At 33.2% G+C, this 238,743-nt stretch overlaps 12 protein-coding genes and 1 non-coding gene across 17 annotated transcripts in view; 7 read left to right on the top strand and 6 right to left on the bottom strand.

Moving 5' to 3' along the window:
* Window positions 1-2,133: 2,133 nt before the first annotated feature.
* On the bottom strand, window positions 2,134-23,897 carry LOC108911820 (fatty acyl-CoA reductase wat-like). The gene is made up of 8 exons (XM_018716855.1): window positions 23,751-23,897; window positions 7,019-7,229; window positions 6,576-6,824; window positions 6,367-6,512; window positions 6,149-6,258; window positions 2,839-3,040; window positions 2,544-2,786; window positions 2,134-2,395 (listed from the first exon to the last, which is right to left on the bottom strand). The coding sequence occupies exons 2-8, from the start codon at window positions 7,208-7,210 to the stop codon at window positions 2,134-2,136; spliced, it is 1,404 nt and encodes a 467-aa protein (XP_018572371.1). The 5' UTR covers window positions 7,211-7,229; window positions 23,751-23,897.
* Window positions 23,898-37,034: 13,137 nt separating this feature from the next.
* LOC108911834 (codanin-1) lies at window positions 37,035-46,061 on the top strand. Its single transcript, XM_018716875.1, has 10 exons — window positions 37,035-37,169; window positions 37,226-37,317; window positions 37,372-38,842; window positions 38,906-39,340; window positions 39,398-39,928; window positions 39,980-40,198; window positions 40,251-40,643; window positions 40,699-40,861; window positions 45,581-45,846; window positions 45,897-46,061. The coding sequence occupies exons 1-10, from the start codon at window positions 37,083-37,085 to the stop codon at window positions 46,023-46,025; spliced, it is 3,786 nt and encodes a 1,261-aa protein (XP_018572391.1). The 5' UTR covers window positions 37,035-37,082; the 3' UTR covers window positions 46,026-46,061.
* A 57-nt stretch (window positions 46,062-46,118) lies between these two features.
* On the bottom strand, window positions 46,119-53,430 carry LOC108911828 (low-density lipoprotein receptor-related protein 2-like). The gene is made up of 5 exons (XM_018716865.1): window positions 53,078-53,430; window positions 50,400-50,596; window positions 49,751-50,072; window positions 49,578-49,697; window positions 46,119-46,529 (listed from the first exon to the last, which is right to left on the bottom strand). The coding sequence occupies exons 1-5, from the start codon at window positions 53,361-53,363 to the stop codon at window positions 46,405-46,407; spliced, it is 1,050 nt and encodes a 349-aa protein (XP_018572381.1). The 5' UTR covers window positions 53,364-53,430; the 3' UTR covers window positions 46,119-46,404.
* A 15,466-nt stretch (window positions 53,431-68,896) lies between these two features.
* On the bottom strand, window positions 68,897-103,900 carry LOC108911827 (serine/threonine-protein kinase BRSK2). Its single transcript, XM_018716863.1, has 15 exons — window positions 103,810-103,900; window positions 83,583-83,677; window positions 80,945-81,030; window positions 80,719-80,859; window positions 78,141-78,291; window positions 75,555-75,770; window positions 75,299-75,498; window positions 75,013-75,234; window positions 71,845-71,978; window positions 71,469-71,675; window positions 71,266-71,403; window positions 71,028-71,194; window positions 69,465-69,651; window positions 69,234-69,397; window positions 68,897-69,134 (listed from the first exon to the last, which is right to left on the bottom strand). The coding sequence occupies exons 1-15, from the start codon at window positions 103,898-103,900 to the stop codon at window positions 68,907-68,909; spliced, it is 2,427 nt and encodes an 808-aa protein (XP_018572379.1). The 3' UTR covers window positions 68,897-68,906.
* A 2,366-nt stretch (window positions 103,901-106,266) lies between these two features.
* LOC111691750 lies at window positions 106,267-106,456 on the top strand. Its single transcript, XR_002763038.1, has one exon. It is a non-coding gene; the product is annotated as a U2 spliceosomal RNA (small nuclear RNA).
* Window positions 106,457-114,235: 7,779 nt separating this feature from the next.
* On the bottom strand, window positions 114,236-121,198 carry LOC108911831 (mevalonate kinase). Its single transcript, XM_018716868.1, has 4 exons — window positions 121,064-121,198; window positions 119,434-119,624; window positions 118,861-119,350; window positions 114,236-115,695 (listed from the first exon to the last, which is right to left on the bottom strand). Exons 1-4 carry the CDS (start codon window positions 121,107-121,109, stop codon window positions 115,124-115,126), a joined length of 1,299 nt encoding a protein of 432 aa, XP_018572384.1. The 5' UTR covers window positions 121,110-121,198; the 3' UTR covers window positions 114,236-115,123.
* A 617-nt stretch (window positions 121,199-121,815) lies between these two features.
* Window positions 121,816-123,924, bottom strand: LOC108911830 (probable dolichyl pyrophosphate Man9GlcNAc2 alpha-1,3-glucosyltransferase). Its single transcript, XM_018716867.1, has one exon. The coding sequence runs from the start codon at window positions 123,658-123,660 to the stop codon at window positions 121,972-121,974; it is 1,689 nt and encodes a 562-aa protein (XP_018572383.1). The 5' UTR covers window positions 123,661-123,924; the 3' UTR covers window positions 121,816-121,971.
* A 212-nt stretch (window positions 123,925-124,136) lies between these two features.
* Window positions 124,137-125,089, top strand: LOC108911832 (mitochondrial import inner membrane translocase subunit Tim22). The gene is made up of 4 exons (XM_018716869.2): window positions 124,137-124,468; window positions 124,526-124,707; window positions 124,760-124,832; window positions 124,886-125,089. The coding sequence occupies exons 1-4, from the start codon at window positions 124,261-124,263 to the stop codon at window positions 124,969-124,971; spliced, it is 549 nt and encodes a 182-aa protein (XP_018572385.1). The 5' UTR covers window positions 124,137-124,260; the 3' UTR covers window positions 124,972-125,089.
* Window positions 125,090-132,472: 7,383 nt separating this feature from the next.
* Window positions 132,473-182,409, top strand: LOC108911833 (protein I'm not dead yet). 4 transcript variants are annotated; one of them, XM_018716871.1, is made up of 7 exons: window positions 132,473-133,023; window positions 141,999-142,113; window positions 168,880-169,256; window positions 169,312-169,663; window positions 169,724-170,037; window positions 181,262-181,642; window positions 181,701-182,409. In XM_018716871.1, exons 3-7 carry the CDS (start codon window positions 168,897-168,899, stop codon window positions 181,947-181,949), a joined length of 1,656 nt encoding a protein of 551 aa, XP_018572387.1. In that variant the 5' UTR covers window positions 132,473-133,023; window positions 141,999-142,113; window positions 168,880-168,896; the 3' UTR covers window positions 181,950-182,409. The 4 variants fall into 4 exon arrangements, with proteins under 4 accessions (XP_018572387.1, XP_018572389.1, XP_018572390.1 ...); XM_018716873.1 differs by lacking the exon at window positions 132,473-133,023 and adding an exon at window positions 139,829-139,921; XM_018716874.1 differs by lacking the exons at window positions 132,473-133,023; window positions 141,999-142,113 and adding an exon at window positions 159,318-159,335.
* Window positions 182,410-182,794: 385 nt separating this feature from the next.
* On the top strand, window positions 182,795-184,333 carry LOC108911823 (zinc finger protein 664-like). The gene is made up of 4 exons (XM_018716859.1): window positions 182,795-183,065; window positions 183,125-183,635; window positions 183,689-183,929; window positions 183,988-184,333. The coding sequence occupies exons 1-4, from the start codon at window positions 182,925-182,927 to the stop codon at window positions 184,259-184,261; spliced, it is 1,167 nt and encodes a 388-aa protein (XP_018572375.1). The 5' UTR covers window positions 182,795-182,924; the 3' UTR covers window positions 184,262-184,333.
* Window positions 184,334-184,634: 301 nt separating this feature from the next.
* Window positions 184,635-185,659, top strand: LOC108911822 (mesencephalic astrocyte-derived neurotrophic factor homolog). 2 transcript variants are annotated; one of them, XM_018716858.1, is made up of 4 exons: window positions 184,635-184,726; window positions 184,880-184,975; window positions 185,032-185,156; window positions 185,213-185,659. In XM_018716858.1, the coding sequence occupies exons 2-4, from the start codon at window positions 184,897-184,899 to the stop codon at window positions 185,513-185,515; spliced, it is 507 nt and encodes a 168-aa protein (XP_018572374.1). In that variant the 5' UTR covers window positions 184,635-184,726; window positions 184,880-184,896; the 3' UTR covers window positions 185,516-185,659. The 2 variants fall into 2 exon arrangements, with proteins under 2 accessions (XP_018572374.1, XP_018572373.1); XM_018716857.1 differs by having other exon boundaries at window positions 184,637-184,752.
* A 4,978-nt stretch (window positions 185,660-190,637) lies between these two features.
* LOC108911821 (rhythmically expressed gene 5 protein) lies at window positions 190,638-193,595 on the bottom strand. The gene is made up of 3 exons (XM_018716856.1): window positions 193,391-193,595; window positions 192,591-192,762; window positions 190,638-191,511 (listed from the first exon to the last, which is right to left on the bottom strand). The coding sequence occupies exons 1-3, from the start codon at window positions 193,496-193,498 to the stop codon at window positions 191,015-191,017; spliced, it is 777 nt and encodes a 258-aa protein (XP_018572372.1). The 5' UTR covers window positions 193,499-193,595; the 3' UTR covers window positions 190,638-191,014.
* A 15,139-nt stretch (window positions 193,596-208,734) lies between these two features.
* The window catches only part of LOC108911818, a 32,317-nt gene continuing 2,308 nt past the window's right edge, over window positions 208,735-238,743 (top strand). Inside the window, exons 1-2 of the mRNA XM_018716851.2 lie at window positions 208,735-208,783; window positions 208,946-209,170. Coding sequence (XP_018572367.1) covers window positions 208,774-208,783; window positions 208,946-209,170 — 235 coding nt within the window. The 5' untranslated portion in view covers window positions 208,735-208,773. The remainder of the gene's footprint in view (window positions 208,784-208,945; window positions 209,171-238,743) is intronic.

Genomic DNA, 238,743 nt, shown 5'->3' with positions numbered 1-238,743 from the left:
CAAGGTCATCCCAAGGTCGAAAGTGGAGGGGGGAGTCTCAGCACCGGCTATAATAACCTACTAACAGGCTATCAAGTCCATATCATGATTTTTGTGTAAAAAATTTTTCCAAGCCCGTGGACCGAGAAAAAAAAGCAAAAAATTGAAAAAAAAATTTTTTTTAGTCTTATTCCTTAGAATTTCGCGATGACTATCGCTCCTAAAATTTTGAGCTAAGAAATCTGGAAACTATACATTCGGCACTTTAAAATGCTTTTTTTAAAACCTTGATACGATCATTTTTAACTGAGATACAGCATTCTGAAAAATCACTAATAATTCAAAAAATTTTTTTGCTCCCTTAATTTTTTGCAGAAGTGTATATGTAGCTGAAGACAGACACGGATTCAGATTCGGGAAACGAATTTTTACAGCGGACCAGGTTCATTATTGAAAATAAAAGTAGTAAGTAAAGTAAGTAAAAAAAATCGTTTGACCCTCGTAGCCTCTGAATTTTTCCGTTTCTACGATATGTACGATTCCTTAGGACATAAGTAAATCGCAGTATAAATTTCAATCTGTAGCAGTGATATTTGCGAGATCCACGGCTATTTCAACCCTGANCTATCAATGTCATTCAGGTCACGGATGACGTCATCCAAGGTCATCCCAAGGTCATCCCAAGGTCGAAAGTGGAGGGGGGAGTCTCAGCACCGGCTATAATAACCTACTAACAGGCTATCAAGTCCATATCATGATTTTTGTGTAAAAAATTTTTCCAAGCCCGTGGACCGAGAAAAAAAAGCAAAAAATTGAAAAAAAAATTTTTTTTAGTCTTATTCCTTAGAATTTCGCGATGACTATCGCTCCTAAAATTTTGAGCTAAGAAATCTGGAAACTATACATTCGGCACTTTAAAATGCTTTTTTTAAAACCTTGATACGATCATTTTTAACTGAGATACAGCATTCTGAAAAATCACTAATAATTCAAAAAATTTTTTTGCTCCCTTAATTTTTTGCAGAAGTGTATATGTAGCTGAAGACAGACACGGATTCAGATTCGGGAAACGAATTTTTACAGCGGACCAGGTTCATTATTGAAAATAAAAGTAGTAAGTAAAGTAAGTAAAAAAAATCGTTTGACCCTCGTAGCCTCTGAATTTTTCCGTTTCTACGATATGTACGATTCCTTAGGACATAAGTAAATCGCAGTATAAATTTCAATCTGTAGCAGTGATATTTGCGAGATCCACGGCTATTTCAACCCTGAAGAGAAAAAAAATCGTTTGACCCTCGTAGCCTCTGAATTTTTCCGTTTCCACGATATGCATGATTCCTTAGAACATAAGTAAATCTCAGTATAAATTTCAATCTGTAAAAGGCGTATTTGCGGGATCTACGTTTTTTCGATCCTGAAGAGTAATAGAATCGTTTGACCCTCGTAAATTCAAAATATTTCCGTTTCCACAATATGTACCTATAAATCCTTAGGGTATAAATAAATCTCAATTTGAATATGTAATTTTTGTAAAATCTTAAATTTTGTTGTGAAATGATGTGATGTGATGTGAAAAAGTAATAACCTTTAAAAATTTACTTTGTTTTATTTTATTTCATTTCATTTCATATTATGTCATTTCATTTTATTTTATTTTTTCATACAGACACATATTGTTGTCAGGTCATGTTCTGTGACTTGACTACAGTATGTTTCAGGATAACGCGTGACAATAATATCTACCTTAGCTTAAATCACATTTATCTCTATGATGATTTCATTCTTTCATAACACATTTATTANGTTAAAAAGTAATAACCTTTAAAAATTTACTTTGTTTTATTTTATATATATATATGTACTAAATTTAACTTGTGAAGACTTAAAGAAGCAAAATAATATTAAAAATTTTCAATAATGAACTGGTCCGCTGTAAAAATTCGTTTCCCGAATCTGAATCCGTGTCTGTCTTCAGCCATATTCCAAATGTCATGAAATTTTGACAGTACATCAGTGAAGAATCTACCTTTCAGATGCATTGCCAATAGATGGCTTTACTAGAAATACCTATTTTTGAAAAGTCCTGTTTACTTTGAAACGCACCTAATATAATTTACTTACACCAAAAAAATACATATTACTAAGGGTGTACTTTTACCTTTTGTCTCTTTTTTTGGCAACGTCCAACGTGGAATCCGGATCTTTCAACAGATATAGCCTCATTCCCTTTATGTATCTCCTGAAATAAAGGAGCCAGTGAACCGTCGTCATACTAAAAGGGAACAACTCTCTGTCCGCTCTGTTCATTTTTGACCACATATTCACCGTGTTCTTGTTCGAGAACTTCCAACTTCTGAAGCAGAAGTAGACAAGGATTTCGGTGAACTTATGGATTTTTTTGTACAGTTGAAGGATTCTGAAACAACACATTATTATGATTTTTTAAAATGTAACATTAGACTCCTTGGCCTGTATAAAGGCTGTCATACATGTTTCTCGCATGGCGGTCTGCATACCAGGTCAGAAAGTTGATTGCGTTCTATTAATTATACCATCTCACTCACCTAGGTTTGTTGCCTGAAAGGACAGCACCAGTGTCAAACAATAGTGCTGGTAACGTGTGAAGTAAAAACCTTAGAATGTTATACACTATTATATTAGACGTGACTGTTAGCGATAACGCCCATATTGAATTTATCACAGGATATTTCGATCCGTGGATTAAGTTCAAGTGTACAAATTCATCCCACGTTATGGGATTTTCAGAAGACGAAACATAATTGTATATAGGGATGTTGTCGACTGTCCTGTAACGAGAAAATGGATAAAAAGTGTTAAAATTGCTAGTTAAAATGTTACCTTTCACATTCCTTCTCCGAGACGTCGTACGCTGAAGCTATAAGGCCAGCTACACACGTGTCGGCTGGTACTATATCTGCTATACTGTCGACGTTGGCCTTTATCACTCTTAAGACTCCTGTAATAGTTCCTGCGCAGACTCCTGTTGGACCGTAAAGGTTGTCTATCCATCCTTCTACGGGTTCTTTGTATGTGGATATTACTGGAAAATACAGGAAAATTAGTATTGGGCCTGGATGAAGTTCTCTTCGCCAAAGCGTCTTCCACCATAGACGGGAACGTTGCCTGGCTGTGATAAATTTTATGTACTCCCAATAATAGATTGTCTATTGCACAGGCTGAAGATTTTAACCCAACAACACGAATATACTTTCCCAAAGGATTTTGGTCAGCTGAATTCGAATTCGAGGTCCAAATTTCTCAGTTGGCTGTGGTTTTCGAGATATCCTAACCCCGAAGTGTCAAAATCGCGATTTTTTGACATATTTGAGGTTATGTTACATACAAAGGTATTTTTTTTGCTAAAACCATTAGTGGGGTCTTAAAGTACTTTAGTTACTCTTTAAAATTTATTGACTTATTTCTCGATTTTTGAATATATTAATGCAGCACCACAAACCTCATGGGTTTATGGGCTTAGGGTGTTTGGTCTTAGGGTTTATGAGTTCGGAAGCTTCTTTTGCGTGTATGTATTTCCAGATTGATATAATGTGTAAAATATCGACTATATATTGAATTATTTTTAGACATTTTTATTTAAATTTATTGCAAAATTTGACGTGATAAAGTATTTGAGAATATGTGAGATCACTACTTTCGGGTGCCGATGAATTTAGGTTTCTGGTGCTGTCTTGTCAGTATATTAAAAAATCAGGAAATAAGTAAAAAAACAATATCGGGATATATCTAAGTGCATTTTAAAGAGTAGGTATAGTACTTTAAGACCCCATTAATGGTTTTACCAAGAAAAATACCTATTCATGTAACATAACCTCAAAATGTCAAAAAATCGCGATTTGACACTTTTAGGGTAGGTTATCTCAAAAACCAGAGCCAATTGAAAAATTTGACCCTTGGATTCGATTTCAGCGCACCAATAGTACATTCTGGTTTCTGGGTTGGAGTACTTATCAGGCAAATTTTGGCGGCCTGTGTTATTTTGAACCTGAAGTATAAATAGCTATTTACACCATATTTTGCGCCCGAGCGGAGCGAGGGCTGGCAATAGAGTCCGAGACTGGTAAATTATACTTAATTGCTGCGTTTTGTGTAATTTTATCTGCTACCACAGTTCTTTATGGTTCATGAAATAAAGATTAGGTTTTATTTTTTGACATTTCTTAATCGATTCATTTTGACATTATTCGAAATCTTGCAACGTCGCCTTGGTTGTTTGGATTTTACCGTTTCTAATAGCTGTTTTACATTGACAATTTATTGATGAATAAATTGACGAAGTTGTCGAAGTTCTTCATGAATTAATTCACGAATTTATTGGTAAACAGTGTGGTTTTACACTGCTACAGACTGTCAAGTTTTTTAACGTATGAATCAGTTCTACCAACGAATCAAAGAAGCAAATAAATTTCAAAAATGTTACCTTTTCACTCATAATTGTAGTGATACAACACCGGTACCGTTTTGACACATATTATATAAATATTAGTGTTTGTAAGTAACAAATCAGTAAAAACAATGCAAAACTAGTACGACGCCACACAATTATTTACATATTCCAATAATGTAACCTCATTACTGATCTGAGGATGGAAATCTGTTGGGTTGGTACTTCCGAACTTCACGAAGAAATTGATGAAAATTAGAACATGCTCTAATTCGTCAGGAACATGTTGAATAAATTCATGAAGTTATTTGACAGCAGATTTGGTGCATTACTCTTGTCCAATTTCTTGATGAAGCGACTTCATGAATTAATTGATCAATAAATTGTCAATGTAAAACAGCTATAAGATGTCTATAAACAAAGCTACATAAAAGTTGCAATTTTACTGGTTTTGAATTATTATTTCTAAATGAGTGATTTTCAAATAGAAAGTGTCTGCGAATATTTATTACCCGAGAAGTCGAAAGTGTGCTACGGACAAGCATAGAAATTTTAAAAAATGGTGCCAGAACAAAAATACTGGTGTTTCTGAAATGTCACTGCCAGCATATTTCATGGATAAGTCAAGAACTTTAATCACCGGCGAGTTTATGGAGTGAATACTCAATGATTTAAGTAAACTATTTTGATAGATGAGAACGGGGATATATCAAAATACCCAAAGCTGAGAGCATTTTTGAAACATAAGAATGACGTCTATACACCTAAAAAGTTAAATGTTTTTACAAGAGAACAAGTTAACGATTTTCTCGTTCAGGCACTCAATAACACATTTTCTAATGAAGGTAGTGACGGTCTTAGGCATTGCAGGAGCATGCCGTTCTGAGTTTTGCAAACTTACTTTGGACAACGTCAATTTCAAAAATTTCGGTGACATTGTAGTTACAATTCCAGATTCTAAAAATGGTATGTCACGTATGTTTACAATTACTTCTCGTCTGGGTTCTGTTTCTCACCTAGAAATTCTCAAGAAATATATCAAGATTATATTGGAAATTAAAACTGAAATTTCACGCTATTTTATGCGCTATCAAGCAGGTAGATGTTACAACCAACCAGTAAGCAAGAATACCCTTTCCTAATAAGATCGCGCAGTTTTTGAAACTAGAACATCCTGAAACATATACAGGCCATTCATTCCGAAGAACATTGGCAACGTTACTGGCTAACACATGAGTTGATATAATAGCAATCAAGAGACATGGTGGGTGGAAATCAGCCACAATTGCAGAAAGTTATGTTGCTGACAGTTTAAGTAACAAAAATGAAATAGCCAACAGAATTCTTTACAATGACACTTCAACTCCAGGTTTTAGTAGTACGTCGCATCATGCTGTTTTAATGGATCAGTTAGATAGTATTGACTGAAATGGTGCGGTCAAATCATTTTGAAAAAAATGTGATAATTAGTAAACGCGAGTGGAATAGTAGTTATCCTGATTATAAATGTTACTAAATATAATAACTGTACAATTACTATTTTTATTAATATTTGTATCTATTTGTTCATAAAATATGCATTTATAACTCGAAATCGCTTTTTTCCTAGGGAGGTAAGTTACCTCAGTTACCTCCCGTCGTCCATAGCAACTTCCACTTCTACGGTAAAATCCACTTACCTTCTTAAAAACAATGTATTAATGGTCTATTTACTATAGTGGGAGCAGATAAATGAATTTTATTTACCTATGGCTGGTCTAAAGATGCCTATAGGTAATCCAGATCCTGTTTCTTTGATCATTGACTCTGCCAAGGCTTTCGTGAACGTGTATGTGTTTGGCCACGGTCCAATAATCCTGAAACGTAAATCCCATTTACAGTTCGAGTATAGGTGACATTTTAAAGAAAAATAAAACAATTCTTAAAACTTTTTTAGTTTTCTGATTAAAAATTAAGGACATTACCTCGGTGTCAATTGTTCTATATCATTCTTGTTCAGTTTTTCTAAAACTTGACCGATATCTTCGTAGGCATACGGACAGTCATAGAATTTCTCTTCTATTTCTGGCAAATGACAATTGGAAAAGGCGGTTGACACGTGTATTACTGACTGAAAAGACAGACACAAATATTGCCTCCAAAGGTACATTCTTATTATAAAAAGTTATATTACCTTCAAACTTTTCATTTGTCTAGTCAAATCCAGGACGTCTTTGGTTCCTTTCACGTTGATTGAGTATGCTAATTTTAGGTTTTCGTCGAATTTAACGGTTGCAGCCACGTGAAACACGACGTGTATGTCGGACATTAGCTTTTGCCTGTCTGTGATGTTTAAACCTAAGCCGGAAACAGAACAATCTCCCGAGATGGCTTCTATTCTGTTCTTGTATTTCGGGCATTCCCTTTTCAGTCTGTCGAAGATCTGCAATGCAATGCTGAAGGTAATTGTTATAAGATCATAATGAGACTTGACTTGCGCGTTTTTGGTGTTTGCGTCAGAAGGTACCAATAAAAAAACATTAATTTTGATTGATTTTAGGACACGTAGGTACATGAATGAACCTTTTCCATTGGGTACTTAGTACGTGGAGGGAAATTTAAATTCAAAATGCTTACCACATCGTCAAACAGCTCGTCTATTCTCGAATGGGCGTTTTTGCCTTTCTTTTCCCTGATCAAGAGGTATATGCTGGAGACCTCTGTGGAACGTAACAGTTTTTCAATGAGCAGCTTGCCCATAAATCCAGTGCCGCCCGTGATGAAGACGTTGCACGACTTGTAGAATTTTTGTATGTTTGACTCTTCCATCGCGTAAATGTGTATAGTTCTGGAACAAAATAGATACTATAAACGATTAAAAAATGGAAATATAAAAAAAAAGTTTTTTTCAAACAACTTGAAAAGCATTGTACTGTTAAACGAAGTAACTTAAGAAAGAGGTAAGTTTAGTTAAAACTGTTTATTTTGATCTTAGGAAACTGTGGTACACGGACTATTGGGACGCCCTGTTCATTTGACAATGGAAAGTGATTTTGAGTAGACGGAAATTAGTTTTGATGACTGAAATTTGTGAATGACGTCACCTTTATCATATACAGGGTGGGCCATTAGTGTGAGAAAGTACACTAACTCCCTTGTTACTTATAATACAGAAAAAAAGTTTATATAAAAGTTGTACAAAATCAAGAAACCTGAACTATAAAATTAATTTCAAACATACAGGGCGATGAGTAAAAACGGGACACGCCAAACATTACATTTTTTAAATGGAACACCCCGTATATTTTTAAACAGATGGATTTCTGAGAAAATTCTATATATGGCAATATAAACAGTTTATCATTTTAGTGCGGGGTTGCCAAGTTATGTAGAAAATTCTTAGAATTTTGGAAAAAACATGACCTCGAAGAAGTTGTATTAACTTTCAACTACTAACACTTGGAGCAAAAATATTTGACAGAGTTATAGGCAAATGTTATACAAAGGCTCCTATATTAGCTAATATCGATATTTTATACAGGGCATTTTTTTATAAGACGATAATTTTTAGAAAGTTCAAACTTGATTTTCTAAAATTTTTCAAATGGAACACCCTATATTTTATTGTTTTATTTTATTCGCATATCACTCCACTTCAACTTTTATTAAGCATGTTCTATACCTAAAATTGTTAGTTTTTAAGATATGGCAACATTTCTGAAAATACTTAATTTTTATTATTTTCGGTCGCACGAGATGGCTTTGGAAAAAACTGTCACATTGTGTCAACTTGTCTATACTATAAAATAATTTAATTATACTACATATTTGTGTATTAAAAAATCTTAATAGAACATAACAACATAGTTTATTTATTAAATGGAAATAAAATAACAAAATAGATACGAAAATAAATCAAATATTTAATTTTACAACAATGTTCAAAATGACGGCCGTCTTGGTTTAGACATAGCTCTACACGTCGTTCAAATGTGGATGTTAACATTATTCAGAATATCAATGTTGATATTTTGAAAAACTCGTCGATTCGGTGTGTCCTTACAAGCAACGAATTCAGAAGCATTATAATGAAAATTGTGTCTGTTCACGCTTCCATTTTTGTGAAACGTTGCCTCATCAGAAAAAGCACACACAAAAAAGCCTATCTTCATTCATTTTTCTCTGGGCCCAATTACAAAATTCCAAGCGACTTTCATAGTCGTGGTTATTCAATTTTTGGTAAAACTGGATATGATATGGATGCATCCTGTGCTTCTTTAAAATCCGCCTTACCGATGTCCTACTTTCCTGCTTATATCTGTTTGCCTTGAAATTGCTGTAGTGCCTATATGCGGATCTTCAGTAGCACTTAACAGAACATTTAGTTCATTCTCATCATCCACAATAGTATTTTTTCTATCATGTTTTTCATAAGAAACATTGCCAGTAGTATTAAAACGTACCATTAATTTTTCAAAGGTATTTGCACGTGGTTGTCTTCTATTTGGATATCTCTGATTATAAATTCTTTTTGCGAGTAAACAATTTCTATCAGCAGCTCCCAATACATAAATCATATCCACCATTTCTTCTTTAGAAAAATTCATTGTAATATAAAATTATTTTATGAATACCAACTAATAAATAACTAATAGATACTAATAAACTAATAAAATTAACGCAAAATGGAATTGTAAATTATGAACTGACAAGTTGACACAATGCGACAGTTTTTTTCAAAGCCATCTCGTGCGACCGAAAATAATAAAAATATTTATAATAGTATTTTCAGAAATGTTACCATATCTTAAAAACTAACAATTTTAGGTATAGAACTTGCTTAATAAAAGTTGAAGCGGAGTGATATGCGAATAAAATAAAACAATAAAATATAGGGTGTTCCATTTGAAAAATTTTAGAAAATCAAGTTTAAAATTTCTAAAAATTATCGTCTTATAAAAAAATGCCCTGTATAAAATATCGATATTAGCTAATATAGGAGTCTTTGTATAACATTTGTCTATAACTCTGTCAAATATTTTTGCTCCAAGTGTTAGTAGTTGAAAGTTAATACAACTTCTTCGAGGTCATGTTTTTTCCAAAATTCTAAGAATTTTCTACATAACTTGGCAACCCCGCACTAAAATGATAAACTGTTTATATTGCCATATATAGAATTTTCTTAGAAATCCAACTGTTTAAAAATATACAGGGTGTTCCATTTAAAAAATGTAATGTTTGGCGTGTCCCGTTTTTACTCATCGCCCTGTATGTTTGAAATTAATTTTGTAGTTTAGGTTTCTTGATTCTGTACAACTTTTATATAAACATTTTTTCAGTATTATAAGTAACAAGGGAGTTAGTGTACTTTCTCACACTAATGGCCCACCCTGTATATGTATAATAATTCTGTTTTCTATTCCTTAAGAAATAAACCACATCCTTATGAGGTAGAAATCTGCATAAGGTTTTGGACAGGACGTTTCATCAATATCTATTAATATTCAAATTGTTTAATAAGTAAATTCAGATTACATTTGTGGTAAACACGCATTGCGTTAGCCTTTGAAACCCATTTTTGTCACCAGAAATGTTGTAGATCCTCTGTTCTATGTACAGGCTACCACAAAAAACGTCGTCGTTTTCATGTCGACTTGCTGTTTTTTATTAATTGTATTTTAGATGTTTGTTAGAACTTTTTCTGTGGCCTTTTGGAATTTTCTGTTCATCTGTGACCTTCAAATGACATTAAAAATTGGATACGAGCGTACGACGGTAATAAAATTCTCGCCCTCATTTCCGGAATATTTTCCGCATATAAATCAAGCAGGCCTGATTCATCTCCTTAAGAAAAAACAAACGCATATCCTGCCGGACTTAAAATGGCGTTATTAATTATTGATAATCGGCCCAAAAATGGGATCAGCCCTAATCTGTTTGCGGGCGTCTCGATTTTTTCGGCGGGTCGCACCGAGAATAACAATTGAAGATCAACAATTAACTGATATTTACAAACAGTTGCGTAAGCCGCAGTGCGTCGAATCAGCGAAAAAGGAGACGATATCGAAACAAAAACTGACCCAGTTTTACGCGCTTGGTGGTACACTTACGAAAATCTAGTCACAATATATACGGACAGGTGACTAACGGTTGTTTGCGTGTGTCAATTGTTTGTTTATAGAGTAATGCGATTTGTTATCGCCGATACCTGGGAAGCTCCTACGCTAACCTGTTAAAATTTTCTCGCAAAATATGCGACAGACGCTCTCTTGAAGCTTCTACAGGGTGTTTTCTAAATTTTTGTCATAATAACCATAATAATAAGTTATAATGAACTAATTTAAGTGTTTAAAGTCACTGGATTTCAGGTTTAAAAACATACCATATTTATTTGAACACCTCTGATGATGACTGACGTGGATTGGTGAAACGTGGGCTAATGATTCAGTTAGTTAAAGGTAAAAATTCACTGAATTGGCTGAATTAATATACAGGATGTCCCATTAATATTGCGAAAAAATTCAGGGGAAGTTTCCTTGACCAAAAATAAGAAAGAAAGTTCCTATAAACCTATGTCCGAAAATGCTTCGTTTTGGAGATACAGGGTGTTGAAATTTAGAGAAAATACAAGGTTTTTACTAATATCTGGAGAACCCTAATTCCGATTTTTTTTGAAATTTGTTATGTTTGTTTATAAAAACGGTAGACGTCTTCTAACCAATTTGATTTATTTTATCTATTCCAGCGGCGTCCGGGCACTCACTCCTGTGATATTAATAAGTAAACATGAGACGTCACTGCTTTTTCTTAGGTGTCATATGTTTTTCTAATTAAGCGCTAAAAAATACAACTTTTTTGTCTCTTTACTTTTTTTAATATCTTGCTTCGTTTTCGAGCAAAGAAATTAATAGCTTAAGTGTGTGATTTTAATAAGTAAGTACTTGAACAGTACAGTTGCCAATTCCTGCTTGCCAAAATGAATTACACAAATAGTGAAATCTGCGATATGCATTTTCTTTATGGCCTTGCCAACAGTAATGCATTAGCCGCCAGGCGCCTCTATGAGCAGAAATACCCTAATCGTATAATTCCTCATCATACTATCTTCACCCGTCTTCATCAGTCTCAGTGAAACTGGAAGTTTTCGAAAACTTACCGCAGGAAACGGACGACCCGCACAGCAATAACCCTACAATTGGAGGAAGATGCACTTCATGAAATTGAGGACACTCCAACAAGTACCAGACAGATTGCTAGAAACTTAAATGCAAGTCGTTCTACAATTTTCAGGATTTAAAAAAAATAATCTATACCCTTATCACATCCAACGGGTTCAGGCACTTTTACCGACTGATTTTCCGTTAAGATTAGATTTATGTCGATAGATACGACAATTGTATGGGCGGACGAGAATCCAAATGCAATATTAGAAGGCCGTCATCAACACCAGTTTTCACTTAATGTATGGGTCGGAATTGTGGGAGACCACTTAATACCCCCATTTTTTTTACCACCGAGGCTTACTGGAGATGTTTATCGCCGTTTTCTTGAGGATGAATTGCCCGTACTTTTGGAAGAAATCCCATTGCCATTAAGGTTGCAAATGTATTTTATGCACGATGGTGCTCCACTCCATTTCAGTTTAGCTGCACGTGAATATTTGAACAATATCTACCCAAATCGCTGGATAGGTCGAGAGGCACTCAACCCTGGCCCCAGAGGCCTCCCGACTTAAATTTGTTGAATTTTTTCCTTTGGGGTCATCTCAAACATTTGGTTTATACGACTCCAGTGCAAACCATAGACGAATTAAGAAACCGCATTGTCGCATCCTGTGAAACAATTAGAATTAGACACACAGCAGGAATATTTGAACGGGTTCGCAAATCAATGTGTCGTAGGATAGATGCCTGTATTAGAGTTGAAGGTGCACATTTTCAACAACTGTTGTAACGCCTGTGTATGTAAAATATTTTTTATATTATTGCTGTTTGTTAAATATTTTTTCTTATGTTTCTGTTAATATTAATTATTTGAAAAAATATTATTTAGTTATTGTTTCTCAGCTTGTTACATTGTTTTTCCTTCAAATGTATTGTTAAAGTTGATTAGTAAATAACTAAAACATTGAGTTTCTATTTTTGTTTTCTACTTCCCTTCAAGAAAGGATATTAATTTTTTGCTCGAAAACGAAGCAAGATATCAAAAAAAGTAAAGAATCAAAAACAGGAGTGAGTCCCCGAACGCCGCTGGAATAAATAAAATAAATCAAATTACGTCAGAAGACGTCTACCTTTTTTATATACAAACATATCAAATTTCAAAAAAATCTCCAGATATTAGTACAAACCTTGTATTTTCTCTAAATTTCAACGCCTTATATCTCCGAAATGAAGCATTTTCGGACATAGGTTTATAGGAACTTTGTTTATTACTTTTAATCAAGGAAATTCCCCCTGAATTTTTTCGCAATATTAATGGATACCCTGTATAAATCTTAAACAGTGTCGGGGATATTGAAAGGCACATTCACTGAGAACCACATAATCCGCCACTGAATATTTTGGACATTGGATAAGTGTATTTATTTCCTAATATAATTTCATATTTCATAATTATACAGTATTTAAAGCTGTTTTTTATTTTAAATTCAGAAAAATAATAACTGGAAGATGGTTTATTTTTTAACAAAGTCCAAAATCGACAACAGTGGCGTTGATATTCTGGCATTCTTCATGACAGTGCCCCCCCTTCCCAAGATCTCCGCCCCTGTTTGACATGGCTTGTAAACAGCCCAGTATTTTTTTTGCCTTTAATTAGATACATTATTAAGTTTCATTAGTTTCCATCAAACATCTTCGGAGATACCTGAATTATGTGATGAATATCATTTTTTAAAAGTATTTAGTAGTTTATTAAGGCTTTTTGGTCTATAATGATCCAGAGAATAACGCTCTCAAGTTATGAAACGGACTTAGAAAACATTCTGTATATAGGAGACAGGGTGTTATGTAGACGAAATATCACCACTGTATTCTATGATGACAAGTACGGGGGGCAGTTCAAATAAAGTTTGGTCGAAAAGTTCTTCGCTTGCAGGCATATATTCTTTCAATTTTTTTTTCCTAATTTGTTATGGACATCAGGTATAGTCTTTCCGAAGTCAGTTGAACACGTGTAAAAAAACTGAGCAATCAAATTTAATGAGTTTCATAGGCAACCCTAAAAAAAGTTTTCTGCTAAAGGTAAAAAATTATAATAATTTGCATATAATGTGGAGAAAATTTCTATAATATGTTCATTTGGCCAAAAACATATTTTAATTATTTATTTCCTCAAACAATTTTATTATATTGGTGGTAAATTTCGTTTTGTTCCGTTTCAAAATGTCTCCAAAATGCCATGTTGTAATAATATTAGTAAACAGAATATCGCTCTTATTTCTCCCTTTCGCAATTGTAATATAAATGATTGATAGAAGGTGCCTATAATAAATTAAAATTACCTGAATCACACCAAATTCCGCATTGCTGCACTGCACTGCTGGGCAATTTATCAACCACTTGCCAACTGCTGTGATTTATTGCCCAGTGGCCCAATGCAACTGAATTGTATTTTGTTTGTCCGCGCTCGCATTCTTCAACTAGGCGTATACATTTCTACCACCTCCACGTTTAGTTCGACAAGACCCGTATATGGGTATGGCTAAATAAATATGAGAACAAGCTTTTCAAATATATCAATGCCGAGTTGCTGCGTCAGCGATCGAACCTGGTACATACTGTCAATCTGTTGATTCTTCAGTTGATATCGGAAAGACTATACTATTACATGTAAATAAAAAAAAGCCAGTAGTGCGTAAATTTCATTCCCGCGCTGCTTTTATAAAAAATAACTATTACGCCACTGTATATAATAACGCAGAAATTATGACATTTACACACTTTTCAATGATTTTAAAGAAAGTGTTAAAGGTATACTTGTTGGTTATCGCTAAATTGAATCACAAATGAATTTCAAAATTTCTCCTGCAGTTGTCAAATTAAGAAAAAAATTGCTTAACGAATTGCCAAGATATGACTGAATTTGATTTAAATTGTCGTGAACTCGAATTTCCTGTATCTCGAAAACAAAGCATTTCGACTAAATTTTATTTGAACAACGTCCTTAATTTTCATCGCAGAATTTATCGACGACATTTGGTCGATTAGTAACTGAACACTCTGTATAAAAAATTAAGCGTCAGGCTCAGGATGTGACACTTAAGGCTAGTGGCATGGTCAACTTTTTTTTGCGGAAAGCCTGGTTGTTCAATTAAAAAATTATTAAAAATAAAATTATACGAGTTTCACTTTTCAACTTCTGTTATTGTTTGTACCTACCTTTTTAATATTTATTCGTCTTTGTTCATTCAAATCTGTCTTGTAGTTGTAACACAGTATGTAATAAAGTAGCCAATACAAATAAATAAAGCTGCAACTTAGAGAATAGTGTTTGGTTATGTTGTAAAAGAGAGGAGTTACTATTTAATATAACTAGTTTGTGTTTTATTTCTGGAATATAACTGGAAAAAAACTCGACTCGACACATGTAGCCATATCGTTTAGATATCACAGAAAAAAGTAGCTTCTAGAAGATGTAGTGTATATATCTTCAGAATATCAAATTTTGATCAAATCAAATTTGTTTTATCATCAAACTCACCAGACTCATTAATAGTTCCCTTTTTTCTCCAATCATTTTACTCTTTTTCGATTATATGAAACAAAATTCGAGAAAATAAATTGATGGCATTTGGTGTCATTTTAGTGCAACTTTTTTAAATTATTTTACTAATGTGACAATATCAATTTGATCCAAATAATTTGATGGTATGAAAGTTATTATCATCATTTCGATCAAAGAAATTTGACAGAAATTTAATAGTAACACGGGTTTAAAAGTGCTTGATACAGGCGACAAATTAGTAATGACTGGACGTTTATAAAAATACCCTGTATGTCTTTGTATTCCAAAAACTTTTGATCCTGAACCCAGACAAGGCTGGTCGATGAATTTGAAATGCAGTCACATTGTTATATTGACATATTGTTGCAGTTATGTATTAATACGTCTACTGTTGAAGGTCCTTAGAGCTATATTTGTATTTTATGGGCCTTAAAGTGGCCCTGATACTAATTTTTACGGTGTATTAGTGTCTACGATACTTTATTAGTAGATAATCAATAATAAACAATGCTGAATTTGTTATAAGGATCGGATTGCTCCAAAATATTATTTATCGAATTAAAGTGGTGTCCTTCATCAAAATCTTTCACTTCTTCCGTTGTTGTGTGATCAAACTAACGATGGCTAAATGACTGGTCATTTAAAAATCGGTAATTTATAGGAAAATATGACCGGTAATTTTTAAATGTCAACAAAATTTTATGTTTCTTTGAATTACTTTTTTGTTATGCTTACTATACATTTTTAAACATTTTTGCCAACTGCCATATCATTCTAGTTGTATGCCCCACATGTTGGATTTGACAAAAATTTAATTGCGCAATTGTCCATCATAAAAAAAATAAAGAAATGTCAAACTAAATGTTAACTTTGATCATATTTGAGAAAGAAACATAGTTATTGGCAGATAGCCCAGTCATTATAAACATGAAAGAGCCTGTTTCGGGAAAAAATACTATTAGAAGTTTCTCTGCGGAATATTGTTCGGAAACCTGTTATAAATAAAATATCAAAAAATCAACTCGAGGCTAGTTGGGAAACTTTGTTTTAACAGTGGTCAAAGTTATGGAAAAGTGGTTTTTTGACTCACGTAAAAAAGCTATTATTCATAGCGAAAAAAAGTTTATACAAAAAAGGTAGGTATTAAATAAGCCTATAAAATGAAAAAAGTCCGATTAAATTCCGATAATTTGTTTATGCACAAGAGCTCAAAAATGGTCGAAAATTGCCGTTTTTTTCAATTGCTAATAATTAATGCAATTTTCATCGCAGACACTTGTAATTCAGGATTTTTGAGGCTTTTTACACCCTTAATAAGTGGTAAAAATTTCAGCCCGAAAGCTTCATTGGTTTGGCGTTGGCGGAATTTGTTATCTAAGAAGATGCTATTTTCAATTCATTTTTCCCAAGCTCACAGGCGTTGTAGGGTTTCGATCATTAGTTGTTTTTGTACCTAAATAGTTGTATTGACATATGCATTTACTGAGAATTTAGTTTTTCAAATTTAATTTGTTTAAAAATGACTGAAAAAATGTTAATATTTATTAAATTGTTAAGATAGGTAATTATTATAAAATAAAATAGTAACCTCTATACTTTAGTTTTCTTCGAATTTAAAAAAAAAATCGTTGTTGTAAGTTGATTAGAAGCTGAAATAATTTTTTTTATTTAATCGCAGTGACCTTAATTATTAATATTAAGAGCCGAAATTTGGAGAGAGTATACATTAAGAGCTATATTTTCATGTCCTACATTAACATTAAGGTGAATTCAACTATTTAATTGTAAAAAAGAAGATAGCGGCGATGCGTCCTATTACTTGGTGTAGCGAACGAGCGGAGCATGCGCGCTTAACAATTTAATAAATATTAACATTTTTTCAGTCATTTTTGAACAAATTAAATTTTGAAAATTAAATTGTCAGTAAATGCATATGTCAATACAACTATTTATGTACAATAACAACTGATGACCGAAACCCTACAACGCCTGTGAGCTTGGGAAAAATGAATTGAAAATAGCATCTTCTTAGATAACAAATTCCGCCAACGCCAAGCTAATGAAGCTTTTGGGCTGAAATTTTTACCACTTATTAAGGGTGTAAAAAACCTCAAATATCCTGAATTACAAGTGTCTGCGATGAAGATTGCACTAATTATTAGCAATTGAAAAAAGCGGACAATTTCGACCATTTTTGAGCTGTTGCGCATAAACAAATTATCGGAATTTAATCGGAATTGTCTTATTTTACAAATTTATTTAATACCTAACTTTTTTGTATAAACCTTTTTTCTCTATGAATAACAGTTTTTTTACGCGAGTCAAAAAACCACTTTTCCATAACTTTGACCATTGTTTTAACAAAGTTTCCCAACTAGTTTCGAGTAGATTTTTTGATATTTTGTTTATAACACGTTTCTGAACAATATTCCGCAGAGAAACTTCTAATAGTATTTTTTTCCCGAAAAAAAGTTATGATGATTGGCCTAAGATATAAATAGCGATTTCAAAGGAATTATTGAAACGGAGGAAAAGACAGTAATTTTAAACATTTCGAATGATTACGAACTTTGATGATTTCGACAATTTTTGGTAGGTGACCATTAGAAATCTAGATTGTCTTTTAAGAACGACGACCAAAGGACTTATTGTCCATTCCGATCATATCTCATCTCCCATCAAAGATCAGACAGATCTATTTGAATATCAATTGACCTTCTGGGAAATTGCCCATTGTTACGTATTGATGAGACCGTGTTTAGTATGAGACGAGGTTGGTTTGCGGGCGCGCGAAATTATTCAACGAATCTAATTATTATAATTATTTTCGACAACGTTGTCCGCGAAGACGTCAAAACTGACTTATGGAAAATTGTAAATGATTCGCGATTTAAGTCACGTTGGCTTTATTACGTTTGTGGTATGTTCGCGTCAGAAAATTGCAAGATCTAGAAGGCGTGACGTCACGTGGGGCTACCCAGAATTGATCCCTACCGGCAGAAAAACAACAAAATATGTGAGCTGCGAAGAGAATACTAGTGAAATGAATCAGAAATAACGTCATTAATGGGATATGACTTGAATAAAAACACGCTGATTGTTTTCTAACCTCATTATTTTGGCAAGTAATAAAAAACTGAAACCATGCGACAAATGAACAAGTAACTTTGGACAATAATTTCATTTATATGTATACATTGTGATCCGTAAATACTTGTACAACGGAAAATACATATTCCTGGATTCACACTATATGCCGATTAATCGACACATTTTGGTGTTATACAGAGTGTTTTTTAAACGCTCAACTGCTAGAAAATTGATGTAAGGTGAATAACTTTTTTTCCCGTTCACGCAAGGATGACAATAAATTTTTTTAGTTGGTAGTTGATGATATCCGGAAGTTTTTTTGCTTCTTGTATAATTTTCGTTAAATGAGCAAATACTACATAAGAGTGTAGACGAGTGACAGAGAGAGAAAGAGATAGTTCGAGTACTATCTTTCTCTCTCGCGCAAAGATTAGAGAAAAAGAGCAAGTATCCAAACTAACAGCGCCTACCACCTTTTAATACGTATTGCTTCCTCCATGTAGTATATGCTCTAAGCCTTAAAAAGTAATTATGTAATTGTGCATCGTCATTTTATAACTGGTAAAAGGGGTTTTCTTTTCTTTTTATTTTTCTGTGATTTCACATTGAATCATCAGGATAGTACCTGCGTTTTCAGCAAGTTCAAATACATCTTTTTGGATACTATTACATATTTACACATTTAGCAAAAAGTTAGCTACTGCTAAAAATGGGTCCCGATTTCAAAGTTTATTTCCCCGCAAATAAATTTTAATTTTGACTGACGATCTTTTATTGAATTATGGATTTATATTATTTAAATAAAGACGCCAAAATAATTTTTTTATTTCAGTTTTTAGTATGTACCTGGTACATAAATGAATAAGTTTTTCCTCGAAATTTAAAACACCCTGTATTATCAGCGAGCTAAACTAACAAATCTACTTAGGTCTTCTTAAATCGAACTGTCGTCCAAATCTTTTCTGAACAATTTATTTGTAGTCATGTTATTATCTCTGTTGTTATTTGAGATACACAGTTAAATTATTAAAGCCTACTAAACTTTATGTATAAATAAAAAAAAATAAGACATAGCGGTAATAGATAATAATAACACAGCCCCCAAAAAAAAAAACGTATCGGATCTGGTATTCAGACTCGTGTATATCCATGTATTTTTTTCCGCTGAATCCGAATCTGCCTTCAGATTTGGCCCAACGGGTCTGTTTTCAGGAAAATTCAAAAAACAGGTCAAAATTCACAAAAAACGTCATTTACGATCGGCGAAAGTTATAAAAAGTAAAATTATTCTACCAGCTCACTAGACGTATGGTTTTTCACTCGTTTAATTCCAATTTATCATCATAGAGTCAAAGCTGGTCCAATTTCATGCAAAAATGGAAAATGGATCAAAATGCTTAAAAACGCCATTTTCATGGCATAATTCGTGTTGCAGAGTTCTGGAACCATTTTTTTATCCACCCACCCATTTATGAATTTATACATCTTTCTATCCAATCGTTCATGCATGAATACGCATATTTATCCATCCACCTGTACCACCTATAAAACCCACTCATCCACCCATCTATCCATCTACTTTTTGTGCTGAGAGATGAGGTAACAGCCTAGAAGATTGAGAATGCAATAAAACTTGTAGAATACCTACTCTACTTTCTAAACAAAAGAAAACGATATCTACAAATCATTCTTATTTTTGTTGCTATAACGTGTTCTCTTTTCTTCGAGTTTCTATGCAAAGCGTTACGCTTTCGTTTAGTTCCTCTATTTTTCGTTTCTCTTTTTAACAACCAGCAAAAATCAGCCATTAATGTGTGATCCTATCTTCCTTGATATCGCTGTTTTATAAACTTCACATCCTGATGAGATTGTTCGCCTTGTTCTTCGCTACAATCTCTAAGATTTTCAGGAAACCAATCCAGATGTATATGAAGGAAGTGCAACTTGTAGTCCATCAAACATCTTGGAAGTCTTTTATCAATTTTAATACAATTTCTTTGTATTTAGGACTCTTATTGTTTCCTAACAAAATTGTCGCTACAACTTTGAAACAATTCCAAGCACTCTTCTCAACACTACTCCTTGTAGTGATGAATGTTGCATCCTTGAACAATGTCCGAATCTGGGGTCCATCGAATACACCTTCTTTCAATTTCGCCTCAGCAATATTCGGAAATTTTCGCTCTTTATATACATAGGGCGAAAACTTGTTGGTTGTTAAAAAGAGAAACGAAAAATAGAGGGGCTAAACGAAAACGTAACCCTTTGCATAGATCCTTTGAAGAAAAGAGAACACGTTATAGCAACAAAAATAAGAATAATTTGTAGACATCGTTTTCTTTTGTTTAGAAAGTAGAGTATTCTACAAGTTTTACTGCATTCTGAATCTTCTAGGCTGTTATCACATCTCTCAGCAGAAAAAGTAGATGGATATATTGGTGGATGGCTGGGTTTTATAGATGGTACAGGTGGATGGATAAATATGCGTATTCATGCATGAACGACTGGATAGAAAGACGTATTCATAAATGGGTGGATAAAAAGATGGATTTAGAACTCTGCAACACGAATTATGCCATGAAAATGGCGTTTTTGATCTATTTTCTGTTTTTGAATAAAATTGGACCAGCTTGTCTGACTATGATGGTAAATTGGAATTAAACGAGTGAAAAATCATACGTGTAGTGAGCTGGTAGAATAATTTTATTTTTTATAACTTTCGTCGATCGTAAATGAAGTTTTTTGTGAATTTTGACCTGTTTTTTGAATTTTCCCGAAAACTCAGACCCGTTGGGCCAAATCTGAAGGCAGATTCGGATTTTGCGGAAAAAAATACATGGAAATACATGGGTCTGAATACCAGATCCGATACTTTTTTCTCTTTATTGGTTTTATTCTTTATTTTTGTTATGGATTTTTTTTGCGGTCACCGATTTTTTTATCGCTATTATTGTTTAAATTATTGCAATAAACTAGTAGGTTTTAATTTAACTGAATACCTCAATTAGCAGAAAACAAGGTGAATCGAATAACAAGGTGTTTGGAAAAGAAGGCACAATAGTCTGATTCAAGTGAATATTCACTTTTTTACCCGGTGTACCATACAAGGTGTTTGAATATTTCGGAGAAAAACCTATTCTGGCCTACATCCTGTATATTATATTGTTTTTTACCATTGAATGTTATTTTATTACCGTTCTGCAGTCTCCTGTTCTATGATTAGATGTAAAATCTGTAGAGGTGTGTATTATCTATTAATTAAATAAATAAATAGATATTCTAAAAACTGTTTCAATGAAAAAATATGTCCCTCTTTCTTTTATACAGGGTGATTCACAAATGGTGACCAAAACCTCGTGTTCTATGGTGAATTTTAAGGGGAATCTTTCCTATAAAGATTTTATTTAGGACGCTTCGTTAAAATGATACAGGGTGTTAAACTTCAAAAAAAAATTATAATTTTTTAAATAATTTAAAAACTAGTAAGTGAAATAATTTGAAATTGGGCACATGCATTTATATAAACATTGTCCAATATCTGAGGGCTTTTCGTAAAATTTACATGCTCCAGTGGCGGAGATACAGGGTATCGGTGGCATATTTTTCTAAATAAAATAGTACGCCACTGCTTTACGATAACAATCATAATATTTTCGGCTTCGTCTTTCAATTTTCTACAAATACTATTCTCTTATGTTTTTTGAAAAAGCCTGATTTTCGAGTAAAACTTAAAAAACGAACTGAGAAAAAATACACTTCGATATTCAAATACAATGCTTTTTAAAATTACATAGTGGGATGCGATAGCAACTTTGATATTCTGAGCAGTTAGAAGAAAGAGTAAATAAAGCTTTTCTTCAGGTTCAAGCAACAATAAATTTCGAGCAAATTACATTTTCATTACTAAAAAGATGTCGGAAATGAAAGTATTTTTGAGCATTTACTCAAATAAAATCATTAAAATGGTGACTATTGTTATTAATTTCTTTATTCGAATAAATAACCGAATGATTAGTGCTTGTCAATGTCATTTAAGTAAAAGTGTTTTCAGTTGCCTAATACTTACTAGTTTTTAAATTTTAAAAAAATTAAAAATATTTTTTGAAGTTTAACGCCCTGTATCTATCTTTTTAACGAAGCCCCCTAGATAACAACTTTATAGGAAAGACTCCCCTTAAAATTCACCAAAGAATACGAGGTTTCATTTTTGGTCACCATTTGTGAATCACCCATAAGTAGCTATTTTTTTTCATATTGAGCATTTTCGCAACAACAGAACGCGTGGATAAAATTCTATTATATTTTTCACGGAAAGTTTGTTTTCCTGAATCAATCTGCTCGACATCCGTAATGGTACGTAACTAAAAAACAATTAAGAGCATCGACTCAAATAGATATTCATCTGTTAACTTCACGATTAGCAATAATGTCAGCTGTCTGCATACATGCACTGTTTTCCAATACGTACTCCTCGAATTTCAAATTCGGACTAGGTGTGTTTAAAAGTGTTTGTTTTACTAATTGTTCAATCTCTTGCGAAATTGCTAATAATATTGTTGCGTACCTACTAGGTTTAAAATAATTTTAACTGATGAGGCAATTAAAAAAATTTTGTTTCCAGTTAAACCGGAAGTTGGAATCTTCAAAATATAATCACTTCCTGCTACACCATAACACATGAGTTAGTTTTTATGTTCTATCAGTCCTTAATTTTTTGGGTCTAATTCTGGACCACCCTGTATAAAGCAGAGTGCTTATGGACCTTGTAGAACAAATGATAAAAAGTATTGGAATAGTTGTCCTTTAGATTTTGTTATTATTAGTTTTATTTTCTTGTCATCCTAGACCCAGGCAAAAAAATTGTTTATAAAAGTGTACTGTTACTAAGTGTAGGTACGTTAAATTGCTGTTAAATCAACTAAGGTATCGCAAAACTTAATATTTACTTTATCTGTGTTTACAATACAAAGGTATGCTTAAATATGCTGAATAAGAATATGGTTTTCTTGTAACTTCTTTATCAGACTGTAACTTCAGCAGAGTGCCGTTCTTCTATCAGCTATTAATATTATACAGTGTGTCTACAATTACATGTGTATATTTGATTTTGTATCGGAAAAGTTGCTACAAAAACAAAAAAAAAATGATGACGGAATTGTTGAAATTTTGACGATAAGACGAGTTTGGTGATGCGATTTTTTAGGGTTTAAAACGAGGTTGAGAAATTGCAACAATTTTTTGCAATTATATTGAGGTTCCTTATGTACTTAAACTGTTTATTTTTTACAATTTTCTGGGACGTGTATTTTTTTATATAATAATTTTATTTTCTCAGTGCCAGTTCTAGTTTTAAAAAACAAAATTTTTTTGTCACTTATTCAATGTTATTCAATTTTTTATACATTTATTGCAACTGGAGGGGAATGTATCATAAATAACAATTATAATATTAAATTATATTTAGCCTCTTCAAGTAAATATTTTTCTTTTTCTGATTTTTCCCGCGGATTCTCAATTTTTTGTAAATAAAACTTCAAAATCTGTCACTTACCTTATACGAGGTGGCGCGTGGAATAAAAAATCAGTCGATCACTACAAAAATAAACGTTCATTCACTCACTGCCTTTCCAACCCCATGAATTTGGGTAGCCTGGAGACTGATCCCGGCGGTACACTGTTGATAGGCTCGATTAAAGTGGCGAAATCACGGCGTGCGCTCTGTTATACAGTGTCCTCTTTTAACACCTAGCTACTGGTCCTGAATGCAAATAAGGGTGGGGCGTGCTAGCCGTTGTAGGTTTCCGATAATTCATTATAGTCTACTTGACATCTTGAAAATCGTGAAAAATACTGATAATTCGAGTTAAGGGATAGTTGAGGGCTCATTCGATTCGGGATGACGTCTAGAAGTATGCGAATAAAAATCGTATTCGCACATAAACAATTGCAAAAGTTATAAACAAATAAAGTTTAAAAAAAATTGGTTCGGTTTTTTTGCGAAACTCGAAAAATATAAGCGTTGGCGCCAATTTGGAAAAAGATCTTAAAAGAAGAGGGAATTTCCTATAAAAATGTCCCAACTCCAGAATCTCTGTCTTATAATTTATAACTTTAATTTTATGTTGAAAATAGGCAGGGCCGGATTAACCTAAGGTGATGCCCGGGGCTACAAGTTCTACGCAGGCCTCGTTCTTAAAAAAACGATCACGCAATAAGCAACTTGTGGATATAAAATTTCAAAACCTAAACAGTTTTTGGTTTGATTCTAAAAAAAAGCTAAAACTCATTTTGCCAGATTTTGCCGAGGCCCCCTGATCTCGTGAGGCATAGGGCTACAGCCCCTTAAGTAGGCCCTAAAAATAGGGTTTTTAGCGTTGAAAGCAATGCACGTACTGCGCCGCGAAACATACCCTAAGGCATACATTTTTATTTATAATATTAAATTAAAATTTAAAAAAATTACCGTATTATGTATTTAGAAACTTGAATAAAAAAAATTCCGTCAAGAAATATTTTTTTTATCGATTTTTCAACAAACAGAACCATTGTTAATTAACTAAAAATTTTAGAGTTCACGTTAACATTCAAAGTCGGAAAATTGTTTAAAAAAAAGTGCTAAAATTATTTCGCTTCGTGGAGACCTTTTGACAACTATACTTGGAGAGATCACTTTAATGCGATCTCTAAATAGTTATTAATTTTCTTAATTAACAAAAAATAAAAAATTAATAAAGAGTGGTCAAAATAATTTTTTAAGGGAAAATGATGTTGGTACTATTTTTGTGTTAGAAAGTGACATTGAAAAACATTAGCTAAACATTTTTCAATACTTACATTTGTTTAAATAATTTTTATAAACAAATGCAATTACATATTTTTCAAATTTTTTTTTACATTTTATTCTTTAATTAGAGGACGTACACCGGTGGCTCACAGTGAGTATCCTATTAGATTATTTCAGAACCTACTTCGATTTCAATTTTGAAAATTGGCACACATGTCAACTTTGTTATTTTAAATGGGACACCCTATATATTATTACATTTTCAGATCCTACGTGAAATTTGAGGGTCCCTATATCTAGGAATTATAGATTTTGAGATATTATTTTTTAAAGAAAAAAATTTGACAGATGCAAAGGTCTGCGGAAATGCTGGTAACTCGTTTCAAGAGCGTGATATTAAGTGGATTTTTGGTACCTGTAAAGGGCATAGGTAACACTAAATCGTGGTATACCAACAAATTAAAATTAAAATATTTAATACTAGGTGTTTCATTTTTGCTGTTACATTTTGTTAACTTCAAACAGCTATAACTTTGTTAACTTAAATGGAACACCCCGTATTTTTTTACTCTGTCGAATGCAAATTGAAATTTCCTTTCAAGCCATATAAGCATTGTTAGGGTTGATGTTACTATTTTTAGAGATATTTGCAATTTTCTATTTTTTGGATAGTTTTTTACGTATCAGACCTATTATCAAATTGGCCATGATCAGAGATACTCCAAAAACAATTGAAATAACTTGACATTTGTCAAGATATCTGTCAAATTATTGTTGTGCCTGAATAGTTTTTGCCGAAAATTTAAATAAAAATGCCTGGAGATCGTTAATGAGGATTATTTTAATGTGTTTGTTATTTATCGAAAATGTGACAAAATTTCAAGAACGTAGAGAATTTGCTGCGTTGCAAATTTAAAATAACAAATTTGACGTGAACTTCCGGTATAACCGGGAGTGTTACAGGAACAAAATTGAAAAGGGCACACCCAAAAACCCTAGTGTGCCAAATTTCAAAATTGAAATCGAAATAGGTTCTGAAATAATCTAATAAGAGACTCACTGTGAGCAACCCGGTATTATGATTTAAAAAATTTGTTTTTTCCCTAAAAATAAATTCTAATTGTTTATAATTATTTTTCTTTATTTCATGGTTGTTTAAATAATATATTAAAAATTCTATCCTTTCTCTAAATTTATAATTTGCAAATCTCCAGAATATTGAAGAAAAAAGATTATTTGTTAAAAATGTATTAGTTTATTTACTTAATAATTTGTTATAAACAATCGTTAACAGTTCTGTTATTTTTTTTAACTAGAGAAAAAAATATAAAACCAACCATATATAATTTTTTGTCAAATAATTTTTTTTCGATTTTTTTATAGCGTTTATATTTTTCGAGGTATTTGCAAAAAATCGGACCCTTTTTTTAATCTTTATTTGTTTATAACTTTTGCAGTTGTTTATGTGTGAATACGATTTTTATGCACATTTTTCTAGACATGACGTCCAAATCAAATTCTAATTATCAGTATTTTTCACGGTTTTGAAGATGTTAAGTATATAAAGGGTGGCCAAATGAAAACGAAACAGAGCCATTTTCAGGAACTGCGTCAAGATTGTAGAAAAACGCTCAGACCCGTCGATTTTAGATTAAAGGGGGACATTCTTTGCTCGTATTTTTGACTCCGCCACTTTCACCGCCCATGCTGCTGAGTATTTTGATAGGCCAGTAACATAGTCGAAAAAAATCGTTGGCGCGACAGTATTATTTCTTTAAGGAGGTTGCTGTACTGAAGAAAATTAAAAACTTATAGACCAATCGTTTTTTCCACTCTAATTAAATGCTATAAAAAATATAGTAACACAATAATGGAACACCTAAGACATATTTTACCCATGCCATTAGATAATTCTTATCATGAATTCAGTCTCGTTCATATATTGCATTTTTTTTATTAATGCAACTCATTACATTATTGGCACGACGCGACGGTGCTCCGCCGTTTTCGGTTTCTTTTGGACAATGGACAAGGTCGTGCGAGTTGCAAAACATTCAACGAGGAAAAAATTAATTAGTTTCTTAAGCCACCCGTTTGCGGATTCAGTAATGTTTCCTAATTGAAAAAAATGAGACCCTGTCCTTATGTAACTGTTTTGACGGTGGAATAGATTATTAGCCCCTCTTCTGCGCAAAAACTATGATTTAACTTTAGTATTTCCGTAGATATATCCCCCTGTTGTGAGAGAAAAAACTATGGGACTCAGATCTGGATTTTTGCACGTGCAGTCAGGAGGGGATAATTAATTTAGTTCTGATTCAAAATTCAAACCGTGCTTCAAAATGATATAAAATATTTTGGGCTAATTATATAGACATTCAGTCCATTTTCCTCAGTTTCCTTGTTCTGGATTTAGTGCAAGGTTAACGTAAGCAAGGAAAAACTGAATGATTTTTAAAACAACTCTACTTTTTTTCAGAACAAAAAGGAAATATGTTGTTGTTTCGTAACGCGAAGAGATTTTTTCGAATATTTATTTATTAACAGCAAATTGTTTCCTGTTTATTCTACAGTTACGGTGAAACAGAAAAGGGTCGCACAAAAATTAAAGGCGTATACACACGATACGGAAAATCTCACACTCGTAGTCTTAAATCGTTTTGATTTTTCTAAAGCCGAAACTAAACAAACAGCGAATCTAAAACTTCGCTATGTTAATTAAAAAACTAAGAGATGGTTAAAAAACCTTCAACGAATTTCTTAATATGTTACTGTATATATCATTACATTGAATTATTTCTGTAAAAAGTATTTGCATTTTGCGTCAATATTTTTCCTTCAAAAACCCATTAAATAATCGAAATTGTCACTGATAGTGTAGTATATATTCATAAAATTAACGAGATTATTGTCGTTACATCTTATTAACAGACAAACAATTTTAAGTGCATTTGCTAATGATGCCACTTACCCTGTTTTTCATTAAGAGTGGAATATTTACTATTACTCTAAAGTTTGAAGTTACTACTCCGTTATTACTTTAATAAGTTATTAAAAACTGTTCTAACGGTTATTACCGTTAATGATCCTCTAACTACTTACCTGCGTATTTTTTTATTCGCTCGAGATAAATAAAATTGTACAAGTTACAAAAAATAACTAATATGCACTCAACTGATTAAAAATGCCCATTGCTACACTCACACCTGTATTCAGACTGCTACTAGACCTCGAACTATTCTTCTGTTCTCTGAGGGCATCCCTAAACACGAAGAATTTTAATGCGTGATCGATGTCAGTGGTGTCGACCGGGGGTTGAACAAGTAACGAAAAGCTAACATTAAATTCTACTCTATTAATTGGAATTTATTTTATTCAACAAGATTTAGTAAAAGTAAGTTCTTTCCTGTGAATATTTTACAGTAAAATTAAAACAGGAAGATATAAAGGCTGTCCCAAAAAAACGCAGGATTTATATGAGGAAAAAATATGTTATTAATTAGTAGGCAAAGTTTTTACATGTTTTTAAAGGGTAGACATTGTCATTAAATATGAAAGAGTACATCGGACAGGAAAACGTCGCATAGTGTAGGATCACATGATCTTGGTAGCCAAGTGACTTTAATGTGATGAGTTGTCCATTAAATTTCTGCAGCAACAAGTGGACAGTTTTACGTGCCGTATGTCATCCAAATCCAACCCATCCAAATGAAGCCACAAAAAGTGTAATATCATCTCTCGACATCGTTCTCCATTGACAGTCACTGTATTTCGAGCCTCATTTTCAAAAAAGGACAGACCAATCACCCCACCAGCGTAAAATCAACACCACACTGTCACTCTTTTGATAACGGTGGTCATTCTTCTATGACTCGGGGTGTGGTGAAATTCTGTCATTGTGTGAGCGTCCAGCTGTTCATCTAAGGCGAACCCTAGGAACTCCTCAGACAAACAACCCCCCAAACAATTAACAACAGTCTACATGCACAGTTTCAAACAGTAATAGTTGCAATTATTTAGTATTATTTCGGGTTAAAAGTTACAATTATTATGAAATAAAGTTCTTGCCAAAGTTCAGTACCTAATAATCTAATATTAATGTTCAAAATGGTTTACTTACAGTTCATTCACTAATTTGCAAAATTCGACGCAGTTTCTAATGGAGTTTTTAGCAACTTTTATTCACAATGAAAAAAGTGAATTCGCACTTACCAGGCTTTGTTTACGGCATTTTGGAAGTTCTTATCGCTCTCTGCTGGCGATAAACAACGCCTCGGCTTCCCTGGGTGCTGGATTGGACACTTTAGGTTAGAGAATTCTTTTGCATACAAACCTAGCTTGTTTTCTTTATAATAGCTCTTGCATAGTTCGTCATAGAGTTTGTGATGATCAGATTCCGCTCAAAGTGAATAACTTTTAACTACGTTTCCACAGTTCTACACTGAATTTCAGTTATTAATAATGTTTCCTTTGTTTTGGTTCTTGGGAAAGCAGTCGTAGCAAGAAAACAGTTCGCAGGTAAGTTTGACATTATATTGACAATAGTTAAATAGTCTGACGTACAAAAGTTCAGAAACAGTTTGATATTAATGCAATTGTGGTTCTTGGTTCTAACAGAGAACGGTTCTAGTTGACCATTCCATTCATAAGAACATCTTAGCCAAGACATACTGACAATACACTTGGGCAACTATTCTGAACTGTTCTAGGACTGTTCGCTGACAGAACCAAAACAAGCCTCGAGTTTCGCGGAAATTTAGAATTTCAACGCGTTTTAACAGCTTCACCGTAGTAATAGCGAATGTAGAAAATAATTTCTGTTTTGGTTGAATTGATCGTACCAGTAAGTAAGAGCTTTAATTTGTAGGAGAATTTTTATACTAGGAAAATGGCACAGGTTCGTGGTTTCCCAGTAAAAACTGGGAAGCCTAAGACACTGGGTTAGCTGAATCGTGAGTGGATGCTGATGCAGATCTTTTGTTAAAATTCGCTGCATTGTGCTTTTTCAAATGTTTAATTGTAGTGACCCATAGCGCGCTGAAGCTACGGGAATTTCCGCCATACTATCACCCTCCGTAGTAATATTTTCGGCTGAAGGGCCAGTACGCGGTCGGCCTATATTTTTATTTGTCTGCAACCAAACCTGTTTGTTCAAATTTGTCAACAAATTTTTTTACAGTTGTTTCATTCAAGGTGTTCCTTCTACCGAAAGTTCCACGTAATTTACGCACAGTCTCAGGTACACACTCTCTAAATCCCTAAACTTTCACGTCACCAATATTAATTTGAAGCAAAATATTGCGTTTTGATCTTACTGTTCTAATAATTTTTAATTTCACAGAAATTTTATTGCCACGTGGTTTGTAATCATTTATGAAAGCTCTATATTCTATATTTATAGACCCTCCTTTCGCGTGCAACAAAATTCTTACAACAAATGTTGATTAGCGGGTATACTTTTTTAATTGTTTTCAACAAATCTGTGATCGCGACATCAAATTTTATGATGATAGGAATTTGCCCTTAAAAATATACAGGCGCACGCCTATGAATCCCAGCAAGTGTATTCCTACTGGGCCTGTTTGGCTCCCTTAGGCATATTAATCTAAATTAATTTTAACCATTACGTAATATTCAGGTTAGGGTGGTGGTGTTTTCATAGGTTATAAGCTAATTCAAATAAGTTTAAAAACATTTCTTAAAAATCCTATCAAATGATGTCAGTCAAACAGTGTCCTTTGATACAAAAAATCTAGGTACGCAAGAGACATACATATCTAACCTTATACCCAAGATTCTTAACTGATTGAAACGATTAAACACTTATAGTCTAACATAGTCCTTGGCAGAAACCAATGAGAAAAACTAGCCATGATAGGAAAAATCTCCAGTATTTCTGCATTTTATTTTAGTATTGATTTTTCAAGTAACATCCCTGCAATTATTAAATATTAGTATACATACAAAATTATATTACATTACATTTAAAATAAAGAGAACTGTTAATAAATACATATACAGGGTGTAACGTAAAGGTTGGGAATAAATTAATTGGTGGATTCTTTAGTTTAAAAAATAAATTTTTGTCATATGAAGTTATGCTCTACGGGTTTTCTTTTCCAAGCTATAGGGCGCTAAAAAATATTAAAAAAATTAGTTTTTCTGCAATAACTTTCGAACATTAGAAGATAATGGAATGAAATTTTATCAATAGTTTAATTTGATGATCCCCTAGTAACAGGAAAAAGATTGGCTTTGTAAGATACTCAGTGGCGTTCGTACGGATTATACCGTAAAGTTTTTCGAAGAAAATTGTGGTAAGCCACTGGTGAAAACATTTTTTTAATATTTATTTAATGATCCACTTTTTATTTTAAACAAAATTACCCTCTTGAGTTTTATTCCTAACTCTTGTCACTTTTCCGTAAATAAACGTTTTGTAAATACCATTTTTTCCCACAGCTATTCTCATCATTTATTCATTTCCAGAATTACCAGATATGCATTTTATTTACGGCCTTGCCAACGGGAATACTGTGTCGTGTGTTAGCTGTGTGTCTCTATGTTGCTCGGCGCATTCCAAATAGGAAGACTTTTTCGAGAATTCATGCGCGCTTACGTGAAATCAGCTCGTTAAAGCCTTGCACCTCCGGCGGAAGATCTCGAAATGTAAGGACAGTACATCTTGAGGAACGGATCCTTCAGATGGTAGAGGCGAATCCTAAATCAAATACTAGAAGAATTGGAAGAATGGAGAGAGTAAGTCATATGACTGTCCAACGAATCCTGCATGATAATATGTTATACTCATACCGTCTGCAAAGAGAGATTATGCACCACGTCTTAGATTTTGTACCTGGTTTTTAAATAAGTGCAATCAGAACTTGTTATTCCACTCATCCATTTTATTTACCGACGAAGCTGGATTTGCAAGGGATGGTATAATTAATTTCCACAATAGTCATATGTGGGCTGATGAAAATCCGCATGGAATAATACAATCCCGGCGCCAGCAACGATTTTCAATTAATATTTGGGCCGGAATAATTGGCGATTTTTTTATTGGTCCCATAATACTACCAAACAGACTAGGCGGCTTATCGTATATGGATTTTCTTCAAAACAGATTACAACCTTTATTAAAAGAAGTTCCAATAGAAACACGCCAGAACATGTGGTTTATGCACGATGGCGTCCCAGCTCACTTTAGGCGAGAAGTTAGAGAATACATCAATGAAACGTTCCCCAATAAATGGATAGGTCGTGGAGGGCCAAGAGTGTGGCCTGCTCGTTCTCCCGAACTTAATCCATTAAACTATTATGTGTGGGGGCACTAAAAAAACATAGTTTATTCCGTTCCCATTTCTGATGTACAGATTTTTCGTCAGAGTTGAAATGGGCTGTCAGCAAATTCGAGATAGGTATGCCTGGTATTTTTGGACGAGTAAGAGAATCCATGTGAAAACGCATTGAAAAATGTATTGAAGTTGGGGGACAAAATTTCCAGCACCTTGTAATCTTGTTTGTTGTTTATTACTTCTTATTACCTACTCAATAAATTCTTTAAATTCCTGTCACTAGTGTTTTTTCTATTATTATTAAAATAATGTGATATTCTAATATCATTTTCATACAAATAAGTCTTTTTTTAATACCTATTTGACCATTTTCGGTGACTGAGTCAAAGCATACATCATAATGTTTTTGTTATTTTCATTTTCCTATGGAAAAAATGGTATTTACAAAAGTTTTATTTACGGAAAAAAGCCAATCTTTTTCTTGTTACTAGGGAATTATCAAATTAAGCTATGGATAAAATTTCATTCCATTATCTTCTAATGTTCGAAAGTTATTGGAAAAAAACTACATTTTTTGAAATTTTTAGCGCACTGTAGCTTGGAAAAGAAAACCCGTAGAGCATAACTTCCTATGACAAAAATTTATTTTTTAAACTAAAGAATCCACCGTTTAATTTATTCCCAACCTTTACGTTACACCCTGTATACATATTTTTAAAAAAATATCATTTACTTGTAACCATGGTAAAAATGCATCGATACCAGTTATTTTAATGACTAATTTCTGGCCAAATTCGATAGATACCCCGTATATTTCCGATCTTTTATACTTACCGTAATTGATTTAAAATGTCTATACAATCAGGTAGTTCTGCGTTAAACAATAGTTCCTTGGCTTTTATTGATATTACAATTAAAACATAATTTAAACGATTTTGTCTTATGAGAGCGTTGTTAAAAGTTAATCATGCGCCCAAGTTTATTTTATTTTCGGAAAAGTACTCATCAGAGAAATAAAAACACCTAATCGTTCACAAAATTAGTTATAAACATATTTTTGTTTTGTACATATAGCATACCTTTGGAATCAGCAAAAAATAATTGTAAATAAATTTTACATTTATTCTCTAATTAATAGGTAATAATATTAATTGCTAAAATAATATTAATTTGTTTATTGTTTACTTTTCTTTAACATGTCTACATATCTCACTATAAAAAAAAAACGTTTATCGACGTTATAAAATTCACATCTTTGTGTATTACCTTTCATGTGCTCTAAGTGAAATTTCAAATAATTGTTTACATTAACTCTGAAATAATCATTACATTTTAAAGAACTTAACGTGATATTATAATAAAATTTAATTTTAGCTTTACTAGACGTAAGCGAAAGACGAAGCTTATTTATTTTTTAGGAATCAGACAAATATACTCAAATATAATATGTAAATAATCGAGATCGAAAACATTATTAATAAACAGCAAACAAATATGTTGCGTCTTAGATGGAGCAAGATACTTTTTTAGTCCGTTTTTCATAATTTTCGAATGTGCAGTATTTCGTTGCTAGCGATCAAGTACATACATAGTAAATCAAACAAGCAATATTAGGCCAGGAAAAAGAGCTGGAAAATGACCATTTCGCGACTTTTTGTTTCGGCAAGCTGAATTTATCACTATAGATGCTAAATATTATGTTCAATAACATATTAGTTTCCACAGTCATAAGAATGGGGGGAAGATTGTTTAAAGGCTGGTTAATTGTATAATTTTTACGTAAACTCACGTTTTTCGCTTATAACTTTTTTCCGTTCATTTCCACGAGAAAACAGTATAGTACTTTTTTTTTCGTCTTCAAAAGACCTACAAAACTAGCCCACGAGCGTAAAAAAAAATTGATTAGATCAAAAGTTATAAACAGAAGAAATTTATTTATGACTTTTGAATTAAACATTTATAAACCGCGTTATTATTACCAGACCGTTTTGGCATCGCATCCTCTCATTCCTTATCACTATCTAATAACTCACACAAAATATGGAATCGGTAAGTTGAATAGTTTACAAGTTATGGCCTTAAATTAACTAATTATTAGTCTGGACGATCCCGAGCATCTTCCACAATCGCACTGATTTTTTTCATGGTAGATTTCATAATATATTGAAATCTGTAATTTTTTTTTAATTTCAAATTTGCAACCTGGAATTTTTTAGCCCTAGTTGTAAAATGAAATATACGACGCACGCGCGTGATATAGTTATACTCGTATATTCGGGAAGCTTACGAAAAGAGCTATAAGTTAAAAAAAATCGTCAAGATTCCTTGAAAAACAACAGAGTTACGGACTGTCAAAGTTGACGGCCTATTGTTAAACAAATTAAGTTGGTAGCGGTAAAAAAAATACTGTCATAACCGGCAACCTGAGTACTTTCTCAGATAAAAATATTTTATTTGTGGAAGTATATTAAGTGCATAAGAAATATTGTCAAAAGTCAGTGGGTCGCTTGATTTTCGGCGAGCCGTGGCACGGCGGAAGGGTAGAGAGAAGCAAATGACAGCGAGTCTGAAGAAAATGACGATAATATTCATAGTTGTGCCGTTAAAAAAGCGAAATTCGCTTGAAAATAATATATTTGACAGTCTGTAACTCCATTGACGATTTTTTTAACATAAAACTCTTTTCATAAGCTTTCCGAATATGTAATAATATAAACTATATCACGCGCGTGCGTTGTATATTTCACTTTTCAACTAAGGCTAAAAAATAAAAAACTTTCCAGGTTACAAATTTGAAATTTAAAACAAAAAAATGATAGATTTCAATGTATTATTATGAAATCTACCACGAAAAAAATCAGTGCGATTGTGGAAGATGCTTGGGATCGTCCAGACTAATAATTAGTTAATTTGTTTATAAGGCCATAACTTGTAAACTATTCAAATTACCGATTTCGTGTGAGTTATTAGACAGTGATATGGAATGAGAGGATGCGATGCCAATACCTTTATTTCAGAAGTCATAAATAAGCTTCTTCTGTTTATAACTTTTGATCTAATCAACATTTTTTGACACTCGAGGGCTAGTTTTCTAGGTCTTTTGAAGACGAAAAAAATGTATTTTACTGTTTTCTCGTAGAAATGAACGGAAAAAGTTATAAGCGAAAAACGTGAATTTATGTAAAAATTATACAATTATCCACCCTGTAAACAATCTTCCCCCTATTTTTATGTCTGTGGAAACTAATATGTTATTGTACATAATATTTAGCATCTATAGTGATAAATTCAGCTTGCCGAAACAAAAAGTCGCGTCCAACTTTATATATCCAGGCCTAATATTTACAAATGGAAATACTTATCCATATCGACTACTTGGTGAAATACGAATACTTACCTTGTTGAAGTAATTAATTTTTGCAAAACTTTTGCCAGTTTTGAAATATGTATTATCCTTCCTAACTATTATTTTAGCAATGTTTTAGCTGCGATCTAATGAAAATAGCAAATTCTACCAGTCCCTCGAAAGCTATCCAAGGGTCAATCAAATGGCCTTCTCTACGTGTTTTCCCAGTTCTCTTAAAAAATGTTTTTCCCTTACTTATTGACGCAAGTGTCAATTTATGAAACGACATGAAAACTCGACGACCACAAGAACAAACATGCTTTGTTTGCTAAATAATTCAAATATCCGCTTTGAATAGCGTATGAAATGTAACGGATTTTAAGAGAATAACTTTTTCCAAGAGGTCTAGTTACTCAACGACGGATTTATTAGATCCTGGTAAATCCATACGTAATAATATCTTTTGAACATGTTTTGGAAAACAAATAAAAATGGAAGTTTTATAATTAGTGGCTACATGAAACGAAAATGCTTAAATTATGCAATAATATATTCTGTTGCTAGTATCCATCAAAAGTAAAAGTGTTACATATGTCCATACTAAATCAAATACAAATAAAAATAGAAAAAGATGGTATCTACGAAAATATTATTCATATTGGATACTAATCAGTCAAATCTAGAATTGGCGCACTTATGTATAGGGTGGTTATATGAAACATTACTAAACTAATATTTATTTATAAACTTCTATTTACAATTTTTAGCAAATGCAGAAGAAAGCTTGTACAACATTATTTTTCTCATTTTTCTCCCAGAACCTTGTTGGAATCCACTCTGTATAATTACAAGTACATTTCTAATTAGCAAGTTATTTATCTTTCATCTCGTATAGCTTATAACACCAGTGATCTCATAACTACGTACGGTTGTTCTAATTATATAGGAAACTAAATGGTAATAGGCATTACTTAAAGAACGGCACATGCTTTTAATAAAACATATCTAATTTTACGTACCAGAAACTAGTTTCATTGCAAATATTTTAAATATTTACATATGTATATTTCCCCTACAAAGTGGCTTTCAAAATCGTAAAATAAATTACCATGCCAATTTACTATTGATGTAACATTAATAAAATCGATATTTTAAATACTAACAGTACATAAGTACCTAAATAGTTTTATTTTAACATTTCTAGTTTAGGAAACAGATATTATTTCTTTTGAATATAATCTAATATAAAAATAATATTTACAGGCAACCAGGTATACAATAATGGTGTTTAGTTGGTGTGCGAAACAAATTTTGAGGAGTTCTAGCACATACCTAAAGAATATAGGTATGTGAGTTCTGGTCAAATATTCCTAAAACTACCGCCAAATTTTAAAACTAAGATGACGTCGTTGGTGTTGTGTATTGTGTTGTAAATGTTGGATATTTTTTAATAAAATGGCGGAAATTCTGCTGAATAAAATAATAAATAAGGAAATCAAAGTAGAGTTTTTTATAAAGTGGCTATTGGACACGAACTCACAGGTATACTATACATTTCAAGGTAACTCGGTGCAACCTAACCTTATTTTTATTTTTAGGAACAATATTTTAGCGATTCCAAAAACTACAAATGTTCCCGAACGGATTTCTTGACTTATTTCCTCAACTTTGTTCACGAAGAAATCCCTTGGTGAGTGTACCTTGTTAATTAACGTACATTATCTTCAGTAATCGCTGTTTTCAGTTTGACCAAAAATGGGGAAAGCCCCCAAAAACCAAACACTACTAGACGCATTGAGCTACAGGACGACAAAACACCCACTAGAAGGAGATCTAGTCTGTTATTGAAAGAGGATAAATATGACATAAATAAATCTGCTAGTTACCCGCTTGCTTTACACAAATCTTCTGACGGAAGCAACAAATTTTTTGAAAACAACCAAACGACCAGTCCACAAGTGTGTCGTAGCAATAGCACGCCTAAATTAATGAAGGTACAGTCAGGCAGCACTCTGCATAGTGTACACATCAGCCCTATTTCACCGCTGTATAGAAATCAAACTAATTTTTGGACACCAAAATCCGAGAGGCAAAGTTTTACGAATAGATCCGTGGAAAAAGCTACTTCGTTATGCCTAGGTGATTTTATCGTTAACAGAAAAAGTTTGGTGAAGAAAAAAGGATACAAAAACCTTTCATCGTGTGAATTCAGTGACGAATGTAGTAAGAGAATCAAACCGACCAACTTGAACCAAGTCAAATTGAATGGTAATTTTAGGCAGAACGATAACAGTTTTAACAATTTTCAGAACACTCAGGAGGTGTCCGTGGATAGTTTGAACGATAGTAGGAATTTTTTAGCGGAAGAGCGATTGAAAATACTGACTAGAAGAGATTCAGTAAATAATTTAACAAGTACATCCAAAAAAATTTCTAGCCTGATAAATTTTAAAGAAGAAATTGAACCTGATGCTGATTTGGTAACGAATAAGGAAGAATTAAATTGTCTTGTAGAAATTTATGTTAACATTTTGAAGAACGGCCTTATTTTAAACATAACCAGTGAAATATATTTTTTAATTTCATTACTTCTCGCTAAACATTTTGACGAAAGTCGGGAAAGTACGAATTCCAGTGATGTTATGCCTGCAGGTATAGATTTCTTAAACGACGAAGATAGATGCGAATTACAGAGCGTTCTAAGTCGTGTAAGACACATTACTTCTGCGGATTTGTTCGAGACTGTACACAACACTGTGTACTTTGCAGCGAGATGTTTAGAGACGCAACTCGATGTGTTGAAGTACTACAATAAATCGACGTTGAATCTCCTCTGTCGCAATAAAAGATTGCAAGCTTTTTCAAAGTCATTCGCTGAGAAACTCGGGAAGATTTCGCAGAAGAAATCGGAATGTGTCCTCGAGTTCCCTGATAGCAACGTGCAGACCAACGTTTGCTTTAATTTGGATACAGACAATAGAGACAACTTCCCTAATGATTCCGCTTTCCACACGTTTCGGAAACAAAGGGATTTGTTCTACGAGATCTTGAGGATTTGGGAAAACCAACACTTGGTGGCCAATTGGGATTTTTCCGGGAGCTTAGGAGGGAGAATCAAAAGTTTATTTAGCCTGCAGAATGAACCAATGACGTTCGTTCACTTTACCAGGTTGTTTAAGGCACAATTATTGGGTACGTGTGGCAGGTTTGAAAAGGTAAGTTTGTCATACATAATTTTGCCTTCTTATTAATAAAGAAAATGTTGTCATCGTTTCAAGGAGGAGGGCTTGTCGGATATTCCATTTCTGTCCTCTATACCCAACGTCGATGCCGACAAGCTAAACAGATTAAATTGTCGTTTGGTGACTAAACAGTCCTCTAGCGGTATCAATTCTGTACCGCTCTTCACGGGGCATCAAGAGTTCTATAAAGATTTCATAGTCATAGCTGCCAATTATTTGTTTAATAAACATCTGTGCGATGCACTTATTGCAGAAATTGTCGATCTAAATGACACCAAGTTTTCTTGTACTGACTTGGAAGAAATAGACGGTTCCGTTGATTCAACAACTAGAAAGTCTTACATGGCTTGTCTGAAGTCGTTGAGGATTTTAGCAAAGTTTTTGGGCTTCGTAGAATCGTTACCATATAAAACGGACTGCAGTAGCTTTTCGGAAAAGGTCCTGAATTTTCAAATAAGCTTACGTAAAGAGGTGATTAGGTTACGATTAAAAAAAAATGACGAGATCTCCATTTTAAAAATGTTTCAGGTTACCCCAACGTTTGATGTTAAAATACTGCTAGAGAATTCCATAAAACAGAACTGCATCACACTTACCGTACCGTGGCTTACGAAATATTTATCGATGTTAGATTACGTCACTCTACGATTGCCCTACTATATTTCCGTCTACAAAATTCTGTTCGACCTGCACAAAAACTGCTATAAAGTATTAGGGACCAAAAATTATAACGCCCCACTCATAAAGTTCTGTTTAGGCTGGTTGTTTGAGTTGCCGCATTTCCCGGACTCCGAATACTTTAATTTCTGCACCGAGGAGCTCGAAGCTGGTATTTCCTCTCCAGGAACACCAAAAACGAATTCTAAAACAGTCAAGGAGCGAAAGTTAGACCATTTGGACATAATAGACCAGAACGTCCTGTACATTTGTTGCCCTTTTCTGGAAGAAATAAAAAAATTGCTTTCGAGCAATGCTCTAAAGGGTTCCGTTACCGTTAAACACATCACACCTGTCACTGCGGTGCAGTCGTCAACTAAAATAGCGAATAAAAGACTTGAGGTGAGTGTAAAAATCCAACCATGAACAAAATTAAATTTTCTCGCTTTCCAGCAACAATTAGAAGAGGCTTTCTTCAACGGGCAGCCGCTTTCGCTAAGGAAGACGGTAGAATTCGTTAGTGAACGTGTTGCTTCAGCTTGCGTTAAACATATCTGTAGCACGATTGTTCCATCCTTCAAAAAAACGGCTGTAGAAAACGTGAGAAACTTTCTCACTTCGTGGACCCAGCAGCACAACCTCAACTCCCCCACGAGGGAAAAATCGCTAAAGGTAGATCGTTTTTTATTGATTCTCAGAAATTTTTATAATTTTCCTGTTTCAGGCAGCGTTGAAATCAAAGGTTAACCAAATGACGCACTCTAGCCTACAAACGCTTAAAGAAAACTGCGATGCGGAAGTGTCAACCATAACAAGCGAACGAATACCGACGTGCATCGCTAACCTCCTGTCTGTTGATGTCCTGCCCCAGACGAGGAACGTTTGTGTTTCCATAGCCACTAGAATGTGTGCAGAAAGGGTGCAACAGTGGATAAATTCTCACGTTACCTCGGCGGTGTTCATGAAAGACTTTAACAGTGAGATGCAGAAGGTTTTGAGTCCGGAAAGTCGGAGATCCGCCAAGGAAAAGCCTGTGTTCCAGCTGCCCTCTGGTGGTACCATCGGAAATCACAATGAGAACGCAACCAGCGCCTTCCACTTGTTAGAGAAGGTCAAGGTAAAATATGTTTTATGTTAATTGAGTAAGATTTATTGTCAATGGAAATTTTTAGATTTTTTCGACGTACATTTTGGAGAATTTGGAAGAAGTAAGCAATGAAGCGGTGGCGGATATTTTGGACGAAGCATACGTTACGCTGACGGAACGTAGCGACGTGAACGAGTGCATTACTTTGAGCACCTGTGCGTTGCTGGTTGATGTTTCTTTGTTACTGAGTGAGTAGCTTTGCTTTTGTTCATAATTTTGTCACAATTTTGCAACCATGCTTTTACTATGTTGTAAAGGGGTAATAATCCGGGCGAATTAGACCAAACACATGCCTGTTTAAAAAATCAGGCCTACCTCGAATTTTATGGGCTTAAAATTAAGTAAAAAACAAATACCCGCAATCTGGACCCCAATTTCAAAATGGCAGCCTACTGCAAAATTATAGTCGAAAATGCGAGCGCGTATATCTTCTGCCCAAGTCAAGATGTCGTAATTCGGTAAAAAAAAATCGAAAGGTAATTACATTGTCTGGCATTTGCGTAAATTTCAGATTTTTAAGTTGCCAAATAAAAAATTTATTAACAAAAAACCAAAAAAAAAACAGTAACTAGGGTCGTTATCTCAACGGTGTTTTAATATACAGTACACGCCTAAAGTATGGAATAAATTCAGTAAACACAAAACAAATTTTTTTTAGGAAGAATCCTCGAACAGGTCGATTTTTAATTTAAAAAATACATATTTTAGCATAAAAGACAATTTTAAACCGTCATTTGTTTTCGAGTAATGACTTCATCGACATTTTTTTTAAATAGCAACCCTCTATTTTTTGTCTTGATTCTGAAAGATCATTTCATTGTCGATCCGACAGTATTAAAATGTTGCCATCTTACATAGGAAAGTTTTCCAGTAAATGACGATTGAATGTTAGAAAACGTAAATTTTATACATTAAAAAAATAACAATTCCTATGTCAAGCAAATACAATTCATTAAGTTTTCTACCTAAATTAAGTATTCGAATTGCCACCCACCGACTTCTTGACAATACGCAAGTGTGTGTAGAAATTCTTCTTGCACATTATGAATTATTTCTGGGGTAACTCTGTGTATTTCATCTATAATACAATTTTGGAGTTCTTCTAAATTATGTGGTCTGTTAACGTACACTTTGGACTTTAAGTAGCCCCATAAGAAATAGTCCAGGGATGTAAGATCTGGGGATCTCGCAGGCCATTCTATCGGTCCTCGTCTGCCGACCCACCTCCTAGGAAAACAATTGTCCAGAAAATCTCGAACAGGGCGCGCATATTGCGGAGGTGCACCGTCTTCCTGAAACCATCTGGTGTCATCAGGAATATCAGGATCATTATCGTTAAGAAAAATTACTGCAAGCGCTGGAACAAGGTCATTTTGTAAAAACTCTAAATATCTTTCTCCTGTAAGGGTTCCTTCAAAGAAGAAAAGCCCTACTATTCTGTTGTCAACTATTCCAGCCGACACATTTAATTTCTGTGGGTGTTGGGTATGTGTCTCTGCCATCCAATGAGGATTTTCCCGACTCCAATATCTGCAAGTTTGACGGTTCACTGTACCATTGAGACAAAACGGGGCCGGTAGTATTTGCCAGTGTAAATCTCTATTTACTTGACATAAATCCATCATAATTTCACAAAAGTGTAAGCGGTGGTCAGAATCGTCTTCATTGAGTTCCTGCACAAGTTGAATTTTGTAGGGATGATATTTTTGCTGCCTCAGGATACGTAGCACTGTGGTCTTACTAATTTAATTGTTTAATGCAACCAATCGTGAAGTATTATGATGATTATCTACCATACTTATCAAAATGTTCTGTTTATGATCTTCACTAACGCTTGGACGTACAGGTTTTGGAATATCTACAACATTGCCAGTTTCTCTAAATTTAGATTATATCTTATTGACTGTTGACTGGCTGATACGGCGATCTGGATGTTTTTCATTAAATAAATTGCAAACTTCCTGCTGCGTTCTAGTCTTATCCCCGCATCCGATAAGAATTAAAATTTCAATTCTTTGTGTGACAGTTAAATGTGCCATAAATTTAAATTCAACAATAATTTTTATATTGTTTACAATACTTAGAAAGTCGGTATGACAGTGACACTTTGTAAAGATTTACACCTACATGACCATAAAAATCTTCAGGCATTTCGGAAAACTAAATTTGATAACGTTTTTGCTTTATTTTAATTGATTTGGGTTTTCTAACATTCAATCGTCATTTACTCGAAAACTTTCCTATGTAAGATGGCAACATTTTAATACTGTTGGATCGACAATGAAACGATCTTTCAGAATCAAGAAAAAAAAATAGGGGGTTGCTATTTAAAAAAATTGTCGATGACGTCATTACTCGAAAACAAATGATGGTTGGAAATCACCTTTTATGTTAAAATATGTATTTTTTAAATTAAAAATCGACCTGATCGAGGATTTTTCCCAAAAAAAAATTGTTTCGTTTTTACTGAATTTATTCCACACTTTGGGCGCGTACTGTATAGATTTCAAACCAATTACATCAAATAGTGCTTAAAAAAACATGAATTTTTTAAAAAAAGCGTCTCGATCCGACCAATAGGAGCCGAGATAATTTTTTTTTCTTTAAACAGTATTTTGGCTGTTCTATTTAATATCTTATAATAAACTTGGTCTCGTTGTAAAGTAGAAGACTTCCTTTATACGCTGAATTTTTTTGAATGAATTCGACCAAGAAGTGACCAAACAAACGTTCGTTAAAGACAGCGTGATCCGCTGAGCGGTAGCCAGGAGAGGGGAGCGTTGTGACATCATAGTGCCCTGCTCGGCTTCTCAAAATTCTTACTTAACAAATGGATTGTGACACTAAGAATGCAGCTACCGAGATGCTTTTTTTAAATCAAAAGTCTGTGAAAGACGTCGCCAGATCCCAAAAAATACATTTTTATTGACTTTTTACGTTTTATTTTGCAATTTCATTGTGCTTTCGATATTTTGAAAAGTAAGGTCTATATATTTAAAAACAAAAGTCAATTATTTCTTTGAAAAAAATGATGAAAGAATGAAAATTTACCGTGCTCAGAAGAGGTCGATGTATAAAATATCGCCTTAAAATTACAGTTATTGCGTAAATTGTGTCTAGAATATTATTGAATCTTACATTATCAACATTAAATATCAAGTATTGCATTTTATAATATTTAAAAAAACTGTTACATTCAATTCTACCATATTTGATTTAACGGATTGTATTGCTAGGAAAAGTTGTCTTTTTTTAATTTTTATAAGAATATTAAAAGTAAAATAAATATTTAATAATAATATATTTTAGACTTCGATGAATTTTGCCATTTTGCCACATTCAAGTCACGTGCTCTACAATGTAAACCATTAACTTGAAAAATTCATCGATGTGTAAAATATATTATACATTAAATATTTATTTTACTTTTAATATTCTTATAAAAATTAAAAACTTTCTCTAGCAATACAAACAATTAAATAAAACATGGCAGAATTGAATGTAAAAGTTCTTTTAAATACTATAAAATGCAATACTTATATGTAATGTTGATATTGTAATATTCAATAATATTCTAGACACAATTTACGCAATAAGTATAACAGTTAATTTTCTCTTTTGAGCACGGTAAATTTTCATTCTTTCATCATTTTTTTCAAAGAAATAATTGCCTATTATTTTTAAATACGTAAAAAGACCTCCTTACTTTTCAAAATATCAAAAGCACAATGAAATTACATAAGAAAACGTTAATAAAAATGTATTTTTCGGGATCTGGTGATGACTTTTACAGACTTTTGCTTACACCATTCCAAAGAGTGGACAAAATAATTTGATTATAAAAAAAGCATCCCGGTAGCTGCTTTCTAATTGCCACAATCCATTTGTTAAGTAAGAATTTTGAGAAGTCGAGCGCTCCCCTCTCCTGGCTACCGCTCAGCCGCGCGGATCACGCTGTCTTCAACGAACATTCAAAAAAAAATAAAGCTTATAAAGGAAGTCTTCTACTTTACAACGAGACCAAGTTTATTATAAGATATTAAATAGAACAGCCAAATACCGTTTAAAGCAAAAAAATATTATCTCAGCTCCTATTGGTCGGATCGAGACGCTTTTTTCTTAATTCATGTTTAAGCACTATTTGATGCAATTGGTTTGAAATATGTATATTAAAAAATTGTCGAGATAAAAACCCTAGTTACCGTTTTTTTTTTGGTTTTTGTTAATAACTTTTTTATTTTGCAACTTAAAAATCTGAAATTTACACAGACGCGAGATAATGTAATTACCTTTCCATCCTTTTTTACCAAATTTCTATACCTTGACTTGGGCAGAAGATATATTCGTTCGCATTTTAGACTTTATAATTTTGCAATAGGCCGCCATTTTGAAATTGGGGGTCCGGATAGCGGGTAATTGTTGAGCACCCCAACAGTTATCTTTTCCTGTAGTTTCATCAAATTTCAATAAAATTCGTTATTTTTATTTAATGCTGAAAGTTTTGCACATTTTTTTTTCACCGCTAATTTTGCAATGTAAAGAAAAATTTGCGAGCTTTTGCAAAAGCCTATCCTTGTAGCAAATTTCCTCAGGAACAAAATCGATAAACATACCTCATGTCGATTAGAGGCTTATTTTCGGAGATATAAGCGAAAAACTGAAAAAAGAGCATTTTTTTTTCTTTTGTTATAAACAATATGACGCTCGACTTCCACAAATGCACAAATTTAGGCTTTTATTCTGTGTGTCTTTTACTTAATTTTAATCCCATAAAATTCGAGGTAGGCCCGATTTTTGAAAAAAAAACTAATTCGCCCGGATTATAACGCCACTGGTTGGAAAAAGTTGTGAATGAAGTATGACTAAGTAAGGACGTGTGCGTGGATTACACTAAAAACTTTTTTTAGTAACACATAAGCCAGATGTGATGGTAAGGGAGGAATTGTTAAAAAAGTTTGTAAGAGTATGGAAGTGCTATAATGCAAAAGCGGGGGAGTTGTTTAAAAATTTGTTATGTCCGAGGAATGTTATGCTGCTAGCGCAATCGTGTAATAACGTTAAAGTTTGGGAGACTTTTGCCAGTTTCGCTGCCTTTCTGTTAAAAGAGGATATTTTAAAGCCTGAGGAATTCGAGTTGCAGTGCACAGAGTTTTTTAGGAAGGAGTGGGATCAGGTATGGGGTAGGATTTTTTTACTTGCGGTTGTAATTTTTTTGTTTTGTAGAGAACTCTCGGTAATGTCACAGCTTTCCTTCAAAAGTTCTTGGACTGTTACAGGCAAAGTGGGGGAAACACGGACAAATTCACTTTGCTTTTAGAATTCCTATCAGATTTTTGTACAGATTTGTGTTAAGGTTTTATTTGCTGTTTTAGTTTTTGACTTTTTTTATTTATTCGTCAATAAAATATTTTTTATATACTTCTTATGTCTTTATTGTCCGTAAACCCTTACAAAAATAAATATCTAGAGAATACTGCTTCACTAATAAACATATGGATAATACCAGACATTTATTGTCCTTGTCAGTGCAATCCTAGGATTCCTAATAATTGTCAACACCTTTGGGTGTTTCTGGAAAGAGTAAGTACAAGACTGTAGTAATCGTATACAATTTCACTATTATTTGCTATTTTTTTTTAATTGTTGTATTTTTCTACTCTGCACACTGAAAAAAAAATCACACAAATCCAAAAAACAAAGAAAAATTACTCCATTGTCCTCCTCCTCTTATTTATATTTGGCATCCTTCTGGTTCATCAGTCCTATCTACGCAGTCGAATTTCCCATCACAAAACTTTTCCTTTAGGACACATTGTCCGCTAGCGCAAGGAATCTCTTCGTTTTTGCAGGAGACACCTAAAAATGATGTAATATTTGACTTGAGGTCTAAAGGTTTTTAAAGTGTGGTGCCGAAGCGAAATGAAAAATAGGAAATGTTAGAAGCAAAAAATTTCCAACAAACGTGGGTCCAAAAAGCTTAGCATAAAAGTTACAAAATGATTAATATGTTTTGTATTAACTCCAAAATGACTGATATATACCTGCAAAATATTAAGTATGTCTGGAAGAATGTCTTAAAAAACAATAAATGAAGGATTATATGAGAAAAAGTGTTTTTGAAGGCACTTTTTTGTCACTGCAATATTTTTACTTAGCGTTTTTAGGACGCATGTTCATAGGATGCCTTTTACTCAAAATTACATTTTCTACGCCTGTTTCAGTTTGGCATCATATTTAAGGAACACCTTGCATACGGGGGTCACTTTCAGTGGTGGTCAGTTCTTTTAGTGGTAATAGTATGTGTTCCTCAGAATACTAATCTCAGACTAATTTTTTACTGCTCTTAAAAACTTGTCTACACAGTCACTGAGCGGCTCCCAAACTTGGTTCGTATCTTATGCTTGTAAGTGATTACCTGTTACTATTTTAAACCAAATGTGTGGAACTAACAAAGTGGCATTAACCAATTACATTTCTTGATGAAAAATATTTGTTAGTGTCTTAAGCACTGTGTTTAGTTTGTGAATCTCAGTGTCAATGGCCTCTGATATTGACCTTGTTTAGGTGAACTGTATATCAATCCACCTGATGTGATATGACAATAGGGCGCTAGGCGTCCAAATGGTAAATGTCAATTCGCCGAAAGTAGACTGGTTGAATATATCACCGCTTCATTTTATTACATTCAAATTAGAATCATTCATTCAGTTTCAATTTTATTTTCAGTTTATCGGTTTATGAGAAGGTGTTTGTAGGTTATTTCGCGACTTAGAGTAAAATTTGAACTGGAAAGTATCTTACGTAGTGTAGGTGGTAAAATGTGGTGAAAAATATTTAAAAAAATATATGATATTCACTACACTATTTGAGAAAACAAAATTATGAGAATCACATTTTCAATGTAGGTCCCATCAAAATTCACGCACCGTTAAAAATAGGCCCTTTTTCAAAGAGCTAGAAGTGATTTTTTTAATTGTTATTAACAAGAGTTTGACCTTCATTTGAACCAGGAAGAAATTTAAAAATAATTTAACTGTTAAATACAGGGTGTTAGAAATTAATAAGTTAATTTTAACAGACGATAGAATACATTAAAATAATTTAAAAAAATGACGGGTCCTAAACTCAACCATTTCCGAGAAAAAATGTATCAAAGTCTTTAACTTGATGTACAAAAGTTCGATTAATTAAGGAATAACACATGCACATAACTGCTTGTATAGAATATATCATTCAATTCTAAAAAATAATTAGCGTTGTAATAAATTCGATAAAATTCATATCAAGCAATGCGACAACGGCGCGGCGGATAACACTAGGTACTAAGCTGTCCAGCAATACGCAATTCAGTTGGTATCTGGAATTGGACCGTGTATGAGTGTTTTTTGGGTACCACTATTTCCTTTTCTCGAGGTGTGTCCAGCGAGTGCGCGAAAATTGGATTCGAAGGTATCGTGCGTGCATCGAAAATGGCGGTGGACATTTTGAGCATATGTTGTGGTTTGTTTTGTACTTGTACGTTTACTGAATTGTGCTTTTTGGTAAGTACCTAAATTATTTTTAATAGGTACGTAGGATTATTTGGACGACGTGAATCTTTGGGTACTTCCTGTTTTAAGAGATTCATAATTACTGAAATTCGAGTTAAAATTTAAGTACAACACTATCTTTGTACTACAAAATCGATACATTTTAATTTATTTAAAAACTGGAAAACAATTGTCCTGAAATTTACTAAATGTTTCACAATAATAGTTGTTTACATTTTTTCCGTAGGATAAGTTGACAAGTTGTCATTTCGTTACGGATAAAAATAATGAGCCGAAATTGTAGGCTCATAAAGAACTCGATGAAACCTTTAAAAAGAGGTATGTCACGACCCCTATCCCCTATTCAAATTTGGTGGGTTGTTCTCTCCCCATCTAGGGGGTTATAGCTACGGGGATGAAAAAAACTGAAAAATAGTTCCCCCTCAAATCAAAAGTCGACGTGTCCGAGCGTTTTCCCACATTTTTATTTTAAACAAAAAAAATCAGGGTGGAAAGTTTTCAAATAATAAGGCGAAATTGTAGGCTCATAAAGAACTCGATGAGACCTTTAAAAAGAGGTATGTCACGACCCCTATCCCTTATTCAAATTTGGGGGGGTTTTCTATCCCCATCTAGGGGGTTAAAGCTACGGGGATGAAAAAAACTGAAAAATAGTTCCTCCTCAAATCAAAAGTCGACGTGTCCGAGCGTTTTCTCACATTTTTATTTTAAACCAAAAAAACCGGGGTGGAAAGTTTTCATTGGCCCACCCTGTATACGAAAATATGTATAGTTAACCAGAGCTATTTTGTTGCAAATGATATTATAATATGTATGTATCATTAAAATAGCTTCTTCGGTAGTCCCAAATACATACGTTTTTCAGTGAAAATCACATCAAATGGGCTTATTCTGTAATATTTAATTTACAAGTTGCTTTTACATTTTCCATCAGCTTTTAACCTCCTAAATATATGGGGAAAAAATCAGATCAATAGTTTTAATATTAATTGTGATAATTTCTAATTCGTAAAATATTTTAAACGGTCCGTGTCGTTCGCAGGTGACGTCACACCACTCAACTGGTACGATCCAACAGCTCAATGCCCTATTCCCTGTTGTCGCAAGTAATTTAGTTTGTTCATTGTTTATTGGTACTTTTCCAACTGTGAAAAAAATCATCTCGTTCTTGCATCATAAGTAGATAAATCATAAACTGATTTTGTGCATATTAACTGCCTATGATCTATTATACTCTGAATATGAATTTAAAAAATATGCTAAATGAGCCCATCAGATCCCATTTTTAGAGGTGCGTTAATATTGACTTGAATTGCATTTTTATAATAAATAGTAAAATGTTTCATTTTTATACCTTTAGTACAGCCTGTTTCATCAGATTTGTCCCAGCAGTCGACCTTATGGTCGCACTTTTTCTTTTTTTCTAAACACGAAGTCAAGTTCCCGCAGTGAAAATGCGTTTCAAGGTCGCAAACTGGAAAACAGTTAATATACTGATGATTAATCTTAAAAAAAACGTTTTAATACCACATTTTTCCTCGTCAGAGCCATTGGAGCAATGCACCAGGCCGTCGCAACGTTTTTCTTTAGAGATGCACAGGTTCCCGCAGTTGAAGGTGCTATTCCGACACATCAGAGATTTCTTGATGGGAGAGCACTGGTATACCTTTCCCCTGGCGTCCAGGATTTGGCAGAAGTGTGTGTTTATCGGACAGAGACCGCCGCAACCCGTGGGGTCATTTTTGTCGGCGATTTTGGTGCATTTCGGGGCGTCAGTTTCATGAATTTTCAAGCAGACTTCTTGACTCAGGGCGCACGGGCCGCAGAGCGAGGTAGGCGTGGAAGGTTCCTAAAGTACACATATATTTTTTAGTTAAATATATATTTTTTCAAATTATCTACAAAGTAATTCATTTACTGGGAATCCATCTTCTTGCACATTTAATTTATGCATACACAGCAACGAATTATGGATTTGCCAAGTCAAGTATCAAGAAAATTATTTTTAATATCTTCATACTTTTAGTTACATACTGCTGGTTATATGTAATTCTAACAAACTGTGGTAGGTACTGAATTAAAAAGATAGTAGATAATTAGGATAATTTTAGAAGGTTTGGATAATAAATCTTATTTGCGATATTTCAAAAAACATTCCAAGTAACAGTTTACTTACATTTATATAACTATATATAGCAGTTTGTTCAGTTTGTATGGTACTAGTCGTAGTATATATTGTTGTCGTTTCAGCAGCCCCTATGGTTACTTGATTTTCATGCATTTTATTGATGTAAGTGTCGTTTACTTGTGGTGTGTTGGTAATAGGCTCCAAATGGACTATCTTTTGGTCAGATGCTTTGCTTTTGTTCTTGTCTGAAACGATAATAACAAAAAACAAATTTCGTAACGGTTTTTAATCGATTTTTGATCGTACAATTTTTTTTATGTATTATGCAATCAACTAGCTTAGTTTTTGTTTTTACACTAGGTATGTTCCAAATATCCTTATTCGCAGTAAGTTGCATCAAATTTTAAATACGCATTCACACATTTTGTTGTGGATTTTTAGCGGATGTCAATATGTAAACAAAATAAGAAGAAAACATTATAAAAAAAGAATGTTTATTTTCAAATTTTATATTGATAAAAATATTAACGAAATTTAGTTTAGCGAAAGAACGTTGAAGGTAAGGAAGTATTTGTTGCAGCTACAAACCCTACCTCTCTTTTTTCGATGGTGCTGATCATGAATATGATGATCACGACACTTCCCAAACCTTCAAAACGGTTCAAAACTACTCGAATCTGTCATCCGAAACAGCCCTATTTAAATGTGTTTAGGGCTTTATTCCTAGAGCAATTCAAAACAGTTTCCAACATCAACAGTCAGTCGCATGCGCATTCCGATATAATGCTTACGTAAGGTTCAAAATTTATTATTTCGAATAAAATGCAACTGTGTCTGACTTTTGGAAACTGTTTTTATGCATCAGGAACAAAGCTTATAGATTTGTTTGTCTCAGACTGTTTTCACACTATCAAATGTATTCGGTCACATACTTTCAGTCAGTCTAACAACTGTTTTTCATTGAGAATTTATACATGAATAAATTGACGAATTTTTTCATGAATTAATTCATCAATTTTTTCATAAGATTTACATTGTTTCAAAATTCATTCTTTGAAACAAAAATAGCTACTACCAACATTGCAATGCAAGTCATATAGTAAATAAAGACACATTGAAAATGAATACATTTGAGGTTAGTTATTTTTTTAATTAGATAATATGGAAAAGATTGTGATCGTAATTTGCCAATGCACGTATCACTCTTTATAAAAACATGCTGAAGTAAATATGTAAACAAATAACTTAACCTCAATGTTTTTGTTGGTACTTCTGAACTTCACGAAAAAATTCGCGAAAATTAGAACACGTTTCAATTTGTGAGAAAATTCATAAACAAATTCATGAAGTTATTTGACAACAAATTTGGTGAATTACACTTGCCCAACGTCTTTATGAAGTGACTTCATGATTTAATTCATGAAGAAATTCGCAATAAGGTCAAGTATCTCTGGTAATTTCAAATCAGTCTTCAACTGCTTCAGAAACAGACCTAATGCTAAATACAGCACTTCTGAAAAATGAAGAGAACACAACAACAATAAAACAATATGTACAGGGTGATTTACAACTTATCGAAAAAAATTTGGGAATAGATGCGGCATGAGAAATGGAGACAATATCGTAAAAAATTTTTTGTAAAATCCTTATAGTTTCCGAGAAAAAAAATATTGAAGTTGTAGTATTTTCAACTATTATATAGGTAGGTGGACAAATGCAGTCTCTAGCGTCATTCACAATACGCGTGGAGAGCCACGTGGCCTCAGGGACTCCGAATACTGAAATCCGATTTTACAATCGTAGTTGAGCTAATGTTTACAATAGTTTTTTTAGTAGTTAGTGTCAAAAATGGCTTGCGTGTATACCAATTTGGTATTGTGTTATTGTGAAGCAACACAACATTTGTGTTAGCTTGTAGAAAGTGAGTACGACGGACCCAAATGTGTTTAAAAGCAGTTCAATTTGCTGATATAAAATAGGTGCTATAAAATTCTTTCCTTACGAAATTTGTTCAAGTTTTTGTCCGTTTTAATGACACTTTGCCGCCATGCCGGTCGCATTTTGGACCAGTTTGCATTGCCGTGCAGAAGTGTATTTTAAAATCATTTTCGAACTGCCTTTTTTGATTTTTTCTTTACAAAATTGTATTTGTAAGAGTCCCCTGTGCATGCAATTTTTTTTTATTGGTTCTGAATCAGCCTGTATACATTGTAACAAATTAACCAATTAAAGTATCTATAGCTAAGGTGATAAGAGGACACGCCATTACAAACAACTCGCAACCACCTACCCTCCACCTAACCAAAAAAAATGTGTTGTGATTTACAGAAGTAACGGGGTGTAACTAACGACATGTACAGATAGTGCCAAATTTAGCATCAAATTCGTAATTCTTATACTAAAAAACATGAAGCTACCAATTTTCGAGTTGATACTGCTAAAAATTCCAAAATTATTGAGAAATTTCAAATTAATAGTCCAACTTTGAATACAGGGTATTATCAAATCTCGTAAACCAGTTTAGAGATTGCCCATCCTTAATGCATCACCCTGTATAAGCAGTATCAATGTCAAGTTGGAATCAATCTTCTATTCTAAAGTTTGTATGTCGATTGTGGACCCAATAGTCGCGTGCCGGTATATTAATACTATTAAGTCGTTTGATTCTAAACATGTGAACATTTTGGAAGCCCTGCGGCGTTTGCTACTGTAAACTGCATACTTACATATGGAGAAGAACACACCGAAGCAAACCGCCACAACAATGGAGCAGAACACCAAAATATACACCACGACCCTCAGCTTCTTCCTTTTCTTGTGCACCCCCTCGCCGTCGTTGATCCTCAACACCCACCTATGCCCGAAGACGTTCTTCTTGATGATCACGTTCCTGTTGAAGTTGTTCTGGCACACCTCTCTCGATATGGTCGAGATGGCTAGGTTGCTCTCGCGTTTACTGCGGTCGTAATAGTGTATCTTCGTGAGTTCGACATTGCAGGGTTGGAGGATCATGTTTTAGTGAGGGGTTGCCCCGTGTTGCGACTGACGGGGCCGGCTTACGATACAAACATTGTTTGAACGCGAGTCTGCCGCCAAGTGGTCCTCCGAACATGTGCTCCGGTGCCTCGAAACGACGCACCGGTCTGGCGATGTCCGAAAGCGAGGTGCGACAGAAAGGCGGCATATGCTACTCCATTGTCGGTGCTTTGATCTCTTTAGCCGTTTTTGGTGACCTTGGATGGAGAAGCGCCAGTTTTCATCCAAATAGTGAATGTTCTCAGAAATATCGAGGTCATTGGTAAATTTTACTAATGACGTGTTCAGCGCCTCAAAATACTACGAAAATGATATACTTGGATAAAATTAAGGAAAAAATCACTTTTGACGTTTCCAGTTTCATCCAAAAATTTCACTTTTCGTCAAAATTTGTCGTGAAGTCATGAATTTTGACTATAGGATGGTGTCCAGCGCATCGAATTCGCATTCCTTTGGAAACTATATGTGGCTCTCTTTGGTTTGTACTTTTTTTTGTGTGGCTGTGTAATCGTGATAAACCTAATTTAAAAATATTAAAATTATTAATTTGTATCACAATAAAACAAACGTAAGTCGTTTATAAATATGAAGGTATTCACTACAATCAAACATATTAAAGATAGCAAAATTATCACAAAAATTAAAGCTTAAAAAAAGATCCTAAATTAGGTGATTTTCATAAGGCTGTAACTTGATCATAGAACAATTAAAAAAAGCAAATTGAAGCTTGAACTTTCTAGTTTCAGGATCTGGAACTCAAAAACTTTTATCGTTGACCACCTTTAACAAATCATAAGAAATCCATCGGGAAAAAATTCAAAATCTTTGCTTCTGAAAATGAAATTTTTGGCAATCCCACCTTTCAGTTCTTTTAGTTTAATACTTCCTCTTTAATTTGAGCTGTTCTAGAGCTTTGTACGATGATTTGTCGCTAAATTATTATGGTTCAAAGCAAAAATGTCCTTTTTGGTTTTGATAATTATCCGGGACTGATAAATAATCGTATAGAAAATCTAAGCAGAGTTTTGAAAACTTCAAAATATCCTCAAAAAGATGTTCTTACCGTTTTTTGATAAGACAAATATTGCCATGCAAGAAACTTGATAAAAGGTAAATAATTACGTATTCAAGAATTTTTATCAAACTTGGGATAACTTTAGAAATAATGAATAGGCTAAGGATATTATCGTTTTTTATAACCTTAAAGTATCCCAAGTATCCCAAGATAACTTTTGTATTTTCTAATTCATTCTTTTAAATTGAAAATGTTTTTTATCGCAAAAATCTATTTTTTTCATTAAAAAATGTAAATATCGAAAAAAAAAATGAAAAAATGTAAATATTTACAGAATCGGCAATATTTCTTAGACGTTTTGAAAAGGAAAGGTCACTACTATATCCCAGACCAAGGTCCTTCATAGTACTATAATTCAGTTAGTTAATAAATTACCACCCCTTTGTAGTGTAACACATTGGAATATTGTTTTTTCTTTTGCAACAAAGAAAAATTATACAGAATTTCTTTAAATTGAAATGCAGTTTATTGTTCATATTCCAGTTGACAATACTATCTATAACTCTCTCTGTAGCGCCACACAATCCCTGTTAGAATTTTTCTATTTTATCTATTTTTATAGTTTTAATCATCAGTATAAAGTAAACATTTTGAAGGTTTGCAGCATACATGCAAACATTAGGGAGGTCGCTGATTAATAAAAAAAACAACAATGGTCCTAAGTTGGAGCCTCGAGACGTCCCGGAATTGACAAGATACTTGCCTGTAATATTTCCGTTGTCTCTAACAACACAATGCATATTCTGTAGTTAAGTTTTAAATAGATTTAAAGAGTTTTGATAAATACAGTGCGCTTGTAACTTTTTGAAAAGTAAGTCATGATTAACTTTATCAAAAGCTTTTATAAAATCCGTAGGTATATTGTAACATCCGTATCACCTAATTGATTTCTTCCTCGAATACATACTCTATATACAGGGTGTTTGGTAACTCGATGCATTCCTTTCAGGAGGTTATAGTACAAACGATTTGTGAATATATTTCTTTAATATACCATATTCCGAAAACGCTTAGTTTCAGATCTACAGGGTGTTAAAGTTTTAATAAAAAAATGCAAATTTATAAATATTACGTAATCCGCTCAGAATATTTTAATGAAATTTTACAGGCGTTGACAGTTTACAACAATACATGTTTTACGATAAAAATATTGTTTTCAGTTTCACCAGTGGCATGTGCACCGGCATGTTTCTAGTTATTGTTAAAGAAAAAAATGATACAGCACAGATTTTTCTTAAAATGAAAATTATTTTTGAATTCCTTGTTCAATTTGGAAGAGAAAAGGTATCTCGACTGTGTTTCTTATGACGCACCGTTTTCGAGTAAATAAAAATAAAATCGATTTATTGTATGGCGTAGTTCGGTTCCAATAATTTGAAAAATAGCAGAAATTATGCACTTAACTGCTTCACACTCAAACACTCAAAGTGACAGCTATTATTAATTTTGTCAAACAATAACAAAAACGAATGCACAGCCAACTTGCCAATTTCTGTTTAGATAGTGGATAGTGCATCTAAAAGGTGATAAAACTTTTTTGACTGCGAGGAATAATAATTTTTTGTAATAAAATTGGTACAAAAAAAACCGGGTGCATAATTCCTGTTATTTTTCAAATTATTGAAACCGCCGGATTACGCCATGCAATAAATCTATTTTATTTTTTTTACTCGAAAACGGTGGGTCATAAGAAAAACAGTCGAGATACCTTTTCTCTTCCAAATTGAACAAGGAATTGAAAAACAATTTTTATTTTATGAAAAATCAGTGGCGTATAATTTTTTTCTTTAAAAATATCCAAAGGCGTGCCTGTGCGCACGCCACTGGTGAAACTAAAAACAATATTTTTATCGTAAAACATGTATTGTTGTTAATTGTCAAAGTTTGTAAAATTTCATTAAAATATTCTGAGCGGTTTCCACAATATTATAAATTTGCATTTTTTTATTAACTTTATCGCCCTGTAGATCAGAAACTAAGCGTTTTCGGAACATGGTATATTAAGGAAATAAATCACAAATCACTTGTACTATAACCTCCTGCAAGGAATGCATCGACTTACCAAACACCCTGTATATTGTTGGTAAATAAAATAAGTATTTATTGATTTCTTTGCAATAACACCATGTTGCTGTTCTGAAATATTTTTTTCACGTGTTGATAAAGTTTGGAATAGATAATATGGCTCAAACAATTTAGCTGGGACACACATAATAGTTTTTTTACTACTTGGAGATCTTATGTAGTTTATTCGCTATTGGTTAGTAGCAATGTGTTATGTTATGAATAGACATCTGAAACTTTGTGGCAACTTTCAAATAAATTAACATTAGTAATCTATATTATGCTAATAAGCGGCAATACACGTTGTAGTAGCAGAAATAGGCTAAATTTATGATCAAGCCGTGCGCCGCTCTATGCTCAAGATATACAATGCTACTGACTGCCAAAAAACATGTACCATACACTCGACCAAGCAAAGTGTCAAACTCGCTCACACGCGCACAAACGTCGATGAAATGCAGTAAAAAATCGGGATTGTTCATCGACACGCCAGGCCAACAGGGCAGGCATTAGAGTGCCACTAGATACGTATCGAATAAATTGATCGATGCGAAGCTTCAGATTAGAGGCAGACATGTACATGTTATTGTACTATTAAGGATAGTAGAATTACTAAAGCGTGAAATAGTTGATGCTTCCCCACCATTAGTATAAATGGCATCTATTATGCGCCTGTGACTTCGGTAAATGTTGAACGATCATTTTCGTTTTTGAAATGGATATCGACCGATCGCCGGCGACGATTAAATGAGGAACACTTGGGGCAATATTTTCTACAATCGCTTTCCTTATGAGTTAGAAATTATTATTTTGTTAACTTTAGCTAGTACTTATTATTACGTACTATATTTATATGTACTTTCAGTGTGAAGCGTTTAGTGTAGAATAATAGACACTGTTCTTTTTGTTTCATACTATTATGCAAATACTTACATATACAGGGTATTTGTAAATAAGTGCGAAATATTTTAGGAAGTGGTTGCCGAAATTATTTTGTGAAAAAGTTATGAATCATAAGGAGTTGCAAATTTGATCTAGGATACTAGGAAATATAAAAATTTCATAATATAAAGGACTTTCGTGATTGTATTGATATAACATTTATTCAAAACTCATCGCAAGATAGTCACCAGTGGTTATATTATGATATTTAAAAATTTCAAAAACCTCAATCGTATTGGACCTTTCTAACATTTTATTTGTTGAAGGTATACTCAAATACAAAAGGGAAATTTCTTATGCGTAAATGTCAAAACTCTGCTTACATTGTTTTTAATTTTTTTCAACTGTCGTTGAACTACCAAATAATCATTGTTCAAGTTAATTTTCTCGATCAACGCAAGGTCATCAAAAAATAGATGTTTACATTCCATTACAGAGGACGTCATGATAAAAATAATAGTGGCCTGAGATATGATCCATGGGGAAGCCCAGATGTCGCTAAAAAGTAATTAGACTGAAGACCATTGGAAGTAACATATGCTGTCTTGCAAGTATGACTTGAATGATTTTAGAAGGGCTTCACTAAAACCAAATTAAGTTTTCTAATTAAAATGTTATAGTCAATGCGGTCCAAAGCCTTTGATGGGCGGATATATGTATACTACATCAGCTTGCTCATGTTCATCGATCATTGTACGTAAACAGGGTAAATAAAACATGATTTGCGAACAAACTGCATTCACTGCTGCATTGCAGTCTGTCGCAAGTCTCTGTACATCCCAGCTTTTATGCCACTCCTCGCTTTCGAACAATCTGCAGGGAGCCCTCCAAAGGTTAATTATAATACGAGATCAGGTAGGAATGGCGCGACTACTGTCAGTTGTTTGTTCAATTCAGCTGTCTTTCATGACTAACGCTATCTTTTATAATGTAACGACAATGTATCCCAGTCCCATAATAATATCGAGTCGATAATTCGAATAAAAAAAATGGTAGGTATTGATTGGGGTTTATTTGAAACTATATAGGTTTAATTGTAAATGTCAAGCAACTGGATTTGTTACTGTGCGTTCCAAAGTTAGGTATCTCATTCCATTTAAGGATATGCTTTATTTTTAGAAGATACAAAGCGAACAAACAGATTTGTGCAATGTAAAATTTTAATAAACTTGTATTAAACGAACCTGCCTATCAACTTAGCATAACCTAGCCGGTATCACACTGCTCTATATACCTACCGAAACCAAAACATATGCCGCTTGATCAATGATCATTCTATTCAGTATTTACTTCCGTCTGTTGTATTATATTTCCTGTTTGGCTGCCACATTCATCTTGGTACAGTTTGTATTACATGAGCAATCAATAAATCAAGCACAACCTCGCGAAATGCAGAAATAGCTTAGCTAAGAACAAACAACACAGTTTTAAATAGCAAAAATTTTAAAATTTATTTGAAATAAATTAAGTTGTGTAACGATTTGGTGTCGATGGTGGTGGATTGACTTTTTATTTTTGATAATCAGAAGTGGGATTTGTAAATAGGGTGTCCCAAAAGTAACGAAGGTTTTCAATTGTGCGCTATTTTCATTCCGATGAGTTGACAGTATTGTGAAGGGTCACATGTAGTTAAAGTGCAAGTACTTACGGAGAGTGTGTAGCTGAGATTGTGCGCAAATTACGTGGAATTTTCTGTTGAAGGAACGCCGCAAATGAATCAACTGTGAAAAGATTAATTTGAATAAATAGGCTCGGTTGAAGACAGTAAAAGAACAAGGCGGCCTCGTATTGGCTGTTCAGTCGAAAATATTGCTACGGTGAGTGACAGTATGGTGGAAATTCCCGTAGTCTCAGTGCGACGTCGGTTACTGCAATTAAAAGTTTCAGAAAGCGCAATCCAGCGGATTTTAACAAAAGATCTGCATCTGCATCCATTCAAGATTCTGCTAATGCAGGAATTGAAACCAGACGACCATTTAATGCGCCGGACATTCGTTGATTAAATGTTGAAGAATCAACAAGTGGACGGTGATTTTGCTAAGGAAATAATCTTTAGTAGCGAGGCGCATTTCCATCTTATAATTAGTGGGTTGTGACCAAGCAAAACTGTTGAATTTGGGGCAGAAACAATCCTCAAGTCATTCAAGAACGGTCACTGTGTACCCAAAAAGTGATATGTGGGTTTTAAGCTGGTGGGATAGTGATTGGTCTGGTTTTTTTTTTGAAAATGAGACTGGAAACGCAGTGACTGTCAATGGAGAACGATATCGGAAGATGCTATTGAACATTTTGTGATATCATTTGGATGGCATGGATTTGGATAACATGTGGTTCTGGCAGGAATCCTGCATTTCTTTTGGGACACCCTGTATAAGAGAGAATATAAATAAAGGAGATTGGTTATTGTGCAAATTATTTTATTTATCACAATAGTATTTACAAGCACTTACACATAAACTATGTTCATTTTAATTCATTTATATATAAAATAATTCACCATTAACACTAACATACGCTTGTGCTAAACAAAACAATGGTAATAAATAGTAATAAATAACTCAAACAAGTAACATATTCGATAAATAGTTAATAAAAATCTTATTAGTCGGGAAAATGCTTATAATATATACAAAGGTACAAGTTCTTCACTCATGAGTAAAAATTTGAAAAAAATATATTCGCTACGTCACATACCGTACTTATAATATAAAATAGTAAGAGGTTCTGTCAATCAACACTTAACGATGCCGGTAGGGTACCTGTAATTTTACAAAGACAAAAATATGTTCAAAATTTAGTCTATAATCCTTTCGCGATGCTATCTTTGACAAAATATCTCTTCTGACTTTGGTGTGTTTTGTAGAAAATGTAATTTCTTCGCATGTTTGAATACTAAGAACAATACGCAGTCTCGGCAAAATATCTAAGCGAATAGAGATGAGAAAGTTCGAGAAAAAACGTATGTCTACGGTAAATCATTTGCGCTGAATAAATTTTGATATGTTGACCTTAAGTCAAGGGGAATTGTGCAACATAACGAAACGAAAATTCGAAAGAAAATACTGTTTTTAAAAAAATTTAAATTACTTCTTAAAAAAATTAACGTGAAATAAAAATATGTTGCTAGATGAGGACGAAATCGAAAAAGGACTGGGATAATAAAAACCGAATCATCCAATAAAATATAGTTTCTAAATTCGTTGCTGTTTTATTAGGGAAAGTAACTAGCAGACAAAAAAGGAGTAAACACGAGATTTTAAGTGTCATTTAACGTCATGTTCCAATAAAAACTATTAGCCGTCTCGTTGCCCAGACCTGAGTTCAATTAATCCATAATGCTTAACCTCTACGTCTTCTCATATACTACAGGTTATAAATGCCGTTATATTGCACAATTCCTTGCTGAAAATGATCTATATATGTCTATATTTGTAATGAATATATAAATATTCAGACATTACTATATATGGCCGGCAATTTTCTAATATAATGTTTATTATTATAATTAATTATAGTCCAAACGCTTATTATAGACTTATTCTGTATCAGTAAGCAGGGCAGCGCCGACCAATTTTTTATACAGGGTGTTAAGATATACTCTGCCGAATTTAAAGGTGGATTCTACGTCACAAACCAATAAACGAAGTGCATACAAATATGAAATTAAACAAAATATACTTATTTAGATATCTCTTAAGATGATTGACGTAGATGGATGAAACTTGGGCTAATGACTTAATTCATGGAGAAAATTACACAAATCTAGCAGTAGCGGAGGTATTTGGCACCAGGAACCTTAGAATTTCGACGCTACTGGATATTTTGGAAATAGAATAAGTACTTTTCTTTCCCATTAGTATTTCCAACAAAAAAAAGTCGCCCATTTTATTTAAAACACAAGCTATTTTTTTCTTTTAAAATTTAAAATAAGCCTGCAACATATGGTATAGCTGAATAAATTGAAATTAATTGCAAAGCTATTCGTCTCTCAAAAAATAGAAAAATTTATTGTTAGAAATGCAATTTGAAATATGATGTAAGTTTCAAAAGGAAAAAAACTATGCCGTAACACTTTCAAATTTTTTTAGGGGTTCCCTAGCCTTCAGAAAATAAAACAATCATACACCAACGATTTTTTTTAATATTTCACAATTGCATTGTGTTTGAAATCGTATTTCCAAGAAAAAATTGTATATGGTAGGTTTGTTTTAAATTTAAAAAAATAATAATTCAGAAATGGTTCGTTTTTCGAATAATATTTTTTTTTTGTTGACCTTTCTAAAATCAAACATTTTTTTTTGTTGGAAGTATAATTTTAAATAATATGGAAAGCGAAAAAAACGTTGGTGGAGGAATTTTTAAACTCTTTTAAAAATAGGCACCCCCAAAAAAATTGCGAATCACGCTTAGGAAAACGGTCTTATAATGCAATTATGTTCGGGCATAATTTTGAAGAAGGAAAATAATACATACTGTTAAAAGAAAATGTATATGTATGTGTACTTTTTTCAGTCAGGTTTATTTAAACAATTTTTTAAATTTGGTTCAGAAGGAGCAAGGAAGAACTAGAAAACTATGCTACAAATAAGTAACTTCAGACAATATCTTTTTTTTAAGAAATTCCAATCAATTTTAAATGCACTGATCTAATTTCCATGATATGCAGCGACGTCAAAATTTTAAGGTTTTTAATAATGGTGTTTCCCTCTGTCTCCGCCACTGTCTGTCAGATTTGTGTACCAACTTAGCAAATTGTCTATATTTAATTAAATCATTAGCATAAGTTTAATCAATCTACATTAAGCACTCAGAGAAATTTAAATAAGTTTACAATTTTTTTTAAATTTCCCACCCTGTATCTAGAAAATTAAGCCATTCTGGACATTATGTTTATATGAACTTTTTTTGTTGATTCGTGACATAGAATCCGTCATAGTACGTAATTAATATTTATATACAGGGTGTCCCACTAAGGTCGGCTAGGTATGGTATTAGAGAAAGTATAAGCCCGAGAGCTTCGGAAAAAAAATTTTGAATAATAAATCGACCAAGAGAAATCGCTGGAAATAGTTTTCAAGTTCGTAGCTCGGCCGCTAGGAGGCGCAATCTACATACCAAAACATAGAGTTGAATTTTTCTCACAATCAGAAATGTTTCCTATTCAGGTATATTAAATAGTATAAATATGGATAGCCGGATTCATTGCGTATAACTTTTGTTATTGACATTTTGTCCAAAACAAAATCCGTTTATAAAAGAGCCTACCTTAACCCATGCAAATGAGTGAGTCAATAACAATCTTGAAAATAATAAGAAAAACTATAACAAACAGATATTGATATTATGTAAAGAAAAAACAATTAAATTTTAACAAAAGTTAAGATGTTCATAAATGCTCGAAATGCATACCATTATTTTCAATGCAGGAATTTAACCTTCGCTACGTGTTAGCGTCGTGTTTCTCAATTCATTATCATTATTTATTTTTTGCTCACTAATTTGCGAATAACTTGATAACAGAAAAATATATCGAACCCTTTTTGGCATCAAAATGTAGCTATTTTTATGCTCTTCAAACTAACCTATAAAAAGTTTTATCCAGCTCTTTTAAGAAAACGTGAAGCAACCTAAACTTGAATAAATAGCGCCAAAAAATAAACAACACTCGTTACAAATTTCAAACTTATACTATATTCATCAATTTTTTGTGCTAAATTCATTTATGTAAAGAAAACTATAGCATTGCGTTAAAATTTTTTTAGAAAAATCCATAAAACGGCATTCTTTTGAAATAACGCGATCTGTGGGTTTCCATATTGAGGTAAATGACATTATCCACTCACCGCGAGATAAAGCATGAAAAGACCTTCCAATGAGGTATAACACTATGGGCTTTTGATGAGCCAATCCTTAAAAAAATACATTTTTCTGATCAGACATTAGGGGCTTCCCCCACCCTCTCTGTCGAGAGATAGAACCAAATGTCAATAACAAAAGTTATACGCAATGAATCCGCCTATCTATATTTGTACTATTTAATATACCTGAATAGGAAACATTTATGAGAAAAATTCAACTCTGTTTTGGCACGTAGATTGCGCCCACTAGCGGCCTAGCTACGAACTTGAAAACTATTTCCAGCGATTTTTCTTGGTCGATATATTAATCGATTTTTTTTTTCGAAGTTGTAGGGCCTACACTTTCCTTAATATCGTACTTCGCCGACCTTAGTGGTCCTGTATACAGGGTAACAAATTTTTAATTGTCCGAAACAGGTATCTTTCTTATTTTAAGAGATACAGAAATGGTTAAATGAGCAAAATTATGCAGAATTTTATGCCGATCACGGATTCGTTTTTAAATTTAGAAAATTCTAAATAGTTCCGAAGATATTCTAAGGAAACCGATTTTATGCTATTTTTTAGTCGTATCTATTTCACTTGTTTTTAAAATTTTCGGGCAAAAATGTGTAGTCTGATAATAAATGATGTGAGGAAAAGATTTTTGCTGTCAGTATGAACGTACTTATCTCTAAAAATATGTACTAAGCCGTAGTTAACTTTTGTTTTTGTTATGGACGCCATATTGAATTTTTGCCTCATTAGAAGAAAAGGGAAATTCTCTTTATGATGATGTATAATATATGGGGTTTTCATAAATAAATAATCAAGATATTGAATATAATTATAATTTTAATAAAAGAAATCAAGAAGCCTACACATTTTTGATCTAAAGTTTTGAAAAACAAGTGAAATACGACTAAAAAAAAGAAATAACATAAAATCGGTTTCCTTGGAATATCTTCGGTAGTATTCAGAATTTTCTAAATTTAAAAACGAATCCATATTCGGCATAAAATTCAGCACATTTTTGCTAATTTAGCCATTTCTGTATCTCTTACAATAAGACAGATACCAGTATTGGACAATGACAAAATTGTAACATTGTATTTTGTTTATTAGCATCTGTAATAATCAGCCTATGTATTACTTTTTAATAACAAATATTTTATCAAAATGAAAATTTGTGACATTGAGTCTGGGTCTTTCAACTAAAACAATCGGGCTTAGATCTGGTGGAAAAACTGGTCGGCTCCGGTCCCCCCTCTTGTAACTTGGAAAATGCATGATCGCCAGTGATTATGTACAAAAAATGACTCCTATCTACCGTATGGGGTTCTCCAAATGCGTCTTGGAGCATGATCACTTTTCAACAATTCATTTTAAATATATATATATATCGTACATGTACACTGATGAACAATATTCAAAAATCACATAAGCTTTGTCTTAGCCTATATACAAAAGCATAACAGTAGTTAAATATAAGGAACACAATGTAAAACTTCGAACTCGAGCACGACATTCCGTTTAGAATTACGGACCTAGTCGCCCGGTTTTTAGGACTAATCGTCAAATTGCACCCAGCCGTCATTTTCTATCAGGGGCGTCCCCTGTTCCAAAAAAAAGTGCCTACGCGGCACGTGCATGGGAAACCTTAACGCACAGAGGTTATACTTAATATTTTCGTGAACTTAGTAGAGACTTTAGAGCAAATATCGATATAAAAAACGTAGTGGCCCACGGTTTGAACCGTGCGGTCAATAATTTCAACTAATATGTACACGATCAGGAATATCTAGTCATTGCAACTTTCAAGAAGTATCGCATGTTTTGGAAAGCTAAGCTAAAAAGTGCCTCCTCTGCCTCACTTTGAATAATAATCGTAATTATATTTTATCTTCCTCTTTATTAGATACTTTGAAAATTGTTTTACTTGTTAGTGAATTCTCGATAAAAGTGTACCAATTTTTTTCAAAAAAATTCGAAAACGCCTGAGAAATGTGCAATATAGAAGTGGTAATCACTCTAACTGCCCAAAGCGGTAACTTTACCTGCTAATATACCGGGTGTTTTCTAAGTATATGTCTTATTTTAAGGAAGTTGTTCTTTGGGTTATTTAGAAAAAATTAGAAAAAATATATATGACCCAAGAGCCTAGCGTCCTGGTTTTCAACATACAGGGTGATGAAATTTAGAAAAAATATTACATTTACTTTATTACATAATAAAACTTACTGAATTGGTATAAAATCTGTCAACCACTTTCGACGCCACTGAGTATCTTGAAATTAAATAAATGTATTTGATTCCTAATGTTATTTATAATTAAAAAAGTGCATTATTAGAAGTACGAGCCGTTTTGAGATTATTTTTTTAAATTTACAGGGTGAGTCATTAATAATGGTACACAGCTTAATGGCAAGTTAATGTCAAAATATAGTGATTGAGCCAAACATGCCTTAATCAATTATTACTCCTTTTCGTTCTAAAGGGTGTTAAAGTTGAAAAAATATCTTATCTATATTTTAAGTGTTTAGTTTAAGTGTGTTTATGTATAGACCGATTGTTTTGAAAATTTGTAGTTTTACTTTTTTTGAGGAGGCAAATACGAATATGCAAACAGTGTTGGGGTCACATCTAGAGGGCGCTAGTTATACAGTCCTATCAATGTAAAAATCTGTCTAACTTTTTATATTTTACAATTTTGAATTTTTTTACTACAAATTATTGAACTACGTTCAATTCTAAATAAAAAAGGTGTACTAGTTACAAATCGATAAACTAAACCGTTTTCGAGATACAGACGTTTTAAGTTTTTGAGATTCGGCGGGAATTAAATTAGAAAATTGGCAGGTCTTAAAAAGGTTTTATGCACATCTTAACAAATTATTAACTACCAGTAACTTCAATGCACTTTCTTAGCCTTTTATTAAGATATTCTCTTCTCTAAAAAATAACGACAAGAAAAACCTACTTCTTAATCAAATTGAGTAGAAAACAATATGGTATTGTAGTGACAACTGTCAATTTATTTTGTCCATGCGTACTACTTTGGAAAAAAAAAAATAATAAAATTCAGTTGTTTCCGCAGCTGGCTATCATTTTTCAGAATAAAGCTAGGTACTGAAAGTAGGGTTCATCTTTTTTGCTGTTTGTCTAGCAATATTTCTAATGAAACTATAGACTTCCTTACACAGCTGAACGCAGAAAAAAATATATTCCAGAATTGATTAAAAAAATATATAGTGTGCCATTTGAACAAAAACAGTTGACTATAGCAATTTTGACATATGTTACCATGGAGACGATCTAATAATGTCATTTGATAGAGTTTGAGCGGCGATTTAAAAATATATACGGTTTGTTATAACTATTTGTTAAAATAAAAGAGATACTTAATTATAAACAAAAACATTCTATAATTTTCAGCGCTATAAAATTCACCATTCCCATAGTTTTAACGATGTTGAAGTTATTTAAGATAAAGACAATCGACTATTTTCAGTATTTTCAAGAATATTCAGTAATAGAATTTTTAATATACCATGAATTTGTACAACTTTATTGATTTAAATAATTTTGTATCTATCTCTAAAAATGAAAAAGTAAGCCAAGTACAGAGAAAGAAAATAACAATTCTGTATATTTCGATTTCGTAGCTAAATCTACATATGAAATCGAAGTCGATTTTATTCTGATTTTAAAGTAGAAATTCCGAATTTAAAGCCGGAATTCCGAATTTAAAATCAGAATTCCGTATTCAGGATCAAAACTCTGACTTTAATGTCGGAATTCTGAGTTCAAAATCAGAATTTCTGAGTTCAAATTATGAATTCCAAGTTTAAAGAAGAAGAATTCCGAGTTTAAAGTACAAATTCAGAATTAGAATTGGAAATCCGAGTTTAAAGACGTAGGTAATTCCAAATTTGAAGTAAAAAATCCGAGTTTCAAGTTTTCAGAAGAAATTCAAAGTTTAAAGTCGGAATTGCGACTTTATAGTACGAAGTCTAAGTTTAGAGAAAGAATTCCGAGTTTAAAGTACGAATTTCCAGTTTAGCGATGAAACTTCGAGTTTAAAGTCGAAAATCCGAGTTTAAAGAAGTAATTCCAAATTTAAAGACAATAATTAAGTTTCAAGTATTAATTCCAAGTTTTCAGAGGGAATTTCCAGTTCAAAGTCGGAATAAAGTATGAATTCCCAGTTTAGAGAAGAAATTCCCTGTTTAAAATTGAGGTCCGAATTAAAGTCAGAATTCTAAGTCGAAATTGCAAATTTAAATTAAAAATACCAGGTTTAAAGTCGGAATTGCGAGTTTAAAGTATAAATTCCAAGTTTAGAGAAGGAATTCCAAATTCCAAAGTGGAAATTTAGAGTTTAAAATCGGAATATTGAGTTCAAATTCCTAGTGTAAAGTATAAATTCGAGGTTCACGGAAAGATCTCCGAATTCAAAGTCGAAATTCCGTGTCTAAAGTATGAATTCCACGTTTACAGAAGGAATTCCGAGTTCAAAGTTGAAATTAGGAGTTTAAAGTATGAATTCCAAATTTAGAGAAGGAAGTTTAAAGTCGGAATTGCAAATTTAAAGTCGAAATTCCAAGTTAAAAGTCAAAATGTCGAGCTTAATATTCTGACTTTAAACTAGGAATTCTGATTTTGAACTTAGAATTCTAAGTTCAAAATTTAAATTTTGACTTTAAAATCATAATTATGATTTCAATGTCGGAATTCCAATTCTAAAGTGTCAATTCTCGGTTTACAGAAGCAATTCAAGTTCAAAGTCGAATGCTCGACTTTAAAGTATCACTTCCACGTTTAGAGGAGTTTCAAATTTAAGGTCGGAAATCCGAATTTAACGTTAAAATTCTAAATTTAAAGTCAGTTCCAAGTTTAAAGTCGAAATTCCTAGTCTAATGTTTTAATTTTAACATTAAAGTCGGAATTCCGTGTTTCAAGTCGAAATTCCGTGTTAAAAGCAAAAATTCTGACTGTGTAGTGAGAATTCCGAGTTAAAATAGGAATTTTCAATTTGACGTATGAATTCCAAGTAAAGCCAGAATTCCGAGTTTTTTTAATTATATAAATTAGGATGGCGTTTGAACGTCTTTGTACTGCAATGTGTTTAAAGTGGTATTTCCGACAAATTTCTGTACATTTTATTTGTGAAATGAATAGTTTTAAGTTATTTTGGATTTATTCAGCTGTGTAATTTTTTTTCTTCCAATTTTCAAAATTCTCAGTGGCGTTGAAATTTTGGAATCCTTAACGGTTTAAACGGTTTAATATATTTTTTAATTAGCTGAATTATTAGCCTTGTATCTCGAAAACCAGCGCCTTTAGATCGTTGTTTTATAAAGACGTTTCGGTCTAAGATAACCCAGAAAGCAGCCCATGTGATATGGATATAAGGAACGCGTTGTATATCCTGATGTGCTTTTTTAATATCCCACTTCTGATTTACCGAAAATTATTCCTAAGTTTTCAGTAGATATTCTAGCAAAGCAAGATGTACATTCAAAGCAAGACAGAGAAGGGACTTCCTGAACATCAACAAGGAACCTCGAGGATAACATGTCGGGCGCGTTTCGAGGAATATTACGCGATGGAACTCCCGGACATCGTAGTGATGCACTTCTTCTCGCAGGAATCGGTGTTCTCGGAGTTCGACCTGACGGCCTTGGGGGTGCCGGGGGTGTTCTGTTCGCACGTCTCCGTGTTGTTGTTCGTCGAGGCCCTCCTGGCTACCTCCCTCGTCGCCGTCCGCACGTCGAATACGCTGCACTCGCTCTCCAGGTCGCTGCTTTCTAGCTGAAGCACGTTCAACTGGAAACGAATGTATTAAATCCTCTAAAAAAACAATCGAGTTTCTTTCTGCCGTGTGCAACCGGTTGAAGTGGGAAGTACTTTAATTCTCATACATACTTGTCTGGTGTTTAGAAAAAGTTCGCTGGAGTCCGAGCCGCAGCTGGAGCTCTCGCTCAGCTCCGTGGTGAACTTCCTCTGGGCCCTGGGGCTAGGCGGCGGCCTTCTGGTGCATACTTGCGCTTGGATATGCTCGCAGACCCTTCTGAATCTCCTGATATTCCCTAGAATATGGAAAAAACGAAGTTCAGTATGCGAGTATTCCTCAGGGTTCCCGTTCGAGGCCCCTACCTGACAGTAACGTGAAGGTTATGGCGTAGAGATGTTCTTTGGTGTTGTCTACCGTCTGCTTGGTTATAGTCGAGATGTCTACTTGGAATCTGACGTGTCTCTGGAACATAGCTGGCCCTGTGGTGCCCCTTTTGTATTCTACCCTAAACGACATTGGACTGGAGACTGAATGGCTTAGTTCTGCTATCTGAAAATCGGGACTTTCAGCATCGAGGTTCAAAATTTCCTGACGAATTGGTCGTTGGAAAAAACTTTCGTTTTCTTAAAAAGAATTGGAAAAAATAGGAGGTATATCGGGGTCCGAGGGATATGCTTTTCTTATGGGACTAAAACCCGCTACCAACTTGAAAAAATTAAATTATATTAAAATTATTTGCGATAAACATTATTTATATAGCAAAGAAATCTACTCAATAGGCACATAATATACATATTGAAAATTACCAACATAAAAATATCATATTTAAGTAGTTTTAAATTATATTTAATGAACGCATAAGCACTATGTAGATGTGGCAACGGCGCTAATAATCGAGTGCAGTTGTACACACTGCGAACCTACAGACCTGGGACATCGGAGATATTGCGCGTCTAATTCGGGTAAAGATGCGTACGCATTCAAAAATGTATTGTGTGTAAACTATGTAAAATAAAATTATTATATATAGCAAATATATCGTATTATCCTTTATTTAAAATCCGTTAATCATGTGAACTGGTAAAACAACGATAACATAATTATGTTAATTTAGTTCTAAAGAAATGAAATGACACTCGCGCCCATCTCTCGTCCAAGTCAAAGAAAATGTGGGATGCAATTTTGAAGGTTCTGTGATAGAAATTACATTATTACTCACTGTTCGTGTTTTTCATCTCTATTTTAATAATGTTACAAAAGTTTTGCAACTAGAACTAATTTTTTAGATATAAAGTTTGCTGAGAAATATGTATGTTCCTTTGTTATTCTGTATAAATGCTTTTATCTCAAGTATTACTAATTATATTAATCAAGTAAAGAAAATTTTATGTAACCCTAAATACTGCTGGGTACGGATTGCGATGTTTTTATAAACCATTAAATATATTAAAAGGATTTATCGACTGTATTTTTTATTCCAATAAATATATCACAGCTTCCTAGCCTTTTTTAATTAATTTTTAATTTAGAAAAAATGTATGTTTCAAATCAATTTCGTTTTTATCAAGTCTTTCAAATGTAGGTATTCCCTCCTTGCTGTCAGATGATTGCGACGTTGCCACATTAATCCTCAAGTCAGACAGAAATGCAATTGTTTGTTTCTGTTTCTAATTAATACAGCTGTACTATGTTCAAAACTTACATTAGTTTTATATAAAAAATAAAGATAATACTGTGTACTATCTATGGAAAAGTTTTGTTTCACAATTTCTACATTTTTTTCTGTTATGGGCAAAAAAGAGCCGCACCCAATATACCTCCTTAAAATCTAGGTTACAAAGGGTTCTAGCCACTATATTTGCAAATATATATAATAATATATACATACGAGTATACATATACACATAAATTTTCGAAAAACTCACCGATAGAAAGGCGTGTATCAAGTCGGCTTTGACCGTGGCTAGGGGTTTGCCTTTCACCAAGATCGTGAAAGTTTCGTCCTTCTCCGTGGTCATCAGCGATCCGAACCAGGATTTTTTCGTCAGCTCGGGCGAGGACTCGGGCGTCAGGTGGACTTCTTCAGAGGACGCTAGAAGATATTCAGCAACAGGTGGTGTATGGACGAGGTATTGACAAAATCAGAAAAAAGCCCCGACCTACCTTGCAGTTTCCTCCTATGGAATCTGGGGGAACCTAAAAAACTATTCTTGATCGTGGTGAGTCTGGACCGCCAGTGGTGGCTCGTTGCGCTCGAGTGCGGCGATCCCGGCGGCGTCATTGGCGTCAGGATGGTAGGACCTAAAACGATATTGCCTAAGTTTAACTACGTGATTGAACACCTGGTTCTTGTTCGTCTAACTGACCTGTGACTAGGCTTGTGGTGTCGTTCTCTGGTGACGTGAGAGACATAACGGACGTCACTGTCGTTCCCCCGCTGCTGTTCGCCCGGTGGTGGGTGGGGGTAGATGGGGGCGGAGTCACGGTCACGTGAGTGTTGGAAGTCACGTGGGTAGAGCTGCGGTGGGCGTGATGGGACGGCGTTCTCTGTCCCACTGGCGAAGACATCCCGGCTAAATGCATTGGTGATGTAAAAATTTGTTTAGATGTAACAATCAGTTTTTTTCCTTGTCTGGATTAGGTCAGGAAATATTAAAAAAAGAGCGGGGCGTATGTCTCGACTTCATTTTAGTGTATTTTAAATTTGAGTCAAGTGTACGGCGGTATGAAATATTAACTTACAGTGGGTGTTGGTGGGGGTTACGGTACTGTTGAACAGAACTGGACTGGATGCTCCTGAAGATCTCGTTGGTGAATGAATACTAAGGCTGCTGTGGGTACTTCCTGTAGAAGGGCTTCTCCTAGCGTGGTGTCTTCTAAAAAAAAGTTTCAGTAATTCGTTTAGTTCTTACTACCATTTTTATTTGTTTTGCAGTGGTTGGTATAAAATTTAAAATATTAATAAAACAATTGAAAATTAATTGGAAGGATGAACTTACTATTTTTTAAATTGTACATTTGTAAAGTATTAAGTTAATTCAAATCATTTTCCCATATACACCAATGTCTGGGTAATCTAAAAATCAACTTAAAATCTATTAATTAACATCTAATAGGAAACAACTACTCTGTGGACTAAAGCGACGACCAGTATCGAATTATACCCGCGCTATCTAATAAACATGTTATACAGGGTGTCTCTAAAGGGCGTGTACAACGCTCCACCAGGTATAGCACGACTCAAAATAAGTCGATATAACTGAACTAGTCCAAAAATTGATAACAACGCAGCTACAGGATGTCAAAGCTAAAAAAATAAACAACATTTTTTTAAATATCTTTCGACTACTAATTTTGTGAAATTTCGTATCCGGGGTTTTTTGGGGTGAGAAATTCGAATTTATCGACAATTTTATTGTATCTTCTAGAGGGCGCCACAAGCGACCATTAGGACGCATTTAAACTGCTAAAACTTTTTTGTGCCACGGTGTATTTCACTTTGGGTTGGAAAAATCTTTTTTTTCTGCTTAAAAATATATGGTATAATGTATAGGTATCTTGCTAATATCTCTAAATCCAACCGTTTTCAACAAAAAGGCATTTAAATTTGTAAATGTATATAAAAAAGTTATTTTCGACTAAATAAATAAAAATCTTAACATATTTAAATAATTACCTACACAATGTAAACTTTCAAAGAAATCTGATGTCTGCATTTTCAAGGGAATTTTTTAAAACTGGTTTGATATCTGAGTATTTACAGACATTAAATTATATATAAAATTCAAGGCTACAAAAAAGTGAAATTTTGAAATGACAAAGCCTAAATTGCGATAATATGTTTAGATTAATATACATTTTTTAATTACACATTTTCAATATTCCATTTCTGATTTACTGCAAAATTATACTAATCGATTAAATTCTGTGCTAATCGGTGTAGTTGTTTCCTACAATATCATTAGTTAATCATTTGAAGAATTTATTATAGTTTTATTGCTACTGTTTATGGATAGAAAACATTTTATTTTTTAAATTCCGCACAAGATCAATGGAAAATGGGTCCCAGTCGATTTTGCTGAAACTGCAGTATGTTATAGTTTTTGACTTTCTGATCAAATGGGCCTAAAGTGATCCTATGAATAGTTTCAGAGATAAAGTGGGGGAAAGTATGTGATTTTGGCTGTAGGCCTGAGTAAACTTCACGAAGTTTCAAGTTGATGGATTCAAAAACTGAGGCATATAATGATTTTTGGCCAGTAGATTCAATGTTTTTGGGATCGCTGAACCTGAATTCGGAGATAGCTTAGTTATCTAAGGTCACCTAGAAGTCAGGTAAAGGTCGTTTTAAGTCAAACTGAAGAAAAGATTTGTATTGAATTTTGACCAGTGAGTGTAGGTTTTTGAGCTCGCAGAATCTGCATCTGGAGATAGAGTAACCCTAAAGGTCACCTTCAAGTCAATTCAAGGTCATTTCAAGATCGAACTAAAGAAAAGGCTTGTATTGAATTTCAACCAGTGCGTATATGGGGGGGGGACTGAATCCGGATATAGCTTAGCACTATAAGGTCACGCTTAGGACAAGTCAAGATCATTTCAAGGTCAAAGTAAAGAAAAGGCCTTTCACAATGTTACCTATAAGTATGTATGCTTTTGAGGTCGCTGAACCTGAATTCGGGGAAAGCTTAGCCCTATAAGGTCACCTGGAAATCAAGAAATCAAATCAAGGCTACCACGAGGAGGTTGAACGATTGGATTTAGCACATCATTTGGCCTTGAAAAGAGCCGATTGTTTATATTTCCAGGTTAATCTAATTTATTCAGGCCTACAGACAAAATCACTTACTTCCCTCCCTCTTTATCTATGAAACTATTCATGTGATTACTTTGGGCCCATGACAACTTTTGAACAGAAAGTCAAAAATTATAACATACTCCAATTTCAGCAAAATCGACTGGGACCCATTTTCCATCGATTTTGTGCGAGATTCTTTCAGTACTATATTTTTATTATCATGTAACATATAATATATTTTTTAAATGTAAACTACTATAAAAAATATTTGCTACTATAAAAGCTGTACCTCGTTTTCACTCATTTTGAATTTTATCACATACTATTTCCAAACTGCAAAATTTTAAAAAACATATCTGTTTGTTACACACTGCTGGTGATTTATGGAAAGTTTCTGCAGACCGAAAACGATGCGCGAATTATGATTACCGCTCATCTGAATTTGTTGGTTTACATATGCTGTGTTAATAGTTTGTCGCTGACGTTGATTTTCATCATACCGACATGTTGGTGTCAAAAAGCGTATATGCCTTCATCAGACGAGAATTTTAAACCTGATTTGAATTAGCTTAATATCTATAATAAAAATAGCTACTAGCAATGGAATTTTCATTGACCCCTATATTTTGGAGTGCAGTTTATTTTGCGAAATAAACCGCGTTACAAAATTTAGGATTTTAACAAAATAATTTCAAATTAACTAACTTGACGTAGTTACTAGTAATGAAGACTTTGGGTACTATATTTCTGATCTATCTTGTGGCATAAACTAGATTACAAGATTTAGGATATTGAAAAAAGAATTTAAAATGAACTAATGTATCTGCATATAGTTATCAATATGATTCCTAAATATCGAAGAGTAGTTTAACTTAAGGAATAAACTACGCCACAAAATTTAGGATAATATCAAAATCATTAAAAACAGACGAACTGTGTGCATTTCATTCATAATCTTATTTATATATTCATATTTAAAAAGGCAATTAAACTTTATTATTTATTTATATTATTATTTATACGGATTGTAAGGATTTTTTGGGAATGACACCATTCAGTAACTTACGCTGGGGCCTTAACAAAGTCTCGAAAATGAACCGTGTGAATATAATTACTTGTAATGTGATCTCCTAGGTGTGAGAGGTGAACCTTCGCTGATCTGGCCAAACTGCAGCGTATTTTGGCCGTTCACTCTGCAGGTGTCGATCCTCTTCTTGGGCGGGTCTTGGTTGTCCGAGTTTCTGATTCTCAGCATGGAGTCGCCCTCATCCTCGCAGGCTGGCCTCCTCCTCTTCCGCTCCAAAAGTAAAAAATAGATCACTTTTTCGGTGTTATGGCTGGAAAAGACCAAAATGGGATGACAGAAAAGTCAAAAAAAGTTCAATTATTTCTAAATCCTACCTTGGACTAAGCAGATGCTGGATCAACTTCTCCTTCTCCTTAAAGCAGCCTAGGCTGCAAATTGCCTGCAGGACATCCGGGTCAACGGCCTCGATGGACGGTAGCACGTGGGTCTGCACCACCTCCATCATGGGCAATTCCAGCTCGAGTTCCCCCTTACCCCCGGCCGTCACCCATTGGTGCTTGTTTATGTCGGTTAGCTGAAGACGAGCGATAAGTTGATTACCGAAACTTGGTCTCGCGGTTGGGTACTCACCGTTAGTCTTTTCTCCGGGTTAACTTCGATCATGCCTCGCAGTAGGCTTTGGCAATCTGGAGGGACGAAGTGGGGTATGTGGAACACCCCCCTCTTGACTTTCTCCAGCAGCTGTCTCAGGTTGTCGTCGTCGAAGGGCAGGGCACCGACCAGCAGGGCGTAGAGGATGACCCCGCAGGACCAGACGTCCGCCTTTCTGCCGTCGTACTTTTCTCCCTAAAGATTGAAGAATACGTGAAGAAAATATTACTTGGTGCTTTTACGAACTTCAATAGATATAAATTTATTTATAAATATCAAGAAAAAGGAAACAAAGTAATACTTTCATTTAAAGGAAAATAATGTATGGAAATAACCCATTGAATAAACTATAAACTATAACTATATAACTATAAACTATGTACTAAAAATAAAGTTAAAAAAAGAAAAAAGAACAATTAAACTTAAATACTTTGAGGTAGTTTTGTTTCTGCAAAAAAATACTGATAAAGTTAGTAGAAAAATTAAGGGGGAAGAAAAATTTCCCAATTTTTTTAGTGATTTTTGAAAGGCTGTAACTTCGTCAATAACACAGCTCCACAAAAAAATCGAAAAAATTACTTCTGGGGTCTGACTATGTCTACCATATGTTTTCGGGGTCGCTGAATCCGAATCTATTTAACCCCATCACGTCAGAACTTTTCATTACCTCAAAAAATACGTCCAAGAACCCAATAAATCATCTCCATTGACCACTCAACTCCTATAACCCTATGGTCCCCTTAATCCTATAACCCTATAATCCCTTAACCCCGTAATCTCGAAACCCCGTAATGCACGAACTCTCATGAATCGAACGTAAATCCAGGGTCTCTGCCGGATGACAGAATAATTCCGTTGCCCATCGTCACCCACGTGGAGGTGCTCTGGATCGCAAACACACGAATAAGTAGTACAACAATGATTTACGAAGTTTCATTCATGAGAGTTCGTGCATAAGTAAGCATTCTTGACTGGGTTTTGAGGTTATGAGGCTATGGGGTTATGGAATTATTGGAGAATATGGGTTTAAGGCTCAAGAAGCACGTATGACTCGAACATACTGTGTTTCAGGGTTTAAACGTGCATAAGTATATCTTTCTTACCAGGTTATGGGTGTCGGGGTTATGGGGTTTCGAGATATTGGAGTTAAGGGGTTATAGGATTAAGGGGTTATGGGGTTATAGGATTAAGGGGGTTATAGGGTCATAGGAGTTGAGTGGTCAATGAATAGAAGATTTATTGGATTTTTGGGCCTATTTTTTGAGGTTACGAAAAATCCTGATGTGATTCAGCGACCTGAATATTCTAGTTTTGAAATCTTGAGATGAAACATTCTTTTGGGCATCATTATCGGCGCAATCAAAAGAAATAAGGCAAATATTTTACAATATTTTTTTTCAAAACTATGTACTGAAAATTTTTGTCTGGCTTAATCAATACCAGGGTCACTTAGCCTGATTTCTCAGCTTCAGTTTGTTTTTTTATTTTCTGTACGATTATTTCTCATTGAAATATCGGCTATTGAGTGAAAAGTCACCTTTTTTATCGTACAGCGAACAGAAGGTGGTTTTTGAAAATAGAATCAATCCTCTTCAAAGGCCTTTTATTATGTTTCAGTAAAAAAAAATATATTGTGTTAAATTGAAAATGTGCAAAAAAATTACCATTTCTGCTGTTTTGGAAAATCAACGACTACTTTGCAAATACTGCGAAACGTACCAATGTTTGTAGTTTTTTTTTAGCTAAATACATGCCCATAAGGCCTGTAAATTTGGAAATCGATCGGTTGAACCGTTTTCCTTTCCTGAATCATCAGTTTTATAAAAACTTAAAGGAGCAGATTTATTGCTCTTTAAACTTCAATTATTGATGATTGAGATGAAAAAAATATTTGCGTTATTTTTATCACAATTTCGCGTTAATTACTCGGCAAATACCGAAAAAAAAAAATTTCGAAAAAAACCTTCAAATGACCTTGAAGTACATTGTACAAAAAATGTTTGATCCCAAATTCTGACAAAAAAATTGTCGGTATATCGGTTGTTAGCATAAAAAATAGCGTATTTCATTTGATATTATGTTGACCTTGCAACTCGTAGTGAAGTTCAAATCGAAGTTTATCATTTAATTTGTCATTTAAAATTCTACAAAGTTTGTCGCACATATTTCCCTTCACAATTCGATCTTGTCGAGTTATTTAGAGAAAAATAAGTTGGTCCTCCAAATGATCTTCAGACATATCGGAAATATTTCCTAAGCTCATCTTCGAACGTATTTAGTGTTCTGTTAGTTACTGACCAAAAACTAGGGCGTTATATTTAATATTTTTATTTTGACCTTGGTTTGACTTTGCGGCTCAAGGTTACGGTCAAATCCAAGGTCACCAGCAGGTTATTAATAGTATCGGTCTTAGTACTGTTCCCCGTGGAACCTCAAAGTTTCGTCACTTAGTGCATCCTCTACCTCAACGTATTAAATTCATACTATTTATGTAAGATTTTAATGTTTTTCCATATTTTTTCCGTTTAAAAATATCGGCTAAGTCTAGAAGTACACAAAACTTACCCTTATTACTTCAGGACAAGCGTAATGGGGAGACCCACAGCTGGTTTCCAACATGGAACCCATGGGCTGCAAAGAGGCCATACCGAAATCTGCTATTTTTATGTTATTCTTCTCGTCTAGTAGGAGGTTTTCAGGCTTCAGGTCTCTGTGGCTGAAAAATAAACGTTTTAGTGATACTCATAAATAAATATATCAGCATTGTTTTAAATTTCACTCTGTATATAACGTGCTTGTCGAGGACAGACACCATCTCACGTAACTGCCAGATTTTATTAATCTGCAGACAATTTCTCAAACGGGTAACTCGTACCCATGAGCGCCGTAAACACGGAATGCAAGAGGTGACAAATTTAAAATAACAGAATACGTAATCTCCTACTAGGTTTAATATCCGTGAGTTAATCGTACATGACGTAAAAAAACAGAGACGGATTAGGGACATTTACAAGAAATAATAGTAGAATATTATAAATGGCGATTTTGTGTAATATACAAAGTAACAGAGGTAATAAATACCTTAGTGTCCGCTTATTACTGACAAAATTGAAGAAAATTAACAAGAGTTCTGGAGTTAAATTTTCACCCTCCTCGCCAAAACCCAAATTTGAATGAACAAAATGATCTTTCTATATCTACAGTCTACAGAGGAAACGACGGCATATTTAAAACATTTGAAATGAAACTTTTGATACATGTTTAAACTGTAGCACACGCAAATAATTTTTCAGTTTAATTAAAATTACGCCTTAGGGAAACTTAGTAAGTAAGACACGTTTCAGCAAACTAAGGGTACGAATATGCGGGAGTCAGTGCTTCCAACTCTGACAAACAAAATTCCCACAGCAATGACCAAACTTTTTCCCTTTTTGTTTAATAAATTTTAAGAAAATATACGTTATATTTACTAAAATGAACTGTACTCGTGAGATTTGTAAGTAAAAGCAGACGTTACGATTATTGACCGTCTCTTTTTTTGATAAGTGACGTCAGTTTTAAATAATTGAGGTTATGTATATTCTGCAATATGAAATAATCTTGTCTTTGGAATTGTTCAGAACCTGTTCAAGTGGGTAAGTGTAGGTTGATTAAGGGCATTCAGGAAAAGCGTACCATATCAAAGTTATGTATTTTTAAAAGGAACACCCTGTATTTTACTCCATTTTTAAAGCACCGTAAAAAAATAGTCCATTACAGTGAGGTCTGGATACCTAGGTGGCCACTGACATGCACCATTCTTACTTATCCATTTATTACTAAATTTTCGATTTAAATAATTTCTCACTGAATATGAAATATTTTTAAATGCCCCATTTAATTGCATCCTCATTTTTCTCCTTATATTTAAAAAGAGGTCATCAAGAAGAGCCCAAACGAAGATAAAAAACGAAACGGCACAAATATCTCCAATATCGTTAGAGATAGGTATAGGTAACCTATAACAGTTTGAAAGAGTTTTAAATTTCCTAGCTTCCGAAGTAAAAATATACTGGGTGTCCTACTTAAAATAATCAAGTTTAACGTTGAGAAAAGTATTCAGTAATTTTGAACACCCTGTACAATACTAAGTGACGACAAATATAATAATTTATAACTTCAAAGATCTAAAATATACTCTCCAAAGCTGCTTCCTTAAAATTATTTTTTTTTGCTAATACATATTAAATTTCTACGCTAAACCTGCATTTTCATTAAAATTGAAATATCTCACAAACAATAAGTCCTAGGTATGCAGAACCTTTAATAAAGTTCACCTATTTTTTTATGGCGCTTTCTAAAATGCAGTAAAATACAGGGAGTTGTATTTAAAAAAACATAACTTAGATATGGTACGCTTTTGGACACCCTGTATATTTCAAAATATTTTTAAAATATAGCCGTAATCAACCTACCACCTAAACAGGTTTCTATAACATTTGCCGATTGAGGTGTTACTGATGGTCCACCCTGTATGTAAGGAACATCAAAACTAATATTAAATATTTTATGAATGCAAATACGATAGCTTATTTCAAAAGCTGTACACAAAAGTCTGCTGAAATGTACAATTTTTACACGATGTTAGACACTACGGCAATTAGAATTCGTATTATGGTATAAAATCCAGATACTTGAAATATCAGGACTTTTAACTCCTTTAATGTGCCGAGTAAGGTTAAATATAATCATAAGCGACAATTATTCTTTGTTTTGCCACCAATCGTACATAGTCTCTAGTTTAATTTTAATTTTATTTCTTTAAAACGAATTACGAACCTGAAATATACGATTTACTGTCGGACATTGAACGAAATAGAGTTTTTGCGGTTATATCATTTTATTTAAATTTAAAAACAAATAGGAATAAGTAAAATTAGCAGAACCAAAACCTTTTCTAATAAAAAAGCTGTTTTCCTAGATGTATTTTTATTTATTGTTATACTGTGCGCCTACTTTTTCGCCTTTAGTTAATTGTTAACAAACTTTAATAATACGTTAATATACCCTGCGACACTAATATCCCACTTCTGATTTACCGTGAGAGCGTCGTGCCTCGTTCGGGTCATCAATCAAACACTAAACGCTACTTTTCTGCACTTACCATATGGAATGGCTATGGCAAAAATCCAAGGCGGATATAATTTGTCTAAAAAATCGTCTAGCTTCCTTAGGTGTCAGTCTGCCCTTCTTCACTAGGTAGTCGAACAGCTCTCCACCCGACACGTGCTCTAACACTAAATATCTGAAAGGGATTGAAATTTCTCCGTTATTTTTGTCGCACAAAAACGCCTGTAAAGGTATTATTAAAGTAATGAGTTAGTACTTACAGATATTTTTTGTTTTCGTAAACGTCAGTCAACCCGAGCACGTGGGGGTGGTCTATCAGTTTCATTATGGCTATTTCCCGTTCGACCTGCAACAGAAAAACGTTGTCAGAGACATCGATCTACCCAGCGCCTCCCAGATTGATATTTTATATGCCATTAGGCAAGAAAATTGGTCCAGCGAGGATGGAAATGCCTCGTTTGTCCTTGGTATAAAAAGTGTCCTAAGATCGTCAACGTTTGAATTCTACGCTGACATACATTAAAGCTAAGTTTGTTTTTTTTTACGATAATATTATTTATTTAGGGACAATAAAAATAACATGTAAAAACAATACTACAACGTACAAGTCATTAACGTCCTGCACTGGATTTGAATTGTTTTGTTCCGTGAAATATCATCGTCAAAGGAAATAAATAAAAGAAAATAAATAAATAAATTTTCAAATTTGAAGTGTATTCGTATTACAATGAAAACTTGTTTTTCTAGAAATGTGTATCGATTTTACATATTTGAAAGTGGTCTAGACATTCAAAAGTACTATTGGGATGTTTCTCGTCAAACGGACCACCGACCTGGACAAAAATCGCGTGGAACGATCGAGACGTGTAAGGGCTCAAAATATTCAAACGCATAGTGGTACTTTTCAAAAATCCAGAATGGCGGACCCAATATGGCGGCCGGAAGCTGGAGAAAACCTGAGTGTACAGCAAAAAAGGGTTGTGAAAAAAAAATTTGCAACTAATCGGGTCATTTTTTAGTTCAAATTGTAGTGAGGGACACCTCTTAAAAGCTGGTGTGGTTGGATGAAAAAATCCAAAATGGCGGATCCAACATGGCGGTCAAAAAACCGATTTGGTGACTGAATTTTTAAAAATCAACGGAGTTACACCAAACCTGATATACGAGAGTTTTTGAGGTCGCTGATTACGAATCCGAGGTCAGATTTGCAAAATTTAAGATGGCGGTTCCATGATGGCGGACGAAATTTCGGAAAATCGAACGATTACCACTAAATTTGATATATGGGGATTTTTGGGGTCGTTGATCATGTATCTTAGGTTGGATTTGCAAAATTTAAGATTTTATCCGCCATACTGGATTTGTCATTTTTTAACGACCTTCGGAAACCCCCCATATACCAGATTTGGTGGAAAACGGTTGATTTTCCGAAATTTCGTCCGCCACATGGATCCGCCATCTTAAATTATTCAAATCTGACCTCGAATTTGTAATCAGCGACCTCAAAAACCCCCGTATACCAAGTTTGGTGTAAATTGGTTAATTTTTTAAAGGTCAGTTACCAAAGTTGGTTTTTATTAATTAAGTATTAAAATTCTGTTAAAGTTAAGACTTGTTAAAGTTAAAAATGATTTTTATTATTATCATAAAATAAACGGATAACTTCAAATTTTTCGTTCTCACTAAACATTATTTCTTTGTTAAAATAGTTTGTTATAGGAAATAAATTAATGATGATAAACAAACATCTGTGAAAGTCATTTGTTTGTTCTCTGTGCCTCGTCCATAGTCACTGCGATCCGTCAGACATAAATTTCCCTCCTGTTTTTTCAAAAATAGTTTTAAACCGAAATATGTCAAAAAGTCCTGAATCAAACAGTAACATATTATATGTTTTCGAAAAGAGAAAAATTCAACAATGCACTAATATAGGTATAGTGTTCCATTTTAAAAAATTCTTTAATTTAGTGATTTTCATTATTAATTGTTTTTTCTAATAGTGTCTTATAAAAATTCATAAAAGAAGCTAAAACTTTTGTATTAAAAACTTTTTGTAATTTCAATAATAAACGCACAATAAGTTGTTAGATTATATCGATTAACCCTGTAGATTCATATTACATTATACAGCCCCATCTTTTTCTCTATGAAAAAGTGATAAAGACCAACGTTTCAGAGAATTTAGCGATTAGAATAGAAAATGGTTTGTCTAAAACAAGATGGGGTTATTATAAAACATTTTATAGTATAGTATTTTTTCTTAATACCTACAATAATTAAAATTGATAGTGTTAAATTTCTGTTTAATTAATTTGAGAGCGGAAAACAGTAAACAAACTACGAAATATTGTGCAAACTATCAAAGCAAATAAATGTATAAATCAGAGAGCGACACATATACAAGGTACTCCATTTAAAAATACATTACGTTCGATTTATAGCTCCGAAATGCAAAATTCAACTATATTTTTATATAGGTATTTGAGGTCGCAATAATATTTCCTGAAACTTCAGAGATAAAAGGGGCAGAATGTTATATGAATATCTTTGTAGGTATATGTTTTTTTTCTGCAGTAAAAATAATTGAGTTTGCCATCTAAAAATTTAGAAATGATTAACAGTCCCATAAAAAAGGTTCTGTAGAGGGTATATTTTAGCGTTTTATTAAAAAATGCCTTGATAAATTGGGCTGCGAATTCGGATACAGCATCAAAAAATACACAAAATCTAAGTACTCATGTCTCTCGTACAGAACTTTTTTTGGGGCTGTTATCAATAACAAATGATGTAATAAAAAAATTGATATAATTTGCAGGATACTGCCTAAAATTACTGAACCGTTTTTAAAACGCCTTTTGATATAAAAGTCTTATTTTGGCAATAAGAAAGGGTACTTACCTTCATAAGTACACTCTCACTCAACTTTTCCCTGTTTATTATTTTGATAGCTACTTTCTTTCCAGTCACACAATGAACTCCTAACTTGACCAGACCTGTAAATAAAAAATTACTATACTGGGTAACTCACATAAAACAGATAGTTAGTTAACTGGGTATATATTCTTTCAATTGCAAAGAAAAAGTTCATTTCTTAAAAATATATATTTGGGATTTTATTTTACGCACTGGTGAGGAGGCATAACTATTTTGCATCGATTTTTTAGGTAGGATTTTAAAAATTTCTTTGATAATTGAAAAAAGTCATAATCAGATTGAGTGATGTCAGGATTTTTTGTTTGAAACAGTGTATTATTTTAAAATTTTGGAACTAGAAACTTAAATTAACATTTTATAAAAATAAATTTATAAACATAACTTTTTTAATTTATAAACCAGTAATTGCTATTATATGTATGTTAGGATTATACATTTTTAAAATATTTTATGATGTAAGGTTGGTAACAGCCCTGAAGTATAAGAAAGAAAAAATATGATATACGTTGGTATTGTTTTCAGTATTGTGCATTATGATACGGGTACCAAACCGAAACAAAAATGTTGTATGCGTTTAAGTTTATGTTAATAAACAGTTTAAACAATATAGTGAACGTTTGTTTATTAAATATATAAAACAAGAAAACTATTAACATATGGAATTTCAATAACTTTATGCGTTATTTTTAATTTGCAAATAGATATTATTTTATTATAACAGTTTCTAGCAATTCTAGCTATTAATCTTATTTATGTCTGACAGTTTTGTGGATGAATAATGAAGAAATTGCTCGTAAAAATGCGAAACCGGTGATTCTGACAAGCGTATGTTGTCACCAGGATTGCCAATGTGCAGGTAACTACCCAAAAAACGGTTATTTTGCATGTGCCCGTGGATAAAAAAAAGTAGCAGGGAATTCACATTTCAGATACTTAATTCACAATCCACCCAAAACCTTTTTGCATTTTGCACGAAGTGAACGAAAAGATTGGCACGCACACGCTAAAAATCCTCAAACACTCTATAAGACTGCAATCATAGCTACTGCCTGGCATTGAAATTTAGCCCAATTTAAAGGTCCTAGAATAACCATCTATGAACTTTAACAAAATAACACTATTTTAAATTTTAACCATTGCACTAAGCGTGTTGTATTTATTTAATTTAATGATTTTAATCATAAGTCCGGTTGCAGAATCAAAAATTAAAATTTGTTTTCATAATTATATGTTAATTAGTCATTTGTCGGAGGCAGCTGAGTTTAGTTGCACTAATAGCATAATATATAGCCAGTAAGGTCATATACTTTTTTATAAATATATATTTAAGGGGTACAGAATTTTAACCTCAAACAAGTCAGCCATATTAAAAAGGAGTAGATTTTTACCAGTTCTGTGGATCTATATTGTGCACGACGGGATTTTCAAATTTCGTGTGACCTTTTTACACAGACAAATAAATTTAGAAATTATTAAATTTGACCTTGAATTAATTACCTATGTGTAATACACAAAATTGCCCTCAATTTATTGACGACGATAAATTCATGATGAAATTGTAGGAATAGGACTGACCTCCAATTTTTCAACAATTTTTTGGTGAATTCTATCACATTTTGATATAAAGATATAATGCTAACTGTGTTTATGATAAAAATCATTAAATATGATTTAAATTGGTTATCACGGAATTATTTATTAATTAAATTGACTGAGGAATTCCAATAAAAAATTGGACTGTGTAATAAGCTTATTAATAATATTTTCAGTTAATTAATTCCTTTTTTGTATAAAATGGCGGTTAGAGAAATACTTTCTTTGCACCTTCACTTAATCTATTTTGCATGTAAAGGTGTAAAGAAACAATTTCTCTTTGAAATTTAAAAATTCTGCTACACTCATATCAACATATCTACTGGTTTTTAATATGGTTGACTTGCTCAAGGTCATAATTCTTTATCTCTATAAAACCTATTTATAAAAAAGTATTTAGTTGCCACTGCAATTGACTAAAATATTCAAAAATTACGTTTAGCGCTCGATCTGACGCTGAAATTTTCGTTTAATAACGTTACAACGCTTATTTCATTTTGTTATGACAAATGGGGGCAAAATGAAAATATAAAAAATATAGGTCTGTATTTTCATATTGTAATGCAATTAAAAAATTATAACACATGCTTTATTAAGTTATCGGTTACGCGCTAATGGAGACAATTAGTGATATGCGGTTGGCAGCATTGCGTTGCGCATAACTTCCTCTCTAACCACGTGTTCTTGGATTGTTGATATCTGATCTTATTTTTCCGCAATGCTATTACAGAGCCGAAAAAAAAATATTATAGTGAAAAACCAAACTTATACTTGCTTTAGACAATTTTTGTTACAATTCAGAACACCATAATTACTAATGACATTTATTAGAAGCATGGCAAAAATTTGATGTTTAATAAAACTTTAATAGCGATTTCCTGCTAAACGATTACATTTATCGGCTTGAAAAAAGAGTATATAATTTTTTCTGATATTGTTTCTCTTTTCAATAATGTTTAAGTCTCTGTGATGTCTAGCATGAGAAAAATGTTATGAACAAAACAAATTTTGAGTCCGAGATAAAGTTATTCAATAAGTAAATGAAAAAAAATGAACTTTGACAAGCTGTAACTTGCAAACAATTAACAATTCCAAAAAAATTCCAATACATACTGCTATTACTATTTCAATCCCTAGATTCACCTCGGAATTTCCTGACGGACTTTCAGAACACTCTGTATATAAAATTATAAAGCTTAAACAATCTTTGCTTATTTTCTGAACAGAGCTCGTATATTAAAAAAATTAATTATTTATTCCCAAAATCGGAGTGCCCAAACCAAACATGAGAGAAGACCATTTTATGTGGGTGAATCACTATATTTTGACTCCCCTTTAACTTTTTTGTTTTAAGAGTTATAAAAAAATGTGAAATACAAAAGTTGCACGATTTTTTATGAAGTTTTTGAAAATGATAGTAGAAAAACAAATGAAATTCAAATAAAATGGCCGCGGATGTTAACTTTGTTAATTTAAATGGAACACCCTGTATATTTTTACATATTTGGATAGAACGTTCCTTGTCGAGCATAGTTGTATAGGGTTTGTTGGGTCCATCTCTAATAATAGGCGAGATAATATTAAAAAACTAAATGATGTTTTTTTATTAAGAAAATAAGACATCTTGTAATTGTTAGACCTCTTTCAGGCATTTCTGCCTTTTTTCCAATTACGTAAGGATTTAGATTTAGTTGTAATATATTTTGACATATCGGACATTGATATAGTCCAAAATGCGTATAGGTATTTTAAGTAAATCTCACTAATTAGACCGTGTGAGGCCAATTACTCATGGACAATCTTATATGGTAGGTCGTAACAGTGACAGGTAGTAATGTCATGATAACATTGTTATTGTTTGACAGTTTGTATTAGTATTTAATTAAAATGGGTTACACAGAAGTACAAAATTGAAATGTTATTAGGAATTAAAATAAACTATGGATAATATCTTAACTACTCTATCTTAATTCCTATAATATTTAAATTTTCTACTTCTGTGTAACCCATTTTAAATAAATAATAATACAAATTGTCAAACAATAACAATGTTGTCATAATATTACCTGTCACTGTCACGGCCTACCATATAACATTGTCCATGAGTAAATAAGCCCCTCACAGACTAATTAGTGCGATTTAGTTAAAATATGTACTTATACCCATTTTGGACTATATCAATGTTCGATATGTCAAAATATATTGCAAATAAATCTAAATCCTTATGTAATTGGAAAAAAGGCAGAAATGCCGAAAAACGCCAACAATTACAAAATATTTTATTTTCTTAATAAAAAACGTTCTTTTCGTTTTTTAATATTATCTCACTTATTGTTAGAGATGGACCCAACATACCATATATGACTGTGCTCGACAGGGAACGTTCTATCCAAATGTGTAAAAATATACAGGGTGTTCCATTTAAATTAACACCGCGGCCATTTTGTTTGAACTTCATTTCTTTTTCTACTATCATATTCGAAAATTTCATAAAAAATCGTGCAACTTTTGTATTTCACATTTTTTTATAACTCTTAAAACAAAGAGTTTAAGGGGGGGTCAAAATATAGTGAATCACCCTGTACCTACAACAAATGCTTGTTCACAGACCACATTATTCTCGACACGTTTTTTTTAAATCCAGTGCAAGGCCGTCATCTCGCTCACCCACCATCCCCGTAGCCGAGCTCTATGTCATCCTCTAATGTCTCCGCAGTCTATATTCACTTCGCCCCTTGTTTATTTATAATAATGTTCCCCTAATTGTGCCGTAGGGTTCACGCGGGGGTGTAATATAGCGGCATGTCCATTCCAAAGCTGTCTCCCCTCGTCGCCATTAAATATTCTTTTCATCCACTACGTCACAATTAGAAAACGACGGGAATGCACCTTATTTATGCAGTAGGTCTCTTTCGCGGGTCATACGATTTGAATATGGCCCCGCGTGACGGGGTTGCGTGTGTTTTAATGCACGGGGGTATCGAGAAAATTGGAAAATGCCGAGCAAAAATAAGTTGTACAGGGTGGGCTTTAGATTAGATAATGTATATGGCATATGGGATGTTTCACGTCAAGCAGATCACCGACCTGGACAAAAATTGCGTGGAACGATCGAGACGTGTAAGGGCTCAAAATGTTCGTCTAGTAACAGCCTTTCAAACGCAGAGTGGTACTTTTCAAAAATCCACAATGGCGGACCCAATATGGCGGGCGGAAGCTGGAGAAAACCTGAGTGTACGGCAAAAAAGGTTGTGAAAAAAAAATTCGCAACCAATCGGGTCATTTTTTAGCTCAAATTGAGGGACACCTCTTAACAGCTGGTGCGGTTGGATGAAAAAATCCAAAATGGCGGATCCAACATGGCGGTCAAAAAACCGATTTGGTGACTGAATTTTTGAAAATCAACCGGTTTACACCAAACTTGGTATACGGGAGTTTTTGAGGTCACTGATTACGAATCCGAGGTCAGATTTGCAAAATTCATGTTTTATTTTAATAAAAAGAGCCATGATTTCTATTTTTTTTTCTCGACAACAAAGTGCGATACGAAAGCTATTCTAACAACAGGAAAGTTTAATGTTTAAACCGAAAAATACAAAATTAAAAACAAACTCAGTGGTGTCCCTTAGGTGCCCAGAAGACACCTTAACGAAATTATTGAAAAACTTCATAAGAGGATTCTACATGGGCTCCATGAAGTCTGATACACTCGCTGGCACGACGAATTGAGGACTGCTGTACCACAGAAGATAATTGTTTCATCTTCTGTGGCTGTACCCGCCACAATAACCTAGCATTGTTCCTTATCACATCACAATGAAACGTGAACAGGGTGAATCGCAAGCAATTTTACTTCTATCACACGTAAAGTTCATTAAGGGGAGTATCAAATAACCATTAAACAATGTCTACCCTCTTCTTTATATACGGGACAATTTGTAGATTTAAGCAAAAAATTTATTTCCGGTACAATATTTGAAAAATTTATTCAAAATCTCTAATATTTTCTGAAACTATACACTGTTGGCTGGCATTGTCAAACATTGAGAAATTCCAGAACCGGTTATAAAAAAATTAATTAGAAGTGTTCGTATCAAAAAATTCACCCAGATGCGATATTTTAAATGTAATTAAGAATTTTAAATGTAGATTTTTGATGATTTTTTATTATTTTGACTAAAGCTTTGCAAAGCAAAACAGTACAAAATAATATATTTAATAACTATTAAAATCAAACACAGTTTAATTTGACTGCAATTAGTTCTTGATTTAAATTGCATTAATACTGTAATTTTATCTAATTTCTAGGGCACTATTTAATAATTTTAGTTATTACAAGTGAAAAAAATCGAATAAAAATTTCATGTATATTTTTAAATATTTTTATAAGTTTTCGAATTTACGAAACAAAGTATGTACAATAAGAAAAAAAATGTGAAGCAAAATAAAAAAAATACACTAATGCAACCTACATGTCCCTACACATTTTTGTTGTCGAACTGTTAAATCCAAACATTGTATGAGTAGGAACACGACGTTCAGGAAATCTTTATTGATATTAACTAACAGCAGCTCTTTCATTACAAACACCCCCAAACAAAAATAATATCTGCATTTAAAAACTCATGAGGCATTTTAGATTAATGAAAATAGAAATACACTAATTTTTCATGTATTTGTTTATTTATTTATTTATTTATTTATTTATTTATTTATTTATTTATTTATTTATTTATTTATTTATTTATTTATTTATTTATTTATTTATTTATACGACTCAACAGCCTAAACCAATTAATGAGTGGGAACAACATTTAAGATTTAGTAAAAGAAAAATAAAAAATAACATTTAAATATAACATGAATACAAATAAAGACAAAAACGTATACGCAAGTATGAAACAAATGAATTGCAGATAATATTATAAACTAAGAAACCGAATAAGAGAAAACACATACATTCAGGGTGTTCCAATTAAATCTTTGCACCTGGCAATTATGGGAATTAAAAAAAAACAATAAAAATCTGAGATACGTCTATTTTCTTTTCAAGGGGAACACGTGAAGGCGTAAGTTTTGGTGTATTGGAAGCTACCCCTCAGGCAGGGGTGTAAAATACAATTGAAGTTTAAATGGCACAAGGTTTTGGAAATCTGCTCACGACTACATACAACTTTTTAAATTTTGGTTTGATTATGACAATCACTTAAAGAATAAGACAAAATATCAATGAATGAAAGAATGTTACTTTATTAAATACTCAAATTGGTTTCCCTCCGCTTCCATACAATAATAAAATCTTTGCTCCACTTCCGAATGAACATTTAGACGACATTCTTCAACAATTCGCTGACGAAGCGCCTCAAGTGAGGTCGGTCGTGTTGCATAAATTTTCGATTAAATGTCTTTAGAGAAAAAAGTCTAAGGGCATTAGATCTGGCGATCTGGGAGGCCACTCAATTAGACCTCTGAGTCCTTCCTAGTGATTTCCTTTTCATTGCGACACCTGCAACTGTTTTCCAGAAAAAGCCGATTTTAACTTGTTATACTTCTATTGAAAATTAAAAAATATAAAGAACCTAGAATCCTATTTTCCCTACATGAAACAAGTATATCTTTTTTAAGAAGATATGGTCAAGGATTTCGATTTTCGAAAAAAGAATTACGATTTTGACAAATAAAAAAAGTTACGGATTTTGAACCTTGGTTTGCCCCCCGTAGGGACGCCCCTGAAAACAACGTGTCAATTTGGTTTAGATAAAGTAATTCCTCGTAATAAATGGTAGCTTTGTATAAAATTTTATCAATTTATTTCGAAGTATTTTCGAGATATCGTAATAAAATTGTGTCTTAATGGCCTTCTTTAAGGGAGCGCAGCGCCACAGGGTGGCGTTTTCGGACACATGTCGATATGAAGTTTTTTGCTCAAAATTACTTTCTCTCTCATCTATATTCGTTTGGCACACCGGAAATGAAACACCCTGTATATTGCCAATTTTGGACCATAGGTATTTAACATATTTACGCTGAATGTCCCCTAACTTTTTAACATGGATTTCATAGGTGCCCCACCTATCATACCAGTAATCCATATTCCAGTTTCGATAAAACGAATGCGTTAAACAACAAGGAAGCAGTATGTACAAGTTTCAGAAAACTGTCTTGAGTTTCTTAGAACAAAGCCGAGATTTTTATATGCCTCACGTTGTATATTGTGTTCGACAAAACTAAGCTTACTGTCAAAGGTTATACCGATGGCAATATTCCTGGCCGAGAAATAGTGAAATTTCTGGCGTTTTTAGGTACTGAAATCTTTAAAAGTAACACGTGTAGAACAAAAGTAAGCACAAAAATAAAATCCTTGATGTTTTGTTTATTCATTGTTACCATTTAAATTTACTCAAATAAAATAATAACTAAAAAAAAGCGTTTGTAAAACATGCGTTTGCTGTTATTCTAACCCCACATTTTAAGAATTATTTTCACGTACTTATAAATAAAAGTAAACAATTTTATATGTAGGACTAAGCAAGTAAATGTTATAAGAATATTTACATGTGGAGTTATATATAAAAAAGTTAGTATTTTCGTAGATTTCAGTACCTAAAACCTTGATGGTTTGATCGTTTTTTGCACCTGTTTATTCGTTTTACTGCGGCGTCTTTGAAAATACTCAGGTGGCATGACATAACATTCCTGTTATTTGATAAGCTTTAGATTATTCAGTTATTAAATGTTTGAAATTATTTGTCTTTGCGGAATACACTATTTAAAGAATATGGGGCCTTTAAAAGTATTGCATTTCCTAATGGGCTTACTATACTGTCAGTGTCGTAATTAAAAGTAGTGGGATTTGCTTTCCTCGTGAAAACATAAAATTGCACTTCGAGAAGTTCAGAGGTAATTTATTTTTAGAGCACCAATCAGAAATTTTGTCCAGGTTAGACTGAAGTTTGACACAATCATTAATATCTGACACAGACAGATACAATTTGAGATTATCTGCAGAAAGAAGGGTCTCAAATTCAGATTCCGGACAATGTCATTAATAATGACTAGAAATAAACAAGGTGTAACTTTGAGTGGTGGTCATATTTATACAGAGGCTTTCTTTGACCTTTAGAAACACTTTTCAATAGTTTATTTCGTTAAATTCCGTTGTAGAAACTATTTTTTTTTACCTTGTTTCTTTACCTTCTCTGAATTTGTTCCCGTCCAATATTATTGTACTGGCATTCAAAGCTCGCGTTATTTCAAAAAGGTGTATGTATTATTGCATTTTCGCATTCTACGTGAAATTTGAGGGTCACTTTATTAAATATTCCCTATACCTTATAGAATTTGAAATATTAATATTTAAAAAAAAAATTTCACAGATGCAAGGATCCGCGGAGATGCTAGTAACAGTAACACTTTTCAGGAGTGTGATATCAGGTGGGTTTTTGGTAGGTACCTGTAATGGGCAAAGGTAGTGTAACCTAAATTATGGTGTACCAACAAATTAAAACGCCCAGTCATTATAGACTTGTAATTCAGGATTTTTGAGGATTTTTACACCCTTAATAAGTGGTAAAAATTTCAGCCCGTTTTGATCATTAGTTGTTTTTGTACCTAAATAGTTGTATTAACATAGGCATTTACTGAGAATTTAGTTTTTTAAATTTAATTTGTTTAAAATTGATTGAAAATATGTTAATATTTATTAAATTGTTAAGATAGGTAATTATTATAAAATAAAATAGTAACCTCTTTACTTTAGTTTTCTTCAAATTTAAAAAAAAACCGTTGTTGTAAGTTGATTGGAGCTGAGATAATTTTTTTTTATTTATTTAATCGCTGTGACCTTAATTATTAATATTAAGAGCCGAAATTTGGGGAGAGTATACATTAAGAGCTATATTTTCATGTCTTAACATTAACATTAATGTGAATTCAACTATTTAATTTCGAAAAAGAAGATAGCGGCGATGCGTTCTATTACTTGGTCTAGCGAACGAGTGGGGAAGGCGAGGCTTAGCATGCGCGTTTAACGATGTAATAAATATTAACATCTTTTCAAAGTAAGTTTTAAACAAATTAAATTTGAAAAATTAAATTATCAGTAAATGCATATGTCAATACAACTATTTAGGTACAAAAACAACTAATGATCGAAACCCTACATACAACGCCTGTAAGCTTGGGAAAAATGAATTGAAAATAGCATGTTCTTAGATAACAAATTCCGCCAACGCCAAGCTAATGAAGTTTTTGGGATGAAATTTTTACCACTTATTAAGGGTGCAAAAAGCTTAAAAATACTGAATTACAAGTGTCTGCGATGAAAATTGCATTAATTATTAGCAATTGAAAAAAAGCGGACAATTTCGACCATTTTTGAGCTTTTGCGCATAAACAAATTATCGGAATTTAATCGGACTTGTCTTATTTTACAGATTTATTTAATACCTACCTTTTTTGTATAAACCTTTTTTTCTCTATGAATAACAGTTTTTTTACGACAGTCGAAAAACTACTTTTCCATAATTTTGACCATTGTTTTAACAAAGTTTCTCAACTAGTCTCGAGCTGATTTTTTGATATTTTCTTTATAACACGTTCCTCAACAATATTCCGCAGAGAAACTTCTAATAGTATTTTTTCCCGAAAAAAAGCTATGCTATGCATCTAATGTGATGTTTCACTTTTGCTGTTACATTTTGATAACTTTCAACAGCGATAACTTTGTTAACTTAAATGGAATACCCTGTATTTTGCCGTTACTACTTTTAGAGATATTTGCAATTTTCTATTTTTTGGACACTTTTCTCATATCAGACCTGTTGTCAAATTGGACATGCCTGGGGATGGTTTAAATTATACTAATGATTATTTTAATTTGTCTGTTATTTATGGAAAAACAGCAAATTCTCCACATGTTCTTGGAATTACTTTGTCACATTTATTTTAATAAAAATGTTGAGACACTCTTCATGACAATGTGCACTACGTGGATGCCTATTATTTGGAGTATGTGACGTCACTACTAAAAGGGTCTATTATCGATTTGTGATATTTCTCATTGTGACAACAAAATTTTGATATATCTAATCTAAATTCAAAATATGTATAACAATAAATATTATCAGTAAATATTTAAAAAAATAAAAGCTTCCTACAAGATCGTTCCCTCGGTGTACTTGGGAATTGGGCCTCATATGTCATGCAGAATACAGACTATCTAATGCTTTTTGAATCAATATTTCAGAGTCACGCATAAACACACTAGACAAGGCGAAATCGGCGGCTTCGTATAAAAAAATTAGTGGATTCGATTTTTTTGCATAATCACCTCCGTGAGATGTCCCCGAATGAGGATGAAAATGTTACCGGCCGGTAACCTGGTCACAATTTTTTTAAACTAATTTTTTTAAAACAAATTGCAAAAATAACTTGTTTTGCTCCGGAAAAAGTTTTTTTTATATATTTTGGGGTATTCTAAACAAAATAGTTCCTATGCACTGTGCAAAACCGTACTTATCTTATCAACTTCGACGTCACCTGTTACATGGATGTTGCACAACAATGAAAAAGTAATATTAACGGTCGGTAGGAGGAATCACAAAAAAACAAGCACTTAGGTAGGAAATTCTGGAAGGAAGCCTAGTGAGTTGAAGATAGGCAGTGGAAGGGAGAACAGTGTGCAGATAGGTAGTAAGATTATCGGCGGGCAGTGTGACAAAGTAGTGTAAAATTAAGTGTTTAACCGATATTAGTTAGCAGGTAATATTCTCTAAGTACTTTGTTGTTAATTGTTCTATGTAAGCTTATGATTGTGATGGTTATGGATGCTTCATGACAATAATTTTTTGTATGTTTAGTTTCCATTGTTTTATGCCCAAGGACATATATTCTTCTAAGTTAAAAATTATTATAATTATTATTAACGATTGCTCATTATTTATTTCTTGTTAAAATATATATATTGTCATGGGCGTACAGACATTTCAATAATGACTCCTTTTTTTCACAGCTAACTTGTTTTTGTCCTGATTACGTTGTCTGAAAAACATAGATGTTTCATGATAATAATTCTGTGTATGTTTAGCCTTCATTGTTTTACGCTCAGGGGCATATATTTCTCTAAGATAAAATTGTTACAATTATTATTAAAAATTGCTCATTATTTATTACATGTTAAAATATGTATATTTTGTCGTGACTGCCCAGATATTGCAATAGCAACTTCTTTGTTTCACTTTTAACTTGTTTTATCATGACTACGTTGTTCTTTGATTTCTTGTGCTCACTTTATGTCACACGTCTATACGAGCCTTGTTGAAGTTACTGACATTTTCGCCCGTGCGGAACGAATCTGGATTAAGCTGGATTGCCTCCCGTATGGGATTCCAGCGTTAAGAAGGATCTTCCGAAATCTCAACTTTAGCTAGATAGCTTCCCGTCGTATGGGACTCCAGTACCTTCCGGCCCTGCCGGAACACCAAACGTCTTCAGTTTTACTTGGAAGCACAGAGTACCAACCAGAGATCCGAGTTTCTCTGAACCTTATTAAACGCAATACTTCTCTCTTTGTCGCTTTAAATGTAAAACAGAGGTAGGTGGAGCTAGAGCTCGTTCTCGGTATAGAAGAAATTTGAAATGGGTTTGGGAAATAATAATGTTTCTGATACAATTTGGTAGGTGGCGCTAGCTGGAAAATATTTATGAGATTAAATTTTTTTAATTTTATAAAATTCGACAGATGGCCAGATAAGAAAACGAGAAGTTGATAAATTCAAGATACGTTTAGTAAAACTTTTATGGTTTACAGAAATTAGTTAAATAGCAATGAAAATAATATTAACATTATGATGATCGCATTTTATATAACCTACGCATAGGTTGCAGGTAAGTACGTAAGTAAGTAGTTTATATATAGCGTTGATATTTGTGTTGTATAGTATTTTTTCAGTGCCCATTATTGTATTGACTGTTAATTTAATGTTTAAGTGTGTTTTTTGCGTGAGAAACTTTTGGTTTTCCAATTTTTTTGACACTTGTGACAATGACATTATATTGTATTATTTGTGGATATTCCGAAGAAGATGTGAAAAAATTATTCTGTTTTCCACGAAACTCAGAGAAGTGAGAATTATGCATAATTTTTATTTTGACAAATATACATATATGTATATTTTTCCTTGATGATATAAGTAAACTTGTTACTATAAATATGCGAAAAAAAATCTCATCAGTAATCGAAAAATATATGATAATTTTACTACTGAAAAAAAAATATCTATCTGTTATAAATTATAAAATATGATAATTATTTACTACAGCGTAAAACTCTCAAATCATAATAAAAATATATTCCACTAATATATAAAAGAGTAGTTAGTACTTATTATATTTATATCTTATTTAGGTATGTCTAATATGTCAGTATATATAATTTATTGTATTATATTTTAGATCCAAAATCTGGCAAAAATCCCTTGGTATGATATATCAGGAAAAATTATCTGCACATATACGACATTGTGATAAGCATTTTGAAAAAAATAATCTTTTAGCTACATATAAAAGTTAAATATATTGATAATAATATAACTCAGTGTATTATTTTTACCATGTCTAAATAAAAAATTTAAAAAGAAAAAAACATGCTTACATGTTACTGCACAAGATTTTACGCAAATTTTTGTATAAAGTAGGTTGAGATATTTCCAACCTGATACTTTATATAAAATTTTGCAGAAAATCTTGTATACTGGTAATAGGATTTAAAGAATATTTCAAAATTCCCGCTATGTGGCATACCGCGCCATCTACGTAGGTTTTACATTAAGAGCGAGAGAGTAAAGTGATATAGCTCTGTCTCTTGAACTACAATTACATGTTCACTTGGTCATCTGGTTGGTAATCTGTTGAAGTTTGTTTTGTAAATGTCATTATATTCGTCAGGGAGACTAGACATCTCCATGATATTCGTAGTAATTTATTATAACTTCAATTTGAATAGAAGTGTATTTGAAAACACAAAAAATTTAATATTATTATAATTATGATGAAGCGTTCGTTCACGTCGAAAGCGCAAATAAGAAATTAATATGCTTAGAAACAACGAACTTTTTAAAATGAAAGTTTTCTTCTACTTTCACTCACAAAAAGGCCCAAAAACAGTGGTCAGATATTGCTGAAACTTTAAATGGTTTAATTAATGTTGTTTCGGATGGTTTACAATTTCTGCAGCTTGCAAATTATTCATTATATTTAGAATTAATAATAAATTATTTGGATCCATTAGAAATTTCAAATTTCAAATGATTACGCACCTTCGAACAGCGGATGAATGAAGTGACTTTTCGCGCATGAGCATGAGATGACATTTGGATTCAAACTATTCGGAGAAAACGCCAATTCCCCCGACAAAACTCTGTGGAATTATTTCTCTTGATATCTAGAGAAAATATTCCACAAGAAAATTTCAAAAATCACATTATCTGCGTGTCAAGAGAAAATGACGTAATTTTCTCTAATGAACTAATTCTCCTGTTTTCAAAAATCAAGCCCCTGGCGTGAAACATTTCAGGCCATACCTCCCGCCGTTTGTTTCGGCAAATTCGGTCTCTCATTACCGGAACATTTTGAACACGTGCTATGGACGTCAAAATTGATTCGCGGCACTGCTAACGCAACTAAATTCATTAACTACAAGTTGCAGGTCCTAATCCCTTAAACCGTCTTGTCAAAGCGTCATAACTGACAGCGGTAACGATTCTAATTCCTATATCGACGCCCAAACGACTATCTGGCACCTGGTCAGGTTTCGCAGTATAATCTGAGTAGGGTTTTGGATGGGGCTGGTTTAATATTGGATTCAAATTAGTCCCTGGGCAGTGCTAAAATTCCCCAAATGGTAATTCGCCCCGATATGCCCGATAACGTGGGTAAATAAAACTTGGGAGCACGTTCTCCATTTTTTTTTTTTGTAGTATAGATCAGACGAAGGTATTTTCCATTAGGAAAATAGCACAAACACTGATTTGTGCTCTTAAATAAGCAAATTTGTGATTTTATCTGGTGTACCTCAAGGTTCGGTATTGGGTCCGCTATTAATTAATAGCTTTATTGATGACATAGAAAAAAAAGTACTAGTAAAAGTATGTATATTTAAAAATAAGCAATAATGATGATTGTTACATGCTCCAGGAAAATATGTATCTGTTAGATTTCTGCCAAGAAAACTAGTTTTCTTAAAAAATTCAAATTTGGTACACTTATTTTTTTATATAAGCGGAACGTAAATAAAAAATTTGGTGATAATACATATACAGGATGTTCTCTTTCTAGTGCCTGTGCACCACTGGCCATCCCGTAATTTTTTTGTGTGTACGCCAGTGATGCCAGAATTTATATTTTTAAGAATGAACACTATTTTAGAAGATTTTTTTGCGCTTACAAAATTTTGATATCGTTTATGGATTTCGAGTAAAATTGGCATTTTTTATACATTAAATATAGGCAAAAATTCCGATTTGTAAAAAATAATTTATAACTGCAGACTCAAAGCTGGGAATAATAATGAAAAAACGTCACATTAAAAAAATAACTAGGTACACATTTTTAGTCTTAGTATGATCAATCTATAAAATAAAAATCAACACTAATATTTTAAATAAACAGTATCAACTAATAATGTAAGAAAGTCAACATTAACATTTTAAATAAACCTAAATTGATATTTGTAATCACATTAAAATAATATTACAGTAACTGCTCAAAGTGACTTCCTTGTTCTTAAATGCAAATTTTTTCGAAAATTAAAATGAAATTTATCCAATAATTGTGCATTACCTCCCATAACAATAATTTAATTTTCTGTTCTTTCCCATTATTCGTTTTCTGTATTTACTGAATAGTTATTTACGTTACAAGGTCGGGAAATAGTATATTAAAGTACAAGTCTAGATGTTTACGGACGAGGCGACGAAGGAGCCGAGTCAGGAATTTCTAGACGAGTACTTTAATGACATTTCACGGCCGTGTATCGTACAACGTTTTATTTCATACTATGTTGTATTAAAAATGAAATTTCAGTGTTTTATTTTACATAACCTGCCTGTATGTAGGTGTTAGCGTGGTTTCGATTCTTGTTTTATCGCATAGCTTTTGATTTAGCTTAGTGATGTAAAAACAAAAATGACAAATTTGACACTTTGTCATCTCGTGCGTATTTTGTGATAATTTTCGTAAAAAATTAAAGAAATCGAGCTAAAATGTGCTGAAGCAACCAGTAAATTGGTGCCTACGAAGTCTTCTGCTCGTTATGGGAAGGAATACCAGCTCTTCAACGTGTGTTTTTTTAAAGCAGTCCGGGAAGTAAAAATTTTCCGGACTCAGTACTGTAATGAGTTATTTCCCGGACTTAAATGAGTCCGGTGAAGTAACTCATTACAGTACAGTATGAAATAAAAGTTATAAACTGTGGTCCTCAACGCTCCCCAAAGGAAATAATTACAGGGTTTAGATTCGGGGATCGAGGTGGACATTTTAAAGGGGCATTATTTCCTCTACCTATCCACCTGTTAGCATAGCAACCTATAATAGTTGGTCTTTTAATACTCTATTAACGGAACTTTTCGAAAGCCAATCTCTGCCGCTAAACGCCTTTTATTTGAGGAATTTCTTCGACTCTTTCCAAAATTTGTTCCTCCAACTGAATAGTTCCGGCCGTACGTTATCCACGATTTAATGTTACATGTAAAAAACGTCTTGTTTCCCGAATGCGTCTCTACGCATTAGCAAATGTTTTGTGATTTGGAATTCTTCGATTAGGAAATCTTTGAGCATATGTTCAAACAGTAGCACAACAATTTCCTTCACAATGACCCAAAACTAATAACATATCAGTTTGTTCAGCAAATAAAAACAAACTGAACCTTTTAATATCATTGTAATGAATTTGTTTCTTTGTTATATGGCACCTCGTACTAGACTGTTCTAATTATCTTAAACTGATTTTATATTATTAATGTGTAAATTTTACTCGAAATCCATAAACAATATCAAAATCTTCTAAAATAGTGCTTATTTTAAAAAATATAAATTCTGTCGTCATTGGCGTACACACAAAAAAGTTATGGGATAGCCACTGGCGCAGTCACTAAAAAGATAACATCCTGTATATGTATTCTCACCAAATTCTATATTTACATTGCCCTTATATAAAAAAATATGTATACCAAATTTGAAGTTTCTCAGAAAAACAGTTTTCAAATTATTTGAAAAAAACTAGGTTATCTTTCTATATTTAGAAGGCTATATCTCAGTAGGAGTGCATTGTTTATAGGTAAGTTAAGCTAAATAGTTTTATATTCATCCAAGGAACCTGTGGTCAAACGTTGTCCATCCTTTTCAGGGACACCCGTAATTTAATGGTTGTTTATTACGGTTTTTTATTAATTTTTATTACCGTCAACTTGGGGTGATGTTGGACAGCAGGGGTGAAGGTGGACAAACGGTAGTATTAAAAAAAATCCCTACCCGGTAGGTGGGGGGTGAACATTTAACTGATTTGGCGGCAGAAATCGTGAAACAACATGTTCTGTTTCACTTGGAAACCGGTGTGGGTATGAAGGACGGAGGTAAGTGAGTGTGATTTACGAAAGTATTGCATGAAAATTTGACATTTTCATAAACTTTTTCTTATAACTACTGTAGCTACAATGTGGCTGGCGGAATATCAACCTTTTTGTCTGAGGAGTAGCACTATTGTATGAGTATTAGTCGTGGAAATTTTCAATTACATTTTTGTAAAAACAGTGGAGTCGGGGAATTTTTTTTACATTGTTGTCTTATTCCAGGGTGAAGTTGGACACCCAAAAAATGCCCCGAATATTTCGAAAACCGCTTGGCATGAAGCCAAATTGTAATTACCCCGCCAGAAATTTGGAAATGGCAGTAAAAGAAGTGAAAAATAAGATTTTAAGTGTCAGGGGTCCAGCTGAAAAGTGGAATGTTCCAAAATCAACACTTCATAATCACGTTAAAGGAATTATAATAGTTTTAAATAAGTTTTTAAATAATGTTAAATATTTTTTCTTATATTTTTTAAAAGAATTTGAAATTTTGTTAATGATAGTTTTAATAAAGGTTTAATACACATTTTTCAAACTCTATAAATTTATTTTAGAGTAAAACTGAAAGATTTCCTTTTTAAAAACAATTTTTATGTGCAACTCGGGCAATAGACCGTTCCGTAACTGGATTTCCATTGATTTCAAGCTATGTTCAACTTCACCCCTTTTTGCCGGGTGAAATTGGACAACCGTTATCAAAAAATATATAAAAAACTAAAACAAAAATACACATTTTAATTATACCACACAATAGAATACACCTTGGCCTACCTACATGATTTTTTTCAGAATTTTTGACATACCAGACCCGGAAATAGAGTAAAATAATCGAAAAATTCGTCCAGCATCACCCCCGTTGACGGTACGGTTTTTTATTAATTTTTATTAATGTTTTTAATTACTATTTTTTATTACTGTTTAATGGTTTTTTATTACAGTTTAAATTTATTTAATTTGCTGTTATTGTTTAAATTTAAAGAATAGGTTAGTATTAGGCAAAAAATTCAAGACACCTTTTTAGTTATAAAATGTTAAGCGAGTCCGAAAATCATAAAAATTTTATAAAATCCATTGGCGTTCTACATTTTTTGACGAAAACATCGACTGACTCACGCCTAACTACGCCACTGGCGGCAGATAAAAAATCTTTATATGAATTAAAAATGCAGCTCTTTACCAACGTACAATAACTGCCAAATTTTAAGAACCTAATATTAACTGTTCCAAATTTATTTCAAATATTAATATATTTTTAAATTTTCAACACCCTGTATCTCGGAATCTAAGCGTTTGCGGCCACATGTTTATAGGAACTTTTTTTCTTAAAATACCATAAAAAATTGTGTCCTGCAGTTACGTATCGTGTTTAGGAAACACCCTTATATTGTCTTTCATCTTGTATTTGTTTCACAGTATTTTTATCATTTTTTTGTTTACTTATGCTATGTTTTATTATTACTTTACTGTTTTTACTATATGTATAGTATTTCTAATCTTTCTTCTATTTCTTTATTATTTCTTTTTAATTGTAATAATTATATGAAGGTTTCTATTCATCTTGTAATTGGACTTACTAACGTTGGACATAAATACTTAATAAACTGTAGTTATTTTGTAGGTTTATTTGTAAGATTTAGCGGGCTATAGGTACGTACACCAGTTGGGTGTACTGCAGACGGTAACTTTTCTACATTTCACGCTAATTGCTGGCGTAATGACTTTTGAGCCTGATTTTCAAGTGCCAATCTTGGACTTGGTCAAGTTGCTCTTAAGCCTTGTTCAACGAGTTTCATAATTATCATTCAACTGGGTTGAGAAATAAGGATTTAGAATCGGTTGGGTGTCGGTAATGTGTTCCCTTTGATAAAACAAGTTTCATATTTTAACTTACTGTTGATTTCATTTCAATGAAAGCTGTGAAGTAATACTGCTATCCGTTGCAGCAGCCAGATATTGGCATTAATGATTCAAATTTATTAGAGACCGTTCAACGACCCCTGTATAATTTTTCCATAAATGAGTTATTAAAGGGTTGTTATGAGGGAGCCGAGAAATGCTCCAGGATTTATGGACGTCATATTTCACCTTAAATTCGGCCGGTGACGAAGACTGGGAGCCAAGAAGCCTTACAAACTTTCAGGGAGTTGTTAAAAGTTGGCACCGTCTCACCTGGGCTTGAAAATGCCGAATTACGATGTCGACATTTGTCAAAATCTGCAAACGCAGGAATTTTAATGAAGTTTTTGCAACGGACCAATCAACAAAAACTACAGTTGAACTGAGCAGATGATGTACGGGACGATTCAGGAGTGTTTAAACCGTGATATACCACAATATGGAATCAGGCTTTAAAATCAGTGTCATTTTGAAAGAAAAATTGCTGGTCATGTAAAAAGGGGAACTGTAAATATTGAAAAATGTAGATAACTGAAGTATATGACCTTGGAAATTTAATTTTCGAAAATTTGTCTATTTAGAATACAGCGGAAAATCTCTTTGGTTGTTCTAAACTTGTTGGTATCCTCATAAACATGAGAGAGTAGAGAGTATTAATCTAAAATGTATCTTAGTTTTCTTTACATTTAAAACAAACAAAAAAGGTTGTTTATAAAAGCTGAAAGCAAACAGCACAGAATAAGCGCAATGCATAATTAAAATTTATACTGAAGCTTCCGGGTTCGACATCCTACAAGACGGAATAAAAAATGTCATCTCTTTCCTAAATTAGTTCTTTGTTTTCGTTCCATATTCTTGACAGCAACGAGGGTTTATTTGTAAAGCTCGAAAAAATTAAACTTTTAACTAATAAAAATGACTAATTTTCCAAAAATGGTAAAATAAACGTTTCGAAAAATTCTAAATAGAGATTGCCACTTTTTGTTTAAATTTAAATACCCCCTAGATTTCATTCGTTGTTATATTGTGAACATTTTTGTGGTTTTTAAGTAAAAATGGAATAATATGAAATATTTTACCTGTCTGGCCCTTGCCTAAGGTTTTCTCTAGCCTGTAGGGCCCAACATATTGGTGCACCTCAGGGGATGGGTTGGAGTTCTCCTTCTGCATTTTCACGACTTGTACAACCCCCCGGTCTCCTGTCACAACCTCAAGATTTTCCTCACGTTGTAGCCCAAGACTGCCAGCACCCGGTACACGGTTCTCTCAGCCATTTTGCTCCGCCACGATAATTATTAAACTTATTTCTTATATAATTTCGATTCCAGTCTACTAACTGCCGAGATACTCTACTTCTGAGGGGGTACAGGAATTTTTCTGGAAAGATTCCTTTATTATTATCACATTTCTCAACAGACCTCACTAATACATACTTTTTTTTCTAAAGACCCCACTTCTGACGCCACTACGTCGCCGTTTTAACGTTGCTTATTTTCGGGTGAGTTTTTTCCGCACCACCCAGGGCGATTTTCCGAGCATTTTCTCAGCTTTCCCGTACCGTAAACCGAGTATGTACAGAACGAGACTGGTGAGGGGTGGCCGAAATAATCAATAGATATGCTGGGAACTCTCACGGGGTGAAATTTCCCTAGTTGCGGGGAAATTTCGAAACGCCCGCCTTGGAAAATGTCTCCGCGGTGATTTCGTACGATTTAAACAGTTATGTTTGTTTGCGATTCGTTATAAGTGCTCGATGGGATTTGCTAAGTATGGTTGACTTGGATTATTTGTTTGAGAGATTAGGAATGGACGAAAGTTAGATGGGGTAATCCGTACGGTTTCCTAAAGAGGGTAGTTTGCCTATAATGATGCTAGGACTTCAGTAGTTGCCTTTTGACGCAATTAGAGAAATTCACGGAGTGAGCGACATCTGTTTGTGTATAGCTAAGTCACTGTAAAGGTGACAATTCTTGGGCTTTACCGTGCCATATATTCTATTTCTCTGATTTAAAACGGCGACATCACTTTTGACTTGCTTTGTATATTTCAACAGCGTTTAATAGCAATAAATATTATAAAAAAATGTATATTTGTGAATAAACACTTTCGAAATAAATTATAATGGAGTTTTATGTTTATTAAAATGAAATGCTTACAGCATTCATGTTTTTGGGATAATTTATGAATGACACAGCACATGTTTACTGAATTTATTAAAATATCATCATTGCAAACAGTTGTTTGATTACACGAATTTCCTTAGAAATACATCCTGAAACTCCTGAAAGAGATATTTATGAGATATATCACCATCATCTAATTAAACAAAATAGTGTGTTCAGCTTCAGATATTTTAAATAAAATAAAAAATAAACAGTGATGCACAATCAGGGAGATATTGGAAATATTTTGTGACAGCCACCGCCAAAGATATTCTTCCTTTCATCATAAAACATTGCTCAAATAAATACTCGATAGATGTCAGCAGTTATATTTCGTTATCTATAGTTAGTAGTGAAAGAAATACAGGCGTTATTTAGAAATTATTCCTCAGACTTTCCTACCATTATTGTGAAAGTTATCGAATTCTTTTTTGAATTTATCTCGAAAGGGGAAGTTGAGTCTGTCAACACCCCATATTTAAATAAGTGAAACATATTCCATAATAGTAGAATGTTAGAACGTCGGAAATGCAGTAAATTCATGCCTGGTGTGTGGGTTGATGACAATGCTGACGGGTCAACATTAAAACCGGATTAATACATTTTTTAACGCAACGTAGTTTGGCGTTGGCATTTGGCAATATAGCTTCATGCTGAGAAATGTAAGAATCTAAAAGGTGGTCCATCCACTTCACTTCTACAATCGCGTTTTATATCTTTCTTATCTTATATTCTGATTTCTGATTAGCAAGAACATCATATTACATGCATTGGCGTATGCGTATATTTTTAATATTTAATATACTACCTTAATATAAAGCTCCGTGGCGTGAGTTATCAGTAGTTGTATTCAGAGACTTACAATTAAGGCCTATGTCAGATTATAAAATTTTCATCAAATTAGTTGCATCGAAATAGTATAAAGGGCGTAATTTTTCCGTCACGAGTGTCACGACAAATTCGATAAACTCCCAAAAATTAAATTATCCAAACTCTTTTATTAATGATTTTGTCTATTCTGATTCAATGAAAGACGGTAGGAAACAAGGTATCCTTCGAAAAAATCAACTGATAGCTTTTGTTGCCATTCATATTTTGATCAAACACATTTGATCCACATACCTAAAATTGCATTTTTGGGTATGTGATTTGATAAAAATTTAGTTTGGCGCAGAGATCTTCAGTGATTTAATCAAGAAGTAATGTTTAAATATTGACGTGTATGCTACATTTTAACACGGTTGAAGAATTATTATGTAACGATTCATTAATTCTCCATTACCCGCATAGATGGCGCTACCATGTTTTCTCGTCAACTCGCTACGGTTGTGTTGCCGCGACTCGACTTGTAGCAGGGTCTGACGAGTGGTAGGTATCGCTTCTCGGCCTCTGGCTAAGATCAAAGTGTAGTATCTGTTCTTATCAGCTTAATATCTGATACGCCCCGCATGCGGGGCCAGTATATTAAACTGATTTTTGGAAATTGACGGAGGTTAGGGGCTTGCTCCACCTCTGTCGCGGGTTGGCCCGGTATTGCAGTACCGCCGGGATCGGCCCACATTTTATATAATTAAACAAAATTTTACTAGTGATGGAAGAATAATCGAATGAATTTAAATAATCGAGATTCGAGAGGTTACCGTTCGAATTAATTTTATAATCGAATGATATACACACTCCGAGTCCGAATCATGAATCGGCTCAACTGCTCAAAATCGTGTAGTTTTTTTGCAAATAGTACAGTTCTTCTACAGTTATAGCACATATCTAAGTTAATAGTAAGGTCCGACAAATTCATAGGGAATTCATTTGGAATACTTTGGATCAAGTAATCCAAAATTCATTGGAAAAGAATAATCTTTTTCTTCAAGCGTATAATAATACTTATATTATATAGTGCAACACCTCCTTTAGAAGCAGCCTATTGTTTAACTAGTACAAATATTTTTCATTTTTTAACTTGTAAAAAAATGTAACAATGTGTAGATAAGTATCCTAGCAACGAGTTAAAGATTCAAGAAGCTTTGACGTTTCATTAAGTGTCAGTTGAAATTTGATGTCGCGTTGGGTCGTTTTTAAAATGCCTGAAGAAATGCAGTGCACACCACCAGAATTACTGGAAATTGAAATACATCAGTGGCAACACTTATACCAACAAAGTCGAGAAAAATTTATGAAAATGCTTACGATAAATTCATAAATTGGGCAAAAGAAAATAATGCACATATTTATTCAGAAAATGTGATGATAGCATATTTTACAAGATTATCCAGAACACTGAAAAGTTCAACTTTATGGGCGCAATATTCAATGGTAAAATCTAAATTAAACATAATGTAAATATTGAGAAATATTCAAAATTAATTACATTTTTGAAACGACAAGGTGAAAATTATAAACCAAAAAAGTCGAAAGTTTTGTCTAAAAAAGAATTTGACGAATTCCTGAATAAAGCACCTGATGATAAATATTTAGCAACCAAGGTATGTACTTTTTAAATTATAGGTACTTAGATATATATTTAACCTTTTTATATTTGTAATACAAAATTTTGTTATAATTTGTAAACTTCAAGTTATTTTATAGTATCCATTACGAGAATAATAAACAGTTTTCGGAAATAAAGATAGCTCATTGGAAGAATGTTGTAAAAACTCATAAATATAGATGTCTTAAAATTACGTCATGTTTTAGAATTTCCTTGCATTTTCCAACTTTTTTTATTGTTACAAAATTAATAATTCTATATTTTTTAGGTTGCACTAATATTTGGAGTCACAGGAGCTTGTAGATGCGATGAACTCATTCAAGTAAAAGTTAATGATGTAAAAGATTTGGGAAATATAATATTAGTAAATATTCCCAATACAAAAACTAAAAAACATCGTTCATTTACCATAATTGGAGAGTTTTATTTAAATTTATACAGAAAATATGCTACTCTTCGGCCAAAAGACATAACTTTTGATAGATTTTTTATTAAATATCAAAATGGCCATTGTCATTGTGTTGTAATGGGCATACATAAAATTTCAAAAGTGCCAAAAGATGTTGCATCATTTTTAAGGTTACATTGATACATTGCATAAGGATACATTGAAGATTCTGTAAACAATAAGAAACAGATAGCGATGAAAATATTAAACCCATTAGAGTATAATGAACCAAGTACATCAAGCAAAACTGTAAATATTGATCCTAAAAATAATTTAATCGAAGACTTTTCTGTTAATAATGGTACAATTGTTAACACTGAAACTGAGAAGCTTATTACAAGTAACGTATTCAACGACAGAACTGTAAACTTTGAAAAAAAGACAGCCAGCAGCGCTTTAAATATCAACAACTGTACCATACAAAATTGCACATTTAATATTCATGTTAATAAATAAAGTTTGATGATAGACATGTAGGTAATTTAGATGTTTATTCGTTTAATTCAAATTAAAGAAAAATAATTGTTACATTTGTTTTTTTATTCATGAATAAAGTGGTTAAAACTGTCATGTTTAATTAATCAATAAAATGTATAAAATGTATAAAATAAATAGTATTACCTACCTACTGATTTTATTTTGTGCTGAGATTGAACATCGCGTTATCCGCTATAAATTTTCAAAATTAGTAATTTTTTATATTCACGCTTGAAGAAAAAATAGTATATGTCACTCGGAGTGGAAGGCTCATTATGTGTTTTGCCCAATTTGCTCAGCCTCGGCTAACGCCTCGGCGAGCAAACTTTTGGGCTCAACACATAATGATCGCCTTCTACTCCTAGTAACATAATATACTATTATCCCCTTTCCAGTTTCCTTTCTTGATAGCATTCTTTCTCATATAAAAATCAGTTTCAAGGATCGATGAAGTGCTTTTGTTTATACAAATTAGTTCCCATTCCCACTAATTTAGACAAAATAAATGACAGGAATTCTAAGCAAATTTATTGAGCCTATCTGTAAACAGTACTCTGCTCTATTGGGCATTGAAAAAGAATCAATGAAAATTAAACTTTTCAATGAGATTCTATCAGTCAAGAGTATTGAGTAGTCCTAGTTATGATGAATTAAAAAAATAAATAAATAAAAGCATAATAGCTTATGATCATGAATGAAAATTCTTATCCTATCATGAAGTCTTTATTGAAGCTGCTTTCAACACTTCCGATTTCTGTTGCAACAACACAACGTAGTTTTTCAACATTACGAATTCTTAAGTCATGGATGAGATCAAAATGACGAGATCGTTTAACAGGCCTTGCACTTCTCTACAGGATGTTTCAGGATTAAGTCGCCAAACTTTAAGGAGATATTCCTCATAAAAAAATAAGAAAAAAATCAAGTATAAATTTTTTTCCAGACGCTTCATTTTCGAAATATCGGGCGTTAAAGATTTTTTAAAAAATTCGAATTTTTTAAATAATTTTTAAATAAAGAAGGAAGGCTATTTAAGCAAAATTTGGCATGACACATCTTCTTATCAGATACAATTTTTCCATAGAAGTAGAAGTCCTGCAAGCAACCAATGACGGAGTTATGGGGACTCAGACTCATTAAATTATAAAAAAAATTAACACGGCCCTACTGAAAATAAAAAACGATGCTGTTCTTAGATAGAACAGTTTGTTATTGACAAAAAGTGTACATTCACTTTTTTCCTAACTTATAGTTTCATGGCAAAATTGATTTTTCGGAAGGGTGCTTCTGGATTCTGTCGATAAACTTTAGGAAGACGTTCCTCATAAAACCTAAAAAAATATAGTACCTATTAAAATTGGTCTTAGTCTCGAGTATGTGTGAGTCAAATAATCCTTTTTATGTATGTCTTTACATAACCCCCTTTTATAACTTGTATGTACCTAGATAATAAAACTTAGAAATATGTAGTTATTTACAATTGAAGACGTAAGACATTGCTATTCTGCTAGTCGTAGATTCCTTATCTAGCCTCTGGTTTCTGGATCTGGTTGTCATAAAAATCTCGAGTACTTTATTAGTAACGTTCTTATTTTAAATCATTTGCACTTAGGTACGGCATTACTTATTATTTTGTGAATATGAGTGATACCGGTTACCAAATAGTGATATTAACGCCCAAATTAACCCTACGCCTCCCACATATGTTTAGTTCATTTGTACCACTTCCTCTAAACTTACAACTGAAATTTTTCAGTTCCAATGACAATGCATTAAAATGATAGAAATAACCTGATGCTGCAGCCAGACCAGGATTGACTTATGAGGGCACTAATCAACGGTTAGTAGCACGGACACGAAGCTTTTCATATTTGTTTGATTTTGATAACTAAACATGATCTTCACTATGAACTGATGCTGCAGCCAGGATTGTCCCGCATGAGAGCACTCCACAATGATTTGTAGCAGAGGCGTTATTTGAAATCGATTGAGAAATATTTCTAAAAAATGTGTAAGTAAATGAAAAGTAAAAAATTATTTTAAAAACTAGCTATAAACATTCTGACTAGATAGTACGTGTCTATTTATCATACTTTTGCTGATGACACTTATAGACCAGGGTCGATAATTTTTGAAACCAAAGGATGAAACCCATTGGAAAAGAAAGAGAATATAACAGAAATGAAAGGAAAAATAATTTACGGGCGATTTGAGGTCGAGAAGGGGAAGGGGGTAAGTTTTAAGGGTAAAAAACGGTTTCCCTTGATTTCCGGAAAAACTACAAGTCTTATGGAAAAAAGTTAAATGGCAAAGTTGTAGGTAATAAAAAGATCTACAACTTTTGTATTTACACTTTTTTCAAATAACCTCAAAATTTATGTGAAAAATTCAAATAAGCAAGTTTTTGGTTTTTTATTTTTATCTTTTACAAAAACATTTTTTTTCACGAAATTTGACTTACCTATTTATGTCCCAAACACGCTGTAATTTTTTTGATTTGAAATATTTATTTTTTCACCTTATTTTTACTTAATATCGAAAAAGCACCCTAATTTTCAATCGAAAATTCTCACGTCAAAATATCTGATTTTTTAAAAACGTAAGTGGCCTTTTTCTTCGTTGAAATCTCTACTTTCTGATGGTGTAAAAAAATATATACATTACTATGGTAAGTTTTCTCAGGAAATGCTAAGAAACGAAATTTTTTTTCTAATCATTATGTACAATTTTGAGTTATTTATTAAAATTTACACTTTAATTTCTCGAAAAACGTAAGATTCCATGTTACATTGATAAACAAAAAAATTACAAGTCGAAATATACCATTATAATTAACAACCAAATAAGTTAATAAAGTTATTATATTTAATAAGACATCTACAATATTTTGAGAAAGTTGTTGAATCTTCTTTTAATTATATACGTAGATGCCTATTTATTGCTATTTTAAGATAACTTATATACCTGAGTGACCTACGGAAAATTTTAGCCCATCAAAAGGCATTTCATAGAGAATTTAATAAATCAACTTTTTTACTGAAAAAAATAGCAGCAGTCACATTTTTTAGATAAAATCCCCTTTAAATCCTATCTTTAATATTTAGAACAACTATTTTCGCATGTTTTTTGCAATCTTTATGTTTTGTGATTTGTAATTTTTTTTGTTTATCAATGTAACATGGAATCTTACGTTTTTTGAGTAATTAAAGTGTAAATTTTAATAAATAGCTCAAAATTGTACATAATGATTAGAAAAAAATTTTCGGATTCTAGTTTTTTTTCGTTACTTTGCATTTCCTGAGAAAACTTACCATAGTAATGTATATTTTTTTTTACACCACCAGAAAGTAGAGATTTCAACGAAGAAAAGGCCCATCAACGATTTTAAAAAAGCAGATATTTTGACGTGAGAATTTTCGATTGAAAATTAGGGTGCTTTTCGATATTAAGGAAAAATAAGGTGAAAAAATAAATATTTCAAATCAAAAAAATTACGGCGTGTTTGGGACATAAATAGGTAAGTTTTCACCAAATTTCGTGAAAAAAATATTTTTTTTGTAAAAGATAAAAATGAAGAACCAAAAACTTGGTTATTTGAATTTTTCACATAAATTTTGAGGTTATTTGAAAAAAGTGTAAATACAAAAGTTGTAGATCTTTTTATTACCTACAACTTTGCCATTTAACTTTTTTCCATAAGACTTGTAGTTTTTCAGGAAATCAAGGGAAACCGTTTTTTACCCTTAAAAACTTGCCCCCTTCCCCTTCCCGACCTCAGTTGCCCGTAAATTATTTTCCCTTTCATTTCTGTTATATTCTCTTCCTTTTTCAATGGGTTTCGTCTCACTATAATTTTTTTTCACTTTTTACCATTTTTGAAGGCTTAAGCACTGGTCTATTATATAAAAGATTGTTTTTAAAATACTTTTTACTTTTAGTTTATTGTTTTTCAGGTCTTCGTACCTTTTTTGATTTGGTGGTGTCACGACAGTCATAAAATTTTAAAAAAGTATGTTTTGTATTTAAATTTTAAATAAGTGCTAATTAAAACTTTGGAAAAGAAAAGTATACAGGGTGTCCCACCGAAAACTGTGTCGATCGCTACCTAGGAAAGTCCTACTCCGAAAAACTTGAAAATTTGTCAACATGGCAGTGTCCCTAGGGCGAACACAACTAAAATATTTAGAACTCTCCACCACTTCCGGTTATACCGAAGTCAACACCAACTTCGTTATTTTAAATTGAACACCCTATACATTATTGCATTTTCGGATTCTACGTAAAATTTGAGGGTCACTTTATTAAATATTTCCCTATATCTAGGAGTTATAGATTTTAAGGTATTAATTTTTAAAGACAAAATTTGACAGATGCTGGGGTGTGCACAGAGATGCTAGTAACTCTTCAGGCGCGTGATGTCAAGTGGATTTTTGGTACCTGTAAAGGGCATAGGTAATGCTAAATTATGGTATACCAACAAATTAAAACATTTAATAGGAAGTGTTTCATGTTTGTCGTTACATTTTGATAACTTTGTTAACTTAAATGGGACACCCTTTATTTTTTACTGTCGAATGCAGATTGAAATTTCCTTTCAAGCCATTATAAGCATTGTTAAGGTTGCCGACCACTTTTAGAGCTATTTGCAATTTTCTATTTTTTGGACACTTTTTTTGCATCAGACCTGTCAAATTGGCCATGACTAGAATAGAAACACTTCAAAACAATTAAAACAACTTGACAATTGTCAAGTTAGTTGTCAAATTGTTATTGTCTGTAATGGTTTTTGATGAAAATTTAAATAAAAATGCCTGGGGATCGTTTAAATTATACTAATGAGGATTATTTTAATTTGTTTGTTATTTATGGACAATGTGTGCAATGTAGCAAATTCTCTACATGTTCTTGAAATTTTGTCACATTTTCGATAAATAAAAAAATTTAAATAATCCTCATTAGTATAATTTAAATGATCCTCAAGCATTTTTAATTAAATTTTCGGCAAAAACTATTCAGACACAACATTAATTTGGCAACTAACTTGACAAATGTCAATTGGTCAATGGTCATCATGGTCAATTTGACAACAGGTCTGATACAAGAAAAAACAGAAAATTGAAAATATCTCTAAAAGTAGTAACGACAACCCTAACAATGCTCATATGGTTTGAAAGGAAATTTCAATCTGCATACGACAGAGAAAAAAAATACAGGGTGTTCTATTTAAGTTAACAAAGTTATAGCTGTTTGAAGTTATCAAAATGTCTTAATTTGTTGGTATACCATAATGTAGTTTTACCTATGCTCTTTACAGGTACCAAAAACCCACTAGATATCACACTCTTGAAAATAGTTACTAGCATCTCCGCGGACCCCTGCGTCTGTCAAATTTTTTTTTTAAATATTAATATCTCAAATTGTATAACTCCTAGGTATAGAGAATATTTAATGAAGTGACCCTAAAATTTCACATAGAATATGAAACTGTAATAATATACAGGGTGTCCCATTTAAAATAACTAAGTTGGTGTCGACTTCAGGTATAACCAGAATTGCTGGAAAGTTCTAGATACTTTAGCTGTGTTCGCCCCAGGGACATTGCCATGTTGCCAAATTTCCAAATTTCTGGAGCAGTACTTTCCTAGATATCCATCGACGCATTTCCCGATGGGACACCCTGTATGTTCGGAAAATATGTTAGCCAGAAATTATAGGAGTACAAATCTCACTTTAAAAATAACAACGTTGAAAAATCAGGAATTGCGGTGCACGGGGCAGATACAGGACATGCGATAGACCTAATACCAAAATTATGCCAACAGATTTTAGCTACAGGGAAGCAACATAAATCCAGAAAATTCATTTTAGACACGTCATTGTGTTACACTCTGTACAAAGCGTTTATTTTGTATTTGAGATTAAAAAAATGCTATATTATTAATTTTTATTCTAACATGTAGGAAGATATCGAAAGTTACATAACTCTTTCTGCTTAACTAAATCTGGGGTCTACAGCATCAAGAGTGGCATCGGAATAAAATAAATGACAAAAAAAAAAAAAAGTAAATGCTGCTGGGAAATTTCCCATTTAAAAAAAAATTATTCAGGTGGTACCTACGACATAATTGGAAAAATAGGGACATTTCTGCTGCATACCACCAAATTTGGTCAATTCAGCATTTCGGAGTGATATAAAATGTTTTTTTTTTAAATGCAGTTGTTAAAACTGAATAGCTCTTACCTTACAAGTATATTTATATAATAAATAAACCTTTATACTATTATTACGCCAAAAAGGTTTAGGGACCTTAATATACTAATTTTAAGTCAATATCGTGGGAAAAAATCAATTTATATAAATGTCAATGTTTCGTTGTTTTATTACATCTTCCGGACTCTATGAATAAACATTTTATTACAAACGCCACAACAAAAATAGTCTAATTACATATTATTTTTATTTAAGAGAAGAAATTCATGAAATATCAAAACTTGAATTATAAGGATTTTTTTAGACACCCGGTCAGATTTTTTAAACACTCTGTATATATTAAATTTTACTGAAATCTTAGAAGCTATTTTCATTTGGTCACAGTTTTTTATTATTATTTTTAATTAGTACACTTTTACGATTGTTTATGTATGTCCTGAAGACGTTTTAATAAAACAACGAAACATCGACAAATATCCCTCCAATAAATTCAATTTAAAATCCAGCGTAACTAACAACCTGAAATTAATATTTAAATCTACCGAATAACTTGTCGTTCGAGAGTATTCCAATAAGAAAGCACCATTTGTCCAAGTCCTCCACCCAACTACTCAATCATCACACCGTTGCCACCCACTTCCGTCAAAACGGCCTGGAAACCCCTAGCGTCCAAATCTAACATAGCTTTCTCCAAAACGCTGGGATTAACGTAAGGCGAAACCAAACACGTAGCATACCCTCCCCCTCCGGCGCCCGTAAGCTTCCCCTGAAGCCCGTTCTCGGCCAAAATATGAATCACCTCGTCCAGCCTCAAGTGGGACACCCCCAGGGCGCTTAACAGGCTGTGGTTGATCGATGCCAGCCTTCCCAGCTCCTCGTAGCTGTTTCGGATTTGGTCGTTAACCAGTCCCTCTGTGGTGCCCGTCCAGGTACACAGCGACGTTATGTGCTGGAGGGCAATGAAAGCGACGTCTTCCATGGCATTGAGGATGTTGTTGGTCAGGTCGGGGTATTGGTGATGCAGGGCGGCGACCTTCGAGACCAACTTCCTTGTTTCGCGGGAGACTTTGGTGTTTATGAGGAGGATCTTGAGGGGGCGTAACATCTCGAGGAGCTTGGGGGCCAGGCCCTTGCGGAACTCGACGATGCCGCCGTAGGTGCAGGTGGTGTTGTCCACGCCTAAAAATTGTTGGATACAGGATGTAACTTAGGTGCATAAAAATATTTCAAAATGCGATTTTTTGGATTTTTTAGATTTCGAGATACGGGGTGCTAAAGTTTTTGAACAATGTACAGGGTCGGAAAGTCCCCATGGTTCATCGGCCGTTACGTGAGAGTGATAAAGTAAGTCATAGAAATCCGTGCGATAGAGAAAGATGGCTATAATGAAGAATAAGAAGTGGATCTTATTTGTGGAAGGGTGAAATGGAAGGTGACTATTAGACGCCTTCATTATAGCCATCTTTCTCTATCGCACGGATTTCTATGACTTTCTTTATTGCTTTCACGTAACGGCCGATGAACCATGGGGACTTTCCGACCCTGTATAAGGATGTTGAACAAGTTCTCGGTTTTTCATGAAAATTAATGCCTTATTGGAAAAAAAATTGTAAAAAATTGTAAAAAAACATGCTCCTGAAAGTACTGTCCATCGTTAGCCACTACTTTTTCTGGCAGCATTTTATTTCCACGCCCAAAGGCATCTTTATAAGAATAGTAGTGCTGCTCAACTAGACCTTGTGCCATTGTTTGGAACAAGTGATAATCGGAAGGGTCAGTGTCTGGTGAATATGGCGGATGGGGTAGGACGCCCCATTTACATGCCCTGTTTATATGAGTAAACGCGTTAAAAACTGCCACGTTAATTCTGCGGAATGGGATTGGCCGATTATATCGTCTGTTACATTCTTCATGTTCCATAAAAAGGTATTCGTATATCTGGTGTAAATGTATAACCTTATGAAGTTATTTCTTTCAGTGTTTAGTGAGGTACAGTGTATTGTGTTTTTGTATCAAGTTTCTAATTGATATTATGACAAAACATTAAGAAAGACCCGATATGATTAGAGCTTATTTTCTGTCCAGAGAAAACGATTCTGCTACAAGAAGACGATATCAGGTGGCTTATCCAAAGGAGCAGTACCTCACGGCAGGTGATGTGAAATTTGCTTTTTAATAATCTTTCCCTTAAATTATAAGATTTGACAACAATGCATAGCCCAGTTGTCAATTGTGCATGCGCTGCGACTAATACGCGCCATTGTTAAAGATCACACTAGATTGTCCAGAGGCGTGGCACAGTGGGGAAAAACAGACAAAAGTGTCCGTAAGACATAAATTTCGATAAATCTTGATAATTTTTCTTTTAAATTATTCACAGACACTTGTTCTACATGTGATCCTGCAACCACACCCTAAACTAAAGAAATTATCATGTGGTATTATACAAATTATCATACGAAGTACTTTGCAAGTTCATTTCGGAAAACTATAGAACAGGTACCCCCAAAAAAACACGATACAAAAACTTTAAGGTTTGTTGGGTTCGAAGTTAATGGTTTTGGGTTTTATAAATTTAAGGTTTGTGGATTTAAGTTTGGGGTTTATAGGTTTGGGTTTTGTGAATTTGGGATTTCTTGGTTTAAGAAGGTTTGATACATCTCTAGCGGGCCAGGCGGTGCGGGAGGGAAGCCTATGCTCATAGACGGTAGTTTCGTTGTAGTACCAACCTTACATAAACTAATTTGAGCGAACTAAATATAATATATACGAATGAAATTTATACAACACATATTAGCTTGCATATATTTTTCGTGTTTAATGCATGGCAATTAACTTTTTATTTGAATAAAAGTGTCTATTTATTCATTAAGAGCTTGTAAAATTATGGATGAAATCTGGCAACATTGCCACGGCGTGGTGGTAAAAGTTGGGTCAACTGTAATTACTGTCAACTTTGCGCGTATTCCGTAAACATGAATGAACATCCAAGGTACAAAGGAAAAATAATGACTGAAAAGTAATATAAAATGCGTATAAAACAGAATGTGGATTGATGAGAAAAAAGTAAAATGTGCAAACCGAGAATCCATATGATAACTATCAAGAAGTTCAGTGTATAATAGTGAGACGTCGCCTTGTCAAATTGGAGATTATGACAGAACATCTATACTGTTCGTTTTGCAAAGATCCTTTCAATATTTGTTTCAAATTGCTAGTGTATTGCATTTCATTAAATCACGAAAAATTTATTTAATATTAATTATTACTACATATGTTTCCAACTGGAATAATTTTATAGTCTATAATGGAGCTATTCAAATATAGCGCGTCAGTCGAAGCGTTAAATACAGCATACAGTGTTGCCATATTTCCTTTCATTGGATCAGATGATTGTTAAAATTTGTCAAAACGTTATATATTCATTCCATTATCTCAATAATTACATTGTAAGTGCATATTTTTATTGTTTTAAAATGTTTAGTAATATTTAATTCTTTAATTACAATTTTATTTTCCCGATCCTAACCATTTTTAAGAGCAATATTCACGTTTGATTAAAGTTTTTGCCCCAACTCCCATAAGAGCCGTGCATAAGAGCATAATTTTTAATATCATTTTTCAAAAAAACTACATTGGCAATCGATCTGATATTTTTACACGAGATAGTTTGCATATTTATTAACAGATTCCAATTGCTTTGAAAACTTTCTTACCATTTTTTTTTCAGTATCGAACCTCCTTAAGCTATATGAGTTTGGAGAATATAGGTTAGGAAGTTTATGATTTTGGTTTTTATGATTTTAAGGTTTGTGGATTTAGGTTTTAAGGGTTAGGGATTTGTGGGTTTGAGTTTTGTAGGTTAGAGATTTGTGGTTTTGGGTTTTGTGGGTTGGGTTTGGGTTTGTGGGTTTGGGGTTTATGTAGAATAAGTGTCTGTGAATAATTTAAAAGAAAAATTATCAAGATTTATCGAAATGTATGTCTTAACGGACACTTTTGTCTATTTTTCCCCACTGTGCGTGATAGGAAAATGCTGTTTACGAAGTTCACATTATTTTTTTTAAAAGAACCACATATTGAAATATTTTTCTGCACTAAATTTGTATATACATTTGTTTTATATACATGTTTACTCTATTGTAAAGATATTAAAGATAATTGAAGCAAAAACAAATTTTTTTTCTCAAAAATCTTACCAAATAAAGCCACACAATAAGTAATAAATAAATTAGCTTAATACATTAATAACAGAGTAAAAATACGTTTTTTTAAATACATTTTTTGAATATAAAAAAATAAACCGTCAATATTTTACTTGAAATATGTACAAGAATTACTCACCAGACGGAGTGCCATGGACGATCTTCTCTGCACAAAAAGCCCACTTGCAGATCATGTCCAACTCCCGCTTGCTGAAATTCTTGTCACTGCCCGCATCCAAAAAACAGGCCTTGTACTCCTCCTTGGAAATGTTCCCTTGGCCCCCAGTCTTCATTTTGACAAACTGCAATAGAGCTGCAGCCAAACTGACCACGAACGAAGCCGAACTACCCGTGCCGGCACCGATGAAGAGATCCGTCTCGCAAGTCATCAGGAACGAATTTAATTCGATGTTAACTGAGCCCAGGATGCCAGCGATCAGGAAAAATACAGAAGACAGCGCCATCTTTTGGTGAACGTTGAGCGGGGCCGTGCCAGAGGTGTAACTTATGAAGCTATCGACGATGTCGAGGATGGCGTCGTGGTGGATCATCTCGGGGTACTCCCAGTTGAATTCGTTTGCGTTGTGGGTAAGGGGAAGCATGGGGATAAGAAGGTATTCCCTCAGCTTCTGTAATATAAAATATCAAGTGATAGGCGTTCACAAAACGGCAGTTTTCAAACGACGAGGAAGGAAATTGTACATTGACTAACCTCCAGATCATATGTTAAGGTAAAATCCAAAATGGGTAGTTGAAATATGACCAGATTAGGGGCGCTGATCTCGATCAGTCGCATTCTGCTTCTGAGTCCCAAGCTTGCGGTCAGTGCCAATTTCCCGTAAACTACCGAGTGGTCTCCATGCAAGATGACTTTGCCGGGTGCGGATACGCTCACCGTCAGTCCTATTTTGTAAAAAATATTTTGAGGTTAGTGTAAATCGAGCTTACATTCGTTTTAACTTTTGACGCTTTTTTTAACTTATACAAGATGTGTCGAGCATATTTGACCAGATTTAAAAATTGAATTCGGTAGCCATAATAGTCATATGGAGAAATGCCTGGAAATGCTGCATTTTAAAAGTACAGAACGTCGAATTTTGAAAAAAGCACAACAAATAAAATAGATAAAGTAAAAGACACATATAAGAATTGCTTAACATCTACTGAAAAAAAATAAAAAATAAATTATTCATAGTGAAAAAGTATTTCAAGTCGATCTTCATGATGTAAAATCTTTAAAACACCATATAATGTATTACTGATAATTTTAAAAAGTAATACGACTGAAAAACATAATTAATTTGCAACAAAAACTATTAAAATTAAAAGAAAGCAATAATTCTCAAGGTGTACCACAAGGAGGATAAACTCAATAACTAATGAAACATATAGTTTTTAAGTATTCCTGTAGCGCTTTCTCCAATTGAATATTGTAAACATTACAAATGTGATTCCATACAATGAAAGCCTATGTTTTTAAAAGCAGACTTGTTTACAGAAATGATATATTCAATTGAATGATATTTTAGCATTAAAAGTAACACTTTAACTTTATTTAAAAAAGAATCAACATTTTTGTAATCAAAATCTGTATTAGTTTTATGTGGATTGTAAGACATAATTTTACATTTGCTTATATTCAAAGGTAGATTATTATTTCAATTTTTAAAGATTATCTTGTAATCTAGCAGTCAATAGAAGATTTAATTCCAAAAAACATTTTACGCTCTTCCACATGAGGTAAGCAATTGACATTAAGACATTCAGATCAATAATAAACATAATATACAAGAGTTGACTCAGAATTGATCCTTGGGGAAGCCCTGAAGATTGATGAAATTTATCTATTTGGAAACCACAATGGTGTACCAACTGTCTATCTGTTACTAAAATAAAAGAACAGACTGGAGGAGATACCATATGTTGAGAAATTTCAACACCAACGATTTCTTGGAATTTTTGCGAATATTTGTACACTACATTTAAAATCATATTTAAAATTCATCAGCGTGGAGATTTTTCGATTATCGACACAAAATGAGATCTTTTTTCTTAGAAAAATGACTTAAAAGTAGTGATTTTATTTCCAAAATATCCAGTGGCATCGAATTTCTGGAGTTTTTAGTAATAATCTCTGCCATCCTTATATGTATATGGATTCAGCAGATTTTTACTTTTAATTAGAAAATCGTTAATCCAAGTTTCATCGAATTTTAACATCCTATATCCCGAAATGAGGCACTAGCGGATGATCCCTTTTGGGACTATTATTTTACCACCCAAATTAAAATTTTAAGTCTGAACAATTAATCCCAGAATATGTTTAATAAAAAAAACTTTACCTGTTGGATGGATGTTAGGAGGAAGAACACTACCGTTGCACAACATTTTATTTTTCTTGCTCCCACTGCTCAGGAGTGAAGGTTTTTTGGGAAAAAGCGTGTATAGTTTTCAATTCTTCTTGAAGGACAGAGTTGACAAGCCTTAATAAAAAAAAAATTCATCACGAACGGTTCAATGTTAAAATTATTTTTTAAAAAAGTCTAAGAACTTCGTTATCATTAATAATTCTTGTATTTGAAGAACCTATATCTTAATTGTAATTCCTAATTTAAAATCAAATACTTTTTTGATCAATAGAACTACAAGACTTACCTGTGTCTTTGCAGCAAAGGCTTTCCCTTAAATTTCTCTGATACGATAACACAGGAAAACTTTCCTCCACAACCGTCAGACTCATCTACTACTTCCTACATGAAGTAAACAAAAAAATATATACAAAACGTTTACAACATTATGCATACATACAATAGATAACTGTAAATATATTACAATGGAATATGTAAAATACACCCAAACTGTATTACAAAAGGCTTTTTTGTCTCTTTCTAAACTTTAGGTTTCTGAAAATAGACACAATTATTTTTATCACCGTCTTGCATAATTACAAACATTAATATGAATTTATCGATGAAGTTTATAAACAACTTTTACCTGCAAAACTTTAGCTATTTAAAATATAATTCATAAATTTTAAAAACAAAATGCAAGTACTTCTTCAGTATAATTTTTTATGTAGAAAAAGAATACTTAGTCACTGTTAACCTTTTATTTATAGAAACATCAAATTATAACAAAAAAATGGACAACTACAACAAATACAATAACATTTTCCTTTCCGCTGCAATACGACATCATTAAACACACTGTATAAATAACAAAAAGGGAATGTTACGCTAAAGATATGTTTTTAAAAGGTCTTCACATGCTTTATATCCTCGAACTGCTGAGGTATCCTGAGCTGCTTCACGCTGAAATACGCAAAGAATCCGAGAAAGTGTACACACGCATAAACGGAAATCAAAAGTGGGAATAAATCTGGATATCGTGCCGGCGGCTCGCACAGTAATGTGACAAGAAACAAAACTAAACATCCTACCAGAGACAAGAGCATTCCAAAATGAAGTACAAGAGTCCTTAAGGCGTAAGAATTTTTAATAACCTGCTGGTGTACGATTTTTATTATACCTAACTGTGTCGCTTTCTTATATTCTATGTCCAACAGGGTGTGGAGTAAACTTTTGTAATACTCCCCCAAACCGTCTTGAACATTTAGAGAGCTACGATATGCATGTTCTATAGAGACCCTGAACGACACAATGTAGAATGCCGTTAGAGCTATAACAGCTATAACTAGACCATCTTTTATGAGTAACGGCAACATACTGAAGATGGAAATGCACAAGAACCAAAAACAAACAAAGGGTGCGTAGGGAAAGTACATCAAAACTGGTACCGCGACTATAAGTATACTCTTCTCGTGTACTTGAAAACTGAACAAGAAAAATGCCAGAGACGAGTTGACTAGAGCTAGGACGAATTTCCTTAAGTTAGGCCGTAGGAATAAATCGACGGACGAGGGGAAAATGGCTGATAAAGTAGCGAACAGACAGATCCGCATCATTTGGTAATTGTCAAATTTGGTTTTGAACTTGAAAATCACATTTAAGGCACACCAGACATTGGCCACTTTGTCTTCGAAGACTCCCCTGGCCAACGGGAACTGTCTATGCAGAACTTGAAGTAACAAGTCGAAATCGGTCAAAAACGGTAACCAAATTATCACAAACGTTACAATAACAGTCAGGCTTATTTTTACTAGCCTTAATATGCCCCAGAAAGCGCTCTGCCCAGGTTTCGGAACACAAGTACTTAGTAGGTACACAAAGAAGGGCAAAGCATGATATAACTCCATCTGTTTGTAGTTTAACGCTAGACAAAAGAAGAAGGATGCCAATACGTTCTTTTCTTGTAGCAGGCAAGTTGTTGCAAATATAGCAAAGGCTAGGGATATACAGTTATACTGAAAATGGCCATGATCTATTAATATAATTCCTGGGTACAGCAGGGCTAGAGTCGTAGACAACGATACATTCATAGGTTTGATTTCATTTAAAGTCCTTGTCGTTTTCTGCTTTTTCTTCTTAATTTCACTATCCTGAGTCTTTGCTATCTTAAGAGCTGTCTGGTAATACAAAATCATGGCAGGAATGAATAGGAATACATCGCTGATGAGTACCGTTGAGCGCATAAACACTTTGTGTGTTTCACTTTCGTATCCGCGTGAGTCATGTAGCTTCGTGAAGTTTTCATTTATAAAACTGGCTATTTTCCCACACAAGTACATGTGGTAAGCAGTCAAAGGTGGGTAGTCCAAGCCCCAGTAGTTTAAATCGTTGTGGGTACCATTTCTGTACCATTCTGTGACGGGTAAGTTGGTGGTGACTTCCATCCAGTGCCGTTGAGCTTCGTAGTCACCATACATCGGAGGGGATGCTTCGCCTGAGTAAGGGTGTAAGCTTGTGCAACTTCTAAGTAGTATTGCAAGGAGAGTGCCAAAAATCACCAGCCATGATTCACAGCTTATTTTGCAATCCATTTTAATTGTCAGAAGGAAGTTGATGTGTTTACTACTAACTGTTATTGCTTTTTCTATGGCCGACAGGAATTTACATCTTGGTTAGATCACACCAAGCAAGTTCGTGACCACATGCGGAAAAATACAGCCTTTATAGATTAGGATCTCACTAGGTATCGACATCGACATAGATAAAATGCACTTTCGAACTTAAAACACTGTACTTTAGCTGTAAAGGCTGATGTGGCAGGGCAATGCCGACTTTGTGTAATCGATTTTAAGAGGTTAAGTATTTTGACAGCTCTGGGGTGTTATTTTTATGAAACTTGTTTACTTACCACATGCGTTGCTTCCAATTCTTTGATCAGCTTGCTTTTTATATGGTCTTCGGTGTACGTCATAATTTAACGGCTCTTTTACTTTACACGTTGCAATGTAAATATATAGGCAATAATTTTCATTTTGTTTCTTGTTTCTTGACAATAACTGACGTTAGTGGCGCCCTCAGAAGTTTAGTAGCTTCACTTCGTGTTCATACAAATATAGTAGATTTCTACAATTATTTAGAAATAATTCAAATTTGAGGTTATGTCAATTAACCTATAAAATTTGAATATAAACATGTCCAACCCTCAAGAGAAACGGCATTTTACCAATGAAGAATGGTCATCCCTGACCAAATACTTTGTAGGCAACAATTATAGGTATAGAGAAAACATAATAATTCCAAAAAACTTGGGTCCGGTCCAAATCAAGAGCAATGAGGAAAAAATGGTCGAGTCTTTCTTTGAAAGCTGTTTTTTCAAATCTCTCATGAGCTGCGTTGTAGGTAAATTATTAAATGATTTCTAAAATATAGGAGAAAGAATACAATTTCTTCTTGCAGGATATGGACTGGGTGCCGCTATAGGATTGTTTTCTTCTAGTATGGGGCCTGCTTCTATCTCAGATACAGAGCAAACTGCGAGGCAGGTTTTTAAAGAAATGAAAACGACCACGCTGGGTTACGCTAAGAATTTTGCTCTTATAGGTGCCTTGTTCTCAGGAGTAGAATGTGCTATAGAAACTGTAAGAAATTTCATAGCAAAAATTGGGTGTAGTGTTAAAGTTGTTTTTTTAGGCAAGAGGTAGATCTGATTGGAAGAACGGAACATATGCTGGCGCGGTTACTGGTGGTTTAATCGGTTTGAGAGGTAAGAAAATGATAGACAAACATAATACTTAGTTATAATTTCATTTTTTGTAGCTGGCGTTAAAGCTGGTATTGTTGGGGCTGCGGGTTTTGCAGCGTTTTCCACAGCGATAGACTACTACATGCACTCCAGGTTTTAAAAATTATATGGTACAGTAAAGTAGTAAGATTTTGTAAATATAATATAAGTGAGATTTTTTTTGAACGACTGCCTTGTAATTACATATATAAAAAAATATACAATAGTGTTTTTTTATTCTTCAGAGCTAATTTGTATAATTTTTTTATTTAATAGAGTGTCTGTCATTATTTATTCTTCAGAGGTAGGTAATTTGTATAATTTTTTAATTTAGTTTTTCGTCAGGATGTCCTGATTAAGATGATTGTAATTTTGATGGAGTACTTAGATTATCTTATTAACAGATTAATGTAATAAAAAAATATGGTAAATAACGCAGTTTTTGTATCACTGTATACTTCAAGGAAGCAATATTAAACGTACTTGTTATAATGGCTTGAAATTCTGATGGCTATTTCATCATCTTAAAATATTTTGCACACAAAAATATAAAAAACATCTGTACTTTGAGAAAAGATTCATACAATCTGTTTTAAAACTTGCCTTTAGGTATATTTAATTTCGTAAAGAATGGCAATGAAATGTGCCTATAAATTTTAGTTTATTAATGTTTGATTTATAATGAGTATAAAATAATATTCCTATCTTCTAAGAAAGCAGTAAATTCAAGTAGAAATTAAAGGTAGATTAAAAATAATTATTTAGCTTGAAATAGTTTATCAGAAATTTTCAATAAAAGTTGAAACCACAAACCTCAATATACAGGGTGTAAATAAATAAGTGTGAAAAATATCAGGAGGTAATTCCCTGTGGAAAAATAAGGTGGGTCTTTCGTATAAAAATATCTCATTTAAACATCTCCTGTGAAAATACAATAGCTTAAAGAGGGTGCCAAAAAAATAGTTTTAAATTTTTTTCTGAAATACCAAAAAAGTGACAGAAATGAGATTAAGTAGACATTTTCTGCTATCGAGAATTAGTTGATTTTCCCTTGCGGTTGTAAGGGGCAGAAAAAACCCTAAGATTTGTTTTGTAACTTTTTTTCTTATTACTACCTCACAATTTAAAAACTCATTTCACATAGCCTGATTCATTCTAAGCAAAAAAAGTCTCTTGTAATTTTTTCACAAAATTAACGATTTTTGAGCACAAAATATATTTAAAATCAAATACATGGCAATTTTATTGAACTCTAATTTATCTAATAGGTACCTGTGACATTTCGTTAATGGTAACTTAATTTTTTTATTTAGAATGAATCGGGTTATCTGAAATAAATTTTTAAATAGTAAGGCACAGTAATAAGAAAAAAGTTATGTACGAAACAAGTCTTAGGGGTGGCTTTTTCTATCCGTTACAACCGTAGGGGAAAATCAACAAATTATTTACTGAGTGCCTTTTTGATAGCAAAAAATGTGTACTTAATTTCATTTCTGTCACTTTTTTGGTATTTCGGAAAAAAAACTACTTTTTTGACACCCTTTTTCAGGGTCTGTATTTTCACAGTGGATGTTCAAATGAGATTTTTTTATATGAAAGACCCACCTTATTTTTCCACAGGGAATCAGCCCCTGAATTTTTTCGCACTTATTTATTTACATTCTTTAAGTTTTAATGAATTGAAAAAATTATATATTTTCATGAAACTTGTTATTTTCAAAAATGCTCTTTAATACTATGTCCCATATTTTGCAAAAATTTTTGGATATAACTGTTTTGGTTAATTTTTTTAAGTAAAAAACAGGAATGTGTATGGTACATGTATGTACCTACATAAAACAAATTTCTTTGTTTTAAAGGATAGCCTTCTATCATTAATTTATTGATTCGATGATTCGTTCCAAAACAATTGTTATAGTCGTTTAAAAAAACGGCATGCTTTGGCGAAGCTTCCGGTTAAACCCACAAGGACGAAGGTCGAAAAATTTAATTAAAAACAAGCTCTGCCACATTCTGCATTGTCAAAAAAATGTCACGTCCAAGAAAAATTAGTTTAACTATTCGTAACGGCCATAGAAAGGTCGAGGAAGTGGATGGTTTATTAATTTAATAAAATTTAACTTAGCCTATTTTTATTGTTAACAGTAAATACCGGAAATTATTTTTAATCGTTTTACCAGGAGCTGCGTATGTAAAAAATTACCAGTATTGTACTCACACGGCATTTACAACCTGTAGAAACATCGCCACCTTAGATAAATCTAACAAAATTGTAACTTCCGTTTCAAATATATATTAGAATACGCAGTTAGACTAAATAAATTGCTTCCTTTTGTTGGTTTATTAACCTTTTATTAACGACCAGAGACATCGTATTTCATAACGCATATGAAATATATTTTTAAAGTAAACAAATATGTACTAGTTCAACTTGTGGAACCCAACCCTAAAAGTGACATCAAATTTTAAAACAGAAGTAATGTGACGTTACAGCATTATAGGGAAATTTAGTTAGGTACCTTTCGTGGTACAGGGTGATCGCGCGAAAATATCGGCGTCTGTAATTTTCACCCTTGAAAAATTTAAAAATGCTTCTGTTGCTAATATTTCGCAAATTCAAGGTATTTATGATTATTCCTGGATCCATGGGCTGGACAGGGGGGGCAGGGGAGATTGCGCGCCTCCAGGTCGTTGACTGTGACTTTTTTATTTTTAGAATGAACCGAAAAAATGTTTAGGTTTTAAAGTGCGTGCGTTTTTTTAGAGGCTTCCATAGAGCTTGCAGCCCTTAGCCCAGCCCTAGCACAAATCCTAGCTATGCCCATGCCTGGCTCAGTCGTACACTGTAAAAAAATTTCACTCAAATTTCACTCAATTGTACTCAATAATGTATCAATTTCTGTCCACACCCGGATTGAGTGAAGATTTCACTCTATTAGTATGAGTACAACTGAGTGAAACTATTGCATCAGAAATGAGTGAGTTTTACTAAAATCCGAGTTACTGCTAACTATGAATTGAGCAATTTTTGGCTCTGTTCTGAGTATACAAAACCAATTTAGAGTTGACTTTTTCTCTAATATAATTTAAATTTAACTATTATTGAGTCATTTTTTACCCAGACTTGGTTTTAATTAACTAAATATTAAGTGCAAAAATAAATCACTCATAAATGATTAATTAGGATAGGATATAGTCACAGACCACCGATATACTGTTGAAATTAATTCAATTCGCGGGGGCATCCTCCTGTCCTGGTTGAGACCCGCCAGCGGCGGCGCCAGCTAAGGCCATATTATGAGTAATACCATTGTATAAGTAAATTAACTTATACAATGGTAATACTCAATACTCATATGGTTAAGGCCTGTTCTCCTGAAGATCACGCTTTTCTGGTAGTTATGGGAGATATTTCTACCTGTGATTTAATTACTGATATTACAAAATCACGAATCACGTCACGACTGTTACTAACTTTCTACCAAAACCGTGACCTAATCACAGTTTAGTAATTTAGTATGGAACGGAATGAATATTTGATTCTTGAATGTGAATGTGCGAGAATGAGTTATAGATCATCTAAACATTTAGGCTACCGAAAAGTGTGTGCACGGTTTGTTCCGCACAAATCGCCACTTGTGGCCGATGTTTTGACTAAAAATAGCATTTTAACTGTCAACCACTCCCCGTATTCGCCTGATTTGGCACCGTGTGACTTTTCCTTTTCGGAAAAATGCATTTGCCGATGAGAAGAAAGCGTTTTGTGGACATAGAAGCCAATTAAAAGCAGGCCCGGATCCAGAGACTGGTTATGGGGGTGGCGCAAAGCACTTCTTTATCATTATTATTATTATTATTGTTGTTGTTGTTGTTATTTTTTTGATGACGTAAGGTGTAGGTTAGGAAGGGGGACTTGCATTAATATCGACTAACTGCCTGTTGTCGTTTGGAGAAATTGAAGATCTTTAAAAAATGTTGTGCTTTGAGGGTGGCGATCGCCACATCGCCACCCCCTCTGGATCCGGGCCTGTTTAAAAGGCTTGTACCGACATCCTGAAGGACATCGCGACCGACGATCTAAAAACTCATTCGACATGCTTTTAGACAGTGCAAATCGCTGCATTGAGTAAGACTATTTTGAATAAAAAAAAATTGGTTTTGCCAAAAAAAACTTTTAGTTGTTCTTTTTAAAAAGTCCTATTTACTTTGGAATGCACTTTGTACAACGTATCCGCGTTTACTGCTGTTATTATAACGTTAGCGAGATTCTCAAATAAAGGGTTCTAAGTCTCTCTAATAAGTGGTATAATTAAATTTTTTACATCAAAATATTGTATTAAAGAGTAGGTATGTTTTAATATTGACAAAATCCTCGAAAATGATTTTGTATCTTTCTTCTTAAAACTTGACATTAATAGCAACTGTATTTTATACTTGTAACAAACAAGATTTTATTTGTAACTAATAATAATTATTGTCAGCATGTTATTTAAGTACCTACTGAATTAAAAAAATATATATTACTATTTTCAAATGAAAAGCTCTAGGATAATCTATATAAATTCGCGTTGTACAGGCTGGTCCATTTTCGATGGGAATTCAGGGAATTTTCAGAAACTACTAAAGATATGATAAATCTGACACGACGTTCTCGAGCTCGATTTTCATGGCAAACTCGACTGTCAGATCGGAAATTTGCTATCTTCATTTGTTTCTGAGTTACAGGGCGTTTTTCGTTTTTGTGTGATTTTTTAACATGTCTGTATCTCAGCTGTTAAATAAGTTAGAGTTAAAGTGAAAACTGCTCAAGACTAATTCTTTAGCGTAGAATTGAATGCCGGTATTAGTTTTTTAGATCTTTTTAAATGGAAATCGTAGCTGATCATGACCTAAAAAAATGGAGATTTTTTTTGCTTTTCAGTAATATATCACATGCTATAGTTATTTTTACAAACACAGGAGATACGGGGTGTTTTATATATAAATAATATATTTTTTTCCTTTTTAATATAACCGGCTATGAAAATACAGATAAAACTATAATTATTTCTTTTACAAAAGTCATATCTGTTGTAAAAATATGACATTTATTTTAAATGTACAACATATACTCGTGTGATAATATGATACTAACGAAATTTTAGGAGATAGGTGGATAGGAACAAACGGACCGATTAGATGGCCAGCTAGGTTACCTGATTTGAGTCCGTTGGACTTTTTCCTTTGGGGGTTTTCTAAAAGACTTTATATTTAAAATTCCTTTTAATAATATTTCAAATATACATTTAATGACTGCTACCCGAAGCGTTGCCAGAAGATGCGCGAAATGTGTGACAGTTGAGGGACGGCAATTTGAACATTTAGCTATCATTTTTGAAAGTTTTTATTGGTGTAGGTACTTACTATTGTTTAATTTACGTTTAATATTGTAACTTCAGTTGAAGTGTGGAATAAAAATTTGAAAACTCTGTCTTTTCTTATCTGTAATATATATTTTAAATAAACGTCATATTTTTACAATAGATATGAGTTTTGTAAAAGTAAGAATTATAGTTTTGTATGTATTTTCATAGCCAGCCATATTAAAATGTAAAAAAGGATAGAATTTATATATAAAACACCCCGTATCTTCTGTGTTTGGAAAAATAACTATAGCATGTGATATATTGCTGAACAGCAAAAAAAAATCTCCTTTTTTTAGGCCATAGCCAGCTACGATTTTCATTTAAAAAAATATAACTTTGAGTCATAACTCCGGAATCTTAAGACCTACTAAAAATCTAATACCGGCATTCAATTTTACGCCAAAGAATTAGTGTTGAGCAATTTTCACTTTAACTCTAACTTATTTAACAGCTGAGATACCGACATGTTCAAAAGTGTCACAATAACGAGAAACGCCCTGTAACTCAGAAACAAATGAAGATAGCAAATTTCTGATTTGACAGTCAAGTTTGCCATCGAAAATGGACCAGCCTGTACAGAAAATACTGTCTGAAATGCTTTTTCTATGATAACTTTTAAGCAATGTATTGTCTTAATCGTTAGAAAACATTTTATTTTAGAATGTTTGCTAATATTAGTAAAATATTTTTACTATCATGTCGATATAATCATAAAATAATTGGTTTTAGAGGTGCATGAAATTGATAGTAGAGCAGCAGCGCGTTTTCAACTTTTTTAGCGGAAAATCAAGAAATGCCATTTTTTTAACACCATCTAACGTTATGGATTGTCCAGACTTCGAGTTATTATACGTATTTGTAGGAAATTTTGTCTACTTTAATTTGATATATCATAGTTATAATCAAGAAACGCTTAGGTAGTTTTCGAGTTATAGTTAAAAATACTAAAAAAGTGGCGAAACTTTGAGGTTTTTTGCAATTTTCCTTGTGAAGCCGCCGCCTGGAGAGGTGGCAAACCTCAGATTCAAATTCAGCACCCCAAAAAACATGTAGAACCGATGAGAAAAAAGCTTCTACATTTTTTTCCTGGAAAAAACCTTTGCTTACTGGATTATTAGTATAGCTACTCCAGAAAATGCTCCCAAAATCTCAAAACGAAATTCCGTTTCGTTCTGATTTTATGAGCCTAAAATCCAACGCCCATCTGGTTAGCGTTCGGGCTCATAGTAAGGCGGAGCGCTTGTTCACGTAGTCTCGTCTTTTATTAAGCAAGAGAAGAACCATGCTAGCTCGGAATGATGCCTATGAGGAGGAAGAAGGACTGTTACACGGTGCTGGAATCGCTGATTAATCGGAAAGCGCTCTATATTATTGATAACTTTCTCAAATTTCTAGTTTTCTAAAATTTTCAAATGCATTTTTGATTCACGGGAACTCTAGCTCGAAAAGTTAAGAACCGATCGTTATCAAAATTGAAAGCGTGTTTTTAAGTAATTGCAAAGAACATGAATCAACAATTGGGATGATATAATTTTAAGGGTGTTTTTTTTATCCAAAATACACGTGTCAAAACTTCAATGTTCACAATTTTTACCCACAATGAGGCTCATATTCTTAGAAAATATGTTAATAATGCAGGAAAACAACAATTTTGCTTTCACATCAAAATTGCGACCTCCACATTTCCCGTCCCAACTTGGACAACGACCTTCGGTGGCAATTGATTTGAAAAAAATTGTAAATGTAGTTAGTTAAATATTGATAGAATAATGTCAAAGTTTGATCAAAGTCTAATCAGTGAGAAACGCTTGAAAATTAGCCTTCTAATGTGGTTCCCCCCCTTAAAAGGTGTATCAGGAATCAGGACACCGTTTTCTCTGTGTTTCATAAAAAAAATGGTAAAATCTACAATACGACGGTTCGTTATATCAGAAGATTAAAAAACAAACAATTTTTTCAATTTTCGGTCATTCTTTTGGAACTCTACTACGGTAATTCTAACCTCAAATTAACAATGTAACAGTGCCTATTTATTAAACGCTCTGTGATTCTTCTACGCATAATTTTATAAAGTTTTTTTTCGCGAAACGCCAAAATTAAAACGTTATTCTGCCGTCCCCTTAGCCTCAACCCTCTTCCACCGGGTCCCCTACAACTTTCACCTCTCGCGAGTCCGCTACGCCAATGCGGCCATCATCAGTCAGCCGCAAGTCGCTAAAGACATCACCATCATCGCTGCAGTCTGGATCGGTCCTCACTTTCAGAAAAGGCTGAACCAGTTCAAGTACCAGCGCAAAAAAAGACCACGACTCAGCCTTAAGTCCATTTGGAAAACGGTTCGGCACCGCGAGACGCGAACCCCGTGTATATAGCGCGTCGCGAGCCAGGGCGAAGATCTGGACTGTCAGCGAGTGGAAAAAAGTAAACGATTCTCGGAAAAAACGAGGTAAACGTCGTAAATCCATCAAAAACTTCTGATATAAAGGTAGCAGCGGCTGGAGGAGCGTGGCAAAGTGGGTTTTGTTGGGCAACCGGCTGGAAATCGCTTAAAAATTGTGAATTTAGTGGTTTATAGTTAAAAAATATCTCAAATCTGTTGGTGAAGTGAAAGACTTGTGTGTCTAGATGGACAAGGTGCTTCACTTTTGGCGCACTAGTGTGGATTTCGAAAAATCAAATATATACAGGGTGATCGCCTCTTACTGGAGGATTAATATCGCTGTTAGAATTCTTTTCGAAGTAAAATAACAACGATTAATATACTTCAGGTAATTTTGCTACAATTTCTACACTTAGGTAAAGTTTATATTATTTAAAGGGATGTGAATCTCAAAGAAGAAGAAAAAAAGTCAAATTGAAAGTCAAAAATTTGTATCGTTGACTTCCTTCAAGAAATCTTAAGAATCCAGCGGAAAATATAAATTCAAAATTGTTGCTTCCCTTTCAAAAGGTTCAATAAATTTTTTTTTGACAATCCCACATATCAGTTTTTTTTAATTTGATTCATCTTCTAACTTGAGCTGCTGAAGAGCTTTGTACGACGATTTGTCGTTAAGCTGTCGTAGTTCAATTCAAAAATGACTTTTTTGGATTTGGGAACTAATGATGGTACAGATAATCTAAGTAGGCTTTTGAAAACTTCAAGGTATTGTCTATAAGACGTTCTTATCGTTTTTTGGTAAACATTTAAAAAAAAAAGGGTACAAATGTGCGTATTTAAGGATTTTCGCTAAATTTGAGATAACATTACAAATAATGAATAGACTAAGGACATTTTCGTTTTTTTTAATCCTCAAAGTATTCCAAAGAAACCCTCTAGAGTTCAAGCAGCTGCAATTTTTTTCCATTGTAATTTAATTTCTGTTAAAAATCAATTAAAGGATAAATTTTGCATCCTCTATTTTTTTTAAGTTGAAAAAAATGTTAAATATCAGAAAAAATGAAAAAAAAATCGAAATACATATAAATACATAAAAAATTTTTGTTTACCTTACCAAGGCTACACAATTTTATTTCGGATACCTTGAGGTTATGATTTTTTGGCGGTGATCAATGATAAAAATTTTAACTTTCAGATCGTGAAACTAGAAACTGCAAGCTTCAATTTGCTTTCTTTTTATTTCATTTTTCGCCAAGTTACAATCTTTTGAAGATCAGCTAAATAATTAGGATTTTTTTTATCCTTTAATTTTTGTGACTAATGTATGTACTCAATACGAGTTAAATTCATTTGATTATTGACTAAGTACAATAAATTTTGACTATATTTAAATTTTTGAATTCATCTTGGGACGAATTACACATATCTCAAGAAATCAGAATGGAAAAATCTGTTTATCAGATTGAGTTTGATAATTTCGAAATACCATTTCATGTTTCTTAAGGATAGAAATAGAAAATCCAGAGCAAAGTCTGAAAGGCAATTATAATGCAGTACTGCAAGTAAACAAATACTAATTCGAATCGCTTTTAACTAGAATTACTTTAGTCAACGAGATGCAGTTGTGTCGTCACTGTGTACCAATTAAATTTTTTAGTGAAATAAGGTTACTACTACTAAATATTCGTGGAAAATCACAATAAAAAACATTATGTTTCGCTAATTACTGTTTTTACCTATTCCAATGCATTTTAAAATATCTATTTTATGCAAAATCGATCACAACAACACGCAATTAAAAATATACTGTCACTTTGCAATATTTTAATTCACTGGAGTGTAATTTCATAGAAAAAACTTTGACCTTCTGCATTATATCACTATCTAACCTTCATGCTTCCTACATTGATTACGTGGTGATTAGAAATTATGACAAGTTTATTTCTTTCAAAAATATTTACCCCAGTCCTTGAATGCAGTAGTAAATAGTAATGTTGAAGCACATCTGTAGGTCACTTTCTTGGTAAAAATACATACTAATTTCATGTGTGTGATTCATATTGTCTATTTTTTTTTTTTTGGACTAAACCCAAATTCTTTAAAAAAATAATATATTGGGCAATTAACGATGCATGTTTTGAATAGAAAGTGATTCGCAAAGTTCGCTTCACAATAGTAAAAGCGCGCTTAAAGATAAAATATGATTGTGCCTATTAAATAAATACTACTTTTATATACTTTAAATTGTGATGGCTGTTTTTTTAATTGGCAAGCAAAATATTGACTGCGAATAAATTTGAATATTACCTGTTGACAAAAAAGGGTTCAATGTTTACACCAAGGCCATCTATTTTAACTAACGAGTCCAGGTAAGCCTAATGAACCTATTTTTCATCGTTATAAATACAGTGTGTTTAATACTGCAGTCCAGTAGTCTTCTGACAGCAAAAAAATAGATTCACTACCCAAAGGGTAAATTAAGGTTAATACGAAGCACCAAATCACATATTTTCGTCGTTATAGGGTATACGGGGTGAACGAATTAAATCCTTACGTTGTTTCTTGAATCCAGTAAAGTATAAGGTGCATACCAAAGTAATAGGACTTTTCAAAAATAGTTATTTCAAGTGAGGTCATCTATTGGGGGTTTTAAAATTTTTTATTGCTAGGTCTCTGATTGTGGGGCCTTTTTTCAGTTCTGAGGGGCGTGCGTTTTTTTAGCCCTGGGCCCACCCCAGCCCATGCCTGTTTACTTTGGAACGAAGTTTGTATAATTAGAGTATTCACTCATTTGTTTCGTTGACAACAGAAGCGGAGTCTCCGCTGGCCGTCCCAAGCTTACGCCGCTGGTGCAGCTAAAGTACTGCTAAATGAAATTAATAGGTCGTAAAGAGGAGATATCAAAGATCGCCAGGTCTACCTCATGTGCATAATTGCTGAACCACGTTGTTAAATGAGCTTGGTTTTGCTTTAAGATTGGATGCTGCAGGTTTAAATATAACTCTTATACATGAAGAACGACCCGTATGGCCTTGTTGGAGAAAAATAAAAAATAATCAGCGGATAAAATATTTTTAGAGCCCGTTGCGGTTCGTTCGAATAATTTTTAGGGTAGGAATAAAAGAATGTTTACAAATTTCCAAGGCGAGGGTGTGAAATTAGAAGAAACTAAAACTTAGCAAGTGTCGTAATAGGCGAGCGGTTCACCCCAAAAAAGATGTTTCTAAATGAAGGTAACCGACTAAATTTTTAAAACAAAAACCTACACCATAAAACTTTTTTTATTTTATAAAGGGTATTTTTCTGATAATTTATATATTTTTTTATATTTTTCGGCGTAGTCAGTCAATTGTTATAGGTAAACAAAAAAGTTGTAAAAAGAAATAGTTTTTTATTGTAAAATGAACCAAAATAAACACATTTTGTTCTTTGACAAAAATTTGAAAAATGCTTCGTTTCCGTGATATTTACAATTTAATGTGAAAAAAGTGACGAAATCGACAAATTTTCGGAATTTTTTTCTCAAAAACTACTGAACAGAAATTTAATTCTAAAAAAAAGCATAATAATCGGCAGATCTTCTACTTTAAGATATATTTTTTTGGTATAGGTCAATTATTTTATTGAAGGTCTAAAGCGAGTAAATAAAAATAAAAATGGCAAATAAGTGAATGGAAGCAGGCTACAAATAGTGAAATTGTAACTATAGATCAGGGGTCGGCAAGTAATTTTAGGTGGGGTCCGGATACTTTTGAAAATTTTTAACGAGGTCCATAAAAAAAATTCTTTTTTTTTTTTTTTTATTTTAATTTGGACTCAAATTTAATCTGCTTACTAACAATTAATAACTCACACACTCACACAATTGTAAAATACTAGAAAAAATGATAAGATTGACACTTAAACGTAAAAAACATTTTTTAAATTATTTATTTGAGTAAGTTACACTTTCAAAAAATTTTTGGCGGTCCAGTATTTTACTTTCCGCGGCCCGGACCTGGACCGCGGTCCGCCAGTTGCCGACCCTTGCTCTAGATCCATTGACACATGGATGGAAAATCGAAAATGGTTGCTTGGATTATTTCGAAGGAGAAACTGCGTTAGATATGCTTCAAAAATATTTATGTTCGTGTAGTGGAAAATGTTCTACGAAAAATTGTAACTGATTGTCATCGAACCTGGAATGCTGTGCAGTCTGTGCGTGCTCAGATGAATGTCAGAATGTTCCATCAGAAATTGATGGTGAAATAAAAAAGAAATTAATATACTTTTATTGCTCTTAATATTTTAGTAAAATAAAAATAAAATAATTATCCTATACAATAAATTATACAATAACTTTATTATTTTTCGAGACCGCTAGGTCAATTATTATTATTAGGTTAATTTTACGATTTAAAAACTTATTTAGTTTAGTTTTGGTATAACTTTCAAGTCAATTTTAGCCATTTATAAAACCAAAAATCGATTATTTAAATTTTTCTAATTACTTGCAAAAACCTTACTCCGGCTACAAAACCAAACAAAATGATCTATAGAACATTTGTACTGTTAACATATCGATTTAAAAAAATCATAATAATGTTTATTGTAAATATAATCTAATCCAAGATATTGTAAAAAGAAAATTTAAATTTGAAGTGTTATCATAATTTTCTTTAAAAAACTTTTTTTACTCGCTTTAGACCTTCAATAAAATGATTGACCCATACCAAAAAAATATATCATAAAGTAGAAAATCTGCCGATTATTATGCTTAGTTCAGTAGTTTTTGAGAAAAAAATTCCGAAAATTTGTCGATTTCGTAACTTTTTTCACATTAAATTGTAAATATCTCGGAAACGAAGCATTTTTCGAATTTTTGTCAAAGAATAAAATGTGTTTATTTTGGTCCATTTTTCAAAATGAAACTATTTCCATTCGACGAGTCATTTTTTTACAACTTTTTTGTTTATAACAATTGACTGACTACGCCGAAAAATATAAAAAAATAGATGTAAGTTATTAGAAAAATACACTATAAAATAAAAAAAGTTTCATGCCGTAGGTTTTTGTTTTAAAAATTTAGTCGGTTCATGCCTTTTCTTTAGGGGTAAACCGCTCGCCTATAAGGCAGAGCTGGGCAAAATTACAAATACAATATAAATTACAAAATACTAGTAACTAGTAAATACTTAAAAAGAAAATACTTTGGCAAAGCATTTTAAATATAAATTAAATAAAAATAGTATTTTAAGTGCGTTGAATACTAAATAAGTATATTGAAAATATTATTAACAGTATTTAAAATATTTTTCTGAAATATTAAATCTGAAACTCTTAAGATGTGACTTAACAATCATTTTCATCTGAATTACTGAGATGCAGAATATTTAATTCACTCATATTTTTTTATTAGTTTTTCTTAGAATAGCCCACTAATGATAAAATAAATCAATTTTAAATTTTGACGATTGTCTATTAACTTGAGTAGTGACGATAGTGACCTAAAAGATAGTAGACAGAATAGAAATAACACAACAACGCACATTGCAGAATGCAGAGTAGAATGCGCTAAATCCAGGCGTAATCCAATAATTTTTTTAGCACGTGTGGTATGGTCTTTCCGAAGTCAGTTGAACATCCAAAAAAAACGCCTGACAATAAAATTTAATAACTTTCATAGGCGTCTCTAAAAAAGTTTTCTGCTAAAGGTAAAAAATTATAATATTTTGTATATAATGTGTAGAAAATTTTTATTATATGTTCATTTGGCCAACAACAGATTGATGTTAAATTTCGTTTTGTTCCCTTTCAAAAGGCCTCCAAATTGCCATGTTGTAATAATATTAGTAAACAAAATGTCCCTCTTATTTCTCTATTTCGCAATTGTAATATGAATGATTAATAGAAGGTGTCTATAGTAAATTAAAATTATTTGAATCATACCAATTTCCGCATTGCTGCACTGCACTGCTGGGCAATTTGTCAACCACTTGTCAACAGCAGAGATTTATTGCCCAGTGGCCCAATGCAGCTGTGTTTGTTTTTATTTGCCCGCGTTCGCATTCTTCAACTGGGCGTATACATTTCAACCACCTCCACGTTTAGTTCGACCTGACCTGTATATGGGTATGGCTAAATAAATATGGAAACAAGTTTTTCAAATGTTTCAATGCCGAGTTGCTGCGTCAGCGACCGAACCTGGTACATACTGTCAACCTCTTGATTCTTCAATTGATATCGGAAAGACTATACCAGCCGCCGGTCGTAACACGCAAAAAGTATTTGTTTTTGGTAGGTATTTTGGGAATTTTAAATACTTCGAGTATTTTAAATACTCAAGAGTATTTAAATTACTTTTAGAAGATTATAAATACTTTTTTAAAATACAAAAATACAAGAAATACGAAATACTTTATTAAAGTATTTCAAATACAAAATATTTTTGGGGTTATAACAAATGTATTTTAATTACAAAATACAAAATACTATTTTTTATTGAAAATACTATTTGGTATTTTTTTGTGAATATACTCCTAGCTCTGCGTATAGGTGTAAATTTAATGCCAAAGACCATCGCTTTTTAAATCTAGGTATAATGTCAAACAAATTGCACTCTACTTCAATAAAGTAGGTATGTGCTTAAAAATTAATGTTTGTTAGATCACACTTTGTATGTAAAAAGTCTGTGACTGACGACCTTTATCGTTAATAGTGCTATTTTATGTAAACATGATTAAAACATAAACTGGCACAGGCTTTATCAACCCGTCTGTTGTAATACATTTGTTTGAGGCGTCAATATTTCCAACCACACTATACCTTGATACTTTCCAAAAGTTGCTAGTTGTAAAGATAATTGGCTAATTATAGCAGAAAACATTTAACAGCATTTAAAATCAGCAACAGCTCCTATAAGCGCACTCACAAGTATTTCCTGTATTTTAAAAAATTATGTTTTTTTTTTTAAACATATCTGCGGCAAACTGGTTTTATTTTCAAAATTGCCACCAAATAAACACTTAAAACGTCTACTTGATCGTCAAAGATCCAAAATCTTTGTAATCTAGATCTCTGTGTAGAAGTGGCAACACTGTTCGTCATTGCGTGATCAGTGACCTAGCAGCCAAGTGATTTATTAAAAAAATTATAAACTGATTTACTACCGTCTAGATTTGGATTCGTTTTATCTTTGTGTACACACATAAATAATCTGTGGAAGAATATGCAAAGTGGTCTCATTTCGCTGCTGCTTGTGTAATTACTTAAAAAAAAAAGGATACAGACTTGAACAGGATTTTCTGGTAAGACAAAATCTATTTAAAAGCAAATAATACGATATTATTGACTAACAAAAGTCTTTCGAAATGCAGTGGTTTTTTTACCAAGTTAATTTAAATTGTATCATTTTTTATTAAGTAGTAACATACACACAATATTTTATTGGGTTTTTACTCTTTTTCTTTTTGTATTTCAAAGATAAGTCTCTTTAGTGGGCTTTATACAGAAGAATCACCCTGTACATTATCGATAATTCAAGTCATTAAAATTTATTTTTAACACATCAGCATGGGCGATCTTTTGGCGATAAATTTAATAAACTATCCCCCATTTTATAATTAGTTTGTTACAATTTTTGCGAATCGAATTAAAAATTGTGATTATGAAATGCTGCGCTCATGGATCTAACGAGCGTTCAAATAGAAACGTGAACAAGTTGGTTCTGAAAATTTGGACGTAGGGCGTAGTGTATAGCAAATGAACTTAAACGTCATCTGTCAAAGCGCTATATCGCCGCTATCAATTTGAATATTTTCGTTTTAAAAAGCGTTTAAAATGGTGTTTTCTCAAGAACAAAAAGTGTTTATCATAGAGTCCTACTTTAGAAATGGACGCAAGATTGATGGAATATGGAAGTATTCTATTGAGGAATATTTCATAGAATTTCAAAATCAATTACCCGGCATTGTTGAGTACAAAATTTTTCAAAGTGCAGTTCAGCGTTGTGTTAATATTTTTCGTGAAACGGGCAGTGTAACAAGAAAAGAAGGAAGCGGCCGACCTAAAAAGCGGACAGAAGAATTAAAAGAAAATGTCCAACAAATAATGGAAAATGCGCCAAGAACTTCTGTACGTGTTTTATCACAAATGGTGGGAGTATCAGTCGGTACCTGCCACACAGTGTTAAAAAAAGATTTGCGTTTGTTCTCCTATCGTTTAACTTGTCAGCAAGAACTTCATGAAGTTGATTTTCCGCGACGGGCTGTATTTTGTGAATGGTTTTTAAACAACTACGGTGAACTTCATAATATCACCTTTTTTTCTGATGAAGCCTGGTTTCATTTAAGTGGTTACGTAAACTCACAGAATATGAGAATGTGGTCTTCTGAAAAACCAGATAACTTTTTTGTCGAGGGCCCTCTACACGCTCAAAAAATTGGAGTTTGGTGTGCTCTCAATCGAAATAGGATTGATGGACCTATTTTGTTTAATGGTACTCTTACTGCGCAAAGGTATAGAGAAGAAATTATCGCTCCTTTTGTTAACCAGCTGGAAGAAAACGAAAAAAAACGAAGTTTTCCAAAATCGGCTAATAAGTCTCAATGCTGAACATGAATTTCCACCGAGGTCATGTGATATTACGCCGTGTGATTTCTTTTTGTGGCCTTACCTTAAAAACACTATTTTTGAACTGCCTATTCCTGATTTAAACCATCTGCAGGCTCGACTTATAGACAAGATTCGTGAAATTAACAATACCCCGAGCATCTTAGAAAATGTCTTTAATTCTTTGAGGAACAGGTGTGAAAAGTGCTTGGAACAAGGAGGGGGACACTTTCAGCAGCTGCTTTAATTTATTGTTATAACAAGGAGGGGACACTTTCCGCAGCTCCTTTAATTGTTTGTTATTGTTATCACGATTATTCTTTAAAATAAAGTTATATAGTCATTAACGTTATTGAAACTGACAGAGGTTAAGTTGGTCGCTATAAGCTACTCCCTACGTCCAATGTGTCAGAGCCAACTTCGACCACGTTTTTATTTGAACGCTCGTTATATTCGCCGTTGCTTTGTAGTTTTTCAATTTATTTACTATTTTTAACGAATGAATAGAAGTCAACCAGTGTGACGTTGCCAAATATCTTATATTTGATAGCAGAATTAAGTTAATAGGGAATCAAAATGTCAGTTTGGTAGTTGTGACGCCATCTATCATAAACAAGTATTTTTGTGGTTGACAAACAAAAATTTTTGGACTGTTGATTTTCTAAGAGGAAGAACAGCTATGTTAATCGACACACTTTAATTCGTCTTAAAGCACGCCAATGGAATCATAAATTAGACAAGACGACACCGCATCATAGTACTATTTTGTTGCAGTAGTTCCTTGGGATCTTCCAAGTCACCTGAGCGAGCAGGACTAACAGCATGTTCTAAGCGACGTTCTAATATGTAAGGACTGGGCCACAGGATAGTATATTCACAGTAGTCAGAGGTAAGAAGCTTGTATGTAATCTATTTTGTCAATTTTCCGTAGAAAACAAACTTACCTAATATTTCGTTGTTTTGCTAAAATTCGTTTGATTTTACACTTCAAAAAATCTCAGTGGTCCATGAAGTACAGAGATATACAGTGTGTCTCAGGACTGGGTACCACACTCTTGTAAACGTTTTTATTGTCGATTTTTCGAGAAAAAGTTATTCTTGATAAAAAGTTTTGCTTACATTGGGAAGCCATGACAAGTAATCAAATGTGCAGGGTGTCCCGGTACTTCTTACAAAAATGTCGAGTACAGATGGATGGGGTCAAAATAATTCAGTTCTTCATATAAATTTTTTTCATACGGACCTTCGTTAACAAGTTACGGGCCGTCAACGGTGAAAATTAAAAAGTTATTTTTATTTACAGTCTCTAAATCATTAACATCAGCATGATGCATATTTGGTGATCGATAACATATGCGTACAGCGTACAGCTTGTTTTTGATGTTGTAAGTGAAACTTCATTATTCCTAGAATGCCAGGGACGGACTATGCCCAATGGTTAACAATCTAGTGTTTTTGCATGGATGACGGTCGCAATCTGCCTTTATCAAAAATAAGTTCCCTGAAGAATTCGCTAACGACAATACCCTCTTGGTTCAACTCGGTAAAATTAACAGTTTAAGGAATATTTGTGATGCTACGTCACAGCGCATATCGAGCGGCGCCTCCACCATTTTTTGTCTTTCATTTTTAACTTACTATGTTAGAAGCCCACATATTTTTAAAATAAGAGTTTAGAAAATCTTACTGTCGGCTAATGTAATTTTCACTAACAAAATTTGACAAACACACTTTACACATAACACAAAATAGAAAAATAAAACAAGAATAAGTTAAAAATAAAAAAAAAATATTTAAAAGAAAGAAACCTATCAAAATATATTCTCAATATGCACACCTTCTGAATCCACACACTTCCTAAGACTACGAATGTTATTTGTTTGTACACGAAAAAGCAGTTCTGGGGTAATAATTTAATAGGTCCATACGTTTTTGAGGAACACCTATATTTGGAGTTTTTGGAAAATAATTTGCAGCCACTATTAGACAATGTTCCATTAAATACCAGAAGAAACGTTTGGTTCATGCACGATGGGGCACCTCCCCATTTCAATATTGATGTACGAAATTATTTATCCATCGTGTTTAATACTAAATGGATTGGGAGATGAGGCCCAACTTACTTTGACTTATTATTATTTTGTTTTCTATTTTGTGTTATGTGTAAAGTGTGTTTGACAAATTTAGTGAAAATTATATTAGCAGACAATAAGATTTTCTAGGCTCTGATTATAAAAATATGTACGGTTCTAACATAGTAATTATGTCCAATTAAAAATTAAAAACAAAAAATGGTGGAGGCGCCGCTCGATGTGTACTGTGACATAAAATCATAAATATTCCTTAAACTGTTAATTTTACCGAGTTGAACCTAGAGGGTATTATCGTTAGCAAATTCTTCTGTAAACTTATTTTTGATACAGGAACTTTGCGATCGTCATTTATGCAAAAATTCTGGGTTATTATCCATTGGGCATAGTCCGTCCCTGGCGTTCTGGGCATAATGAAGTTTCACTTACAACATTAAAAACAAGCTGTACGCATGTGTTATCTATCACCAAATTTGCAGCATGCTGAAGGTAATAGTTTAGAAACTGTAAATAAAAATAACTTTTCAATTATCACTTTTGAGGGCCCGTAACTTGTTAACGAAGGTCCTTATGAAAAAAATGTATATGAAGAACTGATATTATTTTGACCTCATCTATCTGTACTTTTTTGTATCAAGTACAGGGACACCTTGTATATTAAAATATACAGGGCGTCCGAAAATTTTCAAAATGTTAAATTTTCCCGAAGTAAAGTGCCTTTAATTTTTGTTTTACTTAAAAACTGTATTTAACGAAGTTGTTCGAGAACACAAGAAATGCTTAAATACGGGGTTTAGTCAGAAAAGAAACATACCATATAATTACCATGGATATTTCCTTACCAATGTCAAAATCAACATATTTATTTTTATTAACTGCCCACCCAATAATTTTTATTAATAATGCTAACCTTGGAGCAACGAATTTATCTTCTGAAATGGTATGATCGATAATGTTTCATATCCATATGCAATACAAATTTTTAATGAAAAGTATCCAAATGTACCTAACTGTAACTCGTAGAGCAATTCGCCAGCTAATAAACTAGGCGGTATCTGTTTTGGTTTGGATGAATCGTATATCCACGGAGATTCCATCCACTAGAAATGAAAATTTTTCTATGCGCATAAAAAAAAACGTGGGCTTAACTTTTGGCGGCACAATTTGTTTAAAAAATTCGAAAAATGTCATATTTTTCTTCCTATTTAATTATGTATCTTTTCAAGAGTTAATTTTAGGCGAAAATGGAAGAGGAAAAAAATGTTCGCAAATAAATTTTTTACAAATCATCATTATTATGGTAAAAATCGAAAAAATCGCAAAAATGGGGTTAAAAAACAATACTTTTTAGGGATTTTTTTGAGGTATTTAAAATGCTCACTTGGCTCAAAAAAAAACTTCATGTTATGTAGAATTATCACACCAAATTTCAGCAAAATCGGTTCGATAGATTTTGCATAATAATTTTGCAATCCAGATGTTGAAAAAAAATTTGCAAATTTTCAAAATTTTGCACAGCAAAAACCAAGGCCCTTAGATAATTGAAAATTTAGTCACATATAGAAGGGCTCTTAAGCTTTCAAACTTTTTTTGAAAAATCCGAATCCGTCAATTAGGAGAGCTCTGGCGCTTGTTTAAACTTTGGTCAAATTTTTGTACTTTAGAAACAATTAGAACTTTGTGAATATTCAATCAAATCAAATTTTTTAAAGCAGGTTTTAAAAGTTCTTGGAAAGACGATTCTTAAAAAAAAAACAGAACGATTGATTAATTAGTTACGTAGTTATAGCCGTCATTTACACTAAATGTACTGGGGCATCCGAGCTAATTTTTCGAAAAATACCTTTGGTATTCCGAGTACTTACCAGGTCTAAAATTACAATACTTTTCTTCATTGGCAACCTACTTTAAAACGTGTTTAAAGTTATTTATGCAAGCGAGAAATTCAATAAATTCGCTTCGGCCTGCTCGAAATTGAATCGGCTATAACTACGTAACTAATTGATCAAACGATCTGTTTTTTTTAAAGAAGCGTTTTTCCAAGAACTTTTAAAACCTGCTTTAAAAAATTTTATTTGATTGAATATTCACAAAGTTCAAAGTACAAAAATTCGACCAATGTTTAAACAAGCGCCAGAGCTCTCCTAATTGACGGATTCGAATTTTTCAAAAAGAGTTTGAAAGCTTCCCTTCTATATGTGATTAAATTTTCAAATATCTAGGGGCTTGGTTTTTGCTGTGCAAAATTTTGAAAATTTGCAAATTTTTTTTCAAAATCTGGATTGCAAAATTATTATGCAAATCTATCGAACCGATTTTAATGAAATTTGGTGTGAATATTCTACATAATATGAAGTTTTTTTGAGTCAAGTATAAAGGTCCTATACCCAATTTAAATACCCCAAAAAAATCCCTAAAGCGTATTGTTTTTTAACCCCATTTTTGCGATTTTTTCGATTTTTACCCTAATAATCATGATTCATTCGATTTGTAACTAGACATATTTTGTAAAAAATTTAATTGCAAACATTTTTTTCCTCTTCAATTTTCGCCTAAAATCAACTCTTGAAAAGATACATAATTAAATAGGAAGAAAATTGACATTTTTCGAATTTTTTTAACATATTGTTCCGTGAAAAGTTATGCCCACGTTTTTTTATGCCCATAGAAAAATTTTCATTTCTAGTGATATTTGAAAGCCAAAAAGCCAAAAATCTCCGTGGATATCTCCGTCTGGACTATAATTATAAGATTCGGTATCACTGGTGATGTAAAGAATATTAAGAAGATAAAAAAAGAATACAATGATAACGATGCTGCTACTGTTGTAATTATGGACTCTGTACAAGACAATCCAAAGATGTCACTCAGGAGAAGGCCAGAAAAGATCGATATTAGCAGATCCCATATTCAAAGAATTTTAAAATACAACAAAATCTATCCATTCAAACCAGTGTTTAATCATAAATTGCTTGATGAAGATGATGGTCATCGTTTGGACTTTTGTTTAACAATGGGTTTCTCGCACATTGAAAACAGATTCTTTCATCACTACCTATATTTTATTTACTGACGAATCAACATTCACAACTCATTAGTTGTGGTTTCCTTTCAAAATTGTAAATACTGGGTTAAAGATAATCTAAATTATCGATTGAGCAAAAATTTAAAAAAGTAAATGTCTGGTGTGGCATCATATGGACCCATCATAAAATAATGGGTCTTTACTTTTTGATTGAAAGAGAATCTTAATCAAAATTCGTATTTGGAAATTCTCAATAATTTGGTTTTGGCAGAATTAGATACCGAAAATTTAGATTTCAGAAGAAAACTAATATTTCAACAAGACGGATGCCCTGCAAGAAACGAAGAAATGATCTCGTCTTTGTATAAGGAATTTAGAAAACGATTAGAAAAATGTGTATAACTTGGAGGTTTACAAGTTGAATAGAACTTGCTTCGTTGTTATTGTTAATTTCAGTTCTATTCTTTTTTCTATTTTTTAATTAGAAAAGTTACTTTTATTTGGTTTGCAGGCACCGTAGCAGTCGTTAATGATAGAACAATTTCCGGGCCAGTTGCCACGTCATCGGTTTAGGTTTCTTGATGCTTCGAGAGACATATCGGTCTTTTCAAAAACTAGAAAACTAATTACTTCTGAGGAAGCGAGCGATATATCTCTCGAAACATCAAGAAACCTAAACCGACAACGTGCAACCAATCCGGAAATTAAATTAAATTTAAAATAAAAGTTTACTTATTTTTTACAAAAATCGCATTTTCTTATTTGTAAAATGTGATTATTCTTCTTTTTTGTGTAAATTGTTAAATGTTAAATACAGTTTTTAACGAAAACAAAAATTAAAGGCATTGCTTAGGGAACATTTCACATTTTGAAATTTATTAGACGCCCTGTATATTTTATTACATATTTGATTACTGCCCATGGCTTCCCAAGATAAAGTAAACATTTTTATCAAGAAAAATCAACAATAAAAAAAGTTTACAGGAGTGCGGTACGCCATCTGGGGACACACTGTGTTTTATAGTATTTCTCGGTAATTGTTGTTCTATTTAATGTCTTTCAAAAAAAAAAAAAACGTTTACTTTTATAAATTATCTCAAACAAAATGTAAAAAAGGTATTATAGTTTTCGTTAATTATTGTCTTATATTTTTTTCCACAAAAGCCTCCCAGTAAATATACAGGGTGGGCCACCAGTAACGCCTTGGTCGGTAGGAACCAAACGGCAAATGTTATAGAAACGTGTTTAGGTGGGTACGTGTAGGTCCATTACGGCTACATTTTAAAAATATTTTGAAATATACAGGGTGTCCAGGAAAAGCGTACCATATCAAAGTTATGTTTTTTTAAATGGAACACCCTGTATTTTACTGCATTTTTGAAAGCACCGTAAAAAAATAGGTGAACTTTATTAAAGGTTCTGCATAGCTAGGACTTATTGTTTGTGAGATATTTCAATTTTAGTGAAAATCCAGGCTTAACGTAGAAATTTGCAGTGTATTTTAGATCATTGAAGTTATGAATTATTATATTTGTTGTCACTTAGTATTGTAGAGGGTGTTCAAAAATCTGCTGAATACTTCTCTCAACTTTAAATAGCAATAACTTGGTTATTTTAAATGGGACACCCAGTATATCTTTACTTTGGAAGTTAGGAAATTTAAAACTCTTTCCAATGTGTATAGGTTCCCTATACCTATCTCTAACGGTATTGGAGATATTTGTGCCGTTTAGTTCTTTATCGATTTTTTTTGTAAGATGTGTCTACGTGTCTTCATCGAGGTCTTTATTGAATTGATTTGGGTTCTTCTTGATGACGTCTTTTTTGAAAAATATTGTACACGGTGTTCCACCTACTACTTGCGATGATGATATTCTAAGGAATATAAGAATATTATTTTCAAGAGAATGGTTATCAATTCGATCATCAACTAAAATTTCTCTTTGTTTCTTCTAAAAGTAAAATTTCCTTTAATAAATATTGTTCATGTTCCCAATTCATTTAATTCAGTTATGTACAACAAACATATTTATATAAAATTAATAACTTTTTATAATTATTCTGCTAATAAAATAATATTTTTATTAGAAAATTTTCTTGAATATTGTCATGATTGACGCTTTGCCAATTCAATAAAGACCTCGATAAACACACGTGGATATATCTTACAAAAAAAAAATCGATAAATAAAGAAACGGCACAAATATATCCAATACCGTTAGAGATAAGTATAGGGAACCTACACACAATTCGAAAGAGTTTTGAATTTCCTAACTTCCAGAGAAAAAATATACTGAGTGTCCCATTTAAAATAACCAAGTTAATGCTGTTTAAAGTTGAGAGAAGTATTCACCAGTTTTTTGAACACCCTTTACAATATTAAGTGACGACAAATATAATAATAATTTATAATTTCAAGGATCTAAAATCCACTGTGCAAAGCTGCTTCCTTAAAATAATTTTTTTATTGCTAATATTAAATTTCAATGCTAAGCCTGCATTTTTACTAAAATTTAAATATCTCACAATCAATAAGTCCTAGGTCCTAATTTTTAACCTATTTTTTACGGTGATTTCAAAAATGCAGTAAAATACAGGCTGTTCCATTTAAAAATACATAACTCTGATATGTTACGCTTTTCCTGGACACCCTGTATATTTTTAAAATGTAGCCGTAATTAGTCTACACATACCCACCTAAGCAGGTTTCTATAACATTTGCCGTGTGGTCCCTAGCCACCGAGGCGTTACTGGTGGCCCACCCTGTATACTTCAATCCGACGTCTTTTATTTGCACCAGAGATTGTTTTTTGGATTAATTTATATTAATTTTTTACGTCATCTTGCTAAATGTTACGAATTTGCAATTTCATAACATGAAAGCCGATATACCAAAAAAAAAGTTTATATACGCAGGAACCTGCTAGCACATTGACTGCCACGATTTTCGCACGTTGCTGACCTTTTCATGTTTTTGTGTACTACTTTTTTTTTGACTTTGGGGTCAAGTTCAAGAGAAATAATAAACGAATAATAACAGAATTAATAACATCATTTGCCAACGATAAACAGCTTTAAATATTTTGTCCAATTTATTGTACACTTTCTCTTAAATCGGTAAAAACAAAAAACAACCTTATTAGGTACATCACAGGGGCCAGATTTAGGCCGTCTCCAAAGCTATTACTTCAATTTGTTTTTCGTACTGAACACTTAGCTTTAGCCGAGTTATAAATAATGCAACATTTCGAGCAACTGTAATTGTTATTCAAAAAATTCTTTTATTAGCGATGACTTCTGACCCCCATTCAGTGACTGATAAGGCAGTGATGCGTCTCTACAACCCACATTTTTTAGATTATTTCGGCCCGATTGCATAATGTTGAATATAAATAGAACAAAAAGTGGTTTTTGACAAGAAAGTTTCGACGACATAATTTAAAATTCAAATTTGAGGATGCCAGAACAAAATATCACGGTTGACGAGAATACCTATTGTAAAAATTAGAAGGTGGATGCCGTTAAGCATGTTCTTGAAATTTGACTGAGTTCGACCCTGGTTCTAAGTTTCAGCACCACGTGGATTTCAATTCGCAATTATTTTGTTTTCTAAAAATGAATAATAATACATCTACTGAAGAATTTTAATAACAGTTCAACTTGTTATCACTCATAATATTAAATTTTCGGTATTTTTCAAGCAGGGATAATACAAAAAGATCATAGCGGGCCAAGTTCTAATGATAGTAAGGTGAGATTATTCAAACAAATCTCTATAAATAGAGGACTGTTTACCTTTAATGATTTAATATATCGTATTTATGCAATATATTCATATTATATGTCGTAAATATTCGAATGTGTTTAAAAAGTTATTTTCCATTCGAAAGTCCAGTTTCAGAACATATTTAATCTTATATCCACATTTATTACGTGTTGTATCTCTAATACAATTTTTTTTAGTGTTTATTTTATTATTAGCTCTTTTGCTTTTATTTTATTTTAAAGTTTAAAGCTATTCTCAAAATTTAGAAATATTCAAGATTTACCTATCGTGGCTATTTTTGCGTGTTGGTCCTTTGAAAGATAATGTTAGAACAAGAATATACAGTGTGTCCTCGGATGGGATACCGCACTCTTGTAAACTTTTTTATTATTGAACTTTCGAGAAAAAGTTATTATTGATAAAAAGTTTTGCTTATCTTGGGAAGCCATGGGCAGTAATCAAATATGTAATAAAACGTACAGGGCGTCCAAAAATTTCAAAATGTGAAATTTTCCTTAAGCAAATTTTGTTTAGTTTTTTTTTTAAACTGTATTTAACAAAGTTGTTCGAGAACTCAAGAAATGCTTAAATACGGGGTTTAGTCAAAAAAGAAGAATAATCATTTTGCAAATAAGAAGACGCGATTTTTAACTACCTTAGTTAAAGCAAACATAAATTTAAAAAAATTAGTAAACTTTTATTTTAAATTTAATATAATATAAAATACTTGATTGCCACGTCGTTAGGTTTCTTAACGTTTCTAGAGACATATCGCTCTTTTACTCAGACCTCAAGACATGGTTTAACAAAATTCCAGCACAATTTTAGTTGAAATTGTGGGAAATGCACTTGTTGGTCCTTTTATTTTACCTCATCGGTTTGGTGCAGTTTAATACCTACAATTTTTGAACGAACATCTTCCAGCATTACTTAAGGATTTACCATTAGATGTACACTAAGTCATGTGGTACATGCATGGTGGTGCTTCTGCTCACAGCACAATAATAATAAGGCAGTGGTTTAATTTAAAATATCCCAATTGTTGGATAGGTCGTGGCAATGAAGCACCTATCCTTTGGCCTGCACGCTCACCCGACCTAACACCCATGAGTTTTTTTCTTTAAGGACACATGAAAAGTAATGTTTATCTACTCTAGTTAACAGTGTTGAAAAGTTATAAGAAATAATTTTTCTGACAGCTGACGAGATCCGTAACAATCCCGAAATACGTCACAACTTTAACAGACGTATTATGTGTTTAAAACAAAATGGAAATTATTTTAAAAATATTGTTTAACAAATATTCTCTTAGCATTTTCATATTTTCAATAATAACTAATCAATACCTATCAATTTTCGTATTTCACAATAAATTGTTTTATTTTTTATTTGTTTGAAATATTACGTTATTTAACGTTTTCAGTATGTCAAGTATGTGTTTTTCAATTAAAAATATTCAGATATATCATTTTTAATTGTTTACTAGATAGTGGTGGTATAAATCAATGCTACGGGGCATATGCAGTGCACACAGTAAGAGTAGGTACTCAATTTTTAAAAAATCGCAATATTTATGAAAAATTCACATATTCAGAAGTTAGATCAAACACTACTTTTTCGGTGTAGCTTCCTTCAACCTCAATTGAATATTGATTATATAAAAAAAAAACAAAAAAACAGGGTTAAAAGGAACTATGACGTTCAAGCAATTTTATTGCATGAATCGTTCAAAGCGTCATTTTAGACGAAAAAAACGCGGAATACTATTAAATTAGAGGGTGGAAATTGGAGATAGGGGTGAAAATGCACCCCTTTCAGTTTTTTAATTGTAGCTCGAAAACGAAGCAGAATTTCGATATAGTTCATAGGAAAAATTATTTAGAGACTTGAATTCCCCATCGAAAAGGTTTATTTAAAAAATTTAAAAGGAAAGTTTTATGCAAAAAATCGTTAATAAACACTTTGAAAAACACTTTTGCCTCTAGAGTAAAGACATTGGACTCAGACTCAGATGGAGCGCAAGCACAGTCTGGGGGAGTTCCCTACCGTATTCCAAGCAGAAATTTTCGCGATAATGGCGTGACTGGCAGAGAATGTACGTAGAGGTTATAAATGTAAACTCATATATTATATATTCTCTGATAGTCAAGCTGCAATTAAAGCTTTAGGCGCACACAAGATAAGTTCAAAACTGGTGTGGGATTGTTTACAAATGCTGACTGAACTGGCCACCAACAATACAGTCAGTTTGTGTTGGGTGCCAGGGCACAAAGGCATTTGTGGAAACGAGAAAGCGGATGAACTTGCTAGGAAGGGATCCGAGACAGAGTTCATTGGCCCGGAGCCCTTCTGTGGCACATCTCCCAGTGTGGTCAGGCGGGCTCTGGGCAAATGGACTGAGACAGAACACAGGAAATACTGGACTTCAAGGCTAGGATATAGCCATTCCAAGGAGCTCATGGAGTATCCTTCGAAGGAAAGAGCGAACGATTTACTGAGCTTGAACAAAATCCGACTCAGGAGAGTGACAGGACTCATAACGGGACACTGTCACTTTAGGAAACATCTACATAAGCTAAAGCTTGTAGACAGTCCGGTCTGCCGAGGATGTGAATCGGCGGATGAAACTTCTCTGCATATCCTGGGCGAGTACCCGGGATTTGCACGTAGCAAAATGGCGCTCGTGGGGAGACCTTATTTGGAACCCAAGGAACTGAGAAAAGTGTCAGCAAGGAAGCTTTTGGACTTTGTAAAAAGGACAAATCTACTTGCTGAATAGGACTAGTAGTGGGACGCACAATAGGCCTAATTAGGCCGCGGTGCTATGGGACTTATTAGGACCAACCACTAGGAGAAGAAGAAGAAGAAAGACATTGGCATTGCTTCATAAAAAAAAATAGGTAAAATTTCCTTCAAAATAAGAGGTTGTAAAGTATTTTTGGATGAAAATTGACTGATATATGGCGGCTCAAACTTACAATTAGCCAATTTTTCGATTTTCATCGCATTTACCCTTATACGCTTTAATTCTCATTTTTTTTTGCAAAAAAGGAAGGAAATAAGACGTTCAAGGATTTTCATCATATGACTTGTTCGAATGGTCATTTTAGATGAAAAAACCGCGGAGTGCTATTAAATTAGATGGTGGAAATTGGAGAAGGGGTGAAAATGCACCCCTTTTAGTTTTTTAATTGTAGCTCGAAAGCGAAGCAAAATTTCGGTATAGTTCAAATGAAAAATTTTGTAGAGAATTGAATTTCCCATCGAAATGGCTTATTTACAAAATTTAAAAGAAAAATTTTATGCCAAAAATCGTTAATAAACAATTTTAAAAAAAGCAAAAAATTCGATTTTTTGATTTTTTTTTTACTTTTTTGACTCTTACGTTGTGAAAATCTTATAATTAACAAATAAAACTTTTGAAATAATTTTTTATTAAGTAAAGAACCAACTTGAAAAACTTGTCATACAACAAGCACACTCCCTTCTCCAACATTCCTCTTCTTTTGTTCTCGCCCTTCGTAGTGTTTTCAAAATTTCACAGAACTGCGCATCATTAATTATTTCCTCCTGGGGCAAAAAATCAATGAGGAGGATCCACGTTTCGTCACCAGTCACAATACAGTCAAGGAATTGTTACCTGGCGGAAATCGGAATAGCGAAACTCATACGCCACTACAACAACAGTTCTCAACTGACTGAGACAAATAGGGGCGCGCTCCGCTCCCGACGCCTTGACCTTGAATGCAGTGTTGTTAACCTTGTCGAAAACCAAAATCACAGAAGATGAGAGTCTCTGTATCCTTTACTTTATGGATATACCTCGTAGTTGAAGCATATAGCCCATAGAGTAGTTGTTTCCCGCAATATCATCATTTAAGAATTTTTTGAATATTAATTCAATTTATTGAATTAACTTAATGCGTTGAAGATAAATTAAATATAATATTCATATTAGAATTTTTCAAATTCCGGAAGCACACACCAAAATATGAAACAAAAGCTCATTCTTCTTTCAGATAAGCGTACTAGATTTGAGCGCTCCAATTACTATGATTTATTGTCATTCAAATTATTACTAACCATATAACGAGATAAACATAATTGAGGGTTATTTGTTAGTAATTAGTTACAAATCGTTATTTATAAGAAACAATGGCGGAATATCCGCAATTCATAAGCAATTTGTAAGTTCAAGAACGTGCTTCACTGATAAAGTAATGATTTGTTAATAATTGATTCACCACAAATATCGGTCTAGACTATAAACCGTGCCGTTGAAAAAATTACGATGTATTTCTTGCACAACATTGCACTTGTGAAGGTTTTATCTATGCCGAAGACGTAGTTTCTGACGTATCCGCAAATAATTTCGAGAAAACTAACAAAACAAAAACAAAAACAATACATGTGTAAGTCGGGGTTGGAAACTGAAGAACACCCTGTACGTCTTGAATGAACAAAGTCAGAAAAACCGTCTTAAATACGAACACTTTAAAAATATTTTTATATTGGAACTCTCCATTAAAATCCACTCCTTTTACACATTTACAATAAAAGCTAAGTAGCCAGGCACTAGAATTAGACTTCCTTTGTTTTAAAACATTTATTGCAATTGTTTCGCTGAGCCACCTTCAGAAATATTGGCATTTTAACTTGTAATTGCTTTTGTTTATTATTCGTTTGAATAAGGGTTTTTTGGCGAGCCAAACCACATCAAACCCGGTTAGCTCGAGTTTGATTGTGTTAAGAGTTTGAGTTAACATTTGACAGAACTCGCAAAAATTCTTTTGGTTTGGATATCTAATCAATAATAAAATCGTAACCTATAATCTATGATAGTGCTCGTAGCTCAAGATGTTTGATTATTTCTTATATACTATAATTGTTATTCCTAATCTGAAATGCACATCCATGAAATAACGTTAATGTATAGATGGTTATTAAATCAAAATGGGTTTACCTTTTCACAAATATCTTTTCCCACGTAAATGTATCGTCAAAAAGGAAGTTAATAAAGATCTATACAGTACAATATAGAATATGCATATCTACGATTAAAGTTATTTGGATCCTCGATTACTATTTTTTTATTATCAATTTTAAATATTTACTTTGTATTTTTTGCAAAGTTAATCCATTATCAATTTTTTTTATTTACAACTTATACCTATCCAAACCTCTAAAAAAACGAAGTAGTGACTAGGTACGATGGTACGAAACAGAAAATAAATAAACAAAGATAGAAATATTAACTTAATATCCAAACCAACCCACAAGTCCGGTTTGATGGTTAGGCAAACTCTGCCAAACCGGGTTAACTACATTTCTCGCCAAAACGTCAAACCTCAACAAACTATAGTTAACCGGGTTAGCGGTTTTCTCGCCAAAAAACCCTTAATGTTTTGGATGGTAATTTACCAAACGTATCCATTTGCTCTATATTTCTCAGTATTATGTCACTTTTCCAACCAAAACAAAAACAGTGTCGACCAAAACAGGGGCAAATCCTGATCTGTTAATATACGCTGGAATATCGATATTACAAATATAGCTTTTTTATCTAACTCTTTACCAACACAGCCTCATTCTGTTCCAGATTTTTAATCGTTGTTTATAGAAACAGAAACTGTCCATTGCACTTGTTATTTTTGTGTTTTTTTTTTCTTACAAACTGTACACGTGGAAAATACGTAATGTGAAATATCTGTTTACTCTTGTTTAATTAAGTGACTTATCAGTTTTTTTTTTGTTTCAAGGAATTCTTGTTGTAAATATAATGATCTAGAAGTGCAAAGTTTTCTTGGTAAAGCCATCGCTTCCAGGATTTCAGTCTAAATATGTATTTAGTGTATGTGATAGTAATTCAGAGAATTAGAAAGGGATAACAATAATAATAACAATGGTTATATAATGTGGTTATTATAACACAATTAAAATTATAATTTTCGAATTTTTTTGAAACCCTTGAACAAAAAACTTGACCGCTAGTATTTTGACAACCAAAAGGATTGGTGAAGTTCTTAAATACGAGGTCTGTTTAGAAAATAACCGAATTTTATATATTTTTTTTAATTTATATTATTTTATAACTTATTGGTCCTTACCTTTGCCGTCTTCAAAATGCTCCACTCTCCTATTCACACACTTTTTCCAGCGGTGTTTCCATTTCGTGAAGCAATCCTCGATAGCTCCGTTTGAAATGGCCTATAAAGTCTGTGACGAATTTTCTGTGATGTCATTATTAGACTGAAAACATCGTTCTTTTAGCAATGATTTTAATTTCTGAAATAAAAAAAAGTCGCAAGGAGCCAGGTCTGGCGAGTAAGGAGGGTGAAGTAGGACAGTAATCTGATTTTCGGCACAAAACTTCTCCAGTTTCACGCAAAGCTTTATAGACCGTGAGCTGGCGCACATGGGTGTGGCGTCATCGAAAAATGTCTGGCATTTTGAGGTCTGAAAAAGGTAAGTTAGTAAATGGAAATAAGGGTGGTTTTAAGACCGACCCGTGTGCGAAAATTTGGAAAATTTCCTTTTGCATAAAATAATTAGTTTTTCACTCATCTTAGAGTATCTGGCAGTTGATGCAAAAATGTACATTAATAAGTACCTACCTAACAATTTTCAGATGCCAGACGGTTTTAAATAGCCGAAATAAAAAATATATATACATATNTCTTTTTTTTTCTAATTTGAACGATTTATTTTTGTCTGGCATTTAGCGTTACTATTGAAAATACATATTTATACTTCAGGTTAAAACGCCATACAAGCTGGGTTGTTCGAAAATTAAAAAAAAAATTAATAAAATCTTCAGTGTCTTTTTTTGTCAGAGAATTCGTTTTTTAATAAAAAATACACTTATTTTTAAAATGCCAGACAAGTTGGGCTGTTCGAAAATATACAGGGTGAGTTTTTAGTGCGGAATTCTTCCGTAGCGCTCATTCCTTATAATTTTCAACAAAATGGGACAATGCAAGGTTTTTCCGCCATATTTTTGCATATTTTAAAAATATTGACGAACATACAGGGTGTTGCATTTTTGCTGTACACGGCCCAACTTTCTTATTTTAAATGGAACATCCTGTATATTTTACAATATTCTGATGAAGCAAAAAATTCTGAATAAAAAATATATAATATACCCTATACCTAACTCTAGCGGTTTAGGAGATATCCTACATTTCTTATAAAAAATGAGAGCCGCAGAGGTTGGTTGACACCGTTGTAACTTCTTTCATTTAGCAAGTAGGCATTTAATTTTTGCAACTATAACTAGTTCAATATTAATACAGTAAGTATTTAATTTAGACCGCTACATTCTGATAATTTCAAAAGGTAAAAACTTCTTAAATTCAAATGAAACACCCTGTATTTTTTTAACAGAATTAATGCAGATTGGAATGCTGTAAATTCTGATATAAACCTTGCGGGAGTTCAAATAGAAACTTTTTGGGATATACGCGATTCATTCTAATATTGAGAGATTTTCATAAAAATTATGTTTTTTTTCTAAGTAGCTATGATAAAAAACAAACATTTATATTTTATTAATTTAACATTAAATAAACTACGTACGCAGGTAAGAAAGATGAATTATAATTATAAATTAACGAAAATCTATCAAGCAAACAAAGAATAAATTGTTATAAAACTAAACTAATAATGATCGACATTTCGGCCATCTCTTCTTATACATAATTGTATGCGTTGTCTAAACGACTGCTGTACATTTTCCAACATTTCGGGGGTGATTGAGGCGAAGGCACGTCTGATTTTTGCTGTTAACTCATCAGCAGTTTGCGAGGGCCCTTCGTAAATTAAATCTTTGATATACCCCCACAAGAAAAAAATCACAGCAATTTAAATCCTAGTTACGCCCATGGTTACTGGTACTTTATTTTTGTCTTCTATATCACCCAGTAATTTTTATAAGATCTTCAATCCTTAATCCTCCAAAAACACCCTACACCAAAACTACGTTATCAAAATGAAACTGATCCCCTTTTAATAATTTCGATTCCTTCGGAACGTATCCTTTAAATTTCATTTTCAAAAACGATATATGGCAAGAAAAATAGAAAATGTCATTATTTTTGTTTAACAATTAGAGTAGGTCCACAAGGTATTTGGAGAATATTTCTCAGACTAAAATAAAAAGTTACTTCAAAAACATGAACTGAAATCAAATAAAATCAAACGTACCAACTCCTGGAAGTAAGCTGATATTACTGTTACGCATGTTATATTATTACTCAGTTTGCTTTCAATTAATATTTCATATCCTTTACCGTACAATGGTCTGGTAATAAGTTTTCTGTAACTTTGGCTGCACCATCTCTAGTATATTCTAGTAATTTTAAATAGATAAAGATAACTTATTTTTCATTCAAAATATCTAATTTACTGAAAAGTCCCCTCAGGACATTATAATCCTTATAACACCCTTGGTACATAAATAATTATTGCGCCAGTTATTTGAAATTTCATAGTATATTTCAATAAAAATGGTAAAATACTGATAAAATAAATCCTTAAAAAAAAATAAAGAGTGGAAAATGTAATGTCCAAAACATTTTTTTCATTGTAAACAATGTTTACGCTATCTAATCTGGTTAATAAGTCATTATCGACTATTGTTCTAATAGGTGTCTCTTGAATTAAACCAGCCGTCTAATAAACTGGGTTAACCTTTAGATTATACTTAATTGATTCTCACACTGTTGGCCATTGACGTACCATCCCAATTTGCATTTACAAACAAACAAAATAATAAGTTCTGAAAACATACCACAGAAAATCCCTTAGTTTGTAATAAAGTTCTTGTTGTAATGGTACCAGCCATACTTTAATTTTCAATAGCGACAGTAATTTTTCACGCATTTTTACCCAGATACTTATCTGCAATAAAATTCCATGGCCTCAGACATGTTTCTTCATGTTGCATAAGACTGATAATTGGCGGAAACAATTTTCTTAGTGTATCAGTTCTCAGTTTATTGGCCGCTGCATTTTTACACATACAATATTCATTCAAACCCGTAATTATTCCAGTTACCGAGTACAAGACCTGGTTTTTTTATGCAGTCGATTTAGCAATAGTTTTTCCTAAACGACCACAGCAGACGCAATTATCTAGATATGCGTATCATTCCACAAAACCATAGTGCTGTCGATTTCTTCTTTTTGCGGTTCATTCCAGTAGATAGAACAAAGTGCTACATTTGGTGGTGAGTTAAATTTTTTGACAGAATTTTATGAGATGCGTTGTAAGATCTGGTATTCAGTATTGTTCTGGATAAGGAAGTAAGAAATAGGTAAAATATTATACTTTGATTCGAAGTCGTTATATATTGCATTATACAGGGTACTGTATAATAAGTGCAAAGAGTCCATTATACTGTCTGACATTATTTATTTGTGGCGTACTTTTCGTTATTTTCTTATTTATTGTTATTTTATCACCTGTGAGAAAATTTACAAAATTAATGAATTAAACCCTTTAGTCAAGGAAATAAAGCACTGAACCTCCGAAATTTTTCGATCAAATCGTATCAAGATAGGGTTTTTTGCATTCGGTTTTTAAAACTATGTGAAAAAAATGTATCAACTTTGTATTATGTTTTTCAGCCAAATTGCATTAGTGCAGTGCAAAATGCATCCAGAAAAATGCATTTTTTATAATTTGGCGTCGGCGGACACCTGGTGCACCGGAACCTGGACCTTCAAATCGGCGTCATCGCCAGAAAAAACAATAAACAGTGATTTTATTTCCAAATCAATTGCCATTTCTAACCTACTCTTATCTTCAATTTAATTTAACTCAAATATAATCTAACTCCATTTTATCCTAATCTAATCAACTATTAACTTTAATTTGAAAATATTCTACTAAGTATCATTTTCATCATCAACTGACGTATAGGGCCCGGATAGTTTTTCGAGGACCCCGGTCTAGGGGCCCACAGTCGTACATGCCTCATATTATAAGATGATTTCGAGAAGAGCGCCCCGAAATTCAGGAGAAGCCTCGGAGATGACGTTCATCATCAATCCTAAGCTCCAGATCGGCGATGGACCAATTTAAAGGTCATATTCGGGATCAGCGACCTCGAAAACCACCAGGACCTTGATTTGAGTCCTTTCCAGGCATTATTAACCGAGTTATGAATTTTTTCTAAGCGACTTTAATAAATGCATTTTTTCGGATGCATTTTGTACTGCACAAATGCAATTTGGCCAAAAAACATAATACAAAGTTGATACATTTTTTCCACATAATTTTAGAAAGCCAATGCAAAAAACCTCATCTTGATACGACTTGATCGAAAAATTTCGGAGATTTCGGCTCTTTTTGTGCTTTATTTCCTCGACTACTTGTGTTTATTAAATTCTTGTACAAACTTTAAAGAGTGCATCTTTCACTAATTTTAAGATAAAAATTTCATGTGAACATGGCTTGGTTCTTGAGATACTGGGCGTTTTATTTATGTTATTATTTTTATTTTTTCTAATTTTCACTAATTTGGTGAAAATAATTTATAAACTTATAATATAACATAGCACATGACTCTTTTTTGCTTATTTTTCAAAAACTCTTAATGATTCATATTACAAAATTCCATCGCAGGTTTAATTTTAAACCTCTTTTTTACAAAACGGCTGCTTTCAGCGACAAATACCAAAAGTACCTTTTGTACGTAAAATTGAATGAAGAATAGGTATGTTTGGTCAAAAATAGCATACAGTGCGACACAAAAGAGTTATGTTATTTAAATCCAGGTACAGCACTGCCTGTGGCGCCCTCTAACATTAAACAAAAAACTAAGTAAATATTTGAGTTTTTCATCATCCATACTCCCAGTTTCCCGAATTTCGTCAAATTGTCATGTTATTGAACAAAAATATAATCAAAATACCAAACAAACATTTTTTTTGCGCTCTTTATCTGAAAAACCGAACCGTTGTGGTTCATAGGAACTTTTTATCTTAAAACTAGTCAAAGATTCACCCTTTAATGTTTAATTACTACTTAATAAACACCGTGTATATTGCGCACTTTAAAAAATTGTCAACGTTTCGTGAACTGACAATGACTTCGTTTCTAATAATTTTTTACAGTTGAAATTTGTTAGTTTTTACTTTGCTTGTTTCCATAGTTAGAGATATTATATGATGTTTTTTCTGTTATTACTTACTCCATCTGTATTTGTAGCCAACGAGGATCCAACCCATTGAATTATATGACGGTTTTCCCAAGTGCGATCACAATTTTTTTATTTCGCAAATTCTCGTTTTTTAGTGTAATCTTTGTGCTCCTCTATTCTAATTTTTACAAGTCGGGAGGTCTCTTCAATATAATGTTTATTGTATTCACAAGACATGCTATAAACGCATGCATTGAGCAGTTGTACTTAATTTTAACGCCCCGCGTAGAGTGGTGCGTTATTAGGGAGATTTTAGGCCACCTAAAATTTAAGGAACGTTACACGTTAAACGTAATACTCATCGTGCGCAGTTAATGAAAAATAAGGGCCCAATTATTTCATTAATTCAGTTTTTATACCAGGATTAACCTTGACAATTCCGTAACATACAGGGTCGGAAAGTCCCCATGGTTCATCGGCCGTTACGTGAGAGCGATAAAGTAAGTCATAGATCCACTTCTTATTTGTGGAAGGGCGAAATGGGCGGTGACTATTAGACGCCTTCATTATAGCCATTTTTCTCTATCGTATGGATTTCTATGACTTACTTTATCGCTCTCACGTAAAGGCCGATGAACCATGGGGACTTTCCGACCCTGTATAACCTGTATTATTAATATTATTCTAGGCATAAAACTTCACTTTTATGTTATCGATACACGGTACCTCTTTAATTACATCAAGTATTTGATTACATACACAGAATTGATTACATGTACATATTATTGCTGCACTGGAAAACAATATTGAAATAGTAATTAGACGTGAAAATTTGGCGTTGCCAAGTTATACTTTATTGAGATAATTTTGTCGGATATCTTATATATAAAACGTAATACAGGGTGTTAAAAAAAGAGTGTAAAATATTTCAGGAGGTAATAGTATGAACCAAAATAAGCAGAAAAGTCTTAATAAACATGGGTCCGCAAAGTAACGGTTGCGGAGATATGGACCACTATTCGTTTTTCAAACATTTTATTTTATTAGGAATAAACCGACAAAGGAAGCTTTTAACAAACAAAAAACAAAGTTACAGAAGATGTTCAAAGTGCCCTCCGTCCATTTCCAAGCAGGCACGACATCTTCGTCTCAACGATATTCGAACTCTTTCGAAAACACCCTCCTTGGTTTGGATTTCTTGACACTTTTGATTAATCCGTAGCTGCAGCTCTTCCAGGCTATTTACAGGAGTACCATACACTAATGTCTTCAAATATCCCCAAACAAAGAAATCTAGAGGGTTCAGATCAGGCGATCTTGGAGGCCATAAAACAGGTCCGGCCCTTCCTACCCATCTATGTGGAAAAGTTTGGTGTAAATGCTCTCTAACGGCCATGGAAAAATGAGCTGGAGCACCATCATGCTGGAACCACATTTGTTGCCTCTGATTCAAAGGAATGTCTTCCAAAAACTCATACAGTGTGTTCTGCAGAAAGTTGAGGTAAGCAGCGCCTGTTAATCGGTTTGGTAAAACAACAGGACCTAGAAACCTGTCACCTACAATACCCATCCAAATGTTTAATGAAAAACGTGCCTGATGTCCAGATTCTATTAGAGCATGAGGATTTTCGTCGGCCCAAATATGCGTATTGTGAAAATTAAACACTCCATTTCTTGTGAACCCGGCCTCATCAGTAAAAAGAATGTTTGCAAGAAAACGAGGGTCTTCAGCATCATGACGTAGAAACCAGCGGCAAAAAACCAAACGTGCTTGATGATCATTTATTGGATTTAAGGCCTGTACTCGTTGCACATGGTATGGATAAAGCAGTTGCTCGTGAAGGATTCTCCAAATAAGAGGACCACTAATTCCTACCTCGGCTGATAATTTTTTTCAAAATCTGGATTGCAAAATTATTATGTAAAATCTATCGAACCGATTTTGATGAAATTTAGTATGATGATTCTACATAACATGAACTTTTCTTGAGCCAAGTATGAAGGTCCTATACCCAACTTAAAGACCCCAGAAAAATTCCCTAAAAAGTAATGTCTTTTAACACCATTTTTGGCGATTTTTTCGTTTTTTACAATAATAAACATGATTCATTCGACTTGTAACTAGTCATATTTTGTAAAATTTAATTACAAACATTTTTTTCCTCTTCCATTTTCGCCTAAAATCAACATTTGAAAAGCTACATAATTAAATAGGAAGAAAAATATGACATTTTTCGATTTTTTTTAACATATTGTGCCGCCAAAAGATAAGCCCGCGTTTTTTTTATGCGCATAGAAAAATGTTCATTTCTAGTGATATGTGAAAGCCAAAAAGCCAAAAATCTCCGTGGATATACGATTCACCCTAACTAAAACAGACTATTATTACAGTAACGTTATTCCAACTTAAATTACGGACAACATTATCGGTTATTAAAGTTATCGGTTATTTTCGAACTACTGCGCATGATCAGTATAACGGATAACGTTTAACGTTGTTCAAATAAGTGGCTTAAAATCTCCCTATTCATTTACTGAGATCGGTGTTCTCAAATTATTTAATCAACCAACCTGTGTGCAGTGAAGAATTTCAACTTTTTTAAATTTTTTACCATACTAAAATATAAATTTTCACTATTTGTACAGATTGGTTGATTTTCGATAATTTTATAGGGTACAGCCAAAACAATGATAGATACAAAAAACATGATATCGACGTCCCGTCGGTATACAGGTTTTTTTTTTTGGAAAATTGCCTATTTACATTAACCTCTCTATCTCTGTTTTCATTAAATTTAGAAGAAAAAAGTTTGAACATTATTTGTTCTATTTTTTTGTGAGTAAGCTATTGGCGTACTCAGATTTTTTACAAATCGCACAGTTTTTCTGGTATTACATAAACATAGGTTTTTTAAAATAGAACACCCTCTATTTGGCCATCCCGTTGAATAGCAATTGTTTTTTCAGCCATATATACTTTTTATTTAACTAAATAAAGAAAAATGCAAAAATTTATATTTTTGCAGTTGGCCATGAGATTTATTTAATATTCGTCTTTTGTTGTTTAATATTGACAGTTAATTTATTTTTAACTGATTGAAAGCTTGTTGAACGACTATTACTTGGTTTTATAAATTTTGAAAGGTATAAAATTGTGTACGAAAACCTTCAAGTTCAAATGTTGAAGTGTTACTATGAAAGTAAAAAAAAATAATGACGCAGCTTTAAACTTATATTTGGAGAGATACCCAAAACGTCATCAGCCAGAAAAGATCATTTTTAACCGACTCTATGATAACTTGTGTGAGTTTGGTTCTTTTCAGAAACCTATCATATAATATACAGAATAGAGAAAATGATAAAATCAATACTTTAGCTTTTGTTGCCGCAAATCCCAATGTATGCATCAGAGAAATTCAAAGGACGACAGGAATTGGTAAATTCAAAGCTTTGAGAATTAAAAAGAGGCAAGTCTCGACCAAATACTATAAGAAAAGTCTAACATTCGGAGACAATTGAATCGGTACGTACGGAACAAACAGGTGGCCGCCTAGATCACCAAACCTAACCCCTATATATTTTATTTTTGGGGGGATCTTAAAGGCAAAATTTATAAGTATAGAGCTGATATTGTCGAGGAACTAAGGGAACATTTTGAAAATTATATTCAACGGGTGTCAAATATCCACATTTACAATGCGACCCGCTCTATTGCCAAACGTTGTCAATTATGTATCAACGAAAATGGTCGACAATTCGAGCACTTGCCGGGACTTTGTTGTTACTTTCGTTCCATTGTTCTTTCTCTTTTCTTATAGTTGTTATTTTTGTTTAATTTATGATAATTTAATTTATTTTTTCTTGTAATTTTTTAATCTAAGTTAGGTGCCAAATATAAAAATAATAGATAAATAGAAAACGAAGTAATGTACGAATACTAAATAAATGTCATGGCCAACTGAAAAAATATAAATTTTTTTCATTTTTCTTCATTTAGGCAAATAAAAAGTATCTATTTATTATATATGGCTGAAACAGTAAAAAAATTGCCATTCACCCGGATGGCCAAATACATAGTGTTGTATTTAAAAAATTATGTAATATCGGAAAAACTGTGCGATTTGTAAAACATCTGACGCCAATTTCTTCCTCATAAAAAATAGAACAAATAATGTTCAAACTTTTTTATTCTAAATTTAATGATAACAGAGATAGAAAGGTTAATGTAAATTTTTCAAAAAAAAACCGTATATCTACAACTAATCGAGGATTTTTTAGAACCAACGAAGTAAATTCAAAAGAAGAGGATGAGACATCGATATCAGATTTTTTGTATCTATCACCGTTTTGGCTGGACCCTATAAAACTATCGAAAATCGACCACTCTGTACAGTACAACTCCTTTTTGATATTATATTTTTGTAAACACACTTCAGGTTGAATAGATTTTCCATATTATTTGGTTTTGAACTTATAACAAAAAAAGCAATATTATTATATTTCGGGTGAGTGGTTAAAGTTAGATTTTTCTGAAATGTGGAGTACATAATTTTTTAACAACTCCTTTACTTTAATAACAGTTTTTGGAAAAAATAGGGGAGTTCAAATACCTATGTATCGTGTTAATCGTGGACAGAGAAATGATATATATAAGATATTATAGATAAGTTTTATTTTTTTGCATTTTTGTATTCGGCCATTTTCCTGATTACTATTGATGTATCATATCATATGGTTTGATTCTTTATTTCTATGGAAATATCAAATTATCCAATTTTACAAAGAGTGCTTTGCAAACAAAAAATTTAACAGTTACTTTAAACGAAGTTTTGACAGTTCAGTTAAATTTTCTGTAACGATGAAATTGATAATGAAATTTTTACATGAGAAAGAGTGAGATATGCTTCGAACTGAAGAATTAATTAGAAGAATATTGGCTATGTTTCATGGGAGAACCGTGTTTTTAATCAGCAACACTGACTTTGTCAATAGCAATATATCTGAAATGGTCAAAATTTAGTTTAAATACTAGTTTTGTTTTCAAAGCACTCTTTGTAAAAGTGGATTTTTGTAGAAAAGTAAATTACATCATCTAACACGTCAATGTAGTCAGAAAAATGCGCTGAATTTAAAAATGTGAAAATCTAATAAAAATGACGACCAAAATAAAATAAAAATCTAGTTAGTACATTAGAAGTTTTTGTATTCTATATATTTCAATAAAACAGCATCACTCTGTCCCAATGCCTCCTATCCCTCGCGAATGTCATTTTTTGTCCAATATATAATGCGTCACTGATGGTAGAACTTTAATAAAAAAATATTTATAATCATTAATTACACCAATTAGGTACTCATTTAGCAATTTAAGGCATTTACATTAATCGAATACAGAGTCGGAAAGTCCCCATGGTTCATCGGCCGTTACGTGAGAGCGATAAAGTAAGTCATAGAAATCCGTGCGGTAGAGAAAGATGGCTATAATGAAGGCGTCTAATAGTCACAGCCCATTTCGCCCTTCCACAAATAAGATCCACTTCTTACTGGGGACTTTCCGACCCTGTATAAAATATGACGCAAAGCTTTGAAGGCATTCTTGGAATTACTTGCACATTTATTCTCAGGTATAAACATATAAGTATAAGATTTGATATGAGGAAAAAACATGTTATTAATTAAAAAGGTGACAAAGTTTTTACATGTTTTTAAAGGGTTGACCATTATACAGGGTGTATCTAAATAAAAATGTAAGGGGCGATTCTCTAATGAAAATTAATAGGGATCTTTGGTATAAAATTTTTTGAAAAAACTCTTCCCTGAAAAATTAACGCCCTTCCAAAAATTAAAAAAAAAATGTTTTTCTTTTTTATGTTCCATGTATATCAAGTAAAGAAACCAAACTTGGTGTACATTATCTGTCAAAAAAATTACACTTTTTGAAATTCAACACTGTATTTTTGTAAGGGGTTGAAATAATCAACCTCTATGACATTTTTTCTTATAATTTTTTCCTTTTAGGAAATATGTTTAAAAAGCCCCATTCATTTACTGACTGTGATGTCTTCAAGTTTTTCGAAAAGTTAAAGATTTATGAGAAAAATGTATTTAATGTATAATTAACGCGAGTGTATTTTAAGAAAAGTTGTTGTAATGTAATGTAATGAATTTCCAGGTTCGTATCTAAAAAAATTAATTTGATGATGGTTCTAGTCTAGAGAGACGAAACGTTAAAATATAAAAATTGATTGTCATTTTTTGAAAGAGGGCAAAAAGTTTCCAGAAAGTGTATTTTTTCAATATCAACTCAAACAAGGCTGAAATGAAACAAAAACGGATTCTCAAAATTTCGATTTTTTCAAATACCTATTTCGAAAACTAATCATGTTAGCCTTGATTTTTTAGAAGCATAATGTTGGTCCCCTGATTATGCAACTTTGCCCCCGTTTAAGCTAGTTCGTATCTCTTACCGTTTCCGAGATCCCTATAGTGAGAAGCGAATTTGTAACAACCTGTATAACACAAACTATATGACTGGAGGCAGCTAGATTAATAATTTAAACAATCATACAACGGCCTGCAAGATGAACAGACCTAACGCAACTAGATTTTTCTTCGACCGCTATCTAGAAAAGGTTCTCAAACCATGTTTTGTTTTTAGTTTATCCACCACCAAAAAGGGTGATTGAATGTCCAAAATTCTTTCATTTGTTTCATATTCTATTAACATTTCTTAAAATAAAGAACTGATCACCTCGAAAGTTATTTTCCGTTGCCAAAGTCCACTTTCACCTCTTGAAAAACAAGCCGATCCCCAACTTTCAACTTTGCACCCGAAACTGGGTCCCACAGCCAGCTAGATGTCAAAAACAAGCGGCAACATCCCGTTGCTCTTAATCGCAGCGACCCTTGTATATCGCAATTCATAGCCGGGACCTCTGACATCCGAGCGCGCTATAAAAAGGCGAGAGGACGGAGCGACGCGTGATTGTGAAGTTACCATGCGAACGCAAGTGCCCACTGAGAAAACTCCTAGGCATTGTCTTGATGAAAACGGTGAAAACCATCTATCGGGGACGATCATATACTCCAGGAGAGGTCTTACGTCGTGGTAGCCGTTCGCGTGTAATTTTCACGGCTCGAGTGTGGGTTTAGTCGAATTTATTGCTTAAATTTCGCGACCAATAGTACGGTTGGCACCTCGTTGTGTGGTCTAGTGGCCTGTGTCTTTGATCGAGTGTGATAGTTGCGTCTGTGATCGCTAGATTTAAATAGAATTAAAAAGTACGTATTTCTAGATTATTTTTCAACTAGTTGCAACTAAATATTTTTAAAATAGTAATCACTTTGTACAGAGAAATACAGTCCAATCACCATCTTTTCTGTAAATCTATAAAACCGTATTCATGACGAACAAAAATCTTAAATCAAACATCTTTTTACTTCACAATCATTAATTATTGACGCTAAAAAGATGGTGTGATATGGTACCTTCTGAAGCACCACTCTGCAGTGACTTCACTTAAACCAAAAGGCATCCTTGTGACTTCATAGATAACAAAATCCTTAGTCAATCACCATTAAGCTATGTTTGATGAGTAGCAATGTATTTCTTGCGTTTTTTTTTCAGTGAAAACCTTCGAAACCATGGCCAACAAATGCTACCTGCTCCTCCGGGCTCTCGGGATCTACTGGAAGACCATCTTCGTGATTGTGTACCCCCTAGTCCTATTGCCCGTTTTCCTTTGTAACAACACTGCCGCCATGCGATGCCTCTTCGTGGTACTCCTGATGGCGGGGTACTGGGTATTCGAGGTCCTGCCCTTACCCGTCACCTCGCTCATCCCCATGGTGCTGTTCCCGCTGATGGGGGTGCTGGACTCCGACAAGGTGTCGCTGTGCTACCTAAAGGAGACCAACATGATGTTCGTGGGGGGCCTGGTCATAGCCATAGCCGTGGAGTACTGCCACCTTCACACCAGGGTAGCCCTGCATGTTATCAAACTGGTGAGTGGTCTCTGAAACCACTAGATTTATATCTACTGGATTTTTTTTCTCATAGGTAGGATGTAGTCCTCGGAGGTTGAATTTGGGGTTGGTGACCGTCACTATGTTCATATCCATGTGGATCTCCAATACCGCCGCTACGGCGATGATGATTCCCATCATCGAGGCCACCCTGAAGGCGTTGGAGGAGCAGGGTATCGGTGAGATGTACGAGAGCACCGATTTGGAGGAAGAACACCTTGCCGAGAATGCGGAGCCCGAAGCTAAGAAGCCGACGAAGACGACGATGTGCTACTTCATTTCTACGGCGTATGCCGCCAACATAGGGGGGTTGGGATGTATCATCGGATCTGGGACCAATTTAACTTTCAAAGGGTTATACGAGACCTTGTTCCCCGACAGTCCAGGTTGGTAAAGTTAGAAAGTTCTCTCTAGCAAATCATTATATGCCTGTTTCTCGTCTGTAGGTGTCGAATTCAACAAGTGGATGATACTGAACGTGCCAATCATGCTCCTGATCATGTACATCTCCGTCATCTGGCTTCAGGTATTCTTCATGGGTCTGTTCAGGCCCAACTCGGTGGACGCCAAGAAGATCAGGGTGGGCACCCAAGGGGAAACAGTGGCGAGGAGGTTGATCGGCCAGAAGATCGAGGAGCTGGGCCCTCTGTCCTTCCACGAGAAAGCTGTAGGGCTGTGTTTCGTCCTCTCCATTCTTCTGTGGTTCTTCAGGAAGCCTCAGTTCATAGCTGGATGGGCGGAGCTGATCACTCAGCACAAGGTTAGACTTATTCTGTTATGTCAACATAATTTTTTTTAATGCTTGCTTTGTGTCACAAAATATCCTTCTTCGAAAAACTCCATCAATCGATAGTCGCAAATGGAGCTTCCCAATATTGCAATGGGTCAAGTTTATCCATTCCAATGTTTGAGATAAACAAATGGCCATATACCAAGCGTACTAGTCTACAGCAGAATAAGTGTTTTTATCTTATAGTTTAGTTTTTATTAAGCCCACAGATTCCATATTTGCACCAGACAAAAAGAATAGGTACATTTTTAAATTAATATCTGCAGAAATACCATTTTCAAAATAAATTGTCTTATCCCCTTCTTAAACCAGAGTCTGTAATTGAACTGCGTGATATAGTGATGTGTATTTTTTACTTGTCTGCATTTTTCGGGACACTGATTTTTGGTTACTCAAAAACTATTTAATAAAAAAGCACTTGGTTGGCGCAAAGACTTCTTTAATAAATTAATTTTTTTCCACTTGTAGAAAAAATGCCAATAAACAGGAAAGATGTAGTAGCTAATAGCGCACTGATCTGTTGGACAGAACCAGTCGAGTGGTGTGACGTCACATATGCTCTGTGAACGACACGGCCGGTTCAAATATTTTAGAAATAAAAAATTACACCGGCATACAAAAAAAACTCGAGTCGAAGATGTAGGCTCCGGCAATGCTACACATTTTGATGCACATAGTCGATAAAACTCACTCTAAGTCAAAGTTGGCCATTTTAATTAATAGCTACACAAAAAAGTCCGAACCCAAAGATTTCACATATCATTTCCGACGTATTTTGATGAGCTGAAAACGATATTGTAGTCAGAATTTATGTACCGCCGATCAGTATCTTTTAAAATCTATATTTATGGTGAAAATGGACCCAAAAATCCCTCAATTTAGCCAAAGAAGGAGTCTGTTTCTACAGTATCTCTTTTGTTGTCAAATGATCTGCGAACAGGATGTCTTTCACTTTTTTTTGCTTCCGGCATATCCCGTTTCAGATTCCAATAATAGTCAGTCAACATATTTACGTTCTACCTTCCTTAATATCGCCTTTTCATTTCTTTAAGGTCCTGATGGAACCTTTCACTGTGTTCTTCACGAAAGTCCCCAAGATTATCAGGGAAGTGAATTGGGGAAAAGTAACTTGAGATCCATTAAACAGCCTCTAGACTGGAGTATAGGCCCTAGATTGTTGTTGGCCATTTTTCTACTATTTCTTAGAATTTTCCACTTTTGTTATTTTAAAAAAAAATTCTACACGTTTTTAAAACACAACCATGCAACCTGAATCAATGAATGCTAAAGAAAAAGATAAGTTTGAGTTTTAAAGAAGTGCCTAAACATTTTCTTGGAGATAATAAAAGTGAAAAATTCGAAGAAATTGTTAAAAAAAATGGTCAGCAACAGCAATTTCAAGAGTCCCTAGACTCAATACAGAAACAGCCTACTGTTTCTGTATTGAAGGAATTAATTTATGATATAAAAAGATATGACTCGATATATTGCAGTAACTTTCGATTATAGCGTATCTAAATTAATTAGTTTGCTTTAAATATGAGATAATAAATATAAGAGCAAATTGTAATTACATTTTAAGGCGTACGTAATAGCGTAATAGCGCAATAAAAATTTAACTGATGCATATATCACTCTTAATTACCATTATGCAATTTATTAATTCCTACTTGGCTGATTAGCACTCTCACTGGCAATAATTTGCAACTTAATTACTTCAGGCACATATCGCGATCGAATGTGCCTTGAATTGCATAATTTAAATTGCAGAGTACCATTGGCAAAACAATAATTAAATTTGTACGGGCCGTTTACTGCGGAATAGTTAATTAACGGATTGATTACAGTTCTTAATTGCCAGCTATCGTATCTTTCGTTTTTAAATATATTATCGAGGGACTGACGATTTATATCGGGTGTCTCAAAATTCACGCAAGATTTCAATTTTGCGCCATTTATGCGGTAAAGTGTTACCAGAGTGACAGCTGACAGTTCAGGGTTATTAAAGATGGAGGGCTCACGAAAGAACAACGCGTTTTCATTGTTGAGTAATATTTTCTAAATAATGAAGGTTTGGCAGCTACAGTTCGTAATTTTCGTTGAAAATATGGTCGGAATAGTGATTTCACTTCATCAGCTGCGAAGAGATTAATTGAAAAAGTCGGGGAGACTGGAACAATTAGTCATCTTAAACACTTTGGTCGTCCTTTAACAAGTAAGTCGTTTAACACAAAACATCGAAACAGTTCGAGAGAGTGTGGCTGAGAGTTCAGGAACATCAATTCGGCACCGTGGCCAAGAATTTACATTTAGAAAAGCTCTCTACATAATATTCTCACGAAAGATTTGCATCTTCACGCTTACAAAGTTCAATTGACTCAAGAATTGAAGCGGACTGACCATGCAGAGCGAAGAGAATTCGTTAAATGGATTCTGGAACAATAACAAGTGGATGCTGATTTTTCGAACAAAATCATCTTCAGCGATGAGGATAATTTTCATCTTGACGACTTCATTAATCGACAAAATTGTCGCGTTTGGGGTTCAGAAAGTCCACGGGTGATTGTTGAGAAACAAATGTATCCACAACATGTTACAGTCTGGTGCGGATTTTGGGCTAGAGGTATCATCGAACTATTCTTCTTCGGAAATGCGGCTGGTCAGGCAATAATAGTTAATGTTGATCGCTGTCGTGACATGATAAGCCAATTTTTTCGGCCTAAATTGCAAGATGTGGATGTATACGACATGTTGTTTCAACAAGACGATGCCACATGCCATACAGTCCGAGAAACAATTCAATTAGTGCTTGAGTCATTTCCTGGTAGTGTAATTTCCCGTTTTGGTGATTAGAATTGGCCGACCAGATCATGCGATTTTTCTTTAGGGTTTTTCAAAGTCTAAGGTTTATGCCAACATGCCCAAGACCAATCACGCCTTGAAAGAGGAAATTGAGAGCTGTATCAACGAAATTAAGCCGCATTTACGTAAAATGGTCATGGAAAATTTCGACAAAAGAGTGTTTGTGCCAGCGCAGCCCACATAAGTACTATATACTTTATGTATCGATAAAAAGTTTTAATTAAAATCCTGTGTTTTCTATCAAAATTACTTCTTGCGTGAATTTTGGGAAACCCTTTGTTTACGAAGGGAAAACACATTTTGCGACATGTATTTTTGCGTCATTTAAAATTCGATTTCTGGATGTCTCTAGCTCTGGTTTCACTTGACATTATTTTTTAAGTGTGTGATACAAAGTACAGTGCCATTAGTGAAAACACTGTATTATATTCAAAATTTCTGGATATACAGTATGTCCGCGGACTGTGTTTACAAGAAGACAAATGGATCAAAAAGTGAAAGATACGAAAAAAAGGTACTCTTGATAAAAGTGTTTGCTTGTTTAGAAAATAGGAGTCGCCATGACAAATTTCAATTTTGTTGTTCAGGGTGGGTCAAAAACACAAAAATGTTATTTTGCTTAAGAGTAAACATGCCTTATTTTGCAAGATACGAAAAAAAGACATTCTTGATAAAAGTTTTTTCTTGAAAAATGGATAGGAGTCACGTTATCAAAAATTTTATTTTTTATACAGGGAACAAAGTACAAACATAAAATAAGTCTTATTCAAGTGTAATTTTCAAATACATAATACGAAAATAATTACAACAACAATTTAGCTATAAAGAAGTAAACAAAGCAATATGATGAAGACATCAAACTTCCCATCCCCATATTGAATACCTACATTATTCTTATTGCTTTCTTAAATATCTGAAGAAATTTCTGATTTCTTCCTGGGATATTGAACAGACGGCGTGAATAATTCTGCCGTTTTGCATTTCAATATTATTTGGTATTGGAGTAGCATAAACAATTTGTTTTAAACGACCCCATAGAAACACATTGGCCATGGTTTAGTCAGGGCTCCTTGTAGGCCACAAAATTGGACCATTTCTACCAATCCATCTTGGACCATATCTATGGTTAAGCCATTCATTTATCTCACGAACACAATGTGCTGGACAACTATCCTGTTGAAAATACATTTTTTGGCAAAAATTTAATGGTAAATGTTCGAGTCCATCGCTAAAAATGCATCAAGCATTTCTAAGTATGATATTCTGTTGCATGTGTTATTATAAAAGTATGAGCCTATAATGCCATGGACAGATATCGACTCTTATTCATTTTTCAAGAAATAACCTTTTTCAAGAATGCCTTTTTTCGTATCTTGCAAAATAAGGTATGATTACTCTTAAGCAAAATAACACTTTTGTGTTTTTGACGCACCCTGTACAACAAAATTGAAGTTCATCATGGTGATTCGTATTTTCTAAACAAACAAAAACTTTTATCAAGAACGTCTTTTTTTCGTATCTTGCAAAATAGAGTTTGTTTACTCTTAAGCAAAATAACACGTTTGTGTTTTTGACCCACCCTGTACAACAAAATTGAAGTTCATCATGGTAATTCGTATTCTCTAAACAAACAAAAACTTTTATCAGGAATGTCTTTTTTCGTATCTCGCAAAATAAAGTATGTTTACTCTTAAGCAAAATAACATTTTTGTGTTTTTGACCCACCCTGAACAACAAAATTGAAGTTCGTCATGGCGACTCCTATTTTCTAAACAAGCAAACACTTTTATCAAGAATGCCTTTTTTCGTAAACTCAATCCGGGACATACTGTATACAGGGTGTCCTGGTACTTGATACAAAAAAGTTGAGTACAAATAGATGAGGGCAAAATAATATCAGTTCTTCATATAATTTTTTTTCATACGGGCCTTCGTTAACAAGTTACGGGCCCTCAAAGGTGAAAATTAAAAAGTTGATGTAAGTGAAACTTCATTATGCCCAGAACGCCAGAGATGGATTATGCCCAATGGTTAACAACCCAGAATGTTTGCACAGATGATGATCGCAATCTGCCTGCAACAAAAATAAGTTCCCTGAAGAATTTGCTAACGATAATACCCTCTTGGTTCAACTCGGTAAAATTAACAGTTTAGGAAATATTTGTGATTTTATGTCACAGTGCACAGAGATCGGCGCCTCCACCATTTTTTGTTTTTAACTTTTAAATTTGACATAATTACTATGTTAACATATGGACCTATTAAATTATTACCCACTGCCCATACATTAATAGTGGGTAATAATTTAATAATAGGTCTATACGTTTTTGAGAAACGTCTGAATCTTTAACATACTTTAACTTGTTTTGGTTTTCATTTTTTTGTTGTTTAGAGTCTGTTTGTCAAATTTTGTTAGTGAAATTTACATTAGCAGACAGTAAGATTTTCTAGGCTCTTATTTTAAAAATATGTACGGTTCTAATATAGTCATTATTTCCAATTAAAAATTAAAAACAAAAAATGGTGATGTGCACTATGACATAAAATCAAAAATATTTACTAAACTGTTAATTTTACCTAGTTGAACCAAGAGGATATTATAGCTAGCAAATTCTTTAAGGAATTGATTTTTGATTGATAGATTGCGATCGTCATCTATGCAAAAATTCTGAGTTGTTAACCATTGGGCATAGTCCGCCCCTGGCGTTCTGGGCATAATGAAGTATCACTTATAACATCAAAAACAAGTTGTACGCAACTTCGTATCTTAAAATTAGTCATATATTCACCCTTTAAAGTTTGTACAAGTACTTAATAAACACCCCGTATATCTTCATCCTCTTCTTTTCGGCTGGATCCTAGACTCAATCTGTTCTCGCGAGTTACTATAAGCACTCCTGCAGTGCGCTACGAGAAATAAAAATCGAAAAAGGTATTGAAGAAAAACGCAACCAAAAAATTTTTACTTTTTTTAAAATCATTTTTGGACACTTGAAATGAATAAAATCGTTATTACTCTTTTTTACCGTGAAAGTACAACTCTTAAGCAAAAAAATGAGCCCGTTTCTCTACGACTATTCGTCGAGCAAGAAAAGCCTATTTTCGAGATGACCTTTATTTCGAAAAATCGATATAATTTGAAAAATTTGTAATATTTTTTTTTAATTTAAAAAAAGGCACTTTGTTTGCTTGCCGAGGGCTACATTTACAGCAAGTAACAAGTTTCAAAATCTTAATGCAAGAGGTACAGCAAAAACAATAAACGTCGATTTTTGACGGTTTTTTTGATATATCTCGAAATGTTATATAGCAATTGATATTGATTATTTAAAAATACGAATCGATAGGTTTTTTTAATAGCTACAACTTTCTTATTTAACTTTTTTCCATTGGAGTTCAATTTTTTTTTATTAGCGAAAAACCGTCTTTTTAACTTTTATGAATTTTTTAGGTTAACTTCGCCGTTTATGCGCCATAGAAAAACATTATCTTTCTTAGAATTTTTTTTTTGTACCACCTGTGTTTCAAATTGGACTGTATTTTTTTTATTATTACTGGTTCATTGGCATATGATTCTAATTGTCGGCACAAAAAATAACTGAGAATATGAAACATAAACAAAAATCGGTGGTTTTCTTACCTTAAAACTAGGCGTCTTATTGCAGGAATTTTCACACCCACGCACTTATATCGCAGGCTGATACCGGCCGGTTTTGTAATGGAAAACACCAGAGGTTTTTGATAGCGGAATAATAACGAACACAAGAGAGCGTATAGATTCAAAGAGAGTCGCCATTCAAGTCCATTATTTCGAGTTGTCGCCAATAGAGGCGTTGAAAACCACCAGTTTTACTCGGTAACAACAATGAACAAAAATATATAAATTAAAGATTCTTAGAATAATAATAACAGTTAGAAATAGAATATAATATATATANCAACTTTCTTATTTAACTTTTTTCCATTGGAGTTTTTTTATTAGCAAAAAACGGTTTTTTTACTTTTATGAATTTTTTAGGTTAACTTCGCCGTTTATGCGCCACAGGAAAACATTATCTTTCTTAGAATTTGGTTTCTCAGATGGTTTTTTTGTAAGCTCTTCTACCTATTGATTGAACTATAAAGCTATATATGTAACGCACTAATTTTATATATTTTATAATTTTCGTTAAATTTCTTAATTTTTTTAGTTATTTATATTTTTTCTTATGTTTTTCTTGTTTTATTAAAAATATTTCTAAAAAAAATTAATTCACTGTACCTATTTCTACCTATAATTTATATTTCTCCCATCTTCTCTCTCATCTTGCCCTGCCCTAGCCCATTGGCTGGCGACGCCCTTGGTGCAAAATAATTTATTAGTATTATATTGAACAGTGACTTATGGAATAAATAAAAATAAAATATTATGACATGTAAGAGATGTAAAGAGGGGGGAATATGCGAACTTTAAGTGTAAAAGGAAGGTAAAAGTGGATATTTCCTTAAAGTAGGAAAATTGATTGAAATTACATTGGCAACGTTGGATATGAATGATTTTAACAGATTTTTAGGTAGTCACTACTTTGAAAAAGTGAAAAAAAAAAGATAATAATTCTTCAGTCCCCAGTGTAAATCTGTGTTTACATGAATACAACCTCTTTAGTCATTGTCGAAAAAAATATAAAAAATTGTTAATTGCTCCATCTGGAATAAATTTTGAGCATACCTGTGACTTAGGTTCACAGGAAAATTGACATGCAAACAAAAAATATCTCAAATTGGCTTTTGATCGATAGCGGATACTATTCAAGCGAAACTGCCACATAAAAACCGAAGATCATTGTCTGTTGCTAAGGAACGAACGGCTCAATCAACGAACTTGGAACCTGTTCTCGCCACATTTTTTTTTATTATTATTGACCCACATTGACGTTATCTTCGGACCAGGTTAGATTCAGATCGTTCAACCTGCTCCACAATGGAAATATCTATCAGCAAAAAGACGATCGTCCAGTTGTAAATAGCGTATCTGTTTCTTGTTTACTATTTGTGATGTCTCGTGGCCTTTCTTGTTCGTGGAACAGAGTACAACGGGCATTCATCACTTGTCAGTTAAGTTTTAATGAACTTGTGAGTCAGCGGTTCTCAAACTTTTTTATCGTTACACGATGTTTACATGTTTTGACGCGATTTGTTTATTTAAGAGATATTTTTACGATAACTAGTGTTTATACGTATCAACAACAGAAACTGACTATCGTCTGGCTAGTTTTATACAGAGCGCTCGAAGTTAATCTAGTCACCGTGGTTCATGATACTCGTATATACATAATTGGCAAGGGTGCAATTTAGGGGGTTGAAACATTTTGTTCCTGTTCTTTTAAATGTAAATAAGATGTTGTAACCAAAGTGTATTAGTCCGAGAGTAAATCGTACATTCCAGGTTCGTAGGTACTTTTTTATCACATGACATAAAGAGAAATAAACATGTTTGTACAAGTATAATTTTGTACATAACAATAAGATGGAAATAAATAAACTGACCATGTTCACAGGAAATTAAAAAAAAATCAAGATTAAAATGCAACAGTTGAACTAGACTGTAGTTCAACTGTTGCATTTTACTCTTCTTAATTTAAATCTTCTTAATTTAGAGACTGGTATTCTCAATTTTAATATACATAAAAAATCGTCACCCGATTCTTCCATAAAGGATCTACTCGTCTCTTGTCTACTATTTTCGCTAGACTTTTTAGTACTGTATCCAAATGACTTTTTTGTAGTTGTATTCCTGTTCATATCTTGCCCTAAACCTTTCTGGCAGTAAATCATATGTTGTTTCGTTTACTATTTCTAATATCACCCCTTCACAATCGCCCGAATTCTTTTTTCAAAGTTAAGCACGAGGTGCTGTAAAAAATAGAAACAGTACGGTGAGTTTATCACGGCGCCGACGTATTGTTTATGTCCTCGCAGCGAAGAATAAATAGGCCAGGAAAAAGAGCTGGGAAATGACCATTTCGCGACTTTTTGTTTCGGCAAGCTGAATTTATCACTATAGATGCTAAATATTATGTACAATAACATATTAGTTTCCACAGTCATAAAAATGGGGGGAAGATTGTTTGCAGGGTGGTTAATTGTATAATTTTTACGTAAGTTCACGTTTTTCGCTTATAACTTTTTTCGTTCATTTTCACGAGAAAACAATAAACTACTTTTTTTTCGTCTTCAAAAGACCTACAAAACTAGTCCTCGAGCGTAAAAAAATATTGATTAGATCAAAAGTTATAAACAGAAGGAGTTTATTTATGATTTTTAAATTAAACATTTATAAACTGCGTTATTATTACCAGAACGTTTTGGCGTCGCATCCTCTCATTCCTTATCACTGTCTAATAACTCACACGAAATCTGGAATCGGTAAGTTGAATAGTTTACAAGTTATGGCCTTATAAACAAATTAATTAATTATTAGCCTATACGATCCCGAGCATCTTCCATAATCGCACTGATTTTTTTCATGGTAGATTTCATAATAATACATTGAAATTTATCTTTTTTTTTTTATTTAATATTTGCAACCTGGTTTTTTTTTTATTTTTTAGCCTTAAGTACAAAATACGACGCACGCGCGTGATATAGTTATATATTATTACATATTCAGAAAGCTTATGAAAAGAGCTTTAAGTTAAAAAAAATCGTCAAGATTTGTTGAAAAACAACGGAGTTACAGACTGTCAAAATTGACGGCCTATTGTTAAACAAATTAGGTTGGTAGCGGCAAAAAAAGTACTTTCCCAGATAAAAATATTTTATTTGTGGAAGTATGTTAAGTGCATAAGAAATATTGTTAAAAGTCAGAGGGTCGTTTGAAGGGTGGGGGTAGCAAACGGCAGCGAGTCCGAAGAAAATGAGGATAATATTCATAGTCATACCGTTAAAAAATGGAAATTCGCTTGAAAATAATATATTTGACAGTCTGTAACTCCGTTGTTTTTCAACGAATCTTGATGATTTTTTTTTTAACTTAAAGCTCTTTTCCGAATATATATTAATATATAACTATACCACGCGCGTGCGTCGTATATTTCATTTTGCAACTAAGGTTAAAAAATAAAAAAATTTCCAGGTTGCAAATTTGAAATTAAAAAAAAAGTTAGATTTCAATGTATTATTATGAAATCTGCCATGAAAAAAAATCAGTGCGATTGTGGAAGATCCTCGGGATCGTCCGGACTAATAATTAGTTAATTTGTTTATAAGGCCATAACTTGTAAACTATTCAACTTACCGATTCCAGATATCGTGTGAGTTATTAGACAGTGATATGGAATGAGTGGATGCGATGCCAAAACGTTCTGGTAATAATAACGCAGTTTATAAATGTTTAATTCACGTCGTAAATAAATTTCTACTGTTTATGACTTTTGATCTAATCAATATTTTTTGACGCTCGAGGGCTAGTTTTGTAGGTCTTTTGAAGACGAAAAAAAAGTACTTTACTGTTTTCTCGTTGAAATTGACGGAAAAAGTTATAAACGAAAAACGTGAATTTACGTAAAAATTATACAATTAACCACCCTACAAACCATCTTTCCCCTATTTTTATGACTGTGGAAACTAATATATTATTGTACATAATATTTAGCATCTATAGTGATAAATTCAGCTTGCCGAAATAAAAAGTCGCGTCCAACTCTATATTTCCTGGCCTATAAAATTTAAGATTTAATGAAGGTTTAGACAAGTTAGGATGATTATATTATTGTTAGTAAGAAAGAGGTAGTTGTCAGCAAATACAAAATTTCAGGCCTTATCAAAAGGCAACAGTAGTCTAACGTTTTTAAGGTTTCATTTTCACTTTTGTTCCTGAACTCTTGCTAATTTTATTTTATTTTAAACAAGTGGACACTACTGTATGCCCAGCGAAATAATTGCTATTCTGTGTACCTATTACAAAATCATCAATTAAAATAAACTGTTTTATTTTACTTCGTATCAGCGTGGTGTCATGAATTGTTTCCTGGTTTTTACGTCAAACATGATTTATTTAGGCATCTTAGATCTAACAGGAGATTTTGCATTCTGATATTTTAAATTTCCCCCTTTCGAATTCATATTAACAACACCTATTGTAATTGGTAATTGGTAATAGAAAATAATCAGAGGCCTTGATGACTTTAACAACTAAATTGATACTAGGCCAAATTCTATAATATAAATAAATTTAGTATTGATTTAGATCATTTACAATACCAATATTTCAGGTTAGGTCAGATAAAATTTGGTTTAACGAACGTACTTCTTTGTAAATGATGCCTTCTTAATGCATTTTTATCTTTTTCAGGTGAAGGATGCTACTGCAGCGCTCATAGTCGTCTTCCTCCTCTTCATCATACCCGCTCACCCGGATTTCATCTACATCTTCAGTAAGGACGAATCCAAGCGGCCCAAAATAGCCTCTAAACCCCTAGTCACCTGGAAGATCATCCAGCAGAAGATGCCTTGGGGACTGATATTCCTTCTTGGCGGTGGTTTCGCTCTAGCGGAAGCCTCCAAAGTCAGTGGGATGAGTCACATGATTGCCGAGCATCTTCGAGGGTTCGCCTCCTTGCCGAAGGTCTACGTCATGATGATTTCTGGATTAATGGCCACCATCTTGACGCAGTTCTCGAGTAACGTAGCCGTGGCTAACGTCGTTCTGCCAGTTCTAGCTGAAATGTCTTTGGTAAGCTTTTTTTCTTGTTAGTTTCTAGGACAGAGTTACTGTATTATACATGTTGCAGGTTGCCAAGATTCATCCCATGTACCTGATGATGCCTGCCGCCCTTTGCTGTTCATTCGCCTACTGTCTGCCGGTGTCCACCCCTCCCAATGCTATAGCGGCAGCTCCTTGCAGTATGCCATCGACAGAGATGGTCAAAGTAGGTCTTGGGATGTGTATCATCTCTATGGGCGTTTTGTTCGCAGTTTTCCCCTTCTACGGAGCGGTTATTTGGGATTTTAATACTTTCCCTGACTGGGCGGTTGAATGAGAAATCGTTTTAGTGAAATTGAGTCTAGGCCTGAATTCGTATCGGTTCTCGAATACTAATGCTTTTCAGTAGTCGATAGTCAATAGGTATTCATAAGTATAAAAATCATTTCGGGAAACGACATCACTGCTATTTATCTAAATATATATTATACATATATATATATATTTCTATAAAGACATATTTTATCCTAGGTCTTCCTGCCAAACATTGTTAGTTCAGTAGTTCTGATAATAAATATGCGTCACGCATTCGATTTTAGCATTATAATAAGTATTATAATAATTTATTGTACATGGAATTATGATGGTTCAAATAATTTACTAAAATGAAATTAGTTTTTACGCTTTAAACATGTCATAAACTAGGTAAGGTTGACTATTTAATATTTAAATAGAATAAACAATTTTATATTTGTGAGGCGTCATAATTGTAAATTAAATAAATGATGAAAAATATAAATGATTTTTAATTCGTTAATTTAATTTAAAAATATCAGCACTAGTTGATCACCTCCCGTAACATAAAAAAAAGTACAAAATTAGTTAAGTACTCCTCGTATACATTGGGAACATAAATTTATTGTTTTAGAACTTTAGAACTAAATAAATATGTAACGCAATGTGAAGAGTAGAAACAAATCAGTCTTTTATTTAAGTGTGCATCGTGATTCGCTTATTTTAATCCAGTACACATTTCCTACCAATCATATTAAAGGTTAGAGAAAGACAGACATATGAGAACTGTAGTTATTTCTGTATCGTGGCAAATAAATATACCTATCTATCAATTTATGATGTTCCGTTACCATGACATGTAATTTGACAGAAGGGTTGTTTTGTAAACAAAACTATTGAGTTTTCTATGCTATTGAATTTATTTTTATTAAGGTTAGATTAGAATAATAGTTAAAATTTTGCAAATCTTATATAGATTCTTTAACAGTCATATCGAATTAAGAAAATAAAAAAAATAATGGAAGCCACAACCCTAGATCTAAATAGCCCGATTTGTAGAGCTTGCTTGAAATTAGATGCTAAAAACAGTATTTTCTCAATACATAATCCTACAGCTTTATCTTATTCCTATATGTTTACTTCTTGTATTTCAATCCAGGTACTTTGGATGTGGTATAAAAAAATTGTGTATATTTTAATGTACTTTCTTGTGTACAGGTGAATTCAGATGATAGTTTGCCTAAACAAATGTGTCGGAAATGTTTAAACACGATAATAAACTTTTACATATTTAAGACAAAGGTTGTGCAAAATGATTTGTTATTGAGACAGATCCTTAAAACTGAAAAATTAAATGAAAACTCGATATTAGAAGATAAGAATGTATCCAGTCAATCTTTGAATGTGAATTTTCAATCTATCGAACACCCAAATCCAAAACCTGTTAGTAGATTGGAATTTATCAAGTCTCAAACTGTGGAAAATCAAGATTATGTAGACAGTGAAGGAAGCGAAGATGATCAGAATTTAGATGAATTCAAAGAACAAGTATATGTTAACAAAGAGAAAATTCATCAGTGTGATGTTTGTGGCAAAATTATAAGCACAAAGAGCAATCTTAACCAGCATTATCGGAAACATACTGGAGAGAGGCCGTATGGCTGTGACGCTTGTGGAAAAAAGTTTTTAAAAGCTGAACATCTAACAGTTCACAAGAGAACTCATACAGGTAAAGTGAACGGCATCTTTATGTAATTTATAGTTACATAAATGTGGTTTTAGGAGAAAGACCACATCGTTGCATGGTTTGTCCCAAGTCGTTCAAACAAAATGGGGGACTAAAGGCCCATATGCGTGTTCACAATGGCGAATGCCCCTTCATTTGTTACATTTGCGGCAAATCATTCAATCATTCAAGCAGTTTGCGATACCATAAACAAATACACTCTAGTGAGACGCCTTACACATGCGAAACCTGTCAGAAATCGTTTAAAACTGCCAGGTATCTTAAAATTCACAAGAGGTACACTTGATTCTATAAATAAAGCTGTATTATTCTTATTTTTCTATATCACTTTTAGATTTCACGATGATAAAAGACCTTTTTCTTGTAAAATCTGCGACAAAAAGTTTTTTACTAGTTCCCACTTAAATGTCCATATGAAACGGCATAACAACATTACATCGCATAAGTGCATCATTTGTGGTAAAGGTTTTGTAAGGCCGCAGCATTTGAAAATGCATTTGGCCACACACACCGGCGAAAAAGCCCACACCTGCGAATTGTGCCCCAAAAAGTTTACGCAGGCCAGTCATCTCAACCGACACATGAAAATTCACAAAAGAGCATTGTGAAAAATGTAGTACAAAATAAATAATTACACTGTGTAAAAAGTGTTTTAATTCTATAATAAAACATACAAACTTGTCTGGTACAGCTAAAATCTTGGTTTTATTTATCGCACATATAACCCTTGTTCATTGCTAAAATACAAATGTATGTCTATTATAGAATAACATTCATTCAAGTCCTTGTTTTTGCATCTAATATCGAGTTCATGGCACAATATGTAACTGATAAACATATTACAACTCTCTTGAGAAATTAAATATTTGCCGCCTTATGTTTGCCCACGATTGGTCAAGATCTGACGTTGTCGCTTACCATTGGCCGTTTTTTCCTCTGTGTCATCAAATCGTGGTCCAATACAAACGCGCCAACGTAAACTGACAGTTCTGGACGTTTTCCTAAAACTTTTTATTCTGTCAACGTGTAAGAAAGCAAACAAATAGTAGAGGCGCCGTTGGTGATAAAAAATAGTCAGTTTATATCGTTATAGAATTAGGTAAGCATCATATAGTATAATTAAATTAAACTTTATTGATACAATTCCCTGGCTAATACATAAAGTGTGCTTTTAAAATTATAACCTACCTTTCGGAAAACTGTTCAATGTATTTTCTGTCCCACAGCTTTAGTATACTATAAAATGGAATTTCCGGCTATATTTTTGGTACTTCTTGCAACCGTGGCAGCTGTGAGTAGTTTAAAGCCTGGAGAATGTGAAGGTGAGATTAATTTAAATAAGTTGAAGGTACGAAGGGCTTAAACGTTCCTTTTTCAGTTTGTATAAAGACGCTAGATAAATTCGCTGCTACACTAACCGATGACATCAAGAAGGACTACAAGAAAATTGAAACGGAGTTCAAGGGGTATTGTAAAGGATTAAAGAACAAAGAAAATAGATTCGTAAGTAACATAATCGAAATGTACTAATGCAATTAAAATCAAACAACACATTTTAGTGCTACTATTTAGGCGGATTGGAAGAGAGCGCGACAGGTATCCTAGGTGAAATGTCCAAGCCCATGTCTTGGTCAATGCCGTCTGATAAAATCTGCGAGAAGCTGAAGAAGAAAGACGCCCAGATTTGCGAGTTGCGCTACGATGTCGAGATTGACCTTAAAACTGTGGATCTAAAGAAGCTCAAAGTGAGGGATCTGAAGAAGATCCTCAACGATTGGGGTGAGGAATGCGAGGGGTGCATTGAGAAGAGCGAATACTTGCAAAGGATAGAAGAACTAAAACCGAGACACACTGAACTTTAAATGACAGTAGTTAAAGTGTTATCGAGATACCTGGACGATTTTTTTTAGTTTTTTTTCTCTTTGGAGCGTATTGGTCAGTGATCGTGTGATATTCTTTAACAGATGATAAGCAGCATCACCCAAAGTTTGTCTGATTAGTGAAAATTGTTCATTTATTTATTGCATTTCTTTTGAAAATGTATTGATTTCATAAGGTTCCGTTTATTATTATCTCTAATTAATTTTTTCATTACAGAGACATAATTTAGAGTATTTATTTAATGATATATTTGTTATATTTGTAATAAATATATTGAAAACATTAATAAGTGGTTTTCATTCAAGTTTTATGCGAAACTTAAATGCAATTCTTTTTTTTTGTAAAGTATTGCGTATATTATTATATTATGCAAAGTGAATTGTTTGGCCGATCTTTAGAGATGGAACATGCGTCACAAATAAAAATTCCTATAAATAAATGTTTAGAAATGTTTTGTTTTCGAGATGCAGGATGTTACGGTTAAAAAAAAATTGAATTTTTTAATGGCAAAAAGGCATCTGAAACTTGAAATTTGGCATATTAGGGAAAATTTTTGATTGAATGTACTAATTCTTATGCCTCATCTTTTTCTGAGTTATTTAAATTGTTTTTAAAGGTTTTACAAAGATGCATTCTCACTACATGATCCGATGCATCACTTTCTTGACAAATGATAAAATAGTGGACCATGTTCGATGTTCCTGCTGTTAGAAACATATTCATATTTCAATCAGGGCCCGAGAACTTATACTTGAAAATATGGGGAAACTGGGAACCACGTGACTTGAGATGGATATACAAGTAGGGGAAAGAGTCTATAGATGTTGCACAAAGATTTTGTAGAATAAATTTTGACAATTGCAATTATGAATCATTTCATATCATTCTTGTTCATGTTTATTGTTGGTTAGGTTTGGCGAGTGTTGGTGTGTTTTATTTGTGTTTTTAGTGTGTTTTATTAGATATTTCATTCACATTTATTTATATAACATAATAATGTCTGATCATCATATAATCACATTTTTTTATTAATAATAAAATGTTTTGTTTTTTGTTTTTTTTTTAATAAAAAAATGTGATCAGAGGTAGGTAGTTTTTTTTATGGATATCAACACAACGAAAATTTAAAGTTGCATAATAAATCTCTATTACAAGAATTAATCAAAGATTGGTTTAATAAAATTATTTACTTGTAATATTTTTTTATTCACCGTGAAAGCTAATACAATATAGAAAGCACTGAAACTCTATAATCATTTTCACTCTTTCTTTTTTCAAAATATGTACTGAAATTTGAAATTTTTTCAACAAACATTTTAAAAAGTTACAGTATCAAAATTATATCTTATTTTAAGTAGGAAGACTATTAGAGCATTTAAAAGTGTCTTTAATGCTTGAGTGATTTTAATGCTTTTTATCAAATGTACTTATTTTCTCATGGTGACAAAAAAAATATCTACGTGAAAATTATTTTACAAAATCAATTTCTGAGTGATCTGTGTAAGGTGAGATTTGTTATGTAATTTTAAATTTAGCGGCGGTGAATACCTAAAACAAATATTGAGTAGGTAGGTATATAGTTGTAGAGCGTACAACTAGATGGCGCTTGCATCTTTAACCGGCTACAGGTAATTTAACTCACTGTATTACCGATAATTCCTAGAAAAGGAAAGCAATAGAAGTTGGAGAAAGTGTCAACAGTTAGCGCTGTTAATGACCACGAAATCTGTTCAAGTTTCCTATCTATAGTATCATTTATCTAGGATTTCAATCAGTGAAGTGGAACGTGGTGGAGTGGAAGTGGAACACTTGTGTTGGTTGACCAATCAAACTACATTAAATGGTTCCTAAGTTTCATCCTCTGCCATCTATCGCTTAGAAACTGCACTGAACGACGAGAAAATTCTTTAGCCAACTGAAACAGCTACCGTTGTCCAGTAGAAAGTTAATTGAGCTCTTTGTGTATAGATGGCGCCGTATGCTATCTTTTTAAAAATTATTTGGAATATAAACACATCGGCACAAAATATAGAGACACATCGGTTAAAAACTCGGGGGACTAACACACAGATTTAATATCCTACGGACTAACACCACGGATGAAAAATCCATATCATATATGTGTAGACAGTACTGATCTATAGGCTAAATTAGTAGTTGATTTAAATTAATTCGAAAACTTCTCGTAGTCGAGAAATCACATTCGCATATTTGCTAGGTAGCCGGACAAATATCGAGAAATATAAGTATTCAAGCACACAGTACACGTGATTGTATGAGAACATTTTTATTAATTTGTGACATATTCGCAATTAGATTGTGCCTAACCATTTGAGTTACATGCACCTTGTAGTAAGTCATAAGTCATCGGTCACATTCGCGAAAATGACCATAGAACAATTAAATAACAATTTTGTCCCATATTTCAATAAGTTGGAATTCAATATGCAGAATACTAACCAAAATGAGAAGGCAGTTATTATATTACAAAGTATAAAAACAGTTTAGAAAAAATACCAATTCAAAGGAACATAACTTGAAATTTGAATATATCCGACAAATGATTAAAAATAACCAATCACGTTCCTGGTAAATTATCGATTTTTAATGACCACTACAAAAATTATGTATTATGAAATGTTTTTGTAAATACATATGCAACCATGTATATAAAGCTGTGTATATCTATCTGCCTATAATTAGGGCTTTATAGTGATTTTATTTTAAAATATAAATTTATTTGAACATTAAATTTTTACGAACTCCTATTATTAGCAAACGGGTTTATATTTCTGCAAATTAAAAATAAATAGTTTAATTTGCAGGTTATAATTAAAGATACGTTAAGTAAATTAAAAAATAAAAACATTCCACTCACAAACAAGTTTGTTAGACAACTAGATGCCATGCCACTAATGAGACTCGAGAGACGTGATAAGTGCTCGTTAATTAAAAATAAATTAGTGTAGTGGACTATAAATCCCTCTAGTTCCGTTTTGGCAACGATGCGTGTCATGTTTTAAATATAACCCGTCAGTACAAGTACAATTAACTATTTTAAACAACAAAGAGGCAATGCAGGGACAACTAAATAATACTTAAAAATTCAAAGCATATAGCATATAGATCGATTATTTCTCTAGCCTACTTCCTATTTTAGTTTTTGTTTATTACAAACGTTCTCCTACTTTTCCACTACTTCTACTACTTTACTTTTTTAATTTATCCAAGTTATTTTTTGTTTTTGGTTATGAAGTAATCCAGTTTCTTATATGAAAATGATGCACAACAGGCTAAATATTCAAAAACAAATACAAATGGATTATAAACTCTTTATCAAGTGCCTTCTTAAATTTGTTTCAAATATTTTTTCACGAAAAAAGCTTGATTTGCTATAGCGGAATAAATTTGGGGATATTCAAAATATGCCGACAATGCTGTCAGCAAGTAATCTAGTGTATTCCCTCTATGTATCTTTTTCATAAAAACCTAATATTTTTATGGACTTTATTTTCAATATACAAGATGTCGCAAATTTTGTAATTTTTTGGTTTCTGCATTTTCATTTTTAAGCCATTTAATTTAAACCATATCTTTCCTATATATCTAAAACACAACTTTAAAATTAAAAACTAGAGTAAAATGACAAACAGGCCGAACATCTCTAGACTTATTTTATTTCATAGATAAAAATTTATTTTTTACTTACAAAAATAAAATGTAGGCTTGTTGATATTTTTATCGTACCCCCAAATTTTTAATTATCAATTAAATATATAATTAAATAATTTAATAGGAATTAATTACTATTCTAATTCACTTCATTGTACTGTCATATTTTTCTATAGGTACTTATCATCGATAGTAAAGAGGATTCTGACTATGCAAGTGCAAGCACAACAACACTAAGCAGCAGTAATATACAGGGTGTTAGAAGACTGCCTTAATTCTAACAGACGATAGAATTAATTAAAATAAACAAAAAAAACTTTACGGGTCCTAAATTTCCGAGAAAAAAAATATCAAAATCTGCAACTTGATGTAAAAAAGTTCGATTAATTAAGAAATATTGGCGTAACTGTGTGCATAGAATACCATAAAATACAATGTTTATCACTTTTTTAAATTTCTTTATGCTTAACTCTAAAAAATAATTAGCGTTGTAATAAATTTAAAATCGATAAAATTCATATCGAGCAATGTGACAACGGCGCGGCGGATAACACGAGGTACTAAGCTGTCCAGCATTACGCAATTCCGTTTGTATCTGGAATTGGACCGTGTCTGCGTGTTTTTGCGTACCACTATTTCCTTTTCTTGAGGTGTTTTCCAGCAAGTGTGCGAAAATTGGATTCGGTGGTGTCGTGCGTGCATCGAAAAGGGTAATGGACATTTTGAGCATATGTTGTAGTTTGTTGTGCGTTTAAAAATTACTGAATTTTACTTTTTGGTAAGTACCTAAATTATTTTTAATACCTACGTATGATTATTTGGACGACGTGAATCTTTGGGTATACTTTAATTACATATTTTCCAGATACGTAATTTGATTAAAAGTTAAGTTCCTGTTTTAATAGATTCATAATTAATAAAATTCTAGCTAAAATTTAAGCACAACACTATCTTCGTATTACAAAATCCATACATTTTATTTTATTTATTTAAAAACTGGAAACAATTGTCTTGAAATTTACTAAATGTTTCACAATAGTAGTTATTTACATTTGTTCCGTAGGACAAGTCTGTCGTGTGCACACGTGGTATGCACCCGCTGTTTAGCATTAGGTTAAGCGCTGTTGTCACGTTGTGATGAAACTCCCCAATATTAATACTCGCTGCATTTTGAAAATTGTTAATCTTGCGCCACTTTAAGTACAGGCAGTCAAACTTCTTACACCCTGTATGGCACTACATAGAAAAGTACGACCAATCACAAACCTGATAGAAAATATGCGATTTACGGTGCGAAATTTGAAATATGGCATTATCTATCTAATTACATAATTAAAATGAATGCAACTTTACCAAAATTAATTTTTTCGTTTTCTTAAATTAAAGAGAAATGGACTCGGCTGACAATGGAACTAGACTTATAAAAGTATGTTTTTATAAAAGCATCATTTTATTATCAAATATTGAGAATTATAAAGATCACATACAAACTTTTTATATTGTACTAAGCCCAGAACAAACCTGGACGCAAACTCGATTCATCACAAAACCTGTGATACTCTAATAATATATACAAAACAACTTAAACAACAAAAAGTCACAATAATCAATAAATTAAACGCATACACACAGTCAGCACTCAACAAAGCACACAAACTATTAAATAAATATTTACAAACAGGCAAAAATATCACAAATTTTTTGTAAAAAAAAAACAATTTTCCTCATAGCAAAGAAATGGATCAGTACAAACTGCTGGAAACGCCAGTTTCCGAAAAGAGAATTTGAACTGCTTGCCTCAGGTGAGTCTACAAATTAGGGATGGGTACTTTGGACAACTTATATTGCCTCAGATCCTCATCAATATGCAGGGGCAACTCCTTGTCTACAGGGGTACCATCAGGGTACACCTTGAACTCCACCGGCCCCGTCAGGGGTATATCGGGAATGCTCTCACCTGTCACAGGGGGCGAATCAGTGGTGTAGTGCTCCTGGAACTTTTCATAAGCCCCCTTGTCTTCCACGGGTCCATTCACGGCTTGCAGAAAAGTAGCAACGTTGTGGGGGAAGGTGACGTACTGGGATTTACCGATTTCCACCTTCTGGACGAACCCCTCTGGTGGCGGCAGGCGGTAAACGTTGTCGATTTTCGCGGAAGCCGCGCTTTCCGAACCGAAATCGGCGTAGGGGTCGTCCCCGAAGGATTCGTCGTCGTCGTAGCTGTTGGGCTTAGCCGTGCTGCTGGAGGAGCTCACCTTTGGCACGGAGTTGGCCAGGGGGTGGCCCTTCATCAGGGAGGTCCAAACTGCAACAAAAAAAAATAGTTGTAGAGGAATGTTGAGATTGTTGAGCAAATAAATCACAGAAACATGTATTCTTGTTTATATGTAATCTGTCACTTTAAACTCGATGATTCTTATATTATATACAAGTGTCTAGATGCAAGGATAAACCCTCTAATCAAAATCATCAGAGTTTAAAGTGACTTTAGAACACTAGATGGTGAGTATGTGGGTACACATGTCAGCAAGTGACCCATTTAAGTAATACGTCTAGAGTGCACCCCGGTTCCAGGAAAGGTCCACGGCAGATTGTCGCGAGGACCAGATACATATACATGATAGCGCTACACCAACCCTCAACTATTATAAAAAAACCTTGTCTTAACTGACAATGGTGTGGCAACATTAAAATTAAAATTGGTATTTGGAGCTAATGAACACAAAGTATTGTATATTTCCAAAGTTAATGTTTATCTAAGAAAATATGTAACTACTTACTACTACTTTAGTCGTAAAATAAACTTGTCGCACAGTAAAATTAAATCGAAAATAATTCTAAAACTGTTCGTTTCACAAAAAAATTTATCTATAAGAATTTTTTGTTACAAATAAAATATAATCATTAAAAGTCAAGAAAATTCAGTGGCGTAGAAATTTGCCCCTTGTAATTCCTTAGAAATTTTAAAATTTCTACGCCAATTACGAAATTATATCTAAAAAATATATATGAATATAATTAATAATTTTAAAATTGTTTCAAAAATCAAATTTAAGGGCCTATTCAAATTCGATTCTTCCAAAATCGCATCGGAAATTTCACGAATTTTGTCAATCCAAACAAAAGCCGACCAAATCCTTGTTGATATTTAACATGACTAAAAAATTTAGACCGCATTTAAATATACCAGTTCGAAAATAAGTTTCTAAAAATAGCATCCACATTTTAGCATTCCATCTGAGTCATCCGTGCTTATATCCTTTAAAATGTACGATTCACAGAAACGCAGTCGTCGCCGAAGGACAACTCGGTCCCGATCTTCATTTTTTCCCAGGAAACGCTACGTGACCGAGTTGCGAAACAATTGAATTCTATAACACTTACTTATCGTGTTGGCGTCCCGCTGGTAAGGGTCAGTGGCGTCCAGAACGTCTTCGGACATGCTCTTCAGCGTGCTAAGGCCGTATTTCAGGAGTTCTTTGTTACAGTTCTTCAGAGTGGAGGATTCACAGAAAGATTCCACCTGGTTGGCGAATAACGAGTAGAGGAAAGACATCTGAAAACAAGAGGATAATCGTTAGAGACCGATGGTATAGGATAGGGGAATTCTTCAGAGATCAAGGTTCTGTTCTCAATAGGAACAGCCGATTCCCATACATAATAAAATCCGTATCGAATGTAGAACGTTACGTAAGAGCCAGTTGATTTTGAAAAGTTAATAATAGAGGATAACAGTACAGATAACTGTATTATTGGACTATTTACATAAAATTATGTAACTGCCGCATAAATGTTACATATATGCGCATAAATGTATGATAATCAGGTTGTGGGTATGCAATTTTTTCGAAAATTGTATATTTATTGTTTACCGATTGAAAACAGTGATGGAAAAGAGAGATTTTGTTTGTTTTGGTGGCTGGCGAGAGCAGAATTTATTTACTTGACCTCCTTTATCAAACTGTGAATACTAGACCTGATTGCTAAAAATACGAAGTCAAAGTCAAGAAGAGAAACGATTTTCCAAGAATTTTTTTCAAAATAAAATTGTTGTCCTTATATTATAGAAAAATAAATAAATTTGTAGCCATAAATATACCAATTTTATTGTATATCATCTTAAATTACTAAAATAGTCTCTTCAAAAATCAATTAAAAAAAAAACTTGTAAAAAAAATACTTACTTTTTCCTGCTTGCTGAGGAATTCCCACATAGGTATCGCGGATGCGTTCAATTGTCCAAAGAGCACACAGAAACACAAAACGAAAGAACCAATCATGTTGGCGTGCATTTTCAAATTCAACTGTTTCGAAAAAAAAAAACAAACACACTCTTCGTACTCGGTAAAGAGAAAGTCTATCTAGTACACCGTGTTCACACGTTGAGAGGCGATTCTCATCTGTTTGGCTCGGTGCCGGGTCGTTTGTTTTATAGAAACGGTTGACGTCACTTACCGGATTGGACATCCCGAATTAGTTTTAGATCTTCATTTGTTATTATCAGTATAAATCATCGGGACAAATGTAGTATTTCAGTTTTTTGTGTGTTGTGTATAATTTTCTACAAATGGTGATATGCCGGCGACATTCCTCGATGATTCGGTGGGTTTTTCAATTGGACCGAGCAGAGGGTAGTTTGGTGTCGCTTCGGTATGGTGCTCATTATTTGTAAAGTGTATTTTGGTAGGTAGGTAGGTAGGTAGGTAGGTAGGTAGGTAGGTAGGAAAATAGGTTTCTTCAATTGTGTGGTGTTCATTTAACAAAAAAGGAAAATGCAAAACAAAGTAAACAGCTCTAGAGCTGTTTATTCTCTAAAGTATCAGTAAATAATTGTTACTGTACAGAAACTAACAAAATAACAAATTTTATAGTGCTATATTTAATGAAATGTTTCCGTGTTTCTGAAAAATGTTCATTAAAGCTATTAAAGCACGATTAATAAGGCTTTGTTTATGGTTACATGATGCTTAGTTTTTCCCACACACAATTAAGTCAATAATTAGTTTAATGATACCGGGTACGAACCGTGAAAAATTCGCTGAAGGTCACCTTTCTTCATAAAAAATTCATAAGGTAAAACAACGATCTCTATAGTTATGTTAATTTTAAGGGAATTGAACAAAATAAAGCAGATGTCGATTAAATATTTCCGAACTCGACCGGATTTTGCACTTAAATTGTAATCGTTGACTAGAACAGGGCCGAAAACAGGCCCTTGGAGCACTCCTTGCAAGAAATTGAATAAAACATCTATAACTTGACATGCAGACGAGAATTATGATGTGAGTAATATATTTCCACTGAAAGCCACACAGTATGATTATTTAAACAAATTACTCAACGCTTTTTTTCTGGGCCACTTACAACCATCAAGTTTGGCTGTCCAAATAAGTTAGTCACTATCTTTTTTGAAACACATAATCATTCGACGATAAACATCCATTCTCATTGTGCAAATTAATTTTTAATAGGATGAATCAGTAATGATAGATCAATCGATTGAGAGTTCGTTAGTGGTAATGATTCGATTGTCAATTTTTTTTCGGGTATTACTAAATGTAAATATCATGCTCTTTTTTCCGTTGCGGTTGAAACGTTAAGGCATGGTTATTTTTATCGCGGCATCATATCACGGTTATTTTAGTAATTTGAGTACACAACCCGGCGTATGATCGTTGCTTACCCTGTATAGGAATATATTGTGCCATAGAAAGCAGCAATAAAATGTGTTGTGTCTAAAGATATTTATGAAACTCATATTTTTCTACTTTCTCTTGATGAGAAAAGTTTATAAAACAAGTATATTTACTGAATTTTATTTTTTTATCGGCTTTTTACTGAATTCAGATTAAAAAAATATCTGTTATTATTGTTATATAGTTGTCTATGTAGGGTGACTAGCGGGAAAGTCTACAAACTTTAAGGAAAAAATAAACAGAACAGTGTTTTGACTTTATTTTTAAATATTTTTTTTGACTCTGTTTTAAGGATATTAAGCAAATTCAAACCATTTTTTTTAAATCGTATCAAATGAAGTTAAATAATATATACAAAAATACATAAGTACCAAAGAAGTATTTTGTATTTTTGTTGTTTCTCTCATCACCCTTGACAAAGATGAACACGTAAAAACAGCTGCTACAACGAGGTCTTTTTGTTTTCACATTTTACTTAGAATTGTGTCAACAGATATAAAATTAATTAATATTAATATAACAAAGTTATACAGGGTGTCCCACCAGGAATCGCCGCTATCGATAGCTCGGAAAAGTCTTCGTTTTTCTGGATATCGAACAGCAAATTCTCTACATGTTCTTGAAATTACTTTGTCACATTGTCCATAAATGACAAACAAATTAAAATAATCCATACTAGAATAATTTAAACGATCCCTAGGCATTTTTATTTAAATTTTTGGAAAAACTATTACAGACACAACAATAATTTGACAACTAACTTGACAAATGTCAAGATATTTTAATTGTTTTTAGTGTTTCTGATCATGGCCAATTTGATAACAGATCTGATACGAGAAAAACTGTCTAAAAAATAGAAAATTATAACCGTATAACCGGAAGTGCCATAAGGTTCTAAATATTTTAGTTGTGTTGGCCCTACTGCCTCTGCTAGGTTGCCAAATTATTAGATTTATCGAATCAGTAATTTCCGAGATATCGATAGTGGCGATTCTTGGTGGAACACACTGTATACAAAAATTAAACTTATAGAAAAATGACATTTTGAAACAACATTGTCAAAAACATGTATTCTGTTGTTAGCTCTCTTATTTTTTACTCTATGAAGTAGATTCAAATAAATTTCAAAAAAATGTTTTCATCAAAATCTTATCAAATCATTGTCAAATAATATCGCCAGAAATCCTATCTGTGTGATTAGACATTTTTTGTTTACCTAGATTTCTGAAATAGAAGTAAAATTCTATCACTAAAAAATAGTTTTTAAAATTTTCGTGTTTTCTTAGATTTTGGAATAAATTACATTATAATGATTGCAATTTCTTTTCGGTATACAGAAGAAATTATAGATTTTGAAAATAAATATTTTTTGTGAAGCGGATAGTTTTTTTGGAGATATTTTCCATTTATTCCATAATTGGTCGCTTACTTGAAATTTAAAATATGATAACTCAAAAATGGCTTGCTTTTCGAATAAAATGGATGAAATATTTTTTCTTAAGAAACACCAATTGGAATTAAATGCACTTATCCCATTTCTAAAATACATAGTGGCGTTGAAATTCTAGAATTCTTCTTAATAGTGCTCCCTTTAGCATCTCCGTTACCAGTTGATGTATTTGTAAATCAATTCAGTGATTTTTACCCATAATTAGTTATATCATTAACCCAAGTTTGACTGATTGACGTCATACATAAACAGAATGTGTTTTTTGAAATCGGAAAATTGTACGATTTATGTTTATATGAACTTTTTCCTTAAGGCTGGGTTTGTAGACAAGAAATCGCACTTTTAGTAAGACAATGACAGAACAAGTAGATCCATCTAGGAAGTGACGAAACGTAACGCTAAACTAGAAAATATACCTTTCCTTTTTTGTCCAGCAAATTTGAAAGAAATTCAATGTGTGTATGTACTCGATTTTCTGTCTGTTGTACCATTTGTACCGTGAAGAGATATTGTTTCGAACTTGCTTACATTTTCTAAAATGTTGGACAAAAAATTGCGCATATAAATACCCCCCTTAAGATGACATCTTCTAGATATTTATATTAAAGTTTGACCATAAAAACTTGACGCGCCCTGTACATTATTGAGTCAAAGAATAAAGAGCCATGTTGAGAGCTTATACAGATTACAGTTTTCTTATAAGGCCATGCCTTTTGACGTCATATGCACAAACAGTTGGATAAATTCGTCACAATTGTTTTTGTGGACATCGCCAAGACCGTCTCGATGAATTTGTATGAATTTCCCGGTAGTTATTTCCATGGCAAAGGTCAAAGTCCCTGCCGGTACGCTAATTGATGAAATTTAGCATGTCACTTGGATAGTTTTCTAGTTTCGTAACGCAAACAAACATTTGGCCGGGGTACTATTGTTATTCCGTCACTCTGAAGTTTACTGAGGTGAATACCCAGTATTTTGCACGTAGTGAACAGCTGATATCCATGATAATTTTCAGCGGACGCCGGTCGCAAAGGAAGAGGGTTTACCGGTGACAGCAGATAGCACATACTTGCATGATTTTCGCGATTGTGTAATGTTCTAGCGATTATTGTAAATGCCGTGGACTTGGAAATGTCACACTACAATTATAGAATGTCTGATGGATCGCACAGTGGTACTACACTCATAAAAATTTTTTGTCAAATTACACACTAGACTAGATCATTGGTTATTTTGTCGCCACAGTAGGTAATGTAAAATTACATTATTAGTTCCAAAATCCAATTTTTTTGTACTCAGTCTGTTTTTTCGATGAATGTATGTTCCGTCATAATAGGAATGATGACAGTAGTAACCAAGAATCACTAAAATTATATATTTATCTAATGAAATGTGATTTATGGATTATAAAAAACGTATTTATTTTTATATTATGAGCAAGATTGATAATATTTTTGATAAAATAAAACTACAAAATACAGCAAACCACCGTGATAGGTTGAACACCAGTCAGAGCGAATTACGTCACATCTATATAAATATCATTTTATTTCATTTGTACTTCGACCATATTCGCAGTATTTATCTTCGTTTAAATATTTTGTGTTTCCCAACTATCAGTTGCTTAATTTTGTGTTACCAAAACCATAATCAGGAAACGTTAGGTTTTTGAAAAGTTTCTAGAAGAAGGAAAGAAAAGAAAGCTCAACAACTGCGAGTTAATAAAATATCTAAAAAACTATGTTTGTGATCAAAAGTTTATCCATGTATAAATTGGTGCTGAAATACAAAGAACAGTCCTGCGACACACTTTTTAAAAAACTCGTATTGACTGATGAAGATGACATGAACGTTGAAGAGACGAGACCGACATCAGAGCTGTTTTTGACATGAGTTAAGATATAGGAGAGTGAGGGCCTCACGAGCGTTTGAATTTAGTCGGTGTAAAACCAATGATGCAACTCTGATCACGTATAGGCCCATTCAGTGATATATAATTTTCAACTTTTTTTTTCATTTTCTGATAGTATTTAACCACCTAAATATATTTTAAAAAATTAGGTCAATAGGATTAATAATAAGTGATATATTTAATTTTGAAGACCCTTATATTATATACCTATATTTTTAAGTGTATAAATAGAGTGTATAAGAGATATACATCAAGTCTTGTTGAAATACATTTTTCACACAACATATTTATTATAAACATAGAATGACTTGGAATACCTAAATACATTTTCGGATTTTTCTCAATGACGTAAATGGTTCGCTTTTCTACATTTTTTTTGCGTTCCATTCTTGTACAAATGTACCCAACGTACTAGACTCGGTACTTGTGGATGTATGCGACGACGTGTGTGTGCCAGTAGTACTTTGACTAGTATTTGAAGCAACTCAGAACCACCCTCGTTTTTCTTTGGTTGCCCGTCTAGGGGGTTGTAAAATATTATTATTATTTAAATAAATTGCTTATAGGTCCCTCTCGCCACGTATTTCGAAATTTTTGTGGACGGGAACGTTTAGATGGGGTAGAAATTTTTTTCGGCATAAATTTGAAAATTCTGCTCTAAATGTTTAAATAATAATATTTACAACCCCCTAGACGGGCAACCAAAGAAAAACGAGAGTGGTTCTTAACTGCTTATAGGTCCCTCTCGCCGACGTATTTCGTATTTCTTTTGAACACGAACATTTAGATGTGGTAGAATTTTTTTCCCGGCATAAAGTTGAAAATTGTGCTCTAAATATTCAAATAATATTTTACAACCCCCTAGACGTGCAATCAAAGAAAAACGAAGGTGGTTTTGAGTTGCATACCGTAGCTGGGGAAACCGTGGAAAACATCACACAACCTTTCATTTTTCGGTAATGAAATAAATATTTTATTCGGAGTCGATCCTCAGGTACTTTTGCAACCTGGAACTATACTATAATATTTGTACAATCCTCGGTTTTGACCCATTTAGACATAAAAACAATGATTAACGAAACTGCCAAGCTAACCACACGCCGTATGTATTAACAGAGAATGGGATGAGAGCGAGCGCGAGCGCGAGCGGAGTGCTCTGCCAGTAGCCCGTACAGGTATTATGACGTCAGGCAATGGTTGCTCAACGTTTCTCCGCACTCTGTTTTCATTAATTTATTTCACATATTTCTCGTTGAAACAAAAAATTGATTTTTGGCATACTAACTAATTAAAGGGTAAACTTTTTGAATATTCAAAAAAAATCTACTGGGCCTATTGGAGGAAAAATCTCAGACGCATCGGCCATGAAACGCGATAGAATGTTGAAGGATGAAGTGAGGAAAACTATAAGTATCAGACTGGGGAAAAAATTAAAAAAATGTGGTATAATGCTTTGTAAAAACTATCCCATAATAGCAGGATCGCCTGATGGAATCTGTGAAGGCAGTATTATTGAAATTAAGTGTATACCACGAATATGTAGACTTTTAACAATTATGTGGAAAAAGGAAAACGACCCAGAAGTTTTAAGTGCAGACGGCAACTACAAATGTATTTAACAGGACCTCAAAAGGGCTATTTTGGTATAGCTGATTGCAACTACAACAAATAAAAAAATAGAAATCATTAATCTTACATTTGATGATAACTATTAACAGATTTTCTTAATGTTTTAGTCTCTTCATGGAAAGATAATGTGTATCCATTAATTTACCAAAGTACAATTTGAGGGTAAATAAAATGCATATACTAGTATGGTATCTTTGCATTTTTATTTATCTAATGAATCTCGCAACACAAAATATTAGCACCTTATGTTTGGACAGAAAAGAATTGGAAAAGCTTTCAAATGAGGTATCACTCAACATAAGGTGCCATTTAAAGTTTAATTCACATTTTTATACAAATATTTAAATCAAATATAGTAAAAACACAAAAATTAGGAATAATAAATTTTGAATTGTAATAATACAACGTAAAAGGTAATAATACATCGAAAGAAGACAATATACACTGAAACGTGAAATTAATTCTACTCAATGTATTATGTATCTTCAATGTATTTGCATTTTTCGTGTATAAAAACCATTACAAAAATCCTATGTGAATTTCCACAATTTTTATCAATGTATATAGGGGGAATCAAAGTGGATATGAAACAGAGCGAAAGATTTTTTATAAAAAAGTAATTTATTTACTGATACTAATAAATATATAAATAAAAATTAGGCAATTTTTTGTTGGAATTTTGTCAAAATCTGCATCCTGCCTGATAATTTCCATCACGAAAGACAAAAAAGTATTGACGTCAAAAGAGCGGCATGCCAAAAAACTAGTTTTGATTATAAAACTACAGTGACGTATTACAAATTTAGATCCTTCTCGTTTTCTGTTATACGGAAATCTATAAATTAATATATTCATTTAATGGTTTTGAATATCATTATTTACAGTAGCCAGAAATACTACTTTTTGCATAACGTGTTACCAGTGTCAGGTATGTTTTGATTTCAGGGGAATTCTCAGTAGTTTAAATTTATCCGAAATATGCAATTTTTTGTGTTACTGGATATTTAAAAAATACTATTTTATATACGAATATTAGATACCTCTGGAAAGTTTTCAAAGGAATTTTTAGACATCGTTCATGGGAAAATCAATAAACAACGTTGTTTTTGTCTACTTTTACAGAAGAAGAAAACAAAGCGGGTAAATAAAAAAACCATTTTATTAGTAAACAACACCTGTACGATCAATATATCATAATTTCCTGTCCTACAGGTCTTATTTCAGTTGGTAGTTGACCAATTACGAAATAAATAAAACAAAACATCGTCATTGTTCCAGCGAAGCCAAAATAATTGAAAAAGCGACATTACCAGGTGTAAGTACAGCTAATAAGTAGTTCTTATTATATTATCCTAAAATTTTTCGAATTGTTTTTATTCCTTTGGATTATCAAGCAAATAAATTATTTTTTAATGAATAAGATTTTTTTGAAGAAAACATGTTTCTACTTTTTTCTTCGAATTCTGCGTAGTTTAGTCAGAAATAATAATTTTATCCAACTAGAAAATGTTTTGTTTTCTGAAGAGCCCGCGTTTACTTTGCACAGTCATGTTAATCATCAAAACTGTCGCTACTGGGCTAATGAAAACCCCCACTAGATGAGAGAATTACATACGTAAAATCCTGAAAAGGTTAATGTTTGAGCGGGGATAATTGGAGACCATGTCATTCGTCCTTTTTCATTAATGGCAATTTGAATGGAGATAATTATTTACTGCTTCTCTAAAATACTGTCCACCGTGGCAAACTTATATCCTGCTCAAGCAAACCCACAATTTCCAGTCGATGTATTATGGGTTCAGCAGGATGGAGCACCACCAACCACATTACCGAATCAATGTCCTGCAATACCTCGACATGTGAAAAGTGTGGCATAACTTGAAAGAAAAATGACGGTGCGATTAGGTCAGACACCCTTCAGATGTTGGAAAAGGTTAGAAGACATTTTTGTTTACGTTCAGGATACTGCCAAGAAGATCAAGAAACTCATTTTGAACATCTACGTTGAAATTATGTTTTTTTTTTATTTCGTACCCTGACTTTAGACCAGCCATATAAAAAATATGGTTCTGAGTACTTCATAATATGGTAGTGTTGCAGAAAATTTTTCATCGAAATTGGTAGGGTAGATTTCGCACAATTCAATTGTTAATTAAGAAAATACAGAACTATACTTACCTATTTTTCAATTCTCTCTTACGGTAAAACTAATGATTATTGTGAGCTCCCATTTTTTTACATACCCTTTGGAGTCTCGACTATCAATCCCCATTTAAAAATTTTCGATTTGATCCATTTTAGCAACAATTAGATTTTTTTCAAAATTTCTTCGAAAAAATACTTGGAGCTGAATGTACCGTATTTGCATATTCTTCAAATGTAATTATAGGATCAAATAGAGGAAGGATTGACGAACAAAATCCACTTTTGATACGATGAATCGTCATCGAGATATGAAAGCTCAAAGTTGAAGTGAGTTTACGGCAAAACAACGTACTGTACATGTACAATAACAATCAAAAGTGATTTTGATCGTTTGAAGCAAAGATTTTATAACTATGAAAATTTGTTTAAATCGGAAATANTCAGAAATAATAATTTTATCCAACTAGAAAATGTTATGTTTTCTGAAGAGCCCGCGTTTACTTAACACAGTCATGTTAATCATCAAAACTGTCGCTACTGGGCTAATGAAAACCCCCACTAGATGAGAGAATTACATACGTAAAATCCTGAAAAGGTTAATGTTTGAGCGGGGATAATTGGAGACAACGTCATCCGTCCTTTTTCATTGATGGCAATTTGATTGGAGATAATTATTTACTGCTTCTCTAAAACACTGTCCACCGTGGCAAACTTATATCCTGCTCAAGCAAACCCACAATTTCCAGTCGATGTATTATGGGTTCAGCAGGATGGAGCACCAGCAACCACATTACCGAATCAATGTCCTGCAATACCTCGATTTAACATTTCCAAATCGATGGATAGGGAGGCGAGGATTGCTACAATGGCCAGCACGTTTTCCTGATCTTACGCCCTTAGGTTTCTTTGTATGGATACATGTGAAAAGTGTGGTATAACTTGAAAGAAAAATGACGGTGCGGTTAGGTCAGACACCCTTCAGATGTTGAAAAACGTTAGAAGACATTTTTGTTTACGATCAGGATACTGCCAAGAAGATCAAGAAACTCATTTTGAACATCTACGTTGAAATTATGTTTTTTTTTTTAATTTCGGACCCTGACTTTAGACCAGCCATATAAAAAATATGGTTCTGAGTACTTCATGATATGGTAGTGTTGCAGAAAATTTTTCATCAAAATCGACTGGGTAGATTACGCACAATTCAATTGTTAACTAAGAAAATACAGAACTATACTTACCTATTTTTCAATTCTCTCTTACGGTAAAACTAATGATTATTGTGAGATCCCATTTTTTTTACATACCCTTTGGAGTCCCGACTATCAATCCCCATTTAAAAATTTTCGATTTTATCCATTTTAGCAATTAGAATTTTTTCAAAATTTCTTCGAAAAAATACTTAGAGCTGAATCTACCGTATTTGCATATTCTTCAAATGTAATTATAGGATCAAATAGAGGAAGGATTGACGAACAAAATCCACTTTTGATACGATGAATCGTCATCGAGATATGAAAGCTCAAAGTTGAAGTGAGTTTACGGCAAAACATCGTACTGTACATGTACAATAACAATCAAAAGTGATTTTGATCGTTTGAAGCAAAGATTTTATAACTATGAAAATTTGTTTAAATCGGAAATATATTTTAACTGTTCTGATGCAAAAAAGATTGATACATTTCACGAAATCGAAATGGGCGAAATCTACCCGGCCGATATGGCTGCTTTAAAGTCTAGGTCCGAAATAAATTTATGAAAGAAACATCTTTTTTCACAAATTTATTTTCGGTCTATATTGTATTGCAGCAACAATAATGCACATAAAAATTTCAGACCCCTTTTATTTTGAAGAGAATCTCAAAACGAAACTTTTTTTCCTTTGATTATTATTTTCTCTAATGTCAATATTTTCCGAGTTGAACATGAAAGAAGGAAGAAAAATGCGCCTTTTAACTTTTTTTTAAATTTTCTTGCGTTAACAATTATGCGGGCGCATATCGCCATTATCATTTTACATAATATTTAGAACTATTTTCGATAAAAATTAGCGTTACTATATGAAACATTCATACAACCTACTTTTAAAACAGATACCGACCGGACTAATACTGCATTTGTCCCTTTTGGCTGTTCATACTGTATAAACAAATGTGTTGTTTTTTTTTAAATAAACACCCTATATACAGGGTGTTAAAAAAAGAGTGTAAAATATTTCAGGAGGTAATAGTATGAACCAAAATAAGCAGAAAAGTTTTAATAAACATGGGTCCGCAAAGTAACGGTTGCGGAGATATGGACCACTATTCGTTTTTCAAACATTTTATTTTATTAGGAATAAACCGACAAAGGAAGCTTTTAACAAACAAAAAACAAAGTTACAGAAGATGTTCAAAGTGGCCTCCGTCCATTTCCAAGCAGGCACGACATCTTCGTCTCAACGATATTCGAACTCTTTCGAAAACACCCTCCTTGGTTTGGATTTCTTGCCACTTTTGATTAATCCGTAGCTGCAGCTCTTCCAGGCTATTTACAGGAGTACCATACACTAATGTCTTCAAATATCCCCAAACAAAGAAATCTAGAGGGTTCAGATCAGGCGATCTTGGAGGCCATAAAACAGGTCCGGCCCTTCCTACCCATCTATGTGGAAAAGTTTGGTGTAAATGCTCTCTAACGGCCATGGAAAAATGAGCTGGAGCACCATCATGCTGGAACCACATTTGTTGCCTCTGATTCAAAGGAATGTCTTCCAAAAACTCATACAGTGTATTCTGCAGAAAGTTGAGGTAAGCAGCGCCTGTTAATCGGTTTGGTAAAACAACAGGACTTAGAAACCTGTCACCTACAATACCCATCCAAATGTTTAATGAAAAACGTGCCTGATGTCCACATTCTAATAGAGCATGAGGATTTTCGTCGGCCCAAATATGCGTATTGTGAAAATTAAACACTCCATTTCTTGTGAACCCGGCCTCATCAGTAAAAAGAATGTTTGCAAGAAAACGAGGGTCTTCAGCATCATGACGTAGAAACCAGCGGCAAAAAAACAAACGTGCTTGATGATCATTTATTGGATTTAAGGCCTGTACTCGTTGCACATGGTATGGATAAAGCAGTTGCTCGTGAAGGATTCTCCAAACAAGAGGTCCACTAATTCCTACCTCGGCTGATATTCTCCGCACACTCGTACCTGGATTCTGCTCTACCAGTGCTAGAATTTCTTCTTCTGCTCTAGGAGTGGATATTGACCTTGGTCTTCCGGATAAATGGCACTGTTTGCTCAAGGAACCGGTATCACGCAATCTTTGGTGAATTCTTCCAAACATGCGTTGTGAAGGAATCTGGCGATTTGGATAAGCGTCAACATAAAGACGTCGCCCTTCGGTGGCGTTCCCATTAGCACGACCATACATGAAATGCATGTCTGTTAATTCTGCGTTAGAGTAACCAGCCATAGCGAAAGAAAACTTGTGCACTGAGAACAACTGTCAAATACGTACTGTTTATTTCACTAAACATCAACCAACTATTATAAGAAAATACACAACGTTTTTGCAAAATAAAAAAACATAAAACGTTCCATATCTCCGCAACCTTTACTTTGCGGACCCATGTTTATTGAGACTTTTCTGCTTATTTTGGTTCAAACTATTACCTCCTTAAATATTTTACACTCTTTTTTTAATACCATGTATTTGTCGCTTATTGGAACAATCTCCATTTTCTGATTACATGCCCTATTAAATTTACTAAAAAGACCTTTACATATTTTTTTTATGGAAAAAATAATACAGTACTACTTAAGGAAGAAAAAGTTTCTCTAATAAAATATTCCCACGTAGTAATTCCATGGCAATCTTGATTATGTGCAAGATCAGTAAATAAACCAAAATATTGCGCGAACTACCAAAGTAGATATATGACATGTATATATCTTTGTATATCACAAAAACTTATTATGTCGTTTTACCTAATTAGTTTATTTTCACGATCTGGCAACGTCGCGTTCGCCATCATTTAATTGTTATGGTTGATTTGGAGGCTGCCCGACTTGTGTCTTGTTTACAAAATGATGTAACCGTGTTTACAATGATTAATAATAAGAAAACAAGGTTGGCCATCAATGAAACAAACCGTGCAACTTAATAAAGCGTTATTTATTAATTGTGCCACGGGAAGATCCGCGTAGAGCGTCGTTTCAGAAAAAGGTGTAGGTAAACACGAAATTCCCCGCGACCGTTTCTGTTTCGAAATAAATAAAATGCGAGTGGAAAAAATCCCGAAGTTTTATCACTCTCTCAAAAAAGTAAATAACAAATGAATAATCGTTTCGTGTGTTACTAGATTTTATGCGAAGGTTGTTACTAGGGTTCGTTTCCTGACGCACCGTTGATATCTTTTAAAGATTAATATCAGGGAAAGCCTTGGGGTCTTAAAATGTGCGTTTTTTCAGTGGGTGTTACAATTTAGATGCTCTGAGGCCAATAAACTTTCATTGAGTATAGGAAAAAGTTCTTGAAAAAGTTTCATATGTCTATGAAAAAACTGAGAATAAAAACTCAAAATAAAAAAGTACTTATGCATGATTTTTTAATAGAAAACTTGTTGAGAACCGCTGACTTCACTATTCAATTTACGCTTAACGTAGATCAGCTATGCAGTGTTTTCGATATTACACAAAAATTCTTTAACTCTGATTTTTTATATAAAATAGGAAGAAATACTTGTCATTTGGAATATACTTAATTCTCATACCAATGTTTTCGCTGAATACACCAAAATTCACTAAAAATATAGATTAAATACAATTAAAGTTAGGTACTTAAGAAAAACACCGTCCGTGAAAATTACAAATCGACACGAATATGTCAACCCGTTCTGATCGTTTTTTTTTAATTCATCGGAAAGCTTTGCCATTTTAACAAAAAATTAATAATACTTCAAAATTTAGTATAAAAAAATCAAAAAAAGTGCCACATACTTTTGTTCTGAATAAAATTTTACACGGCTTACCATATAACATTGTCCATGAGTAATTAGGCCTCTCACGGCCTAATTAGTGAGATTTAGTTAAAATACCTACACTGAAAAAAATATTGTTCATAGTATTAATGAACGGTCGTTATTAACTTATTTTCATTGGCTTAATGAAAATTTGCATCGTCTCAATAAACAATTGCTTATGGACTAATGAACTTGTTCATTGATATTATGAAAGTGTATTCTTTGGCACACTGAAGTCTTCTTCATTGGCTTAATGATTATTTTCATCTTCTCAATCAACAATTGTTTATGGACTGATGAACTCGTTCATTGCTATTATGAAAGTGTATTCTTTGGCACAATGAAGTCCTCTTCAATGAAGTATTTTCATATTACATAATAATAATGAAAACGGTTCATTAGTATTATGCATATCTTCAATTATTACTTCTAAGAAAAAATAAGTCATGAAGTTTTACATTATAACAAAGCCAACAAGTTATCAATGCAATGAATTTGTTCATTAATAACAGCCCCACTCGCAAATCTACAACGGCCAAAATCTAAAAATAGCAATATGTACTCTACTCGCGCGGTTTTCACTCAATCTTCGTCTTGTCAGCTTAGGGGTATACCCGTATATTGTGAGTGTTTAAAAAAATTTTAGGAGGGCACACAGGGACACAGGTAAGAGATAAATTTATTATTATGATATGTAGGTACTTGGAGTTAAAATGTTTCGTTTGTAGCACCTATATACCTATTCCGTTGAACTATACCAACATATATAATAATTATAAACTAGAAATTTTCGAATTATCCAGTTGTACATTCCGATGCTTAGAATGCAGTCAAAGCTTTCAAAATTTTGCTTCATTTAAAAGACATGTCAATCAGATTCATTCTATTAATAGAGATGATTATTAGGAAGAATCATGTTCAAACAACAGTAGTTTTAGTGAAGCACAAAATTTAATAAATATATCAACAGTTAAGTAATTTCCAAATGACCAAGTTGAAGTAGACTCTGCTGACTCTACAGATAGACCTGTACCCATGCAACCCGAACCCGAAGAATTGCAATTTAATACTTTTCGGAAAGGAATGACTCACGCTGCTTCAACGTTTTTACTCCTTCTTCATAACAATGACAACTTTTCTAGGAAAGATGTAGTTACAATTCAAGAACATGTTAACAAATATCTATTGGATCCGTTGTTAAATACGTTCATGGCTTTTGCCAGGTTTTACTTCGAAAAAAATGAACCACACCTCTTCAATGAATTGTGTACTCTATTGTCAAATTTTAGAGTTCCATTTCGATCCTTAAAGACAGAATACCTATTATACAAATATTTAAGAACCGAAGGTTACATTGATAATCTTACAGCAGAACAATTTGATACTGTTTGGAAAGCATGTTGGGATTGTTGGGGATATCCACAGCACTTCATTAAGAACTCAAAAGCAACTTTTGAGATTATTGCGAAATGGCCCTTCTACAAAACCCCGGCTGGATATAGGCTGGTAAGAATTGTTGAAGTTGTAGATGTTGTAGATGTGATGTGATGAATTGACTTTTGTTTTAGATTGATATGGATTTCAAGTTAGCGTTCCGTAGTTGTAATGTGGCTGGCTTACTGGAACACTTTGATGGAGTTTTGAGAAAAATTTATACTTTTTTGACGACAAAACCATGTTAAAGAAAAGTCAGTAAAAACTCTACTCGAAAAATTAGAAGACGCCACAATGTCAGAGAGTAAGTAAAATTACATCAGCTAGTCTAATAAGTAATAATCATTTTCCTACATTAGAGCTGTCTTTATTTTTATGTACGTAATCTTATATTACTAATTTTACATGTAGGTACTAAAGCGCTTTAAACAATAATTATTAACTATTTCTATTATTGCCTTTCTAGACGGACTACATGCTGTTGGTATTTGGGCATTACATGGCTACTTAGTTCCAACGACAAAAATTATCAAAAAGGATGTGACGGGGAAAAAAACAACCACCAAATTCACCATAAAAGAGTCACAGGAATCTGTGATTTTTGTCGGCGATAATCTGATTGAAGTCGAAGATAGAATCAATCATCTCAAGCGAACCAAGCAATCACTTCAACCATCAATATACCGTATTGGTAAAAACATTTTCGAAATCGATGAAATTTTCATACATTTTGATGAGATTCGTTTCAAATTTACTATATCTTTTCGACTTAGAATTCCCTCTCGAGAGTGAAATGTTCTTTAGCTTTCTAGAATTTCATGTTTACAAAATTAAGCCTACTTGTAAATACCCAAAGGTACAAATCTTATGTAGCTATTTAAATACTAGCGAATAAAAAATTCGAAAGTTAATTTTTAGTTATTTTTTACCTTATTATTTGTTACTAAAATTTAAAAACATGAAAGCTCAAATTCATTATGAGACTGAATAGGTTCATTGACTGAATGAAACCCAATACATTAATACAAAGAATACATTCATTGTATCAATGATTCTTTTCATTATATCGAAAAACGCATTCTTTTATTTGAAAAAATAAGTTCATTGTCTCAATGATTTTTTTCATTAGATCGAAAAACGCATTCTTTTATTTGAAGAATTAAGTTCATTGTTTCAATGAACCTTTTCATTGTCTCAATGAACCTTTTCATTAGATCGAAAAACGCATTCTTTTATTTGAAGAATTAAGTTCATTAATACAGATAATATATTTCATTAGCTTGATGCAGGAATTCTTTAAATTGAAGAATTGGGAATCATTGAAACAAAGAATCACTTCCATTAGAATAATGAAAATCTTCACTAGCTTAAGAAATTTTGTTCATTAACGAAAGAAGGTTACTTTCATCGAGTCAGTGAAGCACTCTTCATTGTAACAATGAATTTCTTCATCGGCTGAAAATCTATAATGAAATTTATTGTCTTAATGAAGTTTTTTGTTGTATTTAGGCACATTTTTGGTTCAGTGTATGTCAAAATATATTACAACTAAATCTGTAAATTCTTACGTAATTGGAAAAAAGGCAGAAATGCCTTTTTTAATAATATCTCGCTTATTGTTAGAGATGGACCCAACTATGCTCGACAGAGAACGTTCTATCCAAATATGTAAAATATACAGGGTGTTTCATTTAAATTAACAAAGCCATTTTATTTGGACTTCATTTGTTTTTCAAATGTCATTTTCGAAAAATTGATAAAAAATCGTGCAACTTTTGTATTTTACATTTTTTTATAACTCTTAAAAGAAAAAAGTTAATGGGGGGGGGTAAAAATATAGTGACTCACCCTGTACGTGGCGCCTCTACAGGGTGCTTCAAATTTCAGGGCAAAAAAATTTCTCTGTTTCATACTGTTAAATTTCAATAGAACTGCAGATTTGCAAGACTTTTTAAACCGTGCCGCTTTTGATTAACTCCTGCGGTATTCTTAAAATAACGTTTTCTTCTAAGCCTTTTTTTTCGGGTTTTTGAGCGACAAATAACTGCTTCTTCGTCCCCGACGGCATTCCTTCTACACCAGCCGGATGTTCAAGGAATCCCAACCGACCGCATGTTTATGAACTCCAAGAAATCAACGGATGACCAGTAGCATTGACCATCGGACCGAACGAGGGTACTTTGTACTTACCTTCGGGAGGTCGCATCTCGACCTTGCTGGGAATCTGGCGCCCGGCAGACGACAACTAGATGATGTTCGTTTGTCTCTGCCAGTGGCGTCTCGATTTACAGTAATTTATCTACGGCGGACGCGGACCGCAATAACTTAGATATTTCATTGAGCAAGCGCTGTTCTGTTTAGAATCCAGTGATGTAAAGAAAATGGTGAGAAATAATTTTCGAATTTTCAATAATTAGATTATTTTACATAGATAATGGTTAAGAAAATATTTCTTGATGGAAACACCTTTAGTATGAATCCAAAACGAGGAAAACTTGAAATGTTCATATATTTAGTTAAATCTTATCATATTTAATAACCTCCAATTTGTGAACGAGCCTTACCAATATGTCCTAGAAACGAAATGCTCAACTCAACAAAACAAGAGAGCGTGGGTGTCTTCTATGTCGCTGCGTGTTAATTCTATCCCACTTTTTTACCGCATTAAAATATTATTATATAATACGGGATTAAAAACAAATGAAACCATGAACCATGAAAAAATTATTTTGAATATTGCATAAATTAAAGTAAATCGCGAGAAAGAAAGTTATTACGAAAAAAAAATTAATTTGCGTTGTTTATTGGATTATTATATTTTATCATTGGAGTGGTTAAAACAATGCCATAAATTATATTGTATTATAAACACGTAAAAGAATTATTTAATTTATCTTGTTTATACTATCAAATCATTTCAAACTGTTAAAAACTATTTTTTTTAATGTTTCGTTATTAGGGGTAGTTTTTTAAGGGTTGAAATATTGTAATACATTATTTATAACACCATAAACTATTGAAAATATTTCTATATATAATATATGTGCTATAAAAATATTTTAAGGTCAAAGAAACTCTTAATTTTATATTTTTATCATTAAGGGTGGTTTTTAAGGGTTGAAACTTTATAAAAATAACGTAAATTATAACCCATAATATAAAACAATATTTATTCTATATATTAAGATATGATTTTAGTCTATATAACACCTATTTTTATATTTATTCAGTTTTTTAGCATAAGAGGTAATTTTCATCCCCTAAAAATAAGAAGCGCATATGAAGCATATATAACTTTTCATCTACAGGGTGAAATAAGTTAATTCCAAATTTTCATAAAAATCGAATCTATCCGAAAGTATTTGGAGGTTTTACCCTATTTTCCTATTCGTTCCCTGGATTAATTATTCAATTTGCAGTACGTATACTTAGTGGCTTATTGGTTTTCAAAAAGTAGTACGGTACCTACCTATTTAAAATGCCAGTACGGCTAAAACAATACTCATCCGTCCAGAGCACTTTGTTAATAAATAAAATCCGCTGCACTTTGATTTTGAAACCAATTGCAAAGTTTAAGACGACTGAGGAAATCAACAGTTTCGCTTCAATGTTCGGACTTGTACCAGAATTAAATTACAAAAAGAAAAATGTCGGAAGCAATCAAAAGTTTGCAGCTTCAATATTGATTGTCCATGAACTTACATGCATGACACAGGTTTTTTATATACAGGGCGTAATTGCAGGGGCATAATGTTCGTTCAAAATTTTTTTCTTACAAATTATTTCAAATTTGGCGCGCTATTATAATAGAGGACTAAAGACACGACATGTGTAAACAAACGGTTTCAGTCTATTGTTGGCATTTTGATCTCATTCGGACATTTTCAGTGGCAGAAGCTTTGATCAGGACCGTATTAACAATTTTATACTAGTGCAATCGTTAGAAAACATTTTATTTTTAAAATGTATTGCAAATATCTTGAATACTTATATATAAATCTATAGAGTATGTATTTATTCATGTTTTTAGGAATCCACATAAACTACTGTAAGAAATATTTGTTTAAACATTTTATCGAATACGATTTCCGAACAGCAAAATTTTGAAATACGTGTTTGTTTATTTCACAGCTGGTGAATTGTGGAGAGTTTCTGCAGGCCTACGATTTCCGCTCATCTGAATTTGCTGGTTCACATGTGCCGTTACTACTCTACTGAAATCAGCGGTCCTTAATAAGTTTTCTTTTATGCACGTTTATTCTAGATTTTATGTTTTTTTTACCTCTACACAGTAAGCTGTTTAAAATATATTTATACATATAAGATCCTGTTTGTATAATGTGTATTACATCATTTTCTACAACAGCTCGAATAAGTATAATAAATCTAATTGTTGAAAAAAAAAACAAGTTAATAGGTACCTAATTCATTCCCAGAATACAAAAATTCTTAGAAGCGATATTTTTTAATATAATTTGACTGCACGAGTATATTTACATTAAAAATAAAAATAAAAATATTTATGATTCAAGATTTTTCTCCTAATTGTTACCTACAACCATTTAAGAAGATATCAGTTATTTCCCAGAAAGAATTCTTATTAATAATATGTTTCTTACGTTAAAATTTAATGTCTACGCCTCTGTATCCTGTTAGTGTCAGGAATGCGACGGTGTTTAATACTACGCTTTTATGTAACCGCTGAATAATTACTAGAATTTTGGAAAAACCTTGGTGCATGCTACTGGTCAGGTGGTCAAACGTATAATGTGATTAATATGTGTTGCTTTTTTAAAATTCCTTGTCACTGTTTGAATAAAATTAAAACGTCGCGTGGTGTCACTTCGATTAATTTATATAGCGCGTCACTTAGAACTTAGGAGTCGTAAACACAAATAGTTCGTTTTTGATTATGAGTATGAGGATTGAGACATGCTCTTAAAAGTCCGTGAAGGAGCCCTATTTTCGCAAGTAAAATATTTTCTAAACTCTACGTAATGATAAATCGAGTACCAGAAACTTTAAAATAGCTTCGGTGTGCCCGCGTCTCGTTTATTTTCAGAGATACAGTCGAAAATTTATTGGAAAATATCGTAAGACCTCGTAACTTACGCAAATGGACGACCTGGGAAAAATTTGTAGCGTTTTCTACGCTTTCTAATCCAATACGAGGTCTGTTAAAAAAATAACCGAACATTTTAAATTACGCGCGAGACATGCGGTTGGCAGCATTGCGTTGTATATAATTTCCTGTGTAACCACACGTTCTTGATTTGATTATATATTTTTATGCAACGGCAAATCAAATTCTATAAATTATTGTCGAATTATTTATCGATTTGCTTTTGTTTTTAATAAAAACCAAAAATTTGAATATTTGGCATAGGTTCTTATGGGAAATGGTATGAAGCATGCCCTTACAATAGAATTATGGGTGCAAAAATGTAAATGGTATGATGAAAAAAATATATAGACATTTACGTGAATCATTAATTAAAGTCTGTTTGGAAATGAAAGAGAGTAATAAAACCCCGAGATAAGAACCGGCCATGGGCGTGGCAATATTTCGTTTCAGGAAATTATCGGGTAACACTAATGCTAACAGGTAATGGGTGTACATTAGTATATTTTACTGGATACATCATACGGCAGGAGCCAGTGTATTGTGACAGATCACTCCAGTCTTAGAGCTGAATATACGAAGACGTGCTAGTGCAGTAGAGTGAAATTCGACTTGTGTTTAGTGACTATTGTGCCAGTGGATATAATATTGTTTGGGTAAAATGTCGAGCTTATCAGATTACGTACCTGCTAAACGTGTGAAAAGATGTGCGCTGTCTCAGAATGAGAAGATTATTATATTAAATGTATTTAATGCATTGAAACACCAAAATCCTACCAACAGTGTTGACGACATCGTGGAAAAGTGGGAACTCGATAATTTAATTGACGTTACTGTGGAACCTATCGTTATCAATCTAGGAGACGAAGATAATTCATCAGAATATTCAGAGGATGAATTTTAATATACCTACTTTTTGTGTGGAATAAAAGTATATTCATTAAATTTAAATAAATATTTTGATAATAATATTGAATAATTTTATTTGAATTACTTAAAAACCCTCTTAACCCGGTTATGATGCTTAAAGTAGCCTCATGTTTTGAAATGCTGTTTTTATATTGTTTACTTATAAGAGAAATGGACCGAGAAATTGAAGCGGCATAGACAAAGACGGATTGTCGGGGACTAAATTTTAGCTACTTGCTACGATTTAGTACAACCCGGTGACACAAAGTTTTTTTAAAAGTACACCTCATCTATACCGACAATACATAATATAAAAATATTGAATATAAGCACCAGTACTACATTTATTTACGATTTGCATACATAATAAGCTTTTATTACTCTCTTTCATTTCTAAACAGACTATAATAGATGAGAGAAAGGAAAAAGTAGATTACCGCACATTTCACAGAAAAATAAATTATCAAACATACAAAGTTGTGACTTGTCGTCCGCCAAGTAATAAACTAGTAACGTCAACAACGCAATAAAGTATGAATGAGGATAGGTGGCGGGAAATTTAAATAAACTTTTCAATACACAAATCAGTCATTAGAAGTGGAATACATTCAACTTGTGTTTATTTGTATAATTCAATTTGGAATAATAAAATAAATTGGGAAAATGTCAAATGAAGTATGTTTTTTGGAATCATTTTTTATTTATAAAGTACGATAAACTTTCAATACAAAAAGTAAAAAATACAGCAGCATATAAACAATAAAATATTAATACTTTGCTTCACGGAGCATAAACAATCTTATGCGTTTTGATTAATTATGACATTTTTCATATAATTTTTCAGTTTAAAATTAAAATTTCGATAATTTCAGTATAATTTTTAGAATATTTTTGACTGGAATAACATCATATCCTATAATACTACATACATGGTGGGCCATTAGTGTGAGAAAGTACAATAACTTGTTGCTCATAATACAGAAAAAAAGTTTATATAAAAGTTGTACATAGTCAAGAAACCTAAACTGAAAAATTAATTTGAAACATACAGGGCAATTAGTAAAAACAGGACACGCCAAAGATTACATATTTTAAATGGAACACCTTGTATATTTTTAAATATATGGCAATATAAACAGTTTCACATTTTAGTGCGGGGTTGCCAAGTTATGTAGAAAATGCTTCGAATTTTGGAAAAAAACATGACCCCGATGAAGTTGTATTAACTTTCAACTACTAAGTAACACTTGGAACAAAAATATTGGACAGAATTATAGGCAAATGTTAGATAAAGGCTACTGTATTAGCTAATATCGATATTTTATACGTGGCATTTTTTATAATACGTTCAATTTTTAAAGTTCAAACTTAGTTTTCAAAAATTTTTAAATGGAACACCCTGTATTTTATTATTCTATTTTATTTACATATCGATCCACTTCAACTTTTATTAAGCATGTTCTGCATCTAAAATTGGTAGTTTTCGACATTTCTGAAAATCTAATTTTTTTTATTTTTGGTCGCACGAGATGGCTTTGGAAAAAACTATTACATTGTGTCAACTTGTCAGTTACTAGTAAATATTTATTAGGTATTCTATAAAATAATTTGTAAGGTGACTAAATGTTTGGGGCGGGATTATTGGACTTTACGTTATTGAGCCTTATTTTTCGGAAGAAAATTTAACAGGACAACTATATAACGAGCGTTCAAATAAAAACGTGGTCAAGTTGGTTCTGAAAATTTGGACGTAGGGCGTAGCGTATAGCAAATGAACTTAAACGTCATCTGTCAAAGCGCTATATCGCCGCTATCAATTTGAATATTTTCGTTTTAAAAAGCGTTTAAAATGGTGTTTTCTCAAGAACAAAAAGTGTTTATCATAGAGTCCTACTTTAGAAATGGACGCAAGATTGATGGAATATGGAAGTATTCTATTGAGGAATGTTTCATAGAATTTCAAAATCAATTTCCCGGCGTTGTTGAGTACAAAATTTTTCAAAGTGCAGTTCAGCGTTGTGTTAATGTTTTTCGTGAAACGGGCAGTGTAACAAGAAAAGAAGGAAGCGGCCGACCTAAAAAGCGGACTGAAGAATTAAAAGAAAATGTCCAACAAATAATGGAAAATGCGCCAAGAACTTCTGTACGTGTTTTATCACAAATGGTGGGAGTATCAGTCGGTACCTGCCACACAGTGTTAAAAAAAGATTTGCGTTTGTTCTCCTATCGTTTAACTTGTCAGCAAGAACTTCATGAAGTTGATTTTCCGCGACGGGCTGTATTTTGTGAATGGTTTTTAAACAACTACGGTGAACTTCATAATATCACCTTTTTTTCTGATGAAGCCTGGTTTCATTTAAGTGGTTACGTAAACTCACAGAATATGAGAATGTGGTCTTCTGAAAAACCAGATAACTTTTTTGTCGAGGGCCCTCTACACGCTCAAAAAATTGGAGTTTGGTGTGCTCTCAATCGAAGGAGGATTTATGGACCTATTTTTTTTAATGGTACTCTTACTGCGCAAAGGTATAGAGAAGAAATTATCGCTCCTTTTGTTAACCAGCTGGAAGAAAACGAAATTACAAACTTTTACTTTCAACAAGATGGCGCAAGGGCACATACGGCAGGCGAGACGATGAATATGTTGAGGGAAGTTTTCCAAAATCGACTAATAAGTCTCAATGCTGAACATGAATTTCCACCGAGGTCATGTGATATTACGCCGTGTGATTTCTTTTTGTGGCCTTACCTTAAAAACACTATTTTTGAACTGCCTATTCCTGATTTAAACCATCTGCAGGCTCGACTTATAGACAAGATTCGTGAAATTAACAATACCCCGAGCATCTTAGAAAATGTCTTTAATTCTTTGAGGAACAGGTGTGAAAAGTGCTTGGAACAAGGAGGGGGACACTTTCAGCAGCTGCTTTAATTTATTGTTATAACAAGGAGGGGGACACTTTCCGCAGCTCCTTTAATTGTTTGTTATTGTTATCACGATTATTCTTTAAAATAAAGTTATATAGTCATTAACGTTATTGAAACTGACAGCTGCTATACAGCTCGTTGAGAAATGAGGTTAAGTTGGTCGCTATAAGCTACTCCCTACGTCCAATGTGTCAGAGCCAACTTCGACCACGTTTTTATTTGAACGCTCGTTATTTACTGTTTACAAAATACCATGGAAAATTTATTAGAAAATGTACCGCTGAATATTCAGAGAATGTGGTATACCAAACTCCCCCACTACCAAAGAGGATATGAAAAACCGAATCCTACGAGTTTTTCAAAATATCAACATTGATATTCTGGATAATGTTAACACCACATTTGAACGATGTGTAGAGCTATGCCTAAACCAAGACGGTCGTATTTTTGAACACTTGTTGTAAAATTAAATATTTGATTTATTTTCGTATGTATTTTATTTAATTTTCATTTAATAAATAAACTATTGTTATGTTCTATTAAGTTTTTTTTATAATCAAATATGTATAAATCAAAATTATTTTATAGAATATTAACTAATAAATATTACTAGTAACAGACAACTAACAATTTTAGGTGTAGAACATGCTTAATGAAAGTTGAAGTGGACCGATAAGTGAATAAAATAGAACAATAAAATGCAGGGTGTTCCATTTGAAAAAATTTAGAAAATTAAGTTCTTACTTTCTAAAAATTATCGTATTATAAAAAAAGCCCTGTATAAAATATTGATATTAGCTAATACAGGAATCTTTGTCTCACAATTGCCAATAACTCTGTCCAATACTTATGCTCAATAAGTGTTAGCAGTTGAAAGTTAATATAACTTTCAACAAAAATTATCGTATTATAAAAAATGCCCTGTATAAAATATTGATATTAGATAATACAGGAGCCTTTGTCTAACATTTGCCAATAACTGTCCAATATTTTTGCTCAATAAGTGTTAGCAGTTGAAAGTTAATATAACTTCTTCGTGGTCATGTTTTTTCCCAAATTTGAAGAATTTTCTACATAACTTGGCAACCCCGCACTAAAATGTTAAACTGTTTATATTGCCGTATATAGAATTTTCTTAGAAATCCATATGTTTAAAATATACAGGGTGTTCCATTTAAAAAATGTAATATTTGGCGTGTCCCGCTTTTACTAATCACCCTGTATATTTCAAATTAATTTTGTAGTTCAGGTTTCTTGATTCTGTACAACTTTTATATAAACTGTTTTTTTGTATTATTTTTTACAAGGGAGTTATTGTACTTTCTCCCACCAATGGCCCACCCTGTATATCACATTGTATTATATTTTCATAAATGCAATCGCTTTAAACCCTTGTCTTATAAGGAACATTTGTATTCACAGAAGTGCATCATAGTAGTATGCTACTTATGCATGTAACTAAAACTAAACTAACTAAATATTTAAACTTTTCCACGCGAATCACTTCGTTATCACAGTTTGTAGATAATCTAAAATACGTAAAAGAGCTTTGCAAAAAGAGCAGTGCATACTGTATATCGATTAGTTGACGCCGTCGAACGGTGTGCGAAGGTTCTGGCTCCACAATCTTCTCTTCAAGAGGAGTACTTTGAAGTAGATAACAACCAATAATGTATAAAATTAATTATAAAGTTTAAAAAGGTTCAGTTATTTTCTGAACAGACCTCATACTTTTGAGAAGTCGAACAGGACATTGTCTCGCGAATTCGGCTATACCGATATGCAAAATCCTCCTGTTAGTTAAATTTTATTATGAATTTCATCCTCGTAATAATGTTCTGAAGAGTATTTTTATCTGTTCGTTTGATAAATTCGTCTTCAGGTTTTGGCAAAAAAATGTATCCATAAAAATACTCGCTGTCAAGATTCTAATAAAACTGATGACTCCATATCGTCAGGAATTCGATTAATTAAGAGAACTCGGCAATTTTTTTGTCTCAAAACATTAGTCCGCCACCTGTGGAGTGCAAGGTTGCCTTGGTTACAGGCCGGAGCGTAGGAATATCGACCAAAAAATCTTAAATGGAGTGAATTTAGGTGTTTGCACAGACCACCTAGACTGGCCGTATCTAATTCCAATGCTCGGGTACCAGTGAATGCAAAATCCGGGGAAGTGGAGTGTGGAAGGCAATCTGATCGCGCGCATCTTTAAGCAGATCCGGATTAAGTAATATTTTTATTACATATTAAACATTATATTGCATCTTACGACAAATATTCAATTTTAAGTTTGTAATTCAGAAAATAGTATATTTTAGTGTCATATTAAATAAAACTACAAAATAATTTAAATATATTTATTATCCTCTAAATAATATTAATTTATTTAATATTTGTCTTTTCGTAGATTTTACCGAATTAAATAATTTGACTTCATGATTTATTCGTACATCGATATACTTTTCACATTCAGCCCTTACAAGTTCTATTAAATGATTACAATTGTTAGGCAAATTATCAAATTGATGTTCATGCAAATTTTCAAATATGTTCACATTCAGAAAGTTTTTTAATACATGATAAACAATTTTATTTTTCTGTAGCCTAGGTGTTCTGCTTTCATCATTATTTAAAAATTTTATTAATTTTTCTGTTTCTTAGCATATTACTACGACATCTCGAGATGGATACGTCAAACAACCACGATCTTTAATAAAAATTAATTGACTGTACGAATACTGAATCTGAAATTAGTTTTGTTTGCGATTTTTTTAATTGAAAAAAATATTTAATTAATTTTCAGCTATCTCGAAATGACGGGAATTGGTAAAATTTCATAAAAATTTAAGACTCACATAAAGTAGATAATTACTAAAAATATTTTACAGTAATTCATTCATTATTTTATAATAACAATATCACGTTCATCACTACACTATGTGGACGAACAAAATTCAACCGAAAAATGGCGTACATATTTACCTTTTATATATTCCTTTTTTTTACTTACCTAAAGAAGAAAACTTTTCGCCTCTCTTCACCAACTCGATCACTTCTATTTATACAATGTTTTCCAATACACTTGCCCTTGATAAAACGTCTAATTATCGAAATCACAGCGTTGCGTACACGTCAAATGCTAGGACACAACTGAACGCTGGGCTCCAAATCAGGCTCCAAAGTGTTTTCACCAAAGTCGCTCTATAAGCCAGTCTAGGTGGTCTATGGGTGTTTGTTATTTTGTGGAATCATTACATACATGTAGATCCTACAAACGTGTTTCAATTGGTTTTTTATATATGTTGTATTACGTAAAATATAAATACACTGTGTTTCCCCATTTTTAATTGCGCGTAATAAACACAGATGTGTTACCTCTATTATCTATAAATTAGTTGTTGTGTCCAGTTTTCCTTAAAATATCACTTCCTTTATCTCCTAAAATATATTACTACATATCTCATATATCTGTTTTACGATGTGTTTTTGCTTAATCGTGTTTTTGTTGTGTGTAGCAATAAAAACAATGATTAATACCGTCATATAAATAAATATGTAATACCTGGAAACATTATGTAAAAAACTTGATTAAAATAACACAAAAAAGGTAATTATTTATATTAATTACTGTTATAGCCCTAGTGGTTCTAATTTGGGTGTTGAGTTGTATCCATTTCTAGTATGTTTGTTTTTCGCAATCGTGGCGTCCTCTGTGCGGGCCCAAGCATACCAAGACAGAACCACTTAAATATTTCAGAAAATGTCTTGTTCCTTTACAACCGTTTTCATGAAAAATGTCTGTAACGCCGCCTACTATGCCTAGACTGAGCCACGGCCTACTAGGAAAGTAATTTTAAAACCTCCACAGCCTTCTTTGGTCGTCGGTATAAAGTTACACGAACATTCCTCTTTCTTTGCGGCAACTGCTATCTCGGTTGGCTTGGCTTGATTTCCCTCTGTAGTTACACCGACTGGTCAGTGTCGTTGATCTTGACATTGCCCCAGAGTAGAAATTTCTCGATGGGTGCGTGGAAAGTTGCGAACGATCACGAACTAATGACCGGTGATTGTGGTTATCAAGGCGTGTTTCGCTTTCACGGAGCGTCAAAAAAAAAACGTAACCGCAACATTAATATCTCGGGAAACGATTTTGTAAATAGCATTTTGAGATAGTAAAGTTGGCAGATGATTTTTTTTACTACAGAATTTGTTGTAAATTTGACGACTATTTTTTTGTCGTGCTTATTTTTTAAACCTTAAAAAGAAGCTTTTGGCAAATGTATTGTGTCAAAAACTACTTATTGTATCCATTACAATATGCCACAGATAAAGTAAAAAACAAATAAAGCTAAATATTGAGCTAAATTCACAAAATATATTTATAAAAATTTTTTGCAGATGCAGTTTTTACATTAAAACTATTTAATAATGTGCTCCATTAAATTCAGTCTTGTAGAAGTTCACCTATTTTTCAAAAAAAAACAAAAAAAATCAAAATTTCTACGCTCTCGATTTGGATTTGGAATTAGAATTGAACGATTACATTATGTTTAAAAAAATAAATAATTACTAAGGCTGTCACAGAAAGCCGCAATTCAATGGCGTGTCAACTGAGACACGCGTGAGCCTCTGTCTCAGAATGCTTTTCATGTTCACGTCTCGTTAGTATACTGTTGCTTTGTTATCGTGCGGATGTTGCGCAATTAATTCTTATCCGTTGCTGTTTATGGTGTATTGTAGACAATTTAATGCTTGTTGCTTTTTAATAAATAATGCATACGCCTATGTTCTGTAGCTCAGTTCTTTCAGCCCTAATAATTACTAAAACTTAGTTGTGGATGATAGTAGATATAAAGGGTGTCTCAGAATAACGTGTATAGTCTTTCCAATATTAATTGAAGAACCATGAGGATGACAGTATGTACCAGGTTTGGTCGTTGATGCATCAACTCGGCATTGAAATATTTGAAAAACTTGTTCCCATATTTATACAGGTCTGGTCGAACTAAACGTGCAGGTGGTAGAAATGTATACGCCCAGTTGAAGAATGAGTGTGCGGGCAAACAGCAATACGTACTATTACACTGGTCGACTGCGTCCTAAATTTCAGTTGTCAACAAGTCGCCTGACAGTGCAGTGCAGCAATGTAGCATTTACAAAATTCAAAAAAATTTGACGAACTTTGAGTCCATCTAGCGGCCAAGCGAAGCGATTTCGGATATAGGTGAATTAGCCTAAATCTGCCTATTTTGAGTCCACGAATTTGTGGTCTTCCGTTGTATACGTTATTCTGGGACACCCTGTATAACCGTGGCAAGAAAGTCTTTTTTAAGCGAATTTGAAATTCACAAGAAATTCCGACATAACCAAAATTACTTTGTTTTAGTAGGTACCTATTATTTATTTAGAAACGAAAAAAAGAAATCCAAATACGATGCAATTCCGTCTACGAACTTTGACCGGACGACGGTTAAATATGTAAAGACCAAAATTTATTTGTTTACATCGATGCTCTGTGCTTATGTCTCATTAATGTCAACGAAAAACTTTATTACCCTGCTATAGAAGCATGGAGTACAAAAAGGTCGTAAAATGTTTATGATTGTAAACAAAAAGAAAAAAGGCATAACTTACAGGATGTTTTTCATAAACGCCGAAAAGGTCTGGGAAAAGCGAGGTTGGGACAAATATTTAAAAAAAAAATGTATAAAACTGAAGTGATGATTTTTATGTCCAGAAGCTGAAAGCAAATGTCAACCGCTTCCATATTTATGGAAGGTATGTAAATTAAAAACTTAATTACGAAAAAATTCTGCTCCACGACCAATTTCCTGAATATTAATAATGGAAATCAACTTTGCAATAAAACAACGCTTATCGCAAAAAACTTTTCCTTCATATTTATAACGTTACCGCTGTAATCCAGATAAAAACTGGCCACCTGCTCCTTTATGATGCTATTATACGATTGATGACGTCTGTCGAGTAGATTTTTCAAATCAATCGGACCAGAAATAGACACAGGCAAGTAAACAAATTTTTGAATATAGATAGAAGCATTTGCATAAATTTGGTACTAGTTTGTATCTCATCTTCATTTTCGCTGCACACAGTCCACAAATTTGCTATTAATTAATGAAAAATATGGAAGACGGCTCTTCTACTACGAAAATTGAGAAACTTGGCCAAAGTTGATAACTTATGAACACTACAGGCACTGTCACAACGTTAGGTACTAAGTGTAAGCTTTGAGTTTTTCGTCATTGATTACTGAGCATGCCGATGTACTTCGCTTCTTTTTGTAAATATGTATATGTCCAGTAACATTAAACACCTACAGGGTGTGATATATCTACTGCACAATCAATAAGCAACTGTGATATTACTTATCACCAAACTCTTTTATACAGGGTGGCTGGTAAGTATATGGCATACTCTCGGGAGTGTATAGGGGAGGTCAAAATAGCCCTAGTTTGTCATAAAGTGCCCCTTAACAGAGATACAGAGCCGCAAAGGGGTACCCAGCGATTTACCTTTTCGGTTCTAACTCTCGAACCGACTTGTATAATTTAATAAATTTTAAATATTTTATGTAGGCCATAAAAGCTCATAAAGCCATGCTACATTAGATGTTTTACACTGTCAAGGATGTCAGGAACGGACTTGCCACCAAACTCGTTGGGCCAAAATTTTGTCAGGTCTCACTTTATAGAGCTAAAAACTGAATTTTTAAATAGTTACTTTGGTTATTCCTTTTTAGGTATTAGATGTTTTACACTGTCAAGGATGTCAGGAACGGACTTGCAACCAAACTCGTTGGGCCAAAATTTTGTCAGGTCTCACTTTATAGAGCTAAAAACTGAATTTTTAAATAGTTACTTTGGTTATTCCTCTTTAAAAAAGGTGCTCTACATTTGTTTTGATAAAATCAGCCGTTTTCGAAAAAATTAAGTTTTTGTATAATATGTTTAAACATTAATTTATTTAATTATAAAGTTTATTAACATAAGCTATTTAAACACAATAATAATAGAGTAACATCACAACAACTAATAATTCGTATTAAAATAATAAAATTTCTCTTTAATGCTTACATGCATCTAACTTATGGATGGACAAGCACTCGGCAATTGTGTGGAGGCAAGAAGAATTTATTCTGATACATTTACAAATCACTAAAACGCAAGGCTGCTAAAAATTCGAAAGCTTTGCTTCTTCTAGTTTACCTCAGCAGATTTTCATTTCCTTATCCAACAGATGTTTTCTCGTTGTACTGGGAACTATATTCCAAAATTGTCTCGAAGTTCGTTGCAATGGTGTGTTATTTTTTCAAGTATTTCCTGGTGTAAGCTGGCGTCGAATACACAAGCCTCTTTAAATTTCCCAATAAAAATAAGTCCAATGGAGTCATGTGGAGCGATTTCGGTGGACATAAATTAGGCTCATCTCGACCTATCTATTGATAACCAAAAGTATTTGATAAGTGCTGACTGAACTAAATTGCTAAAATAGGGCGATGCACGTCATGCATAAACTACATCTGATTTCTAATTTCTAAGGGCACATTTTCTAATAAATCATTTAAGCTTTGTTGCAAGAATTGCAAATACATGGCACCATTTAATGTCTTCAAAAAAGAACGATCCAATGAATTGATTCCCAATAATCCCTGCCCATATGTTAACCATGAGCCTTTGTTGGTGCTTTGTCTGTACTATTGCATGGGGATTTTCTTCATGTCAGATATGCAAACTATGGCAATTCATTACTCCGTCTCGATTGAAACTGTTTCGTCCGTGAACAAAACAATACTAATAAAACTTGTATTTTGCCTAAATCGTTGCAAAAACCAATTTGCGTAATTGACTCTTGCAGGATAATCAGCGGGAGACATTTCATGTACCTTTTGGACGTGATAGCAGTTGTTCTGGAAGGGTCTACTACACTACGTAAAATAATTTCTTTTCAAAGTTTAGGTAAAAGGGACTGTTTGGAGTTTATAACCTAAATCTAACGGGCATCAACTAGCCACTTGAAAAAATACTATCTTACATAAGAAAAAAGGCTATTATATTAGAGATTATCTTAGCAAAACATTCATATTGGTCGTCGATTTCTATAAATATAGTCATATCATTTTTACCCATTACTTTCCAAGAATTTTACGCAAGTATTTTGGAAATTTGTAAACTCTCACGCGATTTTTAAGGTAAAATATAAAACTATAGGCGTTTCTAAGGGTTGAGAGATGAGTTATATTCTAGAAAGTGAACTATTTTTGGACCGCATATGATGTGATACTTGTTTACGCACATTATACAAGGTTCAAGGAGCAAAACATTTACATAATTTCATTAATGTTTACTCACACTACCGTAACCGAACAGTCTGGATAAAGTGCCAATTCCTACCGTACTGGCAGAAGGTCGACGCGACGTCTCAAGGTGTTGGTTTGAGGCAAAACGATTTAAATATTTACAAATGTTCGGTAGCAATTGGTTATGTTTCTTTAATGTTGTGTTCATTCTAAGGATTTAACTTGTGTATAAGATCTAAAATTTTACTGTTTTATACATTTACATAAAAAAATTATCAGTGAAACTCTAAACCTTTTCACTGCATCTAAAGATTTATTCCGCTTTCTCCTCATCTCGTCAGGACCGAAGTTTCGGACGAAACCGGATGCGGCTCGCCCAAAAATCTTTTGTTTCCGTTTTGGTTTGTATATAACCATTTTTTACGCGCTATAGAAAGTAGTCAAGATCATTGACTTGAGGCTGGGGTCAATCTCAAAAGAAAGTGAACTTCGGTTAATTGAATTTGTCGCCTACCCACAGCAATTCGTGTTGTGTTACAGGTGGAAGAACATCGAGAAATCGGTTTTGGTGTTATACAGGGCGTGGTAGACAAGACGTTCCGCCTATAGCGAGACCAGAAGTTTTAAATCGACGTGGAATAAGCAAATTTTTGATGTTTTATACGTTTCAAATGTAACATTTGTCATTCGTTAAAAGTTTTATATTCTTTATCTAATTTTTATATGATTTTGTTTTTAATCGTTTGACAATTTTTCTTTCTTCCAAGAACCGACGGTCTCCAATTATAGATCCTGCCTCAGAAGTAAAAAGCTTCTCGGAATTTTAAGCTTTTTATAACATGCTAATCAGGATAAAAATAAACTGATCAAGTGGGATAGAATGAAACATTAGAGCATCAAATGTCAAGAGAACGCGCAGTTTGCCCAATAAGGCGTCAGCGCCATCGTGGGGACAAGTTGAATAAGGAAAGCAAAAACGGTGAAGACAAACAGGTTGGAATGCGTATCCAGAAATGGCGATGCAACAGTCGTAGGATAGGGAATAATTTTTAGGTCTATGTTTGTTTTGTTATGATACGATTGACTAACGTTCCCAGAAATTTCTATTAAAATAATAAATAATGTTTTAAAAAATATCGGTGAAGTAAAGATACAACGAATGAGAACATTATTATCCTATAACACCCGTGGTGCCTTCAGTGTTTAATGTCCTATCAATATGTTTTTATATTTATATTTTATATTTGATATTTAATCTGTCTTAACGTTAATAAATGTTACTTTTAACTTTTACTGAAGTGAATTATTTCTATGGTAATGTATTTTTAATTTTCCCTAAGGCATTACAGATTTTCAAACGCTCTAAAGCGTTATTTTTCATTTAATTTATCCCAAAATAGGATGAATATTAGCAAATAATAGACCGCTAAAATAAAGCACCGCTACCAACTGCCGTTTTGGGGATAATCCGTATTGCCAACCTTGAAAAATAAATATATCAATCTTTATGCAGTTAATTATTAATTACAACAATTAAATTTTCATGTTTTTTACATTAATAGTACAAATTGACCTATTTTGGAGCAAACAGTTACAATTATTGCTTGCTGTATTTAGAGACTTATTAAAATTATAAGTTCAGTTGACATTAGAATTGATTTCACTTGTGTGTTATGTTCAGTTTCTTGTAATGTAACTAGTTATTTTACTAAAGTTGGCAACGCGAGTGATAGGGTCTGACTGTAAAATGTCATTCTAATATCAAATGAGTACACAGTCAACCTGAAAACTTTTACAGTACGAAACTGATAAATTTAGAAAATTTCAAAGATTGACATTGCTATTAAATTATAACGTAACATTAAATTATAAAAAAAAAATGTCTAAAAATAGACCGCCCAACAGCTTAAGGCATCATAATAGGGTAATAACGTTTCAATTTGCATAATTCAGCTCTTTTCCCCATAAATTGACTCCACGCTTTTTTTTCACTCGACGAGATTTATCTAGGTAAACAAAATTCCTCTTGGCGACGAAAAATATTCGCGGAATGCAAAAAGGTCGCTAGTTCTCTGCCAGAAATCCGGGTCTGGGCGCCGAAGATCAGTGGCTCGGACGTCATTCGGATTTTCGTTCGTTTTAGAATAAAATCCTAGCACCTTTGTTCACGGGTGATAGATGTCCACTTGTAACGTCATATAACAAAAATAACTAAAATAGGACTTCGCTTGTTAAGAGCTGTTATTGGATTCAAATCGTGTATTAATTATTTTACCTGTTAAAAAAAATATGCGCCCTCAAATGAAAACTGACAATTAACGACGACGTTTTGGTGATTAGATCTGTTTCAAGTAAAATAAAATACAGTTTTTATTATATCGTATACAATTAATTGGACATTAGCTAAGAGGTGATAGCTGGCCCAACATGCCTTAGCAAAATGTTACTCGCTTTCGTTCTACAGGGTGTTTCATTAACTTTCTTTTCAATTATTTTTTTGAAAGATTTTGAAAACTGTTCAGCGAATTTCGATGAAATTTGGTGTCGTGTTATAACTCAGCATGCGTAATACGAAAATGGTATCACCATTGCCGCTAGATGACGCCACCTGGCCATAACTATTGTGTCCCTCCTGTATGTATATTCTCGAGCAAAAAGAAAGAAATGGCATTCAATTTCACACAAATATGGTATACTTACTTCTTTGAAGTCAAAAAAGTAAACCGTTTTCGAATTAAACGTAATTTTTTTATGACAGCTCATCACCCTTTAGCTAATGACCAATTAATTACGGGACACCCTGTATATTATACTAAGTACAGACTAAGACTTAAAAGTAAAAAAAAACTTTTCTGATACTTTTATTTGTTTTTGTTGTTCGACAGGCAATAATTTGAACATCCGCCTTGCCGGATTAAACTCTAGTTCGTTCTTAACATCGGGCGTTATAAATTTTATTTTCTGGTTATGCAAAATCGCCGAATTGCAAACAGGATTTTACAACCGAGCGGCACTAGTGATACTCAAAAGATGATTTGGCTAATTTCCAAATCGAGTTATTCATATTACTAGTCTCCATAATTATTATTACGAGTTTCCTCGAAATGTATTTATTTCAATTTTTATCGTCCAATTTGCACTTTTACTTATTAATTTTATGGGTTTCGAATTATATTCTGCGGTTAGGTTTTCTATTTTGAGCATTAATTTACTTATATTTTGTGTTTAGTTTTGATGTAAATCAGGATTGTGTAATGGACTGTGACTATACAGGGCGGCCTTGTTTAGCTGTAATTAAAAATTCTGTTTAATCTTACATTTAAAGACAGAAAACTGTTTTAAAATCCTATACAAGGTAAATGCAGTATCTATCAAGGTGGCTGCTAGAGGCCGGACCTCAGGGATTCATTACAGGGACGGCTCAGATACTTTTTAAACATAACATAAGTATACAGGGTGATTCATTAACAATGGGAAAGTCGAAAGCTGAAGATACAACACGTGAAATGGTGACCATTGGAGCAAACATGCTTTATCCGAAAGTTGATAGTTTCGGAAATACAGGGTGTTGAATGTTAAAATTTTAAATCGTTTTTTTGCGATTATTCTGAAAATATGTAGTTAGGAACTTGAAAATTTGTGAATCTATATTTTTTTAGGCGACGAATAAGATGCGTGTTGTAATTTCAGCATTGCTAATAGAGGGTGCCACTTACGACCAATTTTACCGAAAATTTAATTAATAACTTTTTACCCTGTATATTTAACATGAAACTTGATTCAAAACCTGAAAGAGCAATCATTTTTCCATTAATTATGTACTGTTGTTTCATGTCGGTATCTCCGTTTATCCGTATATCCGTTTTCGAGAAAAATCGATTTAACGAACACTATGTTTTGATAATATGAGAAATTAAAAGCGAAACAAACCAAGTGTTTCTTCGTGTTATTACAACAATTAACAATAAAACAAATAAAATACGTAATTATGTTTTAAAGTAATTGTTGGAAGAATGTACCGTTGACACTGATACACTTTACACAACGTTTTCTGAGATATCTTCAGGTTTGGAACAACATATTGGGATTGCGTCTGACTTCGTTGGCAGCGATTTGTATTCTTTGCCACAACTCTTCACACGAGCCAATAGATTCTTTGTAAACTATATCTTTCATTCGAGACCAAATATAAAAATCAAAAGAATTGAAGTCCGGACTTCTGGATGGCCAAGCAAAAATGCTTACATGGCCAATCCAGCGATTTGGAGAAACTGCATCTAAATATGCACGCACTGGCCAAGAAAAATGCGGTGGAGTTCCGTCGTGCATGAACCACATGTCTCTTCTTAAATAAACTAGAATTACTTCAAGCCGTGGAAGCATTTTCGCTTGGCCACCCAAAAGACCGGACTTCAATCCTCTTCATTTTTCTATTTGGAAGAATTTATTAGTTCGTTTGAAGAGTTGTGGAAAAGAATACAAATCGCTGCCAACGAAGTCAAACGCAATCCCAATATGTTGTGTCAAACTCGAAGATCTCTCAGAAAACGTTGTGTAATGTGTGTAAATGTCTACGGTGGATTCTTCGAACACTGACTTTAAATCATTATTACGAATTTCATTTGTTTTATTGTTAATTGTTGTAATAACACGAAGAGACACTTGGTTTGTTTCGCTTTTAATTTCTCGTATTATCAAAACANTAAATGTCAACGGTGGATTCTTCGAACACTGACTTTAAATCATTATTACGAATTTCATTTGTTTTATTGTTAATTGTTGTAATAACACGAAGAGACACTTGGTTTGTCCAAATTTTTTTGGCTCCAAAGACAAGGGGGCCCACGAAAAATTGTCTTAAGTGGTTTCCCGCCAAAAAACGTAGCACCATCAGATTCCACATGTCATAAAACCCCTGTGTACCAAATTTTGTGAATTTCGAACAACAGGGTTCTGAGATATAAAAAAAGATAATTCTTAGGGGCGGACTTCAGGGGGCTGTAATCCCGAAAGAGGAGGCCTCTTGGGAAAAATAAAAAATACGGGTCCCCTAAATTTGACTTAAGAGTCTATGACCAAATTTTGTTGCATGAATTTCGGGACACCCTATAGTTCACCAAAAATAATAAATAAATACACTTAAAGGTACTTAAAGGAAAAACACCGCTCGTGAAAATAACAAATCGACATAATACCTAACAAAACCGGACTCGGTTTATTAATGTAAAAAGCTAAATATAAAAATTCAAATACGTAGAAGTAAAAATATTTGCAGGAAACAACTACTTTATGGGCTATATTTTCTAATTACCATTGAATTAACAATATGTCCAAATATAATCAATACAAAAACAAATACCTGATATATTGAAATTGTTAAATAATACAATAATTCAAGGAAATATCTTGTATTCTTGCTGTTCTATTATTACCCTTTTGTGATCGTTTTGTTTCTACATTTTACTTGGGAGCATTTCATCAGCATTCCTTTCTCATATGGAGTTAATACATATTAACGAAACATATATTAATTATATATACATTTCAAATATTTAGAAAAAATGATATTTTGATATTTGCCCTTTTTACTAAATTGCTTTTAAATAACCTGCATGGTATTATTAGCTCTCGCATTTTTTACTCTATTTTAAAGGTATTGTCCTTCATCATATTCCCTTGGCGTTTGGGACATTCAGGACCCACATTGGACGCCATGTCGTCTTCCATCACATTCCCTTGGGATCTCGGCAATTCGGGACTCACGTTGGGCGCCATGTCGTCTTTCGTTTGTATTGTCAAACGTATCTATACGTTTTTGGAGTCGCCGAATCCGAATCCGGTGTGCATTTGACTCGATCAGATCTGGTTTAAGTTCAGTTCAAGGTCAAATGTAGAGAATCAATTGCCAACAAAATAGATCTACATATCTATAAGTTTTTGGGATCGCCGAATCCGAATCTGATGTCCGTTTGACTCAATCAGATCTGGGTTGAGGTCAGTTCCAGGTCAAATGTGGAGAATCAATTGAAAACAAAGTAAACACATATCTATACGTTTTGGGGGTCGTTGAATCCGAATCTGATGTCCGTTTGAAGCGATCAGGTCTATTAAATACTTTCTAATAGAAATAGATCAATCAACATACGAGAGATACTTATTTACATACTATATAAATATTTTGGTTTTAAACCTAAGTGAAAAATTTGATTGGGTTTGAGCAGAGAGAAAGGTTTAACCAACATCATCACTGATATTGCTAGTGATACTAGTGATGACGAATATATTCCATATCACGTTGTGAAAAAGACAGGAACAATGTCACAAAAAAAAGTAAATGTTGTTCGAGATTTGGGCCTGGCAGAGAATGGAGCAGAGTTCCTAATATCATGGCTAATAAAATACTAAGCAAGCTGGAAAAGTGAAAGTTTTTTACTATCAGTACAGAAATAAGGAATATTCTTCTAACGATGAAGAATTTTCCTTAGGTTACTACAATGATATTGTTGGATAAATTACTTCAACATGGATGTTATAAACCTAATACACATTGAAACAAGAGTGCCATATTTTGAGGATAGTCTTACATAGGATCAAATATGAACAACATAAACGGCTTTATATTTGACCTTGAACTGAACTTAAACCAGATCTGATCGAGTCAAACGAACACCGGATTCGGATTCGGCGACTCCAAAAACGTATAGATACGTAGGTTTAGTTTGTTGACAATTGATTTTCTACATTTGACCTTGAACTGACCTTAAACCAGAGCTAATCGCTTCAAACGGACACCGGATTCGGAATCGACGACCCCAAAAACGTATAGATAGATAGGCATAGTTTATTGACAATTGATTTTCTGCATTTGACCTTGAACTGATCTTAAACCAGAGCTAATCGCGTCAAACTGACACCGGATTCGGATTCGGCGATCCCAAAAACGTGTAGATACATAGGTTTAGTTTGTTGACAATTGATTTTCTACATTTGACCTTGAACTGACCTTAAACCAGAGCTAATCGCGTCAAACCGGATTCGGATTCAGCGACCCCAAACCATATGGATACCATGGTCTTGTCTTTCGGACCTGCCACTTTTTTTTTTGTGGGGCTGCGTTATCCTCCATGGGGGCGAAGGTAGGTTCTTGGAAATATGATCAACGATCTGATTTATTTTTGCCTTATTAACGCTGGTACACCCTCGGGATGGCACGCATTTTGAGGCTTTCAACTGAGCCTAGTTGCATTAAATATGTTTTTGGGCATTTCGAGATGAGTTAGTGCCTGTGTTTTTAGGCTTTGCCTTTTCTGGTACTAGTTTGAGGAGTTTGTGAAGGCCTCTTGTGAGTATCTATGAATTTGGAAGCTTCTGAGAGATTATTTTATAACTTGGGATTGGACAATGCCTGGGTGGTTGGGGCTCTAGAACTAAGATCTTGGCTGAGAACAATGAGATTTGAAATCTAACATACTTTCGATTTGTAAACATTTGAGATTTATCGAAAAATATATATTTACAATAATCAGTATTTAATTCGCATTTGATTGTGTATAATGCAATTAGAAATTTTGAGTCGTACTACTCGTACTTGTCAGGTGTCCTTGTACCCTGGCAGCTGAACAGGGTACAAGGGTCGACATTCGATCCCATTCTTTGGCAGGCCCGCAGAGGACCTGTAGTGAAGTCCGCCTTAAATTTTCCTCTTTGGATTTTATCTATCTTTGAATTATAGTCTGGAACGGGTAATGGAATTGTAGTCTGATATGGTAGTGTAGTTTTGTACTGCCGATTCGAAATTTTTGAAGAAAATTATATTTTCCGAAATCCGAAACTGAGGTGAGTATTTCTGCAGCACGTCAGCCTGCGGTGGTGTTGTGTTAGTCGAGGAAATAAAGCACCAAACCTCCGAAATTTTTCGGTCAAGTCGTATCAAGATGGTTTTTTTTTGCATTCGGTTTCTAAAATTATGTGAAACAAATGTATCAACTTTGTATTATGTTTTTCGGCCAAATTGCATTTGTGCAGTGCAAAATGCATCCAGAAAAATGCATTTTTTAAAGTCACTTAGAAAAATTTTATAACTCGGTTAATAATGCCTGAAATGGACTCAAATCAGAGTTCTGGTGGTTTTTGAGGTCACTGATCCCGAATATGACCTTCAAATTGGTCCATCGCCGACCTGGAGCTTAGGATTGATGATGAACGTCATCTCCAAGGCTTCTCCTGAATTTCACTCTTAAATGCAATGAGACTTGTCACCCGGAAGCTTTTCGGGTCGCTGACTCCTAATCTGGCATGGGCGGGCACCCCTGGATACCTGGTGCACCGGAACCTGAACATGGACGTCATCTCCGGGAGTTTTCCTGTAAAATTCGCGTAAACGAGCCGAAAATCGCATCAGGGGGCTTTTCGGGGCGCTCTTCTCGAATCTGGCGTCGGCGACCACCCCCCGGACACCTGGTGCACCGGAACCTGGGCCTTGAAATCGGCGTCATCGCCAGAAAAATCAACAAACGGTAAATTTTTAATATATTTGAGACTGCCGTTAATACTGCAATAACTTGTTTGGAATTGTTGATCTCATTTGAAGTATGCAAGGGGTCGTCCATTAATCACGTATGGTTTTTAGGCCACTTTTTTACAGTCTTCCTCCCCCCTGGTGATACATGGTGAGGTTGTAAGCTACGCCCCCCCCCCCTATCTAACATCACGTGTATTTTTTTTGTTAAAAAAACTTCAATATTTTGAGAATATTTTTTTATAAAAATTAAAAAAAAAACAGCAAAAAACAGAGGTGGTTGTCAGCCAGCGCGACAAAGATCGACCACGTCAATTGCGCGTTACTTATCGTGATGTCATATCGCAGCTCACAGCAAGGCATTCTCGGGCATGGTTGCGCGAAAATATACACGTGATATGTAACAACAACCCCCCCCCCCCCCCTCCCCCTCTGTGAGTAATAGTGATGTTATCCAAAGCTCCCCCTCCTCTATTCGGATTAATGGATGACCCCCAAGATGAAAATAGAGGGAATAATTTGAATGAATGTCACAATGTATGCAAATGTTGTTTCAAAAACAAATCAAAATCATTTATTTCCAAATCAATCGCTATTTCTAACCTACTCTTAACTTCAATTTAATTTAACTCAAATATAATCTAACTCCATTTTATCCTAATCTAATCAACTATTAACTTTAATTTGAAAATATTCTACTAAATATCATTTTCATCATCAATTTACGTATAGGGTTAGGATAATTTTTCGAGGGTCCCGGTCTGGGGGCCCACAGTCGTGCATGCGTCATATTATAAGATGATTTCGGGAAGAGCGCCCCGATGCGAAACCCCCTGATGCGATTTTCGGTTCGGTTACGCGAATTTTACAGGAAAACTCCCGGAGATGACGTCCATGTCTAAGTTCCGGTGCACCAGGTATCCGGGGGGTGCTCGCCGACTCCAGATTAAGAATCAGCGACCCGAAAAACCTCGGGGGCTTAAGTCTCGTTGCATTTAAGAGTGAAATTCAGGAGAAGTCTCGGAGATGACATTCATCATCAATCCTAAGCTCCAAGTCGGCGATGGACCAATTTGAAGGTCATATTCGGGATCAGCGACCTCGAAAACCCCCAGGACCCAGATTTGAGTCCATTCCAGGCATTATTAACCGAGTTATGAATTTTTTATAAGTGACTTTAAAAAATGCATTTTTCCGGATGCATTTTGCATTGCACAAATGCATTTTGGCCGAAAAAATAAGACAAAATTGATACATTTTTTTCACATAATTTTAGAAAGCGAATGCAAAAAACTCCATCTTGATACGACTTGATCGAAAAATTTCGGAGATTTCGGCTCTTTTTGTGCTTTATTTCCTCGACTAGTCTTCTTTTGCAACTCTGGTGTTTACGGGCAGCTGGGAGCTACGTAAAGAACTTCGGTGGGAATTTTTGAAACATAGGCGAAAATATTATTTTCCGCGAAGCGCTTTCTACTTTTCGTGGATAGGTAGTTTGGGTCCTCTCTAACACGGATTTCTTTTTTGGCCGGGATTGACCATAAATAGAGTGATTTGAGGCCGTTTTGTGTTTCATTGGAAAGTTGAGTGAAAACTTGAAATCCGCTCGGGACTTGAAATACGACACATTGTTTGACTTCATTTGATAAGGTTTTTTAAAAATTGGTTTGAATTAAGTAACCACCTTTGAAACTGGGCATTATTACCAACAAAAACGAATCGGAATAACAAATGAAAGCAATAGGCGGCCGCAGCCAACTACGAGTAAGGTTAGCAACAGCAAATCCACCGGAACTGAGCGAATGCTGACCGCTGAGGTCAAGGGAACGTTTCGGATTCGCTTCCTCATACTACGAATTGTTTATTATGGTCCCAGGCAGAACATTTGTTCGCCTATTGTTGTTAATATGAGGCCCGTTTGCGACTTTTATCAACAGTTCCGATTGTTCGGACGAGGACATTGTGAGAGTAGGCATTTATATCCGAACAAGGGCCTTAAAGTCAGGGCCGCTCGTCGACAAAGGCGTGAATATGTGTGTCACACTCTCGTGCAGTGATTTACATTTTTCGAAGGTCGCAGAAAGGTCAATAAGAAAATAAATTGTTATAAGAAGAACTTATTAATAAGTACGTATTAAACACAAGGTGTCGCTTCTAGCAGGTGCAATATATGCCCTTTTAATAAAAGTAAACAAAAAATGTTAATTCATGTTTTGTATTATAGTCTGTTTGGAAATGAAAGAGAGTAATAAAACCCCCAGATAAGAACCGGCCATGGGCGTGGTAATATTTCGTTTCAGGTAATTATCGGGTAACACTAATGCTCACAAAAATGACAGGGATTGGAAAATCGACTATCTATAGACTTTTAAAGGAAACAAAAAATTAACAAGATACTGTAAATCCCCCAAAATCATATACAGGGAGGTCAAAAGTCGTTATAGATTCAAAAATGTCATTCGCAGAAAAATACACTCATTTTTTTTTAAAAAAGAATTACCAACGCTAAACAAAATTTTAAGTGAACTTTCAGAGGACAACGATTTGCCAAAAATCAGTAGAAGCAAATTATGGGCCGTCTTACGAGAGTTGAATTTTTGCTGGGAAAAGCAGAACAGGAAGTCAGTTCTTACCGATAAAGATGAAATTATTTGTTGGTGAAGATCCTACTTAAGATCAATTAGAAAATTCCGTGACGAAGGGAGGAATATTTATTATCTAGACGAAACTTGGGTCAACGAGGGATATACTGGAACAAAAGTATGGCAAGATAAAAATGTACAAAGTTTTCGACAAGCATTTTTGGATGGACTTTCAACAGGGTTCAAGGCACCTTCAGGTAAAGGGCGAAGATTAATAGTGACACATATAGGTAGTGCCAGTGGTTTTGTAGATGGCGGTTTACTTTTATTTGAATTTAAAAATACAGGTGACTATCATGAATACATGAACGCAGATGTTTTCGAAGAGTATTTTACACAGATGTTGGATCTTATTCCTCCGGGGTCTGTAATTGTCATGGATAATGCCAGTTATCATTCACGGTAGACCGAGCGGACGCCTACGACTGCTTGGAGGAAAGCCGATATAATTCAATGGTTATCCGGAAAAAACATTTCTTTTGAAACAAATATGGTGAAAAAGGAACTTTTGACACTTGTCAATCTTAATAAAAATATGTTATCGATGATATGGCAACAAATCGCCAAATAACGGTAATACGGTTACCACTGTGAACTTAACCCAATCGAATTAGTCTGGGCGCAGGTAAAAGGAGATGTAGCGCGAAATAATACGACGTTTAAATTAAGTGACGTGAAAATTTTGATAAAAAATTCCTTGGAACGAGTAACTGCAGATAACTGGCAAAGATGTGTACATCATGTACAAAAAGAAGAGGAGAAAATGTGGGAACTCGATAATTTAATTGACGTTACTGTGGAACCTATTGTTATCAATCTAGGAGACGAAGATAATTCATCGGAATATTCAGAGGATGAATTTTAATATACCTACTTTTTTATTTTCTTTATTGTACATTTATACAACACTACATTTACTCACCATAATTTGAATTTTCAAAATACATATATTTTTGTGTGGAAATAAAAGTCTATTCATTAAATTTAAATAAATATTTTGATAATAATATTGAATAATTTTATTTGAATTACTAAAAACCCTCTTAACCCGGTTATGATGTTTAAAGTAGCCTCATGTTTTGAAATGCTGTTTTTATAATGTTTACTTATAAGAGAAATGGACCGAGAAATTGAAGCGGCATAGACAAAGACGGATTGTCAGGGATTAAATTTTAGCTACCTGCTACAATTTAGTACAGTCCGATCGCACAAAGTTTTTTTAAAAGTACACCTCATCCTATACCGTAAATACATAATATAAAAATATTGAATATAAGCACCAGTACTACATTTATTTACGATTTGCATACATAATTTCTAAACAGACTATAGGACAAAAGTCTTGAAATTTTACTTGAAAAGTATACATCTGGCAACATTGCAATTGCAATATGGCGCCATTATATTCTAGGTCAAACTTTATCAAGCTTTAAAAAATATATCCAAGATACAATACTAAAGACTTCAACCTATTCTGTGGAAATTTTTATGTTTAAACTTTTTTTCTGGGAATTTCGTATTGTGTCCATCACTTTTTATAAAAAGTTTCAAAGCATGCCGCAAGTCACGTTCCTATACAAACATCAAAATATCGACATAATTAATGTGAATAATAATTAGGATGTCTTCAACAAACAGTTTTATGAATATTTATAGCTTATGAAGGTTGACAAAAACGCTACTGGTTGAGGTAGGACCAAAACAATGCATTTAAAAATAGTCGCGGGAAATTTTTCCACGAATTAAATTTCAAAACACTGAGAGCGATGACTAGAAATGTACATCTTTCGCGCCAGATCTGAATCTTATGGATATATATTAAATAATA

Source organism: Anoplophora glabripennis, unplaced genomic scaffold (assembly GCF_000390285.2).
Source record: "Anoplophora glabripennis isolate ALB-LARVAE unplaced genomic scaffold, Agla_2.0 scaffold504, whole genome shotgun sequence".
NCBI classification, from domain to species: domain Eukaryota; kingdom Metazoa; phylum Arthropoda; class Insecta; order Coleoptera; family Cerambycidae; genus Anoplophora; species Anoplophora glabripennis.
The sequence above is the reverse complement of the archived record's forward strand: the minus strand, read 5'-3'. Positions and strand labels throughout refer to the sequence as shown.

Excerpts from the sequence above, each read along its gene's own strand:
- LOC108911834 (XM_018716875.1), top strand. The coding sequence starts at position 37,083 with ATGGCGGAAATTCTGCTGAATAAAATAATAAATAAGGAAATCAAAGTA. Across the intron at positions 37,170-37,225 it reads TATTGGACACGAACTCACAG|GAACAATATTTTAGCGATTC; the intron begins GTATACTATACA and ends TTTTATTTTTAG. Across the intron at positions 40,862-45,580 it reads TGATGTTTCTTTGTTACTGA|TAACACATAAGCCAGATGTG; the intron begins GTGAGTAGCTTT and ends AACTTTTTTTAG.
- LOC108911820 (XM_018716855.1), bottom strand. The coding sequence starts at position 7,210 with ATGGAAGAGTCAAACATACAAAAATTCTACAAGTCGTGCAACGTCTTC. Across the intron at positions 2,787-2,838 it reads TCGGAGAAGGAATGTGAAAG|GACAGTCGACAACATCCCTA; the intron begins GTAACATTTTAA and ends TTCTCGTTACAG. Across the intron at positions 2,396-2,543 it reads CTTTCAGGCAACAAACCTAG|AATCCTTCAACTGTACAAAA; the intron begins GTGAGTGAGATG and ends GTGTTGTTTCAG.
- LOC108911832 (XM_018716869.2), top strand. The coding sequence starts at position 124,261 with ATGTCCAACCCTCAAGAGAAACGGCATTTTACCAATGAAGAATGGTCA. Across the intron at positions 124,708-124,759 it reads TAGAATGTGCTATAGAAACT|GCAAGAGGTAGATCTGATTG; the intron begins GTAAGAAATTTC and ends TTGTTTTTTTAG. Across the intron at positions 124,833-124,885 it reads TGGTTTAATCGGTTTGAGAG|CTGGCGTTAAAGCTGGTATT; the intron begins GTAAGAAAATGA and ends CATTTTTTGTAG.
- LOC108911831 (XM_018716868.1), bottom strand. The coding sequence starts at position 121,109 with ATGTTGTGCAACGGTAGTGTTCTTCCTCCTAACATCCATCCAACAG. Across the intron at positions 119,625-121,063 it reads TCCTAACATCCATCCAACAG|GACTGACGGTGAGCGTATCC; the intron begins GTAAAGTTTTTT and ends TTTACAAAATAG. Across the intron at positions 119,351-119,433 it reads CCTTAACATATGATCTGGAG|AAGCTGAGGGAATACCTTCT; the intron begins GTTAGTCAATGT and ends TTTATATTACAG.
- LOC108911821 (XM_018716856.1), bottom strand. The coding sequence starts at position 193,498 with ATGCACGCCAACATGATTGGTTCTTTCGTTTTGTGTTTCTGTGTGCTC. Across the intron at positions 192,763-193,390 it reads TCCTCAGCAAGCAGGAAAAA|ATGTCTTTCCTCTACTCGTT; the intron begins GTAAGTATTTTT and ends TCTTGTTTTCAG. Across the intron at positions 191,512-192,590 it reads GCGGGACGCCAACACGATAA|TTTGGACCTCCCTGATGAAG; the intron begins GTAAGTGTTATA and ends TTTTTGTTGCAG.
- LOC108911828 (XM_018716865.1), bottom strand. The coding sequence starts at position 53,363 with ATGATCCTCCAACCCTGCAATGTCGAACTCACGAAGATACACTATTAC. Across the intron at positions 50,073-50,399 it reads CTATATATAGTTATATAAAT|GAACCTTCCACGCCTACCTC; the intron begins GTAAGTAAACTG and ends TGTGTACTTTAG. Across the intron at positions 49,698-49,750 it reads CTCTGACGAGGAAAAATGTG|TTTGCGACCTTGAAACGCAT; the intron begins GTATTAAAACGT and ends ACTGTTTTCCAG.
- LOC108911823 (XM_018716859.1), top strand. The coding sequence starts at position 182,925 with ATGGAAGCCACAACCCTAGATCTAAATAGCCCGATTTGTAGAGCTTGC. Across the intron at positions 183,066-183,124 it reads CTTCTTGTATTTCAATCCAG|GTGAATTCAGATGATAGTTT; the intron begins GTACTTTGGATG and ends TCTTGTGTACAG. Across the intron at positions 183,930-183,987 it reads TATCTTAAAATTCACAAGAG|ATTTCACGATGATAAAAGAC; the intron begins GTACACTTGATT and ends TATCACTTTTAG.
- LOC108911833 (XM_018716870.2), top strand. Across the intron at positions 169,664-169,723 it reads CTTGTTCCCCGACAGTCCAG|GTGTCGAATTCAACAAGTGG; the intron begins GTTGGTAAAGTT and ends TCTCGTCTGTAG. Across the intron at positions 170,038-181,261 it reads AGCTGATCACTCAGCACAAG|GTGAAGGATGCTACTGCAGC; the intron begins GTTAGACTTATT and ends TATCTTTTTCAG.
- LOC108911827 (XM_018716863.1), bottom strand. The coding sequence starts at position 103,900 with ATGCAGAAGGAGAACTCCAACCCATCCCCTGAGGTGCACCAATATGTT. Across the intron at positions 81,031-83,582 it reads GTGAGAGTGTACTTATGAAG|GTCGAACGGGAAATAGCCAT; the intron begins GTAAGTACCCTT and ends TTTCTGTTGCAG. Across the intron at positions 75,499-75,554 it reads ACCCGGAGAAAAGACTAACG|CTAACCGACATAAACAAGCA; the intron begins GTGAGTACCCAA and ends GCTCGTCTTCAG.
- LOC108911830 (XM_018716867.1), bottom strand. The coding sequence starts at position 123,660 with ATGGATTGCAAAATAAGCTGTGAATCATGGCTGGTGATTTTTGGCACT.
- LOC108911822 (XM_018716858.1), top strand. The coding sequence starts at position 184,897 with ATGGAATTTCCGGCTATATTTTTGGTACTTCTTGCAACCGTGGCAGCT. Across the intron at positions 184,976-185,031 it reads AAAGCCTGGAGAATGTGAAG|TTTGTATAAAGACGCTAGAT; the intron begins GTGAGATTAATT and ends TTCCTTTTTCAG. Across the intron at positions 185,157-185,212 it reads AGAACAAAGAAAATAGATTC|TGCTACTATTTAGGCGGATT; the intron begins GTAAGTAACATA and ends AACACATTTTAG.